At 42.0% G+C, this 203,108-nt stretch overlaps 2 protein-coding genes across 4 annotated transcripts in view; one reads left to right on the top strand and one right to left on the bottom strand.

The window, feature by feature from the left end:
- The window catches only part of tafa4b (TAFA chemokine like family member 4b), a 36,341-nt gene extending 31,005 nt beyond the window's left edge, over window positions 1–5,336 (top strand). The window contains exons 5-6 of the mRNA XM_035152427.1: window positions 1,875–1,999; window positions 4,580–5,336. Of these exons, the coding sequence (XP_035008318.1) occupies window positions 1,875–1,999; window positions 4,580–4,591 (137 nt within the window). The 3' untranslated portion in view covers window positions 4,592–5,336. The remainder of the gene's footprint in view (window positions 1–1,874; window positions 2,000–4,579) is intronic.
- Window positions 5,337–35,070: 29,734 nt separating this feature from the next.
- Window positions 35,071–150,732, bottom strand: LOC118102586 (chemokine-like protein TAFA-1). Of its 3 annotated transcripts, none has more exons than XR_007032356.1 (6): window positions 150,001–150,728; window positions 147,578–147,714; window positions 53,115–53,255; window positions 42,968–43,092; window positions 41,617–41,708; window positions 35,071–36,407 (listed from the first exon to the last, which is right to left on the bottom strand). XR_007032356.1 is itself a non-coding variant. In XM_035148899.1 (5 exons), the coding sequence occupies exons 2-5, from the start codon at window positions 147,699–147,701 to the stop codon at window positions 36,390–36,392; spliced, it is 408 nt and encodes a 135-aa protein (XP_035004790.1). In that variant the 5' UTR covers window positions 147,702–147,714; window positions 150,001–150,732; the 3' UTR covers window positions 35,071–36,389. The 3 variants fall into 3 exon arrangements, 1 of the variants encoding a protein (XP_035004790.1); XR_007032359.1 differs by lacking the exon at window positions 35,071–36,407 and adding an exon at window positions 39,677–40,484 and having other exon boundaries at window positions 150,001–150,730; XM_035148899.1 differs by lacking the exon at window positions 41,617–41,708 and having other exon boundaries at window positions 150,001–150,732.
- Between the last annotated feature and the right edge of the window lie 52,376 nt (window positions 150,733–203,108).

Raw genomic sequence — 203,108 nt, 5'->3', positions numbered from 1 at the left:
GCACTCACAGGCCATGCCCATTAGCTCTAAATAACACTCTCACAGTGCAAAGCACCGTTGTCGACACCATAATGGCCACATTAACGAGCATTACACAGCCATTGGTTTTTAGAACCGCTTACTGCCACTGAGCTCATGCATCATAACAGTGTGTTCAACATTACGCCTTCTGATAGCTGTGAGAGTTTTTTCTTTTTTCTTTTGTGGTGACCAATTTGGCATCGGCTTCCCTCTTCGCCTTACATGCCTTCCTGTTCCTGTCCTTGAATTTGTGCTGCCTATTTTCCACTCCGCCTCAGTTCTTTACCCTCCGTCTCGCTGTTCTCTTTGTTTAATCTGCTTCTTTCACTGTTGGACTCGGTCATCCTCAAATGGCCTCCTTCTTCCTCCGCCTGTCTTTCTCTGCATCTCTTAGTTCCCTTCACTGCTCATTGCCTCAATACAAAGATGTTTTCTTGGTGAGCACCTATTATTTAGCCTTGTCTTCCTCCCTCTTTTTCTCTCTCAGTCACAGTGTTGTCTTCTTACAAGGTACTTGAGAGGATTTGTCCGTGTTCGTTTTGCATAATGCATTTGAAAGCCCATTTTCCTGCCAATACCACCTTGTCCCCACCCTTTGTTGGAAACAATAGTCACAAGAGATCACAATTTCTATGTCTGTCAGAGGGTGGAGAACTGGGTGCAGTTTTATATCCCGCTCCAGACAGGAGGATGGATGGATGATAAGTTTGGAAAGAGGGACCAGAGTTATTCTCAGCTATCAGCCTGTCTTCGGTCGAGACAGTAGGTCAGATGATCTGGAAGATTTGAGTGTCAGCTGCTCTGGTTTTAACACCAGATTATGTGTAGATCAAGTTCAGAAGCTTGACCTTATCCATTTTTCACACCAAAATATATAGAAAATTATCACCCTATTCTTTCTTTGTACATTTAGGGATAAGGCCCTTAATATATATAAATAGTTTTTAAAGTAAGAATATCACACATCTCCACAATTGCAAAAACATGCCTATATTATATTATACTCAAGGACTAGTAACACTACAGTGACTTATTCAAAGATCTCTGTCCGTCTTTGCAGCGTTACATGGTGGCCACATTTGATTGGTTATATCGAGGAAAGTTAAAGACTTTTATTAGTTATCACTGCCTCGGCTTTAGAGTGAATTTCTGTGTCATATTTCCCCCGTTTCTTCTGCTTTTATTTGTTCCCCTCTTGCGAACGCCAGGCCTATTCCACACAGGGTTTAAGATCGGGGATTACATTAATCTGATTAAAATGAAAAAAACAGGTAACTGCTTCTGCTTTTTTAGCTCCTGTGAAAATCACAGTAATCATATTACAGATGAAAACACATACACACAACTGCTCAGGGATATTGGAGGATTGAACAGAAGCAAAGTGTTTTGTTACAAGCGCTATCCATGGTGCTGATCCTGCAGCAGTCCCAGCTGTAGGATCAGCACCACTGAGAGCACTTGTTACATTATCATCGTCAAAATGGTATTAAAGCTACTTTGTCCATTCTGAAATAATTGTTTATGTTGTGCTGTGTGTACACTAAATTCCACAACCATTTGGCGGTGTGGTGGTTAGCACTGTCACTAGCAAGAAGGATTCGATCCCGGCTGGATCTCCCATGGTCTAAAGACATACATGGGATTTGTGTAAATGTGAATGTGAATAGTTGTTTGTCTCTGTATTTTGGCCTTGCAAGTCCTCATTGACCCTCATATATGCGGTACAGAGAATGGATGGATGATTAGATGAGTAGATAACAAGAACATGTGTGTTATACCCCTGTTCAAGGTTTTTGTCATTATTCACTGCTTGTCATCATTTCAGCCGCTGTCTTCCTCTTCCTTTTCTCTAGCCTCCATTGTAGCCCAGAAGTGGTGGTGCCAGATGCATCCGTGTATGGATGGGGAGGAGTGCAAGGTCCTGCCTGACCTGACTGGCTGGTCCTGCAGCACTGGCAACAAAGTCAAAACCACCAAGGTGAAATGAGTAACTGTCTTTGTTTGTCTCTTCCAACAAGTTCAAATGAATTTTATTTGCCAAAGCGGAACATACATTATCTCGTTACACTTTACATAGTAAGGTCTAGAAGTTACCAAATTATAAAGAACCCCAACAGTTCCCACAACAAGCGAGTATTTGGCAACTATGGAGAGAAAAAAATTGCAGAACCAGACTCAATGTAAGTGGAAATCTTACTCAACCGGTTGGGGTCAGCGCGGAAAAATAGAGAGAGGGGAGAGGTGAAAAGATAGGAGAGAAGAGAGAGTAAGGGGGAGAGAGAGGAGACCAGGAACAGTTGTGTAACCATCATATTCGCGCTCTGTCAGACTGTATGTTATAATGAAAATGATAATACTGATATTTATAGATATAATGATATTATTAATTATAGGAGCACGGGTTTATACTACTACTACTACTAATAACAATAGTAAAAATAATAATATTAATGCCTACCTCTTTGCACCCCTGTCTCCATTGTCTATCAAATACATCTGTGTGCACACTTTCTGTATTTCCCCACACACATGATGCTATTTTCTTTACATTTGTGATTGTGCTGTTTTATGTTACTGCACTGTCGCCTACATTAATATCGATCCAAACACAATTATGGCAGTGGCTTTGATCTCTTCTCATTTGTATGTAACAACAAACCACGTAACCTTATCAGTGCTCACATAAAGAACCTCCCCTGAGGAAGACTTGATGTCCGATAAACATATAAATAAATGTTGATGTCCTCTAGTTTGAACAACATTTGCTGTAGGTGGAATTGACCTCCTTGATCTTTATTGAACTGATTTATTTTTCTGTAAAACAACTTGCCTCAATTAGTGTCTCGTAAATTAGCTTTCAACCATATGATCCATATTGCTGTTTTTCATAGTGTATGTAAGAAAACAAATCATGTAACTAACTAAACAAAAGGTGTTTCAGGTCAACAAATTGACAAACAATGAGTGTTATATAATTCAAGTAATTTAAAATATCTGGCAACATTACATACAAAATACAAAGCTTATAAACAAGCAACCCCCTCAAGTGGGCTTTGCTTGTTAACCTGCTGTTACTGTGTCTATTCAGACAAGAGAGAGAAAAAACAAGTGATGTACAAAACACAACACCTCTGTACACTCTGTACCCAACACATCCACCGCGTGATGCCATGTAAACTGACACTATTCAGATGAGATGAATTGATTTAAATGAGGGTCCTTCATGGCCCTTTGTAAACTGTTGAGGTGTGAAAGTTAATTTGCGGGACTGACAACCGGGCGGTGTGTGTGTATGCAGGCGCCAGAGAGTGTGCTGTGGGACGGAGCAGGTGCAGTTTATTTACAGGTGAAATATACGAAGAGAAACAGTTGTGAGGGAAGCGGTGCCGGCGCCATAAGAGTAATTGCTCGAGAGATGGCATAACAGCACAACATCTGTTGCATTCATTAGAATGCATTATGGCTGGGGCCTTCCACAGAGGCTTTACAATTAAGAGTCATAATTAAATTGGTGAGTGAGATAGACTGAGGAACAGAGGCACCGCTGGGCTCCATCACAGGCAGTGGAATTAATGACCCTGGGCCTAACACCAACTCTGGGACTGACAGGTGCAATTATCCTCATTCTGTTGCATGTTGCCATTTCTCTTCTTCTTCGTCCCCCCCTCCCCCCTCCCTGTGTTTTGTTTCTCCCACACCTTCTGACTAGTCGATCAGCTGAGAGAGGGACGAGGAACCAATGGCTGACTGCATCAGTGGACATTAATTGTGCATTTGCAAGGTGCTTTGGGACCGGGGAGCGGTTACTTGGAGACTTGGTGGCAGATGTCACTGAAGATAGTTGCAATGAGACTTTGATTCCCTGGCAACCGCTCGCACAGCTCCGCTCACTCGCTTTTCTCTGTGTCTCTCTTTATCCTGCGTCTCCCTTTCAACCCATGGCCTCCTTTCACCACCTCAGTGTCTCATTCACCACAATGATTTGTATCTGTCCGGCTAGATTTCACTCCCACACAGCGTAGGTGGGCTGTAGAAAGATGCATAAATCAGCTGACTGAGGCACATGGATACTGTTTAACAAGGAACAGCAAAGACAATGCACCATTAGATACATGTTGTCACTTGTCCCATTTTAAACTGGCTTCAGGGACTAGAACTGGAGCCAGGATTTCTTGATATATGAGGATATTTGAAATGCACATGGGAGGGGGTGTGTTGATGGAAAAAACAAGCTCTTTACGTCTCCAATTATATGTCTTCAACTTCCTGCCCGAGTGTAAGCAAACCCTCTTAGCTTCAAGACAGGTGAAATTCCGCTTTAGCAGTTCTGTTCCCCGCAATCAGTCAGCCGGACAGAATGCAAAAACAAAAGGTTTTTAATCCAACAAAACCAGAAAAAGGGGAAACATGTTTATGATGTGGAATATTCGCCCAGTGACCCCTGATGGGCTCTTTCAAATGAAAACATTAGTTTTGCGAGTGGGAAGAGGGGCACAGAGTCGCTCCATATAATTACATGGTTCTCTCATATCTGTGGTATTGTTTTTTTCTTTTTCAGGTCACACGATAGCAAGAGAGCCGCTGAGCCATGAGGAAACCTGAAACTCTCCATGTGGAAAGGGATGGATGACTCACACATATTTACTGTACGATGGGGAGGAATATCAAGGAAAGGACCGCTGTCAGGCCATCCATCACAAAACAATGGGATAAAATGTACTCATCACAAACTATGTACTCTTGGCTACATGGAGCCGCACATATGGCATATACACTATGCTGGTTAAGACCAATGGACTACAATCATGGACACCCAGGGTACATGTGGACACAGATGGACTCTTATTTTCCAGTAAAGGACAACGTGTGTATTGATCACAAACTGGTCGATTTTAGACACAGATTAAGTATTTCAAAGTATATATTTCAACAAAGCATTTGTGGACGAGTGTGAGATGTGAGCTAAAAGCTTAGAGTGCTGCTGGATGCCGTCCAGACCTGTCTCAATACGTAGAGCTTATACCGGAGACAGCGCAGATGATTTGGCAGAAATAAAAAAGCGCTAGCATCTCATAACTAGCAAATAGCAAATAAGCGTGGAATTGCTCTTGTGGGTCAAGTCACCACCATGAAGACTGTTTTGCAGAAGTCATTTTGCAGTTCTAATTAGGAATTGCAGCGTAGGATCATAACAACATATTAAAAATTCATGTAAGATATTTGCACTAGTTGAGACCGTTTGGGAATGTTTTGTTTTTCTAGATTTCTCCCATCTTTTGCTGTGGATGTCACATGAAATTGAAGGTGAGCATTTTGTAAAACATCAGACGCTTGAAGTAGATAAATATATATAAATATATAGACATCACGCTCCATTTTTTCTGAGTAGTTATTGGTTAAAAATGGCTCTAATGACTGAGCCTCACTTACATGCAGCTTGATACAATATGAACTAGAGAAGTGTGATTCATTCAGAAACCTTTTCCAACTCAGCCTTCACACTTATATATCTTTCATCTATTATATTCACTCTGTGACATCTCTTATGTTAGCTGTTAAAAGGAGGCCCATAAAATGTTCAAACAAGGAGGACGAGTTGTCTTTATGATGTTTTTTCACTTTATTGGAAATGTTTTCTCCTCTCTCTTTCTCGACGCTCAGTCTCTTAATCTTTCGAGGCACTGTAAATACAAAGCATTTGTATGGACAGGGTCTTTTTGCACCGCCTTTATTAGGAGGAGTGTGTTTTCGTACGCACACTGCCCATTGATTCCCCCAGAATCCCATTCCACATCAATGCTCCGGTGAGATATACTGAAATAATTGCCACAGATAATGGCAGTTCAACCCTTTGCAGACATATTTTTTTTCCCTACAGGGCTGGATCATTACTGCACTGAGTACAATAGCGTAGAGCCCAAAACAACCAGCTTCAATCTTTCAATTATGTCTGTCCATTCTCCCTCTCACACTCCCCCTCTCTTTGAATCTCTCCGGGCCTTCTCTCCTCTCCGCTCCACTGCATATCGGGCAAGACAGGGGACATTTAAAATAGTTTTCACACACTGTCCCACATAGCATATCTTTATTTCTCTGATGTTTGTACTCATGTGCAGCTTTTTGCTCTTATTCTTTCCAGAAATCCAAGTGCAAGTCTTTCCCAAACTGTCTGTGTCTGCCTCTCTGATATGTGAATGTGTTGGGTCAGTGTGCCCAGGGGTTAGCCCGCTGGGGGCCGCTCCTCTGCGAATGAGAGCCTCTGCTTTCAGACATTCTGCTTTGTGAGCTATGATAAATCTGTGGGCTGCTGCTTCTCCAGCTCCATCTCTGAGCCGGAGGGAGCTGGGGGACAGCAGGGCTACCAGTCGCAGGCAGCTCCGCGCTCTCATTACTGAGAGGCCTGGATAGCACTGGGCTCCTCTCGGGACCACTGACATGGAATATTTTTAGGCCTACGGTGCAGCACTGCAGTCGGGCCAGTCACACCACAATGCCCTCTTTCCCACAGCAGTGTCTCAGCCACAATGATTCATTTAGAGTAGAGATACGACGACATTCTGCAGACATTTGCACATAAACTAATACACCTGCAGTCACATACACATGCTGCTTAAAGGTGAAAAGCCATAATTACAGCCAATATAGGCCACCGTGTCCCCCTTCATATGAGCCTACCGCCGTTGCTCCCCCTGCCCTACATGGTTCTCTGCAACGGTATCGATAGTTGAGGACAATTTGCGCCGCGCTGCTCCCTGGTGGCTGGGGTTTGACGCTGCAGCTCAATCTTCCGTTTCAGGCCCATTTCAGCTGTGCTTAGACCTCCCGGGGACTGATTCACAGCTCATTTCACGCCAAGACTATTTAACAAGAAAATCTGCAAACTGCACCGTACATACATTCACAACTGCTGTGCAGGCTGGCCGGCGCTGCTCTGCCTTTGCCAATTTATGAGAAAGAAGACAACCGAGCCTCAAGGTATCTTGGAGGCATTTCACATTAGCATATTCACCTTTAATGAGACACAGACACCTAGCATGCAAATTTAACAGACATCAGTGCCTATCCACGGGACTACAGTCGGCTTTTTGTATAAAAAAACCCTCAAACCTGCTCTCGACAGCCTTGGTACCAGCTGATTAAAAAAATTCAGCGTATGAAGTGCTTACAGACAGTGAAAAAATTATCTTGTTTTTTTTAACTGCAAGGGGCTGTGTCTGTTGTGTGTCAGCAGGGGTCTAACCTCCCAAATGTCCCATGGAGACTGGATGCTTTTATCTTCACAGGTTATAGCAACTGGTGGGACCCAGAGGGAGGACACACCGAAGCAAACAAACAGCATGGAGGAAATAACTGCAGAATAACATGCTAATGAGAGAGGATAGGTAGTTTGAGTATGAGTGGAAAACAGGAAATGATAAGCTATACCTGAAAAGAAAGAAAATACACATTTAAAGAGGTACAGCTGTAGTGTTTGAGAGAGGCGGAGTGTGTGAAGAGTATTTTAAGTATGTCTTTGTTTATACACTAAGCCTGGGTGGCTCCCGAGAGGCCACTTGAGTCATCAAACCATGCGGCTCCAATAGTCCATCATCACACTTGTCAGCAATTCACACAGTCAGTACCTAGAGAGGGAGAAATAAGGGGATGAAGCACCGTTGTCTCTGCTTATGCATCATCTTTTGTCAAGTCCAATTTGTATTAGCCTCTAGCCATATTCAGGAAATATGGGTTCAGGATTCATGTTCAGTAAGAATGGTAATCTTCAGATGAAGTGAGCGTGTCAGAGGCAGAGAGATGTGTGACAACTTGAGTCGGCTCTAGGAAAAGAGAGCGTTGCCATTGTGGAGGAAACAGGCTCCAACTCTCTGAATCTGACACTGATTTAATATAAGTCAGAGGGAGATTAGCTGATGAAGACGATCTGATCAGCGTTATCAGTGTCGGACGCCATCCGCTGGTCTGGTCATTGTCACTTCAAAGGGAACAAATCTACTAAAAGCCAAAATGTTCCCCTCAGGAGGTCAAATCTTTTTTAGCTCAATAATTTTGACACATGATTATTGAAATGTGCTCAGATGTGTGTACAAAAGCTCTCCAAAATACATTATTCAAACTCAATTTAATTGTTTTCGGGCCTTTTATCATCATTCAGCTCACTCGAGAGCGCAACATAGCCAGTGCCCTTCATTCGGTATTCTGGTGAGGCGCATAAGAATTGTGCAACACGGTCACATGCTTTTATTGGCGACCACAGCTGATTAGCCTTCAGGTGATGGTATGGGGATTAATTGCATTAGCTCCACTCTCTTACCCAGCATGGTGTATGTGACAAAACCCCCACAACACAGCCCATTAAAATTCAATGAAACCAAGCAACAAAAAAAACAGCAAACAATCAAAAGTGTCTTTAATATTCATTTTGCAGCAGGCCTGCAACAGCCCGATATTGATGGTGGAGTGAACGGGGGATTCATTAACATCCCCTCCCTCACTGCCTCCTCTCGCTGAGCCGTTCCTTGCTGCGTCGTCAAACTCACTTATCTCTCTGAAGCAATTAGCCACTGGAGGCTCCATTGACCTGAGTCTTTGTTAGACGAGTGGGTTACATTAGCATGGCCGTAGCCTGGCAGTCTTGGCAGTGCATGTGTTGGTGCCAATGTGAGCGGCACTGATAAAGCAGGGCCCTGTGGTGTGCACACATGCACATGTGCGGGTGTGTTTTTGGGGAGGATACAGGAGCTACATACATACATATTAACCGGCCTCAACCATTGTGCCACTATTGAGCACCTACAGGCTATGGACTTTATGTATGTGCTGTTGTGCTGCTTGTGCAAAGAGGGTGCGAAAATCAGTCAATGTAAGCAATTCACATCTGTGTGTAAATTTCATTATGCCGGGCCTTTATGCTATACAAAAGAAAATCAAAATCTGAATGCACAGTCACACTGATAATATTCACAACAGCTATCAGACACCAGCAGCATACATTTCAATACACATTATCTCCATTTATTATATGGTATGTGGTGCACTTGTGTGGCAGAGGTGACAGATTTAATTTAACCTCCTGAGGCTATAAGACTACACACACAATATGATGAGTTGCAGTGCTTGCAGGCGCAAAGATTTGCTTACTGTCACTGCTGAGCATATAGAGACCATAATGTGGAGCATGACCTGTGCCCCTCGTATGGAATGGTAACTGTGCTATTCAAAGTCTGTTTCTAATTTGAAGAAATTGCATTTACTTACCTGTCACACTGTGTTACTGTCAGCCACATGGCAAGCTTCCTGACAAGCCCAGCAACAAAAGGAATTTCCCTGTCAGACAAAAAGCCCCCATTCATGCTAAGCGGAGAAATAGCCTCCTAGTAAGTGTTTCTTTTTTTACGCCAATGACAACAACAGCTAAGTGTGGATGCATTATTCATAATTAATTATCCAAATGTGCCTCTCCTTCCTTATTTACCAAATTAATGGTTTGTTTTGCTGAGAAATGTCTTCTGTCTGCTACGTTGGGTGGAGAAACAGCATCCTCATAAATTTCCCTGGCAGGTGAGGTACGGAGAGAGTGATGAGACAGAACAAGGGAGGATCAAACACACTAAAACCATTAGTTCCGCTGCTTTTGTAGCTCACTGCTATACACCTTTAAAACCAGCACAGACAGCGACCTCACAATTTGAACAATGTTGCGGCACTTGTAGCAAAATTGAGCGTCAAACTCCTGCCCCATCTGCTGGCTAACCTCTAACATTTGAAAGGAAGCTGAGTGGAAACAAGCTTCTTCAAAGGAAAATTCAGGTAATTTTCCACCTGAGCCCTGTGTTTCTAAAATTGCACCAGTAAATGAATGGTACTTACAAAAAACGTTGGTAGATTGCCTCCTACAGCCAGGACAGGAAAGCTGTGGTTCACAGACATTGTCACACATCAGAAAAAGATTCAGCCATTACAGTTTCTCTCAGAGAAATAGAACCTGCTCTCTTCAACTCTATCTCACTCAAGTTTCCAGCTCCGTCGTCCTGCCACAGCCCAAGTCTCACGAGACTTGAGAGAGAGACTCTTAGCAAAGACCCAGAACAATTTGAGCCTTTTTTTCTGTGAAAAAAAGTATTTTAGTCGACATTTTTCTTGACCATCGCAGTTGCCCCATAAGATTTCATTGTAGCCACTGCTGTCGTGTCGCAGCTGCCGGCTGAGACGATATATATTCTGAAAAAAAAAAAAAGCACAGGAAGCACAGCAACACTATTCAGACTTCAACACAAGACCACTTCTTGGTCCTGTTCTGGTAAGATGACCCATGTCAAAATCACACTGCTATTTGTAGTCATATAACTTGCTCAACACCCTATAATGTTAGTTGGGTGTTTGTAGATATCAAAGCAAAGGTAATAAAAGGTGATGCACGATATACTCACAACCAAGATGGAGTAATTTTATGGGACCTGTAGTTTTTATATCAGAAATAAATAATTGTCATTGTTAAGATAAGAAAAGGGTGCAGACGGCAAATAGGAAGGGCTGAACAGCAGATTCTGATTTGTGTCCTCTGTCCACTATCGACCCAGGTGGTAGAGCAGGCTGATATCCAGACACTTCTTTTCAGAGCTCCCTGATCGTGGCTGCACATCTGCCGGGACTGGCAGCCAGATGCAGATGCCGTGCCCTCAGCCAGACCTCAGCCCAGACGACAAGCTCCACAGGCGGTGGCGGGCGTCCCTCATCCTGCTCTACTATGTTCACCCTCAGAGAGCTCAGGGCTATACGCCTCTACGGCTGCTGCTGTGCCAGCCTGACAGATGCCATGTCAGCTCAGATGTGAGTGGTGTGGGGGTGGGGGGGTTGGGGGATTGCAGAATGGAGCTAAATCACTGTGTAATCAACGCGTGTGGTTGGAAAGGTGATGGGGGCTCAGCGGGCACACAAACATTTACAATTGTCCAGGTAGTCCTTGTAAACAGGAGTGGTTCTACAAAAGAGGCTGGTTGAATAATTGATAGGGTGTAAGAGGATCTGGCTTCGGGGGATTTTGGAGCATTGATTCTGGCTGAGAGGGAGTGAGCACGGGGAAGAGAGGAAGGCTTTCCTGGTGCTAACCTTTATAAATGCTTTTCTCCTCTCCTTTAGCCATTGCGTCGCCCAGCCCTTTGCATGCTAGGTATACTTCCAATCCATCCCAGCTCCCCTCGCTCTCTCTCCTTCTCTATTCTCCTTTTGTGGCGTTATTCTTTGTGGAATGGGGGGTAAGCCATCATGCCAGCACATGACATCAACATAGCCAGAGAAAAACAAAAGAGCAGATGGCTGCAAAGAGCAAGAAAAAGAAAGAAAGAAAGAAAATGCAGGATAATTTATACAAGGTAAGGAGGAGGAGAAAAAAATGGTAAACAGGGAAAGGATATGTGAAAAATGTATCTGTAATATACTGTATTATTCACATTTTTTATAGTCATGAATGAAGTGCAAATATCATCAAAATACATTCATTTTATTTATTAAAAAATATTAAGCATAAAATAAAAGCTTTAATTCTTAAAAGTAATTTAATGGGAAATAATTTCTGTCCACAGAAGCACACTCTGTAATTTATTTTACAGCATTATTTAATTGCTCTTGAATGTAACATTACATTGAATTATATTTAAAATATTTAGAAAAATACACATTTTGTTGCTGAATGTGTATTTTTTTGCTACTAAAAGAGTTTTATTTACTTTCATTTGACTGTTAGTGTTATTTTTTGTGTATGGAAAAGATAGAGGTGTAGTTTTTTAACTCAGTAAGGAAAGAGAGAGGAAAACCATCATAGCAAAAATATTTCACTTTGTTTGCCCCTGGCACAAAATGTCAAAAAACTACAAATATAAGCATGTGATATTTCCCCACTTTACCTGGATGAGAGTAATTAATAATCTGCTCTCTCTCTCTCTCACACACACACACACACACACACACACACACACACACACACACACACACACACACACACACACACACACACACACACACACACACACACACACACACACACACGTTGGTAACCCTTTCATCTCGTTTCAACCCATCTCACCAGCTGCAGGGCTTGTAAAACGAACTGATAAATAAATTCACCAGCTTGGTTTTGGAGCCCTGCTCTTAGTCGGCATGTGCCGTGCAAACATGTGGGTAACACACTCAAGCACACACACACAGAGGCATGCACACACTCTTTCAGAGCTTCTTTTGACTCTGCACACTTTGCATTCCCGTCACGTCCACAGACTGAGAAACAAGCTTATCTGTGGTTGTTTCACTCGAGCTGCACTTCCCATCAAACACAATGGGTATCAAAATGTGACATTTCTCAACACTGGTCACTGCAAAAGTGCCGCTGCCGAGTTATTGTTGTGCAAGTGATGGGCACTTGCTCTATTTAAATGCAAATACCTCTTTGAACAAAGTGGCACAGCTGTAGCATCAGGTGATTTGACTGTATGTCGCCTGCTTTTTTATCAGAACAAATCACAAACATTACATTTGAATATTGTCCAGTTCGACATGGGAATGATTTGTACTTCAAAGTCACACACAGTCACTTTTTTCCTTAAATCTTGACTGACTGAACTGAGATTGCTGCAGTAATTTAAAGTCCCGGCTTTGCCTTCACGTAACACTTTGCAATTAGCTATGATGGCTATGCTAATGCTTTCCCTCCTCTTGGCTACACTCAGAGCCTGTGTGTCTGGGGAAACTGAAGGATTTGCTTATATCTTCCCTTCAAATGAGGCCTTTTTTGTGCACGAAGTAACTGTGAACAGTGGGTGGCTTCTCCCCGACAAGAGACATGTGTTTATTTGGCATTGGGTGGGTGGGTTACATCATCTAGCTGTCCGCCTCATGGCCATGCGCTCCTCTGTGCCGACACAAAGACAACGCGCTAAGACCATCATCAGAGGAAATTAGCTCAGTAGCGTTGAAAGTGCTCGCCTCTCACAATAGCCAGTGGCCATGCTAAATCATTAGCCTGTCACTTTGTTGGGGTTGAGTCCAATTATTCTCTCAATCCGCCTCCAAACCAAATTGCATTATTGCAATTATATCCATTGCATGACATATTGTCGCAGCAAGGCTGTGTGAGCTGGGGAGAGGACTCGGAGGAGAGGGGCTGAAAAAAGCGAGGCTGATGGAGGGGGAAAGTACTTTGGGTGGCATTATCAAGCACCAAAGTTTGTCTCACTGTTTGTTAGCCGGCTCTTCCAAAGGGCATATTGATCATGTTTTCCTCTGTAGTCGATGTTTGTATTTACCACATAAACATTTCTCCCCATCACCCTCTCCCTCACTTTTTCCTCATTGATTAGGGTGTTTCTGTGTCCGACTTTGTTCCGGGGACACTTCTTGTTACTTGTTAGTACTCTTCTTACAGACTTTTACCACTTCTCCCTCTCGCTTTCTCTTCGCTCTCTATAGTGACCTCCCTCTGCCCCTGTCTCTCTCCCACAGCTTTTGCCATCACAGTGCGCTTGTCATCGGGCTGTCAGTGCTAATCAGGACATGGTGCCGCTGATCACTGTGCATCAGATCATTATGCTGAATTTCCACTCCGATGAAGTCCGAGGTGTAATTCTGTGCGGTTCTGTCGCCGCCGGTTCTGTCAGTGTCACCTGCTTTTACAGTAGATCATACCCTCTGCCAAGACAGTTAGCACTGACTGTGGCTGACCGACTGCACTCCAGTCACAAGGTTGATTCGCATGTTGCACAACGTTTCATTGTCAACATCCGTTATCGCTCACTTCCGTTGTGCTTCTGTTGCCGTTGTGTGGTTTTAGAATTCATGTTGTGGCGTTTGGAGTTGTGCTGTCATTATTGCGTTCATGTTGTAGCTTTTGCATTCGTTTTTCGGTTATTGCTCTTGTGTGAGACATCTAAGCCACCGCACGATTCCCCAGCCTCTCTTTAAACAGCCATTTTAACGAGTTTATCTGTTCAATCATTGCTTTACTGTAGTCTAGCCTCCTCTCTCGTTGTTAACTGCACTGGACAAGTGTGTGTATGTGTTTGTCACTGTGCCCTTGTGTGTGTGCCTGTGTCTGTCTGCTGTGAGACCTCGGACCCAAATGTAATTAGACTTGGTAATGATGTGGCCTGTTTACAGCTTAACCTCCTGCTTATGATAAATGCACTTGACGTATGTAATCCAGACTCCACTGAAAACGCAGTGTGGGACAATGGCTCCATGTCAGTCAGTCAAATAGCAGTAATGTCTCATTCATTGGATCCCTCTGATCATAGTTTTGACAGCTGACTAACCTAACCCTGCAATGACACAGACCTTTAAACTTTGAGTAATCATTTGTAGGAGCAGGATCATGACTTTACTGGAGGGGAGACAAGACACATAAGTGATGATGACATCACATATGAAATAATGATTAAGTAATGACAAGCACATATGTTTACTGATTTCAGTTCATCAGTGTCTTAAGTTGAAACGTGTTTGTTCTTTTTCTGCACTTGTTCAATGTTGATGCAAAATAAAATTAGGTTGTTAGTTTGAATCCTAATTAGAATGGCACTCAGTACAGCAAATACCTCCGCCAAGGCCCATAAAACAGTCCCCTTATTAAACCACATTTAAATTAACTAGACCCTGGGTATTTATCTGAATCTGCACCACATTGCACATAAATATCAGTCCTCGGAACATGCCTGATTTTTTCAATAAATTATTTTATTAATTACATACTGCCTCCCACTACCAAGTTTCATGGCAATCCCTCCGGTGGAATAAGCATGATCCTGCTTACAAACACACATACAAACCCAAAAAATAACGTACAGAGGTGAAAACATTAACCTTCTTAGCAGAGGTAATAAAAGTGTCCCTGTGAAGTAATGGATAATGCATTTAACACTGGCACTTGCAGGAAGCTTGGTATTACGAATGATAGAGAGAGAGAGAGAGAGAGAGAGAGAGAGAGAGAGAGAGAGAGAGAGAGAGAGAGAGAGATCCAGTCTGCTGACAACTTGCTCTCCCTCCTTGCTCACCGTGCTGCCGGGGGTCACCGTGGACACTCAGCAGACATCAACTTAAACACCTTGGAATCTGAAAGGAATGCATGTCCTCCCTCATTAATCCACTCAGCATTTGTGTGTGGCAAACTGTGCATTTACCTGCATGTAGCCAGCATGTAGTGTGTGTGTGTGTGTGTGTGTGTGTGTGTGTGTGTGTGTGTGTGTGTGTGTGTGTGTGTGTGTGTGTGTGTGTGTGTGTGTGTGTGTGTGTGTGGGTGTGTGCACGTAGGGTGGTCCAGTTCCCCAGGGTGTCAGATGGTGGGATGGCGGGATGATAGCCGCTCGTGGTGATGTGACAGCACGGGGGCAGAGCAGGGCCAGTTGCTGCAGCTCCATCTGTGGCCCTTCTGTTCCTCCACCAGCTGACCTTTGACTGTCTTTAGGTGTTACATGACAAGAATATCTGAGCCACGGCCTATAGGGCTGCTGGTGCTGCAGACTCAGGATATGCAGAGGTTAGTAAAAATGTGCATGAAATGGCTCCAGAATAAATCACACCTCCTGTCAAATGACTGTGTGCGTATGTGGACAGGTGTTTCTGGATAAAACTGGGAGGGCATTTTGTAAAGGCTTTGATTCACACTTGACACTGTGCTAATGAGAAGAAAAAAACTGTAACTTCCCAGCACTAATTTGGGTGTAATATCCCAAAGTCAGCCAATCCACTGAGGACAGGAGAATGAGAAAATCAAGCATCTGTTTCATTTCCCTAACTGGCCATAGCCAGACTCATTAACATGAACTATGCTCATCCAGAGAGGCTGCATGGATGCGAGCATCTTCACAGTAACATGCCAACAGCCAGTTAAGGAGGTAAAACACGTTGCAGACTATAAAGTCTAGATTACAGCTCACTTCCTTTTGGAGTCACAGACTCCAAAGGAGAATCTCAAAAGGAAAAGACGGCATATAAAACCAATAACACTAACATGAAGGAACCCGTGATAATATCAAAGGGACCCATGCTCCACTCTTTGCTGCTGACGTGTGTTTCCAGTGAACTTGAACATCCATCATTAACCTCCGTGGTGATGATTGCGAGCTGCAAGCCCAGCTTAAACAAAGCTGCCTATCACACTGCTGAGCTGCCTGGCAAGATTTTTGGGTCACTGCATATGAGAGCTGAGCTCATAAGAAAATGAGGGCTGTTGTCGCTGTGGAGTCGCACAACAGATGGGGTACGGAGACTGTAGGAAAGTTTTCAGTTTAAGAGGTTAGTGAGAGTAGGAGGAATCAATTAGTTGGGTTCTTAAAATTCATTAGTGACAGCCAAATTACCAAGGAACAACGGGCTGATAATTACATCTGCAATAATTAATACACTTATTGTAACAAAAGAGGCGCAGAGAACAAAATCATCTGCTAATAGCTTATTACTGAGTTGATACAATCAGCAATGTTGTAATGAAAGACGACAGAGCTAGAAAACTTGGGGTCGTTGCAGGGCCTGTTGTTAACGGATGTCCAACAACAGAACGTATTCTCATTCATGTTGGCGGAGAAACACATGGTTTTAACTGAACAATACCAATACCCCATGATGCAAATCGATAAATTATAAAGTTCAGACATGTTTTAAAGTTCTGTTCTGTTCTATTCTGTTATATTATGTTATGTCAAGTTAAGTTAAAGTTAGGTTGGGGGACGTGTCTTCCTTATGGGGACAACATTTTAAGGTCAAGGCATGTTTTAATGTTATGTCAGGTCAGCTTAATTTGGGTTAAGGTTAGGTTAGGTTAGGTTTGGTTAAGTTAGGCTAGGTAAGGTTAGGTTATGGTCAGGTTAGGTTAGGTGAGGTTAAGGTCAGATTTAGGTTAAGGTTATGGTTAGGATTATGGTTAGGCAAGTAGTAACTATGGTTAGGGTTGGAGCAAGTCTCCAGGAAATCAATGTCAATTTCATCATTGAGACACAACTGTGTGTGTGTGTGTGTGTGTGTGTGTGTGTGTGTGCAATCGTGGTGCTACAGTATTTCTGTAATTATATTGTATATATTACAATATAATTACAGAAATACTGTAGCACCACGATATATATCATATATATATATATATATATATATATATATATATATATATATATATATATACTGTATATATATACAGTATATATAAATAATATATTACAATATAATTAAAGAGATCACACTTGAGCTGCACACCCACAGATATAGAGGACTACATGAGCATAGGAGACAGAAGTCATAATGAAAACAGCGGGACAGCCCAGTACCTTCATTCTTCTGTTCTTTGAATGATAGACAAGGTGAGCTGAGACTCAGTGGGGATGGTGAGGACAGCAAAGGGCTCCGTACCGTCATTGACTGCTCATCTGCTGGGTGGTATGCCCATCCTAGAAGAATTGTCAGCAAGGTCCCTGGCAACTTGAGGGAAGTGCCATAATTAAAACACCCTGGAGGTGCCTCGATGTCGGTGTCGGAAATCCCAGAGTGAATGTCACACGAGACCTGGGCGAGAGACAAGGTCATCCTTGACTGCAGGTTAGTCCTAGTAGTTGTTAGGATGATTTTCTGTAAAAAAAAGATCCCATCTGTAGGTGTGACAGATGTTTCTACAGCTGCTACTGAAGAATTGTACAATGCAGCAGTTTGCTTCCTGTGCCGATTGAGCCATATCAGGAATACGCTGTTTGGCAGATTATAATGAAATAAAATGTTTAGTTTAGATCTTAAGTTTAATTAAAATCATTAAAATTATTGATTTTAAGCAAGACTAGACAGATTTTATTATTCTGATTCACCTAATTCAACTAAGTCTCATTTACTACAACTAGATTAAAAACAGTTGTAGTTTTCTCTTTTCATATAGATCGATGAATTATTCCCCGGAAAGTAAAACCTTGCAGTGTTAAAGAAAGTGACGATACATTTCTGTATCCAGCCCCTGACTACACTTAAATGTAATGGGTTTCTCCCTGACCCACACCGCATCCTTCGATCAAGTTCTGTACATCGCTTACAAACAAACAAACAAACAAATGGACAGGGGTAAAACATTTAACCTCTTCTTAGAGGAGGTAAAATTAGTTGGTAAAAATAACAATTGGTAGATTGTTCTGGATAGTCATATTTACCATATATTACAGTATGTATTTAATATATACTCAATAGTCCAGCAGTTCATTGATATATTAATCAAATATTCAAAGATGTGGTAGCAAGAATAAACACACGAACAGATACCATTAACTATCTTTTCCATATCCTCAGGAATCCTACCAGGGTAATTTCTGTACGGTATCCATCTCACTGGTAATTTAAACCTGTGACAGGGAGGTCCATCTTAACTGATCATTGTATACTTGGCAGGTAGTGCATGGGAAACCCTGCGCCATGATCAAGGGAACTATAACTGGTCATTAGACAATGTAATAGCATAAGGTGTCCACAGGGAAAGACATAAACCATCTCCTCATTATTACTTCTGCACACCTATGCTTGTGTGAACAGTCCTCAAGAAAAGCCCACGAGATCAGACTGTCTGGTCTGCTCTCAGCTGCCTTGACACATGTCAACACATAAACCATTGTCCTTGGGTAAACCCCCTGTGGGTTGGGGGATATGAGGCCGTATATGATGTAAGCTGTAGAAAAAGAAGAGCCCTTGAGAGAGTTGCCGCCTTTGTTTTAAAAACTCGTCTAGTGAGTGTCATAAACAGAGGAACATTCAAGAGGCTAATGCATTTAAATTACAATAATCTTTACATTTATAAGACATTTTTCAAAAAAAATTCCTGACTGAAGGTGGCCTATAATTTCTTGTATATGAAATCCTATTTAACCTGATTATGATTATTCCGTGACCTTTACTGTCATGTATTGTGCACATATAGGTTACAGTATATTGTACAAAGTGTATCAACATCAGCAAATGCTAATTTACTTCTTTATTATCTCTGCGTCTCTCGCCAATGAAATGATTCCCCTCGCATCTGGTCTGGGTTGTGCACATTCTTAGATTCAATGTTTCAATCAAGGACACTTGAGACGTCAAGTTTATTTCAATGACAGGTAACGTCACAAAGGTTTTCACAGGCATGGAAAGAAATCCCAAGCCTTCAGAGAAACGTCTGGAATAATAAGACACCTCGGGTCTCACAAGTAAATGGGGGCTGCCCTTCTACATTGAATCATCTGTGCCGGTTCAGAAATACTGCAAAAGAGCAAAAGGGAGATGCACATCATAGAGAGCGTAAGAGAGACAAGCAAGCACATATACAGTCACTCTACAAGGTCACAGTACAACATTCCCCGGAACAACATCAACCAGTGTAATGACGCACAAACTGGCAGGAGAAATACGCTTTTGTACACGTCAGTGAGGGCAACACCTGCAACCACTGCCAGGAACATCGCTGTGGTAGTGAAGGTCTTCGAGTGGCGGCGGTGACCAAAGAGCATCTGCATCCACTGCCAAGCAGCACCCCCGGTGTCCGACATCTGGGTGAGAGGAAAAACAGGCCGTGCAGGCGGACATGTTCGGCCCACGCTCACACAGTGCAGACAGCCAGTAAGTGCAGAAATACAGCAGCCGAAATACAGCTTGCTGTCGAAGGCTTTCAAACTGGTGCTTTCTTTTTTAAGTATGACCCCTCTGATCATGAGAGTCCTCCTCTGGTCGAGGTGGTGAACTGCACCACATGTAGCCCAGTGTTAACCCCCGACATCCTTATTTGAAGCATCAGAGCTCTTCACTGCACTAAAATGAGTGAGTGTCATTACTTATGTCGACCTTTTAGTGTCAGCCGGAACATCTCTTGCATCGCTGCAGAAGCCTGTTAGAGGCAGCGGACTGAGACATGACGAGATCGCACTGTGTCCGCCCGTCCATCTGTCTAGCAGCCAGGTACATTGACTTTCATTCACAGGACATGTCTCGCCGTTTGCTCTGGGTAAATGTTAGAGCTATGACTATGCTAGACTGATGCTGTAGATCTGCCTTAGTCTTAAGTAAATATTCCCCTCATGAGGTAGCTACTGGCTGTCAGCGGGACATTCACATCTCTATTACAGCTGGCACAGCACGACACAACTCAGTGTCTGACTGCTATTTACACCCACTCACATCCTGCACACTGGATTTGTGACAGCTTGATCAGCTCCACCTCCAGTTTCATCCATTTCTTGGGAAGAATATTGCAGTATCTTTATGTCTTATAAGGCTGTAACGATTCTCGAACAAAAAGCGAAGTCTGTTTCGGTTCCTGAAACGCCACAAGACAGAACCCTGACACACCTCTCTGCTTTATCCCACTCGCCTAATGCGTATTTGTGTCCAATTACACTCCAATCCAATCACAACCCTGGGCCACAACCCTGCGTCATCTAAACCAACACAGAAGTGACTAGTATCTTAAAAGCAATGCATGTGGAAATCAGGTGAATTGTTTTTTCCTTATGGAGTTTCCCTGGAGCTGCCGGCCGGTTTATATCCGACTGACTGACTGACTCTAACATTGAAAGTACCGTGAGTGCCCTTTTTTTCGAAACGCGGCTCAAAAACTGAGGTCCAAATCAAACCATGGATTTGGACTATCATTACAGCCCTACTTAGCTAGCCCCAGCTAATTATGTCCATTTTAAAAACAGGTAATTTTGATAGAAACAGTTAATGTCAGGTGAGTTGTATAACAAGTGAATGGCATCATTGTCAAATCGCTCATAAATGGTGCATGTACTATTGCATTTTTTTCAGTTTATACAGGAAATAAGCAACAAATCTGGAAATCTCATTGGGAATCGAACTCACAGATGCTCCCTGGCTTTGTGAGGCAACAACATTTATACTTACAATATACAATTTCCCTTCAGCAGCTTGACTGCTATGATTTGCCAATACAGGGGTAGACACAGAGAGAGTAGATAGAGAAACCATAAATCGCAGCAGTGTATGAAACTATTCTGCTTGTGTCCGATTGCAATATGCATTTGGCTGTCAAGTCTAGTCGTCTTGTTGTGTTACGATATAATTACAATTGATCTGGTGGGTAAAATGGGCCGATAACTATTACAAAAAAAACTTAAAATTCAAGAATTTGTGCATTCAAGTTAACTAAAAGTATGTTATGTCACCTCTGTATACAATAAACTACATCTAAGTTTGTGAGTTACTGTTCATGGGAGTATCAACCAATCATGAGGCAGAACTGTGTTGTGACTGAATAATAATTAAAAAAATATATACTGTATATAATAAAAAGTCAGGCTGTCAAGCAGAAGACGGACAGAAATGTATTTTATGTGTTATATAACTATTTTACCTGGTTGACCCTCATACATTTTGATTTGTACGGTTGCTTACACAAAGGAAGATGGTATTAATGTAATGAATGACAGGATGACATCAGTCTGCTTCCCGGCTTTGATGTAAAACAGTGTTGACATTGTATGCATGTGTTGAGTCCGGCTGCCGTGAGAGAAAGGTCTGTATATATACTGGAATATCTAGTAAATCTATTGTGACAGAGGCAGTAAGGTGGTGACATGCCTGTAAATGCCCCATGATGACACAAAACAAACTATTCACACCCAATCATTTTGAAAGAACAATGCCCAGTGGGAAAAGTCCAACACTTGACTAATGGTGTCACTTAATTACTAAGTCACTCATGAACATATAGGGATGAAAGGCTGGACGGTGGCTGGTCCAACGTCTGGTTTTGAATTTCTGAAAGTACGGATCTCCTGGGATTTTCACACACAACAGTCTGTAGAGTTTACTCAGACTGGTGTAAAAAACCAAAAACATCCAGTGGGCAGCATTTCAGTGGATGGAAACACCTTGTTGATAAGAGAAGTCCAGCCGTTCTCCCTGGACTTGTTGGAACTGGCAGAAAGGCCTCTGTAACTCAGATAACCCCTTGTTACAGCTGTGGAGAGCAGAAACGCATTTCAGAATGAACATGTTGAATCTTGAAGTGGAGGAGCTACAACTGCAGAAGATGTCAGATTGTACTTGTCTCAGCCCAGCACATACATCTGCGGCTGCAGTGTGCACAGACTCAACAACACTGGAAAAACAAAGCCTGGTCTGATGAGTCGCAGTTTGTGGTGAGGTGAGATGGCAGGGTCAGAATTTGATGGTGTGGGGAAATGTTTTCTTGGCACATTCAGGGCCCTTAATACCAATTAATCATCGTTTGAATGCCACAGCCGATCTAATTTACTCATCTTCTAATGGCTACTTGCAGTAGCTCAATACACAATCTCACAAAGTTACCAAAAAAGTAGTCGAACTGAGTTTCTCCTGCCAGCCCCCCAGTAAAAATCCTGCATAGTTTTCCAGATGAGGCCATGTGAGAACACAGCAGGAGATTCTCCGGAGGATTCACAGCAAACAACATCTAACGTGATGGACCCAAAACTGAAGAAAACAAAGATTACAAATATCTCAGGACAAAAACGATAACAAAAACGATTCCAGAAGAGACGGACAAAGATGCCAACATGGAAAGACAGCAGCATGTCTGATGGTGCTCCAGTAGCTGAAGATCAAGCAGAGTTTGATGAAGCTGAAGCAGGAGATCGTTCAGTGAGGATCGATGTTGTACAGCATGCAACATGTTTGTGCGAGTTTTTAATGAAATTTCTTTGTGAAATGCCACTTGAAAGCTGTGTAGTGTCCCTAAAAAGTGCCCTGTGATTGTATATATACATGTTTTATGGCTGTGTCTTTGCCTGTTTAAGAGATGACGTGATCGGAGTTAAAACCACAGGATAATATGAAATGTAATAAAAACCTATCCACACAGCTCTGTCATTTTCATTTCAATATCACTTTCCTCAGTTACGTTGGTTTCTATTTCTATAATTCAATAAACACATTTCTTCTCTGAGTCACTGGAGGCTTTGATTCAACCTTGATAAATGTCCCTTCAATAAAACCCCATGAAAATGCAATTACATCGTAGACATGTCTTATCACATACATGAGATGCTGTATATGAAATGGATAAAGATCTGGTGTTGCTGTGCATAATACTTCCTGCCTATGACATCTTAATTAGCAGCATTTGCACTCGTTCACCACACTGAGCGTGTATGATAAAGTCCCCGAGTCACCAGAGTCTGCTGGGACTTAGTTCTAATGGCTGTTCACTATTTCTCATTCTGTGACTGGTTTCGCTGGAGGCCTTGAAGGGTTTGTTCCTCAAGTGCACAGGTCAGACCGTGACCCTGTCAAGTCTATATCACCTGGGGGATTTAACAGAGAGTGGGACTGGTGGTTTAGCATCGATGGAAGTACTCTGGAAGCCCCTGAGAGAGTGTGTATTGGTGTGGTGTGTGTGTTTAGCGTTTACACACTACTGGTCAGTTTTAGCAACATTGCTAACATTTTCCAGCATGTACAGTATTTAAATTTACAGGATTGAATATATCTGTGTTTCTGTTATTAAGGCACAGAACAAGTAGACCAATTTCTTGGACTCATTCAGCCGCCCAACACTCTTATGATTTTCTCTCTACATAAAAAAATCTGCTGTTCAGAAAGTTTGTTCCAACAATGTTGCAGAAGTTCCCATGTTTGTGTTGCGGGTACAAGGTGTTACAGTCTGGAGACTGTGCTGCTCTTCCATCATGTGAAGCTACGGTACTTTTCTTCCAATGTTTTGGGTTTCAGGATGAATTCTTGACCAACCTTCTTTTGTTACTGGTATTTTTCTCAACATTATGATGAAAATAAACAGTACTATACTTCCTGCAGGTCATTATTCCTTGGATAACCTGGGTGGAGTAACATAGTCTGCTCCGACAGTTTGTTTGTACAGACAGACAGTAAGAACCTGCATCAACGTTTCAGGCTTCTTTTACTTTATTCTTGCAGAAAAGCCTTTTTTCTATCAAAACTAGTAAACTTTTTTTAAACCTTGGGCAGTTAACCCATTTTTCATTTTAAGCCACATCCACAGTACTACATTTTCGTTTTAAAATGTATCAACTCTGCTACGGACATGCCTGGCGTCCACTCTACTCCGGAATTGTAGAGCCACTAAAACGGAGAAGATTGAAAACGCTGCTGGCCCCGCTTTAATTTGAAAACTCTCGGGCTGCAATCTAGTCTCGACGAGCAGAAACGGAGATGTTTGGAACAGTGACATGCACTCACAACTGCTGATACTGTTTCAGTCACGATGTAGCCTTTGCTGATTCATCAGGCTCCCATCACATGACCCTCTTCTCCTGGAAGAGAACAACCAGTATTAGCCTCTAGTGTAAAACACAACATAGATAATCATTTACAAGCGTTGCTGACCCTTTTGTCCTTGTTGTGCGATCTGCGCCAATTCTGAAAATAACCAACTGCTTCCTGTGTACACCAGCACACACATGCCCAATGTACATGAGAGCTCACATGATATGTGTTTTCAGGTGTAGATTAAAACTGATACAAAGCCAAAATGCTTGTGTGGACAATGCCGTAGTCGCATAGAACTCAAAATGTACTCGTATGGATGTAACCTTAGATGAATCCACACCTAATTTATGTGAAGGCATGGATGGGCATGCAGACAACACACACATTCTTCACTGTATCAAAAAACCGAAACAGCACCACATTCTGTGGCCTCTAAGATGACCTTAAAGTAAGTTAAAAACTGGAATATCTCTATCTATGTGGGGAGATATTGATTCAACATCCGTCGGTCAACATCTGTAAGGCCGAGGGATTGAATCCTATAATCGAACATCATATGCTTCCCAAAGATTGAATTTAGAGCTGTAGGACTGCATCATATTATACAGGCATTCCTATTACTATGTCTGCCTTCTGCAGGGGATAAACACAACAACAAACACTCCATCCCCCATCCACATCTCTCCACCTCCACCTCATAATATAAGAGAAATCAATTGGAATTCACCTGAGAAATGAATTACCTGCTGCGTGCAAAGCTCCTCTCCGCTTTTCATTCCGAATCACCTGAGAGGCCAAGAGGTGAACTGTGCCATTATATTACAATGGCAGCACAGCTATAGACAGGGGCCAACCCTCCTTTTATAAAAACCTAATCTCCATGCTTCTGAATGTCCTTTGATTGGTGACCTTTAGAGCTGCAGGGCAGGCTCCGTGTGACCTTGTAAGATGACTGCTCCACCCACCCTCTACTTGAATGGCTCAGTGATTAATGTCCTGCCCTCATCTTTTACTCTATTACTGCTTTAATCTGTCACATCGTGTTCTCCGCTTCTTAAAAAAGTTTGTGTAATGTCTGGAACGCCTTATCTCATTCTGGCCATCACTTGTTGCTTTATAAAGGTGCACCGTCCAATTATTCAGTGATAACAATAATGTAACTTCGAAGGCGCTGATTAAATTCCAGTCACTCCCCTGTCAGTGACTTTGTCACAAGGCTATCTATCCAAAGACTTCTTTAATCTGATCGCTTCATGTGGATCGCAAGTGGATTTTCGTGCCTCTCTGAGCCCCCGCTACTCATGTTTTATTAATGTCATATGCTGTCGAGTTGGGCTCTCCTAACTGACTTACCAAGTCATCCCTTTCCTTGTCACAAATCAAATTAGCCCAGGCTGTGATTAATCATCAGGCAGAGCACCCAGTGAAAGGGGGCTGACACCTTATTAATTTCCTTAATTACATCTTGTATTAGGTTTCAGAATCGTCCTGTCTAATTATCCTGCCTTTGACTCCCATCTCTTTCAACCTGGCTACACAAATTATTTGTGCAACCAGGGGTATTTAAATGGGTTTCATTTAATATAGGTGAGCGTGATTAATGTAATAAAGACGTGTGTGTGTGTGTGTGTATGTGTGTGCGTCAGGGACAGGCTTGAAAGTTGGGTCATGCACCATTTTACACACCAAGTGTGGAGTTGTGAAGTTTGGGTTTTAGCTGATTTTACACCAGGAATTATTTATCAGTGTAATCTCTGATTTTGCCATATTAAAGTGAATAAATTGTGGAAAATAAGAGCAGAAATATTCTTGTGTATCTTGTATATTTCACAAAGATTTAAATCAAAGGCTGCCTTGCTGTCAAGAAAAGAGGATAATTCATTTTAGGCTTAAGGTCTTTGCACATCGAGGGCGACGTGAATAAATGGAACAAAGGAGCGAATAATTCGGAGGCAAATTTCAACGCATCTGACGAGTCAGATTAAGTGCGATACGTTTTAGCGAATAAATAATATGGATTAAAAAAATCGCCCCTTGGGAGAAGAAAGATGGAATTAACATCAAGCAATGAATGATGATTCTTTTACTTAATAAATACAAAGACAGATGAAATACCTGTGTGCACCGAATAGCGATGAAGAGAGGGGAACTTGGTTCTGTTTCCAGCTTCAGGATGTATTTCTGAATGTCTGTCGGACAGTTTGAAAAACTGCTGCAACAGCTGGCACGGAGATGGTAGATTTTTCTTGAGACTTTAATTTGATGAAGGTGTTTGTAAACAGTACCAGCTGTGCATGTTTGGCTAATTCATTTTCTTCTCCAGGAGTTGTGTTGCCTGTTGCTTAATCCCAGTCGACTCTCATATATCTTTTAAAGTAATATAAAGTAAAACATGAAATGATGTGAAAGCTTGCATTGACTGGATGCAGGTACAAAATATATAAAATCTAAATATAACATGAGTATTAATAAAATAAAAGTGTACAAAAGCCTTTACGTTTCACTTTATCATCTTCACACTAATACAAAAACCATGTTCTTAAATGCACAACAGAATCTGTAAAGGGTTACTACACAATTTGTTTTATTTATCACGTTAATAAATATTACTTCTGCAGCAAAAAAAAAAAATTCAATCAGCCAAATGATCAACACAATTCATATGAGCTGGTGGATAGGCTCGCAGAGCTTTGCTGCCACTATCATTATTTGTGTTTAGAATGCAATTCTGAAGGAGCTGAAATTAGAAAAGAGAGATTATGTGGCTGAGTGCACACGCTGCCTATGAATCATAGGAGAAGGACTGTGCTGGTTAATCGATGACACAGTCCAGGCATTCCTTTACCACGTTGTTCATATATAGGGAGCGATTTTAAATAGTTTAGCTCGGAGCACTTGAGGAAAATGCACTGCCAGTGTTATATGAAATGAGAGCTGTGTCTTGGGGAGTCCCTGAATGGGCCTGCAGTGGACTGGGGATCACAGTTTCTCTGCAGGTGAACCTTTCACAGTAAGGCTTTGATATTCATGTGAACCACATATACCTGCTGGAATTAATGAAGCATGGTTGTCCCTGCTGTTGTACTTATCAACAAAATGTAGGCTACATTGTAGACAATTAGTAGCATCACATCAGGGGTAATTTGAAGCAGTCACTGTGCAAGTCATCAGTCAGAGTTGAAAGGTGCACACCACTGGCAATCAAAGGCCATGTTTTAAGCCTAAATGTCCACCGGAAGTAGCTAAGCTAGTGGACTATAAGCTACATGATGGGGTGTCAGAGGGTCTGTGAATGCACCTCGTAGGAAGAAAAACATGGGGTTAAGGACACTGTTTTGAGTCGAATTTGAATGTCGGGGCTTGCAGACACTTGGATGACACCACACGAGCAGTATGGAGGCATGTTGTGTTTTTTCTGTTGTTTTATTACGTCTGAAGTCTCGGTCACTTGTCAATCAAACAATCAAATATATCGAATTCGGCTGCTACAAAGTTTACCCCTGAGACTCCAGTGTTTTGTTAACCCAAACACTTCAGCCACCCCTCCATCGGCTTGGTGGTGGATAGATAATGAGTGAATTGTCATATTTCAGTAAACTATACTTTTAATGCAACACCGGTCAAGAGCATCACTTAACTTGAGTAGAGACTGTGCATTATTATGACAGACACACACAGTTATTATGAGTAGCCTATACTACATTATAAATGGTCTGAATTTATATATTCACATTCATACAGTGCATCTATTAGCAGCACTTTTTTTTCTATAAGGGGCAATTCAGGCTTCAGTATCTTGCCCAAGGACACTTCGGCATGCAGATGGGGAAGAATGGGATTGAACTGACGACCTTCTGGTTGGAGGACGACCGCTCAGCCACAGCCGTCTATTATATGCCTTTCAGTCTTTCATTTTCTGATCTACGTCCAAATCTGGTAGAGATTTTGGACGTTTATCTGGTAGAGCAGGATACAATGTAAAGTTAACTTTGAGATAGCTAGCAGAAGCTAATACAGAAAATTATCAGTACATTTTAGGAGGCTGGTGGTCTGTTGTGAAATAGGCTGCTGTAAGTACTAGTACTGTAAGTGAAAGTATTATTACCTCTGCTCAGGTTAAGTTTTTCCTCGTGCCTGTTTGTTGTTTTGTTTGTTTGTTTGTTTGTGTGTTTATTTATTTGTGAGCAGAATTAAACAAAAAGTGATGTTTTATAAAGACATAATGTTTGGATCTGGATGTAAAAAAAATCTAGCATATTTATGGTGTTGAGATCTATGAGTTTGTATAATTCTCCATGTATTATTCTATTATAGGACCTGGACAGACCTGTAGGAGTGTTTGGCCATGGTGAAGGTATATGCTCTACTGAGTTCCATTGTACTATATTCTATATTAGATAAGAAAACCCCTCATAGATCCATAAGGTACAAAGAGTGCTCAGGGCACTGTTTATAAAGAATCCTGGAGGATAAGCCTGGCTTCTTCTACGACCATGTGTTTCCCAGAGTTATATTTGTTCAGGCATCATGACCATTTTGAATTTATGTCAACCAGATTTCCTACACTCGTCACATAGTGTGTCAAAGCTGTGACCATAAAGGCTCGTCATGCACGACATCATGCTGCAATCCTCCAAACTGTCATTCACTTTGACATCAAACAGAATAGCGTGAGAGCCTATCACATAATATTGGTTATGTAGACTAATTATAATGGGCTGTTTTTATGCATGTGAACATGTCAGAAAAAGGAGTGGGTTATGTATGGAGCTGCTGCAACACGATTTAATGACATCTACAATTTCCAGTTCTTAGGGAAAACAGTACAGTGCACATCAGCACGTTTCTAACACTGGGTTTTTTTTTTTGCATGGTCTGTCGGTCTGTCTGTTTGCAAATAAAAGCCTGACAAATAAAATACATTGTGTTGATGGCTCAGGCAGTTGCATCTCACTTCCAATGTGGATCAATGGTCATCGCCTTGAGACAGAGACACCATTCCATTTGGGTTGATAGCTTGGGGGAAAACAAGGAGGAGCAGGTAATACGAAATAGAAATAGTCTGGATAGTCATACGCGGGCACTGTCATGGGAATAACATCCAAATTGATTTCTGCACCATGCCCATGTTAACATTCCACTCTAGCAGCGAGGTTTGCTATACTGCTTAGATAAAGGAAAGCACTCTGCCCTATCGCGTGCTTGTGTGTCTGTATGCTTGTTGCTAGGTTATGGTGATTTGCCAAAACAGTGTTTGTGAGCATGCAGTTGGGGCCGGGAGCACATTATGGTAATTCACAGTAAATTCTGCTACGATAGCCTCAACAAGACTTGCGAAATGACAACAGGTCACACACAATTGTCTCTACAGCTCATGCAGGGAACGCCAGCTTGTGTTCATGGCACCGTACAGGGTGAAGCGTGGCACTTAGATTTCACCTGCCTGAGTGAGATGATAGCATTGAATCTAAATGAGGCGTGCCTGGCCCTCCGAGGCGGCTCTGTCTTCTCCAGGTCCCAAAAAACTGTCCTTCACGATCCCCACTCGCCCTTGTGCCTCTCATTTGCATACCAGAGAACGAGGCAGCTCATTGGCTGTTCCAGTGCTCCCTGTGTCTGCGTGGACTCTCTCCATGTTCTTTAACTTCCTCCCACAGTCCAAACACATGCAGATTTGTGTTAGGTTAACTGAGACTTTAAATTGACCGTAGTTGTTAATGTGAGTGTGAATGGTCGTGATATACTGGCGACCTGCTATAAACCATGTCTTCAGACTCCGCTCCCTGACTCTGAGATTAGCAGCAAATTCTGACACATAACAAATACATTTACCAAAGATTTTTTTAGATGTCAGTGCGTGTTTTCCTGTTCTATGCTGTTGTACTGTATTGTGTTTTCTTCTGTTATTTTAGTACATTTTCAATCATATGAAACTCAAAGTCTTTTATGAATTGATGCGATTGTGGTTTCCTGCTCGGAGGTTCATGACAGACAGTGATTCACTATCAAAGGCAACAATGAAAAGGACTTTTATTATGAAGTCCTTGAAGTATGATGTGGAGCCGACACAGACGTGACTGCACAAAGACATTCATCTTGAAAATGTGTGTGTGAAGAAGGGGACAGTTCTGAAATGTGTGTTTTTACATATTGTACTAATATGGACTTGGTTGACAACACACTGTATCACTGCAAACAAAGAGGCTTTTTTTATATTCCCCTTTAATTCAGATTGCCGTTGGGATTAATGAAGCTAAACATAAATTCAATTCAAGACCTTCATTCACAATTCTCTCTCACTCTCCTCGCCACTTCTAATCAGCTGGCTGCTCGATGTTTACGGTAGTCCAAACTGATTTTGCCACGATTTCAATCAGCCAATCTTGTCATTGCTGTCAAATTTACTATGTGTACTCGTGTCTGTCGCTGTCAGCTGTCACCTCCCGTCTCCACAGCCATTGCCCAGGTCAAGCTCAGCGTAGTCCATTAATCTCATCTCATTCACATCCTCAACATTTCCTGGATCCCATCAACCAGCACTTGTGTCTAGACCCTGGGGGGGTTCCTATACAATGCGTACACGCCCCCTTTCAATCTTGATGACATCACAGGGGTTTAGGCTCCAAATAGACTCATTGATACCACATCACTGTTTCAGTAAAAACAGTCAGACAAAAACAGCTTCTTCTCACAGACAATGAGACTAACTATTTGCACAATAATCTACCTTTAGTTGATTATGCCTATGATTATCTTTTTTCAATATTTTATACATATATTTTTATTTATATTATTTTTTAAATTATCGCTCACTGGTTTTTAAAAACTGCTGCTTTGTTTGTACTGTCTTTTCACGATTTGTATGTGCACACAGGTCCTAAGAAACGCAATTTTGTTCCACTGTATGTTTTACAGTTATGGCTGGAATGACAGAAATAAACTTGAAACTTGAAAATTGATTTCTTATTGTGCATGGCAATACATTGTGTTCATGATCTTGATAGAAACACAGTAGAAATGTTAGAAGTTTAAAGTAATTCAGTGCTTACCACTGTTATGAAGGGAGAGTGCAGGGTTCAAGTTCATCATTGTGCTGGGGATCTTTTGTTAGTTTGCATGTCCTCTCTAGTCTGCATTGTTGTTGTTTTTAGCCGCTGTACTTCCCTCGGTAAAAAGACCTGCAGGTTAGGTGAACTGTGAACTAAATTGATATCTTGCAGCCTTGCAGATTCTCCCAGTCACTGGAACCACTGGGTCAGTCATGCGTTGAGCCTTTCTGAGCTGTAAAGGGTAAAGGTCATATATATACATACTATAAATATGTATGTACTTATAGCTTGGTCTCATGTAATAAACTGAATTGCTGGTGTAGAGTAGACATCCTCCAATTGAAGATAATTTAAAATTAGGATTCAACTTGAATGTATCATTCTCATTTAAAAAATGTAAAAACTTTGGATTGAGAAACAAAGGCAGAACAACAGGGACTGAAAGAGAAAGATTGCCCAAACCCAGTGACATAGCAAAACTTTTCGGTCATTGTGTAGGCAAGAAAAATGCTCTAGTTATCCTCTCTTAGGTCCAAACTTTGGCGAAGTTCACTGCAGCATACTGTGTGTGTGGGCAGGTTTGGACTGACGCTACACTGCTTTGTTTCTGGCAGGCAGCCTGAAGGCCAGGCTGCTGTTCCAACTCTCCATACAAACCTGGTCTGACAATATGAAATTTCATCTGACCTCCACTCCCAAAAAATCCTAGTTTATAGTTATAATACACATTATATACTTTTGTTCAAATATACCCACAGAAAATAGTGTTTTACCCAAATAAAACATATTCATTCATATTAATTCACACACATTTCGAAAGAATAATATGTGACTGATAGATGGATAAATCAAGAAATATATAAAAGCATTAACACATTGCATGATCAGACCGTAAAAAAAAAAAGAAGATGCAATGCAATGCAATATTAGCACTCAAAGGTGTTTGTCATTGCTTTCTCTTTTCTGCTCAGTCAGTATACAGGTATAGGCTTTGTAGAAAACACATACTTCTTTTTTTTTGTAAAAGAGAGATTTTTAGTTGTGATGTTGTGTTATACGCCTGCAAGGTGGGTAAGGTGTTTTTATTCCCTTGTGATAGTCCCAGCAGAGTGTTCACACCATCTGTAGTGACCACAGAGGACCCTGCATCCTCTCTGCACCATGAAAAGGTCATCAAAACATCTGATTTGAAGTATTTCTCTACATTTCTGTATTATTATACAGTATTTTCTTGTCCAGTTGGAGACCTAAGCTAAACCTATGCAACTTCTCGTACACTCCCCTCAGAAATTGAAGAATATATTATCTCCTTTCTCTACCTGATCCCCCTCTTTTCCTAATCGAACTCTTGGTCACTCATCCTCAAGTGGCAAACAACTGAGAGTGAGTGAGTCGATGTCAGAGCGGCTGTGTGGAGACACTGCTGTGAAAAATGCTCCCTGTTAAATGGGAAAGTGTGAAGTCTGAATTCTCTCTCTGGGGAGGCTGGTGTGTGTGACGACATCGGTGCCCCTGGTGGGACAAGACCCGTCGTGCTCAACACTCGCGCGCTCACGTTTATGATGATGGATCTGGTGGTTTGACCCTGTGCAAGTTGCTGCGTTTTGGTTTGAAACGGGACAGGGGGAAATAAGGTGAGCAAAAAACAGTAAAGCAGCAGTGAAATCAATTATCATTATGGCAGCGGCTGACAATCACAGACTGGCAAGTCATTTGGCTGACAAGTGTGTTGGTGGTTGGCGGGCATGGTGCAGTGTCATGGGACTAAGACAGTGATGTATTGTGTACCCATCAGAGTGTTCATTTGTTACAAATAATGGCGTTTGCAGCAGGCCACTGGTGGGTTTCACTTTACACTGTTGTTTGCAGTTTTGACCTTGTTTAGCTGCACAAATGTAGCTGCGGGCGTCTTCGTATCAACTTTCTTATCTCTGTGGTGAAGCCTTGGAACTGGCTCGTTGTGATGTTGCGGATACTGATTATAATTACATGTAATTTTGCCATTTCCAGTGTCCACTGATTAAAAGAGAATTAATCAAGAATCCACCCGAACAAAAGACTGTCTGATATCAAGAACGCCTGAAGTCACTGAACGGCTATCATTGAGACCAAGTGGTAGTGTCATTGATGATTTACTGACGCTCTCAGTTGTCCAGCTCCGGTGGATGTTCATTGTAAAGGCAACACTCACTGTGACTCATGCCAGTAATGACTGTAATTATAGACCGCAAAGCCCCCACAGGTAAGGAGTGTGCCCTTTCTGCAAATTATAGGTTGCTGTGCAAAATGATTAAAGAATATGGATGTGATAAAGTGCAGGGAATGGAAGTGCTTGTCAAAGAGCAGAGGGGGCCACTACTAAAAGCTCCTAAAAGCAACCAAGCATTTAACTCCCATGCGGGGCAAAAGTTTTTTGCTTACCCTTGGAAGTTACTAATGCAAGTTTTCTACACAACACTGTCCAATATTTGGTGGACGCGTCTTGGTTGTATGAAAGAGGTTGTCCTTGCTGTCAGGCGTTGATTAGCCATCCAGCGTGATGTGGACATGGCTGTCTCTGTGTCTCGGTGGGAGGTTGGCAGGACTTGATGGATGTCTCTCTTCTGAGATTGCACAGCACCGCGGAGAGGGAGGAGGACGCAGCCCCTGTTATCTATTCATGCTGTGTTCCTTTCTGCTCGGCCTAAAATGGCGCAGGACCTCCCTCCACAGCACGACTCCATCATTTCTGGATAGAGCTAAAGGAGTGCATAAAGGAGAATAAGAAAAAGCACCTCTTACGTTTCTGATCCCCAAGCACCTTTTAGGCAAAAAATCCACTTAGAACTTGCATAAGCAGGGAGGACGAAATCCCTTGATTCTCAGCAGAAGCACTGAATTTGAGGATAATCTTCAGAATACGTCATTGCGGGACGCCTGTCTCCCAGATTCTGCGGATCCTCTCTAAAAATACACACATACGCATTGTAAAACAGACAAATGCACACGTACGCTCACTTGTTTTCGAAGCGCGAGAGAAAAGCAGGAAGAGACACACCCATGCATAAACACAAACTGTGTATGCAAAAGATGTATCTTTCATTTTCTCGCTCATTTTCCTTTGCACAAGCTCAGTAACACTGGAAGACATTGGATTCTATTAGATATGAGAAAACAAAGGAGGGAGCGGATCATTGAAGGGGAAAAAACATGTTCTTGCTCTCTCTCGTTCCGTTCGCATATTCCTTCATGATTCTGGCAAGACCATTGGGAGATTGATGTGTCTGTCTTTTTCATACCTTCTGTGACTGCTCAGTGAGGCCCTGGGCTCCATGAAACTAGCCAAATTCCAAAATGATGAATGTACACTGGTGCCTCCGCTGGGAGAAGAGACAAATCTCATATCAGTCGAGAGAGGAGGCTGATATTGAAAATCATCTGGAATTTCGCCTGGCACGATATTGGAAATCTTTATTCTAATTGCATGAATGAATTGAATGTGCTCTTCTGATAAATCCACTCTGCCACCAAGGGAATTGTGTAAATGAAGCATCACAGATTTGTTTGTGTGTTTACTGCATGTGTGTGTGTTTGACTGCCCTTAAGTCATTTTCATACTCGCCTTGTGCCGTTGTTGATTGCTTGTGTACTCAAGCAAAAACTCTGTTCACAGTGTTAACATATCATATAAATGAAACTCTAGACAAGATCTTCCACCCACATATTACAACATATCAAATAGTGATAAGAGGAACATTTTTCAAAATATTGGCTACCACGTGAAGGAATGGGAGACAGCATATCAGTATAGAAAACCATATTTATTTCTCATAAGGCTGTCCTGTAATGTACTTATATCTACTGGGGGATAACTGCATGTTTCTCCATTGTGACTAATACTTTCTCTCTGTCATTTGGAATAAATCATTTCTCTCTGGTGTGGGAGAGCGAGATCTACACGACAAACACAATAAAGCAGCCGTCCACGACCGCTCTCCACGGGCAGAAACTGACGCTAACTGTCCGATTACGGTCCCAGTTTTTCTGATGCTGTTCTACGTCCCTGCTGGATCTGAGTGGAAAGCTCAGGGGCTGTTGTTGTCGGGGCTGCTTTCTTTATTGAGGCAGTTCTATACAGTGTTTTCCTCGTCTTTAAAGAAACTACAAGCATTTTCTGGCTTCACCAACAGTGTTGCTGAATGACAAAAGTGAACAATACTTATTTTCATGATTCCAATGAGGCTGTTTCCAATGCAAGCAAACACAACACTGTATTGGGACAAGAGCCTCTGGAGTATATATTCAGGGTCTGATCGATACCCGGAGCTCTTAATCATCTTCAGCTTCTTGGATCTGTCATCTAATATGTAATGTATTTATATATGTATATATACACAAATTATCTTACATACAAAGAAAAGAGGTGCTCATGAATTTACACTGGGCATGCCCACCGATCAACGTCAAATGTCCATCCAGGAGTTTGAAGGTGAGGCCATGAGGGAAGCTCAGGCCTCCGAAAGATTCTTCTTTAACCCGTCATAGGCTGCTAGTGGTCGTGTTCACTGAAAATCCAGTACATGACTCTCCTCTGTGTCCTCACAGCAAAGCCATCCTGCTGAAGCGGTGAGTCCAATACAAACACCTTCCACGCAGAAAGAAAAGGATATCAGGGTAATTTCTCTCCTACAGTTCTGTGGATTCCCATGTTCAGGTCCATGTAAGCCCCTCAACCCATTTACCTTCAGGCAGGCTGCGCAAATGTCTTCAAATAATGTTTTAACAACCTCTAAATAACCCCCGCTAAGCTGCTTCAGTTTTCGAGGGCGAGACAGAGAGCAGGGGAAACAGAGAGCAGGAGTATGTCGGAAACTGGCCACAGCTGTGCGGAAGAGGAGAGTCACCAACATGGGGCTCATTGATCAAACAGGGGATTAGTCTGGTTTCAAATCCTTGGCACCACACGAGCAAAGCTGTTTATCTGGGTGGATATCCTTTTTGTGGTCCCAGGTAATCCAGTCAGTAGCAGTGGATGTAATAGTTTCAGTGCGTTCGGTGGGAAGAGAAAGGGGTAGGTGAGGGGAAGAGCCTGGCACGCAGCCCTGCAATAGGAGCTCTCTGTTAGGTCCTGGGATGAATCTGCAACACAGAGGAGGGAGAAGAGAGGAGAGAAAACACACATACACTTAGACAGAACAAAGGCATACAAGTAAGCGAGGATTAGACCCCGAAGAATTTCTCGGTTTGCATGTCTCAAAAACAAGGGGGGAGTCTTTTGAACTGTGGAGGCTTTGTACAGCCCCCGTCTCACCTCCTGGTTCCTGCTCCTCCTAAAAAACAGACAGCTCAGACGAGCAGAAAAATAAAAACTCCGAAATTGGAAGTGTGTTCAAGTGCACTGGAATATGTCAGGCAAACAATATATACAAAAGGAAATAAAACCCAGATGTGTTTCCATGCTGTGTATGTCTCATCTCAGACCATCTCTAGCCTTGTTAAATGGGATCGAGGCCCCCGCTGTCGATCGCATTTGAGTCTGAGCTGTCTCTCTCCGTGACTCTAGTTCAGGGACATTTATTCAACCTCAGTTGCAGACCTGGACACATTTCAATGGTACATTGTGCAACTTTGAGACTGCTATTGAATATCCTGCTTTTCACAATCCTTCTCAACCTGAAGCTCAATAAAAAAATCAGTGTGGATGATGTCTGTGACAGTTAAAGCAGCTGAGTTATTTGCCCTCATATGATGTCTCCACAGCAAAAGCCTGTAAATGTTTGCCGGAGTTTTTCTTTAACTTCATTTTTTATCACATTTTCTAGTTATTCCGCTGCTTTGAGATTTTTACAGTGAATAAATCTGTAGTCGTCTGGTCACCGTGGAGCCAATTAGAAATCCCATAATCCTGTTCAACAAGAAATACAGCTGTGACATTTCCTGCACGCTTGGCAGGTGGTAGCCAGGTGTGTGGATTTGATTGTGGAGGGTGCTGTTGGGAAGCTGTAGCACATAGAGAGTCTTAGCGCTCCGCTATGTTGGAAATGCTGGCAGGAGAGCCAAATGATTTTATTAACCTTTTTTTTTCCTGTGGATTGTGTGCACCTGTACTCACCCACTGCACTGTGTGTTATTTTGGGAAAATGCTTCAGAGAACAAATAGAGAAGCAGTGGGACTCGCAGGTATTATAATGTGGGTTTAATTTAACATTAAAAAAACAGAAAACATATGCACTGTAGTTATATTGTTGGTTGGATGCATTAGATTTGTCATAATAATTTAATAGTAATAATAATGTAGTTGATTTAATTACATGTCAAAGTCGTTTTTGAATCATTAACTATTTTCAACCAATATAAAAAATTAACTTTGAATTGTGTTATTTGCAGCTTAGACTGTTTTTCTTCATCACAATGGGTATGTTTCCATTTCTGTTAAGATAAGGTGCTCACTTGAATTATTTAAAACTAGTGCAGTGTCCATTTAAACCTGCCTGTTTGGAGTAGGCAGTTCTCTTGTCCTGTGTTAAGGCTCCGCAGCAGCTTCTTCCTTTTCATTAGTGAGTCCTCCTCGAACAGTTCTTGACCTTCTAAAATTGAATTGAAAATTCTAAAATGTACTGCCACTTTTTATTGTTTGCGTGCTGAAGGTTGTTTGCCGATCTTTTTTATTAACAGTCTATGATGTAAGTGAAGTTAGAAGACTTTGTGTTCATCCTACCTGGTTTATTTGCAACAAGGATTTTATGGTCAATGTTTTTCAAATGAAATTGTTCACATTTGTTAAATATAAGTCATTTACTTAACTGCTGTTATTGTTTCATACATTGCAAGGACACAATCTTCAGACCCAAGATCACACCTCTTCAAAATTTATGAAAATCTATGAATGTTGTTATGGTGGAGATCAGCACCCGTTACAGGTCATTATGTCTGTGTCTCAGTCTGATACGGTGAAATAAAATAAATAATTTATCAACATTTTTGAAATTTTGATGCAGTTTGACCCAGTTGCCAACCACTGATGTAGTTTATCTGTGGATGTAGAAGACATGTTCAACTTGGTCCACAGACTGTTAGCCAGTACCCTGCCCCCACTGACTCCTGCAGAGCACTGGTCAACTGTCTGTTCAATATTTAATATTTAATGAATAGCCTGTCCAAATCATACGAGTGTGAACTCAATTAGTTGAATGGTTGAATGGTTCAAGAGAAATGCGTCCACATACATACAGAGACGTTTGTGCAATAAGTAGGTAATTATTTGCTTGAACTCTTTCTCAAAATCAAAATGGGAATGTTTCCATTTCAGTTTTTTATAAGGTACTTAGTTGATTAATGCAAATATCCTTTGTATTTTGATAGAGATCCAGATCCAGATGAACAATATCTTTTACTAAAATAACATATTTGCACTATTGCGCAGCTGTCTCTCAGTTTTGTGCTTCAGTTTGTCTGAGGACACTGCTGCTAGAAGGTTTCTGACACAAGGGAGGCATCACTGAAAAAAGAACTCATTGGCTGCAAGAAAGTTATTTGTTTAAGATCTAATATCATATGACCTGTCAGCTCCTTGAAAAGGAAACACTATTGATATCCTCTAGGTTGCTGACGATATCATTCCTATTAAACCAGTTGCCCTGCCGTGGTTCCTCTGTGAGCTTCAAAATCTCAGATTTAACACATTGATTTCTCCTCCATGTCGTGTCACAGCGTCTCTCCATGTTTTTTATCTCGTGATCTTTAAACAAAGTAATCCTCTGGGCTCATCCGTCCAGCATTTGCATCTGTGTCATCTACTGTATGACGAAACATCAAAATGATGGCGCGGAGAATGACCTCTGCCAGAAAAAGAGCAGTAACAGGTTACACATTACAGCTCGCTTGCTATACCTCCGACACAATCCACCAGAGGTTTGTTAGCGAGAGAAGAGGGGTTTTATGCAAATGCTGTCATTTCAACCCACGTGCATGTGAGTGTGTGTGACTAAAAGTGTCCTCTGTTCTTTTTTTGTCCTCTGTCTCTTCAAATGAACAGTGCAGCAGGTAGGAGCGGATCGCTCTAGGATTTCCTGCCTATCCCGTCGATGCTGGCAACTAAGCCTTCTGCATTCTAATTTGCTGGCCGCATTAAATTGCAATTTACTCAGACTTCGGTTAGTAAAAGGAGCCAAGGACGACTGCCTTAGCTAAAGAATTTAGTGCAAACACAGCCTAGCCTTTCCCACCTCACTCGTTTAGAGCTGAGCAAATCAATCATGCCGCCTGAGAAACCCTTTCAAACAGCACTAAAGAGCACCCACTAAAAACAGAAGACTCCAGACAACAAAATACACCAAGATCCATTTAATGTGACATTGACAATGGAAAGAGCAAAGAAAGGAAAACAAGTATAAATTAATTAGTAGCTCCTGGAATGAACTCGTCCACATTAAACCTGTATAAAAATGCCATGAGGATGACAACCCGGCCGGTCTGTGCAGCCACCTGTCAGCTCACACTTTTAAAATAAACAAGCAATTTATCCCCGATGACACACTGTTTGCCATATGTGTATGATTTTATGGGAGTCTTCATGATGTCATTATACAGGAGTGAAGGAGGAGGAGGGGTGATGGTGAAGATGCGGCATGGCCGGCGTTCACATTGGATTTGACAAATCAAGATGGGGATGGGTCTGCTGGCAGGTCACTTTTGCTCTGAAACGGTCTCACAGACGGGCCACATCTTGTCAGAGTGTGTTATCTTGTGACGACTGTATGTCAGTGTTTATGCTGCAGTGTGAAATCACTTAAAAAAGGCCATTAAAATTGATTTAATGCTGATGAGGGCTGTATTATGCATGTACAGTATGATGCTCTTGCCTTATTACTGGTGACATGTTCATATTCACTCTAGCACGGTAATAGTGAGGTTATCAAATGAACGAAATTCTTTTTCACAATCATGAGAAACAGGGACGAGAACGAGTGGGAGGAAAGATGTTCTCAATGTTTTCATTGCAGCCTCCCTCATTCTGCCTGTCGCTCTTAAGGTGTATAATTGTTTGGAGGGAGCAGAAAGGGATTGATCTATTTAGCCAGTGGAGCGAGTAATGCAGATCTATGGTGGGCGAGTGTTTTGGAAGGTGCTCCCCAGCCTCGCTCTCACTGTGACTTCCTCAAACAAAAGGGCCTGCCTTGTCTGCTGCTACAGAACAGGCAATGAAGGGCTCCCTCTCTGAAAGACATAAAGAAAGAAAAGAAGAAACATGGGTGTCAGGGACTTGCTTTGCTCGGCTTCTTTACTTTTCATGCCAATTTTTCATGAAACACGATGATGAAGTCAGTGTGTGTGGGTGCACACGTGTGCGTGCCTGCCTCATTGTGCTTCACTGACACTTTTCAGAGCAAAATGAAAACCTGCAGGAAATAAAAAGGCTGCGAATAGGAAATAAAAGAAACAATGGCGTGTTGTGGGCTTGCTGTCTTGTGACAAATCAAATACAAATGAGGCAATTTGGCCTGAGAGGCAGGTGAATGAGGAATGTTGATTAAAAACAGAGAGCAGAGTGCAGGATAAAAGGCCTTTCATGTAGCCTGTGGGCTATGCTGTGTGCTGATAGCTGCCTCAACAAGAGCCTCAGAGGGGGATCAGGATATCAAGTGGACTCTGATAAGAAGCCACACAACCAAAATGGAAAAGACCTGCCCGGGGTTCTAGCGCACACATGTGAGCAAACACACACACGCACTTTTATAAATATCAAACCAATCGGACATGTGCGCGTGTACACAACTAGGAGCGAACACAGAGAGGAGCAAGTAGCATGTCACAGATTAGTGGCTAATGGGATTGGCAGACCGATGCAAGGCGCTGTAATCAAGCCCACACAGTGGCCGATAGCAAAGACAGGACATGGAACAAAGGAAGCAATGAAAGGCAGAGGGACTGATGGTGCCACTACACACTGATCACAGACTGCAAGGTTCTGCTGAGGGGTGGACCTGCTTCTCTGTGTGCATGTTTATTTAAACCACATTTTAGTGATATATATGACACAGATTATATGAAAAACGCAGCAACTTATTTCTTATTTATGCGCGCAGCCTGCGCTGGGTGATAAATATTTACAGTGGGTGGTGGTGCGTTCAGTATTTGTGTCACGCCTTCCTAATCATGCACAGCATGTAAACACACACTTGATTATTTTGCGCCGAGTATTTGGGTTAATGAGAAGTCATTGAACACGATTTGGTTCCATTCTACCCGACACTCAAGTGCATATACAGTGATGTGAGTGTGTGTGTGTGAGAGAAAGAGAGGCCGACACAGAAACAGAAACAAAGAACAGCTTAAGAAAAAGACTAACCTTTACAGAAGCAAGAATGCAGCTCAATTTCCGTGGACGCATCATCTGCATTTTGCTTCCAGAAGCTAAAAAGGGGAGTATGGCTGGGTGTTCTGCAAAGAGAGGGTCAAGAGATAAGGACGTGTGTGTTTTGGGTAGTAAAAGCAGCTTCAGGCCTTTGGCCCTCTTCAATTTTATTCATAGATATGCATTAATGCTTTTTCGCCATCTATGTGAAAACATTTACAATCTTTCACAATATAATAATTTGTGCCCAGGTATTTAAAAAAACAATATTCAGCTAAAGTTTATTTATTTTAAAATTGTGCAATGGACTAAAGTGAGAATTAGAGATGCATTCTTTAAAGAAAACCAAATACTGCACCTTACCTTGACAGGCTGGAAAGCCCCATTCCATCAACTTCTTTCTGAAAGTTTTAAGCCTGTGGTGGCTGTGAGGGGGGGGCCCAGTGAAAGCTTTATGTCTATCTGCTGCCACATAAATCTGCAGAGCAACCTTGGGAAGCCCCGTGTGGTCTAACCTTCACTGGCTGTTCCCTGTTTCCCTACCATCACATTAGTCTCTGCTCCGATTCAAAGTCATTGTCACCGAGCGCTAAGAGAATACATGGGGCTGATGTGTGTGTGTGTGTGTGTAGGGGGGTCAAGCAGGTAGGGGAGGGGTGAGTCAATTAAATGAATACAAATCGGGTGATCAACCTGTCACAGAGTGCTGGACTGCTGGCTTCGAGGACTTAACTCCCTTCATTATTTTTGCATGCCGCATTTGGAGTCGATTTACAGAGCTGAAAGGCAGCGCAGAAGCAAAGTGGCTGTTAACTTTATCTCTGAGAGGAGGGCAGCCCGAGGCAGAGCCCACCTGTTTGTTTACTTCCTGCTTTATGCTTGTTCTCCACCACTACTGGGCCCTTACACTGGTTACTCACATCAAACTGAATCCAACTCGTTAAACAGAGGGTTTTTCTCTGTACGGTATAATTGTAAGTGTGCCCATCCTTTTCACCCACAGGTTTGACACTGTGCATGTTTGATTGTTCAGTGACTAAAGATTAATTAGAAGTGAAGCAGGCAGTTTGCAGAGAAGCCTTGTTAAAGCATCCAAGTGTCCAAACAGATTCTTGTTATTTCTTTGTGACTTTCTTTGTTTAAGTCGAAGAAGGAGAAGGTTGAATTGTAAATCTAAAGTCATGTACTTACTGAAAATGGTGCGAGTGTGTACATGTAGATATGTTAGCGTACTTAAGGATCAGTTAGAATATACACATACAGCACAGGTATGTATTGTATATGTATTTCTGCATCTGTGCACTGTGGGTGTGTGTGTGCGCGTAGAGAACGCGTGAGGCCTCACCCTCGTGGTCTTGATTTTGTTCCCAGAGGAGCACATCCATCCAGAGTTGTCAGGCAGAGTCTTGCACTCTTCTCCCTCCAGACACGGTTCCATCTCACACCACCATTTCCCAATTACAATGGACGCTGGGGAAGGTGAGCACAGACATGCAAAGGAACAGGTTGGTATTTCACAGAGACAACTGTGAACATATATACAGTATATACTCAGAACAGATGCTGGTGCAAAAAAAAAACAATTTGACTTCAATGTGCAAAAGTAAAAAATAATAGTGTAAAATAAAACAAAAACACAAGGAAGAACCATAATTTATAATGTAGGTGGAATCATCACAAAAAGTCAATCAAATGCTGATGCCTCCCACATAAACATATTTTGTGTTCATATTCTACACAGGCGAACTAACTATATACACACATGGGCGAGTGTCTAAATGAATGTTTTCCCTTCTCTTCTGCCTCAGAGCAGTCGTATCATTGCTGCACGGATACCTCCTCTGTTGACAATAATGTCTTAAACCAACAGAAATGAATCATTATTTAGTTTTTGATATAGCTACATTGCATGTACGAGCGCAATCTCATTTTTAATCAAAACTAATTGCCTCTCATTAACATCGACCGAATATTTCCTGCAGCTATCTGACAAAAACAAATATGTTCTCATCTTCTAATCAAGATCTCGCTCTCCCTCCCTCCCTCCCTCTCTCTCTCTCTTTCTATTGCTGCGTTTGTTTTTTAAGAGTTTGATGATACAAAAAAAATTCCTTTCATAATAGATGATCAACCTGGGCAAAGTAAATAAATGAAAAAAAAGCTTTGTTTGGTATATGTTTCTCTAATTAACTTTCCACAGTCCATATGTTCAATTAATCTCATGAAGAAAATATCCGCCCCTTTACCTTCACACCCAGTTGTTCTTGATTTGAGATGAACAAGTGTATTTATAACAATCAGCTCTAAAGCGCTGATGCAAAATTCGTTTTATATACTTTGATTTTAGTTTTCCCCTTTTGTTAAATCCAGATACATTGCAATGGAAACCTCTCAGATCAAATCATGGCAACAAATCTAAACCATGATGTTATAAAATTTGTCAGCATGTTGTGTATTTTCTTTTTTATTTGCAGTTTAAATCTCCGATCGGAATCTTTTTACTTCACTGACATAACGAAGATGTGAAGGTCAAATGATGGAGTCTAACTAGTAACCTGTAATTTCATTTTCCAAACCCATTTTTGAACCTTTGGGAAAAATATATTTTTTTCCCTCCAGCCAACTGTTGCCAAGGTTACTGGCCAACCACCAATCAATTGCGGATGTGAGCAACATGCCGTTTCAAACTGATGGAAGAAGACGGTTTAAGTGCCGTCCCACACACACAGTGCTATGGTTCTGTTTGAACGGACGCACGAACGCACAAACGCAACGCACGAACGCAGCGAACGCACAAACGCACAAACGCACAAACGCACTAACGCACTAACGCACGAACGCACGCACGAACGCACGCACGCACACACGCACGCACGCACACACACAGGTATTCCAGACAAAAGCTGGACACAGAGTTACACCCCACTGCTGTTCGCTGAACTTGCTGCATTTCCTGACTTCCTCCTTCGTTTTCCCCTCCATGAGCCCTGAGGATACTGAAAGCCAGAATGAGAGCATCCACTAACCAGCTGTGAACCTGCCCTTTGGCTTCCCCCATGGTTGTTTACCTTATCCACTAATTACCACATGTTGGTCCATCATCCACTGCACTCCTGCTCCCTTGCTTTTTCTCCCTCCATCGTCCCCCACGGGCTATTGTTAACCATGTTTACATTCAGCTGCTTCTCAGGTGCAACACCATAACTATGCAGGAAGTCATGCAGGAAGAGACAAATTATGACTTGGCTGGAGTACATTTGCTAAACTAGTTCTATCGAGTGCTCTCTGCTCAGCCTCTTCCCTTCGCTGCAGAGAGTGAGAAGACTTTTTCCATCAGATCACAAACTGAGTGCGATTTATTTTCAACATTTATTTGTTTTATTATTTTATTTATTTTGTGAAAACAGAAGTCCACTAGAAATTGAAAAAGGTGCAAACCAGAGATACCTGCAAACCAGAGAGTCCTGACACATGTGCATATACAGTATATATTATTCCCTCTTCCAAGGAGTTTATGTTTCACTGGCGTTTGTTTGTTTGTCTGTTCGTTAGCAGGATTACTCAAAAACTACACTCAAACTATTTTTGTGAAATTGTGTGGATGGCTGTGAAATAATCCAAAGGGGAAACGATTATATTTTGGAGTAGATATGGATAAACACGGAGATTCTGGATTTTTTTTTCACTTTCTTTAATATGTCTAGATGGTGTATTTGTCTTGGTATTTGTTAGTAAGCAGGATTACACCAAGAAGTACAGGACAGATTTTCATGAAACCCGGTGGAAGGATGTGGTTTGGATCAGGAAAGAACCCATCAGATGTTGTTGTGATGTTCAGATGTTCAGATGTTGTCAAAATTGTGAGTTAGAATACCAGCTGGTTGTTTCATGAAAAATCTGCTCCTGTTGGTGATATTTATTTAATGATGTGGTTTTGTTCTTTTTTCCCATGATGCAGTGTTTTAATGTCTTTGGCTTTGATAGATATATTTAAAGGTTCAGTGTGTAGAATTTAGTGACATCTAGTGGTGAAGTTGCATGTTGCAGCTGATTACCCCTCACGTCACCCTCACCTTCCAAACATGAAAGAGAACCTGTGGTAGCCTTCAGTCGTCATAAAAACTCAAAAGGTGTTTAGCTTGTCCAGTCTGGACTACTGTAAAAAATATGGCGGCCTCCGTAGAGAGGACCTGCTCCATATATAAATATAAAGTATTTGAATACAAAGGGGCCATTACAGGGTAAAGAAAACAACAATTTGTTCAATTTAGATGATTACATACTAGTGAAAACATCACTAGGATTATTTTACATTCACTTTCTGCCAATAGATGCCTTTAATTAAAATGTTACACACTGGACCTTTAAAGGGACATGATTCAGACAATGGATTTATTGAGGATGAAATATCCAACCAGTGACAGTACTATACCTTATCATTAACTTTACTTCATGCCCGCAAGATCAATGATGGATTACCAGAGTCTTGACAAATTGCAGAAAATACGTCACTGCTCAGAAATTGTCAACTAGAGCTGTTAAAAAAAAACCTTATTGTTAAATAGGGTTAAATAAGGTCACATCAAGGCAAAGATCAGATGAGGATAATTCACCATCTTTAAAAGCTACCGGATCTCTGGGTAATGTCTTGACAGCTTCTAATGGTGTAATAAAAGGAGAGTAAAAGTTTAATGACCTGGGATTATTAAATGCATCTAATAAATATTCATATTTGATCTTTGAAAATCTCTCTCCCTCGGTCAATGAGGCAGACAGCAGGCTCATCTCAGGACAACTTGACAGCACAATGTAGTGGCACGTCAGCTCTGATGGCCATGAGGATTACTCCAGACAGAGTCGAGCACACACACAAACACACACACACACTCTTCATGTCTGTGGCTGTACCTGGGCCAGGACATCTGGCTCTGACCTTGACCACTGGAGAAGAGCCATTTCTGGGTCAGGATCCATGCATCACTCCCTGATGACCACTGACCTCCAACAGTCGTTTTACTTTAACTACTCCCTGAGCAATCGTCAGCATAGAGGGTATAACCTTTGTTCCAACATGAGCAAACTTTACTCCTCCTCTGTGTCTGCCACGGAGTGAAGGAGGAGGGGGGCATTACAGCAGACCACTGTCCTAAATCCTGCTTTAGGTTAGCTATTCATTTTCAGATCCATGATTTTAAGCACCAGCATCAATTAATGTGATCTTCAGATGTTACCATAAAGAAGCTGCTGTATTCTGTCAGATATGACAGATGGTCTCGGAATAATCTGCAAAGTGTAAGAGTGTTTGATTCGAGATGTTAGCCACGTAGCAGCCTGTAGTCTGCAGCTTTGATGGACAAACAACCGAGAGTAGGACTTGAATTGATTGAAAAACATGAAGCGATGGACCTTTTACAAGTGCATCTGTCAGATCACTGGTGAGCGGTCTCCGTGATGGATTGAACTCGCCGTCACGTCCCTGCCAGGTAGCAGAATGTTTGAACACCTTGACGGATGAGGAGGGGAATTGATTTCTGCCTGCGTCAGAATGTGAATATGCCTCTGAATAGTTAATGTTTCTTTAACTTAGGGCGGCCGCACAGCATTTGGCTTAATCATAGCAAAACAATGGCTTTCAAATTGTGTCGGCTGGAGTGTTTGCTGTTTTAAATTTTATTCACAGATGAGCTGCCTTCAGTCAAGACCTGGAGCTGAAAACAATCAGGCTTTAAATTTGTATGCCATCAATCAGGTTCAATTTACAGTTTGGGGTGAAGGATCGCTGCCTCCCGAAAGATCAAACTTCTTTTTTTACTGACTCATGCAGGTCATCTGGGTCTTTTTCTTTCCCCCTTCAAGTTAACAGTTTATATCAGTGCTCTGCTACAAGTGCCATGATCACTCATTTATTACCCAAACAAGTAGCCAATCAATCAGTCACTCCTATAATCATGCAGGTAAGAATCATGTGATTTACTAAAAGAATTCCAGTGAAATATTTGGCTCAAAAACACATTTCCATCTCAATGAGACAGAGGTGTGCAACAGCAGTAAAGTACTGGAGGGGTCAAGGGAGCATGAAGTAAATGAAGCAAGTGCATAATTACAGCAGGACTGAGACTTGGACCACTGAGCCCAAGGTCAGCCTCAGATGGTCAATATTCTGCATTAATCTTTGCCCGAGAGAGAGAGAGAGCCAAGGTCTGATTAGCTATTCATAATATATTTTTTGGCTTTCTCATCACATAGCTTTAATTTCAGAATTTTGCAATGGATATTCCCACACACTTAAACAAGCAGTCCTGTTTTTAATTTTTATTTTCTGTGTGGATGGGGAATTCAGATTAATTCTTGAAATTGCCTACAAAAACTTTGTCTGCATGGTCTCAGATTCATTAAGGTGAAAACCAGAGTTTTCAGTTAGACAAACAAATACCAGCAAAGTTTGTCAGGGTTGATGCACATCATCTATGCACTTATCCTTTGAGGATGGAGCTGGTTGCCCACATGTAACCAGTCTGTGTGGAGACCAAAAGAGATACATTGACTGAAATGCATCAGCTATCTGTTTTTTTTAATTTACCTATAGTCAGACATGCAGATAGATGTTAGTGTCACTGTTAGTGTTCTTTGTGAAGAACGTTTGTCTCCTGCGATAAAAGAAACTAGTCAGACTGTAAACAATGTATGGGGAATGTAAGATGGAGTCTTGTCCCGGATAAGCATGGTCCCAAGATACTGGCCGGTGCCCCAAGAAGCTAATTCATCGTCAGATTACAGTCGATGGGCTGCGTGATTGGAGACAAACAACCACTGACACATCCATTCACACCAATTCAGAGTCTGCAATTAACCCTTCCAATGAAAACCATTATGAGCATTGTATGTTTGCCTGCGGAGGTAGGATGTGTGTGTTTGTGTGGGGGTACAAGCATTCTTCTTGATGAATGAGCAAATACTCCATTTGTCAGATTTTGAAAAGTGACTCAGGAAAATTGGATCTCCCACAGAGCTGACTTCCCTGATTCTTCACCTCTCTCTCTCTCTACATACAACCGCAGACATGTCACTAGCGTGTCAGTAGAGCAGAAAGCAAATATGATTTTGTAGTTTTCTTAAAAAAGAAGAGAGAGATGAAAAAGAAAAAAAAAAAAATGAGGCGACCTTTCAACTCCAGCTGAGGGTCGGATCCTGTTCTGGCAGGTTAAAGGTTGAGAGTCTAATCACATCGCCAAAGCTGTGAGAGCTCAGTGGGATGTGTCAAAGACGGAGGGGGAAAACCTGCTTCACAATCATTATCCTCAACTTCTCGAAAGACACGAACATCATTTCTGACCCAGGAGGATTTTGTGTGCTTGTAAGTCGCTCGTTATGTCTGTCTATGTGTGTGTGTTTGTCAGTAAGAGAAAGAACTATTGTTTTCCATTGTACAGTATAATCTACTCCTTCTATCCATCCCCTCAGGCAGTCTCTGCAGCAGGTTTGTGTCTTGCCAACCACATCCAGTCGTGTGAGGAGACAATGTGACAGCCCAACTGTGTGTGTGGGGGGGGGGGCAAAGATTTTATAGTGGGAGGATGAAATATAGCCTTTTCTTTGTCATTCATCCAGGAAAGTACAGTGGTTAATAAACTCATTTGTGCAGAAAACACATAAGAACAAGCTTTACCAATAAGTCAGATACACTTTGCGGATTTCCCCGTTTCCATTGAAACCTTATCAAACAGTGTATCTTCTAAACTTGTGATGTTTTGATTCATGATGTGCATCTGTTAGACCAATTGGCAGAGCTGTGGCATTTCTTGTCCCTCCTCTCAAGTAGAGTCAATGTGTGTCCCCGCTGGATGTATCTCAAATGTACCATGACAACCTGTCATGCTCGGCTATATTGCGCCCGCAGCCAGACAGAAGGGTTCATTCCCCATCAGTGATCAGCAGCAAGCGTTCGTGTGCGTGGATTTCTTCTTGAAAGACTTTACTGCTACAGCAGCTACATGAAAACACAGTGGTAGCATGTGTGCGTATCAGGGCATCTGCATGCATGTAAACAGTATGTATGTCCAAACTGTGGCTGAGGGCTTTACACGTCTCATACGCTGTAATAAAGGCAGCGGTGCAGTGACGAGTGCCTAATCTGAGTGCATGTGATCGGCCCAGTGAGGCTGGAGAGATACGAGCGTTTGACTTGTTAAAAGGAATGTTCTTCACTGAAAGCCTTGTTGGCCCTGACATAACTGGGACATAGTTCTCCTTGTCAAAGCTAATAATCAATTCCCACCACGCAGCATAATCTGACAGCAGACCCCCACTGAGCATGACGCCTCCCAAAGCAAGCTGTCGTCATATCCCCATATATTAATAACAACCAAAACAGTTACCAATGGCAACTGCAATAACCACATTCACAAGGTGGAGAACGCTTGACAATGAGACTGATCTTCAGTGTGCGCTTTGATGTTGGGCTTTGATGCTAATGACCAATAATACAGTGCATCGAAAAGACCTGCTGTTTCTGCAAATTTTGCCAAAGATAAAGGAGCGTTAGCTCCCCCGGGCTCTGTGTTCAAACCTAATAACTGCTGAAGATATACTTCTGATTTGTTATATCAGAGCACTGGCTATTCTTTTTTGTGTAGGAACATAACCTGTGTATGGTACAGTGGCGGCAGGTGTCCCCCAGGGGGTGGCGAGATGAGATGGGTCGGGCTGCGGCATCGTTCCTTATCTGGATGGAACATTAATAACGCTGGGACCTGGGGAGAAAGCTCCATCTGGGCCAGGCCGGTGCGCTGCTAAGGGGCCAGACCACTGACTCCACAAGTCTATAATCCCTCACATAGTAGCAAAGGTAGCCTGCGGCGCCCGGTTGACAAACACACACTTTCAAGTGTAGCTTTCCTAGACAATCAAAAACTCTGGAACAGAGTGGCCCCCCCACCCGCCTATATCCATTTATTTCCCCATTTATAAAGAAATACCTTGATTAAACGGTGTGTTTGCAGCATCTGACACTTCCAACTACAAATGAGCTCTAATGAATAATCCCATATTTTTTTCCTCTGCCCTTCAGCTCTTATCCCCTGATGATTTCAGGGTTAAATAAATAACAAACAGCCTCATTTACTTTAAAGCAAGTGAATTTTATCCAGGAGAAACTGTAAAGGCTTGAACTAATGGAAATAAAAATCATTAACAGGCCAGGTCATCTTAACTCTTTCAATGTGGTGCAGTGCTTCTCAGTAGCACAGCTTGCTGCTCAGTGACTTGTCATTTCCATTTTTTCACCACTCTTTCCATAAGTGCTTGTTAATCAATACGCTAACAGCAAGGATTCTCCCGCTGCAGGAGTCCGAAGCATAGAGGCATGAAGTGTTAACAACAGCTCCCACTTCTTTCACCTCCACGCCTCAGTCCTTGTAAAATCGCTTTTGATTCATACAGCTCTGTCCAGCTTCTGCCCTCGACTTTTGGGAATTTCCCCGCTACTGTATATCCACCTTCTATTATATGCGGTTCACTTGTAAGGACTGGGGTGTATTTCTTAGTCGAGTGCAAGAAAATGTCTTTTTTTAGGTTTTTAAGTTTCTAAGGTATTTCATGAACTCTGTCTAGACTGTGCTTAGTGAAAGAGACACAAGCTGAATGGATATAAGTCCAGAGTCCCGTGTCTGTTATGTGCTGCAGAGGAGACAGCGTCTGCCTCTCTGCTCAAGGACAACTCTGCCTGCTAAAAAAGCTACATCTCAAGGTCAGAGCTGTGTAAATGTTTCATTCAGGCGATGTCTCCAACCACAGTGCAAACACAACATCAGTTTTACTGAACAAAACTCCCCAAGGACCGGAAAATTCCGCCGTTCACTGAAAAGTTTTATTGGATGTGGATGATTTTTCATCCACCCGGGGGAAAGTTCTTTTTTGTGGCATCCTTGGGTAGCTAATTCATATTCTAGGGTCTTGTTGAGTGTCAGCTGTGGCTAACCAACCCTGTGAAGCCCACTGAGCAGGCATGTCTGGCCTTTCATGTAACATTCCTCGTAATGAATATATTTTTGGTGTCATTTCTTTGCGAGGGGGTCAGTCAGAGAAATAACTTTGATCTGTGCTGAAGGTGGAGGTGAAAAGATCAAGGCTGAGGTGCAATAAATGAGCTCCAAGGAGTGAAGGGGGCATCGCAGTTCTGTCTCAGCTGACTTGTGATTTCCTTCAGCTTTTTTTCCCTCCACATGGAGCTACCTCAGCCTGATTGTTTTTCTCAGCTAAGGTAATTCAGGTGCACTAGCCTGGAGCTTCCCTGACTTGTGTTTATTAGTTATTCATTTCCATCAGCCTGAGCTGCCTTGGGCGATGTGATCTGCAACATGCTCCTTGCTCAGGTGTTCAACAGCCCGTCATCTCGCTCCCATGATGCCCAGCAGCGCAGCACTACTGGGTTTGTAATGGTTGAATGTATTTTTGTTATTAGAGGAAAAAATATCACAGAGAGACAGCAGTGAATGTTATATTGGAAAATGTTTGGTCTTAGCAGTTTATTAAAGCAAGTGAAGAATAAGTGCTTTCAAAACAACTCACTCAAACCTGATGAAAATCTCCAGAGGTAGGCTACTCATATTTTCACATTTCATATTCTTCAAATCCAACATGAAATTATTGCATTCAACATTTCCCTTCAGTAAAGGTAAACAAGTATTATCATCAATATGTACATTAGGTGTAAAAACTGTTATAATACTTTATCATTTGATCATTAGTATTAATGCATTACGTTAAATGTTGTAGTTGTTTGAGATTAAGTTACATTTTTACTCTTTAAGAACCTTTGCGTAGTTAAGTACATAACAACACATTCTTTATGAATGGATCACAGTTGTAATTTGTAAAACTTATTCTAAACCTCTTTATTGTAGCTGATATTTTTAGCAAAGTACGATATTATAGTATAGTACAAAAAGGAAACACTCAAGTTAAGAACGGGTACCAGGGTAATATGTTTAGGAATCTTTTTCAATTTCCATATTTTCCCTACTTTCCATACATGAACAAATAATAGTATAATAATCCCCAAAAATTTGAAATGTCCAAAGACCTTGAACATAATCACATGGAAAACTTGATTTCACGTTAGTTTCTTAGATAAATTTTGCATCAAATGTCTTTTCTTGACAGTGTCCTGTTTTTTATTATTTGTTTGGCATGAATTCTATTTTCTATTTCAGAGATAAAAAAAAAAGGATATTTAAATATAAAGTGTTAAATTTTGGATGATCCTGCAAAACCCTGGATTATATAAAATCTATATAAAAATATAATTTTTTTGTCCATTAGTGTTTATCTCTACACATACAGGGTATACTATTTTTTGCATTGTCACTGGATATCATTTGTACTTTTTGTAAATAAGGAGGAGACTGAAGATATACCACTGACAAATACTTTTTCCCCCATAGGAGTCTTCATTAATAAACAAATTATTATAAAAAGAAATGAGCGGTCCTCACCATCCACACAGGAGGGCTTGTTGCGTGTCGTCCCGGCCACTTTCCCTGGTAAACAGGAGCATTTGACTGTCTGAGAACGCTCCTCGATACGATTCTTGTTACAGCATCGGTGGGCGGCGATCACCTCGCACGTGCCTCCCTCTGCAGAAAGACCGAGGAAAACACATCATTAAAACCGAAGCAACCATAGATCTATACAGTGTTTTTAACATATAAATGAAAGAGTATAAACCTTGACTACCTCGCATCATATAGTGTGAAGCACGTTGGAGTACATATATGTGTGTAACATATCGGCCCTCGAGGCATCTCAGTTATGTCATCTAATTGCCTCTTACTAAATGCTGGCTGTCCTCACTACATACCAATCAGCCCATTGTAAAGATCACATACACTTAGTATTCATCATTGTGCTTATCTTGGCATCTTTGAAATCTTCCATATGTTGTCCATACGATTAGAAAGGATGAATGCTTTGTCTCAGTGAAGACCTGCCAGTCATCAGACACATCATGGCTGACACACGACCATGTTGCAATACCATTTTTCACTTCCGTTAATAATTCTGGTAGCTGGACTTTGCGTATCGGCCGATATAGTGAACCGATACCAGTGCATTTAAAAATGACATAAATAACATAATGTATTTAAAAAGGTATTGTAAATGCTACCAACCCTGTGTGGAAGTGATGATTGCTATCATTGTTGTATACAGAGAGGGAATGCCATAGAACTTCTTTTGTTATCTAGTTTGACAGTTATAACTAAAGAAGAACACAAATAAATAAATCAAAGAACACACAACAATTCCTATAAAAAACTTAACATGCAGCCACAGTTTAGAAAAATAAAATCAAAATGGAGGTCTTGTAAATGGTACAGCTCACCATTTTCCTTGAGGGACTCTCCAGCGTAAACGTTTTGACGATTACTACAATTTTGACCAGCTCTGGCTAATGCTACACTAGAAACCTTTTCCTCATCACTGGTCTAAAAACAATACTTGCCAGTGGCTGTACAGCACAACTGCTATTTGGAGCAGTGAAGAAGACACAATTTCCAGGAAAATAAATGGTTTTGGTACATGGTATTGGATCGGTATGAGGCCTGACCCGGCATTTTCAGCAGTATCTGAGGTATTTCTGAGACTGGTATTGGAACATCTCTTTTCTCTCAGGCTAAAGTACGTTAAAACACTAACTCCAACGCATAGGTGATAACAGAGGGAGTCAAGAAACATTCTGCCAAAAGAGATGGCAATATGTGAAGATGGTGGTACTGGGTCAAAATAACAATAGGGTGGGTTGCCCAAGAGAGGGAGAGGGGGTGATGGCACTTACGGACATCCTGAAATGAGTGAGACAGGCAGGGAGAGAGAGAGAGAGAGAGAGAGAGAGAGAGAGAGAGAGAGAGAGAGAGAGAGAGAGAGGACAAGGTGTGTCTGGCTGCCAGGGACTGGCCATGCCAGTGAGTAATGAGGGAGCCACTGGAAGTGCCCCCTTCACACAATTATAAAGCGTGGGGCTAATGCAGCCAGCGGAGCTGCAGGAGAGAGGCCCTCCATCACCGCTCTCCCCTTTCCTTATGCCCCAGGAAAAACTCTTTATCTTCCCTTGACAGCCACTGCAACAGACACCAGCATCCAACAATTAAACTGGAGCTCATCCCAGGACGGAGAAGGAGAGGAGAGGAGAGATCAGGAGAGGAGAGGGAGAGGAGAGGAGAGAGGAGAGGAGAGGAGAGGAGAGGAGAGGAGAGGAGAGGAGAGGAGAGGAGAGATGCCACATTCAATCTTTCTTGTGCCTTATTTCACTTGGTGGCACCAAGTTCTAAAGAGGACATCCAGCTGTGGTGAGAGGATGCAGTTTCTTCCACTGGCATGACAACAACCGGTCTGTGTTGTGCAAATGTTTAAAATGGCTCCGGTCATGAATTACAGAAATGAGCTCACAGCAGCCTCGACAAGTTTGGCAACAGTTTTCTTCTCCCATTCCCATCACTGTCTGCATTGGTCAGACCAAGGGCTGCAGAGTCCTGGATTAAAAGGCAAACATTTGCAGTCCTGCTGGACCATGATGTCGTGCAGTATTAATGTCACTCTCTCAGCGCTTGTTGTTAGATATTTCTGGGCAGGAGGAGCCAGAACACAGAGTGTAAAAGTGGGGAGAAAAATCCCCTGAGTGTGCTAAAACCCCAAACCCCACAACGTGTTGGCTTGTTCAATATTTTACCAACAGCTTCCTGACCTGCAGACTTGCTTTCAACTCAGAGCATAGCTCTGAATAAGTGAGGAGTTTACATTGCGTCACAGAATACTGGATTGGCTTGAATACCCTCAGCTAGTGTCAGAGCCAGATTTGCAGCTTTGCACTACAGAGGTGTATCCAACAACCATCTGCTGAGGTACAACACCACACAGACCTCATCAAATCCATGTCAGCTGTGTGAATGTCCTTTTGGATTTGGTTCATCGCTGGGACTTAAGTTACAGAAGCAATTGCTGATCTGAAATATTCAAAACTGTGTGTTTGCCTAATTTATTTAGAGGTACGTGAAGAAGGATCTGCTCTTTGAGATTGATTTGGAATTAATTGTCTATAACACATTTCTCGGTCATATTGAGATTGAGATCTATTTTTCAAGACAGACCTGGGAACAACAACCACAAAAATCAATCAACACAACACAGATTACAAATTATACAATAAACTAGGAAGCGAGAAAGTGAAAAAAAACATTAATGACAAAAAAAACCCAATAATGCTTACATGAACAAAATTATGACACAGATCAATTGGATGGGACAAATATGATTGTAACTTCCCCTGCCTTTTTGTACCAGAAGGACAATACATGGATCATAACAAGCACTTATCTTTATAGAGTTACAGTTTAGAGCCTAAAAAGGAGAGGCTAGAAAAAAACAACACCTTGACAGCTATTTCACTACAGAACATCGAACAAGTTTTGAGTCGCTGGTGGTTGATTTTCAGCATTACCCTGCTCTGAAATATATTCTGTTTTCCTTTTAAACTTTTGACTGACATCTTATTTGGAAAAGACATCATGATAATTAGGCTAAGTATAAAGATTATTGCACTTTTTGCCATCAGCATACATGGATAATCCTCACACACACGCACGCACGCACGCACGCACGCACGCACGCACACACACACGCACACGCACACAACACATAAACACATGGTAATCTGTGTCAGCCATGGGGCTGAGGTCCAGCCATCAACCTGGTGACAGGTGGACATTAGGCAGGAACACTACTATCCATCTGGTATGTGGAGGAGAGAGCAGTGTAACCGGCTCCACGATGACTCCACTGGGTTTGTGACGAGAGCCACTTATATGACTAATGGCCACTTGGACTTCACACAATCCCATTCAGGTAGCTGGGAGCTCAAGGTGACATACATGACCATCCATTATCTGTGACTGGGTTTGTGTGTTGTGTGCTTATGCATATTATATTGTGTTCTCTGTTTTCCATAATGGACATTTTCTGCTCAACTACACAGTGGTATTATGGTGTGTGCATTCTGCTACAGTAGGTCCATGACCACTTGAGACAGGACTGGAGGTGTTGATGGATGCAGTGCTCGGAGCCTGTCAGGCAGCTAAAGGGGTTAAACCAACCTGCAAAGATGGAGTGGCTGCCTGTGCACTCTAGCCTTTAGTGAGAAGAGGTGAAGGGCATCGATGGGCCCGGTGACTGGTCATTTTTCTCTTGGTGGCCCACAGTGACAGCAGCCATTACATGACTGGATGAGGTAATTATGTTTAAGGAAATCAATGCTTCATTGTTTTCAGCTTAGCCCAAGGGCCAATTAAGAGCTGTTAATGAGGGGGAGACTGTAAAATGTGGAGGTTGGCAGGGAAGACAAGGAACGAGGACTCAAGGTAAAAAGCCACACTTCATATTGGAGTGTTTTCAGCCGAACTCAACGAGTTTGAGATTTGTGGGTTATTCGGTCACGTACATTGCAGTCTAACCAATAAGAGTTTGTTGGAAAAGGGGTTGCAGGTGGGGATGGATTTTGAAGGGTCTTACAAACAGGCCAAAATAGCAACTTTACGGGTTTTAGTCAGACCTGCTATCAAAATTGGTCCTTAGAGATCCAATCAGAAGTGGTGATGACATTAAACTCTTAGTGTGTGTAAAACACATTTTACTGAGAAATGTAAAAATACATTTTATCCATAGTGAAACTGTAGCAGGTCAGCATGTCAGCTGAGTATAAGCTCCTTCATATGTGGAGATGTGGAGAATTGTGTCCATTGTGTCCCTGACCTTCTCTGAATGTGTTTCTTGTTAATTAATGCCATGTTGAAGTCCACGCAAATAAATCACCATTAAGAGGGCAAATACACAATGCATGACTGTACCATATCTGCTCAAATATTCAAGGTCAACTAACAAACACAAACTAACAAACCCATGACAATTTATTCACTAAAACACTCCAGGCATACAGACAGTTTCTCCTTTTTATTTTCTGAGTGACTAAGAACGTACTCAACTGGGAACTGATTGTCTTCTGATCTCACTGCATCTGGAATTGTTTTTGGCACGGAGATAAATGCAAGTGCTCATTACAATGTTACCATGTTACCCCCACACACACACACACACACACACACACACACACACACACACACACACCAACTCGTTCCACTACACCTTGGCTCAGCGTCAGCGTCAACAACTATTATCTATGCAGAGTAGCCAAGAGCAGAACTCACTTCAACACCATCAGCAAGCATTTCTGTCATCACTTTCTCTCTTTGGTTCTCTCACACTCACACACACACACACACACACACACACTGCTTCTCCCACTGCTACAGTTATTAAGCAATGACATATGGCCGAGGGAGGAACACAGCAGCCGGGAAAACTTAAGCCTTTCAAGGACTCATCATAACAACTTAATCTGTGCATACTCAGATGAAAATGAGCAGTTTTCCGCCTGCTTTGCTAGAGTTCCTGCATTGTTTTGCCAGACAGGCAGCTGCTGACAGCCACCGCGGTCCATCTCTTCTCATGGCTCCTTCTTCTCCGTGGGTTTGATGCCATTCCCTGGTGTTTGCGCGTAGCTGACAGTTATCCACTGTCTTAGCGCTTCTCATTGACAAGTTATTCTCTGGTGGCAACACGAATTGGGGTTCCTGTTGTCGGTAAATAATTGTAGACATGCGTGGAGCTGAGAAATGTGAACTGCACACATTTTACTCAAGAGCGGGACGTTTCAATCTGCTGCTGAAAATGATGTGCATTTGTGTGAAAAATTGGGACTCAAAGTTGTCAAAAACGTCTTTCAGTACAAAGTGAATAAAATGACTTTGTACTGTGTTCCAGAGTGGTCCATTCAAACGCTCGCAAAGTTTTATTAAAAAACAGTTTGTTAATTCAGTTGGTTTATTTCTGTCAATGTGTCTTTCTGTGAATCCATGCATAATGGAACATAACCCTTTCCTATGATGCACAGTTTGAAACATGCTAAAATGCAGCTGATTGAAAAGTTGTCAGATATGTCCAAAATGAAAAAAAGCTCTATTCTGTTTGTCTCAATTAGTTTTATGTTTCTCAGATTTGAGGGAAGAAGCAATAAGCATATTAATGATGTGTTTCAAGTGGCAGCGGCATCAAAGTGGCTGCGGGCAAGCTGCCCCACTGCATATATGTTTAATACCGCCCATCAGAATTTTGCTTTTCATTACTTAAACATCAAGCTGGAACTTCATGAACACTCCCACTGATTACTTAGGATAATGTTTAAACACGTTACAAAGCACCGCTGAGTGGCTTCCAAATGGAGGCCTTGGAGGCTGCGCCAGGGAAGAACTTTTCATGTGCCTCCCACTGGCAACTGACACAGTTTATCCATTTCAACAGAAATTACACGACCCCCATTTACTGCTCAAATGCCTCTAAGTTGTGTAACATGACATTTTAAAGTGAAACATGAGGAAAGAGAAATCTATGGAAGGAGCAGAATTAGACCCCAGTGCTACATTTTCATGATGGAACTACCTTAGAACACACACACCTCATGCAGTATTGAGTAGCTTTGGTGAAGCCTGTTCAAAATGGTGCTGGTATGGCGACATGATGCTTCTCTTTTCTTCCTCTCTGTCTGTTTTCTAGCAAATGTCTTGGAAATTGAAAGTGTCGTCCACCCTATCAAACATGACACATTCGACAAACCAAACCCTCTATTCAATTATCTCCATTCAGGTAAAAGACTCTGCAGTAATACACCTGGGGCAAGCTGCCTGCCTTGTATGTGCATGACGGCTACATCAGCAAACTGCAGTGGCTGGACGTCTGTGTGTTGTGTCCACACCGCCAGTTTGTCTGCCGCTGCGCTGCTAATGCCAGTCCTCTTTCCAAACAGACTTTGCCTTTGATATTGGCCATCAATAACAATCATCATCCATTGTTGTTAAGTGGTCTGAAGAGCGAGGAGAAAGCAGCGAGCGACCAGGGAGCAGTCATGTGATCTTTGTTTACTCTCATTTCAGAGTGAGAGAGAAAAAGAGTGAGAGAACCAGAAAAATATTTATCCCGTTAAATTATTGAAATGAAATCATTTTAAGCTACATTGGGTTTCTGACTATATCACAAACATATGACCTCCACTTTATCCTTTAATAACATGTAGTTGCTACAATAGGTAAAATACATGATTACTATATGTTTTGTCTGTGACTTATTCATATATATATATGTAGATATACTGTATATATGTAGCAGTAAAAAAAGTTACTGCACAGAAATGTACCATTTTATTCCACGTTTATTCATTTATTTTGAATTAAGTGTAAATGTAATGCAGAATTATTCAATTGCTTAATGGTCTTGAATGCTTACAGTTCATTCAATTCTACATTTATATTTGTATTTCATTCTGTAAGAAAAAAATGAATTCTTTAAAATAACTTATTTTTTACTGTAATTTGAAAGTAAGTGTTTGGCAAACGTTTGTTACCAGAATTGTTACCATTTTTTTTTACAGTGTAGACATTACAACTATTGAAAGGTGTAATTTTTAGGTGATGTTACTGGTGATCAATAAATTATCTATCAATTGATCTTTCCCTCGTTTATATATCTTCTGGGAACCGATGTGCATTACACACAAAAAATAGACATGAAGCTGAAACCCTAGATGACGTTCAGGTTGTGTTGCTGCTCCAACCTTTTAAGATGGGCGCCAAAATAAAAGCCACAATGTTCCCCAACCATCACACAGTGTGGCCCAGGCATTAGGAGCAGAATGTCTCAACTGCACTTGCCCTGAAGCAATCCGCATCCTAAATGCCTCACTGATTGTATAAACAAGCACAGGCACTTTAATCTGGCACTTTAAGCACAAGGGCCCAAGTGGGGCTCTCACTGGATTTACTGTATTTTAATTGCGACTGTTTTGTGCGGCCACTTCTTATGTGTATGTGTTTATATGTTTACTGTTGCTCAGCATGGAGCCACATTCAATCATATGGCACTAAATGACTGAGTCTTGGAGGAGATGTGTGAAACAGCAGGAAGAGGAGAAGAACGAAGAAGAGACACCACATGATAGATAGATAGATTATTGTCACTGTGAACGGAATTTCGTCTGCCAGCAGTCCACTAGAAGCATATATATAAAAAAATAATAATAATAAAAGAAGAAACAAGACAAATAGTGCACATATCTGTGTAAGTGCCACATTAGAGCTATGCTGATATGCATGCTGCTGAATTGAGGTGTTAACATGAACACTACTGACCGTGTGTTTACACAGCAAATGGCAGAAAAATGAACTCCTCTTATCGTGAGGACTTTCTCTGCAGTGGTGAAGTCGGCTTGAGCCCCAGCCACTTGTTCTTGCTCTGAAGTCATCTCCCAGAGAGCTGACTCTCACCAATGAATAATAAAACGCAGCCTCAAGGAAGAAGGCTCCCGAGGAGTCTGCACCATTCACTGTTAAACACATCGAGAGAAGTGGGAGGAATGCCAGCTTTACAGTGCAGATTTCCTCCACAAATACCAAACAAAATAATCTCAGGGATTCTTAGACATTATTTATCTAATAAACGCTTTGACCCGTGTGTCACATATGCATCAGGAGCTGCTTTGGATCTACCACTTATCAAGTGCCCATCAGCGACCTGTTGTAGTGATCCGTGTGGCTTCTCCGACCTCAGACAGATTGAAGGCTTCAGGCTGGTTTCTTGCTGACCCCTCTGTGGCCTGGATTTCACTTTCCTCCTGAGGCAGCATCACCCACAGTAATGGGAGTAGACAAACAAGTGGACACAGTAGCTATAGTAGTGCCTGAAGCTACCGCAAACCTGAGGGAGGGAGGGCGGGAGAGATGAGGGGGGGGGGGGAAGAGAAGTGAGGAAGAGAAAGGGGGAGTGGGGAGAAAGACACTCCAGAGCTCAAGCTGACTGACAGGAACCACTGACCCAGCTCTACTGGAGTCACACAAATCAATGTTGTTTTTCCCCTCTGTTGGTATGGCTTACTTTGAATCTGGCTATACCCGTACAGAATACTGAGTACGATTCAACAGCAGGTCCGACTTAAAGAAACCTATTAGAAACAGGTTTGAGTAAAAGAGGAGGAATCCGGGGAGAAAGAAGAGGTAAAAAGAAAAATCTTAAAATACACCTCGCTTTTTAACAGGCATTCTTCATGCATGAAGACACGGAAATGGGCTCCAGTTTACTGAATCGGGAAAATGCAGCAATTTCACCACTGGTGGTAATAGTCTCAACATCTTTAACAGGTAATTCCATTAGTACGAATAAGAAATGCGAGGTGCTGCTGTCCACGGCCTTGGTCGATTCTTAATCACCTGTATGGGTTTCCTCTCATGGGCCTGTATGACTCCACTGCTCACATCTTTATGGTTATTAAAGTTAACGATTGCTGCGTGGCTCATTTACTAAGGCTCTATCAATACCAGTTCAGCAGCATGAAATTACCCCGGTCCGGAGGGAGCAGCGTGACAAACCGGATTAAGAAGGGCTCTGTAATGCCCCGGCATATATAACTCTCCGTGTCATGGACTCAGCCCGCCACGAGAAGACCCACTGCCAAGCTCCATCCTCGTGAAGGGAGGGGCCCTGCGGGGGCTGCTGACAGCCATTATGGCTTAAATGTCAATCAAAGCTTTTATTATCCCCATGGTCGTTCAGGAAAAAAGTGATGAAAACTAATAACTGGCAGGTTTAAAAAAATTAAATAAAATACACTTTGGAAAGAAAACACATTAAAAGTTTTAAGGAGTTACCTTACAGATGAATGGATAAAGAAGGGTGATTATGGTAAATATATGCAGGATGTAACCTACTTATGTGGTCTTTCAGGTGTGAGTATAACTTTGTTGGATGCTCTTTTATAAGCACAACAGTTATATTTTGTATGGAGATGGGCTTCATTGCATTTTAAATGTGGTATCAAAATAAAACCCTGCAGTAAAGAGGAGATATGGCTCATGTCTCTTCACTCGCCGCTTATATTATTTCCATGACAGAAGGACAAGGCCAGAAATAATGTGCAGTGCCAGAAACACTATAATATAGAATTTACTGTATGCTGTCACATTCATATAAAGAGACACATTAGATAAAGCCAGCAAACCTTTATTTATCACTTCTTGTTTCTCACTTTATTGCCCTCATGCTGGTTGTCTCTCTGTGTGTATCTTTAAAAACCAACACAACCACTGAATCGGAGCCTGCAGGTGTCTGCACAACTCTCTGTGTTTTACTGCGGTACAGTTGGTGGTGCCTGACCTCCATCCAATGTTCATATGACTCAGGTCAGTGCTCGCTCTAAGCGAGAGTCGGATGGTGAAATGAGCAACTAAATTGTCCATTCAAAATCACAAAAGTGCCTTTTTCAACGGGACCACAGAGCAGCCTTCAAAAAGGGACATTCATGGGAGAAAACAATTGGTTGCTGTGAGCTCTGGAAAATGGCCTGAATATAACCCATGAGTTTCAGTTGACCTCTTTTAAAGAGAGGAAACAAAGGAATGGGTAGAAAAAAGTTCATGGGCAAAAGTAAAGTTAGAAAGTGCACCATATAAGCAGTGCTTTACCAGTTGAAGCTAAGAATAGACCTTGATTATAACAATGTTAAAGGGGAAGCGATATCTCAGAACACTGTTCGGTCCTATAAAGGATCCAATATAGCCTTATTGCATCCATTTGGTAATATACTGCCCTCTATTGGCAGCAGGCCATTGTCTCTGGAAGCTAGGTTAACATTGCATCTATTATTTCTGTCATTTCTGTGGAAGTGGCCAAGCCCATTGATAAAGCCACTTGACACTCGACTTCTCAAGTGGCGGAGGAGGAGGAGTTTTTGACATTTGCACAGGCAAATTGTTAATAAAGGCTAATTTAATCAATATTAGAGATACGGACAGAGGATTCTGTCGAACGAAATGGAGCAGTACCACCTGAAATCGTGGGGGGCAGTGAGGCCAACAGTTCAAGCAAAATCAACAATAGGACAAGAAGAAGAAATTTCAACATTGGTAAAACCTTTTGAAGAAAGACTTTGCGAGTTGGTAAGAAACTACAGTATCTCTTAAGAGGTACCTTATCATAACTCATCCACTGTCGCCATGTTTGTTGTTTTCAGGAACTCTTTCGGGGGGGATCTTTAGCTCTGCTTGTCACTGCACGCCACTGCTATATAGGATTGTTTGGTATGACACAGGGTTCGCTCCTGTCTGGTCTCAGGCCCAGTGAATATTGTGTGACACAAAATGTCACATTGGGGGAGGTGTGATGCATGGTGGCTGTCTCAACCAGCGATCACGCCATACTGGGGCTTCTGCGTGTGGGGTCTGGAACGACATGTCATTCTAAGTTCAGGCGAGGTCTGCCTGGATTACACACAATGCATTATGTGACATGCATAATGTATCAGCAGGCACTTAACATCAAATTATAGATGCATGCAAAAATTCCCAGAGCCCTGTATATGTAGAGAAAGGGCACTTTGCTGTGCAGATAATCTGCCCACTTTCTGTAAAGCCAAGCTATCAGCGAGTTGCATGATTTTGCATAACTGGATGACGTCAATACAAAGCTAAAAGCTAATCTAAATCATAACCATCCCATCCTGTTTACTGAGCTGATATACCCAGTGCCAATTTTTTTTCAAAAAGAGCAGTTTTTGTTAACAGCCATAAAATCCTTTTTTTTTAAATAATTTTGGTTTTGTGTGGTTTATTTTGTAATTTTTTTATTTATTTAAATTTTTTATATTTATTTATTTATTTTTATTTAACAAATTTTAATATATTTAATTATATTTCAAAAGTCTGACTGAATATTCTTTAGAATTAAGTTCATTGCTTTTTCAAAGAGTGTCATAAATTGTTAAGCTATAATATTATCATCATAGCAGTGGTTTAAAATGGTCTCACAATGATGACATTAATATAACTTATCACAATAATTTCTGGGACAAAATATCATCCAACTTAATTTGTTATCATGACAGGCCTACCTTAATATTTTTAATAATGCACCAAGTTAGAAGTTTCGTTGTTCAGTTCACAGCTTTAGTTCTCTGAGAATTTCTTTCATATCCAGGCAAAAATGGTATTGAATCAAATCTGAAATCGAATCGAATTGAGACCTTGTGAATCGGAATCTAATCGATTTGGCAAATCAGTGGTGATACCCAGCCTTTACGAAATTACCAATGTATGCGAACTGTAAAGAAATGGTATAATAGGTGTGTTATTGCCGTGCCAAAAGGAGCAGTGAAAAATGTTGGGTGCACCTAAATGAAAAAGTTTGGTACCCCTGTGCAACCAATATAAAAAGTTAGTCTGGAGCCCTGAGAAAACTGCTGATGTTCCTACAGTCAATGCTCTGTATAACTGAGTGAGAAAAAGTGCAGCTCTACTACAGAGTGGGAAATTATGCAGCTACATTTTTCAACCTCATCATCCTGTAGAGTTTAACCTCTACTTGACAAAATTGATTGATGAAAAGAGATCGGTCGCCTGGGTAGATGCTCAGTTCTCCATACAGCAAGACAGGAGTGGGGAACTACCAGTTCCACTTTTATAACATCCTGTGAGGGGCCATACTGAATTATTAAACATATTGAACATCATTCTACATCCACTTATCTTTTCTTGACGTTTGCCACTTGTTAGCAATAACACGCAACAGCTACATGTGTTTTAGTCACCCGGAAGAAAATGTTATTTTACCATTTCATCTTGTTGTTGTTGTTGTCATAAGAATTTCCTTTCAGAATTGTCTCTTGGGCCATTTACGGCCCAGAGACAACTCCTACTATAAGAAAAGCAATTACAACACGTAAAATCCTATGTGAGGTATTACAATATGTGTGTCCTACTGCAGCAATATACAATATAGATATTACATTACATTAAAAATAAAAGAGGAATAAGTCACAGTTGTGTTGGATAATTAAGGTAAAAGAAATATCCCCAGTGTTTACAACTACAGTTAAAACAACTACAACAGCCACATTTATTGGAAACACATTAGTTTGAAAAAAGCTGGAATGATCCTTTAAGCATTGCACAGAATGATTTGTCTTACTAACTAAATATCACAGAGCTGTCAAATGCACAGGATCCATTTAGAAAAGCTTACAGCTTCTGCACATGCTTTATGATTCAGTGCCTACATTCTCTATTTAGGTCCGGTATCGTTGCCTGACATGAACATGACAAAGTATTTTCCACTAAGCACCCTATTAAAACGGATATTGGCTTGTAAATGATGCATTCCTGAGATGATAATTGTGTGGCAGAGCATTGATCACTTTCCCAAAGACTGACTTCCAAGTGATGATCAATCTAAGTAAGAGCAAAAAGGGAGGGAAATCAATGTGCTAAACACTCGGCTCCTGTTTGACAATGCAGAATAACGATGTCAGATGTGACATTTAGCGGTTGACCTTGCTCTGTCAAGGACAGGAGAGTGTTGTGGACAATGAAGAGGACAGATAGTGTGAAAGCTGGAATCTGTCAGGACTGAACACATTTGATTGATAGTCTTTTTTATAATATGCTGAAGAATAACTGATAATAATTATAAATAATCATTTTTTTTTTATCATTATATTCATTCATTAATCAAACAATTGGCCCATTTGTCATTAGTTTCCCATTATTTCATTAGTAAACATTTTCTCAATGGTTTTCGGTACTTTTGCTATTCAAAATAGTGCATACTAAAAACACTAATTAAGTATGTATGAATACATTCTTAATACCTGTACATGAAGTAGAGTTAGCAGCTATTTGTACTTATTTTGAGTATTTATTTTTTCACGTATTACATTTTAATTACATTTCAGTTATTTATATGCCTTACATTTTAAAAAGAGGCTCCTTACTTTTATTATAATGAATTTGAGAGGAATCATCAGTTTACTTTTATTTTTGCAACATTGAGTGCCTCCTTCCTAACGTAAAGACAGATTTAAACCTAAATGGATAATAACACAGAAAAGACCATCACTGCATATCACACAAAACATGCGTAACAAGGTGTGTAGGACGTAACAAGACCAAACAGTCAAGTGAGGAAGACTCAACCGCGGTGAAGAGCTGCAGCTCATATGTCAAAGACGTGGAAGGAAGTGAAGAATCAGCAGACATCGCTGACAACGTCAATGATGAAGAACTGCAGCAACACATTCCCCACCTCTGGCCTAGTTTAAAATGAAGAATACTTCATTCAATACATTGTACAATTTTCCTTCCGGACTATTTTTAATGCTCACAAATCTTTTCAAACTGTAACCTCCCTTTTTGCTGTTTTCTCCTGTTTGAAGTAATTGTTGTTTAAGTTAAATAATCTTCCAACTATATTAATGCGACATGAGTCTCAGTTTTTCAATTATCCGATACAGTCGCTAGAAATGACGTTCAGAGGGGAATTGTTTTCCTTTATACTTTGAGTACATTTCAGAGCTTGTATTTTTTTGAATTTTGCTTGAGTAAAGAAGATTAATGAGTAGTTACACTTTTAATTGAGTCGTTAAATAAAAACTACCTGTACTTCAACTTTAGTCAAGAATGTGTTTCCTTTTTTCACCTCTGGTTAAATGACTGGAATCACAATGTAAGATTACGTATACTGAGCCTTTCACCTCCATCATGGAGTGTGGCTTTTTACAACAACTATTAATACTGTCTGACATGGTTAAATTTCCAGGAAAAAAGGATTTTAAACAGAGAGAGCTTAAGAAAAGCTAATTATCCTGATCATAAAGCAGAGCTGACACCTTTAGAGACAGGTTCTCAGTCTTATCACAGAGCATAAAGGAGCCTGCTGAAAATACAGCGCAGTACACAATGTACAGCAGATTAACTACAGGCGAAATAGACAATGGACAATGATAATCTATTTTTGTGTCACAGAGCAATAAAATGGGTTTTCAACCCATCTTCTCTACCTTTGGGGAAGAATCACAGCCATGACAAATGGCTGCAAGTGAGACGGGAGATTTTGACAGGGGTGAGAGTGAGAGGAGACGGCGAGCGCATTCTCTAAAATCGGAACAATATGAGAAGTGGAACACAATTTGGCATCAGATTACTCACAGCGATATCCATCAAAACACACAATTCAGTCACTCAATATCATTACGGTCGGCTTGATAAGCTTTTAAGCTGGAGATAACATCTTGATGTGGCAACACAAATGGGAAAAGAGTCTCGGCCTCGTCTGTGTCTATTGTCGAGGCCACAACAGAGAAAAATGAACCACATACCGCGGCCATGAGAGAGATGATTCATTATCAAAATGATTGACGAGTTTATCATTAACAGTCCCGTCCCCACTGACACGGAGGCAGCAACAAACTTCCCACACATCTCATCATCACATCGCACTATTTGAATCAATACTTTTATATTCTTTTGTCACATGTTTTCACATATTGCAATCAAATGCTTTTAGAGCCTCCTGTGGCTTTCTATCAAACGTCATCACGTTGGGGAATTCAGTGAGTCGACTGTGAGAAGAGGGAGGCCTCAACTTTTACTCTTCTCTTTCTTGACTGAGAGTGATTACTTCATCTTCCACAGCAATCCTGTGCGGAGGGGAATCAATCATGACTTGAAATATGCCATCATTCAGTCACAGAAACTATCCCCCATCTACCGGATTAAATATCAGCAGTAATGAATGACGCAGGCTCTTGTACCCATTAATTATAAAGATTAGAAAGATGACTTTGTTTTGAACTCGTGCTCACGCTGAGTCTCAAGGTCACCCTCCTTTATAACGGGACTTAATTGCAAAGACACACAGAGGCGGAATGAATTAAATATTTTCTCCATTCAGTTTTCATTCATAGCCTCATAACTTGTTTATGCAAAGTTGTGGTAAAAAAAGAGAGTCTTGTATCAACATTACAACCCAATATTCAGATACAGTGCATGTATGTATCTATGTTAGGAATGATATTGTCTCATGCGAAACCGTTAAATAGAGATGAAATGAAAACTTGAATCTCCTCATCAGTCTTGCCTCTGCATACCTGTAAATTTGATCTGTGCCACCGGGGTGGACTGTGAAATCATGTGGCTGCACATCAAAGTGTGACTAAATTCAGTGTGCATACTAATGCCAGAGCAACACACGCACAGAGCTCTGCCACGGAGAGAGAGAGAGAGAGAGAGAGAGAGCAGAGAAAGGAGAGAGGGAGAGGGCGACCAAAGAAATGTTCTCTTCAAAGAAAAAATAAATATATTGGAAAACTGAATTATGTTGACATTTGGAGAATATTTCATCCGGGGGTGGGGGGGGAAATAAGGTTAAACACAAATTTGCGGTTACATAAAAGCTCCACTTTAACCACATTTCCAAGCAGGTATCTGCCTTTTATCTATTGATTGTACTTGCAAAAAATCCCCCTTCCTTGCATATCATCAACTTGGGAAGAGATACGGCTGATGTACTGCCAAAAAGCAGCCGTCACTGTGTGTATCCTCTTTATCCATCATATCCACCACATCATTTCCCTGGTCATTGCCTGCGTACTGGTGGCGCTCTAACGTGTGACTGTGGGATCAGAGGAAGATAAGTGATTGTCCTCTGGCAGACAGACGAGCTGCTGTGACAGGCTATGAAGAAAGGAGCCCGAGCACAGCACTTCAGTAGATGCTCTCCCTATTTCTCTCTGTTCCGTCTCCCACCATCCGTCCGTCCATCCATCCATCCATCCATCCATCCGCTGCTCTCCAAGGTAGGTCAAAAGAAAGATCCCAGTTGGCAGCTCATTGCTCACTCTGATGAAGCTGCTTGTTAGAGACTCATCAACTCCTCTGTGTCACGCACACACACACACACACACACACACACACACACACACACACACACACACAGCAGCAGCACTATCTTTCACTCAAATACTTGTCTTAGAGTGTCTCCATTTCATTTTTCTCTCCTCCTGCCTTCCCCTCTCTCAGGTCTTTGTCTCAGGTCTCTCTCTCGTTAGACATCTCCAGCAGCGGAGTGTACGAGGGAGGTAAAGCATCTGAGCAGGCTGAACTGTGACATGATCGAAGATGGCCGATTGCACCATGCATGCGCTCTCATTACTCCAGGTCACTGACCTCAGGTCATTGAGGCAGAGTGGCCCCACTGGCTCGCAGCCGCTGTCATAAAAATCCATCTTTGCTCTAAAAACATATGCTTTGGGATGAGAACGGGTACAATTCAGTATGTGTTATGGGAGCACACACACAAACAAAAGAGATTAGACTCTTCCGGGCTGTAATTACTGCAATTAAATCAATCATACAAAAGAGAAATCAAGCGCAAGTAAATATTCCTAAATGCCAACTAACGGCATTGTACTAGTTGTCGTTTGCTTGACACTGTTGCTGTGTGTTTTTGATTGATTTCCTCACGGAGTAATTTGTACATTAATTTTCACATTATTGCTCTGATCTGTCAACACCTCTGCTCTCTAAATGGAAGAAAATGCAATAACGATATTTGCCAGCTGGTTGTCGCATACAAATTGAATTAGAGTGCAGCTCTCAAGGACAGCAACAGATGGTTGATCACAACAAGAGGAGAGTAAATCCCCAGTAGTTACTGTAGTATGACACTCCAATGTTTATCTCTGCAGACTCTTTTGGTAAAGCTCCATTAATCACCCCTTTTACGCAACCACTGGCATTTTTGTAACAGTAAACTGCTGCATGTTCTCCGGCAGACAGACGCTGCAAACAAAGGCAGCGTGTTCCAGCGTGTTTGGAAAGTCTTCTATCTTTCCCCCTCAGAGTCGCTGTGGCCGAGGCAGATGCCAACTCCTCAGAACACAAATGTCTTCAGACCCGCCCGTTCTCTTTATAATCTAATTAATCATCCTTAAATTTGGCATGTGGCCTTCTGAGAATAGTGCCGCTTTTTTATTGTGGCGTCAATAAGGAGAAGAGCTCGACACGCCCTCTCTGGCCTGTGTGCACACCTCTGCTGGCATCAGCTGGAGGGCTCCGATAAGCCGAGGGAACAGGGTTGTGATGCATTCTTCTGTCGGGTTTCTGACCAATCCATCTAACCTAAACCTCTCGCTCTGAATGCTCTGCATTTACCCTCAACGGGAGCACAGCAGCAGCTCTTATAGAGGAATCTATAGGAGGAATAACCAAACTGAATCATTTTGAAATCATCTTGGAAAAAACGTTAAACATTTGGTGGCATCTGGTTGCAGCAATTTAAATGTGATGACTCCGTTTTTTTTTCTTTTTTATATCCTTATATGACTGTAAAAAAATATGTATTTTCATTCAAGAACCAATTTAATATCTCCACAATATAGTGTTGCAATATAAATATATAAAACATGACTAGAAAATACATTATATCATATTAATAACAAACACGTAATACTAAGCAAACAATGCAGAGCCTATATCTTTATTCGGAAATCTGCAATAATTGTGTCGCTAAAATCTGATATTATCGACCAGACTTAACATATAATCAGTTAAGTGATTTATTAGTCCACAAGGAAAGTGATATTCAAAATAATCCTCAGCCGAACTTCCGTGAGAGCTGCAGATGAAAAGGATGAAAAGAGACGGAGGAACAGACAGTCGCAGGAAAAGACAGATGGAACCGGTTGCCAGCCAGCGAGCTCGCCATACTGCCTTGTCTCCTTGTATAACTCATCACAAAGAAACGTTCCGTTTTTCTCCTTTCTTCGTCGACACCGGGTCCCCCACTGACCTTGTCACAAGTTTAACCAAAACTTTTTCTTAGAGGAGATGGGTTAAACAGAATCTTCCCACTGTTTTTATTTACTGCTCTTTCCGTAGACAAACAGTAATATGGGTCAGCCCTGCCTGAACACCCGAAGTTTCAAAACTATTGATGCTAAATCTGGCTGTGAAGAAAGCCCGCGGAAAAACTCTTTAATCAAAATCACTAGCTCAGATCAACACTTGATGAAACAATTAGATTTTTTTTTTTTTTTTAACAAATACAATCAAATTGAAGGAGGGAGAAAGGACTTGCTCTTTTCTTTTCTTTTTTTGTGATACAGCTTCTTCAGACGTTGACATAACAGACATTTCAGGAGGAGGAGAGGGAGGCAGGGAAAACCCTCAACATTAGCTATTGTCAAATCAGCTGTCAAACCTCTCTTTAAACACTGTTAAACACATCAGGCCTGTCGAGCACTTCAGGAACGCTGCAGCTTTTGAAAATGACACAAGTTCCCTCATCAAAGCGCACACACAAACCTTGAGGGAAGCATAGAAAGGTTAAAACACAGTAATTTTCCAACTCAGTCGAGCAAAACTATTGATCACTGCATTTACTGCACGGTGCTGCACTGAAAAAGGTGTTCATTGCTGCCACATGTGACTCAGTGTAGGCGAGGGGAAGTCATTTTGTACAGGGCACTTTGCAATGTCGCAGAGAAAAGGTTCCGTTGTATGGGTTCAATTTAGGGTCAGAAAGATTATGAGCGTGTGAAATTATGTTTACTGAAAATAAAAAAAAGTTGTAGATGCCAATAAACCTCTATAAGGCGAAAGAAGGAGATAGACTGTGTTAACGAAGTCTGTGTTAATGAAATCTGTAGTAGTGAGTAGTGAGGTTACACAAAGACACTGTGAAGAGAGAGGTGCTATGTTAACATCTGTGTGAAACAGCAGTAAACGTTCCCACCATGTGTGAAACATAAGCTAATTTCAGATGAGCTCCGCAAAAATTTCCGTGGGTCTGAACTTTCTCCAGAGTTTGTCTTTCCCATGTAAACAGGAGATTCTCCGCTCAGCCTCATTCACAACAACAGGAAATTCTCCAGAGCGTTCAGGCCCGGTAAGGAGATCACACGTTTTTGTTTACAGCACATTGACACCAGCAGAGGCCCTCATCACCAAAGGCTCTAGACTCCCGTCATCCAAAGTTGACATCTTCATCTGCGTTTTCTACGTGTAAGGTTTGTATTCCTATTTTTTTTTTCTCAGTTTTGCGTGTTGGAAACAGCATGAGCATGCCCACTCGCTCGCTGTGAATCCTCCCAATAATCCCCTGCTGTTTTCTCACATGGGTTCATTCCGACAACATTTGAGGTTTTTACTTGGTGGCTGGAGAAAAACTGAAATAATGTGAGAATGTCCACACCAACTGACTTAGACAATTGTGCTCTCACAAACGGGCCCTCTGGATAATTCAGTGCATGTTTGAAAGCAGCTATTGAGTTACATGTAGATATTTGTACCCTGTCTTTGAACCTGAATCTGACTGGACGACAATAATCCAATCACAGAACAGAGTCCAATCAGATGGCGGGTGGTTCTGTTACCTTTCATCTCCACCGTGGGTTCTGAAAGGTGGAGTCGATTTTCAAGATTGGTTGTGACCCACACCTTTTCGTATTATATGGCAATCTCCATTATGTGAGTAGGCCTGTGGACGAACTAATTAGGAAGCTTCTCTTCTTATCCACTAAGTGCTGGCTCCCAGCTCTGTGCCACTGACTACACTATCCAGGTAATGAGCTGAGCCGGCGACACCGGAGTCCCTGTGTGTCGCTACAGGCGACGCCCAGCTAAGATCTCCATACTGGAGACGTGTTCTTTTAAAACGTACAGCGGCATGTGGCAAGGTATACGCTGCGTTGACCCCACAGCAAAGCGCTATTCAGTCAGTGTTAATGAATCAATCAATTTCTCCCAGATAAATCACAGTGAAGGCCTCGCAACGAACCACTGTCACCATGATGAATTCCTTCATTTCATGTAATAAGCTGGCTGGGAAGTGATTTATCCCTGGTGCGCAGGCAGCTATATACAGCAGTGGACAGAGGTGAGAGATACAAAATGAAGTGTAATATGTCATTGAAATATTTCCCAAGCAGTCTGTGAATAAGGTTTAGCTGCAGGAAAAACACTTCAGTCCAAAAACCAGTCGATGCCGAAAGATTTCACTCAATCTCTGGTTGAAGTGGCCAGTTTATATAGTATATACTACATTTGGTCTCCGAGTGACCGTGGGCCAAAACACATTTCCTGACATCACCATGACATCTGGCTTGAATTATACACCAAGTCCTTTCGAGGCTCATGTTCTCTCTACTCCTTATATTACAGAACGAGGCTGTTAGTGGGAGTAAGAACTAAATTCTAATGCTATCGATCGCCTTTGCTCTGCCGCCCTCATTCAGGGCCAAGATTAAGAGCTGTTGTGATTTTTTTAAATGCAGACCTCTTCTCTGGCTAAGTGGGAGACTCTGCGTGCTAATCAATTTAAACCACTGCTGGGCTCAAAGCATCACGCCGAACAATCCCCTCCCAGTTTGTGTAAAGGAATTGATGTGAGTACTATGGGTTTGTGTTGATCCCAGATAAGTGAGGCTATTACTAGGCTCAAGTCTATTTGCCATACGACCCACAAAACTTAAAATGCGACATAGCAAATATCACAAAATATTATTTTGTTATTATTATGTTCTCACGCAGTGATTTTTGAAATTATGGATTTTTTCGGATCTATAATCAAAAGCGTGGTCCTTTCAGTTTGAGAGCAGGACTTATTGATTTCACATTCAGATTTTGTTTTGTTTTGCACTCAAAACCCTGAACTCAAATAGCCCCTGCTTGTGCTTGGATTTGCTCTCCCAGTGCTCAAACTGTGCACTGACACTACTAAATATTTTGTTGCTTGGAGAGATTTCCTGCACTCCAACCTCAGCGCATCTCGCGCTCACGCTGCTTCTCTGCACGCGTGATGATTTTTTTCCCGCTGAAGCTGGAGCACCGGAAGCCGAGCAAGTCTAAGCACAAGCAGGGCTATTATAGTGCGCATGCATTGTTTTCAGTGTACGCATAATACAAACATTAACATAAAGTCCATTTTCATTTGCTGTCAAAATGAAATGAACTCTTGAATAGGAAAAATAGGAAAAATCACATCAAATTGAAATGATCGTTTGCAAAAGTTAACTCAAAAAAATCATGGTCTGAAAAAAATAACAGTAGAAGACAAATGAAATTAATTTAAGTGAGCCCCATTAAACTCTGGACTAACTATGACTGCCTATATCCATAATCATGAATCACATTTATATTAACATTTCTAAAAGATTTATACTGACCAAACTCCATCGAATATTCCATTTGCTGAAGTGGTCTTCCACTTTAATTTAAGACTTATTATGAATCTATCATAGTGGACGTAATATTGGTATTTTACATGGTAAGATAACTGGATCAGACGTTGGGTAGCAAGAGGTAAGTAAATGGAAATAATATTAGTCAGCACCAATATGGTTCAGAAGGCTCTTAGAGTCTTTGCACACCAAGTCCATATTTTTTCATATACTGGTTTTAATCCGTCATCCAATAACCTTTACAAACAGAGACATTGCACACTGAGTGCGATGCATTTTATTATTCTATTACAAATTGCATTAGGAGATATAATATCAAGCAGTAAGGATTATTTGGCTCCATCCAATCCTGAGAAGCCGTCAGGAACCAGGAGAATTTCATCATCTGATCAAGGAGCTGCGAAATTATCACAATCGCTTCCAAGTCCATTTCAGCTTGTCAGTATTCCAGTTCGATACCAGCACTGAGGCCACATTTAAAAAGATGTGATCCAAGTCGAACCTGAACGATTTTTTCTACCAACAAATATAGTGTTAAAATAAACAGATTTTTCGTAGTAAACACAGAGTTCCTGTTCTTTTGACTCCTCCTAACCCAAAATTCAAAGTTCCCAAATTAAGCCTCCGCGAACGAGCCCCTGAGGAGCAGTGTGGTCCTCTTCCTCATCATTACTACCAACTTTATGGGGCAATCTCATGATTAATTAAAAATGAATTAGATATTACCTGAACTTATGGGCAGTAGAAATCAAAAGGTGATGTAGGGGGCTACGCTTTAACGACTCAGGCAGCATGATAATTAAGAAGCTGTCACCGTCTGTTACCTTGTCACGTGCGTGTATATCCGTGCTTATCCGTGTGTATGTGTGTGTGTGTGTGAGCGCGTGTGCGTGTCAATAGATCCGAGTCCCCTAATCTCTTAATATGTGTCTGAGGTCTCTCCGAGTTCAAAGGTCGCCATTTAATTATACTGCAGCAAATACTTAATTTTCAATTATGATGGTGCTGGGGAGCTCACCTTGAAAAAGGAGGACTAGCAGACAGGTGGACGGGCCCCCTCTCACCTTTTCAGAGGTGATTGTGACCTTCTTTTTTTTCTGAAACAGTGGAATTTGTCAGTGTGGTTGATTTGCATGAGGGCTGTGGCATAATGAAGGTCTCCTGTGGGTGAACCTTTTTTTAGTTGTGACTTTGGGGTCACGATGCAGGGATAAGCCCCGGCTGCAAGGGAATCTGTCTTTTGCTGGGGCAATTAGCACACACACACACACACACACACACACACACACACACACACACACACACACACACACACACACACACACACACACACACACACACGACTGAGAAACATTGATGCCTGATATTGAGGATAAGTCACATGCAACTCCTCCCTGCAGGTAAGTTAATGGTGAACAAGCAAACCCTACATTTTGGGCAACAAATGCTGACACACAGCATAAAGGAAACAGGGTCGTGAAACAGTTGAGAGACTATTCATTCAAAACACAAGGGAAATTACCTGCGGTGGACAAACTACTATTTAATTATTCTGTTCCATGTTTGAACTGAAGTCAAGTGGCAGGTGTGACAATGCCCTTTTAACTTGAGTTCAGTCAGAGGTTCTGAGCCACATTAGGAGAAACAAAGGCAGAAAGTGATCGTTTTCAGGATTTGATTTCAATACCTAAGAAGTTTAGACAGTTTAGCATAATTCAAAAAATTTAATTTTATGTCGCCTCAAATTTCCTCAGAGTGGCAGCCAATAGACGGCACTCAGCGGGACGCTTTCCTCCGAGCAGTTGGCATCGCAGAGCCCGAGCAGTGGGACAGTCTCACAACACAATGACTGATGAAATGGCTCCCGAACAACACTCCCTGCCTCACTCTTCCTCCTTCCTGTCTGCTTCTCTCTCTCTCACACTCTCTTTCGCTTAAATACTCCACTTGAGCTGAAAGCTTCCCTTGTTCTCAGCGTGGAAGAGCGGATGCAGGTTCAAAGACTTTTCTTTTTTTCTTTATCTCAGCGAGAAAATGAGTCTGTGTCTGGCATCGGTAGGAAAACAGCTTCTTCCACTGAGAGCAGGTACGGTGTGTGGATGCCAGTTTCTAACACTTCCGTTTTGCCAGACATACAGATGCCTCCCCTGAACACTGCACACACCAAACACTGTCACCTATCTTATTCAACTACGGCTAAAGGAATAAGACTCCAAAAAAATGGAGTGATGGGGGAAAGACAAGAACGATAAGAAAACATTTTCCTTTATTTTTACATGTAATTTCCTCTGTTCTGCTTCTTTGATTCGAATGCTGCTCATTTATCAGGAAATACTACCTGCCAGATATTGGAGAAAATATACAATAAGTAAATCCTCACAGAGGTACAGAGAGAGGGGGAGGAAAGAAAGAAGTATTGAAGGAAGGAAGGAAGGAAGGAAGGAAGGAAGGAAGGAAGGAAGGAAGGAAGGAAGGAAGGAAAGAGGGAAGGAAGTCACCAACTAGCCCATTCCCCATTGGATCCACTTTTCCTCTTTCTCTCATTTTCTCTTGTCATTCTTATTTTTTATTATTTACACTTTTCTATTCATACAAGAAAAACATACACACACAACAGGAAAAACAAACCACAAAAACAACATTCATACCAACAGTCAGAGATAAATAAAATATATAAACTCATTATACAACAACAAATGATTATCTTATAATCAGGAAGCACGCTTATAAAACGAGAGTGTATGGCTGCTCTTTGTTTGTAGATACACATTATGTGATCATATCAGCCACTCATTTAACTCATTCACCGAGAACGTCAAGTAAGCGTGCTTCTTTTTAGAAACACTTTGGCTCATGAATCTTTCAGTTTATCAGAATCACTCTTTTGGCACCCAAAAGGCTAAAGCCTCATAGTTCCTGTTTTTTCTTCCCTTAGCTGTGCTGCCCCCTCCCCTAACAAGGCAACCACCGGACATGGAGAGAGATTAATATTCATTATCCCTGAGATCCACAGCAACACTTCTGTCCAAAAGCAACTTGACTGCAGGCCAGTGCCATAGCTTATGAATCAACATCCCCTCCACAACCATGCCAGATTAAATTAGAAAAAAACTTTGGTCTATTTTTTTCTATTAAATCTGTAGGGGTTGATATGAACTCTGTGAAGGATGTCCAATTGTATAACTGCATCCCTCTTCTCTTTCAATAACTCCTACACTTGCACACCTCAGTCTAGAGGTGACATCCGTCTGCATCATGAATGTAACCTGAACGGAAACCGGAAAATACCAATGGTCACTGAGGCTGACTAAGAGTTTATATTTTTAGGCTGTGCACACCAACACACAGGGTGGGTGTATTTATTTATGACATATAGTGTATATGTTAAAACATGAATATCAATTATTGTGTTAGGTAAACATATACCCAGCAAGTTCTTAAAGGATGGGTTCAGATAGTTTTGAGTCCTATCTCTGTTGTCTCTGCTATTATTATTGATGTAGTTATTTTTACATTTACATATTTCTCACTGTGTCTCTGTGGGTTTTCTCCAGGTACTCTGACTTTATCCCACAGTCGAAAGACATATAGATTTGGGTGAGGTTCATCTCTATGAACAGATTCTGCATGGGAATATGAAGAATCTGTAGGCGAGGGATACGATTTCGGGGTCGGAAGCCCTCTGGTGTCAGCTTCTAGTTTGACCAATCGGGTTTGAGCAGGGTTTAACAGTACATGTTGAGAGCAAATGCAGATAGCTGTTTATAGAGATTAGCCAAAATGTTGTCTGGACCTAAAACACCTACACAAAGTATCACTGTTTGCGTTTTAGGTGGCGAGACGTTCGGCTTGTGTGGAATTGTTGGACTGTAAACAGTGCACAGCAAACAGCAGATGGAGTCTTAGTCCTCTTTCCACACTGGAGGCCTCAAAGTCTTGGCCGTTGCCCCAGAGGCTAATTCATCATCAGAAAATAGCTGATGGGCTGCGAGATTGGGACTCGTTGAATTGGAGACTCTAAATTGACCCTGGGTGTGAATTTGAGTTTGCATGGTTGTTTGTCCAGGGTGTACCCCGCCTCTCGTCCAATATCAGCTGGGATTGGCTCCAGCTACCCCCTCCGACCCTCAAAGGATAGACTGTATAGATGTGTGGATGGATAAATAGATGGCCAGTCACTGGTATCATTACACCGCCCTACTGACCATTAAGTGATCCCCTACTAGTGCAACTGCAGCGTAAACAAACAAAATACCATATACTGATGATTTTAACTGATCAGTTTCATTGAATTCTATGTCCCAGCTCTGAATGCTGTTTCAAAGAGTCTTATGCAGTCGGAGCAGACAGCTGTCTTCAGCAAAAAAAGCAAAGTACACTAAAGCTGCTGTTCCACCAAAAATACGTCAGACAGTCAGAGTTGTTGACGAGCCGGTGTTTAGCATTTAGCAGCTAAAGACCTGATATATTCTCAGCAGTTGGTGGTGACCCAGAACTGACCAACACGTTTTACAAGATATAGGCTACCCACTAGTCACATTATGAAGAAACTTACTGCATGGCACCCCTGTCATATGCAGTTCATGCAACATGTGAGTGTTGTTTACAGACTTGGAAAAACCCAAACACATCATTCTACATTCAAGTGAATCTCCCTAAGTCTCGGTGCTGATCAAAGCTGCCATGTGCGCCAGCCCTCATTTGGAACATATTTTCACATTTCATAATATAACCTCTGTTTTGCTTCACTTCGCTAAACACTGTGTTTTTAAGCCAAACAATCTGGAGGATGTGTGTACTCTTCGGGGACACGGCAATTGCCAATGTGTGTGTGTATATGAGACCGAGCAGATTGTTAGTAATTTCCTTTTTCTGTTTTCAGGGAGCAAGGAAGCGGGGAGAGGCATGAGTGGAGCTGCTTTATCATTCACCATCTATTGAGAGCATCAGCACCTCCATGTGTCCTCTGAGGTTTTCATGTACATGTACATTAAAACAGTTTTTACCCCCCTGTGCGGCCTCTTCCTACTCACGCAAGCAAACCCATAGTGGTGTGAAATTTAAAGAGGTTGGGGGGTTCAGACGGGGTCTCAATTTGGCCGCGTACTGAAGTGCACTATTTAATATAATCAAAGCAAATAGAGTCTGAGACTGCAGAAGTGAGAGCAGCAGGGAAGATGACGGAGAAGAGCGGCGGTGGTGGGGTTCTTGTTAGTGTCCCACAGAGGTTTATCGCTGGGTGGTCAAACCATCCCAGGGTGCTTCCTTTCTCCTTCTGTTAGTGGTTTAATTAGAGATTCAACAGCGTCGGCGAAGACGAAGACGAGCGGGATATGGGCCGATGTGGGATGAGAAAGAGGAGGTTACTGAGCACAGAAATGCTCTGTTCTTTTTTTCAATTGCCTTATTCGTACTGGTTTAATCAGCTATTGTCCTACAATTGAGAGCTGGAATATTTATTCTGCAGACAAGCTGATAGCACTAATGATGATAATAATAAAACAATAACAACAGTCGAGCCTCTTGGGGAAGTCTTGTCTGTGGGCATATCTTTAGTAATTACATGCTGCACACCCATAATTCAGCACTAATGTGTTGTGAAAAATAGCGGGGGCTGAGAGGTAGGTTACACAACTGTGGGAGGATGAAGACTGAAAATAAAACCAGGCAGCGCTAACATGAGGCTGCAGTACTGTATGACTCCATGTATCTGTATAAGAGGTAACGCATCTGAAAAGTACAAATAATAATTGCACCGAGAGATGGCTGCTCACTGAAAATGTAAATTATATGGTTAGTTCCTAAATGGATTCCTCTGTGAATGCCCATGACCCTCACGCTATCCTCGCGGTAAGTCCAAATTGCTTAGACAAGGACGCTTATTTTTATCTCATGCTTGGCTTGTTCAGACCTGTGATTGATGCAGGCCCCGTTTTTGAAGCAGTAGCACTTATTGTTTCTAAGACCCGATACCTGAGTTATGAATGTTTCATTCAGGAGACTAAATATGAACCGGCCAGGTGAGAGCCTCCGCAAGATCATGGAGGAACAGAAGACTCATGCATGCTAAGGGCTCCATGAGAGGATGGGAGAGAGAGAGAGAGAGGTGATAGTAAGACAAAGACATCAATTTACTTAATTTTAGTATTTTCTTCAATCCCTTTTCTTGTATGCATTTCTACCCTTCAGTCAATCACGGCCAACCATAGTTACCCACAGCAATAAAATCCTGCGACAAGCTTCCCAAAACAAAAAGAAATCACACAAACAGCTTTGACTAAACCAGCTCAGCAATAGATCCATCATGTTGACTTGGGAGACATGGGGAACAGGTTCTTTTGCTGCAGTGACATGCTGGCCTGTCGCATCTGAATTCGGGCAAGATTTATCAATGTAACATTGGCTGCAGTCGAGGTTGACAAGTCCTGCTGTGTCCGACGGAGCGGTCTGCAAAACCACAGAGTCAGTAAGTCACACCCACATCATATGTGATCCGACCCCCCCCCCCTGCTGAGGTGAGGAGGAAACCCTCCATACACACTCCATTTGCGGAGTTGGGAGGGGGAAAAGATTGGAAAAGCACTCATCCATGTGCTAGCAAATGTCATGTCCGCAGCGATGTAGTGAAAGTGATACATACTCAAGAGCTCCTATTGGTTGTCATGTAATGTTGGGAAAGCAGCTGTGATATGTGTGCAAACACACACACTCCCTCATTTAAACTCAATGTGACTCTTTGACGTCAAGTCCCATCCGTTGCAGAGAAGTTCTTCTCACCATGAGCAGATTATGATTTGTGGTGAACTGTGGCACACTAGCTGCTTAATGGACTTGAACAGGATGGAGGAGTCTCATTCTCAGCTGCCACTAAGAGACATAGTCGTACACACAGAAACTGATTGAAAGAAAAGGAACACAGGGGGAGAAGGGAGGAGAGAAGGAAAGAAAGAAAGAAAGAAAGAAAGAAAGAAAGAAAGAAAGAAAGAAAGAAAGAGAGGATTGGAAGGGGAGTTCCACTGGGATGTGTCAAATGTTGGATGAATCACTAAATGCTTCCTTCTCTAATTGGCTCTATTGAGTGCATCAGCGTCCCCTGTGGTGGGGGCCAAATGCCTCCCAGTGCATGTGAGTGTGTGTGTGTGTGTGTGTGTGTGTGTGTGTGTGTGTGTGTGTGTGTGTGTGTGTGTGTGTGTGTGTGCGTGTGTATGCCTCACATCGCACACTCAAAGTGATGGGGATCAAAGGATTGCCACTGTGCGTACAGTGAGTCATGAAGTGATATTGTCAGCTCCACTAAGGCTCAGATCCTTGTACGCAAATGTATGGCGGAGCTCAGGACTACTGTGCAAGGGATCTACTCTGCTTTATCCCAACAGTTGAAAGGCTGACATCAGTGTTGAGCAGACATTCAAAGTGAATACTAAAGGCCCGTGTCCCGGTCCATCATATAGGATGAGCAAATCTCCACAGTGCACATTCAATTTCATCCAAAGGCACTTGAGCATTCCAGACACGAGTCAGACGAGCACACATTAAACCACACACTGACTGTATGTACACACACCACTGAGGCACAAAGAAGACTCAGACGAGGATACTACCAAATAGGTGAATTGGGGCAGGGGAAAATGCTCCAGGTTCAAATTTTCTGACTAGTGGCTTTCAGTGGCTTACATCACGTTTACATCATCTTTACCAGACTAGTATTAAACATTCATGGATTCTCCAACCACTACATTGTTAAAGTAGCCATCATCTTACTGCTGCATGTGCAACAATTGAATCCGACAGAGCAAAATGCAAAGACACACACTGCGTAACTCTTAACATTTACATTGTATTTTATGGAATGTGGGAGATGGAAGAAATGACAGCATTTATGATACATTGTAATTAAATGACATCATTAGGCAAACGTGCATTCATCTTGTGTGTAATATATTCATGAATATATATAGCGAGTGTTGCATTCAATGATTTTTGCATCACTGGCCTCTGTATGGAGTTGGACAGTGTTTACTAATGCACATTTAAACACAGAGAACACAAGTGATATATAATAATTTGCTTCTGCACATTGATGTTAACATCTTGTTGAGTGCAAGTCTCTTAGTAAAGGCCCGTGGCTGTCACCATGGCTCGCCATTCGCTGGCTGTTTATTCACTGCTTTCCTATGGTATTTTTTATAGATATTTAAACACAATTGCTGTAACGTACATAACAAGGCTGAAGCACGCATGCACTGTGGTGTCACCTCCTTTTCCATCTGTACAGACACAATTTGCCTTATTTTACTGCATGGGAGAATGAAGAATGGTTGACTTCCGCGTGCTCAACCCCCCCCCCCTTAGCTTAACTACCCATCTGGGATGTCGGTCTGTGTGTGTGTGTGTGTGTGTGTGTGTGTGTGTGTGTGTGTGTGTGTGTGTGTGTGTGTGTGTGTGTGTGTGTGTGTGGCGGTGGGGAGTGGGAGGTCACCATGACCACAGAGTCACATAGTCATGATAGGCAGACTCACATGCAGCCAATTGATTCAGGCACACTCTGGAAGGTCTGTGGGCAGTGTTCACACAGAGAAGACTTGGCCATGTCAGAGTCAGAATGGCAACTTTATGGACCTCAGCAGCTTGAAACAGAAGGGCTGTTATCCACCACACTAACTGGTAATGGAGTTTACGGACAAATATCTATGATAGTAAATGGAGGACCTTAATTAATGAAATACTTAATTTTGCCGGACATGTATGTTGTATCTATAACCTTGGAATAATCGTGTGTATGCAATACAACTTGAGGTAGAGTATGATAATGAAATGTTATGGGAATTATTAGGAAGGAGCTTTGTCGACTCTTGCGGTAGTTTAAGGGTCTTTGCTGCAGGAGATTTCAGAAATTGACGATGGTTTCTAAATGGATATGAACAAATATTAAAGGAACTGGACTGTTCCTCTGATGCTCTGTGTGATGTTAAGCTTCTGTCCCATCCGTACAAAAGCATAGAGACGCAGTAATTGCTGTTTTTATAAGCCTGCTTGAAACACAAGTAAAACAGTAATTGCCAAAATATTGCACTGAAATGTGTCTCTGAATAACTTAACCTAGAATATCACCACACAAAAAGTAAAATTCCCCCTATTTATTCTTACATTTCCTTCATTTTTATTACTAAAAAGCACACACACACACACACACACACACACACACACACACACACACACACACACACACACACACACACAAAATAGGCAGGTTGTTCTATCTATTGCAGAATCTATCGTATTCATACACTGTAAAGGTAGCATTGTATTAAAGGAGAGAAATGCCACAGTTTATCTTCAGTGAAATGACTCAATCAACCAATTAACATTGACGGCGACGTTTCTGTTCTTAGCTTTTGTTTTATTTGAGTCTGACATAATTGAAGCACAGCGTCGATGAAAGATAATGACTTGTTTGCTTTTGTCAGTGATATGCAAACTGAAATTACACTATGTAACATATATAATCTGTGCATCTGTGTTCAGAGTGTACTTGGATTTAAATATTTAAAGAACACAGATGTTGAAATAAAAAGAGCTGTTGTCTGGATTTAAATTAACAGTGGACTGGAGTAGTCCAACAGCATCAGGCAGGGCCCCTTGTCCACCTACACAGGCTATCACCTGGTGCCTGAAACTGGCTGGTGCTACTATTGATATAAATGAGAAGACTATAATTTTTGAGCATATTATGATTTAATTGTGGATTAAAAAGAGGAAGTGTGGGAAGACAGAGAACCAGGGAACAAGCAACAAAGGTGTTTAACCCCAAATTGAAATGTGGAAAATGCTTTGCATTGTTTTTACCACTAAAATCTACACTATGCTAATTTACCATGCATCCAAGCTGCACTCATAGTGGGTGATACACTTGCAAATCATCCGTTTAGAAATATTGTTATGGTTCTCTTTGTTTCTCCCCCTTTTCCCAGTTCTCTGCCAAATGGCCCAGGGGAGTCAATTTAATTTAGGTACTGGTCCGACTCTTGGGACTGCTCAAGTGCAAAGATAACCACTGATTGATAGAATACACTTCTACCAATACAGGGTATGTACACAAACATACCATCATATGCTGGAAGATACACTGCAGAAAGAGGTAAGAAGAAAGTATGGCTTCCAGTGAAAACATCCTTTTCTCTGACAAACCTCTGAAACTCTGGGAAGTCTCGACCCTCTGACCTCTCCCCTCTCTGGTGCCTCTTGAGGCTGCTGAAAATAAACTGAGAGGACCTATGGTGTATTCTCACCACTCTGTCTCACCTAAAACTGCCAAGCCTCAACCCAGGAGAGACCTAACACCCTCAGATGTACAAAAACTGAGCCCTCCAGGCATTTGGCTCTCCTGTACCTATCCGAAAGTCCCTACCATCATCAAAAACATTCACTAAAAACAGCCTTCCAGGGGAGAAACACTCCAGCTCCAGTAATCACTGCCAAACCACATGTGTGCACAGCAACCAGTAACTGTTTTCTGACCGTGAACCTCTAAAACTCCATTTAGTCTAACTTGGCTTCCCTCAAGCCATAAAGCTGGCGATGATCAGAGTGCAGTCATTAAAGGAATAACACTCAGGGAACATCAATAAATGCCCACAAGGCTCTTGGTTCAGGTCAATCATTCTAGTCAGTTAACGGTCTCCAAACAACAGGGCAAATTCATCATGGGGCATAATCACATTGGGCAAGTCCACGTTCCGCCTCAGAACAATATCCGCTAACGACATTAGCGAAGGGCTAGTAATACAATGTGATTTCCTGCCATCACACAGAGGTGCTGATCGATGGCAGGGAGGAGTGGACCTTAATTTCAGGAATCCCAGTATTCCCATTCAAACGTTGTCTACCTGCTGGAAACACAGGTTTACTTGGGGTTGCATGCAGAATGTATGTGTGTTCTGCACAGTATGGGAATAAAATGTTAAAAGGTATTCTCAGTATATGACCAATAAAAACCACATGGGTACCTAACTCTGTGAGGCAACACTAAAATACCACTCTTGAATGGCTAAAAACTGTTTTTTCAAATGTTGGTGTTTACTATGTAGTTTTCCTCGAATATGATTTTTTTTTCCTTGGGTCAACAAATTCAATTAACTTTAAAGAAGAAAAGCATAATACAGACAAAATGAAGGTCATGGATGCACTCACAGGCACACAATATATGTAGTATATACAGTATATATATAGTATGTAGTATACAATACAAGTTCCCGAAGAACTGAGCCTATTCACTGCATTTCCCTCCAAGGAGAGACTCATAGGCTGCATATCACTTGTGCCAATAATTGCTATTTAGATTCTTGGGAGCTCTGATCAGCTAAAGATCCCAGATATATCCTGCACTTTGAAGTGATCTGTAATAATTCCACCCGGTACAGTATCCACAGACTGTAACCAAAGCCAGACCTGAATTGTAATTTTGTTAAAACGTTAAAATCCATGTCATTAAGCACGACTATTTTCATTCAAATAACTTGTTCCAAAGCAGTGTATAATACCAATCTACAAAGTGGAAATAAATAATTTATATATAATGTGCTTTTCGGGTCAGCAATTTGTGAGTTAAAAAAATGTCATCTAAATATTCAATGTGGAGGCAAGGATTTTTATTTCAACTGTGGTTTCTAACAAAGAAAGCAATTTAAACAGTGTCTTGAGTTTGTAATAGGTGGTGACCACATTTATTTATCTCCTGTATTAGTTACACTTCACTGTGCTGAGCCCCAGGGCTGAGTTGTGTCTCAGATGTGTAGTCCTGTGCTGAGCAGTCGCTGAGCAGTAACGTTTTTGGATGTTCTGTGGTGTTTAAGCGTAACAGGGGCTCTTGAGCGGGAGCTCAGCATAAGAAGTCTGTCTGCTCTGCCACCTCGCTGACAGAGGAGCAATGGTCCCCGGATTCAGGCCTCTGTGGCTGCCCTCCTCCTCCTCTTCCTCCTCCTCTCCCGCCAAACACCACCTACACCTCCCCAGCAGCACCTCCATCCATATTCACAGCCGCCTGCTCCCTGTCATATTCGCCTCCCTGAGCCTCCACTGCTGCCCAGCCTCATTGTCACTCAGCTGGGGATGGGTGGCGAGGCAAGTTGGGGAAGAGGCCAGGGCCTGAATAATGGCCACTCTCTCTCCTACCATGAGAGACCAGCAGTCCGTTTAGAGGCAATCTTACTGTGCCTATGAACACAGGCTCCTGAGAGACACACACAATAAAAGTGTGATAACAACAGGGGGAAAAAGTAAACTGGTGCAAAAGGAAGGCAGCAGAGAGATGACAAAGAAAACAAAGGAAACTGTGTTTCTCCTCTAACAATCTCTGCAGCTGTTATTATCTGTGACTCCATGCAATTACCAAATCATAAAAAAACAACACCACAATGCACGACCACTACATAGACACGAACACTGTGGTTTGAACACAACACAGCCCACATTGTGTAACAAATCAGCACAGACCGACCCTAATAAACAAACCCCCCCCTCCAAAAAAACCCCACACAATACGGGGGATTTCTTAAATCTTGTTGTTCATGAGGTGCTGAAGCAGTGAGCAGCGTGGTGCAGCACATCCCAGCAGTACTTGTCTGAGTACAGCGGCCCTGTGATACTCGTCCCATGCTGACTGGTGAGCATCCCTGACTGGGCTCCAGCTGATGTGTCCCTTGAGAGCCTCTGATCAATCACGGGAGATCATTACCGATCACACCCCCTGTAGACTACAGTAGGCGGTGGGGCGCCACCTTGGAGTCACATTGGGTATTTAAAGCAACTGTTCACACAACCTTTACGGCAGCCTGCTTAAACTCCTCCTGCTGGTAAATGTTGTCGGGGGATTTTATAGAGAAACAGACAACGCTGAGTTTCTGTCGTAAGACTCGTGGTCATGGTGCAAAAGGCAGCTGGCAACTCTCTACTGTCTAATTCAGCTTTGTGTCTGAGCCAGGAAGCTGTCAGCTCCAGCCTGGTCAGCTGGTGGGCTGGCAGCTAGCAGAACCATGGCAGAGAGGTGCTCACCTTAGGTCACCCATGAGGCTCACACCAATCCCTCCTCCACACCAAGTTGTGAGGCTACGGTGTGACAGAGGACCTGTCACACCTCTGGTGGAAGGTCGGCCTTGATGGACGGTGCCCTGCAGCAGATGCTACGTGAGGATGGACAAGGTTAATGTGCTTGGATTTGCCCTGGGGTACATTTCCTCGTCAAAAATTAACAGAGGACAGCTCCATTGAATCTCAGAGCAGGCAGGTTATAGATGGGCTTTCAAATTTAGAAAAGCCTTAATTGCAACCTCTGCTTCAATGAGCCAAAACAGTATGACTACTGACAGATGAAGCAAATTCTGTTAAGTCAAGGTCCGGGATATATTAGAGATTCATCAGTTCTCATAGTCAGTGTTTTGAATGCAAAAGAATTGGGCAGATTTAAAGACCTGAGCGACTTTGATGAAGGTCAAATAGTCATGACTGGATCAGAGCAAGGCTCACTGGGGGCTCCCGGTCAGCAGTGGTGAGTACCTACTGACAGAGGTCTGGGGAGGGTCACGGCCCGAACCTGTAACAGGGTGTTGGGGGATTTGTTGGTCCCATCTGTGGCGGCTCCACCTCACAACTGACAGGACTTAGAGAATCTGCGGCTCACTCATACTAACATCCAGATACCACAGGGCACCCTCAGAGGCCTTGTAGAGTTCATGCCTCATTGGGTCAGAGCTGATTTGGCAGCACAGGAAGAACAAACAGCATGTTAAGGCAGAGGTGATTGTAATGTTCTGGCTCATTAGTCATCAGTGTAAATAATTGTTTTTGTGTTCGCAGCACATTTGTTTACTCGTCAAGAAAATGAGAAATAGCTCAGGAATAGTTTGTTGCCAGGGTATGTGCCCTCAACTGTGCGGGCATGTAAGCATCATCCTGAGCAATTGGAGGAAACTTTGCAATCTTAAATATTAGCCAGGGCCTTTATTTACCCTCAGCCCTAAAACAAATGCTGTTGTAAAACTCTGCCTCAACATGATGCAAATATGATGAGCTAGAACTTTAGGTACAAATTTACAAGTTCAAGTAAGCTGTCACTGCACTTCAGATAATAGATAATACTGGCCGATCACCAGTTTTAAACAGTTGGACACTAATTTCAAAACCTGGACACTGATAATAGAGTTCATTGTATTGATTACATTTCAAACAGCTGGAGCTGTTGAGGGCACATCTGACTGTGCCGTCCTTTACCCGATGCTGAGGCTGTGGGACGTGCACTCGGCTCTCCCTCACTCTGACAGACTGCATTCTTCACTGTTGACAGGACACATATACACTGTAGATGCAGTGGCAGGGCCCATTTTGACTGCAGGGCTGTGGGGGTGTACTTTACAGACCAGTATTGCTTTTGTTGTTAATTTAATTTGAGGGAATTGTTTGAACTGCTTTTATGTCAGCTGACACATAGCCTCTAGTATTCTAGGATAGTATTTGCACAGAGGGGTGGGGCTTTTCATCATTCCTGAGAGAAAAATGTCTCCTTGTTCTGCTGAGGATCACCTGCTTGCTCCTCCTGTGGTGTGGCAGAGACCACACTTTGCAAACTGATGTGGATCTTTTCAGACTCTGGATTCCCTTGCTCCCCCAAACTCCCTGGTTTGATGGGTCATTTTTCTCATTTTCAGCCCCTTGTTGCAAGATTTCTTTGTAGATTGTCTTTTATAAATATACATTACTTTATTGTTAATTGTAATCATTAGTTTCTGCCTTTGCTATTTCTGCCATTGGGTTTAGTTTATATATGAACCTTTCATTTATTTTCTCTTCACTTTTTTTTACATGGATAAGGCCTCCCAATAGCTCTTGTGGTGGGCACCCAGACGCTTGAGTCTACAAGATACACAGATGTGACATCTGAGACCATCATTGAGCTCTTAATTGAAAGCATGCTGGGATACAAATTGTGCCACTGACAAATCTAGAGATCACCAACAATTATCTCAATAGAGCATAAGGAACCCAATTTGCTTACAGAACTGTGAGAATTGTGAAATAATTTAGTGCTGAAGTGTTTGGGTGAGGAATAGGGAATACACAGACTAGATATGACAAGTTTAAATCAATAAAAGAACTCTGCAGTAATGTTAGTTCATCGCAACAACAATTAAAAACTATCTGAATCAAGCGTTCTTAATTTCATCTGGGACTTGGAGCTTGGCTTTTTCTTCCACTTCCATGCTCATCGTTTTGTCATTCTGTTCTATTCTGGGACTGTCGATCTGCTAATGTGTGTATCAGCTTGTTTATTAATATTGCTGCCAAAGCTGGAGCCATGGGTTAGCAGTTTTACAAGAGATGCTCCTGTCACATTCCCAACATACCACCCTGGGACATTCACAGTAAAACACAAGCAGGGTGATCCACTTCTGGATAGTGTCTCCAGAGATAGCTGGGACTAACAGCATTATCATTATAGAGGCATGTGCTGCTGGAAATGAACACAGCTAGAATGAAAGATTTATGGGGATATTGTTAAAGTTAGTTCCCAAATGTAGATTTTCTTCATCTTCAGAAAATGCGGGAGACAAATACTGGAGAGGGTGTATTTTACTGTGTACTGGAATAGAATGGTAAATATTGCAGCACAAAGTCAATGAAATGGATGTCACAGTTGGACCTGTGTGTCCACAGCTGTAGCCTGAAGGTACAACAGTGGAGTTCAACACCAAACAGAATTCTCGCTCTCGCTCTCGCTCTCTCCCCTCTTAAGTCCAGTCTGCTCTATATAAAGCACCGTGTCAGTGAAATTCACTTGGACAGCTACACGATTTTCTATTTTTTTTTCCTAGGGCTGTATCATACTCTCAGATCATTTATAAATGAGTTGGCGGGAAGTCTGCATCACGAGACATGCCTGAGCGTGGCGAGAGCATGATAATAGACACACCGGCTCTGGCTGGACGACAGCTCTCTCTAGCGGAATGGGTTACATTAAGGGATATTATTTAGAATCATACTACGAGGCATGTAAATGTGTCTCCTTGTGCTGGTCCTCTGTGCCAATTTTCAGCGTGAAATGCAACGGAAGCCGACAAAATAACAGGCAGGAAAGATACTTTCACACCCACACACTTATTAGCACACACTTACTGCATGTCCATGTAATTCAAGGAACATTCAGACAGCTTAGAGGTAAACTGTATCTGAATAATCCTGGCAGTTTCTGGAGAAGAGACGAGGTGAAAAGAGAAATGTGGCCATAAAACCAGGTCAATATTTTGACTTCCATGGCTCACAAAGTCTGGGATTAAGGCAATTAGGCACTGTAGGGATTATTGAGATTTACTTATGTTAGGCTGTAGTCTGAATTCAGAAACATACAATCTGATGCTCCAGTGCCAAGACACAACAGTGTACCTGGTATGCGGCTGGAGAGGGGTCAGGTCTGTGTGTGGGATGGCAGGTCCAGCAACCTGAAGGTTTTGGTGTGCAGGTGTCAGTCCTACAGTGCTTACGGGTTTTGGTGTGCATCGCTCCCATCATCGGTGACCTCTGCCTGCAGTTCTGTCATGACAGGTCTAACATCTGTCTGTATTCTGTGGGCTTCAATTTTCTGCAGTCAAGGTCATCTGTTGGTGGGAGCCGTACAGCACTTCTAGGGTCTCCAGCGGTGGCAAGAAATATGTTGAGTTTGCCTGAAAATGCTGCTTGTCAGCGAATTGCTGCACAGAGGGAGGGTCATTGGATCTGGACGTGTTGGCGCTGGTGCTGATCGCAGGGGGACATGTCAGAGAGCCACTGTGAAGGGCGCACGGTTAATCACAGAAGCACAGAGGGCCTGACCCTCGACATCCATGTTTGAGTAGTGAGGTTTGACTGCAAACATCTTTTTCTAGACCTGGGAGAAAAACACCATTCCAAGGCTGCATGAGTAATTTCAAGATGTGTTTTTTAATGTACTAGTATAATTAAGATTTAATTACACTTTGCATAACTGTTAACATTTTAAGCCAAATGCGGCGTTCGAACATCCAAACAAACCCTGCAAGCTCCTAAAACTGCAGGAAAGTATTTTGCTCTCTTTCCACAGTTAGCTCAATAAAACACAGCGGAAAAAGTGAAACAGTTGCATAACAATTGATCTGCCCCCTCAATGTAAATGGCTGAAAATTGCTGTCTTGCCAAATTTAACTGGAGGCTGAGGACGGGAGTTGTGGGTGGACATAGGTCCTGCTTCCCCCTGGCTCTGACAGGGGCCCGTGGGCCGCCCAGGGCCACTCGACATCATTTCCCTTTCATCTCCATTATTTATAGACTAGGAGCAGAGGCACACTCTCCCTTGCAGCAGCTCATTGGGCTTATGTCTCCACTCTCTCCCTATTACACAGAACCGCTATTTACACAGACATCACTGGTTAAGCACTGGCCTCACAGGGACAATGCTATAAGCCCTCCATCTTTTCCTTCTGTGTAATACACTACAGAACGAGGTGGGAGGGAACGGGAGCTTAGCTTTTCGCCACAAGAGAATTTATAAACTTTTGAGAAACAAGTTTTCGGGCTTTGTATCCTTGCAAAAGCTTTCAACTAGATGTCATCATCTTGCAATGTCCTCGTGTTTTCAAAGTCTATTATCCTTAAGGGAGAGAGAAATCAACACCGGGGTAGCAACTTCAAATCTGAACTAATTTTGCTTTCATTTGAAAATTTCCATCTGCCACATATAGATATCAAGAATAAAAAATAAAAAAAAATGTAAAACTATCAAACTTCTAAAAGTGAAAAAAAGGAAAGAGCTGAGTGGGGTGGGAGGATGAATTGAGGATGGCGTTGCCAAGTCTGTCGGGAATACTTTAGACAAAGCAGACGTTTGAAGCCAAAAAGTGTGATGATGGAAAAAGAAAGGAAGGAGTAAACAGACTGAGAGAGAGAACTGCCAGTGTGTGTGTGTGTACGTGTGTGTGTGTGTGTGTGTGTACTTTATCTTACTCAGAAATATGAAAGGGTAAGGAGCTTTTGTCGTCCTAAATTTTAATACAAAGTAGCGCTATGGCATCCAACGCCAGCCAATCAATCTCCTCTCTCCTCTCTCCAATCTGCATCTGGGTCCGCTGCTGGGGGAACTGCCCGTACGGGACTGCCAACACTTGATGAAACCTGATGCCGGCCAATTCTAAGTTTCTACTTTGAATAATCAGGTGAAATTGCATGATGTATGGCGTGTCAACTTAATTCCATATGACTGTGTATATGTCTGCTTGAGTGCCTCAGTGTGTGTGTACATACTGTACGTGTCAGTGGCACCGCATGTTAAACCATGTATGAAAGTAATTACATCCCTGGAATGAACCAGTGTAAAAAATTGAGGATGCAATTATGCTCCCATTGAATAACTCATCCTTCCTGGCAAGAGCTAATTGCATTAAAATGGATTGTGTATAGTCCTCTAGCATGAGGCATTAAGATTAACGCCAGGAGAGTTAATAGTGTGTCATCTCCTGAGCACCCCCCCCCCTACAACCCACCCTTACAACCAACCAACCCCGCCAGTCTCTAATATAAGATTAGAAGCAGGGAGAAAAAGAAGAGAGTGCAAGAGGATAGAAAAACATGTTCTGTTTCTCCTCTCAGCATCTGCTCTCCCAGCTGGGAAAACACCCAAGCTATTCATCAGGCTCCACGCTGCTGTCTGCATGCATTCAGCTCACTCAAAGGTCACAGCGTTAAAACACCAATCCAAAATCCTCTGGCCTGATTTGAGAGCGCCATCCCTTCAAATAGACCAACCCTTTAGGCCAAACTTATTTACATACAATGCAGACGGGTGTGGGTAGATATATGTATTTCTGCATCATTCATCAACCTCTATTTTTCCTCTGTGCTTCGCGGCTCAGTGTTGTGTTGACAATGCGTCATCTCCCCTCTCCCATGCTCACTTTGCTTTCGATTTGAAATTCAACTTTTAAAAGGTGTCCTACTTGCTAATGCCACAGAAAGCTGTGTCGTGCGTCGAGACACAAGTGTCCTCTGGGTACAGCTACCTGTTCTGTCTGAGGTACAAGCGTTAGGTGTTTGATCCGTGTGGCATTTTACACTCTATTCAGACTTGAGGTCCAAGAAAACGTGTGTGTGTTCGGATGTGGCTCAACGTACTGTGTCATAGTTCCCTGTCAGCCCCTCAGCGCTCCACCAGGCAGCTAATGCCTTGAAGAAATGGGCTCCCGAGCCCAACATCAATCCCTACAGCCTTTCTGTCCTCACTTCCCTCCTTCCCTTCCTGTCAGAGCAAATTTAATGTGACACATATTCACAAGAACATGGGCCCTTGTAATTGTTTGGGCTCTGGTGGATCCCAAGTCGTGATAACGGCAGTTAGCCATTTGACTGTAATGCTGGCGTACCAAAGCAACCAGCAAGCAGGGGCAAATCCTCACTAATGGTTGCTGAGATATGTCGAGAAAGAAACACAATTTCTCAGTGAAATGATGTGTAACACAGATCCCACACAGGGGATGTTCCTCACTTTTATTTTTTTGTTCGAGGGAAGAGCCATCTTAAAAAGCTCCTATCCACAAAGCATTTTCTCACCCATAAATACTGTATATAAAGTATAAAATATAAATTCCGCAAAGCATTAAATTCAGGAACTGATGCTTTTTGTGATGCCATGCACACAGTTTGCTGTTTCAACCAGCAGTTCTAATCTTAAATGGTGGAGTTAGCGTTCAAAAATTAATCATGGAGGCGTCTAAAAGTCTAAAATGATAAATGAGTGATAAATATTTACTGGTTCAAAGTGTCATTAGCTTTATGAAGCCTGATACAGTGTGAACCTGTTACTTCAAAAAAAGAAGCATTCAACAAACAATGATTTCCAATAATTTTACAAATCATTTATTGCTTAAATATGAAGAGTGAAATAATACATTCGCTTACTGAAAATCATTACTGTTATATAATGGTCACTCCTAGAGTTGTTGAAATTACTGCAGTCATTTTATAGTGTTTAGTCAAATTCCCCTGGATCCTGATTAAAATAATGAACAATAGGCCTCTGAGTGACCTGAGAACACTGAATTGATTTGACGGAGAATTATTTCTCGATCCTACATTATTTCTCCAGTTTCATGCTCGTCCTCCAGTGTACTGTGCAGTAGTATTTAATTTCTCATTTTCATAGTCTCCTGCATTACAAAACAAACAGTTGAGCTCACAGGTCTCGATGAAGGTCACTGTCTCTCCCAACAGAACAAAAGTAGAGTGTGAAAATGTTTTGCTGGAAGAGTATTACAGTCCTATGAATTTTCACGATGTTCGGTTTGCTTGTGTCTTTTATTTCATTTCAAAAGGAAGTTAACCGGCTTCACTGTATACAGACGCTTGAGTCCTCCTGCAGCCACCATGGGTTCGGTTCAGACCCGACCCCCATTCTTCCCCATTGCCCCATTCTCTCTCCCCATTTCACGCTTGTACAGTCCTGCCATTAAAAGGCAAATGACCAGAACTTACTCATAATAATCATTAGGTTGATCCACAGTATAAACCAAGCTAACAGAGTTTAGCTTTTAGTTTATGTTGGTAGTGATTGGCTGTACAATGTCTCATTTACACAAATGTATTTTCAGATGCAACTGATGGATTTGCCATGTGAGTAATAATGTTATTGATACAAATCTAATGTGGTCAAAATGGATAAATATGTTTAGTATGTTTCCATTTGAGGGGTGCTCGATTTATTTTAATGAGGTGCATACTATCATATATTCATAGATTTATTCCACATCATAGGCTGCTGCAGAATAATGTTATTAATGACACATGAAAATCAGTCATGGTGAGGGAAGGCGTCAGACACTATTACTACAGCCATGTATTATGAATATGTTTATGATCTTACAACACACTCCGCTGTATTATTCATCAATTCTGCATTTACACTCAGAATGGCTGTGCCGTGTTAGACCCTCTTAATGTTACAGTGTTCTGGACGAGGCCTGACTTCTGACTGCTCAAGCCGTTAGGTCGAGGAAACACCAATCAGTGGAAATAAGGACCTTGAACCCCGGTGCAGCTTTTACTGGAATCTATAGGGGAGCCATCTATACTTGGTTAAGATCTCCTGGCCGGCTGATTGCTGCTGACAGTGTGCATCTTTGAAGTCTGAGGGTGGATGTGTAACATGGGTTCTGTGCTAATATCTGAGTGCATGTACTTCTTGAGAGAGAATAAAGAAACCGGTCAAGGGAAAGCACATTTCTAGCTGTGGTAAAAAAAAAAAAAGCAAACATATGCAAGACATAAAGGATGTAGGGGGGTGGAGATAACTTTAATAATGGCTATAAAATATTTTTTTCAACAACAACCTCAGGAAAAGGTTTATACAAATGTGCTGTTATACCCTGGCTATTAAGTAAAGAGAACATTAAATTAAACCATGCAAAGGAAAGAAATATTATTTTAGGTTGCCTAAAAATAAACCACTGAAATTGGAGTAGAAATCAATCAGTAGCCCTAAAAACTGAATGCAAAGTTTGCACCTCATTTCCCATTTTATTCTTCCAACTATACTGTGCTGTAAAACCTGAGTTGGCCTCTCATATTGCTGGAAGACTAACAGAGATTGTATAACATCCCCAATGCCTTATTTAAAGCTATTGTTATTATAAGATTTATTTGATATCTTGTCCTCGTGGGTGCCAGGTTCATTCCACTCCGAGTCTAACCAGACTCAAAGTAAACATGCAGGGAGCTACAAAAAAAACGTATTCTCAATGTTATCAGCATAGTAACTGCTAGGGGGGGGGTGGGAACACTTGATTCCTATTCAGACGGCTATGATTAGATGATAAAACCATTATTGATGGATCAAAAAATTTGTTTCTATACATGATTTATCTCATGATTTATCACTAGCCTCATGATTTGTGCTTTAAAAAGTATTTTAGACTGTTATTACAAGTGTGCTGTAATTTACAAAATAAGATATTCAGTTCTAAAATCAGACTACAACAGTAAGTCTATAACAGTGGGCAGTGCTCTCCACATTGATTTGACATTCATTCAGTTAAGACCATCTTTCTCCTTTACTGTATCAGGGTGCCCCCCCTCCTTGGCAGCATCGAGGCGCATTATTCTGCTGGTCAACAAGAGATTGTGCTCCTCTGCTCTTTTCTAATCACTCACACTTATCTTTATAAAAAAACCTGGATAAGTGGGGCGTCGCTTCTTCCGCAACAATGAAGTAAAATAAAATTGTGTGTGTGTCTGCCCGTCTCTAGCACTCACAAAAACTGATAAGCACATGCATTTAGTTAGTAATCGACGGTGACGGATCATTAATCTGGATCGTTCCGGTCACTTTAACCCTGATGTCCTGACTGTGTGCGTCTCGTGTCGTGTGTAGCAGAGTGCACACGTGTTTAAGTACATGCCTCATAAACTCTAAAGCGAATCAGCAAACACAAAGTACATATAAGAACTGTTTAGGTCCTGACAACTTCTGGTTAGTGTCTGTGGTCATTGTTCAAGTGTAAAGTGGGCGCAGGTCAGCGGGAGAGTGGAGGGAGGACACTCAGATGGACACTCTGACACGGTAGGAGACGATCGGACCTTTAATGTGCGTCTGTCCTGATCCTGAAGCAGAGGTGGTTATAATTATGCAGTGGCGGGACATAATAAAATGAACAAAGCAGAAACCAGGAATCAATTATGTTCTGCCTCTGCATCGATGCAGGATCGTCCATGTCTACATCGCGATGTATCAAAAAAAAGATGAATTTCCCCACGTCTAGTAACCACATGCCTGGGTGCATTTGAGTCGACTGTGAGTCACTCAAAGCTCACTCAGACTCCATCCAGCCAACTGACTCTCCACCATATTTGGATGCATCTATTCCACTCATTTCCAGTCATGGAGGAATTGAAGATTTAGCAAGATGGCATTCAACCGACAAGACGTAAACACTTTCCATTTGAGAACATTGCATGCTACCAGATAAAATGTTACTGGTTCAGTGGATTAGATGAACAGCTAATGTACTGGGGGAGAGGAGGCGCAGGGGGAAAAAAGGGCTGCTTTTTTTTGCCATGTGTTGATTTGAATGACCTGACAGCAATCACGCCCCAACAGATACCGGGACACAACAGCTGTAGTTTTGGGCGAGCGTACCGAGTGATGCCGCTGTTCCCAGAGAAGACATTTACAGCCCACGGCGTGTCACTTCCATGTCGCCCAGGCGGAGGTGCATGTGAATGTACTGCCATTGGCATAGTAACGGACAAGTTTTAATGTGATTAAGAAAATCTCGCAGCCAGTGCGGGGAGAATACACGGTCTCACTATCGATTTGGCCCTGGGTTTCTCCTGCTGCGGTTGTTTATTGGCCCTTAACTTCGCATTTGTGCTGAGGAGACACCTGCCGAGTCCTGACTGCCAGCTGACATACCAGATTCCTGAACTCATGGCTGGATGACGGCCCACCCAATAACAAGCCACAGGAGCGCAAATGCTCTTGGAAGGTGTGAAGCCTGTGTGTGCGCGTGTATGTGTGCATGTGCATGTTCATACACCAAATGTCTGTCTGTGTCACTGGACACGTTTCTGATGTGTGTGTTCAGAGTGCGCAGAGTTCATATCGACTGGAAACAGTGTGATGAGAGTTAAACCTAAGCAGCCTGGGGAGGTGTGGATTAATCGAAGGAGCTGGCAGACAGATTCCTCCTTGACCGGTCAGACAGCTGGCCAGTCAATGCCTATTTTTCAATACATATATGTGTGTGTGTGTGTGTGTGTGTGTGTGTGTGTGTGTGTGTGTGTGTGTGTGTGTGTGTGTGTGTGTGTGTGTGTGTGTGAGAGAGAGAGAGTGTATGAAACACCCTCTACCTCCAACCTTCCATATCCCACACACCTTCGGGGTGTAACTCAGTGTTTCGGCGCAGTTCAGGCACCGTTGCTCTGAATAAATAATGCCGTCAAAATGTATCTGTTAGTTGGAAGCAAAGCGATAACCCAAAGAGAAGTGAAAGTGAAAGAGTTCATTTAGAATTCACCTCTTTTATAACAAACTGAGGCAGGAGGCATCTGTGTTGAGGAGGAAAGCCCAGTTTTGTTTTGCGTTTTCTTCTTAAACCTCAGGAAAAAAAACAAAGTCAATTCCTTCCCATCTCTTACACACACACTGCCTTTTAGAGAAGAAACCCATTAGGCCTGGGACAAATGGCTGATGGCACAGGAAGGACTCAATAATTCAACAACCATTGTTTCCTCTGATGTGCACGCCGCTCTCAATTGACCTCTGCTCCGCTGTTGTTTTTCCTGCACCGGCTTGATGGATCTCCTCTGAAATAAGTTTAGGGAAGACTCCGAGGGCCTCCAGAGTATAAATAAAAGCATAGCTAGAGGCAGCAGCTTCAGTGTACAAACACGCACTTTGCATGTCAGCCAAGATGAAAGCAGCAGATAGAGAAGTGCACATGCCCCGGACCTCTCCATACATCAACTCCTATCTGTTCATCAACAACCGGCGAGCTTCTGCCCCACAGCTCTTCAGTCACTCAGTGATAAATTAATTACTGTAGCGATGCTAGTCTCTCTGCTGTGGCTACAGGCTTATCTCCACCATATGATGAACTTGCATGTGTGCATACGTGAAGCTCGCTGCGCAGAGGTCCAGAGCACCATAACCCCCAGATGAGAAGTCCTAATCAAACCTCCTTCTCTCCTGTTTAGGGCTTAATTGACTTCACAGGATTAAGGAAGACATCAACAACAAAATGTGTGTGTTTGTGTGTGTGTGTGTACTGAACTAAAATACAAGTTCGGTGACTATTAATATGAACCGCAGTCTAACAGCTCACCAGAGGAATGTACTGTATGGGTTAGTGGGGACGTGGCAGTGCATTTGGAAATCGCTCACATTTCGCAGTCAATTATTCAACAGCCATAAATGCCGGCTGACAACTGTGACTAAATTAGGGGTTTCTGTACAAGATCCAGGTGTTATTACAGGCCGGATGATTTGTGCTCGTAACATTTGGACCCGTCCAGCCTGGGGAACCATCAACCTCCACAGAGTGATGAGGAGGAGATCGCTGTTTTCATTGAGACCTTTGCATTGCTTACATTTCCAAATGGAGATAGAACCAGATGCTTTGGTTGGATTCAAAACTGTGGGTTAACCTGAACAATATAACTGTACAATGAGTCCTGCAACCTACACATACATATGTTATAACTAGAGTGGCATTCAATAAGAACATACTTCCATCAAGGCCCAACAGTCCCCTTATCAATTCAAGCCGCACCATATTGCAAACACTAATTAGATATCAGTCCTCTATATATAGGAAACTTCATCAAGATCAATGCATTTTTCTCTGAGAAATCTGTGAAAATATCAAAAAACATCTTGCAATGTTAAAGAAAGTGAAAAATGATTTGTGGAGACAAACAAACAAATGCAGATGAAAATATAACCTTTTTTTGGTTGGGTTAAAACACATTACCTGTTTGGTTATGCCTTAGAAAGAGATTGTGGTTTGGGTTAAGATAAGTTAAGTTAGTCTCAGCTTTATTAAATGGTCTGTATTTATATAGGGCTTTTCTGGTCTTGATGACCTCTACTAGCTTTACACCTTCTAGTCAGTGGACGACCGCTCTACCCCCTCAGCCACAGCCGCCCAGTCACATTCTGTATTTAAGGATTAAAAGAGTCAGAAACAACAGATGACCTGTAAAGTTCTTGGCTTGTCCTTCAAGGTGTGTGTTATTCACTTTGGATACTTTGACAATGACATCTTATCTACCGGCTGAGTGTTGAGCAATTCAGCATGGGGATGGTGTAATTATTGCTCTGAGTAATTATTTTTTTTCTCCAGTAGGCAAAGACTAATCCATCATATTGATAGTCCACATAGATCCCTATGGGGGAGTGCACGTTCACTGAATATTTATATGTGGTGAACGAAATTCAACGAAACAGCGTGAGGTGATATTCTTCATAGCAATGACTTCCAACAGTGGACTAAAACAAATACTTAATTTTTTTCTATGCTACGTATGGCTCATTGACTTCAACTGTGAACTGAGAGTTTTACAAAATCCTCCATCTGAAACAAAGAATAACTGTTTGACTGTTTCTTTCCTTCCTCTAGTTTTTAGGGGTAAAGGGCATTTTGGAAACAATTTCAAGTATTCCTCAAGTTCCTTAATTAACCAATGCGATCACTAGATGTAAGCAGACTCTCCCACAAAACCCAGAATGAAAAAAAGTTCAGAGCCCAAAGTTCTGCGAGATATCACAGAGACATGTTCCTGCTCCTGTCTAGCCACGGCCAATTGGATTAGTTGAACTGCTGATACACTGGAAATGTGGTCTTTCTCTGTGCAGCACCAGCAGATTAAAAGCATCTTCCTCTTCACAGAAATGCAAAAAGGCAAATAAGCGAGACAGATACAAAAAAAACTCCTTTTAGTAAGAGAGGCACTGGCTGTCCCTGAAATGCGTCTGCGTAAGAACACTTGGCTCATGATACATAATGTAGAACTAGCTGGCTGTGGACGAATAAGCTATCATGGAAAGGTGATGCATGACGGATGGAAACGCAACTCTTCCTACAAAGGTCTTTTCTTTGGTGCCTCTGTGAGAAGGAAACGCTTAACTTCCATCTACTGCATTGTGATTGGTTAAAGATTTGTTTTACTTAATTCCTGTTAGCTATATGCCGAAGTCCGAGTTCAAAATCTGTTGAGTTGCCCCAATCGGCGTAAAGAGTAAAAACCCACTGTGATGGAACCTCGGAGAGAGTGAACAGAGTAGCTGCATGATGCCCGTCAGCTCATATGCTCCATCGCACACTGAATGTCTCTTAAATATTCAAACACATCTTTCTCCTGATCTTTCACACTGGGTAAATTATATGTAAAAAAAAGCCTTAGTGTCATAACAGAATTCTGATTAACTTAAAACCTCATACACAGAGACATTATGAATCCTTACACACAACACTGTATGTCGATATCACTGATAGGATTTTACATCACAGTCTTATATAATAATGTATCTTAATACTTCACGTAGATACCAGTAAAAGAAAGTCAGATATAGCTCCAACCACGCAGCCCAGACACACAGCTACACCAACGCCTTCACCCACACACACACGTAGGCACTGTGTGTTCCCATTTTCAACTTATGTTCCCATCTCCTGTTTTGTTCTCCACTGTAATTGGAAAACCAGTGAAGGCATTCTGGGAAACATGTTCATGCAGCCACGGGAAGGCATCCAGGCAGAAGATATTAAAATGTATAACTTTCAACATTTTCACATTTTTGATGTGCAGTTCAGTGTAGGGTCTGTGTGTGTGTGTGTGTGTGTGGGAGGGGGTTACGCCTTGCACCGTGGAGTGAAAGGGGACAGTCATCTTCTCACATAGCCCTCCGGTCTCTTCCCACGTCTGTCCCAGACTAGTATCTCGTGGGCTCGCTAAAGTTTAACGCTGATGAAGGCTGACTGACATCATGAGAAATTAATGTTACACATCAGCTGGAGTGCTCCTGCAGCTCAGGGTGGAGACATTTAGATCTTTTACATTTCCTTTTGGGTGGTGGATGGTGGTTTGACAGTTGTGTATTTGTGTGAATGTGTGTGGGAGGACAGTGGGTATAGTGTGTAGTCATAGTGATATGGGTCTGTACGCTTAAAGGGCTCAGTCCTGCCTCTAATCAAGTATGGCACATAGGGTTGGGCGATTTGACCTAAAATGAATAACACTATATCTTTCCCGTTTTGGACGGTGAGTATTATATCACATTATTACATTACTTTAAAAGGAGGAGAAGTCTGTTCTGTAAAGTGATATCATCGCATCTCTTACTCTTGTATATGGAGCGGCGGCAGTAAACAATGAATGGAGGGACACTGGTGTGGTTTCGGGGCACAGATTGTCCCCACGCTGGTTTTGGCCCAGTTGAGGGTTGTCACCTCATATTCACGTACACATGTTTTTTGTGTTTCCACCTTTTGCTCACATGACGCAGCAATAAGACTCCATAACAGAGTCTGGATACCCGACTGGTTCTGACAAAAAATTTGAAATGATATTCGGGTTGGGTTCTGTCTCGTTGGCTGGGCTACTATCTACTATTTCATTTTTTACACTGCACAACTGTATTAGTGAAGACAAGCACTAACCATGCGTGTCAGTGACAGAGTAACAAAAACTCAGTGCAGCTTTTATGAACTGCATTGGGCTTGAGTCTGGTTCGGATTTAAAAAAAAGGCTTGGTTACTTTTCTTTGGGCTTGGACGTACTGTATTGCATAACTCTGCAGTTTGCTCCTTGTGGGATGATTTAAAACTGAGCCAAAAGAGGTGCCCTGTTTTGGGGAACGAGACGTTCCTCTCTTGTGGCCCTCGAAGTGTCCCCGTCTGGTTCCAACTCTATTTTTGGCACGACCTCACCAGGCTTTAATTGATCAGTTTGGGTGCTCCCTTTTGACAACGCACCTTGCAGGAAGGCAGCGGCTTACAGGCTGATATGGTGATTCTGTATTACTTTATAATTTGCTACCAGATGTACTTTATAAAGACAAGTATTGAGACCACAACTGAGCACTTGAAGAAAATGAAATGTTACATTTTTTAGAATTGGGCCACTTATTTATCAAGGTGATGAAGGTATAGCACAATCCATGTCATGGTGCACCAACACACCGCTGATGACTATATGATGCCGTGTACCCCCAGCAGTAAACTATTTAACACTCGCCATATGTTCATAGGTTTGACTAAAAATGCACAGACTCTTTAGCAACATTGGCCACAACCATGCCAATGGTCTCTACAGATTAATTAGTGCTTAGACATCCCCACCTTCAGACAAACTCCTAACTCCTGCTCTCGTTATGTGCCGGGTCTATGATTACCCAGGAGGCTCCCTGTTCAATGCTTTTTTTTTTTTACTGACAAACATTTTTGTCTTGTTTTGTTAACCCCTCTTTTTATGCAGTGTCAGCGTGCGCAGAGGCTACACCAACAGCTCAAACAGTGAGGGACTTGTGCTAAAGATGAGTCTGAAAACCTATTGTGTGTTTGAAGAAGAAAACGGATTTCATTGAGGAACATTACAACTCATGTGCTGGACTTAATTAGTGTTGTAACTGAGCTGCCCATTGTCACTGCGCAGCAGGAGAGATCAGAGAGTTGACTTCTTTGTTCTTCCAGCTAATTATGCTGTTTTTAAAACCAGCAGTGGAAAAAACAATGCTGTGAAAATCATTATCACAAGGAGCAGAAATCTCAGAATATGTTAAGATTTTTACACAACACCCTCATCGTAATTTTATCATGACACTACATACTGTGCAAACATTGCTGTTTCTCAAACTGTCAGTGTGCCTTTTTACAATTCAGCTCCTTGAAACCACTTATTAGAAGAAACTGCTGTAACCCTCTTTTTACCTTATTAATTCATGCCCTGCTTTCTTGTGTGGCAGCTTGTGAGACAATAGGGCGGAGACTCTCTCCTATCTCCTCTGCTCATTGTGTAACTGTCTGTGTATTACTTTGTAATCAGTTGGGTTTTTTACGCTATCTACTGCAGGGTGGGGCGGCGGGGCGACAGCAAGCTCGGGGGTGGCGGGCTGGATGAAAGCTGGTGGGACAATTTATCATTCTGTTTCTTCCTTGTCAAGTCAAAACCCAAGACTGTTCTTCTCTTAGCCCAAGAGCGGCGATAACAATAAGCAAATAGTGGAGCCATTTCTAACATCTGTATTTCACACACAATCCCCCGCTGACTGAGGTTTGAACATTCCCCCCACAGCCCCTGACACAGCAAGCTGCCTGCCTCCGTACTTTGGCAGTTGCTGTGCACAAACGTACACAGAGACGCACGCCAGGAGCATGCACATACCCCAGCAGAGATGCAGATAAACAGTTGAATAGATAAGGAGCCAACAAGATGAAATGTAAAAACAATTTGACTTGACATGCCACATACACACAAACACTCTTCCTCCTCCTCCTCCTCCTCCTCCCTCTCTCCCTGCAATAAGAGCATCATCTATGTTGTTGTCTTTGTCAAGCTGCAGTGTTGTGAATAGATGCTTCGATGAGTGATCCCATGTAATTAAAAGTGAAGACACGGAGAAGGAACTGTTGCTCCACTTCATGGTCATGTACAAAAAAAAATAAAATACAGCAGTCTTTTTTTGCAGAAGGAGATCAGGAGAGCCGTGCAGGAGTGGAAACACATTTAAAGACACACACACACACATACTTGTCTCTCTATAGTTGTGAAGACACTCAATGACATAGTGCATTCCCTAGCACCTAGCCTTAGTTTATACCCTCAGACAGTCCTTTAAATTTGTGAGGACCAGCCAAAATGTCCTTACAACATCAAAATGTCCTCACAATGTCAAAATGTCCACGCAACGATGCTACTGAGCCAAGATTGGCCCTCATAACTATAAGTGCATGCGCACACATCACTGTGGATTAAATGTCAGACAAGCACCCTGCATCCTGCACAGGAAGGGAAATACAACTTTGCTTCGATTCAAGTATAATTTCTGCTCACTATGCAACTATATCTTTCCTGTGGGCATCATTTTATCATTCATCTCACAAAATACGCCTGGAGACATTTTTTCTCCCAGTTGAGCACACACACGCACACAACTTCTTTTCAATGCTTTCTAGCACTGAAAGTATGGCTGTTTGTGGCAACTTTGCCCGTGTCAAAAATGTACTTTCCTGGGAAAAGAAAAAAATATATGTCCCACTAAAGATCTAACATTTATTGAGACTCTGGCTTTTGTAGTGTTTTCTTCAGTGGGGAATTGCACGACCGTCCAAGACGTGAGTCAGAATAAAGTTCTGCTCTTGGTCGGGCTTTTATGCACAAAGTCTGCATTTCTCGATACCCAATTCAATACCACGGTAAAACAACAAAACAATAAATCCCATTTACTCCAACATGCATTTCAATAAAAATACTTGAACACAGCATTTACTTTCTCGCAGATACTCTCCCATATCGCGTTTCTCTGAGTTATACTTATATTTCTTCCCCTCAACACCGTCAATTCCATGGCATTCAATTTCCCTCTGCTCTCCGTAATGCTCCATGGTGGAAACCAGTATCGCACACAAAACACTCATTTAAATACTACTCATTTTTAGTAGATCACCCGCAAAACGCCCACCAACCCAATGTGCAATCTGTTTTAATGCACACGCAATTTAGCACTCTTTATTTGGGATCTTAGTAGATCAGGCCCACAATGTACTAACACACACACGCACACACACACCTATATACCCGAGTGCAAGGCTACAAGCAGTAAGTTACCACAGTAGCAGTGACAGACCATTTAAACCATGTATTTATAATGCTAACATAATCAGTGTTTCGGCAAGGATTTTTGTTTTGCAGCGGCGCCGGTCAACAAGTGATTCTGCTCCTCTGTTTCTCTCCAAACACCCACATGCAGAACCAAACAATAACTCGCTGAGCTCACATCCATGTTCCTGGGTGAAAGTGGCATCGCTTCTACTGCAACAACGAAGTAAAAACACAGCGTTGCGTGTGTGTGTCTGCTCGTCTCTGTGACTGTTAAAATATGTGTCTCTCAAATTCCAGAGCCAACCAAACAAACACAAAAAATCAACTTGTTTACTAACGTATAAGTTCTCGTGACATCCCTAGTTGAAAGGGACGTCCCGGACCTATGCTACACTTACATTTGAGGATTTGCGGATGAAAATCCTGGTAGTAAAGCCCATCATCTATAGTATCAAGTAATCGTAGCAATCTCTGTCTGTCTGTATGTGGCTCACATATCTCTGGAACCGTTCATCTCATCGGGTTCACACTTCACACAAGTTTTTGTATTATTAATGGCACAAGGAAGCACAGTGTCCAATCTGCTTTGATTTGGACACACGATATTAATAAACCTTAAACAAAAAGGTGATCTGTAGCAGCGGCTGCCGGGTCTTATCAGGCGTAAGAACTAAACAAGACAAGTGAAGCAGCTATGATGGAGTGAAGCAAAATAAACCATGTACATTTACTCAAGTATTGATCATTATTGATTGATTATAATTTTGATAATACTCTACTTTACTACATTACTTCAGCCCCAGGAAGCAATATTATTACTATTGACTCCACTGTATTTATTCATGAGCTTCTGTTACTGGTTCATTTAGAGATATGGACCTGTCATGTAAAACACATCATTGGATAAACTATGATGCATTGATATAGATTTAACTACCAACGGCTTATTAAGTTGTTAGAATTGGCTGTACCTGGAGAGCATTAAAACACTGCTTACATGTAAATCCATCAGCTGCACACAAGTCCCTTAATGTATAATACCACTATGAGTGGTGCTTGTTTGCATATTGAATGCACAACTTTATTAGCTGTGTGTTTGTTACTGCTTTCATTACTTTGATCATCGTCACTTTGAGGCAGTTTTTACACCACTAGCTCACATCACTGCTGGATGAACTGTCTGCCTTGCTATTTTGCACTGCTGTGATTTTTTTGAATCACCATGTTTTGTGCCTTATTGTTCCTGTATCCATTTTATTCGATTATATTTTTACTCCATTCTTTTTTGGCCTATATTTATTCTGTACTTGGGCTGAGGTATTACCCACTTCTTCACGGGGATCAATAAAGGATTATCTGATCTTACTTTTACTTTAAAGAGGAAGAAAAAGGTTCTTAGAGCTTCTTGCATTACTGTTTGGCCAATATTGAAACATCTTTTAAAATATATTCAATGCGTGACAAGGAGAAATGGTGCAGAACATCGTGTAAAACAGGAAACGCTGAAATTGAATTGTTGAATGTTGGGATGGTAACTGTGCTACTCCCTATGATCCAGGTCTGAACTGACTGAACCAACCCATGTCAGAGTGCTGCTGCAGTAAAGTGAGAACATGCTTAAGTCCTTCTAACAACACCTTTGCCTTGGAGTTAATATGGCTCCTTAAGAACACAACCCCAAAGCTGTAAGTGAGCAACAAATACCCTGCAGTGTTTTCACCTCAGGTTAGACCTCATCAGCCTGACTTTTGCACTACATATTCCCTGTTTAAAGTGGTGGTGACAGCACATGGGTGTAGTATAGGACTCCTCCACTTCTCGGTTTCCACAAGTTAACTTACCTTTACTTCCCTTTTTTCACTCTGCCACATCCTGCCAATACCACAGACACTTCCCCTTTGTTGTGTTATTTTCCCTTTCACACTATTTTCATCAGCTACTTATTTATTGATATTCCTTCTTTATTTATATTTTCCCGATAGCAGTCAGACTATACAAACACTTTTCTGCCTCTGTTTGGCTTGAGTTTTCATTCTTTTCCTAAAATGAATATATTTTTAATTTATTATTGAAGCTAACACGTTTATAAGAAAAAACAATCAAGGTCAGTGGACTTTTGTGATTTATGATAATTCTTCAAGTTGGATCTTTTGCAGTTTTGTTCATCGTCTCATCACAAAGACAGTTTTTACCCTGTAGGACACATTATTTTCAATTTACATCAAACTCAAGTTGTATTATTTTCTATTCTTCACATTGCTCCATTAAGGTGGTAAATATGCATCAATAAATCAAGACAAACATTCAGACCTTCTTCAGTCTCCTCTGTCGCTTTTATTTATTTACGTTTCCACTACAATGCGTTACACTGAAGTCGTATAAATAAGCAGAAACCTCCAGTTAGCTTTGTGAAGTTGTTCCATCAAGTGGAGAAGCTGTCGCTGCCAAATAGATAGAACAACGCAAATGGTAGAAGTTTCTGCCAATTTGCATGATGAGAAAATGATATGCTGGGCAATGGCCCTGGTGTTGATGAAAAGAAATATGGAAAATAGTTTCTATATTTAGCATCCCCGCCGGCATTCAGTTGGGGTGGCTCTGGCTCAAATTCGTGCTGCTTTCTGTGAGCACTGGGATGAAACATTAGCAGTGGCTGCGTCAGTCGGCAGGCATGGTAATCTACAATTTCAGGAATTGCTTTCTTGTCCTTAAGTGACACGGAATCAAACAGCAGAGGTATCTCAGGGCGTAAAAAATGAGAAAGGAAGATGTGTGGAGCACGGAATACATCAGTTTTGACTTTTATGATGGCGGTGGTTGTACACAAGGGGTATAATGCATTTCCGGCACTGGGATGTAAGGGCCAGGAGATGAGCCCTCAGTGGGTCCCTTCACTACCATCAGGTAGTGATTACTGCTCAGGCAGTGTGATAGGGACTCACAGAGATACCTCGTCCAGCCCTCTCTTCTACTCACACCACGACAGAGCTAAGCAGCTTGACTATAGTACAGGTGCAGTGTGTTTGTGTGTGTGTAGACAGATTGCAGTGTATACTCTGCAGACATATATACTGCTGTAGCCTCCACCTCTCATTAACTCAGCGGGGGTAAAACGACTGGGGTAAAGTCCCGCATGGGGACTGGGAGGAAGGAGGCTCGAAAGGAAAATAATAGCGCAGAGAAGAAGAAGTAGGGCTGGATCGAGGAGTGGGTGGACAATTTGAAGAGATTGTCCCCTGTTTGTGTGTCTGAGCTGAATTATGCTCTTTGTTTTCATGTGTGTAGATGGAATGAACCTGTTTGTCTTGCAGAATGACATAACTGAAAGCAAAATGTCTTAAATACAACAAATGCATATGGTGCAATGGGCACTTTTATTTTGATTAAGAATTAAAAAACAAAATCATACAGACAGTGGTGGAGTGACTGGAACTTTTTCTATTCTCTCCTATTTTCTGTTGCTCTGGTTGTGTAAAACCATCACAGCACAACTTGGCATTTCCATTACAGCTTGACAGCTCTCTGAAGTCTGAAAAAACATCGCCTCATATTTTTCTCAAGCCTTTTGGTCCTGTTTCGTAACCAGGGCAGGAAAATCCAAGTCAACAAGTTGAGCCTAATAGGCAATTAGCTTTTCAATAAGCTTGACTCACTGTGATTACTGGACGACATTAGTCAGTGATTCTGAGTGGAAAATGTTTGCAAACTAGATAATCACGGCCATTTTTGAAAGTAATTAAAGATTTAGCAGGTGGAGGTTATATTTAAGGAATATGAGTTGGTGCACAGATACTCCAAGAAACATGAATTTAAATTTACCACTCGATCACAGGCAGAGCATTTCTCCTGGGGTGCTCGGTTCAGGATCACTTCACACATTTCATCTCTGCACAACACTCGCTGACACGGCCCTTCCTACTCTCGTTCTCAAAGACTTCATAGTGCGTGCCTCTGCTTCTCAGTGTCCCTGGCCTCTCCTTGGCCCCCTCCATCTCTTCCTGTTTCCTTGCATCAGCTCCATTTTTGTCTCAGAGTCTGCGAGAGCTCCGGTCGCTCAGCCGCTCAAGCCTGAGCCGAAAGGATCGATGAGCGACGGGGCCTCTTACTGTAATCACTGACCCGTTCCCCAGCCACCGTTTGGCCCCTGACCTCCTTTTCCTCGGCTCTGAGCAGAGAGCTTTATTTCTGCAGAGCCAGGTCCGAGAGGTCGTAATGATTTCAGTTCACTCGGGTTACAGCCCCTGAGCCAACTCAAACTCCAAAAGTCAAGACAGACTTTGCTCCTATTATTATCCGTGGCTCTGACTTCACACCGTTGGCATAACTCAGCCAGATTATCAGAATGTATACGCCAAGAACACGGCACATCGTGTAGCCGGGTTGTAGACAAAGGTAAAGTTTGTGACAGATTAACAATCTTGTTTTTGAGCAGCTAAGGAGTTTGTTCCTCTGAGAGCCTCAAGTATCTAGGCTACATACCTGGGGGTGTTTTGATAAATCATAATTTACGTAGTCCAGATATCTGTCTCCATGGCAACCCTCAACCCTTGTGCATAGAATTTGCAGCTCTGCAAAACCTGGCATGGCTCTCAGCATCTGAGAGCAACAATTATAGTACACTTCCGTAACAACTAGCGGTAGAGGGATGAGACTTTGATTGATGCCCAGGGTCAAGTAAAGAAAGAGCTGTACATTATGTGAGTCATATGTTTGCATTCTCTATGTGTGTCACTAAACCTTGCCCTGCTCCGAGCCTGGCAATTCATCCTCTGAAGACCTCTTGGGGTAATGGTGAAGTATTCGCTCAGGCCCAAGGGTGCACTTCTGAGACGTTCACTGCTCGACAGCTGCTTAAATCAGACGGCAGACAAAAGATCCCGGCTAATTAATTGTTGGGCAATAAGGGCACGGCTGTCAGAGGAAGCTTTATTTCCAGCAAAGTGACAGCGCTACTGATGTTGAATAACAACGCCGGTCGTGCCGTAATGTTTGAAGAACAGGTTTTGTGCATAATGCGGGAGGTTGATAGGGTCATTATTTACAATAACAGCACTCTCCCTGAGATGTTGAATACTTAATCCATCATCTGTGAATCATCTACAGAGAGTGATTTATTCCTCAGCGCCTGCTGCTGCGGTTTCTCCGCGGTGAGAGCTGATAGCGATGATGTCAAATCCTGCTGCCTTCCGAACGTACATTTCGAAGGCATGTTGATACTCCCTATATCACTCATGCTGCTTCCATGTGCGGTGAATCATTAAATCATAGTGTGAAATGACAGGAGCAGTAATATGTGGAAATCTCCAGCGTATCCTCATCTTGTCTGAAAGTGGAGTGATCAGTGATATCTGAGTATGTATCTTCAATCTACACTCGCTCGCTGCTTGTTTCGTATGACTGAATTTAGCGGAATCTTCAAACAGACTGAGAGATATGTGCTAAGAGAGGGATGATTGAGTTTAAATACTTAACTTGACTTTACTTAATGCAAAGTCTGATTAGCTCACTGCTTCCCCGATGTTTAATTTGTAGGGTTTTTGTGTTATTTTCGTTAATGTCATGTTCTATTGTTATCTCCTGCAATCAATGCTATTGAAGTTTGCAAATAAAAAACTAATTGATCATGATATATATCTATATAGATATATGACATATCACTATCATAACAATAAACAATATCTTATCTTTAGTGTTTTATCTGGATAGGTTTGAGAATTTATACCCTATTTAAAATTCACTTTGATTTTATTTATATATGTCGTTTTGACTGTAGAAGGGAAGATGGTTGATAAAATTAATAATTTGGCAAAGACAAAGGTCTTAATTATCTCAATTCTAGGACAGTATATTGTTGATTTATTATCTCATTTTTGTAATTGTTTCCTTGGCATAATTTTTATTACAGTTCTTATTGCTAAAAGGATCATGTCATTTCTATTTCAAATGTTAAATACAGGTTGTGTTTTCTCTCTTCCAAACCAGACCCCATTTTTTTGTTGAGGTTCAGTTTTACACCCGAAGCGACTTCATATAACCGAAGGTGTTCGTTTGTTAATTCATCTTGGTTTTTAATTACAACAATAACATCATCAGTATCAACCAAAACCGCCAACCTCTCAGCATAAGTGGTTCTGAATCCACTCAGTGTGTCATCGTTATTGATTTTGTTCAATAATGGATTTATTGCTAAAATATATAAAGCAGCAGACAAATCACAACCTTGTTCAACGCCTCTCTTATAACCTTTTTACACTAAATTAGTGGGTAACTTAAAATGTGGGTAAACCTGCTAAAATGTGATTAACTCCTTGTTCCATTCCCATTAGAGGAGTTTGCCTCAGTTCCCCCCCCTGATGTCTTCCAAAATCAGCCTGTTCACCCGGCTGTCAGGTTTTCATCACTGCCGATCTTAGCCCAGTCAATTGAACTGGGAGTGAATGCCTATTGTGTCCATTCCCAGGTCCTGGTAGTTATAACATTAGTCAGTGGTTTTGTGATTCCACTTGTTATTAGCATAACCCAGTGTCCATCATACCCTCATCCAAAGTTGAGTCAGAGTCAAAGCTGCCATTTCTCACTATGGCGCCAAGACTCTGTTTGTTTTTTTGTTGTTTTTTCATTTCACTCATCTCGTCTATGCTCTTCATCTATTTTCTCCCAGCTTATCTTCCCCCCACATTCTTATAAATAAGTTATATGGCAGCACATGTGTTTTTTGAGCTTAAAGATTGCAGTGAAGAGCAAACACAATGGAAAGAATACACAGAGATTGGATACAGGAATGGAGGCCTGAAACCACCCATTGTTTACTCTCCGAGGAGCATAGCTTAGAGGTTGCATTAGGTGCTTTAAAAAAGAATTTGTTTATTCCGGTGCATAGTCGGTAAATAATAAATAATGAATTAATTGATTCCTTTCTTCGGGGTCCTTTGCTTTGAAGCGGGTGGGGGCTTTGAAAACTTTGGCATCAGAGGGAGTTTTTCCAGGTAGCTGCCTAATTACACTTCCAAGGCCTGGCTGTCTAATGGATTCTGTTTTTTTAACTATCACAAACGCAGCAGTCTAGAGCAGTAGTAGGAATTAATAACACTATTGTTTGCCTCTGAATAATTTTTAAATGAACCTGTGACAACACAGTCACATGAAAGTCAGGGTTATTTTTACACTGTTTTGTGAAGCGGTAGAGGTGTATGACACATTGTTATCTCTTTGACCCAGCATGCAAGTCAAGTTTATAATTTACAGTGTTGGTGTCAAATATGAAGAGGATCAGAAGCAGGCAGCACATGCAGGGTGCTTCACGTTTATAATCACATTAAGTGTTGACGTTTATGTAACATAGACAAGCAAAGATTTGATCAGTATCAATTATTCTGAAAAACATTGTATACAAACAACATTCTTGTGTCTTATCTCTTGGCTTTCTCTCTTTTCATCAGCAATATTCCACTCTTGTAATTCAACATGGGCAATCATTCAAAACACTAATTATGCATCTGCTTCCTTGTCTCCAATGGGACTCAGTTTTAAAGAAATTCTTGATCTTCATTTTACAAAATATACGAGAACAAAAAAACAACTACAAACCCTCAATCAAGCATGCCGGGTCAGTTGGTGCCAACATCTACTATCCGTCATATAACAGAGAGGAACATTGTAAGCATTCTCTCTTAGCTTATTCTCCTGTCAACTGGTATGTAGCCACCATTGTTGTTGTTGTTGCTGGGGCGTGCTCATTTCACAAAGCAGCAGTGGGCATGTGCAAAGTAATGTGGGACATCATCTGTCTGTGACGTCTCTGTTTAAATGTACACACTGATACACGCACACGTTTTTCGGATGTCCTTGTGAAGGCGTTTGTTTGCTGTTTGCTTGTGGACAAGAGAAAAATAAGGGAACAGTTTGTTTTGCAAAATATCCACATTAGAGTGGACAGGAGTTTAGCATAATGAAATCAGAAAATTCCTCTCCGGATAATCAAGGGTTATCTGTGAGTTCTCGAGTGGGAGGATTTGTCTGTGTGACTACCGGCCTGACTAATAAATTGTGACATTCAGGCGCAGTGGCAGGGCATCAAAAAAAGATATGTATCTCAACAAGTAATCATCAGGCTGCTCTTGAGAGGCCAAGGTCTTTTACCAAACATCCCCAATTAAATCTAATTGTATGTAACGCGGGGTCTGAGCACATGCCTCCGAGAAGTAAAAGCAGTAGGACAGTTATGGGGGTTTGCATAGATTACAGATGATAACGAGGAGGCCGGCGATCAAATCCAATGACTGTAATGTGACAATAATCTGACATAATCACATGTAGATGAGTCATTATTTGTGTGTTTGCTCATCTCTTAGATAACAGTACAAGAGACCAGCACATTTAATGAGCTGGGAGGCGCAGACAGACAGACAGGGTGTTGCCGACTGAACGAGAACAAGCTTCAGGAGGTCGGGGGGGGGAGGTTTGTAACCAGAGTACTGCGCTGAAATGCTGCAGTTACAAAGGATGAATGCATGGGTATGCAAAACTGAATGGCATTTAGCATGAATATGCATCTGTGCAGTGGCACGCACACACACCGCACTCACACAAGAGAGAGCACAGCATGTCCACTTGCAAGTAAATGAACCAGCAAATGCCTCAGCATGCACGCATTGATGTTAAATGCCTCTCTTCATGGTGAAAAAGTTAACTTACACCTCCAGGCTGTCGCTCAGACAGACGACTTCAACTGCATTTCCAGTTTGAGCGATGACAGGGGAAAAAAATGTAATGATACGTTGCTGCATTTTACAACCGGGCCAGACATTTCATTCACGCTAAAAAGCATCTTGACTTTCTCTTGACATTGCCCAATTCTCCCATCTGAGTCACGCTAATGTGAGCCATTGTCAAAATGCCAGTGTGGGTGTGATTAACGTCCCCGCAGTTATGACTGGTAGTGTAAACAGGCAACCCAGAACCATCTGTTTCTTAATGATGCCTGGTTTGACGGTGTCTAACTTGCCACCTCCTTCTTAATGGCAGCTCCATAGAGACGACTCGAAAACCGAGGCCTCCCTTTTCAAGAACCACATCCACTACACCATAAAAGCTTAAACTGTCTCCCATTATACCCAGTGTGGCCTGTGGGTTCATCCTATAAGTGGCAATGGATGGAAGAGGACAAGCATGTGGTGAGCCATCCAAGGTAACATTACGAGGCGTTTGTTGGTCCAAACTTGCATTATTTAGAGTTTGAGTGTTAAATCACTTGCTGTGATGAGGCTCCAGCAGAGTGCATTTCTTACTCCTGTTCGTGTCTCTCTCCCTCTCTCTCATCATATCTCTCATTCAGATTTCACTCACAGATCTCTTGGATCTCCCCACAACTCTCTGTAACACCAAGAGTGTCCTTGTGTAATCTATCATTTAAGGGCATTAGTCAGAGAGGGGGCCTATTAAGAGGAGAAAAAAAACCTGGCCAATCCTCCCTGGCAAGTGTGGTTTTTACTCGAGGATGAAAGTCTGCGGTAATCTCTCACCCTTTCCAGAGGTGCTAGGTTAAGTAGGTTAGCAATGATCTGGCATTTTAGAGTGAAGAAACAGGAGACATTAAAAGCCCTCACTAGTATGCTACATATTAAGATTAAATTACTTTGGAGTGAGGCTTATTGTAGACAACAAAGGAACAGGGGGAAGAAAATGTGGAAGTACGATAGAGCGGTGAAAGAGGAGCCGCGTACCGGGGTGTTACTGATTATCCTGTTGTTCTGTTCAGATTTCTCACATCAAATGGATTTGCAGCTTACAAGCGCTGATAGCTCTGTTACTTATAATACGTGTTAGAAGATGCTTGGGTGGCGGTGTGCAGTTTGCGTATACAGGAGTGCGTGTAGGTTATATCTTTGTTTATATCTCTAAGGGGCCTCACCAGCTCGTATGTCTCAACCATGACGGACAGGGCCCAAGCGGTTTCCCCAGCGTGTTGCTGATCCCGTCACATCATCATGAAATGTTGATAGTGCGGCAATCGGGAAGTCGAAGACCGTTTGGTTGCCGTGCTCCTTACAGGCAGCTCCGCTCATTGATTTGTGCTTGGGTTTTTAAGGGTTTGGGTTTCCTAACGATTCACCTGCGGTTCTTCTCCTCTCTGACCAGAAGGAGCGCTCCCTCGGGATGATACCGTATTCAATATCGGACAAATTCCCTGGCCCCCGTCTCTGCTGCAGTGAGCAGGAGACACTCCCCGACACTGTAAGATACAGATCTGTCTACATAAGAGCCTCAGCCTGGCATCCACACAGGAAGGCCAACAGGCACAGTGAGCATCAGCGTTTTACACCAACCAATGAAAAGATACAAGCCAGTGTTGCAAATACAGGTCAAGTGTGATGGAAGGAGAGGACAAACTAATTCCGAATCACACAGGCCAATCATTTCAGGTGCTCCCAACTCTTCTGGATATAAATGCTAAGTATCCAATTACCTGGTATTTTCTTAGCCTCTTCCACACTTGTCGGATTGAGAAGAGCGACTGTTTTTCATAAAAGGTGCCTGGTGTGTTTTAATAATGACAGACACAATGTCCAAGTTGAAAGAGGAGTTGTTTCTGGGAGAAGGGAGAGACTGATCGACACAGAAGCAAAGAGAAGTCTTGATAATTGCATGTGACTCCTTCAACACACACAAAGAAGACAAAGTGTGGAGTGGGAGGATAATGGTAGACGACATCAAAGCATTAGTGGCAGCTCTATGTATAGGGTGGTTCGCTGCCACTGTTATAAGCACCTTGTGTCGCTCACGCAGTTTATACTCTTAAAAGACAATCCCACTCTAAGTAGTGCTCTGATTTCTCCGTGGAATTACCGACTTCAAGATAATCATAGTTGATTTTTTTTTCATACATGTAATCATCCTGTGGTACACAATAGCCGAACAGCACCCTTTAGTTGACACGACCTCTATCTGAGATCACATAGGTTTTTTTTCTACTGCACTATTAGTTGAACAAAAAGGAGTCTGCTACAGGTCCGTCTGGTTTCGTAATGGCTTGCTGCCACAGGGACACGGGTTTGTTCATTGGAAATCTTAAACAAAGCACAAGGTCTTTTGGCCCCGTCTGATTTGGGAGTGGGCAGAGCGGGATTGGCTATTATCTCTCGGGGGCCTGCCGCTGAGGAGCATCGGGAGGCTGCAGCCAGACCCCAGGTGCACTGTCGTGCACAGAAGAAATTGAGCAAACAGGAGATAAGTGAGATGGAGGGCTGTCCCTCTTTCTCTGTAGGGCTGCGTGACGAAAACCATCCCTCACTATTAGGTTTCCGCTCCTCTTTGCCCCTTGCCTCTCGTTTCCACCCTGCTGTCCTCCCCCTTATCTCTCCTCTACTATCTTAAACATGAGGCAAAATATCACCAGAATAAGTGGTGAAGGACGTCTTGGGAAACTGGTCCTTTTAGATTGCCTCTTCTATACATAGCATCAAACTGAATTGCCGTGAGACACCAACCTAATCAAGAGCCATCGCTTGCCATTATTCCATACTGTGCATCTTATTAATAGGACGTATTGACATGGGTGAAGGTTGCAATAGGAAGAGTAGGGGAGGATTTTACAGTCTATGCAGCAGCTCATACTGAAACACCCTGAGGCGAGTAAATAATCAGACAATGCTCAGTCAATGCATGCGTTGGCTGAGCAGAAATGGGGCAGACAGGCGCGTCAGAGAACAAGACAAGTCGCATTACGGCGGTCCGCCACTGTCTGGTCCGGCACATGAATGAACCGAACATTATTTGAGTCAACACATACATACACTTTCTCAGCATCCTTGTCAGTTGGCAGAGGTGCACACCCAACCACCCATAGGAGACAGCAGCGACAGAGACAGGGGACGAGGCACATAGCCGGTGGTGGTCATCACAGCCGCTCACGAGCCTGATGGAACAGAGCGGTAGTGGCAGGCTCCAGATGTGGAAGAGCGCACGTCTCCACCCATCACAACATAACCCCGGAGGGGGTTGAACAACGGAGTAGAGGTGGTCGCTTCTGGCTTGAATACAACACTTACATCAGATTGAGAAGGAGAGAGATGGCTCCATGCCACGGAACGTACAGTGCCGCATTTTGGGAGGAAATGTGGGGGCAGTTAATGACCTGTGGGTTATCTGAGATGACCGCTGGAGAGAGAAAGCTTGTGTTTCTTTGGGTCACATTAAATGAAGAGAAAAAAAAAATGAGTGAAGAACAGAAAAGAGTTTGGTGAGTTATCGCAGTAAAAAAAGAGAAGAGAACTGTATATACAGTTTTCAGGAGGACGGATAATAAAAATATCACCACGTTGTATCGTGCTGGTGGCCAGCCAACCTTGACTTTTGTCCCAGTGATAAAAAGCCATTTGCTCTCTGTGCCAGATGCTGTTGTTAGCCTCATTAAAAGTAATTCTAATTAGATGCATTTTTAAAAGACAATACTGTGTAAATGGAACAACTAGCTTTCTGTGTCCAGCCTCCCTGAAGGAAATCAGCTGTTTGTTAAATGCACCATATGTTATTTACCCAGTATTATTTTTACTACCTCACTGTCAGTGGAAGCTTTTCCTTTCACAGCGTCCATGTTAACTTGTCTCGCTCGTGTGTGGGTATCATGTCGTTACCATGAAAACGCTGAACAAGTAGGAGGCTGCTGGGTCTGCACTGACACGTGTAGTGTAATGACAGACGAGTGATATGCTCATTATAGCAATTTCATGAGTAGACTCCACGTCCGCATGCCAAACCTTGTCAATATTCCCTTTCAGGCTGTTTCTTTGTGAAATTCCTTTCAAACCCTGCATCAACAACCATCAGATTCTTACATCACACGGCCCTGGCCTCTGACTCACATAACTCCATGATATCCTAAGGAAACATTGTCAGCAGGAGGAAGGAAGGACAACAACAACAACCCCACAGCTCTCTCTTTCTGCACTGGCTTCCCTTTTTCTGTGTGCATCTCTCTGTCCCTTCGTCTCTGTCTGTCTTTGTAACAGCGCTGGCAGGATTTAGTAGCTCTTGGAATATTGTATATGCCCAAAAACATCCTGAATCAATCTTCATTAGTCAGTGGTCAGCATGAGCTAAGGCAGAGGAAAATAAGAGGCTTCTGTCAGCTGCAAAGATATCTAGGGCCATTTGATGGATTCTCAGAGGAACTGACCTTTGTTGTAGTCGGTCCGGGCTCAATCTGTGACGGAGAAGCCACTTGGCCGTGGTTTATTGAGCACTTCCTCCTAAATCTTTCTTTCTCCCAAAATCTAAATTAGATGAGCAGTAGTTTGAGTCTTCAATAAAATAGAGACGAGGAAAATAAGATCCAGTTACATTCCGATGTTAGAATGATTGATGATGAGTATTCGGTACTCTCCTTATTAATGACAGCAATATAGCAGGGAATTCCAGTTGTACTGATTATTCCTGATTAATCCTTGAGTGAAGGTGATCGCGACTGAACATACACATGCAAGACTTTGTACATGTCCTTGTCTCTTATCCACCGGGGGCTGTGCAAGTCACCCACATCTGATTTCTCATACTGAAGTTATATATATGTTTTATTCTAAGACTGGCAGCCCACCTGCTACAATAGTAGATTATCCCTCATTACATGTGTGCGTATGTGCAATGAGGGGTGATTATATTAAAGCTAATCTAGAGCATAAATGTCTGTTCTCGCTGCGTTCACACTTAAGCCTTTTACCTCTGAGGTCCACTGACACAGGCCAATAAGTAGAGATGTATAGTTTATTACTTCGCCTATTATTGCAAACAGGCATCCAGCTGGTCCTGCAGATGAGACAGTTATGCCCGTGTGAGTGTGTGTGTGTGTGTGCACATGTGTGCGTATAGTGGTGAGAAACCATCTAAAGCAGCCCTCTTCTTCCCACTGTAGATTTTCTCCTATCCTAATATTAATGTCCCAATCGTATAAAGTGTTATTGAATCCAAAAGAGTGCAGGGTGAAGTCTGGGGTAGCGACAGGAGTGGCAGATAAAGAGCCTATAGAGTGAAAGGCTTATTTTCTTTTCATTTACTCCCGAGTGGTGATTTTGCAGCTCCGGTCGATGGCCGGGTAATAAATAAATAAAACAAACACAATGTGAATCTGTTGCTTTTAGATTAGCACACATTAGAGTGAGGCCTCACTCACGTATCTTAATGTGAGGAGAAAGAGAGAAAAAAGGAATCCCTGCTGATAATAGAGGGTTTATAACAGTAAATAAAGCAGTGACTCGTTTCCTGTCTGCTAAAGCTGATACTCTGTAAGGTGTCACTGGCAGTGTGCAGCAGTTTTCCTGGCCAAATAAACAGCGCATGTCAGTGCTGGTGTGAATGCTAAAAACACATTCCCTGGGAGAGCATTTGTTCATGAATACCATTTACTGACATTATGTTCCCTCAGCACTTGCATGCCGCTCGCTGAAATGTGTGAGGAAAACTTGATTTTCATCTCATGCTCGATACCCTCTCTCTCTCTCTCTATTTTTGACCAAGCCAACAGTCCAATTATAGGGAGTGGAAAGTAGCAGGGAGAAGCAGAGTTGTGTGTATCGGAATACAATTTATGAATCATTAAGAGAGAGGGGGCATTAATATTTCATAGCCCTTAGACCACCAACAAGTGTTGGAATGGATTCAGTAAACAGTCATGTGACTTCCATGTGTGTGTGTGTGTGTGTGTGTGTGTGTGTGTGTGTGTGTGTGTGTGTGTGTGTGTGTGTGTGTGCGCGTGTACATGCGCCAAAACGCCAGCCCTAACTGCATTTATGCAGCACTGGATGAATTCATGCACAGCCGCACCCTGCACCATAATGTAAATACACATATGCTTAGCCTCACACACACACACACACACACACACACACACACACACACACACACACACATACAATAAACACACACTAAAATCCCTCTGGAGGAATTTTAATTGCTGTCTGTGGGGGTGACATGGTGGGGAATCTGAAATCAACCCCCTAGCACAGTCTTCTTACCCTCACCCGCCTCCTTTCATTGGCTTTTACTCCAAAACGCTCTCTCCTCTCAACCCTTGAGCATAATTACTCCTCTATCTACAGACAGAGTATTGGTTTCCTCTAACTAAAGAGCAGCAGGCTCCTGCTTCCTCCTATCACTCCAGACCTTAGCTGGGTCGCCTCTTCTAATCACCCACTAAAAGCTTATATCAAAAGGGATATGTGTGTGTGTGTGTGTGTGTGTGTTACCGCTCGCTTGTGTGTATACCTGTAGAGGTCTATGTGTTGGTATGAGCATTTGAGGGTGAGATGTGCACTCATTTGCTTAAGAGTGTGCGCGCATATGCACGCTTCTTCCCCTCTCTCACTGGGTATTGTGTGTTAGATCAAAGCCGTAAACCCCTCTGGGCTTGACACACTCTAGCAAGACTTCTGCAGCACTGAAGCTGAGCCTAGCTGCAGTAATTCTGCTGATACTGTATGCTGCCATTAGAAAAAGTTGAGTGGGGGAGTGAGCTTTTTTGCACGATGGGGGATCACAGAATTATTTCATTGTTCTGCGGGGGTGGTGAGCGTGTGTGTGTGTGTGTGTGTGTGTGTGTGTGTGTGTGTGTGTGTGTGTGTGTGTGTGTGTGTTGACAGGATAGGAGAGATGTCGGGGGCACTGGGGAGAAGAAAGTGATATGTGTACAGTTATAGATCTCACCTCTCATGCTCCTTTCCTGAAACATTCCCATGAGGGGTGAGGACATCACAAATTCTACAGAGGCTGGACGGTGCGGGTCACTGTTCAGAGAGAGCTTTGCTGAGAGCCAGTGCTGAGCCAAAGCCAACGACTTACAGAACAAAAAAAATAAAAATAAAATAAAACAAGCTGGAACAGCTACAGCCTATATGCTCCGTGGGGAATACAATAGCTGAACAGAATGTACAACAAGGGCCCCAGTCGTATTTAGATTTCACAGGGAAAGTATTTTTTCTCCACCCAATCTCCAGCTTTTTGTTTTTCAGCCCTTTTTCTATCCTTGACAGAGGAAAACAGATACTTGCTTCACAGAAAAGGTGTGAGATGATTGTGGAATGTCGAGGGGCTGCTGCTGCTGCTGGTGTTGGGGGCAAGGCGCGAGAGCATTACAGGGGAGCCTGTACCCAATGAATATTCTCTGTGTTCTTGGCAACTCCACTCATCTTGGCCAGTGGTTGAGGGTCTTGGAGCGAAGTGGCGCTGTGAGACCACCAACATCAAGGTGGCACTGTAGGTGTCATATTTTGTTTCACTTTCTGTTTTGGTCTTCTATCTCAGCGGGGCAGCGGTGGTGGTGGTAGAAGACAGGGGAGCGATGGCTTAATCAAGAGCGGGGGTCTTTGAGGTAGAGGGGTCGGAACGCACAAGAGGAAGGTGCGCTCCCTCCTCTCCATCTCATTCATTCTACCTGCTTCCTTTGTTTCTTGGCCACAGGAGAGCCGGGGCTTTTGGAATAGCAAAGGAGGACACAGAGGTCTCTGTGGGAGGACAGGTAAAGAAAGGGAGACGCTCCTCTAAATCAATCTCTCGATCTCTCTCCCTCCCTCTCTTCTCTCTCTTAATACTCCCTGGCTTTAGCATGGGAGCCTGATGAATAATGGAGTGAATCGTGACCTTTGCAGTCGGGTTCAGGCCTGCTCTGGCTTCCTTCTGATCTGATGAGCGCTTTTGATCCAACCCGCACCAGAGTGCAAAGAGACCCGGAGAAGTTAAAGCCCTCTGATAGACTATACCGTACATGCTTCGCCACTCTGATCCTTAAAATGACAATATAACAACAAAAAAAATCAGCTCATTCTACAGAAAAGGGGCAAAACAATAATCAACAAAGACCTTTTTAGCTCCAGCTGTCAACTGCGTCACCAACGGCTCGTGATGTGGAACAAAGTTTGTTTGCTGTGCCTCGGAACTATTGGTGCAAAGCTAATATGACACCTTGCACCACTAAGTGAGGTGTTAAAACGACACGTGTGATTGTTTCAAAGTCTCATGCAGGGAGGATAATAGAATGAAAACTATATCAACAGGGTTAAAATAGCTCAATTAATGTGCATTGCCCCGACCACAGCCTGAACTCGGCATCGCACAATTATCATGCAAGCTCTTCCTGTTTTTTTTCACACCAGCCACCTTCTCTCAGCCTTTGCCCAGGGGAGTCTTCCCACATGGAAGTCTTAAGTGACATCTCACAGGGAAAGGTAGAGGTGTGCGGGAAAGTGCAAGATAAAGGTGATAGAGAGAAAGCAACAATAGAGAAAAAGAAGAGACGGCACACCTGTCTCAGCAGGCCCGGGTGGGGGGATGATATCCTGATTAAAACGAGATGTAGAGTCTGGAAAACATCGATCACACAAATCACACTTCACCTGGGCCACAAGAGCCCCAAGATGTGGGAGATATTAAAAAATCATGAGGAGTGGATCCCCTTGGTTGTGTCAGGGATGGGAGCGGGGGAGGAGGTGTGAGAGAGGGAGAGAGAGTATGGCGATTGATGGAGAGAAGTGTTTAAGTAAGTGTTCCTGCCAAGCGGAGTGTGAAGTAAGGTCAGGAGAGCAGAATGTGCGAGTGCAGAGGAGGCGAGGAGCAGACTCCCTCGGTCTCATTCCCTGATCCTCTAGACTGACACATTCAGAACAATACAAAGAACAGGATTAGGCCTGATAACAGAGTCAAAATGATGCCAAATGAAAAGTCCAAGTTTTTTTCACCACCACCTAAAGGGTTTCCTTTTTCAGTCATGTGTTTGATGGTGAGCAAGATGACTACTGGGCAGAATTCCATGAAACTTGGTGAAATGATGTGGTATGAGTCAGGAAAGAAAAACTATCCAGTGTTCTGTTTCTTTAACATAAGGAGAAAGGGCATTCTTCAATATTGTCCTTGATATTTCAGAGAATATTGAATGGATCTTGACTAATGTACAATGCCTACATCCATACTACATCAACTCTGCTCTGGATATGCCTGACGTCCACACTACTCTGGATTTTTAGAGCTGCTAAAACCAGTGTTTCTGTATAGATGGGCAGAAATGGAGACTTTTGAAAGGGATGACGTAGACAAGCGCTTGCTGATTGGGCCTTTGCCGTTTCAGCTCCTATCCCTTCTAGAAGAAAACAACCAGCACTAGCCTGAGCTACCAGTGTATGTCGCATAATGGTTAATCAATTACAAGCGTTGCTGATCCTGATGTCTTTTCCAAAAGCTGTTGTACAGTTAAATTCTGTAATTTACAATGACACAGCTGCTCACATGCAGAGAAGACAAGCTATTATTTGAGCAATCTGCAATAATTCATGTTGTAGCATACATTAGTGGTTTTCAGGCGTGTTTGTATGGACAGGAATTAAAACTGATACGGAAAGATTGTTTAATTGTTTAAAATAAAAACATAGTTGTATGGATGTATCCTAAGTGCCGTTCTAGCTTTTGGAATTCTTCCGTCTATCGGCAGGCGATGTGGCAGCAGCAGTATTTGGGGGCCTGCTCGCTCTCCCAGATTGTTAGGGGTTGTGTTATCAACCTTGGAGAAGGACTGATGAGTCATTTTGGCGCAGATGGGTTCATTCTCTCCCACTCTCCTCTCCATTAAAAAAACACAGAGAGAAAAGTAAAAGAGACAAAGAGAGACAGTCTACCACCTGGGTTACTCTTCCTCCCAAACTGCACTAAGTAATCCGCTGTAGTGAAACAAGTCAAGAGAAGTGGTAATGCGACAGCTGGAGAGAGTGCGAACAACAAAAGAGGAGCACAGTGCAGGCGAGAGGAGCTGAGGGTGTGTTTGCATTGCGATGTCAACCGCGAAATGCCCCAGTGAAAATGCTCTGATATTATGCACCTTTTCATGACGAACCTGGACTCTTGGAAAGTGTTGTTGCCCCTGAGTAAATGAATGAAAATGTACCGGTGCTGTTGTTGTCGCCGCTGTTGAGCCCATTGAGCTGTGTGATCACGTTCAAATGCTGGGAAATGGACGGAACAAATGGATTCGAGTAGAAAGGATGGCTCTCAGATCTCCACCGCCAGTCATTGAACATTACCCCGTGACAGACAGTCATTGCTATCGAAACGTGCCTTCTGTGATTTTCATTGCAGGCGCGTGCGTGTATGTACTGGAAAATGTGAGCAGTGACACTCAGCCACACAACAATGGTTACACACATATTTCACGCAGCTCTTCCAATAACTGCAGTGATCATAATAAAGAAACGTGACAATTGCTCAGATTAAAAAATGGGAAGCACAATGCAGACACGCTAACATTTGTTGAGAATTTCTGCGCTTGAGAATAATATCCTGTTCATTTTCAGAAACAAATGAATGCTAATTGTTAGATTCATCTTTGTTGCTTGCTGCAAATTAAGAGTGAAAGTCTGTTTTCTAAGGCAGTTTTTTTCTCCTGAGCTGCAACTCTCAAATTTTACATTAAATTATGGATATAAAAACTTTTGATGTTTGCTCATGTTAATGATAAGCTCTGCAGCCTTTTTCATTATACGCTGTGCACAACAATATGCACCATATGTTTCCACTCTATTCCTGCTTAGTCCGTCCATTCCTCGAGTTAAGATCCTGGAGAGACAATTTGTGCAGTCCATTAAGAGCTTATGAATTGGATTTAGACCAGCGGACTGGTGTGAATGGAGGGTCTGAGCATACGAGCTGACAGCCACAACTCCTCTCCTGCTTTATCACTTGCCCAATTGTGTTGGCTCGCGTCTCAAACGCACAAAGGGTAACTCATTACTGTCGAACAGCACTCACAGCTCTATTCACACAGTAACACAATAGAAACTTTCTATGTCTATCAACTGACATCAATGCTATAATGTGCACAGGCCTGTCCACAACGAGCATGCTGTTCTGTTAAGGGAGGAAAAAAAGACACTTTAATCATCGTCACACCGATTGACTGGGTCTCGACGAAACATGTCCACAGACGACAAAAAGTCGAGTCATGTCGCTAATGTGATCTTGTAACACCTGTGAGCGGCTTTTAATCTGAGCTCCGGTATGACACCTTGCTGCTTTTGATATGCAAGCGTTACATGTGGCTCTGACGTATTAATAAGTGATAAGGTATAAAAAGGTAATCAAAATAAATGTGGAGGTTTGAGTTTCATATTTTCTTTATTTCTTCCAAGTGAAACTAAAAACGGAAGATTCTAAATGATTAAACTGTCACTGTCAGACGGTGCCGGGCGGCTCACCTCACATGTTACGCACGTGCTCACGACACAGAGATGTGCGATGTTTTCAAACCTCTGTGTGTGATCATTTATCCAAACTGAAGATGCGCTGGTTCAAAGTAATCCAACTGGTGTGGTGGTGATTTATTAATAAGGCAAAGTTCTTGATGTTAAAATTCAGAAACGATATTGAATTATGATACCGTTAGAAAGCTAGATGCTAATGAATTGGACATGCATGATGAATGCTGAGCAAATTCCCTCCTGGCTTTTAGAACTGCAGTCCGGTCTTTCTTTCATTCAAACAGAATGAACAGTAATTACGCCTTTAAATACAGAGGGTGTGTTTGATGCCGCTGACATTATTATGGTTGTAAAGTGCAGCAGCCGATGGAAAACCTGCGGCTCTACTTTGAACAGTTAATGTGGTTTCTTACACAGTCTAACAAATATGTCTTAATTACAAACAACTGGAATCATTTCCCTTTTTAAGTAATTTAAATAAATATTTTCTCTCTGCTTTATTGGTAACATTGCCTATCAGCATGATCCCTTGTCATTGCGTCTGTAACTGTCTGTGAATATTGCTGTTTGTGAAGCTATTAAAAGCAGCCACTTTAAACTCTTTCTTTCAGAACTAAGTGGCTTATTTAACTGCAGACCGACTGTGCCCAGTCACAAAATTGAACCCATTAACCTCCACAATAAATAATACATAGCAAATGCAGGAATCCTGTGTGTACTAAATATAGGAATTTGCACAGTGGAGAAACTGGAGAATAAATGTGAAATTAGGGAAAAGTACACAGGGAAATATGGATGTAAACATGTTTAAAGTTTTTGATAAAGCCGCTTGCTGTAAGAGGTGAGTCAGAATAACGTTGGTGTGATATAGTCAAAGCCACTGCCAGTTTGATGCAATCACCCTAGAAGTGTCTGTAGCAGCAGAAGCATTAAATATTAATTTCTCCACTCAGGATCCACTGATTCAGAGAGAAAGTGGAAGCCATAGGGCACTTAATGGGATACTCATCACACTTACTCTGATGGGCCCGGTGCTTATCTTGCTATTTATCGTTTGCTACACTCAAAATCACGCTGCATAGTTTTTTTCCAACACAAGGCTGAGACATTTGGGTCTGTGTGAGTGTGTGTGTGTGTGTGTGTGTGTGTGTGTGTGTGTGTGTGTCTGGAGTGTTGAAGTGTTTACATTTGTGTGTTTGCCTGTCTTCTTTCTAAACACATGGCTGGTGCGAAAAGCAAGCATGTGTGCTTGTGCGTGCATCTGTGTGCAGTTCAGTTTTTTTTTTTTTTAACAGTGGCCTATTAAATGCCCAATATCAAAACTAGGCCCCGCAGAGCTGTCAGCCGCGCGGCGAGCACAGGCCGAGTATCTCGCATGGACGGCGGATTAGTTTCTGTCTGTTGCTCAGGGTGAAATGTGTAATCTCATATCTGAGAAGTGGGAGGGAGTGGGGGCGGAGGGAGGAGGGGATTCTCGCCATTAATGTTTAACCTTTTAAAAAATGGATTTGCAAGTGTGACGAGATAAGGGGCCGAATGTGATCCCGAAAAATGTCTCCTCCCCGTGACAAGAAACCGGGGAGAATGGAAAGGGAAGACAATGGCAGGGTTCAATGTGAAATTAAACACACTGTGCTTAAGATGTCCCCTCTCGTCTCATATCAAATGTGTTTGCAGAGAGTATTAACATTGTGTGTACAGAGCATATGTTCTGTGTTAAACTGATTCGGTAAAACAATGCAGCGCGCAGCTTTTCCCATTAAAATCTAACACATTTAAAAGCTGCTGGACACCATAAGTGGTTGTGCTAAAAAATAATGAAAACAAGCTGGTTTCTGTGGCGTTGTCAAACACTGTCAAAGCTGACAAATTACTTTTATTTTAAATCTGGTTAGGAATCATAGAAATGGTTTGAAGACCAGCAGGAGCTCTATGATGATTAGTGAATTACATGCAGTGGTACAAAAACGCTGGCGTTATTTTATCTTTTTGTTATTACTAACATCAAATGCATCAGCTCGTGGGTCCATGCAAAACATGCTTTGAAATAAATGCAATTGTCAGTGCTAATGTGTTGATGTGTAGCCAAATGTTGAATATATTCAACATGATATCTTGCACAAAATGACAGGTATTTGATCTGAATCCAAAGTGCTGAAGAAATTCAAATTCTGACCTGAGGAATCTAAACCTCTGAACCAATTACCATGCAAATTCATCCAATAGTTTTTGAGAAATCTCGGCAAAAGCAAAAATGTCAAGCCCATGGTGGTAAAAGAGGAAATGTCAGGGGATCATCAAAGTCGGGACTAATAACAGAAGGTGCAGTGGCAGCACTTGAAAAATGACACCACACAAAATTCGTCATTTCCTTAGCCTTCAGTTGAAAAACAGATGGATAAGTTCTTCTGACTTGGCACAAGGATTACCGGTGGAAATTGACGTTTCAGTGACATTGAGAGAGACAGTGAAGTCTACATTTAATGACGGCGTCCAAAAAGGAAACTAACTCACAAAACTGCAAAACAAATTAAAGATTTAACTTTGCCAAGAATGTGAAAACTATAGTCTGATGAATAAGGGAGCACATTCTTTCAATAGAGGTAACTATCAGGTGGAGTCCAGCATATTTGGTGTGGACCAAATAAAAAGAGACTGTAACAGTGACTGCATTGTGTCGAGTGTGAAACAGGAGGGCACCAAAATGGGACTGTGAGTGCACAAGGTGTATGGGAGATGATATTTATAGATGGTATTATAAATTCAAGTTATATGAACAAATATAAAATGACAAGATAACTCCCTACAACAAGGAGCTTGGCAGTGGAGACATTTTCCAACATGATGAAGGGAGTACGGACTTTTTTGCAGCTCTTAATATGGACCTTTCATTATAATTTAATTAGTCAAACACTTATACTCATACTCCATTAAGACTCAATGGAAAATACGCATTATCTCCATTTGAGAAAAAGTTTGACATCTGCGACTATCTCCCTTTAGAATCAAATGAGACATACACGATGATGAGATGCATTGTGATTTTATTAAAATTCATAATGGAAAAAAAAAAAACTATTTTTGGAGATGTCATTAGTTTTTGAGCAGTCTTATTCCGTAAACAGTTTTTGAAGTCATACGTCTGACATCTTTAGCAACAGAAGTTTGAAGCAGAGTAACATGGATGAAAACAACTGACATGCTAGCCAAAGCTCAGGGTAAGAGACGTGTTTGAGGAAGAGGAGGACAAGGAGGATGAAGATTGTGACAAGAACAAGCTGCATCATCACCTCAAGCCAGAGGTAGAGACTGACCTGGTCCATCACTGTTACAGGGTCAATAAAACCTTTATTTCTCACCATCTGAAGTAGATAGAAACCTGGAATAAAAGGCTGAGAAGTAAAGGTTTCAGTAATTGTCAGGTTTTTCAGAAAATCTCAAGGGTTTTAACAGTTCTTAAGTTTAAGGCCCTAATAGTTTAATTGGCTTTATTCTTCGTAGGCTTTGGCTAAAGAAATAACTCCATTAAATGAACAGCATTTATAGAGTTGCTACTGACAAAAGGTGTGCATCATTTTTGTTCTAGGCTTCATTGTACAGAATCGTACTGCTGAATCTGTGAGGGTCGTCACTTTTGCAATGAATAATACAGACATGCTCCCACATTAAAGCCTACAAGGTCTGGATTTTTATTTGTATCTGCACCACTCATAAATATCTGTCCCCCAGACATGTCAGACAGATTTGTTTCATCAAGATCAATGAATTATTCTCTTAGAAATCACGAACGATTTTGAGAAAACAAAAACACGCTCTCTCTCTCTCTCGCAAGGTTAAAGAAACAAAAATTCCTGGATCTGCCCCCTGATCTGGATCTGCACCAAAATTGAATGGGTTCTTCTCTGACACATACCACATCCTTCCACCAAGTTCTGTGGTAATCCGTCCAGTAGTTTATGTGTAATCTTGCTTACAAACAAACAAACATACCAATACACAGACAGGGGTGAAAACATAACCTCCTTGGTGGATTTTGTGTGGTTTGGGTATTCATGTTGAGTTTCTTGGCAACAATAGAAGACTATGGCGCAGAAACAACTGTTTCAACTTGTGGCTATTTGGACAAATGTGGACAGGTTAATTTTATGGTTGATTCAGTCTCCATAACATGTTTTGCAAATATTAGTTAAACAATTAAATAATAATACTAGTGTCCCTTAAGTTTGGAAAGACAGACCACATGCAAACACTGTGAGCTCTGAGACAGCCAGGATAACGAACCAGCACACCAGCCAACACATCAGCGAGGCATCACAGGAGCAGAGGGTTACGTTTTTAAACAGGTTAAAGTTTTCACTGCCTCCTCGTGAAGAACCAATAACAGCCTCTCTTAGCAGCTCCTGGCCCACCATTACAGCATCTCTCTAATCAAATGGATACCATCTGTCTGGCCGGGCTTCAGCGACAGCAGCGCAGCAAGCTGGTTGGCTGGCTCAGGCGGCCACATCCTATCTTGTTCTTTTTTGCATACACATAAGCTCATTCTCTTTTCTCCTCTCTTTCTCTGGCAAACACACAAACAGGTGGATCCCGCCAGACATGCAAGCGTACGGAGGAAAATGCTGCAAGGCGGCAACTAGCATCTCGTCGGGAATGAAACGTAACAGTTAAACGATGATCGATGGTGGGGCAGTCATTGGACAGGGGGACAGGAGATTGATCGGCCAAATGCTCTCACTGTTCAAACATGTCGCCGCCTCCTCCAACTGGCAGCGAGGTTTGAACAGGATCCACAAGTACATAGAAAACGTGGATCTAACTGTCTCGTCTTACATTCAGACACAAATTACAGGCACAGGCTTTATTCCTAAAAGATTAGAAAGGATTTTGAAGTTGTTCTCTTGGTTCATAAATGTTTTACACAATTTCCATAGTACTAAAAATATTTTCAATAATATCAATGCTGAACCTACAACTTATGCATTTCTTATTGATTTGTATTCTATGCACAGTATGAGAGTCACAATCCTATTTTAAGACTACATAATCCCCTCTTGCTCATGAAGAGGAATACGAGGCGGCTTTATCGCTGCAGTCTCATATGTAATTCACATATATTACGAGTGCCCTCGCAAAGAGAGCCGAGATGTGTACGCCTTCCTCATCCAATTCACCTCTGGATGAGATGGGGTTTTCACAAGAGCCTGTATAAGACCTTAAGAGGGGCTCGTATTTACTTTCCAATATCACCAACGCTGCTAACATTAGCACACCGCACCCCTAGCAAAAAAGAAAAGCGGTCCCCTCGGCTCCAGCTCCGGATAACATCTGTCAGCCACGACCGCGGGGCTTTCATCTCCTCGGGCTGCAGACAATCTCCCCTCAGTGACTCCACACTGAAGTGGTACTCAGGTTAATTCTAGGTTTCGTCATCCCATTCTGACGGTGGCAGGTGAAAGATTCATCACACAAACTGCTTAGGTTTGGAGAGGATGATTCTCACCGCGGAGGAACACTGACACCATCAATTATCTCGCTGAAAAGGTTAGTGTGAGCTTGGGATGTTTTGTTCCGATTCATGCAGTGATATAAAAAGTGACAAATCACGGAACAGGGTTGAAGTTGAAATGTTAAACTTTTTAAACACAAGTCTATGGGCCAATTAAAGCAGCAACTAATGATTATTTTCATCATTAAATTATCTGAATAATCAGTTCATCATTTTGTCAATAGGTTCTGCAGATGTGTGTTGTGCTTTTCCAGTCTTACCGACCACTCAAAGCGCTTCACAGTGCAAGTCACATTCACACACATATTCATGCAGCTCGACAACATCCTCTGCTTGGTGTGCAATCACACACCATTCAGCACACTGCCGGCACAGCCACCAGGGGCAATCTGAGGTTCAGTATATTGCCCTAGGACAAAATGCAGATTGGTGGAGCCGGGAATCGAACTACAGATCTTCTAGTTAGTGAATGACCCGCTCTACCTCGCAGATAAATTAGTAAGTCACTTTAGATATCAACATAAAGTGAACAGTAGATAGACCAAGACGGGACTAGGCCATGTTTTCTTCATTAATCTAAGATCTCAGTTTATGATCATACATGACAAAGAAAATCATAAAATTCTCCCATTTAAGAAGAACAATGTAAAGCATTTAGATTACAATTTTTGAAATTATTCATTTATAATCAAAATAGTTGCCGATTAATATTCTGTTGGTCAGAAAATCAATGAATTACTAACTATAATTAGTGTGTTATGCACCCTAACCATCCAAGTCCCAAATCAATATTATTCAGGTTTTACTCAGACTAAACCATTTAAGTGCTTAATGATGCATTTAATGACTCCAAGTTAAAATAAGACTGAATCCAACTCCATTAATCGCAGTCAAAAAACAAAAAACAACATCCCAACACAAAGTCAAACAGGATACAGACAAATTGCATCCTGTCCTGGTCCAGGGAGTCGGGACAGACCGGGTCAAAACTATACACTGACTGTTGACATCATTTGTAATTGTAGTGCACTGAGTCTCTCTTGGAATATCATTGTCTATAACCCTCTATGCTGCCATAAACTTCCTTTTATGTTTATTTGAGGGCAGAGCACCAGTTCATTCCCACACACATTTTGACATTGTAAAGTTTCGCCTGCAAAGCAACTACAGATAAAGTAAATAAAGATAATGCCGCTGTGGCATGCACTGTAAAAAGTGACTAGACATAAACAGAAATACTTTTTTCGTGACAGCAAAATAGCATCAATACACCATTAAACTAAATGACCCTGCTATTCTGCACTTATAAAGAATGAACGTCTAACTGGAAACTGTGTGACACATCAAGGGAAGGTTCGAGGCTGAAAATGGGACATCACTATTAAACCTCAGTTGGTGCTTAAGTAGAAATGATACCACTTACATTTATTCTCACCCCAAGACCCAATGTTGTATTACACAAACAGCTACATATACAAGCTGCAATTTTGTATTCGCACCCAACCAAGCCTGAGAGAAAATTTGTCAAACAGACATTCTGCTCCTGTGCCTAAACCCGACCGGAGCCCGATGCACGTACAGTGTAAAAAAATCAAGTATACACTACCGTTCAAAAGTTTGGGGTCACTTAGAAATTTCCTTATTTTTCAAAGAAAAGCACTGTTTTTTTCAATGAAGATAACATTAAATTAATCAGAAATACACTCTATACATTGTTAATGTGGTAAATGACTATTCTAGGTGGAAACGTCTGGTTTTTAATGAAATATCTACATAGGTGTATAGAGGCCCATTTCCAGCAACTATCACTCCAGTGTTCTAATGGTACATTGTGTTTGCTAATCGCCTTAGAAGACTAATGGATGATTAGAAAACCCTTGAAAACCCTTGTGCAATTATGTTAGCACAGCTGAAAACTGTTTTGCTGGTGAGAGAAGCTATAAAACTGGCCTTCCTTTGAGCTAGTTGAGTATCTGGAGCATCACATTTGTGGGTTCGATTATACTCTCAAAATGGCCAGAAAAAGAGAACTTTCATGTGAAACTCGCCAGTCTATTCTTGTTCTTAGAAATGAAGGCTATTCCATGCGAGAAATTGCGAAGAAACTGAAAATTTCCTACAACGGTGTGTACTACTCCCTTCAGAGAACAGCACAAACGGGCTCTAACCAGAGTAGAAAGAGAAGTGGGAGGCCCCGGCACAACTCATCAAGAAGACAAGTATATTAGAGTCTCTAGTTTGAGAAATAGACGCCTCACAGGTCCTCAGCTTCTTTAAATGGTACCCCAAAACGCCAGTGTCAACGTCTACAGTGAAGAGGCGATCCGGGATGCTGGCCTTCTAGGCAGAGTGGCAAAGAAAAGCCATATCTGAGACTGGCCAATAAAAAGAAAAGATTGATATGGGCAAAAGAACACAGACATTGGACAGAGGAAGATTGGAAAAAAGTGTTATGGACAGACAAATCAAAGTTTGAGGTGTTTGGATCACACAGAAGAACATTTGTGAGACGCAGAACAGGTGAAAAGATGCTGGAAGAGTGCCTGACGCCATCTGTCAAGCATGGTGGAGGTAATGTGATGTCTGGGGCTGCTTTGGTGCTGGTAAAGTGGGAGATTTGTACAAGGTAAAAGGGATTTTAAATAAGGAAGGCTATCACTCCATTTTGCAACGCCATGCCATACCCTGTGGACAGCGCTTGATTGGAGCCAATTTCCTCTACAACAGGACAATGACCCAAAGCACACCTCCAAATTATGCAAGAACTATTTAGGGAAGAAGCAGGCAGCTGGTATGCTGTCTGTAATGGAGTGGCCAGCGCAGTCACCAGATCTCAACCCCATTGAGCTGTTGTGGGAGCAGCTTGACCGTATGGTACGCAAGAAGTGCCCATCAAGCCAATCCAACTTGTGGGAGGTGCTTCAGGAAGCGTGGGGTGACATTTCTACAGATTACCTCAACAAATTAACAGCTAGAATGCCAAAGGTCTGCAATGCTGTAATTGCTGCAAATGGAGCATTCTTTGACGAAAGCAAAGTTTGAAGAACAAAATTAATATTTCAAATAAAAATCATTATTTCTAACCTTGTCAATGTCTTGACTATATTTTCTATTCATTTTGCAACTCATTTGATAAATAAAAGTGTGAGTTTTCATGGAAAACACGAAATTGTCTGGGTGACCCCAAACTTTTGAACGGTAGTGTATATCCTAACCAACGTGACCGAACCCAACCTGAACCCAAGTACAATTTCAAAATATTTGTCTAAACCCGATGGGCCCAGGTCGGGTGGCCACACACAAAAGTAATCACAGTTGCGGTACACATTATTTCCTACGTGCCAGTGTTTTATCTAGGACAGTTATGAGTGTAACTGGTTGGAGTAGCATTAGAGGCGTAAGGCACTGTGTATTAAACAAAGACAGGCAAAGAATTAAACCCTTGCTTTCAAGAGAAGTTGTAGCCTGTTTATCACCGGCAGCCCAGTGGGACTAGAGCACGTAACCAACCAAGAAAAGAGGGTTGCAGACACAACAAAAATAGCCCTCTAAGATTTGCTGAGGTGATGTAACAAGGTCAGAGCAGAGGGGAGCCTGTCAGACTCAGATCTTGTTCAAGTCACACTTATACTTCTAGTCTCTAATGAGCTTCTTCTGGCATTTCCCTCCTCTTCACCTCTCCCTTGTCCTCTTCAATGGCTTAAGCATTCGCCCCTCTACCCTCCAGTGCATACCACCAACTGCATCACACCTGTCCCCTTCAGCCTGCCCCCGCTGCAGCTGTGGGTGACATTTCCCATTTGCAGATAAGCCAAGAGAAAAAAAAAATCTACAATGCTATCTGCTTGCCTGTCTGCCCTCTCATGTGAATCATCCAAAATTGTAATAACATCACTACAGCAACATGTTGCTGCACAGAGACCCGGCTTGGCGTGTCTGCGCTGACAGCGTGCACACAATTCCTTCACAGCCCGACAAGCTCAGAGAATGTGCAACCAGCGCTGAGTGTCATGCTAACAGCATGTGTGCACATCCACCCTGCGATCAGACAGCAGATAAAGGTGTGAAAGCAAGCACTACATAAGTGACTAAGATAGTGAATGAATAATGCTGGTGACTGAGGCTGAGACAGAGACAGCGTCATCTCTTTCTCTCTACACCTCAGAAAAAACATTCTGCAAAAAAGCGTTTCGAAAACAGGGTCGAATTCTAAACAGGCGCTGCTCACTGCACTGGATGTTTCACAAAACACTTCTGTATTTTATTCATGCTTGAATCAAAGTCTCATGCTCTGATTGTGCCTAAGAGAAGAGGGGGAGCTCTGTGGAGATGGGAGCACAGCTCAATGCGAGGCTTGCACTCAGCAACACAGGGGGAGAGGTGGAATGTAATACTAAAAGCTAATATACAGTAAGTGAGCCAGAGGTACTTCTTCTCTCTTCAGCGAAACATCACACTGTTACTCTGCTTCTTTGCATCTGCTGAGAGAGAAACTAAAGCCCTTGATCCTGACAATAGAAGAGCACACTGACTCAGCTCTAAGCACACTTTTCATTACCAGCTTATACCAAGTCACACACATACAGGAACCCAGGCCGTCAATAGAGAAAACAAAACAAAACACTGAATTGCTTTTAAGAAACAAAGAAATAAAGCGGCATTTACCTTCTATGAGGAAATCATTTTTGCAGCATGAAACATGTAGCAAAGTGCATTTTAAGATTATAAATATATATCTTGTATACTGATATTCCTGCTTTTCAATTTACTCTGATATGGACAGTCGGCATTAACCTGCATACTTTGCCTCAGGGCTAACTGTTACACCTGGGCCACACTGGACCCATGAGGAGTGCGTGTGTAGATTGGAGTCGCTTTTCATTTTGGTGCTGGTTTCATGAGGTTAAAGCAGCCACATTGCTCAGGCACTCGTGGAGAGAGTCTGGGTTTTGCATATTTCACAGCGTGTCACACAAACCATACATTTTGCAACACCTCCTGTATGCCTGCTCTGCAAAACACGCAGAAGACATGCTCCAAGTGTGAAGAACAGACGGACACAAGATGCAGCAGATCAGCGATGCAGCCGTCACTCGCCGCACCCAGTGCAGTCCGGGCATTTCTGTCAAATACTTCTTTGTGGATGTGAGTGATGAAACCATTTTGCATCGTGACCGGGTCTGAATCTCCCGCAAGAGTTAAAGCTCAGCTGCAACACTGTAAAAACTGATCTTTTTGTTTGTCTTTCACGAAGGAGCTGCGGCTCACAGGCCTTGATGTGGATTCAACTCCACGAGGACAGAGAAAGAAAAAAAAACATTAATATAAAAGATGAGGTGAGGGATCCAGTTATACATCAGTACAGCTTTTTTATTTAGAATCCATGCGTGCCTCGCAGTTTGTACCTCGGAGAGCACTAAAATCCACAAGGACGGCAGGAAAGCTGTTGCGATCAAACACGGCATGTGGAAAGGTATTCAGCTCTATCAGCTCAGTTCCAATAACACTCCTTTTTTGTACACATGTCTGCCATCCCCATATTTTCTTTGACACCTTCAGGGAAAAAGGCTGAACAAGTTGCTTAGAGCAGGCATTAATCCTCATTTGAACTCAACTCACAAAACTTACAGAAAGAAGGTCAAAAAGGTCTTTTTGTTGGGAAAGCGTATCTCATAACACTTAAAACCTCGGGGAAGTGAGAGGAGGAGGAGGAGAAAATCCTACATAGCCTGCCAGGCTGACTGGGGTTCTAAGTAATATTTCCTTACAAATACTCACTGCCAACTTTGTTCAGGTTCCCAAGATAATTGAAGTTAAACATGTCTTTTTTTGGCGATGCCACAGAGGAAACCCACGTATAGAGGAGTCTATGAACAGAACTTGGATAAAAACCAAGGCAGATGAGCATGGCGGCTAATAGGCAGACAAGGCGTCTGCGGAAAGACAAAGACAAAGAGCATAAAAGTGAGGAGGGACATGGTTTGTGTGAGAGAAAGCTCCAGTGGGCCATTAGGCTGCAGACAGACACATGCAGGTGCCACCTCATCCTTCATTCTCTTACTCTCCTGGCCAACAGGCACAGAGCACGAAGGTATGAGGGCATTGAGCCATGTTCAGTGAACCTGACATGTGCTGGAGATACTGTGGCAAATGAAGATACATTGCAGACCCAGTGGATACTAATTGTCCTCCTACATTTTCAACAGTCTGTCACCATCCTCACCGTGTACAGTACAAGTGACTGGCACATTCAATACAAAAGTGTGAAATCCACAACATGCTGGCTGATCCAGATTAAAATAAGATTTCCTGTCTATTTATTCAGGGATTTGGCGGTGTCCACTTTATGTGTCATATTCTGCACGGCAATGATGAACAGTTAACTGTGACATCTCGACCCGACTTCCATTATTAGAGCGCCTGCTGTCAGATAAGGATACGATAAGACAATACAGTGCTGCCTCGGCAGAGCAGCCATATGGATTCATCCAGACACATCAGACAAGACAAATAGTCCTCAGCTAATGCTGACAGAGCACCCTGGGTGGAAAACTTAGACAGACTTTCAATCATACCTTTGACAAGTGCGGACATATTTAAGCAAGAGGATTTTTGTTTCCATAATTCCAAACCCCATAATCCATTTTTGGCCCCTGTCAGGGCTCCAATGAATGATTTACTGGGCCAAACAGAAAAAGGAAGTCACCTTGGCAACAAATTGAATACATGCATCTCAAATTTACGCTATTAGGAGTGTGAAAACAAAACTGAAACACAAAGATGAAGAGCTTTTCACACATTTTGTGAATGCATGGGAGGGAGGTTTACAGAGATCACATTGCAGGAGAAAAAAGAAATTAATTTCACTACAATAGAAAGTGGCAGTGAGCACAACGCTGACATATCATATTAATGTTTTAGGTTCATAGGCCAAACTTGTAGACAAACAGATTTCTATTGTCATCCACTAGGTTGGCTTTTAAAATTGAACAATACTGCAGAGTTTGCAAAAAATTCTCTTTTATCACTAAGAGCATCATGTGATAAATTGCACACATATAATTATATTTAACATAGCCACTTTAGAGCAGAAATAGATTATTTTCCTTCAAACAATTAATATTTCATAGATTAAAATACCAGTTTAAAAAAAAATGATCATTCAAACCTGAGGAAAGCCTGAAATTCTGAATTAACACTTTGATCTGTTTTCTCACACATGTCAGAAGTGAAGCTATAGAGAGATGGAAATATGAGTAAAAAGATTCACACTGAATGAACCAGCTACACGGCAAAGACAATGAAGCCCAACGTGTTTTCTTTGGATTCTGTTCACACTGAACACTTTACATATCTAACTTAAATATCTTTAAAAAGCGATTGCAAAAAAACAAATAAAAAAAACAGGCAAGCTTTGGAAAGTAAATTAGCAGTATGATTACAACAACGTAATTTGACCGCCACTGGGTAAATGAGTTGCTGGGGAAAACTGAGTCTTCTGCAAACAAAAAACTCAATGAGTAACATTTGTCCCCCGCAGTGGTTTTAAATGATGCCACGCGGTAGCTCCGCTGCATCACAATTATCTGGCAGTGTCTCTCTGCTCCATTAACATAAGCGAGCTGTTTCACTTCAGTACGATGCAGCTAAAGGGCTGGAGGGGCCATGATGTGTCAGAGGAGCTGCATAAGATAGTGTTTGATTAAAGATGATAATGATCTATGTTACAGTAACTTGCTGTTGCTCTATTTATCCATCCATTGGCTACATATATTGCTTGAGGGTCACAGTGGGGCTGGAGCCAATCCCAGCAGGCGAGGGTTACAGCTTGGACTGGTTACCAGTCTATCTTAGGGCCCACATAAAGAGACAAACCATTCATTCAAACCTACTGGCAATTTAGAGAACCCATTCAATCTAAAATGCATGCCTTTGGACTGAGGCAGTCGGAAAATCCATAGTAAACCTGCGCAGGCACAAGGAGAACATGCAGAAAGAAGAGAAATGGCTGCAAATAGAAGACAATTTAAACGAGATGAAAATAGGCTGACTGCAAGGTACTGCTAGACAGTTGGGTTGTGTGGACACACTTTGCACTGTGTGACTTGTTTGTCTATTTTCATACACTTCAATTCATTGAAAATAATTGGGGAAATGAGCCACCTGTTGTAAATAGCACCTGTACAGTCTGCCAGGCATAATTATCTGAGATCAGACTAAAATAGCATCTAATCTGCTGCCATCCAGCCTCACTCAAGGAGGCAGAAACTGAACTGCAGAGTACATTCACTTGGAGGCCTGCGATGAGAAAGACCGCTGAGTAAACAAATACTAATGACACGGTAATACTGCCACAGGTGAAACTGCATCTGTTTGCCAAGACACAATATGAAACTGTGACAAAAAGAGAGGTAATTTCTCACTGGGTGACTCACTTATTGCTGTCAAACATTCTGCTCAAAGAAATTCCTAATTGGCTGTTTACTAAACCCCGGCCCCAATCACAGCTTAGCAACTGTAACTAAGCAGGACAATAAAGCTTTGTCAATGGACTTTTTAAAAGGAGCTGCAATCTGTAGGATCTCAAGAGTTTGGACAATGGTGTCTTGAATGAATGGAGTGAAAATTGTTTGTTTACTCGAACATAAGCTGCAAATGTTAGCACGCTAACAAGCGTACTACCCACTTTGGTTCAAAGGCAAAGAGTGTGTCTGTAGTACAAACAGTATACAAAGATAGATGACACCTCTCATAAAAATGAACCCAAAATATCTCAGATATGGGCGCTGCCATGTTGTGCTAGGGACATAATTCGGGGTCTGTGCAGTACTTATCATGGAATGGAACCATCAAGGTCCCGCCAATAACTGTGCGTGACCAATCTCGAGTGAGTCTCAGCTGTCAATCATGATGTCTTTCCCTGGCTTCACTTTAGAGGAGCTGACATATTGTTCGTCTTTATATGCAGTCTTGGGTCTGTAGCTAATATATTGTAGGGTTACAGGCAGTTTTCCAGTACAGGACTGGAACAATAGCATATTTGGAGCTTTAGCAATAACATTAGCTCAGGGAAACTAGCTCTAGCTTATAAAATGCTCTATCTATTGTTGTCATTTGAGCTGACAAAATTCAATATAGTCATAGAAATAAAAAGGCCTTTGATTTACTTCTGTCGCGAAATCCCTTGTTTTAATAATTGCTAAACTTCGGGTGGTAAATCTCTCTCTCGCTCTTATCACTGTACACTGTTAATGTGCCGTGAGACAACTGTGAGCTGGGCAGGCATAGCCCTGGTGACTAAGGTGGCGGGGCTTAGTGAACAGTCAATTAAATAGAAACATATGAAGCAAGCGGTGAATGGAGAAAGAATATATAACCTCTGGTCTAGTTACTCAGTGGAGCTCACCTCTAAGTGAATATCTGATTATGTGTGGAGGGAAAAAGTCAAGGAACGGTACACACGCCATAGAAACTGCCAATTCAACCTCCACTCCGCCCTCCCCCTTGCCGGCCATAAAACGCAATGTAATAGGATTCCTAAGCTTTTCCAGTGACTGCTTCCACTATCACACAGACATTTAAGTGCACTAATCCATGACAAATTGTCTCATCTGATCCATGACAAATCGTCTGAGAGGCCGATAGAGACGAGGAGATGGAGGCAGGGAGGACGGGGGGGCAGAGGATGGAGGGCTGAGGGAAGAGGCCAGGCGCAAAGAGAGTGCTGCTCGGCACCTGAATGATCAGGCAGTTATTGCCTAGTTTTATAGAAAGGTTGCTTTCATTACCTCGAAGGACATGCTGTGTGATAGAGGGAACGAGATCACATAGCGCTGATGAGCTCTCTCAACTGAGCCCACAGTTTTCAAAGCAATTATAATCCCATGTGGAGGTAGATTATAGGATTTCAGCTCCTCTGTTGGCAAAAGGCAGGGTTTGTATGTCGTGTTTACAAAATGAATGTTTCTAATTAAATTTGTGTCATATATAATTTATGATTTTCATCAGCCCACAATCTAGTTCTCACGAAGGTGGTTTAATGATACACATACAAGTCAAACAACGACATGGAAAAGAAAAAAACTCATAGTGAATGCACGTAGCATATTGTCTGTTGCTATATTTCCACATGAGCCAATGCTGCCAGCCAAATCAAACAATTCCTTTTCATCCACTTTACAAAAATATGATTAAGACGTAATCCATTCAAGTGACTGTAATTTAATTGAATATTCTTTCACCATCAATTCTCACACTAATTAGTCCCCACAGTTTAATGGGGATGTAAATTAAGCTGATTTAGCGGCAAAACAAAACGACAGACAGCCTATATGGACAGCTGTTCGTGTGGATACCATGGATGGATCTGCCACTCATACTGCAAGAGCTTAGATGTCCGCAGAAGAAGCAAGGAAGTAAGATTATCGCTTTGAAGATGACTGTGTAAAAAAAAAGTGCATGTTCACTTCTGTGTTTCTGCCATGAACACTGAGCTATTGAAATGAGTCTTAGAAGTGTTGAAATGAGTTCCAAGTTGGAACAGTGTGTGCATTCAGTTTGTGAGCCAGTGGCTGGCATTAACATGCGTCCTGGGTGATCCGATCACATGTGGACCCCAAGTATGTGAGTTCGGGCCTGGCATTAGAATGCATCGCCACATGCGTCTTGATGGAAATCGACACAAACATCCTTTTCATTTGCAAAGAACAAATTTGATGATGCTTTTAATGGCTGGAAAATACATTCTGCTTGCGTAGTCTGCTGGAGATCAAAATAACGCGTGCTGAGTCTATTCCTTGGTGTGATCCATGCAAACCAATTTGCAATGTTTGCAAGATGTTTGACGCACTAATATATCTCTATGGGGTATTCAATAATTTCAGACGTCATGGATGAATGTCATCATTTGAGACCCAAAGGAATGAGTACTTCCTCTAACGCAAATGAGTTGAGTAGCTGGTTCTTTGATGTGGCCCGTGACACTTTCTAGTACACACTGCCAAGAGAGTCTGGTCATGTGCAGCCACCTCCATGAAAATTGCCTGTGTGAAAGTATCTCAATGCATCTATTCACGCTTGCGGTCCACTTGTGATCAGATAGTCCAAGACATATTTTAATTCCAGAATCCAACAGTGCCAGTGAAGCTTATTTCTTAATATTACCAAACACTGCCGGACAAATCATCAATCTTCTGAAGCTGTCATCCCCTCTGCATTGCACAGAAAGAGTCAGAAAAAAAATCAATGTATACTTTGTGGATGTATGGATTCCAGACTTCCACCCTCCACAAATTTACCAAAAAGGCAGCCATCCTAAATTAGGTTCAAGGTTTTGTCAGATTTTCCTCTCCTCAAAATATCCTTAGATTTCAAGTTGAAATACAGGAGCTTCAATAGAAACGTGAAGCTTAAGTTCACCACTACAGTTCTTTGACATGTTTTGAACTCTTAAGGATCCTTATGTTTATCAAGTGCATCCTTGTTTGTGATCACGGAGTTGCTCTTGTTTCACCGTCTTGGCTAATCCAAGTAATTACATGTTTTCTTCTACCTCAAAGAGCTTCCCCCACTGAGGGAGCTTCATGGACGATGAACAATGAGCTCATTAAAATGCCTCCCAATCATTTGTGATCAGCCCTTTCTAATCAAAGGATAACAAAAACATGAACACTATACATGAACCACTGCATTAGTTATCAGCCTTTTCAGCTATTCCATATCCATTTCCTTACCGTCAGTTTTCATGGACATGCTAAATCAGCATTTCAGCCTTAAATGGCAGATCTAGGATGTTTCTAGATCAGTGGCCATAAAGGGGCCACCATTTACACAGGGTCCAATTATATGTCCAACATCCATGCACTATTCCTGATTCAGTAAGTCATTCCATGATAACCCTATAGCCTTGAGCAAAGCCACTGATCATTGAATATACTGGGAAAATCGTTCCTTGTCCCGGCACATTGTGCACTTCACAAGAGATGAGACAATGAAAATTCCTAACACATTGTCATATTTATTGTTAGTATTGTTGTAGGTTACTTTTTTAACGACTAATAGAAGGACAGGGTCACTTCACTCAATGAGACTTCAGCTGGAGCCCGTTGCCCCCTGGCCGTACCGCTGTGTCCGCCCCTGTGATATTCTTTCTAATTGCCATCTTTGTAATCATCAGATGTAATCAGTGTGTATCAGGCGAGTAGAGTTGGTTTTACAGCTGCACCTGGCACAGGAATCCTGCTGTTCTGTTCTATGTGAGACTCTTTAACTGCCCCGTCATAGTCGTAATAAAACAAAGCAAGTGTTGTTATGTTCACACGGCCCCTCTGGGTATTGATACGATGTGAACATGACTGCTGTGTACATACTTCAACTGAACAAGAGTCAATTTATATGGTACAAGGGTAACTTATTGATAATACTGTAATACAGTCAGTAGACATCACATTAGGGAGCACTTTCATTTTAACGATAGAAGACACCACATCAACTGTAACTACTGCCAGCGACGCACTGACAGTGTAAATTGGTTGCACTTTTACTGACTTGCGATGGAGTCCAGCACCATGCACTGTCAGGAACGGCCTGGTTTATGCGGCAGCGGTCTTGGCAGCGAGCGCTTGTGTTCGCTGTGTTGGCAGGTAGGGCGAGCGCAGAGCCCCGTTTGTGTGTGTGTCCTGTCACATTCAGCTCATCTGTCATCGTAGTGGATTATTTCTTGAGATACCAGAATTGGCTGCCCAGAATCAGGCCGCCATCAATCTTCAGCAGCACGAGCACGATGCAGAGGAGACTGTGTGAAGCAGGGGCTCATGGGAAACGGAGCGGTGCCGCTTCCTGAAGCAGGTGACGAAGCAGTCAGGCAACTCATTACTCAATCTCCGCCTCGGTGGTGACTATACCGATTTGTCATGGAAACGTAAAAAAAAAAGACACCGAAATGCGATCTTGAAACTTTAATCTCCGCAGTCACCATTTTTTTTTGTCAGCTCAGTGTTACAGGAGGCAGATGAGCTGATTTCTCAACCATAGTTAGATGCTTGAACAGGCTGGAGGATTACATCTGTACTTAAATCAACATGACCTTCACTTCCCCTCCTCAGAAACCCACACAGCCCCTTGTCTGTGTATCTTTGTCGATGCGGGATGGTTTGTAAGTTTTTGTTCCACTCACACACTCACACAGTCGGCTGGGCTGCATGCCAAGATCCACAAAAATTTATCTCAGGGCAAAACACAGACCCAGCATTCCACTTAAACACTTGGACTTCAAGACTCATGAGTGTCCAGAAGACAATACAGAGGCATCGCACAGCCACAATAAAAGGCTCGGTGAGGCAGCCCATCTTGTTATCAACATATTGAATAGATAATCTAAGCATATGTATAAAATAAAGCACAAAAGGTTGATATCACTAAGAACCCATTCTACATCTTAATTTACAGTGTGGCAGACAGTACATCAGACACGGTTTCATCATCTCAGAGAAACACAGAGACATTATTTGATTACAGTAAACAGCAAAAGCATGAAAACCAATGGATTCTTAAAGGCGAGACATCTCCATTATGACACGTCCTACATATCCATATCTATTTATATCTGAGGGCTCTGGCCTCAATGAAACCGGAGTGCTCCTCAAATTATAAAATCAATTCTAATTCAAATATTCATCATACCATTTCAATTCTGAGAGCGCAGTTCTGGTTAAATCGGTTACCGCCACTCTGCGGATGAGTGAGATTGATGTCGGCTTAATCCTCTTCAAAAAACATGATATACAGTAAATTGTACAGTCGCTGAGCAGGAAGTTAGAAAATAGCAGAAATGTTTTCTTTTTGGGGGCACCCGCTTGTAAAATATCATAACATGTCCCCAGCATTTGATAGTCAGCACCAATTATGGCTGTCATACATCAGAGATTGGTTGATTTTTTTTAAGTTTTCCAGGGAGGGCTTGTTCCAAAGTAACACTATTACAGACTCACTGTGGATACTGGCATATTAAATCACATCCCTCTCTCTTTGATAATCTCCTGGCGTTGCTAAATCAGTCCAATAATCACATCAAAAATCAATTTGTGTTTATCATCCACCTCCACGACATGAGTTTGCATCCTCTCAGACCTGACGTGTCCTGAACACAGCTCCCATGTCCCCGGAGGACCCATGAAAATGCCACGCCATAATGGCCTCGGTGAATAAATGGTTTGTGAACGTCCCAGCATGTACACGTCCGTTCCCCTCGCAGTGTTGTATGCAGTAAGCGTGAGAGTCTGACTGGAAAACCTTCAAGAGGACTCTCAGTCATAACCATCCTTCGCCTGGATGACTCTTCTGGATCTACACTTGTGGTTGGAAGAGGGAGTGGGAAGGGGGGTATTTCTTTCCCCCCCTTCATCCCCTTTGGGAACACTGCATTATTCAAAAGACACTTACTGAGCCTTGCACTTCCTTGTACATCTTTGGCACCAAGCTCGACTTGCCAACCACTCAAAAAAAGAAAGACAGAAGACAAAAAGACACAAAAAGACACAAAAAAACAAGAGAAAACTGGGAGATAGCCTTTAAAAATTCATTCGTCGCTCATCCCTCACCGTCTCGTTCCAATTAATGGGACCGGGAAGCTTTGAAAACTTTCTATCATGGCTGGGATTTTTCATGTTTCAGCTGTTACAAAGCAAAAGTAAGCCAACACGCTACCTAAGGATACCAGTGTTTAACACAAGCACCAACAATTCTATGCTGGGGTTTTTTCACTTCCTGCAGTGCTTCAATTACTGTCTTTTAGCTCGGCAACGCAACACACACAATGAGAGGCAGGCAGACGATAGCATCAATGTTTAACAGCCGCTTGGCTTCCGGAGAGAGCCCCACTCTGCGCGAGGGTTCAGCATGGGAGTCACACTCATTGTTAGAAGCTTAAAGAAAGCCTTTGCTTTGCTCGAAAAAACCTCTGCCGTCCCTGTTACACTCCCACATACACCATAAGCAATGCTGGTAAGCTTTTCCATAATCAGAGAATTAGAGCCGCCTCAGCGTATACCCTCCCCTTATGCCCCTACAGTGCAGAAGGCGTCAAGCTTAATTGCAAAACGTTTCCAGTGCAAAAGAGGGAAACATAATTGTCATTTCCATCTAAGCCACAGTGATCAAAGCTCCCTTGGTTACCAGCACAGTAATGGGGTTCTTTTGCCTTCAGCTTGTCCTCCTCATAACAGTCTGTCAGTGAGATTCAGGGTGCAGCAGTCAAGATTTCCTCACCGTGCGCAGGAAATGATATCCCCACCTTCAAACTCACATAGTTTGAAGATGCCTTTTGTCGAACAGCACTTCCAAGTTCAGATGTAAATGCAAGCATCCCGCTCAGCAAAGCACCAAGGTCTCACAGTTCAACCATCTCACATCCATTAATAGTACTAAATGTACAGAGCTAGACAGATTTAAGTGTGACTAAACGTGAGTATGTAACATGCAATTAGAAGCACAATTAATCGTCTTCCCCTCTGCTTATCTTGTATGAGTGCGAGCGTGGTGAATCATCGCGTTACAGTGCAGCGCTGGGGCAACATCATTCAGATCGTGCAGCAGCAGTCTCTCTACATTGCTTTGAAAAAAAAACAGAGCTGAGAACTGAGAACTTCTCACGACTGCAACACTGTCCTGTGAAGCTGAAATCTGTCAGAGAGACGCACGTACCCAGGGTGAGGATGTCTGTGCGACCGGGCCGGGCCACGTGGTGCTGCTGGATGGTCTGGTAGAGTGTGGCGTGGCACAGCAACAGGAAGCCGAGGCTAATCCACATGACCAACAACCAGGACATGGTATGGCCGATTCTGCAGGATGACACACAGAGTTTTATTACAGCCTGTGTCCATACATTGTTACAGCACACGCCTAAAGACAGGAAAAAGCACTGTATACTGACACGTCTTCAGAAATCCTGTGGTATCAGAAGAAAAATGTACATTTGCATGAATATTTTTTTTTATAATAATATAAGGAATGAAAAGAAAACAACAAAACAAAATGCTTCAATGAGAAAAAAACCTGCAGACAGAAAACACAAATGAAGATTCAATCTTGTTTATAAATCCATTTTTCTGTCTCGTCCAAACCGACTGGGGTCTCAAAGGACTTCCACCATATTGAAATAACAGATTAGATGCAGAAGAAGGAAAAATAACATGCTGCGATCTCTTTGTCAGACTGATAATTTCATAATGAGCCATATAATAATTTTATGAAAGCAACAATGACATTAACACTATCACAAGAGCCCTGAATATTCTACAAAGAATTAGAAAAAGGCTGCATTTCTCAGAGCAAAGAGCTTTTTATTTAATTTTTTTGGGAGATTTGCTCAGCGACTCGCCTAATGGCTGATGAGGGCCAGCATATGGAGACACGCCTTAGCTCCTTATTGAATAATGAGACTCTCCTCCTTTCCAGGTGTTATTAGCACCTCTCTCCATTCAGAAAGCCACAGTGGGGGAATTTAAAACCACCAGACGTATTCCTCTAAAACAAACAGGGGTGTGTTGTGTTGTCAGACTTTTAAAACTGCATTACTGCACCAGAAAAACGGTTTAAATGGCAGTTTGGAAAATATTATAAATCCTGGACGGATGTTCAGTTTTTTAGAGGAATATTTGTACACACACACTCTGGTTGCAATCATTTCTACATTTCTCACTTATCCTCACTGCGATTGCTACTTGTGAATCTCGTGAATGGTCTCATGTAGCAGCGTGAGTCTGAATCTAATGTTTTGAGTCTGCCACATCTGAAAACACAAGAGAATACAAAGGAGACACCGAGCCCCAGGGAGTCAGCTCAATAAATACTTCAAACAGAAAAGGAAAAGGAGTCTGTGTGGACACAAATGAAGAAAAGCAGGCCACATCCACTGGGCTATAATCCAGGCAGCAGCAGAGCCACTGCTTGCGTCTGTTTTGCCCAAACTACACTTTGTGTTTTGAGCATCTGTGCATGTGAGATTAAAACCATTGAGGCTACTAAATGTGACCCGTGCGTCCTGTGCCCTCAGTGACATTGACGCTGCTTAATATTCACTGAAAATTAAGCATATAATTATGAGCAGCACATTGTAAATCCCTCCACCCCTGCGCTAAATCCGATATAATCCGCGTTTTTGTGCAAATGCAAAATGGTCCCATGGGTGTGTTTTCTTATTTTAACCCCACGGTATTATTCCTGCTCGTCAAGCTGCCTTTCCCTATATTCAGCTGGAGCGTTACGCGCGCACACACACTTCACTGAACCTTTGCACAGAGAATCCTGAGATGAGCTCCTCCCGGTTATCGGAAAAAGGCATCCCTGCCGAAAATAGTGCGCGGTGCTCACCGGCAGCGTTTTACCAGAGGTGCAGACTGCACGGAAGAGTTGAAACGAAGCGAGCAGGCACGGGCGTCACGCTAAAGCAACTTCAGAGGACGAGTAAGCAGCTTCTTTTTTCCAGAGAAGCGAAAGCGAAGTGCTGTTTCCCTGGAGCCAGCGCGACTGAGCTTTTTTATGTGTAAATAGACAATCCAGATGGTTTTCCGTGCGTAAAAAAAGGAAGACGCGTTCGAAGCTGTTTACTCGGAGGGTTCTTGTGCCGCGTAAAAGGAGAGAAAAGCCTCCTGAATCCGTGCGTAATAGTTTGATCCAGCCTCGTGGTAAATGTGGCGGAGGGGAAGTTAAAGCGCAGACACACCTGCAGGTACATACATGCGTGTGCTACGTCGATTTAGATCCGTTTTGTTCCCTGCAACTTCAGCCATGACTCCCACAAACGTGCGTATCTGAGTGTCATGCAACAACATAATAATAATATAAGCTGCCATAAGAACTTTTTATTTTCTTAGATGCACTCGCTTAGTAATTACTTTGGGGTTGTTGTCAAGATTATTTACACTAGTTAAACATGTTTCTAACTAACATAACATGGTTTAAAAAGTAATGATTGTATTATTATATCACAGTATCAGTCTAGTCATCTTGACAATTTTTTTCTACCAGCTGTATTTATTGCTAATAATATCACTCAGATGCATTTGTCCCCACCCATCCTACCCCCAAACACCAGCACAGGTTCCTGGAAAGTCCCACACCCTTACCTGAGCAGTGCGTCCAGGAGGAAAGGGGCTCAGTCACAATAACCGCCTGCCTGCCCAGCAGACTCACTCTTCTGTCTTAAATCCATCCATAGTTTGGAGCCACAGGGATTCCCGCTGAAATTCCAGTCCTCATAACACAAGCACAAAAAAAAAGGAGCTTAAGCGCTGATCTTTTTCCTCAATATTCCCTTCTGCTGCCCAGTTCCTTTTTGAAATCCTTGGCAACACAAACAGTCAGGGGTCTGTGTCACACACTGGTCAGGATGGGAGGGATGGGAGGCTGATCATGTCACTGCTGTACCAGCCACATACGTGCAGATCTCTCCTCCTCTCCTCCCTCAAGTCTGTGTCTCTCTGCTCCGTCTGTAGAACTCCTCTGTTGTGATGACAGGGGAGCTAATTTACCCCCCTCACTGATCGTCTCTCTCTCTCTCTCTCTCACGCGTGCAGCGGAAGGCTCCAGTGGAATGACTGCTCTGTCTGCTCTTGGCTGCGTCCCCCCATTGAGAAGCTGCGCTGATAGTGTGAGCCTCAGTGCTCTCTCCAACGCACTAAGTAGAGTCTGTGTCAGAGAGGTAGAGCGGGTGTGTGAGTGAGCGTGTGAGTGTGTGTGTTTCTCTCTCTGTGTGTGTGTGTGACAATGTAGCCCAGCTGGAAAGAGAGAGAGAGCTGAGAGTGAGTCAGATCACATGTCTTAAAGCAAGACTGCCCACTCCTGCATCAAGACTTCATCAGCAAATGAAGCATGCTTTATTAATCCACCCCTCTTCCCGTCCCAGCCATGCAGGCTTTGCCTTCAGCTCACTTTTTTCTATCATTCAATGAGTGTATCCATGTGCACGTGCACACACTGTAAGTGGTCTCACACTTTACTGTGTGTGTGAGTTGGAGAGGGCAAGGAGGGAGCTTGACTGAACGCTCCTCTTTTTAGTCATCAGCCTCGAGCGTTCAACGGGCGAGTGTGAGATTTGCTCGGAGCACAGGACTTATAATAGAAGGCAGAGTGCCTCATCAGAACTATGAAATCACCATATTACACATTTCCACCAGTTTTTGTGGCGATGAGTAAGGGTTTGCTTTTTACGGCTGACTCCTCTCGGATTGTTTCCCACCAAGGAAACAAACTTGCACACGCAGTGGCAGCCTGAAAGAGTCTGCGAGCATCCCTCTGTCACTTGCTTACAAACTGAATCCGCTGGCTCTGAAGGAAAGACTTTCACTGTCTTTTGTATGTGTGTGTGTGTCTGTGTTTGTGTGGGCGTGCACCTGTGTGTGTTTCCACTGTGCCTGAGCCATGCTGGCAGGTGAAAGCAGCCGGTCTTGTTTGCGAGGAGTATGTTTCCCTCCAACACATTTTCCTTCCATATAGAGGAGTTCGCCTTTAACTCATTACACTGTTAACCAGAGATTTACAGTATATGCCAATCCCACGCACCTGCCATGGCTGACTCACTCACAGTCTGACATTTCACAGAAAATGAACTCGATGCTACTCACAACAATACACAGCTGAGGGGCTAAATAAACTGGCAGACAGTGAGGATGGTGTCGGTGCTGTGGGGGAGTACAGACAGATGAACAAAATGATGAATATCCGGATAAGCTTTGTCTCTGAGCTGTTAGCTGCACCCTGTTTTCCTCGCATGCTGTGATTTGTGATAATACAGTACATCCACAAAATGATCGGCTTCCTGATTGGCTTTTCCACTCAACCAGTGATGTGGCATTTTCGAGATGGTTAACAAGCCCCTCAATCGGTGGTCACTGTGCCGTGCCACAGGGCATACTGGTCCATCCCTGCTGCTGCTGCTACCCTGCCTGCTTGTTGGTAATATGCTGATTTGACAGTCAGATGTGCACGGCCCCACAGAGTAACAATGTGCTGGTGAAAGAGATGACTGGGTGCACAAAAACACACGGTAAGAAAATAAAGGAAGTATGTGGGTGAATCTATCACTCCCTCTGTCAGATAACGCTAAAGTATCCACACTACCACGTTTTTTCATTTGAAAACTCTTGTTGAAAACAACTCTTCAACAGATATGCCTGGCATCCAAACTACTCTTGAGCAGCTCTCAACTAGTTTGAGAGCTGCTAAAACGGAGAAGTTTGGAAACACTGCTGCCCCGTTTTAGTTTCAAAACTCCAGTGCACTCCTCTTGTAAGTGAGAACTGGTGAAAGTAAGAGTGTCGCAGTAGTAATCCCTGGATGACTTTTTGCCTTTGAACTATGTCCTTTGTATTTACCTAGTAATAATCTGATGCGACTGCGGTTATGAATTCTGAAGCTGCCATCTGGATTTCCGTTGGGTAAAGCACGCCACATGTTAGGCGACCAGATTCACATTAAGCAGGAATTGCAGAGTAATTACCACATTGATTAGTGTTTCAACACTGTCAAGCTGCATTTCTACAAAATGGCTTGATTACCAATAAATAGGCTTATTTGTATTTGTGCATATTTGTTGATATTACCTTTTGTGAGGTGCCTTAATAGCATGCACGCTTGAATTTCATTTTGTTTTCAACGCTTAATGTCTTTATGATCTGTCCCATTAGACTGAGATGAAGGCGTGAAATGGAACAGGACTACAAACAAGCCTCAGAGGAGAAGTTAAGATTGAAGGCATCCAATTACCACATGTTCCTTTCAGCATTGTGCAGCAACAGCACAAGCCTCCCATTTGTACCTCCATTTTTTTATTCGGTGATGTTAATTTGTTGCGGTCTCCTGTGTTTTCATTCTGCATGAGTGTGAGCTGTGTTGGGAGAACGGACTGGAACAACAGAATTTCACACTAATGCTGGAATTGTTGTTGTGGTCCTGCTCTTCTCTGTCCCCCTTCTCGGGGGCTTCCATCATTTCCAAGCAGCTGTTGCCGCGGCTCGTGCCAGGACCTAACCACAACCGACCAATCGCTGGCCAACTCTATGTTTGGATCCGGGCAGCCCTGTTAAACAGCAGCGTTTGCCAATATTTCTGTCCCTCTCCTTGTCTTTCTTTATCATCCTGTCATTCTCTTTCTTTCCATCTCTCCCTCTGGCTAATAAAATTCTTCCATCCAGTGCAGCCAACAAGCTTCAATATGCGCCCACGAGCAGTCACAAAATACCAATTTAAGCCCCACCAGCAGCTTTCTGCCTCCCTATAAAAAATGAGCCTTTGTCCACTATTATTCCTGCATACTCTACATCATTTCTCAGTGGAGCAAACCAAGCATTTCTTCATCTGATGAGGAGAGTTGTGTTTGTAAACTGACGGTCGCTGCATAAAATATTCTTGCAGACGGAAAGGCAGACTGACATCGAGAGGAAGAAGACAGCAAGGAAAGGAAAAGGGAAAGATTAAGGCAGCCAGAGAGAATTCATCGGAAGACGTATGCAGCAGCAACTCTTGCTCACTCGTGGACGGTGAAGGGAAGAAGATGATAAATGAAATGCAGGAGCCTGGTCTATAGTTATAATTTATTTCACATTTATCAGAGCGTTAATTTTCAGGTGTTCATAACTAAGGGAATCTTGCTGCATGGATATGATCGATTTGCAGAAGTGACATTTTAGGGGTAAAAACTGGGTTAGTGGAATTACAGTTCTCCAGACATAAACCACTCAGGCTTTACTGTCAGCTTCTCTCTCCCTTTGCTGCACATCCTGGGAGAATATATGCTAACATGTCAGTATGAACTCCACAAGAGCAAATGTATTTCAAATGATTTTGATGTGGTCACATCATAAATTACTTTAAATTTTCATCCAGAGGCTTAGTCAGTGAGTCAGCAACACACGCCACTATTTTGGAAATGAGCCGTTTTCATTCACTGTGTTGACGTTCAATACCAAGTCAAACGTAGTGTGACATCATACTGCTCTATATCGTCTAAGAAAGGATGTTCAGATCATAGACTCTTTATCAAGATGGACGAAATGACCGCTCTCCAAAAGCGAAGCCAAAGGGTCTCAATTGCCACCTGGTAACTGGCTGGAGTATAGGTCATAAATCCTGCCTCCATGTCAGTGGGTGGGACATCCACTGCAAAGACAAACTTTAAGGTCAACGTACATGTTAAAAGATCTGTCTGTTTCTTCTTCTGTTCATTTTTCCAGCAAGTCTGGTTTTAATTACCATGTGATGATGAAAACAGGGTAAAGAGTTATGATTGACAGCTGAGACTGACTCACGATTGCTCAAGCACGTATACTGGACCTCACTACCGCAGCTAATTTTCATGACCTGCCTCCTATAGCCCTGCTCTGACTGTGCTCACACGGCTGACTGTAAGCCTGCCTTTGTTGAGGGAAATCATTGCTTTTACTTCACCTGCTCGGCCCCTGCTGAGTCTCTCATTTTGTTTGCATTTCTGCGATCAACTGATACAAGGCCACTGTTTATAGTCTGCACCATATTTATTTACCATCTTCCCAAGCTGCTTGCGCTGTGCTGTGTGTCCAACAACAACAATTCAACTGTTTCCAATTAAAGATGGAATGATCAAACACACATTACCTGCTTTGAGACTTCAGTCAGTAGGACCACATCCAGGCTTCAGTGTTGTCAATGTAAGTGCGTCAGTAAACTGCTGCTACGTGTCCAAGTCCACATGCAGCTGCCACTGTGTTGCTGCAGTGAACAGAATTGTGCAGCACAATTAAAACACCACAGAGCCGTTTTCAGACATGAATTCCGGAAAATGTCGGCAAAATTGGATCTCAACCTTTTTTTTCTGGAGTTTGTCTTTCACATATGAAGAACCCAGCAGGAGATGGTCCGGGTCAGATGCATTTACAACGACAGGAACATTTCCGGGAACATCCAGACAAACACTGACTCATGCACAAGGCAGGACATCACTTTTATATTCCACTACAGAAAGCATGTGTTTTTGGGATCTATGATACAGGTGTCGGCCCTTTTACCACAAAGTTCTTATTGACACATACGTCGGGTGTTAGAAATGTTTTCAGCATGCCAACTAGCTTGCTGTGAATTTTCCTCCTGCATTCCCACATGGTCTCAGTTGGAGATTTTTTCAAATTTTTTTAGAGGGATGGAATGACTTGGATGTTTGAATTCTCACATACAGCCCCTCTACAAACTTTCAAGAAAGTGTTCGGCTTTACTGCATGTCTACAAGTAGTTCAGGAGAGAGGACTCTAATACACAGTTCTCAGACAGTCACAGGGTTTACAAATCTGGGTTCGGTAGGGAGGCAAACAAAACAGGAAACAAAACAAATTCAACAAGCAATAGGAAAAGCCAATGTAACATAACTTACCAGAAGAAAAAATTGCTGGAACAGTTGGGGGTTTTCTTCAAAATGTAGGAGTTTGAGTTGGCCTCAATATTCAAAAATCTAGTGCAGTAAGACTTAAGGTACAAAGAGTAACTGAGGGGAGGGAACACAGAATAAATACCCTAGTGAGGGGAGGACAATGAGACGCAGGTGGGACTATTCAGGTCGGGGTAAACAAGCCCACAGGTGGGAAACGCACCAGGAAGGAAGTGGAGTATCTGAAAAAGAGAGGAGCAGCTATTATCACGATAATAAAACAGGAAACAAATGAATGACACAGAAAACACAACCTGAGAGAGTGCAACATGATACTCAACTGCTTGTGTAGGAGGCAATATACATTGTTGCTCTGCCTCTGCCTTCAGCATGGGGTCACGGCTGGTGACTTTCTCTTGCCTATAGGGGCCTCGGGGTAGCTGCTTCACGCCTGAAAGTCCGGACCATGGTCCAAACCAAGGATTGTATCTTTGATACATTGTTGGCATTTGATCTGGTTAGTTTTGGTTTCACATTCCAATTCAGGGAGTGTACTAAAGACCTATGTATGACATAGAAATATCCTGTAATAATCACATAAATGCGTCTACCTATACTTGACATTGTTTGGTTTGTAGACGGGCATACGTCTGACGTTGTCTTGTTGTGTTGTATTCACTAACGTTTTAAAATAAAATGCATAGAAAAAAGTAGACTCTCCATTTGAATGGAGGAAATATACATCCTTGTCGTTCAATCCTTATATCATTGGAGGTGAAGACTGCAATCCTGCAAGCCACTTGCACTTCTTTTCTTCTTTTTCTATTGGCACATGTATATATATATATATATATACATACACATATATATATTTCTTATCTTTTCTTTTTTCACACTGCAAACGATCGGATTCACGGACAACCTCTTGTTGTCTGGACAAACTTTTGGTCCATTAGTCCTGATCATGGTTTGATGTACCTTTGACGCCTATTTTCGTTCAGACTAAACTGAAAAATCAAACCAAGCAAGGCAGATGTGAAAGAGCACAATATCCAAAAAAACACGAACAAAAATACAGTGCAAACTTGTCACGTAAGTGAACATATAAAGACAGAAAATAAAATATGCAATTTAAAATGTAATAGTGTTTTCTATTGCGTAATTACACCGTTCTCTTACTTAGCTCTTCCATTTATATACAGTGAAAGGGTTCTTATCACAGCCTGGCATGTGGGCATAGTTATTCTGATAAACATATGACTAGCACTTTTTCTTGGCACACAAAGCAGCATCCTTCTGGCTTTAGTGTAGGCGACTGTTCGTCTACTACTCTCTCTATACGGATATATATATATATATATATATAAGTCCAGGCTTCTACATCAAATGAGAGCATTAAAATTCATAAGTGAACGAGTGAGCAGTTTATTTTTGACATTGTCCATGTCAGTCAGGTAAATCATTTGTAAAGTGCTGACCCAAGACACATGGGATCCCTCTGCTCACGACTCTTTTTACGTCTGGTCTATTTCATGATTACTTTCAGAACAAAGTCACAGTTTTGTATACATGATGTATACTCTTACATAGTGTTGCAAAACAAACCTGCAGACAGAAAATAAAACCAAATTGCAGGCATATAAAAATTGAGTCCATGAGTTCATTTATTTTCTCTTTTTTTGAATACAAAGCACTTAAAGGGGTTTGTTTTGTGAAGAGCTACACAAATCATACTTATCATTGCTATCAAATTGTCTTCCATTTGTTTATTACTGTGCACCTTTGTAATCATTTATTACTTGTGTCACCAATTCAGATTTATTTAAATGCATTTTGTGTGTTGTATGTTATTAAAGAGTCTGCCTGCCCGGGCCTCTCTCCCCAAACTCCTGGGGAGAAGCAGTCACCACATATTCAATCATATACTGTAGGTAGCAATGAAAATAAGTTGTGGGGTGGGGTTTTGTGTTTGAAGTAGGTCAGAAATTCTGTGCCGGTAATGCGCTGGGACTCAACAGGTCTCAGCAGGGGACGTTTTCTCTCCCTTGCCGGTTCAGGATGGAGGAGTAATTGAGAGCTAGACGACCCTACTCCTGCAGACGATGGCAGCCATGGAAATGTCCCCTCGCAGACCAATAAAAATGTCCTCTCCTTCTTGCTGTAATTGGACTAGGGACAGTGGGGTTGGGTTGTGGCCCGAGGAGACCACCTGTGGAAATGCTTTACTCAATACACCACTATTAACCTGATGAGACAGGGGACTTGCTGTGAGAAAAAAGTATGATAAAAAAAAAAGAGTGATGCTGCTGAGAACAAGGAAACAAAACAAAAAAAACCTGCAGCTGCTGCTTTTCAGTTTCCAGACTGGAAAGGAGGCAGATATGTAGTTGTTCAAGGTTTCCTCTGAACATCAGCAGTCAATCCTCCTCTACATGACTTGACTGATTTTAGAAATTCATCTTGGAGTCAGAGTGAGAAAAAGGGATCAATGTATCAGACTGCTTGATAAAACAGAGTGTGGAGGACCAATATTCAGGTTTCTGATGTGATGAAAGGTTGGATGCTGCAAACCTGAATGTTATTGTGAGCATTTCTCTTTGTAAACATCCATAATCGACATGTTTATTGTCTCACATCTACTTGTATTAACAGGTATTAATTGAATTTCTGGCCACCTGGGGGGCATCAAGACGAGCTGTAAACAAGACATTGACATATTTCTACCTCATTAAGTTTATATGCTGAACATGATAGCAAACAGTTGTTTATGTCCTCCTCTGGCACACATGAAACAACATTGCCATTCATTTAACAACTCCTGCAGGAAATGTATTTCCGTAGCAGCTAAATACCCCTCACTACTTCATCTGTCTAATAAGTGGTACAGGCCAGCCAGTGCGGAGAGGCTTTACCACAGCTCTTGTGCTAAAGCTGACACCTGCTGTGTCTGGAAACATCATAGGAGGAGTGAACCAAAACAGTAAAGTTATGGCAGAAATCCATCCATTAGCTAAACGGTTTATCCCTGAGGGTCTTGATGGCTGGAGCCAAACTCAGCTGACACTGGGCAAGAGGAAGGCTACACCCTGGACAGGACAGGTCGCCAGTCTGGCATAGGGCTGACAAACATACAAAAACAATTAGATAACTAATCCAAACCACAAACCACTGCACACAGAACCTACAAACTCTACACGGAAAAACGCAGAAGATACATTTGAAGCAGAACCCAGTGGTTCTAACCACTGCTGCACCGTAGTGTGTATTGCAGTAGAAGGTTGCAAGAAGTAAGATGTATTTTATCTCAAAAAGATTCTAAAAACACCACGACTGCACCTCAGTCCACCAGACTATCAGTTCTACTGGATTTTAGAAATTTTTTGTTTTCTCATTTCTTGTTCTCAAAGCCAAACATCACATGATGAACAACATTTAGTTTATAAGAGCTATGCACAGCGATCACCAATATAAATGTACCAGAGTAATTAATAGGCTTTTTAGCAGCTAAATGCTTCACTAGTTTCACCCTGTGAGATCAAATCATAGTCACATCAAAGGTTTTTGGTGAGAACAGCAGCCTGCTGCTGAAAACAGGGTTGATCGGAGCAGAGAGTGGTTCAAAACCAAATAAAAGCTAAAATAATAGGTGTAAAGATTCTAAAACTGTCTCTAGAGCTTGGGGCTGCCGAGTCTAATGATAATTCTCCGTGGGTTCCTTCCTTCCCTTCCACATAGCACATAGTCATTTATTCCACGACTAATATCAAAAATATTGATTAGCGCAGCTTGAAAGGAGCCCAATGTGTCAGTATGTTGTCTTTTTATCTGCAAGGCTAAACTAAAAGTCACTTAAATTTAATGTAGGAAATAAGAGTTTTAGAGTCACTAAAATGTTCTCTCAGAACAGGTTTGATTCGATACCACCCAGTACAAGAGACCACAATCCCTTTCAGCAAGACTCACTCTTCACTCAGGTCATCTTAAAAACACAGACGGGTCACAGACAACAGACAGATTGAATTCCTCACACGTAGGTTTACTGAATTTGTGGAAGAGCGGGCTGCGATAACCGTAAGAGAGGGAAACAAGAGATAGAGGATCGAGAGAGGCTGGAGGCAGATGGAGTGAAACAGGTAAAGCATTCACACTCAGGCTCCATTCAAACATTCATCTGGCTCCTCTCTTCTGCTGCATTCATGCTGCACAGCCAATTCCAGGGCGATAAGTCAGCTGTGTGCTTCTCAAGGTAAGAGAGTGAATAGAGCGGTACAATCTTTGGCTGATGCTGAGTAGGGACAGAGCCTACACACTGACCTTCCTTACACCAGCTTTACTTCAGCAGGGGAGGACGGTTTCATAAAAGGATTATTCTGCTCTGCCACCTTTGACCTGTCTGGCTGCCTTCCATAACAGCTCAAGCTGACTGTCCATCACTGAAAGAGAAGCACAGAGAGAGAGGAGATAAGAAGAGAGATGGTTTCAACCTGTGGGAAGGGATTAAACCCTCCATTGCTTTGCTGGGAAAGAAAACGGGCGGTTTGGACGACTGAGTTGTCAGCCAGTGCCGCTGCCGCTGTGTGACTCAGCAGGTCGGGGTAATATGGAGGAACTGAAGTGACCTCTCTTCCATCAGCCATTAGATAAGGATGTTCAACGTTTTCCCTCTGTTGACTGTTATGATCTGTCAAAAGTGTTGGTGGGGCCCTGAGGAAAAATTCAGGCGCTGAATGCCAAACTCCCAGAGTTCCACCCACAAAGGATTGTTTTTCCCATTGCAATTCACTGGATCGGAGAGGGACTTCCAACTCTTCATTGAGAGGCTGACTCAGCCACACTTGAAAGCAGAATTATAGAGCACACATGTGATAGACTGACTCACCAAATCTGGATAATCACGTCTGCAATTTCATCCAGTATCTGAGTACACGTCTTGTCCTGTCCCTACAACCTTCAGAACAGAACATGGAAAAACATTCACAAGTACATAATCATGTTTTAAATCACAAGTGTATGTGGGGAATGGTGTGATGGGAGCGTGTTTGTTGTCTGAAATGCTCTTAAGATCCATAGCTGACCATGACAGACAGCTGATGTTTTGGATGACGATGAGCCAGTGAGCTGTAAACACTCACTCCAGCAAAACAAAATCTTCTACAAGTCTCAAAGGAAAAGCGCTGCGAGGGAAGCATCCAATTCCACCTCTCTTTCAGCAGTCATCCGCCAGGCACACAGGGCTGAAAGAAGCAGGATTGAGAGGGCAAGAAAGCAAAGGGGATTGAGACACAGAGAGGAGAGATAGTGAGAAAGGGTGGATTGGTGGGGTTGGCGGTGCAAAAAAATGAATGCATGAAAAAGCGGAAGCAGGGAGCAGAGAGAGAACAGGGGATTTTTCTCTTCATAGGTCAGACCCACATCCTTTTCTGTAATTCTTGCATGGCGGATATTGTCCATTCCATCAGCAGAAACCATAGTGACCAAGGCCTGATAGATAAATGCAGGAAGAGGTAAACATTCATCAAACAATACGCAGCTCAAAAGAGTTTACTGGTATTTTGTTTCCACTGTAGAGTTTAGAGTTGTACCACATGAGTTAGGCAAGACTCAAATAGAGCCATCACACATGTATGTGAAGTGGTTATCTTGAAATATAGTCTTTTACATATTAGCTTGTATATCTGAGTTTAAACGCAGACGTGTGGAGGCATTACACCGATTAACCTGCTATCGTATGCACAACCCGTCACCTTTCTCTTTGATGCATCAAGCGGCAATAAATGCTTCTGCTGAAGACATCAGAAGTCAAATCGCTCCTTCAGTTCAAAAGATTTCCATCACACGCTCCTCTTCGCTCTCTCACTTTTACCCCTCTGGTGATGTATATCGGTTATTTACTATGGCCTTTCCTCTCCTGGTAGAGTGGAAGGGTACTGAGCTCTTAACTGGGTGTCCATACGTCACCTACTGACAGTGCTTGTAGTTTTGGAGAGCCTACATCTGATGTGTTTCTTTTAGATCAATTATTTACAGAGTCTTTAAAGAGTCTCACAATACATCGCCGCTAAATGGCGTGGTATAGAATGTGAGCTGATCTATTTACCTTTCATCAGCCATCAAAATATATTTTAAAATGTTTGCAACCACTTTTCTCTTTCCAAGAACTTATTTGTTTGTCGTTTTAACCCTTTAACCATGATTTCTTTTAGATCTGGCTGGGTGTCCGATCAGAATTGTTTTCTTGAAGCACAGAGAGTTTACCTATTCTCTTCTCTTAAAGGTTCCATAAGTAAGGGTCCTTTGCTACCTTCTGCAGTTTTCTTGAACAGTGTGTGGTGATAGGAATCTTTCTCACCTTCGCTTCACAGTCATTGAATTTAAAAGACAAGAGGTTAGAATACGCCCTCTGATGAGCGCTACTTGTTCATCCTCTCATGTTGAAGTGAGTACAGACTGAACTAGGGTATCTTCAAACCCCCAAACCAGGACCTTTAAGTGCACCATGTGTTCAGAGCTAACACCATATGTTCAGCACACACCATAGACAGTCTCGTCAGGACAGGGGACATTTGAGTGATTAGCACACCTACTGAGTGCACCTTTCAACAGCAAGGATGCCATGAATTAATAATTTCAGTTTCTTTCGGCAAGACAGTTAACCACACACATACACACTGGGTCTTTGGGTCACAATAGATTAGATGCTTTAGTGACTAAATATTGCAAAGTTGTATAGCTGGTTATCATGCTAACGTCTTGGCAAATAAAGTAATGAAATCTGATGCTGAAATCACAGATTGTCTGCTATTGGAAGTAAAGCTGTCAATGATAACACTGGCTATGTAGCAATGGCAAAAACGTACATTACCTTAAATGCCCAGCCTTTGCCTAATAGTTCAACTAAACTTAAAAATACGGAAAGAATCTAAATAAACATGCTTTCTTCTTATGTCTAGCAACACAAATGAATACAAATGATGACTTTTACTTCCACATGGAAGCTGAGGGCACCTGTGGTGCACAGGGTGGATTAAATTGTCATCCACGGTGGAAATATGTTTAATTTTCTCCTCATTGTGCCTGCCCCCCAGCCAGAGCTTTCACAGTCTGATTGCTTTTGCATGAAGCTAATCCAACAGGATTCCATTATGAGGCAATCCAATAACTATATTAACCTTTACAAATCAAAACATGTCATCTCCTCTGAGCTGTTGCTGTTTACCTGAAATGGTAGGATTAAACAAAAACATAATTATCGTGTTTGGCTTTTACTAGACTGTTCAGTGGTTATTCAGTCATTGGACCTGTTTCTCCTTTCCCACATAGAATTGACATATACAATATTGTGTTTAATCTCCCAATTTTAGAAAGGTAGGGTGTGTTTTATTTGACACATATATGAAGCATAAAACATGCCTCCTAAAAAATGCCTCCTCGGCAGGTTTCTATAGCGCACATTACAATGAATTGATTAATATTGTATGTACATGACCTTCTCTGCTCATCATTTCTATTCAACATGGATGGAGTTCATGTCAATATCTTGATCATGTGCAGATCGAAACAGGAAAACAAGAGATGGGGTTAATGTAAAAAGGCTATAAGAGGAGGCTGTGAAATTGGAAGTAAGGGCAAGGTGAATGATGGAAAGATGATCATGGGGAACGAGGTGAAGACAGCAGCATGAGATGGGGACGGATGAGGGGAGGAAAGAGAGAGAGGTCTGATTGACAATTTACATCCTCTTCAGAGGGTATCAGGGGACATGATTGAATCCAGTCAGGCTGAACCCATTAGGGGAGCCCTGCTGTCAGAGGCCGAGCATAAAGCCATTGACCGGCACCCGGTCCCTACTCTTCACCGGCCTGCATTTATATTCATGCAAGGGCTGAGTTATTGAGGAGGAAGAGTGAGTGAGAAAAAAAGGCGGACTGAAGGCTCGTCCAGCCATCCATTTACTATTTGTGAGCTGTAAAGTTCTTATACCCGCTGCCAGGATCGCTCACTTAACCTGTATCGACTGATCCCATTTGCATGTGATTTTCATGGGTCAATATGTCCATAAATTGGATTCAAATTGTCGACATGTAACACCTAAACCACTTAAAACCACTGGGAAAAAACATGTAAAAGCTCTGGGGGAAAACGCAAAGGACATTTGCATTTTCATCAGTTTAACATGTCTCTTCTTATCAGTCGGCCTGGACAACGTTACCATAACTGAAACCTGTCTGGTGCATTTTGTTGGAATACAGCTATGTTTCGCGTTTCGGCTGAACCGAGGCAATCGTTTTACTGCAGGTTTTTCTTTGTACTTCTCTGTCGATCCCTGGGCGTGATGAGAGCACCAGAGGTATAACACAGTTGAGGGTGTAATAAGCCGCGGTGGCAGAGGGCGGCTGGGAACAGTTGCTGACAGCCGTCCCACCCTTCATGTCTCCATCCACATCCGCCCGACAGCCGATCCAGGGCAGCCCGAGAGTTTGACTAGGTGACAAAGAAGGTGGAACTTTGTGGAGAGTCATTCACGTGTCACCATTTATCTCACAAACACAGCACATACGCCCAAAGCTACAATACTGCAGCAGTCTTGGGTTGTAGCAGCCAGCTGTCAGAGCGGAGACGACAGGACCATGCCCACAGACCCCTCTTTCTCCTCAGGAGCGAAAAATCAGGAGTTAGCAGAGAAGAATTTATCCTCCGTTTGTGGATGCTTGTATTGGACCGTTTGTTATATTCAGCGGTTGTGTATGACTCAGAGTCAAGAATAGCAAAAAGGTTGTATTCATATTTTAGTCTGTACTTTGGAAAGGCACTCAGTAGGACGCCACATTGCCCAGGTTGTTTTCGAGGAAGCTGCCATGGCGCCACTAACCCAGTTTTTTTGGCATCTGCTCCTTGCGGCAATGTAATTATCAAAACACAAATTTGATAAGCTACATTCGGAGTATTTTAAGAATCAGGCCGTAGTAGAAATCATATTCAAATGCATAAATATAAATGTCATTTGAAGGAAAGGTAATTGGATTGATAGCTCTTGGGATGACTAAGAAATGGACCGGTTATGGAAGTATGGTCACTTTTCCCTTTACTGTTCATTTAGCAATACATCTCTTCCTAATGGGACTGTTTTTTTTTTTTTAATCTCTCCTTGTCTCCCTCTCCTTCCTCCTCCTCTGCGTCCCTGAGGTTTAAAATAGTCACAGAGGGATCATGTTCAAGTTATGAATGTCCCAATTAGCAGGAGGGAGTCTTGAAAGTGGTGCTCAAGTGACTGGTGCAAAAACATCGCCAGGCCATTGTTTTATTTAGGTTGGCTTAATGCAGGCTATTGACTTCTCTATGAGCACCAGGATTAGGTCAAATATACTTCACTCACTAATGCATGCTTAATGGCTCCACTATAGATTTGCCATAAAAGTGGATGATCATAAATATTGCTGGATTTTAAAACATTCATGAGTGAAATCCAATGCCCTGCTTCTAAAATTGTGAGTCACCAGCAGAGGCTCTGGATCTTGACGTATGTGCTTCGTGTTAAAAAGGAGTGTAAAATATTGCAGCGATAGTTACTGTTTTGGTTGTTGTGCAGTCTAATGTGTGCACTTTTCTTCTGCAGCTATGGCATCTCCATAGTAGAGTAATGACAGAGGAGGAACAGCGCGTCTCCAGGCTTACACAGCTGACATGCTCGTGCTGGATTACCATGGTTACTTCTGTTTCTGTGGCACAGCTGCTGAAAAGGGCCTGCTTCACCTGTCACAAGCTCATCCGTCTCCTTTGACCCCTGGCGGAAAATTTAAGCAAGGGGGCTGCTGGGCTCGATCTCTGGAATCCAAGGAATAGCCAACAAAATATCGTCAGTGATGTATGATATGTATTCCGGTTGAGAGCAGGAAGGAAACCTACAGCGAATTGTGGTTTGACAGAAAATGTCAATGCTTGTAGGATTGAATGTAACAAATATGTAATGATCCCAATAATAGCAAGTTAGGTGTTTTCACCATTAACTTGTTTGGTTCAGTTGAAATTAACTCTGCTATTAAGGCTGAAGAGTTCATACAATATATTTTGAATTTATTGAATTTGTGCTGACTTGGCAAAAAAATTGTGCACTACAGATATTTAAACCGAGCTCAACATTAGGATTTGAACCTCTAAGAGGCCGGTATAAAAACTGCTGAGCTCAGGTGAAGACTAATGCTGGTGTGGTTCCCTGGGGTGTGAGAGCAACATATTTGATTCTGGTACATATGTGATTTTAGCACAATTCACAAGCTAAAGTTCAATTCAATTCTTATTATGATGGTGAATTGTGAAGAAACTATTCTCTCAGACTCTCCATAAAAGCATTGTATAGCCTGTACAGTGCCTAACAGCATGTGAGTGCAAAGAAATCCCCATGTGGGTCCCTGAAGCAATGATGTGGAAAGCAGGTGTGAAAGCAGCTAAGGTTGCAAATTGGACACATCATGCTGTGGACATGAATCCTCTACATGTTCTGCAGCAGATATATCGTCTGTCCGTCATCAGAGAATTAAATGTGTTCATTGCATATTTTCTCCCTCCATAACGCTGTGAATCGCTGCCTTACATGAAGCACACTCCACTATCTGCACCACCTCTCACTTTTCCGCCGCCGCTCTCATCTTCCCGTTACTCATCCTGCACATTATCCCTGCAACAGATAATTACATCTCCTCGTCTCTCCTTCGGTCTGTTTTACACACACAAACAACTCCCTGCACACGTGTCACAGACAAAAAAGAAGCAGTTTGTTTAAATGAGCGCTGCTCTTTTGTTCCCTGCTGTCAGCGGGGTCAGGAACAGGTTGGCAACAGATAGTGTGTGTCCAATGGATCGCTGCTCAGGAGTCAATTAACTGGGGTCTGTGCAAATGAACAGAACAAGGGCGCAATCAGGTCCAATCTCCTGCTAAGTCCTGCCTCCTGACTCATCTATTAAAGCATGCTGGTAAATTGACTGCTCTGGACTTTAATGGGATGAATCTTAAGTGGTGGAGGTTGAAGACTGTTAAGAAACATGGCGGCGGATAGTAAGGAGAAGAGATACAGAGGCCAGGACTTCTCTGACCTAATGACATGAGTTCTGGGCATGTTCTGCTCCGATAACCTCCCCCTCCACGACAGCGCTTCACAGCCGGCATTATGAAGCCGAGCAGGGTGCATTACAAGCGTTTTTAATTAATTACCTTCCCGTAGCCACAAACACAGCCTCAGTCACTCTGCGCCGCCGCCCCCCCACCCAAACACTAATCCAGGAAATCCATGCTGACAATCCTCTCAAGGCTGTCCCTCTTCCCCTAACACTCGTTTCCCCTGCACATTGTGCATGTGGAAATCCACTGGTGACATTTTAGGTCAAGGATGATTTCCCGAGTGTGATTTAACCATCCCTCTTCAACAAGTGGGCAGATCAATGAGTCCGGCGCAGCACCACGAGGGGAGGTTGAAATGTGTTTACTGCTCACCGCCTGCCTTTTACCAACAAACTCGCACCTCTCTTTCCCTATACATCTATGCATCACTAACCTACTGTAATGTATATATAATGCAGTGCCCCTGGGCAACGCTGCATATCGTCTGCTGCCCTCGGAATAATCTGTGTGTATTTACACAACGTGAGGTGTGAATATTTATCTTAATGTACATAATGTAGCATGTCATTAGCGGTAACTTTGAAACCGCTTCCCTCCGTTGCCTCACCTCCACCACAGTAACTAAATACTAAAAGTGTGTGTGTGTTACTGGCAGCTTGTCTGAACTGAATCTATATCAGGTCGTACTCTATTTCCTGCTGAGACAAAGCGACTGCGTGGCCTTGACGCTTTTCATCCAATTAATCTGGAGAAAAGGGATAGAGGAGAGGAGGCGAGAACTCACAGCAAAATGATCAAAGCTCTTTCTTTATTCAAAACTTTTCAAAACATGTCAGATCCCTTTAAAAGTCAGAAAAACCGTCAAATGTATTTTTAACATCCTCAGTCAAATAAAGCTTGAAAACTAAAACAATGTAAGTGTGACCCGGCACCGCGTACCAGCTGTGACATTAGATGCGAGTAAAACTTTCAAATAAAATATGTCTGCCTTGTTCTTCCTATATTTCATTTCAGTGGCGTTCGGTTCAGTGAGCAGCGCAATAAAAGTTTGAATCATTTTTAAAGGCCTGTAAATCGAATCTGTGGATTGGACACAATGGGGAAAAGGAGAAGAAAGGGCACAGTCATCAGCGAGCTGCGAGATATTAGATGCTCCTCGTACAGGAAGGCTCTGGGCTTCCGTCAATGTCAGCAGGCACAATGGAACTGGATCTGGGCCCCAGAACTCGCCAGTTATTTCATTGTTATTTGGTCCAGCCAATGTTCTTGTTCTTCTTCGGCTAATATCCCCTAAGAAATGGAATGTGCTGCCGACATGTCTGTCATAGTCCCAGTGTGTGAATGTATAAAGAACACGTTTCCTGATGTGTTAACCTCCACAGTTTGTGGAATTAGAAAGTTCTATCTGATATTTTTATCTAGAATTAGTTATTAAAGTGAAACCGTTCTTCGACACGTTAACATTTTGTGTAGTTTTATTTTTTATTTAATTTGTTATTGGCCCTATAATCCCTATAATCCCAAACCAAGGCTCCGTCTTCCGTTTGTCGTACACTGTCTACAGTCAAAATAATTTCTTTTATCTCATGAGTTGAACGTTTCTCAACACAGAACACAATGATAATTTGTGTAGGTGTTTTTAGGTCCAGACAACATTTTGACTACCCTCATTGACAGCTACCTGCTTATGAATGCAGTTAAATTAAAAAGCTGACAGCCGATATATTTCAGTCAATGTGTTTCACCCCTTTTGATCTCAAATCGACTGTTTACCTGCGGGCAAAAAGTCTGCTGAAATGTGATTTTTCAAATTGGAAACAGAAACCAGAAGGTTGTCTTCAATTTCTGAACATGCACAGTCTGTTTAAAAAGATGTCTCTCCCTGTAATGTGGGGAAATATCATCAATGTCATTCTCTTGGCTCTTTAAAGTTCTACCTGCAGTACACCAATCAGTGTTTGACATGTACAGAGGAGCACCATTTTCTATATTTTAATATTATATCTTTGATATTATTTATCATGTCTGAAAGATTTTCATTGCACTGCTCATGCAGGATTAATCCTAATTGGTTATTAGTCACTTAAACTTTAGAGATGAAAGCAATAACTGACAGAGTTTCCATCCATCCATTAGCTCTGTTGTTTATCCTCTTAGGGTCGCAAGGGGCTGCAGACAATTCTGTCTGACATTGGGCAAAAAATTGCAGCTTTCAACATGTTTTTGCTACTTGTTGCTACTGTTTATGTTATTTTTCTTTGTTACATCAGGGAACATTCACTGCTTACAGGCTCAGACAGACAGAGATAAAAAGTCCACAGGGATAAAGTAGATGCAAATCTGAGAGCAGTTCAAATTCAATGATTACGTCGGTTAAAATGATGGCAGACTAGACTCAATGTTTAGGATTTTCACCTCAACTTGTAGAAAATGTATAACTCCAATCAAATGTGAAGGGAAAGCTGATGGATGGTCTTGCACTAGTTATCAGGGAAAGGAGGCGTTGTCTATAAAAAGGGGGTGGGAACCTCACCAGGGCCTTTCTTCCTGTATTGAGTCATACCTGAGAGAGAGCATGCTATTGTTGCTGTTTGACCTGGTAAGATCGTTTTTTTTTTTTTTTAAATAAAGATGTTCAAAAGCATGACTTTAATATTGTAACTGTGGAATATGAAATATATCTATGGGGGACGAGGGACGAAGACTTGGAGTGATTGCTTAGGCCCATATATGCTCAAGCACAATGGAAGTGAGTCGATTTTTACTCCCTTTAATGTAAACATGGCCATTTATAAACATAGATTCCAGTCATCTGCATGTCTCAAACTGGGCAAAAGGCCTGTGTTCCAGTTCCAGGATTTTTGTGTAATTCCCATTCCTCCTTTATTGTGGCCTACATGTACGCTGTTCACTTGAGTGGAGACAAGCTTTTTATTTCATGCTTTGTTTATAAAATCTGTATTTTGTGGTACAGCATTTTCTAGTTCCACTTTATCCTGGGCCTTGTGCATTGAGTTTCACCCGGGGTCAGACTTTATTATCTATTTAGAGTGTGTATTATTTTGAGAAATGAAAGATAAGTTTGCTGATGGGATGTAAAACCTTTGAAACTCAATATCTGAAAATGAATCTGGTCCAACTCAAAAGATCTGACAGGAAGAAACAGTTCCATGAGTCTTCATCGCCGTTTTCACACTGTAACGGGCTGTTAAACAACAACTACAGCAACACTGCAGGAACATCCAGACCTATTGAGCTCGTCTGTGTGGGAGTTGTGTACATGAACCCCACAGGATCCATCTTTCTGTTACTCCAGCTCCCAGATGAGCTGTGCGTCTCCAACCCAATAAAAAACTCACGGAGCTCCGCTGACAGCTCTGTGCTGCAGAGGGCTCTGATCAAAAAGAGCTACAGTCGTTCTAATAGCCACATCTCATTGCATTATATTTCACACAGTAAATATGACAGTGGCCCCGTGAAATTTAGGGCACCGAGCCGACAGCCCATTCTTTAACCCAGGCGAAGCTTTTCCATGTGAAAGCGGGACAGAGTGATTGATTTGTACTCACTTGTTGTACTTGCAGAGACTGTTTGAGGTATTGAGCTGCAGGTTCAGGAACTTTTCATTCTTCATTTACTTGCTAGTAAGATCTTGTAGGGCACGTGTAAGCTTGGCATAGATACGCTGAAAAGATGCAAAACAGTTGCAAATTGCAGCCTAATTTTAGTTACAGAATCTGTCTACGCTTTTCCACATAAATTATGGCTTTTGTTGTTGTGTATAATGACAAGGACATGTGGCATTGAACAGTGCATATGATTTTGTGCTGCTGTTGTCTTTGAGCAGTGGGCACCAGCTGTTTTGTTTTATTTCCTGGAGGAACATTTGAAGGAATTTATCTTTATACCTCGTGTAGCACCAATCTTTAGCCCGTGCTTCGGCAGCAGCAAAAATATCTTTCTCCTGTACTTTTCTGTGCCATCATCAGTTCACTTCAGCTTGTTTTTCTCTCACTTTTTTTTTTGGCAGCTGAGTCAGTCATAGCAGATATCAAGGGCATAGGCAGATAACCAGATAATCCCACTTCAAGCTTCATTCCTGTAGTAGCACACAAAAGTGTTCAATTGTCTTCAAGAGATTTGGCTCCGAAAGAATCCAGCTGCTCTTTCTGACAGCTCGGCTGACACAGCCCTCTCGTCGTTGGTAGGGTTCATTTACTGGTCGGGACACGTAAAGACAAGACGCCTTTAGGAGCCTTGAGCAGGTCTATGTGAAATCAGTTTTTTTTATATATGATAGTGCATCAGAACTTTCTAGGGGTCTGATTATTCATGTTTCATGCATTTTATAACTTGTAAAAGATTCACCACTGGAAATATCAAAACCCTGCCGGTGAGGGTCTAATGATTTCTTAACTGAGGTGAAATGGGGTGATGTTATGCTTTAATGGTATAGCTGTGAGGAAAGTTTCTCTCTAACAAGGCAGTTGAGCAGGAGAAGATGGTGATGGAGAAGTTGTTCAGGTGTCTTGAATCTGGTTATAGTCTCATATGAGAAGAAGACTGTTAAATATTAGACAGATGTCTTTAATTAGGCAATCGCAATATCTTCCATCTAATATTAGCTTCACTGATTGTAGTGAAAACTGTTTGTTTCAAAACCATCAACTTCAATCCTTATTTTAACTTCTTTCTCCTCATTTCTCCCTCCTGCACATTAAACGAGTTTAATCCTTTTCTCTTTTTTTGACCTACAATGCAACACTATTTCAGACAGTGCTGAGCAAGGATTGAAGCAGCCAAACTGATTTCATTACTCGCAGAGAGGATATGACAGACCCAGGAAATGCCACTTTAGGAATCCCTCGGGTACCCCGTGTTCTGCCGCCACGCACCCTGCACACTTAATGGAATCTGTGCACTGCTGGTTTCCATATCAGTGGAGCTGAAATGTCAGAGGAGTAATGTGGACATCCCCTCCTGACACTGCTGAGTTAATTAAAGAACCCAGACACGTCTCAGGGATGTACCTAGAAGAAAAACAGAGGGTTGATGGGGGTATTAGGAGGTATGTTCCTCGGCCACACGGTTGAAGTAAATGTACAGGAATAATATGTTCATTCTATCAGTAATGATTTCTCAGGGACACAAATGCCTTAACTTATGTTGTTGTTGTTCTTTAAGTGAGAAAATGCAATGTGCCGTACAATATGTATTGTGCTATTCATGAGATGTACCCACACAGTTGTATGATGTTGTACAAAGTTGCTGCTTGGTATTAAAAAAAAAAAAGAAAATGCATGAGCCGCCTCTTCATGCCTTCTGTACACAACCTGGTTGTGGTTCACATTTTGGCCCAAGGCTCCAGAATATCATTTATTGACTCACTCAGTCTCATCCAATGCATGTGCGTGTGTGTGCACATGCACGTGCTGAGGGCTATAGGAGAGATGGAGCAGCAGCAGGAGGTTTATGTTAATATCAGATTTAAACATAAATCAAGCTCAGAGACAAAAGTTGAAATCTTTTTTAGATTTCAGAGGTTTTACTTCATGATATGTGTTCCCTGATGTGCTGCAATGGAATAAGCTGTGAGTCAGCCATCACTTACTTCAGCTTCAAAGAATGGCTCAATCAGGTAGCCACTGGTTGACGCATGCTGGCTACCTTTCTATTTTTTTTTCTTTGTGGGAGTGGGTTTTAGCAAGGCCCACTAGCAGAGAGTGGGATTGGCTGATCAGATGCTGGGCACAGCTGCAGGGACACACCCAGATGTTTCTATATCCACTGTGCCAGCTGATGAATTTGCAGCTACACTCCTATTCTTCCATTTAGAACAACCACCACACACTGGAGCATCTTTTAACATATTGTGGGTGACAAGGAATAGTGGTGACCTAGTTGGAGCTTCTGTACTTTGCCATCAAACTCCCCATCCTCTATATTCTGGGATCTATTGCATTGGGTTCCACAGACAAATATCTTTACGATCTTAGTATTTTTGTAGTTTCACTGGCAGAACTGAGATTTTTCTAAATCAGGGGCCACAGTTTACTCAGAGGGGCCAATTATATGTCCAACATTTATGCACAATTCCAGATTTGATGTCATTCCTTGTTTACTGTTAGCTCTATAGCTTTAAGCTATACTAAATATATTTTGAAAATAGCTTTGTGCTCACACAAATTGTGAACAAAAAAGACTAGAAGAATTCTTAACAAATGGTAGAAGTAGTATTATTAGTTAGTGACTAGTTTATGTATATATTAAAAAAAAAACTATTGTCAGGACAGGGGGGGGTAGGGGCAGTCAAATTTCAGCTTGGCCCAGTGCCCCTCTTGCCCCACCCCTGGATCCGTTCTTGTGCAGTTCTCTTAAAAAAGCCCCTATTTATTTGCAACCTGTACTTGGTCCATCAAAGCAGGGAATTTTAGAGTAAGGCACTTTGGGTTGAATGAATCCACCTCATGTCTCTTTCAGGATTAGATTATCAATAGTTGTTTGTTGTAGAACCATCGATCCCTCCATATTTAACTGACCTCCTCCACCCCTCCACTCCGTTCAGAAAGCTGTGGTCCTCACACTCAGGTTTGCTCTCCAGCCTTCTGAGCCTTCTGTGTCACAGCCCCCACCCTCTGGAACTCTCTCCCCGCCGAAATCTGCAACGCTACATCTCTGGACAGCTTCCAAAAACTCTTCAAACACCAGTTCACTAAGGCCATTGACCTCAGTCATCTCTCCGACCTGCCATTAGTGCTGTTTATTTCTATCCTGTTTTGTGCGAATTACCGTCTTTTCTTTTCTTTTCTCTTTTGTGCCCACAGACATATGTAGAGCGCCCTTGGGTCTTTTGAAAGGCGCTATAAGAATTCAAGCTGTTATTATTATTATTATTATCATCAATCATAATTTAACACATAATTTTGTACACACCTCTCCTGATAAGAAAGAGCTGCAAATTGAAATAAGCCATGTTTTTATTATATAAAGGGCCTTGCAAAAAACAGCTGCTCTTCCCAATGTGCTCAACAAAATATCTAAAGCCAATTCATTTAAAGCTGTTTTTTATTACTTTCTGATGTGGATCGAAAGATCCTCATGCACTTCTGACCATTGATTGACAAGAGCATGTACAAAGGGGTATGAGTGGAAATAATGCATGCTGGCCGTACTGAGCGTACTGTCCATTTATATACATGAAGGTCAGTCAATCGATGGTTGGTATTAAAACAAGAAACACGAGGTGATGCTTCCTCAGATCAATGTGTGAGCAAACGCTCTAACTCAACAAAGTTCTGACCTTTTCACTTAAATTCGAAATCTCCTCTGATCACTCACCACCTTTTTTCTCCCAGTGCCTTTTTTATTTATCTTTGAACAAATTCACTGCAAGCATCAGTTTTGAAGTTGAACTGAGTGCATAGATGCATGAATGCATAAATGCATAGACTCAGTTTCAACACGTTTCAACATGCACATACAAATGCAGGGATAAAGATCCAAACAAACAAAGTTTAATTACTCATGAATCTTGAATGTAGCTGTTAGAAAACTATAGTAATTAATATGCTATCACCTAAAGTTTGAGTTTGACTTTTGTTTGTTGCCTGTGAAAGGGCCTCTGTGTGTGATCATTCAGCACCATGGACAGCTCTCCACTGACTGCTGTTCATGCTGCAGCTTGAGTTCAGATCCATGGACGGACGCACCACTCAGACCGTCTGAGGTGAGAAGTGGCCTGCGCTCTCATGGCCTGTTACATGACTAGATAAACACCAGCAAAGCTGGAACAGTTTGGCCTTGTGCTGCGTTTTTGGCCAATCTCTGCTTCCCTTTCATTTCGACCTTCCCTTTGTGAATATGACACCTGTACGCCGGCCGGCACATGAACCCTTTTGAGACTCTCTAAAAATGACATCTGTTTTGTAAAATATTTGAGAGCATTCCAAAATAAAACCTCAAACTAATATGTCTGTCCCTGTGTGTGTGCTGTGTATTAGCACCGGAAGCCTTGTCTGATTCTGATTCACTGTTTTCGTAGACGGTGTGAGTCACACAAACAAGCCCACCGTGGGTGTCCACCCTGATCAAGCCTTGGGTGAAGTTGTTAATGCACTTATTGTGATAGAGCAATGTGAAGGTCTTGTGCAACACATTTATCTACAAATTCCACAAAAGTCTGTCTGTGTGCCTGAGTTCAACGTGTCTACTGCTAGTCCTTGGATAAACTACAGCAGAATCACTGCCAGATCATTTCGCGTTTGATTTTTTTCATCTCACTACATTGGACTGACACAGAAATTCATTGAGCTGAATTACAGAGCATTTATTTTAAAAAGGTGTGAACTTGGGTCATAAGATTATGTTGATGGCTTAACAGACCTTTGGAATAGCCAACATGCAATGTATGAAAACATGACAGCAGTTCAGTAAATGATTAAAAGGTAGGATGAACACAAAGATTTTAAACTTAACTCTGCACCATAGCCTGCACTACTGTATCAAACGCATACATCTTTAGAGGGCTCCTACAAAGTATCCTGGATAGATATTTAAATATCCAGGTGGAATTCTCAATCAAATGCTAATGAAGTTGTTCTCCGGACTTGTAGTTAAGAAAAGTACCTGTGTTGTGGATCCCTCATGCATTTGGCCAGTAAGTGACCTGGAAAGGTGAAAAGAGGTCTTGAAGTTGATGTAAACCCCAGGTGTAATGCCTGCTGCAGCGATAAGGCCTTGTTTGTTTCCCCCCCTACTGCAGTAAGCTAAAAATTGACTGGCACTATCTGAGCCTCTGGCGATTATCTGACGTGCCAGAGGGTTCATGCTGCAAAGACTAATTAGTTTCATTAACTTGCACTCAAGATAAAAAACAATTGCTTTCATGTAATTGAAATGCTGATTTTCCTATCCCTCAGCTCCCCCCCACCCTCACCGCTGCCTTGTCTCATTCTTCTCTGGATGCTATATCTGTACCCCGACCCGCCCCTCCGCCTCTGTACTTCTGGCTGATCTCACCATCACCTCTCTTTTTTAGCTGTTTGCTAATTAATTTTGTCATACACTAACACTTCATCCGATCTGCCGGCTCCAGTGAAAATTGCTTAGGTGTGTGAGTGTTTATTTTTGGGGGTGTCACATTCCATTTGGTGATCTCGGCAGGTTCTAAAAATTTAACTCAAAACTGTTTATTACTGTATGTTAATTAACTCACAATATCAGGTCATAAAGAAAAAGCGGAGTAAGACAACTCCCAATCATTGCAAGGCCTGTGGACCCCAATGCATTGCTCCTTTGCTGACAGAATAAACAGTCTAAGGCTACATCTGAACGACTGCACTTCCATTTGAAAATGCATCAACTCAGTTACAGTTACTCAGTTACACATTCCTCCGGCATTTTTACAGACCTTAAAACAGAGAAGTTTGCAAATGAAGTTGGCTCTGTTTTATTTAGAAAACTCCGGCATTGTAATGTTTAGAAACCATAACGTAGACACTATACAACCACTTGCTGACTTGGTGTTTTTTGTTCACGCTGTAGCCTTGGCTGCTTCTTCAGGCTCCTATCGCATCACCCTCTTCCGGAAGATAACAACTGGCATTAGCCTTGACTACCAGTATTGAACACAGCATGGATAATCAATTACAAGTGTTGCTGACCCTGTTGTCTTTGCTAACAGCTGTTGTGTAGTTAAATGCTGTATTTTATAATAATACAATTGCTCTTACTTTCTGCCATTGCTGCTTCACGTTTGTAGCCTAGCTCCTTCTGCAACTAACAATGCTTCCTATGAACAGGTTGCAAATCTTTTTTTACTGTGATTAGAGACAGCTTGCCACTCAAACAACTTCATCTGCAAATTCTGTCATTTCCTTTTTTTTTATTACTTTTCCCATTTTTATTTAAAATAAACCAGCAGTGTTTGTAATAAACCCTGTAATGAATAATTGATGTGTTTCCTATGAATCTTCTTCTTTGTGTTTAAGTGTCAAAGCTTTCTCTCTGTAGGTATATGTGCATTTACCATTTTGATTGCAACAGAGCACCAAACAAAACGGTCCCTGATCATAATATGTTACAGATGGTAAATTGAATAAACAAAATCATGTAATAGAATATGTATGAAAATAATTATTGTCACCACCATTGCATCTATCAGCCCCCCTTCCAGCATCATTATCATCAGCGTCATTAATCAGCATCATTATTATCGTCTCCGTAATAAACAACAACAGCATTAAAAGTTGTAGCTATAACTGCAACAGAAACAACATGGTGGCTCATGCTAACACCTGGCATCTCCATAATGAAATGGGTCTTTTTCATTCAGGAGGACCTCGAGTGAATCTGGTCAAACAGCGATCTGATGAGACAGCGTGAGCAGTAACTCATGGACTTGAAACACACGCACACACAGGAAAACTGATATTGAGAGAGCTGTTCAAGGCCTCAGCATACGACACACTCTTTAAATGTTGAAAAAGTTTCACATTTTCAAATTATTAAGCATTCATTGCCACGCTGCACATTTAATGTTCTCATATTTTATTTTTTATGTGCTCCCCATCTCCTCTTCCCTGCTCTTTTGCATTTCACTACTTTTCTGCGATTTCTCATTTTTCAATTATCCCTTTCTCGTCTTTGGCCTCTACTATCAATCTTTATCAAACCAGCATGGAATTTGCAGGTGTCTGGAAGTATTTTATGGTTACATATCATCATAAGTATAACAGCATTTAAAACATTGTGTTTTAAATGCTGGGCCCACTTGATGAACTGATAACACACATGTCTAACAGAACTTATTTATTTATATGAACTTATTTACTTATACTGGCCAAACAGTTTTTAAATCAGATTTAGTCCAGTTTTATTCTATAAATCCAAACATGTGACCCAAAGAATGGCTGTATTTCTCTGTAGGCCGGTCCAAAACTGAAATTGTTGAATCAATTTCCTTGAAATGTTGTACTGATATACATGGTCCCCAGCGGATTAATCCTACAAGCTTTACTGATCCTGTGGCTTTTCTTGATGGACTGGCACACCCCTCGGTAGAAACCTTTTTATATACAGTCTATGGTAGAAACAACCATAGTTCCCAGAGGATAACCAATTAAGGATGATCCCCTAACATAACTCCAATACCATGAGGTGATCCTCACTGAGATTTCTTGACAACAAACTATTGGATTGCCACAAAAAATACATTCATGTCTTTATAATAGCTTGATGATCCTGTAACTTCATATCTAGTGCCATCGGATAAGAATGTTCTTTTGTGGGGACAATCCTTGGGTTGATTCTGACTGGAAATCTAATAAATGCATAAATGACCCCACAAAATAAGAATTAAAATGTGCTTTGTACAGTGCTTTGGTTTATGACTAAATACTTACAAAGCTAATTACATTCCCATTAGTCTGAGCAGTGCTTCATGTTTATTGCTAATTAGCAACTGTTATCATGCCAATACACTTGAAAAAGAACATGGGAATTTTTAAACCTGCCAAACATCAGCATGTTAATGTAGGATGATTTATTTTCATGGTGATTCATTTTGTAGCGTTCCTTATTTTTCTCATTTTAACTGACAATTTACATAATTAAAATATTTGTAATTATATCTAGCACGCACGATATATATTGTATTCTGCTCTTTAATTTAGAGCTTAAACTATATGATGAGGCACACATTATATGCAGGTAATGTGATTGGCGGAGTGATATGCAAGAGGTGATGAGCTATACTCTGGGCTGTGATGAGTTCATGTGTGGAGTTACACAGAAGAGAGTGTCCCCGTGCTCTTACTTTACCCACAGCCCCAGAGCAAGTTTATATTTGTGGTTAGGAGAAACCCGGCCTTCCATTATCACAGGGAGCATGTGAACAGCCTTTTGCATTCAGCTCTGCATAATTCAGAGCCACTAACATGGCTGTCCTCCAGTTTCACCTGTAAATTACCCAAACTCCTCTTAATAGGTGGCAGACCGTGGCACCAGCCCGCTGCTGCCTCCTCTCCTCACTCCCTTTGCTCTCTTTGTCCACTATATCTCTTCAAACACGGAGTCATATTGCTCACTATGGAAATAAGGTTGTAGCTCACTGAACCCAGCTCCCTCTACTCCACTCACTTTGCATAAAATCTACCCTTTTCCTCTCCTCTTTAGCGGCTGTGAGCCTCTGTTCTTTTATAACCTAGATGAGGGATGACGTGAGTGATTTTGTTTGGTATTGTTTGGAGTGCCACACACACCAGGGTTTGGCCCGAGAAGCACAGCGGGGACCTGCTGAGGCCTGTTTGCCCTATGAGCAGATATCGGCATTTCAACCAGAGGGGTCCTCGGCCAACATTAAAAGATCTTTTCAAACACACAGGCTGAATACATGGTATTGAGGCTGCACTGCCAAGCCTCTTGATAGCCCAGGGCCGCTTTGTTCTCTGAAGTGTTTGGGGCTGCATAAATCAAAGATTTAAAGATTTTGATTTCCTGCCTTTTAACAACAACATAGAAAGAAATGACAGAAGTGGGCATGAATAGGGAAAGAGTCGCTGTGTGGTTTCTGACATTTAGTATGTGTAATTTGCCAGGAGCCGTTAACAAACATAAAAATAAATACACAAACAGATTTTCTTGAGTAGCTTGAGAGGCAACGAGTCAGTGTTTAAAAGCAGATACATTAGATTTACAGGTTTATAGTCATCATTAAGAGGCTTAATAGTATGTTGTTAACATTTATGAGCTCTCTCTGAGGCTGGTTTCATGATGATTATATAGTAGTTGTTATTTTGGTTCAACAGGAAATCTCTGTTTTCTTAAGCGTACAAAAATAATAACGACTCTTTCAATTAATCTGGGCAGCCGCCATAACAAGCCCCGGCTTCTCTTGACACTAATATACCTACTAATTCTGCATCTGTCTGGCTGTCATCTAATCCACTCAACACATGAATTTCACATGTGTTTACATGTTTTTGCACATTGGTTAACATGGTTTTTGAACATTTGGGTGGTAAAATGTGTGAGGTACCTGTAAATACGCATTCCAAACATACAGGTTTAGAATGGACACTGCATTTGTTTAAAGAGACATTTTAAAATTTAAAATGTTGATGCTCACATGAGGGTTTCAGAGCTAAACACACCGAAAATGTTTATGTGCCATGACTGATTACGTGTTAATATGAACAGGAAATGACAGTGATAAAGCACTGCAGGTTGAAGGAGAGAGGGAGAGGAGAGTCTCTTCCTCCCTCTGAAGCATCACTTCCAGAATTTCCATGTCAGTCTACGGCGGCGGGCCTCCTGAGAGGCCCCAGCCCCAGAGCTTGGGTGGGAGGAGTCAAGGCCACTCATTGCCACCAGTCATTAGCGTGAAACAGCACGGTGACGTCTCTGCGTTGCGATCCTTCTGCTTCTCTCCTCTTCCACATCTGTGAGGAATTGTAGAGACTTTATATGCAGCACAGTCTCCTACTTCCCCATCCTCCCAGCATCACTATCTCTCCCTCTCTCCCCCGCCCATCTTCCTTGGCAAACACCTCACTATCTTTTAAATGTGATAACACAAAACTTTCCCTCCGTGCAAAACAAAGAAGTTGGAAGTCTTACTAAACTTCACTTCCACTTTCCCGTAGTCATCACTATACTAAGTGGGAAATAATTGAATGCCTCAAACTATAAGGACAACTCAGTAGATTCTTGTCTTGCCCCGGAGGCTTGTTTTCCTCTCAACTCAGTCACGCGTCATTTGAGGGTCTCCTGGCCTTGGAAGCGGAGATCCTATTTAGTGGGTGTAATCTAGTCGCTTGGGTTAAAAGGTGGCTGCAGCCCTCCATACAGCGAGCCTGTTTCCTCTACGTATGTGACATGCAGCGCCACATAAAGCGTGGTTGTGCTGAGCAGTCGAAGCAGCACTTTCTGTCTGTAAGTGGGATGCACTGATGCTCGCTGACATAAATAGGTCCTGCATATTTGGTAACACATCGCGTGGATATATTTGGATGTGTTGCAATAAAACCTCTATTTGCTCTCTCTCCTTCTCTCCGTGTTTTATATAAGACTGTCACAACAAAGACGTCTTTATCTCTTTGTGCAAATGAATTGTAGTGGAGCATCCTCTTAATATTCACACTATTAATTCAGATGCCATCATGCATAATATTCTCATGAGTGTAGATGTGCTTAAGAGGAATGTGGATAAAGTCAGGGGGGGAGAAAGAGGCTCTGGAGTCAGTGGTTCTCCAGCTCTCACTTTCTTACGTCTCATTCTCTCTCCTTATGTGCTGTCGATATTGCAAGTAAGATGAAAGAGCTGTTTAGGTGAAATACAATACAGACATTTCTGCCTCCGGGTCCACTGGCTTCAGATCAATGGCCACCAGGCATGTTTTCCTGTAACTAACATAGATGAATACCATTAGAAGATGGATCTGTAGTTAGCAACAAAGCTTTGTTTCTCTCTCTCTCCCATGATTTGAGACCATCCATGCATGGGGAGAATATTACCTCACCAAGCTCAGTTAAGGCTCAAGATTAAGGGTATTTTCTAAATGTCAGGGATGGTTCTTCATATTGACACACACATTATATTGGATTATTTTTGTTTGCTACATGAGCCCATGCAGTGATATCCTCAGCTCAGCTCCATTGAAAACCTATTGATCTTCCCGACTCAATATAAAACAATGAGAACCAGTGGCTGTTCTCTCTGTCTAAAGGAGGCTTTCAGGGTTTTGAGCACAGTTACATTTCTATCCTTTAGATTTGAATGTACAGTATATTCCTGTCATGTCGACTACAGCGTTTTATAAATATGTGCCACATGTGTCTTTAAATGCCAAGCATCAAAAAAATATGATATAAGCTTTCACACTTCTTGTAGTCCATGCTGTGCCAAAACAATTTTGTCCCCTGGAGTGAAATCAATATCAGCACAGAGACATATGGCTGAAAGATGCACATAATTTCCAAACCCATTACCTTTAAAATGTCCTGTTTAATAAAAAAAGTGTGTTTCAACAAAGACAAACTAGATTATCGAACGACATTGAAATGCAATTTAATCAATGGAATAAATTAATTGCAGTATTTCTTTAAGCAAATTGAAGCAAATTGCAATGCATTGTACTTAATTCTCCAGCCTGAGAAAATCCTGTGTAACCAAGCTCACCCTCCCAATGCAACTCATCTGTAACAACCTGTCCCACTGGGCACTTCATTTCAATTTGTTAAAATTCATAGTTGACTTCATTAGTAACACTTGTATGGCTGTATTAATTAACACGCCATAATGCATTCATTCATTAACAAAAGAGCCATGGATGAATGGTCTTCATGTAAACAAAGTATTTAACAAATTCTTGTGAAAGATGTGAATGTGTTTGAAGAGTCATTTCATCGCCCTCCGCGGCAGAAAGTTTGCTTGAAAGTGTGTTTCGTGTTCTGACCTAGTTGTGTGCTCTGTTACACGTTTAACCACAGCCAGTACAGACGCCACCCTTGAATACTCGTGTACATCACTGCAGAAACAGGACCCTCTGTGGTTTGTAACTTCCTCCTTGGTTTATCCTTAACAACTGCACACCTGAAGTACGTCAAGCATTTTTATCTAATGACCCATTTCTCTTTTATTGATTAAAAAACCCCAGGAATTTTAGACATTTCTGTCTAGTCGGGTTTAATAGACACATGAACATGAAGCGTCGATATTTTCAGAAAGTTTCTGATAAGCAGGAATGTGGTGCTCAAATGCCATTTGCCATCGTAATGCTGTGTTCTTTGTAAGCCTGCCTGTTTGGAATGAGCGGTGTGCTTGGCCTGTCGTAACAATGGTTGCAGTTTTCTTCCTGAAACTGTAAAAAGTGACCTGCAGTAACTGAGCCGCAGCAAACTTAATCCGGCTGCAGGACTCAACTACACAGAACCCTGAAGCTGCACCACCACTGCTGCACGTAGAGCTGTTCACCTGTTTATTCAAAGTTCAGTGAAGCTCGACTCAGCACACACAACCCCGAACCGGAGAATCATTGCGAACTTGCTGTTGTTAACACTGACGGTAATGAGTCCCAGCCACTTGCTACAGAGCGCTGGTCGCCTGTTTATTCAGTGTTTATTATTTTTGAATGTATCACATATTCAATTTGCACCAATTTCAACACTGCACTTCCTTGGACCCTTAAATATACACATGTAGAGTGTGAAACCGGTTAAATGATTAGTTTACAGCCACATACAAACAGAAAGACAGACAGATGTTGACAAAATAAATCCAGGCCAAAGGTTTGATATGTTTGAACACAGCAGCTCAATCACTCAACAGATATAGTCACTTCATTTTAAATGAGTAACCATTAGCTTTTGATAAAAGATTCATGAAGAACAATTAAAACTATGGGTTTTAAAGAATTCTCTACACCTATACTAAAAACTGTTTTTATCCACAGGATTACACAAAGCTTCAGTCTAAATTGTATTATTCTATCAATAGGAGATGGTACCATTAAGATTTGATAGTGGCGTGAAGATGGTATTGATATGTATTGTGCCTATAGATTCTATCCTCCAGATTTGAGCTTAGGCTTTTTCCTTTAGGCTATCGGCTGTCACTTTAAGTGCCTCGACAAAATAGAACAAAGCTGAGTATTTGTTTGTCTGTTGTTGTCAAGTCGAGTTTATTGTGTTTGTGTGTATCTTTCTATGAATATTACAGGACACATTCTGCTCCTGTGTGCAAATATGCCTATCAGACATTATTCCTGTTTTCATTTCCCTTTCTGCTGGCGACACAAGACGTCTTATGAGAGCACATGGCTTTTTAAATAAACCCAGCGAGTGTTTGATGTGTAAATGTGTATTCCAGACAAGTAAATAGAATCCTATCAGCTCCTCTGCAACCGTCTGTCAGAGTTTTCAGTTGTCACCAATGTTCCTCTTCTTCATCTACGCGCACTCCTCTCTCATGTACGTTTCCTTTCTGCCTTGACAAGAAAGCAAACTGGCAAGTCTTGCCTGAGGCAGCGCAAGTGTGCCTTTGTTTAAAAGGTTATACATTTGTGCTCATGCTGATAGAGAACTTACAAACCCAGTGGCACAGCAACAATTTGAACATGTTTCATGTAGGACAAAGTGATCACATGTGTTTGTGGAGATGACGGTAAAAGTAGATGCTGAAGATGTTTTTCACAAGGATTATATATATATATATTTTTTTTTGTTATTTTTCTTTAAAAGAGAGTCTCACAAGTGTAACACAACACATACACATACAGATGCATCTACATCCACACCCATGCATGCTCACATACAGCACAAGTGTACATACAGTACATGCACAGCAACTAAAGCACACATACATTAATGTACCATAGCAGATAAAAAGATACTTGGCTTTATAAAAATAATACACTTTTTAAAATTACACTTATTTAAACATTACAACTAAATTCTATCACAGCCTTTTGCAATGTTTTCACATTGATAGTTTAAAACAAGATTCAGCATAATCCACCTCCATGCTCCATCTATGCATTCAATATGGTCCAAACACAGACAGAGTAGTGAAAGAGTATGAGGATGGTCTAATATGCACGAAGTAGCACACAAACCAGAAAATACTTCAGAAAATATCATGATGTAATGGAGTAATAGTGTACTTTGTTGTTGTTAATTAGTTTTACTTGTTTGTTTATCTTGAAACATATTGTGTAAAGTAGAAAACTCTTATCCCATTTTATTAATTGTAATTTATTAATTTCTTAAATTGATATTGAGCTTTCATATGTTAGAGAGGTTATTTTGTTATGTGTCGTAGTCATTGTATTGTGTTGTGAGTCTTTTTTAGTATATGTGTGTTAATGTTTCTCTGTGCTTGAAGTAGTGTATAGAAAATTTGCAGAGACCCAAGGAACATTAGTCACAGTTGTAATACATTGGTTTATGGAAATCTACAAATAAAGAGAGCACAGTTTGGTGTAAACTATGTGACCTTCTGAGTACATGGATGCACAGAGGTATGGTGGGTGAAGAAGTGATGAGATCATTTTCATCAATGTTTTTATCCATTTCCTGCCTTGAAACCTTCAATCAACCGGAGCTGCAGTTTAATATTCTATGTGCAGTAAAGCGTTGACATTCCTACATACACTGAGAGAATGGCTGCAGCAGTTACCATAACTTCAGGTCCAAGAAAATGTTAGAAAATGAAAACGACATTATCTGTATTGTGCCAGCAGGCAGCCAGTCCTAGTTTTTAATATTTTAAAAATTGTACAGACGTTGATGTTTTAATTTTAATCTTGAGGACAATATTCTTTAGTCTCTCTTTCTCTCTCTCTCACCCACACACAAACACACACATTCACACACACAGACACACACACACACAGTTGACATTTAAAAGAACACAAATGAAAGGAAATTGTCATCCTGTTCAAATCAAAATTCCTTATTGGCATCTTTCTGCAAACAATCAAGTTACAGAAGTACACCTGCAAGATGTTTTCAGATTTTTTCAGGTTCTCTGAAAACCTGCTGCTAGTTCAAGTAATATTTATCACTGACAATAGAATGAATGCTCTGACAATTCTCTCTCAAAGGGATCTATTGGCAGAAATTGAATATAAAATAATCCTAGTGATGTTTTCACTGGTGTGTTTCATCTAAATTGAACAAATTGTTGTTATCTTTACCCTAGAATGGGCCCTTTATATTTAAATACTTTATATTTACATCGGGAGCAGGTCCTCTCTAAGGAGGCACCATGTTTTTAACAGTAGTCCAGACTGGACACACTAAACACCTTTTGAGTTTTATAAAAACGGAGGCTACCACAGGTTCTCTTTCATGTTTAGAATGGTAGGAATCTATACACTGAACCTTTAAGACATGGACTGTGTGTTATGTGTGTGTGTGTGTGTGTGTGTGTGTGTGTGTGTGTGTGTGTGTGTGTGTGTGTGTGTGTGTGTGTGTGTGTGTGTGTGTGTGTGTGTGTGTGTGTGTGTGTGTGTGTGTGTAGTTCCGAAAGGACAAGATTAAAAAACACATATGTGTGACTTGTGCTCTTGTATCATTTCAAATTCTTTCTGTTGTAACAACCAGTCTTCAGAAACAGCTCCACATGAGCGGAGCCCCAGCTGAGTGATACAGAAGCCATCTAAAGGTCACAGTCCCTCCCTCCACAGTCACTACTGTACGCCGAATATTGCCACCGCTGCTGTTTACTTCATAACCCAAAACATTTGTTCATTTCATTTGTGGCTTTTAGAAGAACTAAATATCCCGGAGATATTTGGCCCTTTGTAATGTCTGATCTTACCATGAGCTCATTAAAGATACATGATCTGCATTCCAGCTTTGGCTGTTGGATAACTGCTTTGTTTATCTCCCTCCCTCTACAATTTGATGCAATTAAAAAGTTGTAATGAACATGACTAATTCCACCCTGCAGGGGATTTACATACACACAGCATGATGGCAGCTTGTCAGGAGACACAGGCCATGGTATGTAGAGTAAACAGTATGGTCAGATGTATATTTCCAGCAGAGTGACATCTTGTCAAATGTACCGTGAACTTAAATCAGGCCATTAAAAAAATGCAATGCCATTAATATACTAGGTCATCTTCTATATGTTGGGCTCTCTGGGTTGTAATAATCTTGCAAAGCTAATTTAAACCGTTCAGAAATTGTATTAATTTACATAGCATATTTAAATGCAACCAATGGTGCCACGCTGCGTCAAAGAGCTATTCAATATACATTTAGAAAATAAAAATAAAGATAATAATCATAGAAATGATGCAGTGATGTTAAATGTTGGAACTCGGGTCTTATAAAATAAGATTTTAATAAATGTGACAGACTTGTCAGGGAAATGAAAACAACTGACAAGACAAAGAGCAGTCGTGCCAACAGCTCTGTAAGGCTGGTATTAGGCACAGGTGAGCCCTTGAGCTAAATGCTAAAATGTTAGCTCAATGACATGCTTATAATGACAATGTTGACGTGCTGATGTTAGGTATAATGTTTACAATGTTCACTTGCATGTTAGCATGTGAAAATTGGAATTGCAATCATCGAACCGTTGAGTTTGATGGGAATGTTAATTCTGCAGGTATTTGGACACAGCCCATAGTGGACAAATTCAAAATGTTGCTCTCGAGACAGGGATCACAAATGAATTCTGCGATATATGCAATTTGTGTGCCAAATTTAATGGTAAGGCAGCCAACAGTTGGGGATATACATGTATTTATTCAGAGACCAAAAAATTGGGGAATCACTTTGATCATTATGGTTCATCATCTGGGCACCACATGGATATCTGCGACAAATTCCGTCGCAATCCATCAAATTTTTATGAAGACATCTACTGTAATTAAAACCCCACAAGGTTAAGATGTTGTTAGCATCAGAGGGAAAGAGGTGATCACCAAAGTCACCTGGATTCTTGGGACCATAAATATCTCTTTTAATGTTGATAACAATCCAGGGACATTTCAGTCTGGACCAACGATGTGGAAAAAACAGATGAAAACATTTTATTATCATAGAGCCTTTTTTCCAGTCTGGCTAAAAACAACTCCCTAATGGGGAAATTATTGCTACTGCATTTTGCCAATTGGCTTCGAATAGCGTTAAAATTGTAAACCCAGGCAACAATTCAAGCTCCTCTCAAGGTTCAGCCCTATACGTAACATCTCTGTGTGTGTTTATCACAGAGAGACAGGAAGAGAGACTCCGATTTCAGTATTGATATTGTAGATTTCACACACCAGGCACCAAACTGTCTGAACACTTTACAAGACGCCTCTTGCAGTAATAAAACTTCTTTCTAATTCTATGAAAAGGTTTTTCTGCTGGTAATTATTGTTTCTGGCAGATAAACCTCTGCCTTTGGTGACCATGGTTTGTAGATTTTTGATTCTCCCCCACCAGCAAACATCTCTAAAAACATCCCAGGTCAAAGGTGGGAGATCAAATGCTCACGGATTAATAAAACAATGAAGGCCTGGGAACTCTTTCCACTTCCTTGTGCTCTAGCATCCATAATAGATGACCCACTATCAAGGACCATCACAACTGAGAGCGACAGACTTGGTGCAGCACACCGGCCATTCCAGGTCGCAAATCCACTAATATATATTTCAGGAGTTATCTGGTGAAAGCGAAGCCCCTCTGTTCTTTATGATGACTTATAAAAGATTCCTTTTTGTTTTCCTCTATACTTTGTTAATCTTAGTTTTAAGTGCCTCATCTATCTTTCATGCCAGCGGTCTTCCTGTCTTTTGTCTGATGGCTTTGATGTTAGCCTGCACTCTGCCTACCTGAAGCCCATGTATTTTTCATACCCTCTCTGACAAGCAGCAATACATCCACAATGCATTGCACATTGTTCAGTCAAAAGTACTAGTTTATGATAATAAAGCTGTGCTCATATCGAGAACAATAACATCCAGGGAATCAAACAGTTACAATTAGAAATCTGTTCTCTTCTGTTACAAGAGATATAAAAGATAAATCAGATAAATCAAGGTCAAAAGCCCCAATTACACAGCGCTTGCTAATTAGAATAAAGAGCAATTTTCCCAGTACGATAATGCTTCAACCCTGTTGAAGTTTGATGAGTTATTGCAACTGAAGGGGGTGATCACACTGCGAATAATAGGCAAATATTGCGGCCGTAAATTTTGCTTCATTTGTTCAGTTCAAGGATGGATGCGCTAAGTTCATGCGGTGCCGTGGCAGTTCTCCGCTTGAGGTTCACAGCGCTCCGGCTGTTGTATGTACAGCAAAGTAGCGCAGGGTCATGTGGGGGTGTCATTAATTAAAACCATGTGCTCCACAGAAGCGCCTCTCTGAAATGCAATAAAACAATTTTATAGGCCTCCGCTGCCCACATTCTTTTTCTCCACTTTTCATCTCTATGACAAAATGCCCTCTCCCCGATCAGAGCATATATCTCTGCCCACTGACAGCTCCAGGATTATGTCGGGAAGAGGCTGGAGGTGAGGGGGAAGAGGAGAGGTAACAACTGGGCTCCTCAAAGTCATCATGGCAGCCATAGATTACTGAGTATCCTCTCCCTCACTCTTCTTGGCAGGCAGGGAGCGAGCGACAGTATGCATGCTGATCAGTTGTGGGAGAGATGAGGGACGAAGGGCAGCAGGAAAAGGATCGTATGGCCAGGGCCCTGGGAAAAAAAGCCACCTGATGCCACGGCTACTGGTGCAGCCCAGGCGCCTCTCGCTCTCCAACTCAATAGGTGGAGACAGTGATGTGACTGGAGCCTTAGCTGTGTTTCCATCAGTGCTTTGTGTCTGCCTTCACACCTCATATCTGGTTGTTTCCAGAATAGCTGCTCACGTCAATTCTACGATACACAGCATCACTGATAAGGCAACGCATATATGTCATAGTGATCCTACTGTCTTACTTAAGCAGTGACAATTTATAGTGGGGGCTCATGATTTTATGTCCGTCCGGTAGTCCTCCCTGAACCAGTCACACATGTCTCAACCAAGTGTGAATGATAAAACATGGTGTAAAAGCAGCAAAAGTACAGAACAGACTATAAGTCAATGAACCACAATTGTATATGGCTTCACACTTGTGTGTTCTTACTGGCCCAGAAGTGCAGTGCTGAATATGGTTTGATTTGGACACACGATACATTCAAAATAATGGGTAAACTACAACAGCAGTCGGAAACTAGGTTAAACCATAATTCAGAGCCTTCATTTTGAAAAAGTTGTGGTCTTTGATCTGAAGATTGTGTAACTTGCTCAGCAGACCTCGGAAATGGCCGACATGCAATGTATTAAAAAAAATACCACTTGGGTCAGTCTTTCAAATTCATATATTAACCACACACGTGGATCATAATTAAGAAAATGTATTAATCTTTTTATTAAAAACAATGATTATAAAATCTTCATTGCAGATAAACCTGGTATGATGAATATAAAGTTTTCTAACCTCACTCTGCATCACACATTGTTTATAAAAAGCTCTGCACACATCTACTAGTTTAACTATAATTTCATTTCAGCATGAATCACCATTGACTACTTGTCATATCAAATCCCTGGATTTACCTGTTGTCCGATTCCTGCAGTGTGAAGTTTGATTTATAGTTTTCTGTCTGATTGAACTGATCATTTTTCTACTTCACAATATATTCAGTTGCTAATGGGGCAATAACTTATCATGGTTTAATCAAAGATGTATTTGTATCATCAAATCATGTCCAATAACTGTCTGAACCGTCTTTTTTTAAGGAGCCATTATCTTCCCACAAAAAAGGTTAAATAAAAAAGAATATTCTACTCAAAATGAACTGTAGCAGTGAAATCCCTCTATGTGCTGAAATGAGCCAGGGGGCGTCCTCTCGCTCATGTGTTTACCTTTTCAGTTAAAAGTATGAATGTGCTATTTATTCTCTAGAAAGTTCTTTTTGTAAAGCTCAGCCAAGCAGGCAAGGACAACAACATTATGTCAGCGCTCTCAGGTGAATTGCGTACCTTACTGATATTGCCACGACAGGGCTGTCAACCTGCATGTCTGTCACATGCACAGATTGTCTGTGGTCCCTCGGTTCAGACCAGAAAAAAAAACATCAGATGTCAGGCTGCTCTTTGCATCACACTGACTGGAAGATATCAGATCTGGGGGAAAAAATCTAAATGGGAGGCTTTTCAGTGGCAGTGAGAATATGCCCTTTTCTTTCCATCTGTCTATGGTGGCTCTCTGTATCTGTCCCCTCTGTCTGTCTGTCTGTCTGTCTGTCTGTCTGTTGTCTGTCTGTTTGTGCCTGTCACTTTTCTTTCATTTTCTCCTCTGGTCCCCCCCTCGTCTGGTCTCCTTCAGCGTCCCAGCTGATCCACCTCTCTTCCCTCCTCTCTGCCCTCCCTCCCTCTCTCCTCCCCTGTCTCCGTCTCTCTTAACACTATCATTTTGTCCCTTCAATACCTGGCTCCCCTCTTCCAAATCCCACATGGATTAACATATATTACACATTTCACAGGCGACTCCGTAATAAAGGACTGTATTCAGCTTGTTTCTCCGAGAGCAGTACGCACACACCCCCAAGGTCAGGACAGACCTGAATAGCCCACCATAATTCATTTTGGGGGTGTGCCAGTACTTTGGCATGCTGTCTATTTTGCATCGACTAGTGGCCCAGGTGTTGCTTTTAGATTACACTGTGCGCTCACACAGGCAAAGAGAAGGCCTGTAATCATGTTAGCTGAATAAAGAGACACAGTTCCTCACCCTCTTCATAAAATTACAGCCATTGTCAACACCCAGGACTTTTTATCCCTGAGAAACATGGAGCCGTGTCGGACAGGCCAGGTGTCCAGGTGTAGACATGACAGAGCTGCAGGTTGAAGGTTGAACGTGACAGGACGGCAGGGTTGCAGCAAAAGTCAGGCTATAGCTATCTGGATCACCACCGCAACATGCAAAAGACACGCTATGAGACAACAAGTCTGAACACTCACCCGGACCCGTCTCCCACCTTCCTACACAGGTCTCTTTGGAGACATTTGGCAGACAGCGGAGCATCTGCCATTATCTCCGAAATTAGTTAGGATTCCCTCGATCCCTCATCACAGATCCATCTGCCTGGGTTATGCAATCGCTACAGCAATACACATGCATGTACTGTATATTACAATTCACGCCACCGCCTGTCTGTCTATTAGGGAAATAACTCAAACAAACTGGAGCTGTGTCATTTCACACCATGACCTCACCACCCACGGTCTAAAAATAATTAATAGTGTTGTAGGAAGACCGGGCGCACATCATTAACTCCCCTCACTGTGTTTCTGTTGGGGAAAACGGAGCAATCAATGAGAAATGCCACAGAAAATGAGACCTGAGGACATTATCCTGTGGAAAAACACACATATCTCTCTCTTGCTGCCGAGGGAAAGCAAGGAATTGGAGTTATTGATGTTGGCCCTGAGCTTGTACTTGCCATTCAAATATATACTGAAATTGAATTGCAAAGTGTATATTTGAGAAAAATAATTTAATGAACATGAGGGAGGCACAGGGTCCTGGATGACAAAAATGATGAGGAGCAAATCCTCTCACATTCAAACATAAATGATAATTCCAGTTTATTACAACTGGGGTCTTATTTTTCTAGTTTTGTACGTTCAATATGTTAGGATATTAGAACATTTAAAACTACTGTCCTCATCCAAACATATGAAGAAAGAGTTTGTTATTGAGAAATGTTCAGTTCCAAGACTGGATTTTTTATTTTTCTGTTTCGTTTGAAACTGTTACAGATAAGAAGGAGAAAGGGATTTTACTCTGTCTAACACAGAATGCAGAGGTGTCGGTTTCAAGTCACTCCTATCACACTTTATTTCTATTTTTGATTTAGTCAGCAGTGTATACTATTAGAAAGAATTGGGGGCGAGTGAAGGGAATCGACCAGAATAAAACTATGGATATTTCTTGAATGTCACATGTGTGTGAATAGATCGCTTAGGAACTCTCTTATTGTTAAAACTAACATTATTTTCATTATGTTAGTTTCTGAGATCATGCAGCGATACCAGTAAGAAATCGGACACGTCAAGAAACATGAGCAGTCACACGATAAGTCAGGTTTTAAACAAACTTTGAGTTAAAACCCAAAATGTCCATCGTATTTTACAGATAATTTCCTGGTTGAACTTTGACTTTTGCAACTGCCACAGTGTGTGTGTGTTCGTGTGTGTGTGTGTACTTATCCTGTGTCATAGGGAATCATTACCAGCATATCATGTGCTTTTAGTGCAGAACCTTTCAATAAGTGTAATCTGATTGTTAATTAATTTGTTTAAACATCTGAATGCTGGATTGTTTTTTAACCACGGTTTAGAGGTTCTAGCTCTCAACAGTTACGTTCATTAGTGTGATTTCATCACTCTAAATACATTTAGGCCCAAACTATGAAAAGAAGACCCAAGTACCTTCATCTAAGGTGAGTTAAAGACAGAATGTGAGATAGTTGCATGTGTACAGTGTAGAAATAAGACAGACAGACATAAATTCTCACTGAGCAATGTGAAGTGAGAGGAGAAGACAAAATGTTTGCCCCTTCCCAGAGCTTTATGAATCAACCTCACATCAGAGACAAGAGAATTATAAGGAGTTCCTGAGAGTTAAACACACACACACACACACACACACACACACACACACACACACACACACACACACACACACACACACACACACACACACACACACACACACACACATTCATTGTTAGCATACTGTGTTAGCTATGTTACAGCTTTCATTTGTAGTTGGTCAATGTGTTTGTTCAGGACCAATAAACACAAACTGGAGAAATACTGCAGTGGTCAAATGAGTAATGTGAGGTGTGAATATACCATCAGAGAGGGACTGTGAGAAAAAAATATTAAATAAAGTAATTAAAACCAAAATAGATATAAAAGGAGCATACTGACAACATGTCTTGGTGTCATTTAAGTTTGGAGAGTTATGTCCGATTGTTGTTTTTATGTCCAAATGCACCAACCACACCAAGGCAATTTCCTGTATGTGTAAATATACTTGGCAATAAAAATAATTCTGATTCTGATTTTGATTCTGATTCTGATATTGTCTCATATCACATGTGCTTTCTATATATTTATCTTTTTCATTTTCATTTTCCCCCACTGGTTATGGTTGGACATCACTGAGTAGGAGACGTGCGTCTGCATCATTTAACCTCATTAAACCTGAAAAAATGCAGGAGACGTCCCACAGCTCTTACCTATTCTCCTCTATATGTGCATCATACAGCGTCTTGATTATGCATCATGAATCATCTACATAAGCACAATCTTTGTATGCAAACACACAGACCCAAAGTAGCTCAGTAATTGGTTTTATGTGATAAAACTTTTTTTTCCCAGTATTTCCAGTGAGTATTCCTTCTTGTGTGTGTTTGTGTGTGTATGTGTATGTGACCCAAAGTTATCAACCGACAACCAGACTGGATTGGGGATTTAAGATGAATAACACAAATCAGCTTACTCACAATAACACAAAAGGTCTTGCTGAATGCGAAGAGGCGCTGTCAGCACTTTGCGAGAGGCGGACGGGAGGAAACGAGCTCCACTGATGGTGTAAATCATAGATCAGTTCGTTAGCAAAATGGCACTGATGGATTTACAATGGGGTCAGAACATTACCGAGCGCCTGGAGGATCCCAACTCTTTTCTACAACCTTGTGTAATGTTCCAGCTCTGTATCCTTTTTTGCTGAACATTTAAATTCTCTGTTCCTCACCTCAGGCACAAGTGGAGGAGATATATGTGCTGGGGAAAAAAAAGGCCAAGCATGAAAGTATCTTTCTCCGATTCAAAGCATGACATGCAAGCTCACAGCACGGAGAAGATAATTCATGTAATGACATATATCTGTATATAGCAGTCTTATTTGCATTCTGTCACATGATCCTCCACATTCATCCACCATGAGAAAACCTGTTATCGACAAAACAATACCGTATGTCAGCGTGAACATATCGACACATGTTACCAAGCAACAACCTGCGTGTCTTTGAACTGACCACAATAACGTACGTACCGACGCCACACAAAGTGGTTGCCTTTGTGCTCGGGGCTTGTGAAATGTTCATGTTCTCCCTTTATGTATATCAATGGGTGTGGATTTGAATGTGAATACGTGCACTGGGATAAACTGTCAGTTCTTCATCCCACCTTTTTTGCCCAAAGCATGCTGATAAATGGCTCTGATTTTCCTGAACGGGTGGAAAAAGGCAAGAAAAAGGAGTGAATGAATAGAAAACTCAGGACCAATCATTTAACCCACAATCAATCACAATTTGTAGCTCAGATGCAACAGGCCAGTTGTGATGCTATTATAGAACATACAATTGTTCCTGGGTGATTTGTGCCCTGGGCAAAAAAAAAAAAGCCTCAGTTTATGTGACATGAGGCTGAAGTATGCTCCGAGTCACAGAATACTTTCTCCTGCCTACTCAAAGGTTTCGTTCTTTTCTTCTCAGGCATGAATCACTTTGGCCTGGAGCCCTCAGTTTTGAAAGTCAAAAAGGGTATTCATACGCCGCGTAGAAACTCTCCAACTGAATTACATTTCTGTTGTGGAATGGAGTATGAACTTAATTGATCTCGGGGCAGTTAATTGAAAATGTATTTAGCTGGTCATAGCATCATATAGGGACTGTCTGGAGGTGTTCAGTGACTCCTTTAACTGCTGTGCTTTCAGACGCTTACACAGCCACTGTATTATTATCATTTAGTTATTTATAACAGCCTGTAACCAATCTGACCCCGACGTGTCGTTACAGTCAGCCGCCTCGAGGGGATGTGTGTGTGTCATTGTCGTTGTCCAGTGCTGACGGTGTAGGAGCTCAGACTGGAGTATTTCAGAGTATTTCATTTCAGAGCTGCAGTGCCCAGTCTTCGCCTGCTGAGCGCAACCTAGTCCATACAAGGTCAGGTAAAGGTGAGGCACTAGCCTCTTTGGCCCTGGAGTACAGTCTCCCATGCTACTGTGTGAGAAGTGTATTGTAGGCTCTGCTCACACTCCAATAGACTAGAATGAGTGTCACTCCCCTGAGAGGAGCTGTCATGGACAGGCAGTGTGCTCCGAGAGGAAGAAGGCACAGTTTCCGCAACCGCCAGCCCACAGAGGAAATGAATGGGAGTGTGGACTGGAGCGGCGAAGGCAGTGGCTCTTAATTAGAGAGAGTTAGCTGAGAGGGTTTTTATCAAATCTTGCGGCAGGTGTTTATAGAACATGAAATAGATTATGTTCAGAGTTGAACACTCCCTCTGTCAGGACCCTGGAAGAGCCGCAGAATTACAATTACACACCTGGAGAGTTCTGCACTGCAGCGATGGGTGAAAGTGATTAAAAAACATTAAATATGAGGTGGTCTCCTGTGAATCTTGGCAGCGCTGCCGTGCTGTAACTCATTGTTTTATGATCTCTAAGTGGCTGTAAATATTTCAAATGCGATCTGGAATGGGATTATTATCACCATTATCAATTTGATATTATTTGCTCAGCTTCACATTTCACATTCTGCTCAGGATTGTGCTCTAGCTTTAAAGGAGACATTTTATCAGCGTTCCCCTATCTATAGGTTTTTCTAAATGTAAAAGGTCACCACAGTTAAAAAAGGTAAAGGTACCAAGCTGTAAAGGGAGCTTTTCTATCTCATAGAAAACACTGATCCTGAAGCTCTTCCACATTTACACTAGTCACCGCTAGCATCCAATCTGGCACGTCCTCAAACAAAGCCAGGTAGTCCTGATTGCACTTGTGTTGAAGGTTTGTATTTGGACCCTAGAGCTTATTTTTGGCTGTTTGACTATTTTATGGACTTTGACATTGTTTTTTTGTTTTGGATTTATATCGTTGCACTTTGAGTTCATTATTTCCTGTTTTAATTTGAAACTTCTTTCCCCCTATGTCATCTCTCACTTTACATCCTGTCTTTGTCTGTTTTCCTTCCTTTTCTTATTACCTTCCCCACCTTCATTTACTTCCTTTGTCTTGTTATCTTGGTGTATTTAGTCTCTGTGTTGCTCTTTGTTCAGTGCCAGTTTGTCTCTATGATGGTCAGCGCAATTTTCCCAGTGTTTCTTTCTTGTGAGTTTGTTTCCCCATGAGTTTTTAACCTTGCACCAATACCTTCCTCAATGCCTGTTCACCTAACTTGTAAGTCTTGATAAAGACTATTCAATTAACTGGCTGAGGCTGACATTTCCTACACACACAGGAAGTGGTTCACCAGTCACAACAGAGGGGGCCAGCTGGCCAATCAGAGCAGACAGGGCTATCAGAAGGGGGCATTAAAGAGACAGGAGCTAAACCCAAGTGTTTCAGGCAGAGGCTGAGAAGAGGAGCTGCAGCAATGGACAGTGTAAAGAAAGTGATGAGTTTGCTGAACATTAGAGCATGTAGACCATGTCAAGTAATAACCCTAATTAAAATGTTGAACCTGATTATTAGCATTATATTTTTTTTTTAATGCATTACGTGCCATTATTAACCCTTGTGTTGTCCCTGCTTCCCCCGGCTGTTGTCCCTGCTTCCCCCGGCTGTTGGCCCCCTCACATAGCCCACCACATATTAGCATGCAACACGTAGGGCAATAGACAAGTGAGCAGCCCTTGCAGATGTATTTGTTACACCCGCGGCACACGGTATGAGTTTTACAGTCCTTTTCCCTGGGGCATATCTGACACCTCTTCCTCTTACTCGCCCCGAGCGTGGCTGCTGCTAGGGCTATGGAGGAGGCCGGACACTTGGGTCGAGCGTCGTCGTCGTCGTGGTCAAGAGCTCTCTGTGCGGCGGCGGCTTTTACAGCCTTCACAACCGCGGTGGACGCTTCCGTGCGGGGGTTTCTTGACAGGAAGGTCTCTCTTTCCACGAGTCCGGTGGTGGTGGTGGTGGTGGTGGTGCCGTGGTCTTGTCCTTCTTCTTCTTCTTCCAAGGATGACGAATCTGCAGCAGCATCACCCACTGGGTCGTAGTCTTCGTCGCCGTCACCGTCGTCGTCTCGGTCTTCTTCTCGGTCTGCTTCTCCACCTGCTTCTCCGTCCGCTTCTCGGTCTTGCTCTTTCGCGTCCTCTTCGGGTTCAGAGGATTGTTGCTGGGAGAATAGCTGTTGGAGAACCTGTTTTCTGGTGAAACGCGCTTACGTGACATCGTGACATGGTCAGGGAGAATTGCACACGGAGAATGGCACACCGGCTTCTCTGTGGGTCTTATATACCCCCCGAGATTACAATTGGAATCAGGTGTGGGTCTAAATGACCCCACAGAGCAAACCAGCGCCCTCTCTGGGGGTCTAAATGACCCCCCAGGAGAATTGGATAATGACAATCCTTGGGTCACCCTAACCCTAACTCTGACCGGCCAGGGCTTGCGGATGATCACACGCACGCACGCACACACGCACGCACACACACACACACACGGACACACACACACTCTGGGTCAATCCGACCCAGGAACAACACAAGGGTTAAGTATGTACATAAGTCTGATGTATGGATGAAAGGGGTAAAGTCGTGATTGTTGGCCACGTCTGCCATTTCCAAACAAATATATCTATCTTCATGTGTAGACAACAAGGATCACAGTGTGTAAAAAGAACAAAGTACAAAGTATAAGCAAAAGCAAAAGCCAATTGTGAACTTGTTGCTGCTTATGACAGAGGTGGTCTAAGACATGGCTGACATCTTTCTCACACACTCCTAAAAGTGGGAAGGAGGAACATACTGTGCATGAAGTATAGCGCTCTAAAAAAAACTCCAGGTGGAGTGTGTTGTTTAGTTATCAACTGACAGAGTAATGGTTTGAAACCTTCTTTGGAGCAGGGCTCATACTGGGCCATTCCCGTCACTGCTGGAAAGGATTACTTCTTTGAAGACACCTGTAGTGGGATGAGTCATGTAACTTTGCCTTCTGTGCTTCTTCACAGCTCTATGATGCAACACTCTCTTTCTGCCACAGACGCAGGATTTTGAACTGTTTTGTGAGCGGTAATTCAAAAATATACTGCATGCAGGTCCCACTGTTGGCAGACGCATTCTTCTTGCTAAAGGTTACAGTCATAGGTTGGTTTAGTTTAGATTAAAAAAAAGGTTCAGGAAAATATCGTTTTTGGGGGGATAAAATTGACCCTTCCACAATGGTAACCATGTGCAAAGGCTCTCTGGCAGAAGGCCTTGAAGACAAACCCATGTGCTCAGGTCCTGGGATTGAGGTCACTCTTATCCAACATCATCCACTGCACAAACTGTGTCATTCCAAGGATGTTGATTGTGGCTCCCTTCCAAAATGGTGTATCAGAAAGAGGAGAGAACAACAAGAACAGAAACTCAGCGTGTGTGTTTTTTTCCCTGCAGGACAAGAGAAGACACAAAATCAATGGAAGTCTATTGTGCAGGCGTGAATGGTACGAATGTTTGCAAGTGCAGGCAAGAATGGACACATACATTACGGGTGGGCAGTAATGGTCAGAAATCCAGTGGGAGCGGGGAGAAGGAGGATTAAGGAACCAGTCCCGTGCAGCGTTTCTAGACTGGGGCTTTCAGCGTGAGTCACTGGTAACATACAGAAAACTGTGTCCTCTGTAGATGGGAAACACCAAGTGGCATCAACCAAAGCAAATCCAACAGATACTGAATCAGAGTGTGCAGGATCTCTCTGTGTGGTCGACAGCGCCGGGGAGTCATAAAGTAGATCATTTAAAAGGTAGTTACAGTTATGGTAGCTTGGATTTAATTCATCTGCATTCATATAATAACGCATCAAGAATTTCACAAATTTCTTTGTGTATAGTTAACTATAGAAACTACAAACAATTTTGAGCCATGAAAGAAAAGTAATGATTTTTTTAATCTTTATTTTACCCCCTCTGACCAGACCCACCCGCTGTCTCTTTCATCCTGACCGCTGTGAAGGCATGCCCAGGCCATGCATTCATCAGGCAGCCACCATCACACGCTTGAGACTCTGTGTGCAGGTTGGCCAGGTCTGCGGTTTTCCCACGGATATGGGCGACTTTTGAAGTGATGCCGAGGGTTGAATTTATTTTGCAACCAGCTTTATATGCAAATAACATAAATAACATCTATAGATTTAAAAAAAATCATATTTTAAAGGAAATTATTTATTTATAACCAAATCCTACCAGACTGACTCCAGATTAGCACGTACACACATGCTAACATGTCTCCCACATACACAGATACAGTGTGATGTAATGCATGGTGCCTGCCTCTCAATCTCAAATGTGGGTATTGTGCAGATTTTGTCACAACAATGTTTGTGTAGTGCTTGTGCAAAGTACAAATATTAAGGTGAGTGTATTAACACTGACTTTTCTAGCCAATTTCGGGAAAGTTTCAATAAGTTACCCACATTCTAATTAAATAAAATCTGTAGCATCATCTGACAATAATTATGTGAAGCAAACATCAACTAATGTCAGCCGAGCTAGTCATACTGTTCCAATTATGTGTTTTGTTGCCCTGTATGGGCAACAAAACACATAAGGCACAATGCAAAGGACTGGTCTTTCCTGTTACATACCTACGATTACAATGACAGCTACCAGGCTCCTCTCCTGTGGAGACAGATTCCACTCTGGCTTCAGGAGGCAGACACCATCTCTACATTTAAGGTTCGACTTAAAACATCAGCATTGGCAAGGACATTTTCAGTGCCAAACACATGGTTGGATATGGTTGTTAGAGCTGTTCTAAAACAGTGCAAGCTGAAGACTGTTTTGATTGTTAAGATGGTCAGATGTTACAAAATTGAGATGTAATACAACAGCCCCATATAAGACGAGTGCTCAGCTCTAAAAAAAAAAAAGCAGATAAATCAAAATACAGCAAACTTTAACATTCCTTGAAATTTCATTTTAGTCTAAAACTAAAGATTATTCAAGGAATATGGATGGTCAGTTATAAAATATATATGTTTATCAATAGTTTATTTAGTGTCTAATGTTTTGAATCTGAATTTTTAAAACTAAACATGTAAATATTAGATGTTGTTTATGACTAGTGATTATTGTGTTCAGCGTGTTGTTATTTTAGAAGCTACCTGGCTGACTTATTTATTCTTAAATGTATTGATATATTTAGTTTTGGTTTATGAACAAGCAGGTATGTTCTGCAATAAACTCAATCAAGTAGCAATTTTTGCTGGCATGTGACTTTTTCGTTTTAGATTTAATTCAAATTATGTATAACCTGCCAACTTGATTGTTTTTCACAAAGCAGTTTGAACTAGTTTTTCTAAGTCACTTAAGTTAACCAAACTAGATTTCTTCCGGGGGCAGCTTTGCTTTAATTCAACTTCTTCCAGGGTGGAGTAATTGGTATCTTGCTAAGCTCTGCTTCCAATGTAGTTTCTCAACAATAGCTGTGTTTAATGCTGTCTTGTAAAGAAAGTGGTCCCAGCCAAGACAAAACCCAGTGTTTTGGGCCAAAATATTCAGCACGAGCGATAAGAATTTTCTTTCCCTGCAGAGAGGGAGGACTTACCTGCTAACAGGCACAACAGAAGAACCATGTTGTTGCCAAGTGACACTGCTGCATGAGAAAGTAGATTTCATTTACATATTATTTACATATCTGTTTATTGCACTGCTCGGTGCTTGCTCATTGTAGCAACTGTTTGATATTTCAAGGTTTTAAGCGTACATTGTATAATACCATGATATAATATATAATGTGATTTGGTGTTATGTAAATAAAACTGAATTGACTGGATAGAGCCCTGACTCTTCTGTGAGCGTGTTGGTCCGAATGAGGCGGCTCAACAGCCTCACTACAATCCATAACACTCCAGACCTTTCCCTCACCAGCAAATCGATGGAAGAACCTTGTAGTCCAGACGGCCAAAAGGGTCCAAACCACACACAGATTTACAAGGCTGGCTGAGGTCTTCCCCTCATCCTGTGCAGCCTTAAGCAATTCTTTTTCTGTTTTCCTTCATTTACATCTTTCCATTCACCTTGGGTGCATTAGCGCTTCCACGCAATTACGTATCTGCCTCATTTTCTTTCTGGAGTCCAATTGTTTACCCAATGGTTGAAAGTTAATTCAAACCTAAAGTTTGCAGTGAAAGACAACTTCACTTAACATCACGATACCATCAATATCTCTAACAACAACCAGTAGTTTACTCATAATATTAAACATAAATCTAAAGCAACTATAGCGGCAGAACTCTTTAGATCACTTTATTAACTATTTTGTTATGTCAGAGTAAATGCATGTGTGAGCCCATAGATGCAAGTGTGCATTATTGGTCCGTGTAAATTTGTATATTCAATATTTTCTCTATATATACAGCGGGTTTCATAGGTCTGAGACCACTTAGAGGTGGACTCAGACTTTTGCTCAGCTGGTGACCCCACTCATCACCGACCTCCAGGCTCTCCGTCCTCAAAAAGAATATTTTCTCCGCCTCTCCAAGCAGTGGGCTGTAGAATGGCAGCTGCCCAAGAAAAATCCCACATGTGCACACTTAATAAAGTGTGCGTATGTGGGAGAGCTGGCAGATATGGTCAAAATAGAGGCTTTGGGTGCCACATTTAGCTGCATCAAAGGTTTTGAAACATTCCGATTTATGAAAGCTTTGTGTCAGTGTGGGGGTGTGGGAATGGAAGGAAATCATTTACATTGTACATTAACAGCGGGCCACTATTAACACCGATGTTATGAAATACTCCAAGTGCTGGAGATGTTAAAATCACATCTGACATAGAATCATCTGGCCATTATGCTATAGTTTATTACGAATGCCAATCAAATACTTTCTGATAGCCGTAAAGTAACACATTAGTCTATAGAAGACAAGTGATGGAATAAAAAAGAGAAGATTATATTATTTGTGTAGCTAACTTTGTCATAGGAACAGTGATTTGTGTTTCAATGTATAGGCCTATAGGCCTTTCCCAGAGAACTGCACCAAAGGCAACTGATAAACACCAGTTAGGCACTTTGCAGCCTGTGTATACAACTGATAGTTACAAATGTAGTTTATTATAGACATCAGGCCAAAACGTATGGATTCTAATATAACAGTTTTTCAATAAATCCTCCCTTAATGAAGGTTAAAATCTTCAGACTTTACTAATATTGTTTTTTAGAGGGTTGATGATCATTTTGTCAGGTGTAGTTTGTGGTGCTGTCTATCTGTATTGCATTATACACACAGACACGTTTTGTCACTGATATAAATAGGATGCACAAAGTAATAGATACACCTGAGCACAATGGCAGAGGTCCATAGACTTTATGTAGCGATTAAGTGGTGCATTAAATCAGTGATTAATTAAGGTAAATGCAACCTATTTTATCTATGCCAAGGTAATACTAATCGACCTTAACCATGGCCACATAATGATACCGTCTTTAACTTTATTGCATAATTAGACCTGGCCAATGTGCAGACACACCCCTGGCATCCCCTGACGCTCAGACAATAAATGTAAAGATACAAGTACAGTGAGAGCGGCTCCTCCCTGAATACTGAGACCATGATTCTGCAAACTAACAAGCAGTTAGTCTAAGAATGTCTGTTCCTTAAGATTACAGGATCATAATTTATGGATCTTAATGAAAAATCTGACATGTTAAGGGGACTAATATGTATGACCGTGTGGAATGTGGTGCAGATCGAAATCAAAATTTGGAACAAGTGAATTTTAATGTGGTTTCACTGCTGGGTCTAGGTGGAAGTAGCCTGTCCCTGTTGGCTGTCCCTACAGGGGTCAAGGCTGGCTACTCAAGGTGAAAGGGTTTTCTCTGTCAGGGCCCCAAGGCTCTGGAACTCCCTGCCTGATGAGACTAGGCTCACCAAATCACTACCAATCTTTAAATCACTGCTCAAAACTTGTTTTTTACAGGAAAGCATTTCTAAAATGCGACTTGTAATTATTTTCATTACAACAATCAGTCTTATATAGTTCAAGTGTGATGTTCCTGACCATGGCTCAGTTAACGGGAGAAAGAAGGAATACAACAGCCGCACAGAGAAAAACGAAAGGATTCATGTAAATGTGGTAGATGATGCGTTGAGTGAGAGATGAGATGCTGTTGTTAATAAACAGAATATCTATGCCAAATGACTCCAGGGAAAGTTTACCATGGGTCTCATTCATTAGAATAGTTTCT

The sequence above is a fragment of the Hippoglossus stenolepis genome, chromosome 3, assembly GCF_022539355.2.
Source record: "Hippoglossus stenolepis isolate QCI-W04-F060 chromosome 3, HSTE1.2, whole genome shotgun sequence".
Taxonomy (NCBI): domain Eukaryota; kingdom Metazoa; phylum Chordata; class Actinopteri; order Pleuronectiformes; family Pleuronectidae; genus Hippoglossus; species Hippoglossus stenolepis.
Note: the sequence above shows the minus strand (reverse complement) of the source record. Positions and strands in the feature narration are given on the sequence as shown.

What these genes read in the sequence shown, in the direction of transcription:
- LOC118102586 (XM_035148899.1), bottom strand. Translation starts at nt 147,701, where the DNA reads ATGTCCTGGTTGTTGGTCATGTGGATTAGCCTCGGCTTCCTGTTGCTG. An exon ending in CACAGACATCCTCACCCTGG is followed by an intron (nt 53,256 to 147,577) that starts GTACGTGCGTCT and finishes GTCTTTCTGCAG; the next exon opens with AGGGAGGCACGTGCGAGGTG. An exon ending in CAAGCCCTCCTGTGTGGATG is followed by an intron (nt 43,093 to 53,114) that starts GTGAGGACCGCT and finishes CACCTTCCCCAG; the next exon opens with CGTCCATTGTAATTGGGAAA.